This window comes from Canis lupus, chromosome 21 (genome assembly GCF_048164855.1).
Source record: "Canis lupus baileyi chromosome 21, mCanLup2.hap1, whole genome shotgun sequence".
Classification (NCBI taxonomy): Eukaryota; Metazoa; Chordata; class Mammalia; order Carnivora; family Canidae; genus Canis; species Canis lupus.
Genome location: NC_132858.1, coordinates 688,960 through 965,656, shown reverse-complemented (window position 1 = coordinate 965,656; position 276,697 = coordinate 688,960). Strand labels below are relative to the sequence as shown.

Genomic DNA, 276,697 nt, shown 5'->3' with positions numbered 1-276,697 from the left:
CACACATCCACGCACACCATCTTTTGAGGCTGAAGACTGAAGCCAGACATACCAGGCTTCCCTAAGCTAGGAATTGTGGGAGTTGGGAGTGGCTGTGGTGAGGGGAGGGGTCACCAGATAGAATATACCCCATCACCATTAAATATGACAAGAGATATGAAACCATAGGTAAACTCCAGAGCACTTTGTAAACTCTTCTTCACTGAAAAAATGGGAGCCATTATTACAAGGCAATGCTCTCTGTTGGAAAAGAGAGCCAGGGTAGAGAAGGCATGGATGAGGCCTCTGTAGCTCACCAGGCCTTTCTCCCCTGATGAGGAGTGGAAGTGCTGGTAGATCCTGACATGTCCCCATCCAGTTTCTTGCTAGAACAGCTCCTGGCCCATCCAGACAATCCTTCACTCGCTGTTTACTCACTTGGCATCTCCTCTGAATTCTAAACCAGGGGTATCGCAGCTGGCACCTGTTTCAGCACCGCGGACAGATCCCAGCCGGCCTCTGAGGCCCCTGCCAGGGCACTCTCCCTAGCTCACTCGTGCATTATCTGTTTTTATTACAGTCAAGGCTGAGGAGGCTTGCTCCTGCTAAGCCCCTATTTTCAGCTACTTGTAACTTTCCAAAACAATCCCCTGGGGCCTCCTCTTTCACCAGCCTTGTGCCCTCCCCAGGTCTCCTTGGCTTTCCATTGAACACTCAGGGAGACTGTCCAGGGGGCATGGTGGTAGGGTGGAGGCCCAGCATTCCTGGGAAATGAATGCCAGGCTCTATTTCTCCTCCTTTTCCTTCTACCAGCCCACTTTGTTTTCTTTTCTCCTAAGGTGGGTAGCTTGAAGGGAGTTACAGAGTAAAAAGAGGGCAGAAAATTCAGCATGACAGGAGGCCCGGAGCTTTGCGTGGCTATGTAGGTTCAGAGTTTTGCTCCTTGGTTTTCTGTTGCTTTTTCCCCAATTCTGCCTTTTTCTGGCTTTGTGTATGTATGTTGGGTCAGGAGGAGGAAGGAAGGTAGGATAGGTACCAAAATGTCCCCCCTTCCCATGCCCAAGAAGTCCTAGGGCTGGTAGGCTCTGCACTTGTAAATGCTCTCCCACCTTCCCCCCCATTTCCATCTGCTCAGCATGCACATAGAGGGGTGCTTCCTTTGGAAACCTGTGACTCCAGATTTCACTGCTTTCCACCTTGAACGTCATTATGCAGCCAGCAAAGGATAGGGGGAGGTGCTGGGGCATGCTGTGTCGTAAGTAGTGCAGAATCAAGTGGGAGGAGGTGGGATTAGGATAGGAAGGCACTGGCAGATATAGCCCCAACCACCCCCAACATCACTCTGGTTTATCTCTGGAATAGTGGTTGTGCCCTAGGCAGTGCCAGAGACAGGGCCCTGGGCAAGTCCTGGGCTACCCCACCCTTCTTTGTTTTTAGCTCAGGCTCACCGTTGTCTAGCCCCAGGGGCCCAACCCCCAGCCTGTTCTGGGGATGTTTAGGTGCACTGAGCCTCTCTCTAATGAGGGTGCTTTATTGAGGCTGAGGGCTGGGCCATTGGAGGAGGAAGGATCCCTGGGAAGGGTGTTTGTGAGCGGAGTCGCTAAAGCACTTGAAGTAACTCAGGTACTTGCCCAGGGCCCTGTCTCTGGTACCTTTTTTTTTTTTTTTTTTTTTTTTTTAACCTCTCTTCTGCTCTGTGCCCTTGGGCAAGTATTTAACCCTTCTGAGCCTGTTTCTTTGTAAAACATGCACGAGAATATTTACCTCTAGAGGGGTGCCGAAGACTATAAACATGATTCAATGCTGAGCATACTTGAGTGACTATGATGAAAGGTATTGGTAAGATCTAAAAAGAGGAAAGCAGTCTAGGTTGGGAGGGTGTGGGGGTGATGGGACAACTTTGGAAGGCCTAGATACAGAGAGTGTGCGTGTCATCAGCCGAGGGTGCAAGAGAAAGCAAAGTCTCAGGGAAAGCATCTGTGTACACAGATTTCCAGCATGTCAAGCAGCTTCTCTGTCTTGTATCCTGGGCTGTGGACCATGGGGGAGCCCAAGCGATGGGGAGACACAGTGTTACCCCTTGACTCTGCTTGGGGGAGATGCCTACCCCCAAGAAAAGGGCATTGGACAGAAGGTCAGTTAGTTGAGGTTTGGAGAATGAAGAGACTGCTGTGAGCACTTGTCATCAGGAAGGGCTTCCTGAAAGAGGCAGTCTTACCTGGAGAGCCTTGAACAACTTCATGCATTTGTTCAGCACTTACTTATCCAGCCTCTCCTAGGTACCAGACCTGGGACTACAGAGATGAATGATCTGGGGTCTTGGCGCTCCAGGTGTTTCCAGTGGGGGAAAGACAGAAAGTGCTACTTATTAACCCACAATGATGAATTGCCATAGTTACGGAGGAGGGAATGTGGGAGGGAATGAAGACCATCTTGTTTAGGGATATTAACAGTAGAAGATAAAAGGAAGGCATTCCAGGCAGAGGGAAGAGCTTGTGCCCAAGTGGAAAAGGGGTTAGCCTTCTTGCAGGAAGAAGAAAAGTTAGTTAGGCATACCTGGGTCATGCAATGGAGCCCATTGTGGAGGGCGGGGACATCCTTCAGCACAGAGGGAGGCAGCTGGAGTTGCTGTGAAGGGCAGGCTCCTGTCCTTAATTTGCCGTGCCTGTTTCTTCGTCTGTGAAATGGGGATGATAATGGTACCCGGTTGTGGAGATCTCATATAAACTTCCTGGCACAGAGTCTGGCCACAAAAAGTGAGTGCTCAGGTAATGTGAGCTATTATTTTATCTTGACAGAACCCCAGCAGGGGAAGTCAGGGGTTGTTATCACTTGAAGATGAACCACTGGGGTGAGTACAGGGTTCACTGTTACCCCAGGGTCACTGGCTGTAGACAGAGGTATGACTAGAATCCAGGCCATCTGCCTCCAGCTCCTCTTGCTGTCCCACGGCTTTGCCTCAGGACAGGCAAAATTTGAGTAGATGAATAATGGACATGGGAGAGAATTCCAGGCCAGAGGAAGTATATGAACATCTAGATCTCATGGATGGCAGAGGGGGCTGGGCATCTGCTCATGGCCATGGCCATGTGCGTGTGCGTCTTTGTGTGCTTGACTGTCAACACAGGTGTCCATGCATGGTATGAGTCTCCAAGGCTTGGCATGTGTGTGTATTTGTGTGTACATGGGTATCTGTGCATAGGTGTATGTTTATGCATGTGTGCGAATGAGCATGGGTGTCTGTGCGAGGGGTGAGTCTCTGGGGCACGTGCATGCACATGTGTGGGGTGTGGGCCACATGATTGTCTGTGCCAAGAGTAAGTCTCTGGTATATGCAGGTGTGTATATGAGCCATGGGTGTCCATGTCGGTGACCTGGGCGTGTGTGTACCTCTTCCCCTTCTGGCTCCTGTTCTTCCCCCGCACCCCCGGGCAGCTGCTGAGCATGCCCTCAGAAGTCCATTCCCTCTCTAGCAGCTCCCCAGGGCATCCCAGCAGCCAGCAGTCCTATTTGATTCTGTTCATCCATAAATTATGGCTTGCTGAGGAGATGAGAAGGAGTCGGGAATGGGGGCAGAGCCCTGGCAAGGATCAGGCTCAGGTCTGCAGTTCACACCTGAAGCCCAGCCTGGCTTCCAACTGTTGCCCCACCCCAACCCCCTTGCCTCAGCCCTGTAGATCCTCACCACTGGCATTCACTGGTGCTTTCAGTCTTGGTCAGCCCTCAGGGCAGGGCCTGAGGGTAAGACAGGACCCCTGGCCTCTGCTGTCTTGTGGGGAAGAGCTAGATGTATATCTAGTTTGGTATTTTATTCAACACTCATTGAGCGCCGGCTCTGCGCCCCAGCCCCAGATGTCTCTAATACGGGGCAGACGTGGTAATACTATGATAATAGCTAGCATTTGTTGCCTACTTATTTTGTGTCAGACACTGTGCTAAGGCATTATATTTGCTAATTCCTTTAAACCTCACAATTGTCCTATGAGACCTGTACTATTATTAGCCCCCATTTACAGAAGGGAACACAAAGGCAAGCAAAGATTAGGTCACATGCCTTGGAAGAATAAGAGCCAGAACTTGACCCAGAGAGTCTGGCTCCAGAGCCCTGGCACTTAATCATTGCCCCCTAAAGGAAGGGTGCAGGCACGGTGTGATGGAAGCTCAGAGGCAGAAGAAATTAATTCCCACTGGGGATCTTATGGAAAGCTTCCTGGAGGATGTGCTTTTCATCTGGGTCTAGAAAAGTCAGAAATTGTCAGGCAAAGATGGTGTGGGGGAAGATTGAAAGGGGCCCTGGTGTGTGTGTGTAAAAGAAAGGCTCAAACTCTCACAGCAGCCTCTCCCATCTCTTCCCTCCCATCTTGTCTTGGTGACAAGTAGGATGACACGCAAGTACCGAACATTTAACAATATTTACTGAGCACCTCCCATATGTCAGCCTATCACAGAATATCCGGAACGAGCAAAGCAGATACAGCTCTTGCCTTCATGGACTCTGGAGTCTGGTACACAGTAGGTGCTTAATAAATGGCAGCCTCTGTTATTATCATGATCCCTAGAAGCCTGGGGTCCTGCTCACTTATTCTTTCAGCAAGCTTTCGTCAAGTACCTGCTGTATGCCCAGCTCCTTCCTTGGTCCTGGGAAGACAGTGGTGAACAGAATGTTAGTCCTGCCCTCATGGAGCTGTTGTCCAGCCTCAGAGGTGGGCTGCCTCCTCGAACACACAGGCTTTACCCTGAGAGCCCCTTAGCTGGTGGCTTGGTCAGGAGCACAGGACCCCACTGGATCATCGTTAAACCCAAGCTCTGGTCAGCTGACATGCCCACCACAAGCTTGGGCAGAGGGGCAGCAGCGTGCCCAAGCTTGCGCCTCACTCCCAGGACAGCCCTGGGATTGGACCCAGGAGGGCTGGCTCTCCCCGCTCCTAGCTCACCCTGCTGCCCAGGGCTCCTGGCATCATTCATCTGCCCTTGTCTTTGTCTCACCCCCAAGGACCCAGGATGTCTCCTCTGCCCAAGGATAGGTCGTGGAACCCAGCCCTGTCAAAGGCTGACGAGGGCTACAATATTTTCTTTCCCCAAATGTTAATATGCTGATGCTAAGGAGACTTGAAACCATGTATGTCATTGGAGGAAGGGTTAGAAGGGCCAGGGCGGCTTTGCCTGGAGAAGACTGCAAGGGGACATGAGAGCTGTCTGCAAGGATTTGGAGGCCTGTCATGTGGCAGAGGGAGCCAGCTTGTTCCTAGCAGCTCCGGAGGGCAGGCTTGGGAGCGAGGGGGGACAGGAGGTGGGCAGGGCGAGATGTAGGGAGACAGATTAGGCTCAGGATGAGGCACAGCAACCCTCCCTAACAATGCCTGGTGGTGGAGGGCCTGCCTCCTGCCGAAGCAGCTCCTTGTCACGGACGGGGCTGCCCAGAGTGTTTGTGCGTTGCTGGGGCCAGACTCCATGATGGCAGAGGTGCCTTCCAGCCCCACACATAGCGATCCATGCTCTGGGAATGGGTTCACTCTGGCTGGCAGGCAAGAACACATGCTTGCACCCCTCGATGGCAACAACGCTTGCTGGCTGAGAACACCGTCACCTTTGGTCACCACATCAATGCAATTTGCAGTGACAAGCCTTTGTTTCACCCCAGCTTCAAGGGCTGTCAGTGGGCAGCTGGAGGCCTGGGCGGGGGAGGAGTCAGACTCCTTGCCTGGAAGGTGACAGCCACCTTCCCGTGCCAGAGGGGGATCCTGGATCCCCCCCATCTAGGGGGTTCAGCTTTCCTTGGCAACACAGCTTTTTCTTCAAATGGAACTTTCTACAAAAGCCCAAGATGTGAAACAGGGAAATACTGCTGCCTTTTTTTTTTTTTTTTTTTTTTTTTTTTGAAGAGTTGCCCACCTGGAGCATGGCCTCCTACCCCAGCACCACAGCTATCAGATCAGGAGCTTGCTAACCCCCCTCTGGTCCTGCCTCTCCCCCACTCAAAAACCTCCCATGGCTCCCATGTCCTACAAAACACAGCAAGCCCCTCAGCCTGATAGACAAGCCCCTTCCCATCGGGCCCCACTCCACTCCCAGCCTGTCCTCCACCACTTCACAGCCACTAACCTAGACCAGCTCCTCAAACAACGTGTCTGACCCTCCCCCCACCTCCCTTCTCACCTTTGCTCTTGCTGTTCCCTATGTCTGAAATATCTCACACTCACCTCACAACCATCCCCAAACTACACCAAATACCACCCCCTCCGGGAAGCCTTCCCAGATAGCCCTCTAGTCCAGCAATTATTTCCTCATTTGTGCTCCCATAGCCTTCTGCTTACTGCTGAAAGAAAACCAACACCACCAACCTTCATCATAATAGGTATTTACCCAGTGCTAACAGTAACCCCATGGGGTGGGTTGTCTTTACTGGAAGACAATGAGTGGTTAAGATACTTGTCCACGGCCACTCAGCTATTAGGCAGAAGCTGCACTCACACTTCAGTCTTTTCTTGAGTGTTCTGGAATCTGGAGCCCCAGGCTGGGTGGTCTGCCACTCACTGGTGCTGGGGCACCTGACATGCTAGGAAATAATTAGCTGAATTCTTGCGTCTTGCCTGTCCCTCGTGCCCCCTGGTGGATTCTTAACAGATAGTGGTTGAAGAAAGCTCAGACCAAAAATGGAATTTATTTTATTTAAAAGTGAGTTCAACAGAGGAAGGTGCAAGGTCACCTGCTTTCCCAGCCCACATCACACCCCCCTCCCAGACTCTTCCAGCAGGGCAGGGGCAGTTCCTGTGGAGACAACTGGAAAAAGCGCAGGTCCCCTTCCCAGGAGGTGCATTTGCCCCTCTCTTCGCTGCAGACTCGAGTCTTGGGGCCCTGATGGCATGACCTATGGTGTGATGGCCATCACTCTCCCCATTTATCTTGCCCCCCTCCCTTTCTCTCTGAAGCCTGGAGGTTAAAGACGGAGGCAGATGTGGCCTCTCCATCTTGCAGAGCTGTGTTCCTCTACCCTGGAGAGGGAAGAGCAGGACCAGGTCCTGGGGGTCTGCTCGCTGCCCAGGTCAGAGTGCCTAGGTGCTGTGTGCACCCTGGAGTTGACAGTGAACTAGGTGCAGGGCTTCCCCAGGGGCAAGGCTGTGGACTCGGGACAGGAGGAAGCTTAGTTGGCCTGGCAGGTGCACTGGTGGGGACGGGGCAAAGATGGCATTTGAAGTTGGGAAGGGAGAAGTGGGGCCCAAGCAGGATTCTCGGGGAAGCAAGTGGTGAATTGGCTGCCCGGAGCACTAGAATGAATGGTGGTAGGAGAGAGCCCCAAGGGTCCAGAGAGCTGGGCTAACTGCCGGCCCTTCCCCATGAGGCCCCACAGCCAAGCAAGAGAGACTGGGAGCCTAGAAGCTAAAATCACAGGAATCAGGACCAGACAGATATGTCGACTCTTAATTACCACCATCACTGTTACCGAAAAGCCCACGCAGGCTCCTCTGTAAATAAACAGTGTCTATTTGCCTTTAGGACGCATCCTGGTGCATACATATTTACAGTGCACGTGTGATCTATGCTGCTCTCTTTCGACTCCCCCACATGAGAATTTCTGAAATTTTGCCTGCCTTGCATTTGGTTTGAGCTCACGTTTGCAACCACCTGTGAGAAGGCAGGGAGGTTTAATCGCATTCACACAGAAGACTGAATGGTTATGTGACTTGTCCAAAGCCACAGTGAGCAAGTGGTGGGATTTGCACAAAAACCTGGGATTTTTGGACCAGGACAGGTCTGTCAACATGGCCACTTCTGAAGTATAAGACCCCTGAGCTCTTGGAACAGAAGCTGCCAGTGACCCTCGAGAGCATTTACGACACTGCAGACAGTGTAGGTGGGGCTGGCGCCCACACAGTGGATGCATCATAGGCAAGCTCCAGTGATAAGGGTTGGGGAGGACAGGGTGTACATGGGTGGGCTTCCAGCCCAAGGAAAGCTGAGCTGAAGGGGGATGAGGGCGGGTCAGAGGATTCCAGAAATTCACTTTTGGACTACATATGTTGCTGTTGAGTTTGGGCCAGATACTTCTGAGGGTCTGTTAGCGCCCATGGGGCAAATGTCCTTAGAGGGACTATAGGAACTAGTAATAAGCCCTTTGGGCAAATGGGGCTGGAGTTGTGGCTCAGAGTATTGAAGGGGATGGAATGGTGCTGGGCAGGAAGGCCGTGCAGAAGCAGTGGCTTTTTAAGGGGGATTAGAAGTGTCCACTGAGGCCTGGCTGGGCTGGGGGGCATACTTGGCCTCTCCCTTTGGGGTGTCAAGTTTGGGTGATGGTGCGGATCATCTGGATTCACACAAAGCCCGTGCAGGGAGAGCCTGGGAGGAACTTCAACCTGCACAGTTGCCCATTTTACAGCTGAGGAAAAGGAGTCATAGAGAAAGGAAGAAACTTCCCAAGGTCAGCCAGCAAGGCCCAGAGCTCCCAGTTTGGGGGCCAGATGGAAGGGTAGGGTAATTGCTCTTGGGGGGCTCTGGGCTGAGGGAGGGCACCGGCCCCGGCCAATGAGGGTCTGACCTGTGCATGTCCTCCCCAGGGGCGCCCACCCGCGATGTCCTGCTGGTCTCTGCCATCATCACCGTCAGCCTTAGCGTCACCGTCGTCCTCTGTGGCCTCTGCCACTGGTGTCAGCGCAAACTGGTGAGGCTCCTGAGGGCCCCGGAGGCGGGGCCTGGCCCTGCACCCCGCGCCCCAGAGTTCGGGCTCTTGAATCCTCTCAAGGATACACGCAGATGACCCACCTGCTCTCATAGTCAGGCACCTTTCCGTAGGAATTCACATGCGTGCGCGCACTGGGTTTGCCTGGGTGTGGGCCCAGAGGTCTGCGTGTACACCCAGAACCACACACCTAGGGACACAGCTGTGGACAGAGAGTCTCACAGGCACGAGCACGTTCGCAGCCTCAGGCTCACACGCCCCACCTCCCACTGAAAGAAGCCGCAGTGCCTCCGAGTCGTAGCCCCTGCCACCCCAGCCGCGGGGCTCACACCCACCCCAGCCGCCCCAGCTCCCCCCAGTGGGAGGCGCGCCCGCCCCGCCCCCAGCGCGGCACATCCATCCTGGTTCTTGGGGTTTGTACAAGCACAAATGGCTTCTTTTCATTTTTAACGAGGGCTGGGGAATTAACGAGCAGGATTAGGCCATCAATAAGTAATGAGACCGTCAGGAGGGTCATTCATCTCCTGAAGGCCGGGAGGGGGAGGGAAGCCAGGAGCGGTGGGTCTGCCCCGCCAGCCGCAGCCTGCTGCTCCCTGAGGAGGGACGGGCACAGGCTAGACCACACCCCGCCTCCCCCCACCCCGGTCCTGCTGCCCCAGCCCAGAAGTGCAGAGGGGGCTTTGGGGACTGCAGTGGGGCATCCCCAAAGGTGGACGGGCCTTTCCTGGAGCTAGGGTGAAGAAGCATCCCTGGCGGACACCTCCATCCCCTCGACTGACAGTGGTGGGAGTGGGGGCAGGTGCCACCGCTGAGACCCCCCCCATTCTCTCCCTGCCCTGATGCAGAGGGCCTTAAGGACGAGGGGGGAGGGCGGTGGCCGTGGGCACCCTGTAGTTGTAGGCTTCAAGCCCCAATCCTGTGGAAGAGAAGGGGCAGATAACTGTGGGAAGGACTTAGGAGGCCCAAAACCCCATTTGTCTCCTTCAGGAAAGGCAAACTCAGGGACTGGGAACATGGCTCTCCATTCTGGGACACTTAGCTTCAGGTAGATGCTTTCCCTGGGGAGGAGCCCTGGAGAAGGCAAGCTGTGCCCCGTGTGTCCCGTGTGCCCCACATGTGAGTGCAGGCATAACCCATGTGCAGGTGGTGTGCAGGTGCAGGGAGTCAGGCTGGCTGCCCCGCATTGTTTCTGGATCTCCCGCATCTGCGTCTGTCTCGGAATTTTAGGGGAGGTGGAGGAGGGGGTTTGGCCATGTGCCTGCGAATGTAAGTGTCCTGAGAGGCCATGGGAGGGCCGGAGCACATGCTCACCACAGCCCTGCTCGGTTGGTTGCAGGGCCTGTTAGGCCGTCTGTCTGTATGCATCTGAGGGCAGAGCAAGGTGGATGAGAAGGCGCTGCCAGTAACCTTGAGTGGGGGTCTCTGTGCTGAATGTGTCGACCCTGGGGGTATTGGTACAGTATGTGTGTGTCTGTTCACCCCTGCATGGTGGGATGTGCTTCATCTCATCAGATCTCCACCTGAGTGAGCTGACACTTGCTTCATCCCCACTGTCCTGGCCTCTCCTGGTAAGTGCTGCAGTGTGTGTGTGTGTGTGTGTGTGTGTGTGTGTGTGTGTTGTGGTGAGAGCCTCTCCCCCACTCAGTTCACCTGGGGACCAGTGTTCCAAAATGACGTTTGTAGCAGGTGGAGGGGGGCTGCCGCAGGCACAGGAAGCACCTTGGGCATCTTAGATGTGCAGCATCCCCACCCCCCTCAGCCGCCAGCAACTTCCCCAGGGGTCCAAGCCACAGTCTCTCTATCCCTTTTGACTTTCCCCCCTGAGTGGCCCAGCCCCCCAACCCTGCCACAACTCCCCTACCCCAACCACCATCTGAGGAGCCTGGGCTGTCCCTGTGCTTTAGGGGAGGGGCTCTCAGATGCCCCTTGCACCATTCCTGGACTCTCCTTGCCCGCCTGTCCCCTCAGCAGCAGTGATGTGATACCCCGACAGCCCAGATCCCATTGCCAAACATTAATAACTTCCTTAATCTCCAGCTGGCTTTTTCCAGATCAGCCTGGCCAACCCCCTGATTAGTAGGCTGGTGGTATTGGGTTCCCTCAGAGCCACCTAGTGTCTCCTGGACCCTGCCTGGGTTTCCTTTTGTTGCTCCCATGACTTCCCCTGGCCCCTCAAGTCGCACTGGTTCCTGTCCCCCACAGCACTGGGGGCAGCGCATTCAGCTGTGCCTGGCCTTGGGGAAGGGGCAGCTGACCCACCTTAGAAGAACGTGCTGACTAGGGCAAATTCTCCTGCCAAGACTAGGGAGAAAGAAGAGAGGGGGTGATGTGTAGGGGCTGCGGGGGGGGGGGGGGGGGAGGGGAGTGGCGGGCAGCAGGGTCCTCCCTGTCCCACACTGCCTGAGATGTTGGGGGAAGGGGAGCATGGGGTGTGGGCTCCTCCTTGTGTCCTGCCCAGAGAAGGGCCCTTGCCAGCATGGGGCAGCTCCAGGTCCTGATCTTCCTAGTCTGGACTGGGTATTGTTTGGGATTTGAACTTCTGGGTAATGATGGGAAAGAGCAGAGCTAGAGCTGAGAGAGGCCAGCTTCTGTGGACTCAGAGGACCCAACAGCTCTGTTTTTTTTCACTCTTAAAGTTTTGGCTCAGAGGCAACAGCCTGGGACTGAGGCATTAGGGGGGCACTCCCATGTGGCCCATTTTGAGAACTGCTGGGTACCCGCTTCTACACCAAGTACTAGAGACCAAACGGTCCCTGCCGTTCGGGGCTGCATTCCACCCCCCTGTGCCCCGGGGGTGGGTTGGGGGTATGGAAGTAAGTCAGGAGAGAAATAGTAATATCTGTGATGATGAGAGCCTGAAAAGATGAGGGACCTGGGGCTCATCTGGTGACAGCACTCCTTTTCAGAAAGGAGATCAGAGAGGATAGGGACTTGACCGGGGTGACATGGCATTGCTGACACCAGGACCCAGGCGCCCCTGAGACCTGGGGGTGCTGGAGGTGGAGTGAGGACCCTACCCCCTCTGCCTACACCATCCCAGGGAGCCCGCGACCTCTGCCCGTCTCCCTCAGTGGCTGCCTCCCATGCCCTGGAAGGGGCTGCAGTTGACAGGAATGTTGGGGAACATAGGGCCACGGTGTGGCTTTTATTTTGCTTTAGGGAGGGTGGGCTAATCTGTCGTGGCTGTGGTGTTGGTGACAGGATGGTGGGGAAACATGTGTGCATGTGTCAGTGTGTGTGTGAGTGTGTGTGCACGCTCATGCGCGCTGCCACCACCCCACTGCCTGCATCAGCCCTGGGCCTGGCTCAGGCCCATGGCCCATGGGTGTGCGTGAGGACGCTTGGTGGCAGCCAGGAATGTTAATGGTGCCAGGCTCTGCATGAGCTAAATTTAGAAACCCAAACTGAGAAGGTGAATGGTGCTCACCTTTCCAGCAGCAGGCCCAGGCCCCACCGCAGCCCCGGCCTTTTCTGTAGCCAGGGGACCTAGAGCACCTGCCCATCCTGCATGCCCTTTCCCCCTACTCATGCTGGTGTGAGGAACTCTGGGGGTGCTGGCCAGGCTGCCCCAGCTTCAGAGCCTGCAGGTAGCCTCTCTTCCTAAGGCTGCCATCCTGTCAAGGAGAGTGCTCAGCCCTGCCCTGCCTTAGTGCCCGAGGCAGGAGGACCCTAGGGAGCCCCCAAACAGTGCTGGACATGGTCCTGGACAGGACTGGGCATGGGGCCCTCTCTCTGCCCCTGCCATTGATGTCACTGGCCACTGCCAACCTTGCCCTACAGGATGCCACCCCCACCATCTGGGGGTGGTGACGTGGCCAGTGTGATGTGGCCAGGCGCCTGAGAGCCGTCTGTCGGTGGCAGAGGGAGATGTAGTTCTGGGAGCCAGGCCAGAGCTCCGGGAGACAGGCAGACAGGAGGGGCCCCCATCCCTGGGGGTCAGGGATGGGGTGCCAGTCAAGGGGTGGAGTAGGTCCTCGAGCCTTATGGGGCCAAGGAGCTACCAAGCAGGGAACAGGTCGCCGTGGAGTTGGTACCTTTATACATTGGCCCCAGACCTTGCTGCCAAGGCTGGGCCCCAGCCTCCTCCCCTACCTAGACCTGTTCTGGGGAGGTAGGGAGGGTGCGGTGCTCTCTCCCAGGAGTGACCCTTGTGCTATCTCCACAGGGCAAACGCTACAAGAACTCCTTGGAGACCGTGGGCACGCCAGACTCAGGGCGTGGGCGCAGTGAGAAGAAGGCCATCAAGTAGGTGCCAGGCTTCAAGTTTGGGGTGGGAGCACGCAGGCAGCCCAAGTGGGATGAGCTTCCCCCTCCTCCCACTGGCCACACACACATTTGGTCTCCCCTCACACCTTGGGGCCATTGTCTCTCCCTGCCCCCTCCCCCACACTTGTGGTACCTCAGGGTGGCTCCGGGGCTCCACCTTTTGTGCCCATGCCCACTCACCCCACCCCACCCCCGCCCCCCAGAGCCTCACAATGTTACAAGGACTCGAGCTCCACTTTCTGGCAGCTGTCACTTCCAGCACTGTCTCCCTCCTCCCCCAACCCTGCTCGCTTGTCCCTCCATCTACCCTCATATCTCACATCACCCCATCCCAGCTGTCCTGCGGATCCAGGCTCCTCCCCCAGCCCCTGGGCTGGGGTCTCCTCTCCCGGTGGGGCTCAGGCTCTTATTTCAGACCTCACCAATGGCCTGAGGGTGACTTGGAAGGGGAGTAGACCTCAGTTCTGGGCCACTTGGAAAGCTGACAATGGGGACTCTTCCCTCCTGTCACTCCTGGTCCCTGTGGCCTGTCTTGCTGCCTCTGACTCAGCCAGGCTCCCTACTTGTGCTCTGAGATCCCTCCTCAAGGAGACACGTTTGCCTACCACAGACCACCATGGCCAGCCCAGTTAGCAGAGGGTCGCCGGGACCACCAAGGGCAGCCCCTTCCCCCCTCACCTACCACCCCACCTGGCTGGAAGCTCTGGGAGTGAGGGTTCTCTCTGGAGGGCTCCTCTCTGCTGAACCCAGGCCTTCGCTGGGAGGCTGTCAGGCTGATATAGGGCTGGGTGCCCCTCCATCGTAGCCTGGCCAGGGCTGAGCCAGCCAGCAAGGGGCTTTGCCTGAAGGAGAGCCGCCCCAGCCTTCTGTGCCCCACCCTAACCCCCACTCCTTCCTGTGACTCAAGGCCCACACCATCCGTGCCCCACGCCTTCCCTTCTGCCCCCTTCCCACAGCCTAGTCCTGTTTCCCCTTCTTATCCATGCTCTCCCTTCTCCCTCTCCCCAGCTCATGAGGGCTCCTTCCCTGCTCCTCCTCTGTTTTTATCTCTTGCTCTGACCCTGCTTGGGGCCTTCACAGAAGCTTCCAGTGTGTGTCTGGAAGGGGGTGGCGGGCAAGTGTAGAGGTGGGCCTGCTGAGGTTGCGGGCAGGAGGAGGCTTGGGAGGAGGCCTCAGGGAGCCTTTGAAGCTGGGTTCAGCTGCACACTCTCCAGTCTTCAAAGCTGAGAACTGGCAGGTCTCTGGGGCTGCTGCAGAGCCCAGGCCTCAGGCTTTCTGAAGGCAGGGAAGGACCACGAGGGGCCAGCCCAGCACCTATCCCACCTCCAGACCAGGCCCCTCTAACCCAGTTTGCTGTTGGGCCAGGGAACCTGTCTCTGCCAGTGGCCATAACCTGGGATGTACGCGTTCTGGATAGTTGTGGAAAGGGCCCGTGAGAGGAGATGGGATGCCCGGCAAGGGGGAAGGCAGGCAGCAGAGTGGGCAGGCTGGGACAGCACCCACGGATGCTTTAAGACAGTGGCCATCTCCTCTTCTCTATAGCCCTGGGCTGCTGCCCGCTCCCACCCCGCTGAGCTGTCAGAACCCCCGCCTTACGGGAAGGAAGCCACCATTCCAGTCTCCATGCCCTGGGTTCCTAGGCCTTAACCTCTTAACCAGGGCCCAGGGCCAGTATGGTGGCAGGAGGCAGGGCTTACCCTGCACAATCTCTTCATAGACTTAGGACCTCCTCCGAAGGGATCTTTTTTCTAAAAAAAAAAAAAAAAAAAAAAGATTTTATTTATTCATGAGAGACACACAGAGAGAGAAAGAGAGAGAGGCAGAGACAGAGGCAGAGGGAGAAGCAGGCTCCACGCAGGGAGCCCGATGCAGGACTCGATCCCAGGACACCGGGATCATGCCCTGAGCCGAAGGCAGGCGCTCAACTGCTCATCCACCCAGGCATGCCTGAAGGGATCTTTTGTCAAGGATTCTGGGAAGTTGCATTCTTTAGCAGTATTTCCCAAACTGTGTTCCTCAAAGCACTCCATAAATGATTCATAGTTATGCCATGAATCACTGTGGTTTCATGGGTCTCATGACCAAATAAGTTTGGGGAAAACTGCACACTATCTCCCTCTTGGAGATACCAGTATTCAGTGACATAGTAAAGGCTCTGAGAAGTCCTACAGTAAAGGGACCTGTGTTTCCCAAGCTTTTAAAATTAAAGATCATCTTTTCCAGTACCGCAACAGTCAGCATCCCAGCCTGGCAGAAATGACCTTGATGGATCTTTCTCTCTAGGATCTAGGATCGGATGATCCTTGATTTTGGAGATCTGGAGAGGGCAGGGGGAGGGAGGCTTCCAACTATTCCATCCCTCTGTTACACTGGAGGATGTAAAAGGATGTCTCTGGCAGGAAAAGGGTCTTCTGTTGAGGCAGCATCCCCAGGGACAGGCCTCCCAGGGCTGAAGGCCTGTCCTGCCTCTCCCACCTCAGCCTCCACTGTGCCACTCACAAACTGGCCCAGGACTTTGGCTTTGAACCCTGTGTACGGAGTCCCTGTGAGACATTTCTGAGGTGCACTCTGGAAAGGCAGGCACTGTCCTCACCCCCTTGGGCCAGGACCACCACCTCCTCTGGGCCTGAAGTGGCTGCTCAGCTTCTCTGCCTTGTTCCCAAGTCTGAGGCTAAGAACCAAGGTCAAGGTCAAGGTCAAGGTATGGTAAGGGGGTGGGGAGAGAAGCAGGTTTCCCAAGAACATGTTTGCTCCATCTTCAGGAGATGTGCCTTCCTTCCCAGTGGCCTCCCCCCTCCACAGGGCCCTTGCCTTGACCTTGAGTAGTTGGCACAGCCTCAGTGCAAGCCCTGCCCCCAACTCCCCTACCCCCAGTTCCTTCCCCTAGATGCATTTCTGAGGGCTCAGGCATGGCTCCCTTCTGGAATGTTCCTGTGGCCTGTTCCTTCTGCCTTTCCTCTCCCTGTGCTCCCAGGCCTGCCCCTCAGGGCCCCAGGAGCCTGACAAGTTGATGGAGCCCCTTGCCTTTGGTTTCTGGGATTTCCAGGCTGTGCCTTCTGCAGCCAACCCCCAGTGTAAGTCCCCACATTCCCTGTGCTGCCAGCACATCTGCTGCATTCATATGACTTGTCTCAGGGCAGGAAGGGGTGAGAAGACTGGGTCAGAGGGTCCCTTCCAGACCCAGCAGCTCCACCTTGGAAAGGATCAAGGGCACAGGGAGAGGCTGCCCTGGCTGGCAGTTCAGGTACGTGTCGAGGACCTGAGGCTGAGTCTGCCTATCAGCGCCCACAGAGAAAGACAGGCTACCATCACACGGGCCCAAAACACTGGACCTGCTGGGCTCTGGGTGACCTGTCACATCCTCAGCAAGATCAGAGGCCTGGAGATGCTTCTCTTTTCTGGGGGACGACCCAACCACCACATCTGCGATGAGTGGAGAATGTCTTCAGCTCAGCTGAGATCCCACTGAGCTCATGCAAAGGCTGTGTCCTAGGAGGGGAGAGAGCAGAGGAGGCTGGAAGACCTCGGGCCAATGGAAGGAGGAGAAAGATGGGCAGGGAGCTGAGCCCCAGGAGCGGCTCAGTGGAGGTGCATGGAAGAGGGGAGAACCTTGGGTCTCGATTGTAGGAGAGCTGGCACCCCAGCAGATGCAGCCAATGTTCTGGTTTGGCAAGCAGGGAGACTGAGGCCAGGAGGGGGGATGTGCCCAGCAAGTTGACAGCAGGGTCTGATCTACCTTTCAGCTCTCTCCAGCCAGAAACCAGCACCCTCTCCTTCTCCCGCTCCCCGCACCATCCTACCCTAGGCCTGTAGCCCCTGCCCTCTCCTCGCCTCTCACCATCTTTCTCTCTCCCACCAGCTTCCCGGGTGTGAGGCTCCAGTGTGCCCACCTGCAACTCGCCTCCTTTCTGCGTCGCTTCTCCCGGCCCTCAAGTGTGTGAGCGTGTGCAGACACGCGTGTGTGAGCGGGCGTGCGTGTGTGCGTGTGTGCGTGGCACAGCTGCCTCCTCTCTTCCTCCTGCAGGAGCAGACCCTGGCCCTCTCCGCTCTCTGTGTGTGCTGCCCCGGGGGGGTGGGGGCCGTCTCTTCTGCCCCCCCCAGTCCCCTCTACCCCCGCAGGACTTGCGGTTCTTGTTTCTTCTTGTATCTCCCTGTTTTCTCCCCTCTCTCTGCCCCTCCAGCGATCTAGACAGAGACTTTTGGAATAACAATGAGAGCACAGTGCAGCAGAAATGGAGCTCCTATCCTCCCAAGGAGTTTATTCTAAACATTTCACCCTACGCCCCTTATGGCGACCCACGACTGTCCCTCAAGTGAGTGACTTTACCTGGTTTGATCATATGTACTGAGTATCCGAGTACCCGCGCACGCCCCCCTTCCCCCCCTGGCCCTCACTGACCCTCCGGCTCCCATCCCCCGTCCCCCACCTCCCCACCCGTGCACCCATGGGCAGGCTGGCCATGGAGACGAGCAACCCCTCCTGCCTCCCCTCACCTGCCCACCCGTCTCCACTGTCCCCTCCCCGCCAGGGCCAGCTGAGCAGGAGAGCCCCTCCGCAGCCACACCTGGCTCCCCCCTGGCCCCCCGCGGTCCCCCACCCCTTCTGTGCAGTCAGGATGGGGTTGCCCGTTGGTCCCCCCTCTCGGTGTGGCTCGCTTCCTCCTCCCTGCTGTGTGCTGCTGCCCTGGCTGCTCGGTGGTGGTGGTCGGTGGTGGTGGTCGGTGGTCGGTGGTCGTGGTCGTGGTGGCGGTGGCGGTGATGGCGGTGACGGTGGTGGTGGTGATGAACTCTGACTAACACGGCTTTCTCTTTCTCCCTGCCTTGGGGCCTCCTGGCCTGGACAGCCCGCTCTTCCTCCGTCGTTAACCCTTCGTTGTCCTGTGGGATAGAGTTGGAGGTGGCTGCCCTCCCCCCACCCCCGCTGCCCCTGCCCCAGGCGGTGGGGAGGGGCCGCCCCTCCGTTGTCGTGGTGCGTTGTTCTCTGACCCCAGCCCGCCCGGCCCCTCCTCTCCGCAGGCTCTGCTGTAACCCACTCGCAGCGCTGATGTCTCTCTCTCTCTCTCTGTCTGTCTCTTGTCCGTCTGTCTCTCTCCTCCTCTCTCTCTGTCTCTTTCTTTCTTTTATCTGTCATTGTTTCTCTCCCTCGCCCCTCCACCCCCACGTGTGGCCCACCCTCTCCCCCCACCGCCACCCCCGGCGCCCCTCTGGCCGGCTGCCTCCCGCGTGCCTCAGTGGCACCCTCCTGTCGGGCGCCCAGGTGGCCGCTGCGGCGGGGCTGGCGGTGGAGCGGGAAGGCCGGCCGGGGGAGAAGCCAGCGCCGGTGCCGCCACCCGGAGAGGACGCCTTGAGAAGCGGCGGTGGGGCTGCCCCCAGCGAGCCGGGCAGCAGTGGCAAGGCGGGGAGAGGCCGCTGGCGGACGGTACAGAGCCACCTGGCCGCAGGGAAGCTCAACTTGTCCAAGTGAGTCATGGCTCTGTGGCCACCAGAGCCCAAGCTCAGGCCGGACCGCCCGCAGGGGGCGGGGGGACAGCGGGGATCCCCCAGCATGCCCCGCTGCTGCCCCCCCAGAGGTGCCGTCCTTGGCCCCTGGCTCATTCCATCGCTTCATGAGATGCACATCATCCCTGCCATCGGGCACAACTAACAGCCATACGATGTCACATCTCAGCCTCCCGGCTGCTGTCCCCATCCTCCCCATCCGTCCCTTTCCTTGCCGGTGACCAAGTCATTTCATTTTCTGCAACCCCACCCCACCCCCCAGGCAGCTTCATTTCAGTCCTCAGGTCATCCCATTCTCTTTGATTGGCGGGACTCCCTATCCCAGCCGCCAGGTCATCCCTCTGTGGACTACCCATGGTTTTCAGCCATTGGACCATCCCGTCCCTGGGGAGTTGGCCTCTGTTTGATGCCACCCATCCGCCACTGAGCCTCCCTCTTACAGCCAGCAAATGGCCCCAGACCCAGAGGCTGAGCCACTCCATTTTGACCATCAGGTTGCCTCCATTGGCTTGTCCCACTCTTGCTTGTACCCTCCCCCGCCCCCGCCCCCCTCACCATCTGTCCTGTAAGCCCACCATGAGCATCTGGGCCACCCTCATTGGTCCATCCTCATCTCAGCCATCCCCACTGGCTGTCCCAGTCTTGGGCAGCGAGCTGTCCTGCTGGCAGCTGTTGGGTGGTGTGTTCTTGGCGGTTGGGTTGTTGAGCACCCTCCCCTCCCCAGCAGCTAGCTTCTCTCTTTTGGCAGGGGTGGTCTGGACATCGGATGGAAGAGCTGTTTCCTTTTTAGTAGCTCTCTGAGTTTTGCCAAACGAGATGGTCCATCTCTTGGGCCATGTACATAGGGCTGGCCCCTGTTCACAGCAGAAAATATGTTCTCTCCTCCCCTACCATGGGGCAGCCTCATTCTCATCTTGGCTTTTAGAAACTTCCATTTCCCCACAGCTGAGCCCTCCCAGGCTCTCTAAATCCTTTGAACTCCTACCGTTCTCACCCATTGGGACGCAGGCTCCACTTGCAACAATCAGAACAGCTTCATTCTCAGCTAAGGGAGCAACTTCTCACTTAGAAGGCCCGAGCCCTCCTTAGCTGGGGGCCACCTTGTTGCCTCCATTCAGTGCCTCCACCCCCCACTCTTGCCCCCAGTTCTCTTCAGAAGGCCTAGGATTCCTGCCTTTGGGACCACTGAGGGTCACTGTGTGGAGACCTTATCTGCTTGTTGGCCTGAGGGCACACAGGCCGATTTCTCCCCCGACAACAGCTTCAGAGACTCAGTAAGGTCAGGGAAGGAAGCCCCACACCCCCTTGGAGAGCCAGGCCCAGCACACTTCCCTCCCCAGGCTGCTCTGGCCACAGACTCCAGGCTGGCTGAAGCCTTCATGCCATCCGCTGGCTCCAGGCCTAGAGGCACCAATTTTAGTTTCCTGTGACTGAGAGGTTGTAAATTGGACTAATTTTGGATGTGATAGGAAACCAAAATGAGGTCAGCAAAGAGGAGGAGGAGGCCGTCCAAGTGTCGTCCTCCCCTGCCTTGGCCTGCCCCCAGGGAGCTGTGAGCCTACCTGGCCAGCCAGGCCTGTACCTCTCTCTGGTGGTAGCCCCGGCTCCAGGCCTGAGCTAGGCAAGGCTGCTGCCCCCTCCAGACCCCCCAGCTCCCAGCTAAAGCCATGTTTTGCCTCTGTCTCTCTCTCTCTCTCTCCCCTCTCTCTCATTCTCTCTTTACTATTCTCTGACTTTCACTCTTTTGCTCTCACTCTTTTTCTCTTTCTCTCTCTAGCCCACAGGGGCAGTCTAACTGATGTCCTTTGGTTCCCAGGGTAGGCTCGGGAGGAGCAAAGCTGAGGTCTGGTTGCAGTGGTGAAAGCAGCTCCAAGGGCCCTGGGGCCCCTCCCTCAGGCAGCCCCGGTGGGAGGTACATGGCCACCGTGTGGTCCTAGACTAGGAGTTGGCAAGCTTTCCCTGCAGAGGACCAGATAGGAAATATTTAGGTTTTGCAAGCCCCAGAGTCTCTTTGATGGCCACTCAAGCATGTCACAGCCATAGACAGGATATAAATGAATGACAGTGTGTTCCAATAAAGTTTTATTTACAAAGACAGGTGGTAGGCCAGATGTGGCCCACAGACCATAGTGTGCCAACCCCTGCCCTCAACCACTGGGTTGGGAGATGGAGGGAGGGGACAGAGGAGGAGGTTGGGATGTCTGAGGCTCTGGCCCTGCCTGTGGGATGTGCTGAAATCTCTGGCCAGGGAGCAAAGCAGGCAGGTTGCCTGGGAAGAGGGCGGGCCAGGGGTCTCTGAATCCTCCTACCTCCGTCTCCTGAGAAGTTTGCAGATACCACTGGCAGGGGAGCTCTAGCCCGACTTCATCAGGTCCTTATGGCAGCCCTGACAGTGTCCCTGGGCCTGACCTCCTTAGGTCTGGTCCACATGGCAGCCCTGACACAGGCAGCCCAGAGATGATTTTTCATCCAGATTTTATGAAGACACTCAGATGAAGAAACTGAGTCACCAAAACATGCCACAGCTTGGAAGCAGTAGAGCTGGGGCTTGAACCCCGGATCACTCTGACCTCCTACCGCCTCTAATCAGCCATGTCCGGTTTCCTGCCTGTCCCAGCCCCTTATCAGCATTTTTCAGGGATGCCAATGGGCCTGTTAGGCGGGTGCCCTCTTGCAAATGCATAGTCACCCTGTTTTCCATCAGAATTGGGGCGAAGGGGCCAGACACTTGGTTCCTGGGGCTCCCACCTCATCTGCTTCTTCCCCGGGTCCCTCCTTTGACTGAGAGTCATTCCCAAGATATCAGGAAGGGACACAGAAACTCAGAAACAAGGAACCCAGGCAGGAGGGCAGAGATGGGTGCCAAAGCCTGAGTCCTGAGGCAGCCCTGGCCACGAGGCAGAGGTCTGAGGGCAGAGGGTGTCCTCAGACCGTCGTCCCCAGCCTCTGTGACCCCAGCATAAGAATTGCTGGCTTTCCCTGACTTGCCACACGTTATTAGGCCAGTTCTGCGCTGGCCTGGATTTCTTTGTGTCTCCAAAGGCCGATTGTCCTTAGATCACAGAGGCAGACTTTCCTGGGATCCCCCAGCGAGACCGGGGGAGGGAGTGGCACCATCTCCCTCTCCCCGCTGCCATTCGGCACACCAGGCCCAGGGCCCCGGGGACGCCTTCACCACGCAGTCTCCACAGCTCCCTCAGCTGCTCAGACAGGAGGCGTTCGGGCGCCAGCCGAGCCAAGGCCAGAGGGTGGGCCGGGCAGGGCTGACCCGGGGGCCTCAGGCGGGTGCAGGGGACCGTGGTGGCAGCTACAGCAGCAGCAACGACATCGGGAATGGAGGCCCAGCGAGGTCCAGCAGAGCGCGCCCTGCACTGGGGCCTCCTAGTCCTGACCCTTGGCTTCTTTCTCCTCCACTGTGATCCCTTCACCTGCTTCTCCTTTCTCTCCTCTCCTTCACCTGCCCCAAGTTTCGAGGACTCCACCCTGTCCACGGCCACTACCCTTGAGTCTATCCCCAGCTCCGCGGGAGAACCGAAATGCCAGCGACCCCGCACTCTGATGCGGCAGCAGAGCCTGCAGCAGCCGCTGAGCCAGCACCAGCGGGGCCGGCAGCCCAGCCAGCCCACCACCAGCCAGAGCCTGGGCCAGCTGCAGGCCCACATGGCCTCGGCGCCGGGCCCCAACCCCCGGGCCTCCGGCCGAGTCCAGGCTCGGCAGGGCGCCTCAGCCGGCTCCAAGTACCGGGCGGCCGGTGGCCGCAGCCGCTCCAACCCAGGCAGCTGGGACCACGTGGTGGGGCAGATTCGAAACCGAGGCTTGGACATGAAATCCTTCCTGTAAGTCCCCCCCTTGAGCGGGCCAGCCCCCTCCTCCCAACCCAACCTCCCTCCTCTCATCTCCTTGGGAGCGGCTGGCCCTGCACAACTCCTGGCCTCCATCTCCGGGGCAGGATGCTGAGCAGACTTGGCCGACCCCTCCCCAGCCTCCTGTGGCTCGAGGCTCTTGCCTGAAGCCCCCCCCCCCCATGGAAGGATCTGAGCCACCCCTCTGAGGACCCCAGCTCCCCTTCTTCGGTGCCTCCTGGGGCCTGGAGAAGCCCCACACACCCCCACATCCCCCTGCTAAAAGTCAGTACAGTCACCGGACAATGCTGCTGAGGCCACCAGGTCTGCCTCCTTTTGCTGCTAGTCCCAGGCTGCTCCCCTCCTCCCAAACCTGGGCTCCTGGCCCTGCCTCTAACCCTCCAAATACCTCTTCCCTGTAACCCGACTCTGCTCACCTTCCCGGACTTCCTTCCTCCCTCTCACTTCCCCGGTTCCTGCCATCAGCTCTGTCCTCTGCCTCTGTGACCTTCTGTAGCCACCTGTCATCCAGCTCTCAGAATGACCCATCCCCTAAGGATAAACCTCAGATGTTCCCCTCAAAGCATTAGAAAACATTCTTTCTAAATCAGAGCCTTCTTTCAAGGGCACAGGTCTGAGAAGTAACCACATATCACTGAGGGTATCTAACTGTAGCCCTTCCTCATTCCCCGAGGTCACATGCTGTCCCGCCCCTGTCCCCCTCACACAGGTAGGGGCCCTGCCCAGAGCACCCTCTCTCTGGCATCACTCCAGGCATCTGCATTCACTCTCAGAGCCCAGGCAGACCTGGACCTCCCTCATACCACTTGCCGCCTCTGGCCTAATATAAGGAAGGGGAAGGCCAGTATCAAGGCCCACCTCACTGGCAAGATGTGTGGATTCTGAAAGCAAGCAGGTCCCTCCATGCATCCTACCTCTCCAGCTGAGACCCCTGCCGAGGCTTCCAGGGCAGATGGGAGGCCTGCCCCTGGCAGAGGCACCCCAACAGAAGAGGCCTAGCCATGCCGGCTTCCCACACCCATGCAAATGGCCTGTGGCCCTGGCCTGGCAGCACCTGCTGCCCCGACTCTACTTGGCACATCCAGGCAGCACATCTGCAGGGGCTCTCCCCCACCCAAAGACCCTTGGGAATCCAGCTGGTGTCTTCATGAAACAAGATGCCCAGCAGAGCCTCCTGGTGGTAGTTTGTTTTGGGACAGATACGGCGGCACAGGTGTGGATTAGGAGAGTCCAGGGAATTGGTTCTTTTGTGGCTTGAACAGAACAGGGAGCCAGAGGGCCCCCACACCCCTCTGCTCCTCCTGCCCTCAGGCTGCTCTTTGCACAGCTATCACCCTGCTTCCTGTTCTAGGAACCATCAGACTAGGGCAGGGGGCTGTCCCCAGGCACCCGGAAGAAGGGAGCCAGATGCAGGAAAGCCTCTGTTTACCAACTCTTCCCTGCCTGCTGCACCACTGGTCGACTGGGATTTGATGAGCGGCACTCATGTGCCAGCATCCTTTGTCTGCACTTCTGCACCCACCATGGCTTTATGGGCCTCTCATTTGCTGGCCATCACTAGAGATCACACAACCCCCCACCTCCTCCACTTGTCATTCCTCACGGCAGGGGTCGGCAAGTTATTTTTCTGTAAAGGGCCAGATTATAAATATTTTAGGCTTTATGGGGCACGTGGTCTCGATCACATTTTTTTAAAGCAACACTTTAAACATGCACAAGCCATTCTTAGCTTGCGGGCTGTAGAAAGACAGGCCACCAGCTGTACTTTGCCCACCTCTGACCCCCGCCTTACAGTTTAGCTGGTGTGCTTCTGAGGCCCTTCTCCTGTCCCAAATGCTGCTGGTCCAGGTAGGGAGCCAGGGTGGAAGGGCTTGCGAGGCCTCCTGGACCCCACCTCCTCTTGCTTGATGGGTATGACCCCCCCACACACACACACAATACCACAGACTCTCCTCTTGCCTCTCATTCTCACCCTTGCAGCTTGTATTGCAGGCAAGAATGACAAATTGGGAATTTATGCAGAGGAGCCTTTTTTTTTTTTTTCCGTTTTGTTTTTAAGGAGAGCAAAAGGAGTATCTGAAAAATGCATTAACCAGGGAAAAACATGTTGTTTTCGTTGGGTTCTCCTTCTACCAGCTCATCCTGCTCCCAAGCAGCCAAATGGAATTTTACCAACTCTGAAACAGTACCTCGGTGGGCAGAACAAAGAAAATGAGGATTTGTCCTGAGGGAAGGGGGACTTGTTTCCCAAAAGTTAGATGCCAGCAAGAGTGTCAGCATGGAGTAATGTGCCCAGGACCAAGATGCATGGCACAGAAGGCAGCCCAACCGCTTAGCTTCCTCCCCTGCCCCAGCCCCCACTGCCTTCTCCCATTTTTCCTGCTGCTCCCCGCCTGCCCCAGGCGCCACTTCTCACCTGTTTGAGTTCCCTTTCTGACAACCTCTCTAGGAAATAACCACGGCCACCTCTTCCTGTCTAAACCTTGCCTTCCTCGACAGTGGATCAACCCACGATCCACCTCTCTGGAACAGTCTGTTGAGCTTACACCATCCTTCCCTTGGCCCTTCCTGAGACATGCTTTCCTGCCTCCCCCAAACGAGATACCGCTCTTGCTGTATTCGAATGAGAGATCCAGCACCGGATGAGCTCCACAAAATACCCAGAAAATGCCCATGAATTCTGATGAATTTGAGGAGCAGCAGGTCACGTTTTTGTCCCTGGAAAATGCAGGGTGACCCCGCCATTGTTCTGGGGTTCTCTGAGAATGCCCCATATGGAAAACATCACATCATACCTTGACCTCTGGCCCCGGGCTGCTGCCAGTTCCTTGTCTGCCTGGACCGAGCCTCCCTCAAAGCAGGATGGCTCCAGCCTCTAACAGATCTCCCTCACTGCAGAAACAGGCTCCCTTGAGTCCTACCAGGATGCCTACAGACCTTGCCAGCTTCCTGCACTTTCTCTCTCTCCACCTTGGCTTTTTGGTGACTTCTGGACTGCTTCTCCAAGGAAAGGCCGCTGAACTGGACCCAAAAGCCTCAGTAGTTATTCCTGGGAACTCCAGAGAAGGCCCACAATGGCCATCACACCTGATATGCCAGAAGGGACTTCCGTTCTCTACGGGGCTGTGTGTTCAGGGACCCCTCCTGGTGTCGGGGCCATTTGGCTGTCCATGTCCCAGAGATGTCTTTATGAGGGCCTTCCATAAGCACAGGGTGCAATGCCCGTCGGATTTCCAAACTTTCTAAGAACCTCCCACCTGGGAGCCCAAACCTGCCTGCATATCCCAAAGCACGATGGCAATGGAGGCCCTCCCTCTTCTCCCAGGGGCCCAGATGGCCAGAGCAAGTAGCCTCTGGTCTTTGTTGAGCTGGAGAGGAGTTCACCTTGGAAGTCTGCATGCCCCAGAGCCTATGCTCCCCTCCCCCGGCCTGCCCCAAGTCTTCTTTGGCAGCATCCCGGGCACATGCCACTTCAGCGGGCCTCTGCCCAGCCCCTTCCCCGAATGCCTCCAGAGCATCTTGCTCTCTGGCCCCAAGGCAGGCTTTGGTCTCAGGCCATGGACACCTTCCCTCATTCCCTCTCTCCCTTCCTGCCTCCGCCCGACTCTGCTCTACTACAACTGTTGACAGTGCTAAAGTGTGGTTTCTCTCCTGCAGGGCCAGTTTCTTACGCTTTTTTCTTCTCTCTCTTTGTCTCTGTCTCTGTCTCTGTCTCTCTCTTTCCCCTCCCCGACCCCACTCGTGGGGCCTCCTCGTTTCCTCCCGGCTGGTGGGCTGCCCACCTCGGGCAGGGAAGGCAGGATGGTGGTGCTATCCTTGGTCTTAGGGCTTTCGGAACAGGATGACTTTGCCAATATCCCTGACCTGCAAAACCCAGGAACCCAGCAGAACCAGAACGCTCAGGGGGACAAGAGGTACGAGCACAGGCAAAGGCCTGCAGCGGCAGCGGCAGAGATGGAGGAGCAGAGAGGCTACTGGCCTTGACCAGCCCTGGCCCAGCTGCTGGATGAGGCGGTGGTGCCCTCAGCGATCCTGGAGCGGGAGGACAGCCCCCTCCCCGGCTGGTGCCCTCACACAGGCCACCCTGGGGTGTCCCATGGGTCCGAGGCCAGCGTGGCTGTCCTGGGACCATTCTGGATCAAGCCTGCTCCCCAGGCATGCTTGCCCTCGCCCGAGCAAGCCAGCCTTTCTGCCCCATCTCCCTGCTTGGCTCCCCCCCCGCCCCCCGCCCACTGCTGCCCCTCATCTTTCATCTCTGCCCCACCCCCAACCCTGAAATCCCAGTTTCTCTGGTGGTTGGTGGGCGGGGGGGATGCAGGGAAGGGGCACCAGCCTATTCTCCCTCATCCCTGCCACCCCAACCTCCCTCTTGCCTGGAGGTCCCACAGGGGGGTAATAGCGTACCCCACTGCTGGGGTACTGCGTGGGTGTGGCTGGGCTGCTTGGCTGATTGTGGAGGAGCCCTGGTGGAGAGGGTCTGGGGCATAGGACAGGCCTGGTGACCAGAAAGAACCAAAAGGAAGCTCTGAGCCTGAGGTACCAGGAGGAGGGGATAGGGTAAGGGGCTGAGAGCAGCCAGCAAGTGCCAGTTAGGCTCCCAGTACCAAACAGTATCCCTGTTTGGTACTGGGAGCCCTACGCAGGTCCTCTGGAATCTCTTGTATGGCCACAGCACAGGCCAAGTAGAGGGCTGGGCATTTAGCCAAGTCTTTGCCACCAGGAACTCAGGGAAGCATCTCCCGCCTGTCTCAGGGAGGGCAAGGAGCACTCGTGGGGAAGGAGACAGGGAAAGGTCGGAGGGCTGGGAGCTCAGGCAGCATCGCAAAGGTGGGGTGATCCTGCACCTGGTTTGGCTGCCTCCCATCACCTGGCCTTGGGCTGGGTCAGCCACACACCTGTAGTCACAGAGGGAGGGTTCCTCCAAAGGCCTACAAGAGAGCCTGTGGGCTGACAGCCAGGATGCTGGCCTTCTAGCTCTGGTTGTGCCAGAGCCACGCTCTGCAGACTTGGGCGAGTCTCTGCCCCTCTCTGAGCCTCTGCTTCCTTGTCTGTTGTACGAAGGACTGAAGGGGGTGACCCCTTCCAGCTTGGGCATGCTATGCTTCTAATGAGGGAAGAACCCCTCAGGCTGGGGGGCCTGTCAGATCCTGTGCACTGGGCAGGGATGCTGACATTCCCTGAGGCCCATAAGGCAGGAGGGGACTGTCCCAGGCTGCCACTAGGGGCCTGTGGATTACCGAAGGGTAGGCCAAGAGTTAGACAGCTGACTGCCTGTCCCGCCAGCGGCTTCTCTCATTTTCTTCCCATTCTAAGTTCACAGTTGCATGTCTATGATGGACACAGCCAGAAATCCCCAGAGGGCGGGAGGGAAGAGAGGGATGGGATCTTTCACTCAGTGGCACAGATGGTGTCAAACCCTGAGCCCATGTCCTGGGAAGCAGGAGGAACAGAGCCTGCCACCTCCAGCCCACCTGGCACCGCGGAGGTCCTGGACTGGGCCCGGGCAGACCACAGTGCCATGAGAGAGGGCCAGGGCCACGGGGGAGAGGCGGCAGGAGGGGGTGGAGGCCTCTGGGAGTCTGCTGAGAACCCGACTCCTTGCCGGGGAAAGGTGTGAAGTGTGCAGGAGCAGACACAGGCTGGAAACGAGATTTCACGTCACCCATGTGTTCATTAGCTGGCTCCATTTCCACCCACAGCCTATTTTTACCTCTGCCATGTAGGTCTCCCTCCGTACTCTAACACGCCCATCCCTTCTGACCATTACATCAGCTGTCCTGCCTTCCTGGGAAGGGTGGGTGTGGGTGGAGGTGGAGGCCTTGGGCCCTGCACCCGCCCCCCCCCCCGCCCCCTCCCCTCCCCTGGCTTTCCTTTCAGGGTGGACACCTGCCACTCCTACCTGGCCACGCCCACCCCTTCTGTCTCGTGGCCTCTGGGGTGTTTCCTGGGCAACTGGGCCCTGTGAGGGTGTCCAGAACTGAGCGCTTCCTTCCTGGCACCCTCCCTAGCCCCAAGCGGCTCTGACACCATCCACCGGGCATCTGGCACCTTAGGGCTCCACTCCTCTGAACTCCTAGCTCTTTGGACCTCGGAATGGTAGGCTTGGGTCAGCTGTCCCCTTCGCCTGAGCTTCTGCCTCCAGACCCAGAGTCTGCCCCTTTACCCCAAACCCCTCCTTCCCATTCAGCTGACCCCTTGGCTGGATGCCTGGGGTGTGGGTGGGCCTTGGCTATCCTGGGGAGGTCTGTCAGCAGCAGATCCCTGGATGACAGGAAGGCCCCAGAAGGAGGAGCAGCCATTCCAATTCCCAGATCAGTGAGGGGGTGCATCTAGAAGCATCACGGAGATGGGAAGGTTGGTCACTGCCTTGCTCCCAGGATCCTTGGTGGCCTGGAAGCCCCCCATCCCGGATCTCCCAGTGTCTGAGCCTCAGTGGGCCCCAAGACCCGAATGCATTTGCAGTGGGGAGGGAGGGAGGAAGGAAGGAGGCCAGAACCAACCGTGGCTCCCGTGCCCTGCTGCCTTCACCCACCGTGCGCTGCCTCCATCCCCATGTCATGCTCTCTGCCATCCCTTCCGTGGCTCCTCGGGATCCGAATGGTTTTCACCGTGCCCCACCCCCACTCAAGTGGGGCGCGGGGCAGGGCAGGGACCTGGCCCCCCATTACTCCCCTCACCCCCAAGCCACCATGTTTCCTCTGTCCTGGTGTGTGTTCCCTGCCTCCTCTCTGCCTCTCCTCTCGGCCACCTCGCTCGTCTCCTTGTCCGCCCTGCAGCCTTCTTCACTGGCCTCCGACTAACCTTTCTTGGCCTCTCTCCCCCTCTCCTTCTTCCCATCTGCTCCTCACAGGGATGTCCCTGGGCCAGCGACAGGCTCCTTCGCCTCCCCCTCTGCCTCTCTGTGCACTTGTCTCTCTGTCCCTCTCTGTCCTGTGACCTCCAGTAGCTTCAGTGGCGCTGACCATCTTCCCAGGCTGCTTTACAGCTGTGCTGATGCTGTGGTGTGGCCAAAATAACCAACTTTCTCATACCTTCAGCAGTCAATCTGGCGCTCTCCTCCTGTCCCGCTCTATTTTTAACCTGACTTTACCTCTCTAGCTATTTCAGTGTCCTCTTCCTCCCCGTGCCTGTCTGCGTAAGCACGTGTCCGCGTGTGTGTCCCCGTGTGCGTGCGTGTGTTGCCATGGCCTCGCCTCCGGGAGGGGACCCCCTGCTGGCCCCAGGCGGGGCGGAGTGTCTTGCGCTGTCAAGGCAGAGCCGAGTTATGGCAGGTGCGTGTGTGTCCAATTTTGAGGCCGTGTGTCCCTGAAGTGCTTGCTGCTCAGCCGGACTCAGTCTGTCCTGACTCACACGCACACGGCGGCATGACTGAGTCTCCCTGGATGTTTCCTCCCAGGATCTAAGTGTGCACATCGCTGTGTGTGTGTCATTTCACTGCTCTGGTCGACCTGCCTCGTTGCCATTTTCTCCCCAGTCCCTTGGGTGTCTGCCGGGCTTGTGTGCACTCGTGTGTGTGTGTGTGTGTGTGTGTGTGTGTGTGTCTGTGCGTCAGTGCACACGCATGCACGGGCATGCTGTGCACACCTTGCTGTTGGGTCTTGGTATCTCCCCTCCAGGGCCTGGCATATTCTGTGCATGTCTGTCTGCTTGTCGTGGTCAACCGTGTGCCAGCAGCAGCCTGTCCATACCAAGGGTGTTGTCCAGCCTGTGTGTGTCTCCGAGTCTGTGGCTCTGGTACTCTCAGAGCTGTTCTATGGTAGCTTGTCCTGAGCCCCGTGCTGCCAGTCTTCCCATATTTTCCTTGCTGCCTGCCCCACCTTTCCTTCTCATGAGATGTTCCAGCCTGGTCCCTGAGCAGGTTTTTAGTGCCCCCTTTCTGAGCCTCGGCTGGACAGAGCCTGGGCTCACCACCCAGCTGCTGGGCCACAGAGCCCAGCTTCCCAAGAGCAGTATGGAGTCGGGGTGCACGCAGGGCCTCGCATGGAATGGCAGATACAGGGCTTCTCAGTGGTGCCCCATCTCTCCCACACATAGTCCTCAGAGCAGGAGGCCGGTGGGGACTGGGGAGCAAGAGGGTGTAGGTTCACCCTACCCAACAGGTGGCTGTTTGAATTAGTTTTGGTTGAACAAAACTAAAAAATTCTATTCTTAGTCGCACTGGCCACTTCAAATGCTCAGTAGCCACATATGAACAGTGCAGATAATAGAACGCTGCTGTCATTGTAGAAAGTTCCACTGGCCAGTGTGTGGACAGTGGTCCTGACCTCACCTAGTCTGTCTCGTGGCTGAAGGCCATGTGTTCTCAGCCTGAACAAACACAGGTGGGGCCTCTGGGAGATAGCACTCTGGGTGTGTTTGCAGAGGGTCATGACGCAGGGGGTGACCTGGACATGCCACCTTGGGGGCCTCCCCTGCCAGGTTGGAGCAAGCAGGGATGGCAGGGGGCCTCTGGGAACGGGGCCATGCTCAGAGACCACCATTCAGGCAGTGACTGGATGGTGGGGGATTTTCTGGGGAACCGGAACAGTGGGAATACCCACCAGAACGGTGCTCACAGGGGCAGTCTAGCCGCATCATGCTCAGGTGAGGCAGATGGGCCCTGGGCACTGGTTTAGGGGAAAATCAGGCTTCCCTGTGGACGAGAGCATAGCTCCCGCTGGCCTGCAGGAAGGAGATGGTGGCTGCGTGGGTCTCAGACGAGGTGCCACCGCCACCCCGGCAAAGGTGCCCAACCCAGCCCACCCGCCGACCTGTGCTCATTCAGATTCCCCCCGCCTCCAGGTTACCTGCAGGAGGGAAAGCAGTGAACACAGCTCCAGTGCCAGGCCAGACACCCCATGATGAGTCTGACCGCCGGACCGAGCCACGCTCCTCCGTCTCGGATCTTGTCAACTCCCTCACCAGTGAGATGCTCATGGTGAGAAGGGCAGGATGCCGGGGCACCAGGCAGGAGCTGGGCTGGGAGGCCGGGGCCGGGGAGGGGCGTGTGTGAAAATTGGTGACAGCACGCGAGTTGCCTGCTCAGGAAAGGGAACCAGCGTGGTGACTGAGCAAGCAAGGCTTGGGTTCTTTTCTCAGCCTTTCCCCCAGAACAGGCTCTCTGTGCCTCAGTTTCCTCATTTGTTAAGTGAGAAGAAGAATGCCCAACTTCCTCCAGTTTCTCTCTGGGTCTTTGAGTTGGGGATCCAAGTAAACCGATTCGTAGAAGGTATTTTTATGAACGTGGGAGGAAAGGCTTGGGGCTGAGTGTGTCCCCTCTCTCGGAGTGGTTTCCCCCTGAGTGGAGATCAGAGGTGGAGCTCCCAGTGAGCGGGTCTCAGAGCTCCCTCCAGGGACCTCCCTCAACTCCCGTTGCTGGGGTCCAGCGGGGCCCAAAAATAACAGGAGAGTAGGAACCCCCAGGTCCTGATTCCTGGCGGGGGTGGGGAGAGTGGGGAACCACTGTGCTGAGCGTCTTCTGTGCACACCCCACTCCCCCACCCCCAGTCTCCCAGCCCTACAGTTCTGGGGTGTTTTCACCAAAGCAGAGGTTGAGGCTTCGCATTGCACCCTCTGGTGGCAGCCATGAGTCCCAGCCGTTTGCCTCACCTGTGCTGGCCAAAGAGCCCAAGGAGGGCCAGGGCCCCAAGGTGGAGACATTGTGATGGGGCAGCTGGGGGTTTGTAGGGTGTAGTCAAAGGTTTGCCAGCTCAGAAGTCCCAAGGAGGGTTAGGGCATGAGCTTGAGAACCTGGTGCCTGCTTACTGGACAAGTCATTTCCACTTCCTGACCCAAGTCCCCTCCCCAATCCCTCCTGTAGAGAGAGGGAAGCAAGTTTGTGGGCTCTCAAGCCCTTGCCAGTCCAGGTTCCCTTGCTCAGACCCTGGCACTGCAGCTGCCACGCTCCTTGGGGCCCCAGCGCCCTAGGCCCTCCCCTTCTGCCGTTTAGGGTTCCAGCCAGCCCCAACCATCACCCCCACTGCCCCTTTCTAGCCAGCACTTTTCAAATTGTAATAAGCACACAAATCACTGGGAGGTCGTTAAAATGTAGATTCCCATGGGGCGCCTGGCTGTTTCAGCTGGAAGAGCCTGCAGCTCCAGATCTTGGGATCATGAGTTCGAGCCCCACGCTGAGGGTAGAGATGACTTGGATACATAAAACTTTTTTAAAAATGCAGATTCCCAGTCAGCAGGACTGAGTGGGCCCTAGGATATGCATCTCTCTCGGATCCAGATTAGGGCATCAGATTCTCCCTGTTCCAGATCTGGTCTCCCTTGGGCCTCACCCACCAGGCCCACCATAGGCCCCCATGAACCTGGCCCTCCTCTGTCCTCTGGGAGGTGGGCCCTGCCATACTGTCCTCTGGATGGGCCATGCCACAGCCTATGCTGCCTCCCTGCCCATCCTTTTAATTGTTTACAGCTTCCTAGTGGTTGGGTTCCAGACAGGAACAGCCCACTCCCAGTCAGCTTGGCTGCTGCACTGCCCCCAGGGAGGAACTGACAGCCTCAGACAGAGGAAGGGAGCGTAGGCCCCAGGGCCCACTTGTGGGCTCAGGGCTCAGCAGATGCTCAGAGATGGGCAGGTGAGGTCTCATTGCCCAGCCCTAGACCAGAGCTGGGTCATTGTCATTCATAGTGATGAGGAAGACAGCAGCCCCCAGGCCATCAGAAGGTGGGGGTCAGGAGCCAGGCACCCCACCATAGCTGTCCAGAAGAAGGGACTAAGGGAACGGGATCAAGAGAGGAGGCCAAGTTTCACCCTTATCCGGTCACCCCAGCCCTGGCATGCTTTTGGATGCTTGCTTCTACTGGATCAGGGGCTCAGGTGACACCTCCCCTGGGGTCCCGGTACCATCTACCAGATGGTAGGGATGACCATCTGGTTGCCATGGAAACAGCTCCTCAAGCTGCCCCAGCTCCTTAATTAGGACTTGGGACTATGGTTTGGGAAAGCTGGGAACAGGTACAGAGCCAGGCCCAGCTTGGGCCTCCCACCCCGCAGACTACCCTGTTTGGGAACCGAGAGCCAAGTGACCAGACGGACCTCAGAGGGGCTGGGGTCACTGGGCTTCAGTCACCAGGGACTCCACCCAAACTATACAAGGAACAGGAGGGGCAAGTGCTTTGCTGCCACTGCCTACTCATGCATGTCCCAGGCTCCGGGTTCCGGAGCCAGCAGTGGCAGGGGCCAGACCACAGAGCAGGACGTGAGCCCACTTAATCGTCCCAGGAACCCCACAAGATGTATATTACGGTCCCATTCTGTAGGTGCAGAATCGGAGATGCACAGGGAGTGAGGCTGGTTCCAACAGCAGGCAGGAGCAGGGGTGGCGGTGGGGTGGGGGATACCGTACCTGGGGAGGGAAGCCACATTTTCTGTGGGTCAGGAGGGGAGCCTGCAGGGTTGCCTGGATCTGGCAACTGGGTAGGAGCTGGAGGGATCCTCTTCTACTGTGAGGAAGAGCAGGGGAGGCTGCTCAGCCCTCCTTCCAGCTCCAGGCAGGACCAGCATGTGGCTGATGAAGCCCCAGTTGCTGATTTCGGTGTCAGTGAGGGGAGCTGGAAGGGCCCCCGTGATGGCTGGGCGCTGACCTGGCTGTGAGTTTCAACTTATTGTACACTCGGGTGACATGAGGCAAGTGAGTCCCCTCTGTGCGCTCAAAACCCAGCTGGTACGGGCTGGTGCCTGCCTCACGCAGATGGCAGAGAGGTAGTAAATGAGTCAAAACACAGGGCACAGGTTGAGGCCAGACATGGTCATTGCTGTTCTTAGCATGATTTGAATCTTCTCACCTGGGGCAGGTGAGTTCTCCCTGTCTTGAGGTGGTGGGTTTGGGGGGGAGGAGTCTCCAAATTGCCCTGGGGCATGAGTCTTCTGCGGTAGAAAGTGGGCTTTCAGGTCAGAGAGGGTCCATAATGCTGTGCAATCTTGGCTGTGTGACTTAACCTCTCTGAGATGGTCTCCTCAGCTAGGGAGTGGTGATAACCGCCTCGCCCTGCTTGTTGTCAGGATTCAGTAAGAAGGTGATGTAAGAGTCTTCCGCCATGGTAGGTGCACACTATGTCTATTCTTATTATCTGTATTATTTAGTATTTCAGAGCCTGGGGCTGCTCCCTAGGACGAAGGAGGCACAGGGAAGGCTCCTGTAGGGAAAGAGGGGAGGGAAAATGGGCCAGCAGTTACCATGAGTTCCAACTCTGGTTCCCATCCAGTCACCTGGGGAGCTTTCAGAGAGAGAGATGCCTGGGCCACTTGGACCCATGGTTCTGGGACGGGACCTGGGCTGCTGGGACACTTCTGCAGGTATTCCCTTGAGCAGCCACAGCTGAGATGTGGCTGGGAGACCCTCCCCCAAATTAACTCCCTCTAGAGTTTCATCATTGGCTTGGGAAGGTGATGACCCTGCCTCCCTCCTCGCCTATGTCCTATTGTCCTGTCCCTTGCTGGGCTGGCCCAAGAGCCTGCCCCTGGGAGGTGGGGACTGAATGCGGGTAGATCCCTTCCTCCTCATGGCCCTCAGCCCCCGGTGCCTCCTAGGAGTGAGCTGAGATGCTCTGTAAACCACTGTGCTGGCCTAGCCCCTCCAGCCCCAACAAATCAGGCTCTCTGAGGACGGGGCCTGGACACCTGTACTTTTAGCACTCCTACGAGAATTTATGCCTCACACAAACTAGACGTTGCTCCTGAAAAGTCGCCTTTCTCATTTTGTAAATCACATCATCCTTGGAACCCCGGAGAGTCACTTTCCAAAGAAATATCTCGGTAAACTCTTTTGAGATGTGAACAACCTCCCTCATCTGTTCTGTAGCCCAGGTTCTGTGCTGGTGCATTTCACAGTGAGCCCTGGCCTGGCCTGGCTGTCAAGGGTGGAGAGCAGGAGGGGGAGCTCGGGGCCCAGGGGACACCAAGGCAGCTGTGTGGGTGGGGTTGGGGAGGAGAGTGGGGAGCCAAAACCTGAGCGTGCTGGAGCTTGGGTCAGGGGTCAGGGCCAGTGGGCCGATCCAGAGCTTCTAGGGGAGGCTGGGGAGTGGGGTGCACACTGCTCTCAGGTTCCTGGTAGGGGGACAGGGGCTGTTCTGGCTCTGCCCCTCCTGTGTGACCTGACCACCCTCGCCCAGATGTGAATATGACCGAGGTGGGCCACCACCAGTCCCACATTGTGAGCAGAGGGAGAGCAAGCCCCTAGCAGCAGGACTTGGCTCCAAGCACAGGGAGGCTTCCTCAGTGTGGTTGGGCTGTGGTGGGGGCCTGGGGGAAGCAGAATCCTCCCCAACCCTGCTGCCCTCTCCCCCTACCCCCAGCTCTCCCCAGGCTCTGAAGAGGATGAGGCCCACGAGGGCTGCAGCCGGGAGAACCTGGGCCGGATCCAGTTCAGCGTCGGCTACAATTTCCAAGAGTCCACCCTCACCGTGAAGATCATGAAGGCCCAGGAGCTGCCAGCCAAGGACTTCAGTGGCACCAGCGACCCCTTTGTCAAGATCTACCTTCTGCCAGACAAGAAGCACAAGCTGGAGACCAAGGTGAAGCGGAAGAACCTGAACCCCCACTGGAATGAGACTTTCCTCTTTGAAGGTGAGGCCGCTGCTGCCCCGCCCCCACCCGAAGTCCCCTCTTCCCCTGCACCAGGCCCTGCCCAGAGGCACATACACCAATGCGCTCCTGGAAGCCCACATGGACACACGCACAGGCCTGCTGGTACTCACCCACACAGGCACGTGTCTCAGCCCAGTTAACCTGATGCTTTTTTTTTTTTCAGGAATTCATCATCCCCGTTATTTTATTTATTTTTAAAGATTTTATTTATTTATTAATGAGAAACAAAGAGAGGTAGAGACACAGGCAGAGGGAGAAGCAGGCTCCATGCAGGGAGCCCGACGTGGGACTCGATCCCGGGTCTCCAGGATCAGGCCCTGGGCCGAAGGTGGCACTAAACCCCTGAGCCACCCAGGCTGCCCAACCTGATGCATTTTATGTGTAGCTGGGATCGGGTATGACAGCCAGAGGCTGAGGAGCACAGCTAGGCCACTATCTGGGGTTCCTGCCCAGACATGGAACTCATCCTGAGGAGGGCAGGCAGGAAGGGAGTCGTCCTCAGGACCCACAAGTGGAGAACCAGGAGCATAGTGTAGTGGCTGAGACATGGGCTATGGCCCAGGCTGTCTGTTTGAAACACAGCTCTGCCACTTATTTCCTGGCTGTGTGACCAGGGCAAGTTCCCGAACTTCTCTGTGCTGTGCTCTCTTCATCTATAAAACAAAGATAGAGGGACACCTGGGTGGCTCAGTGATTTAGTGTCTGCCTTCTGCTCAGGGCGTGATCCCGAGGTCCTGGGATTGAGTCCTGCATTGGGTTCCCCCTAGGAAGCCTGCTTCTCCCTCTGCCTGGGTCTCTGCCTCTCTCTCTCTCTGTGTCTCTCATGAATAAATAAATAAAATATATTTTTTTTAAAAGCAAAGATAGCAATAGCAAGGATGAAACAAATCAGGAAATTATGAAAGGACTTATAATACCTGGAAAACCCTTTACACTAGTTTGTTAAAGAAACTGTCTGTTCCCCTGCTCTGAGCCCTCCCCACCCTACCCTGCATACTGCTCTCCCCGCCCACATCCAGACACACAGGAATAACAGCTCTGAACATGTGTCTGGCTCCTAGAGGCCACTGAGACAAATGTCCTTCCTCTCTCCTGCACCCCTTCTGAAGGCCACCTTTATCTCTTATCTCTGAGGATCCAAGGTAACCAGGAAGCTGGGCTGTGTTCAGGGAGTGATTTCTGTTCCAGGCCTTTTTGGTGCCTGGACTCCACTTAGAGAAGCTGTTATCCTTTTGAGACACGGTCAGCCAATGAGAATAAACCCTACCACTCCAACTGCTAGGTGCCCCTCAGCCCTCTAGAATTTTCAGTGTGCGTCCCAGGGAATCTTCCCCACCTGGTGTCCCAACCACTTGGCACCCCACCCCTTCTGCAAGATGACAACCAGCTCACCTCAGCTGAATCATTGAGGGTGAGCTAGTGGGTGCTTGTGTGTTTGCAGACCCTTGTCTTCCCCAAGTCAGTGTGGGGGCCAGTTTAGAGATGAGACAAATCAGTGGAAGGCTCAGCTGTCTGGAGATGGATGAATGAGGCCAGCTGGTGGGGTGAGATTTACAGGCAGAACTTCGATTCCCTGGTCTCTTCTGCAGACATTTATCTAGCACCGACGACGGGCTGGGCACCATCCTGGGTACTGGGGGTGCAAAAGAGAACAAGAGCCATTTGTCCCTCAGGGTGTTCCTGATCTAATGGAGGACATAGGTGTGCAGATAATTGAGCCATACGCTGCATGGCCGATGCTGTGGGCACCTACTAGACGCTCCCCTTGATGGTGCTGGAAAACATTTCCCAGAATAGGGGCCATTCAGGATGGGTTCTGATGGATGAATAGGCATTTGCCAAATAAGAGACTCACTCCTCTGCTGTTGGAGAGAGCTGACTCAGGTGTGGGGACCTCTTGGAGCCTCTAACATTTCTAGAACCATTTCACCTGAATCGATGCTAAAGGTCACCTGGGCAGGTCCCCAGGGGAACCCAAGATGAGCCAGATGTAGCCCCCTTCGGTGCGAGGAGGAAACCCTGAAGGAATTCAGGGGCTAGGAAACATAGGACTTCCTCTTCCAGCACACCAGTTCCTATCAGAGACAGTTCTGCTTCTAACATCTGGCTGGAAGTGCTAGAACCCTCCAGAGCTCTTCCTCTCCCTCCATCTTCTCCACCAGCTGGGCTAAGGTGTCAGGTATCCTCTCTTCTTCTTGCTCACACCATGGTTCAGGATCTCACCACCTCAGGTCTCTAGGCTGACCTGCAGCCCCTGCATTGCCCAGGCTGGCCCCTCCTCTGACCAAGCCTCCCCAGGCCCGATGACTCTGGCTTCAGCCCTTCCTCAGCCTCCCTCCCCTGGCTGCTGCATGGCCTCCTCACCCCCACCCCCTCCCCCACACTCCTGCTGCTCCATCAGGCCATTTGGCTGCTATTTATTTATCCTTTCAAGTATTGATTCATTTAAACAAATATTTATCGAGTGCCTACTACGTGCCAGAAACAGTGTTGGACGCTAGGATCCTGTGGCTAAGGACAGAGATGCCTTCCTGGAAATCCTAGCCTGGTGGGAATCAGATTCAAGGAAACAGATGAGTCTGTATTACAGCCCACAGTGTGGGATGTGAAAAGAAAGTGCTGGAATCGAGAACAGGGGACCTGATGCCATTTGGGACATCAGGAAGGAAAGCTGAGACCTGTTTAGGCCAGGGCAGGTGGTGGAGGGACCTCCAGACAGGAGCTGGTGCTTGAAAGCTGGTAAGGAAGCCGGTGTGGCCGGAGCCCACCGTTGAGCCAAGAGTGCTCATGGGAGGGGCAGGAAAGTATGTCAAGCCAGGTTGTACAGAAGGACTCGGAGCCAAAGCAGGGCACATGGCTTTTACTCTAAGTGCCCTGGGAGCCACCGAAAGGCTTTAAGCGGGAGAGTGTCGTGATGGGATTTCTATTTTTAAGGGATTGCTCTGCTATGTTGACAATGGATGGTAGGAGAAAGTGCGCAGGCAGGGAGGGTGGTTTGGAAACTCTTGTGACTATCTAGGCAAAACGCTCCAGCAGCTTAGATGAGGGGGTGGTGGTGGAGAAGGGGGCAGCTTCAGGATTTGTTGAGGAACGATGAAGGACAGGCTAATGTACTAGAAGGGGAAGCGTGGAATCTCGGGACCTACGTCCACTTGCCTCCGCCTGAGTCCTCCTAGGGCTTGCTTTCTGGCAGTCGTGGCCATCTCAGACAGGGCCACTTGCCCAGGCTTGTCCCTGGATGAGTGGCAGTGGCAGGGCTGCCCAGGGAGAGAGGGGCCACTGCCCTGGCCAAGACAGACATGTGACAAACGAGTGCATAACCAGTCCCTGGTCTTCTCTTTATTAGCCAGGAGATTTCTGGCCAGTGATGTAAGCCACCTGAGGTGCCATCTCCTCACCTGTAAAATGTACAAGGTGCTGTCCACCTGGAGATTTGTTAAGAGGGACAAATGGGACAGTGACAGTTCTTGCTGACGCTTCAGGAAGGTCTGAATTCAGCAATCATGTGCTGTGCCTCGGTGAGGGGACGGCAGGCAGGCGCAGGGCCAGCCCTCTCGGTCTCAGGGACTTCCTGCCCTGGAGCGCGGACCTGCTTGGACCCCATGTGGCCCCTCTGTCCCCTCTTCATCCATGCTGTCTGTCTCCCAGGTTTCCCCTACGAGAAGGTGGTGCAGAGGGTCCTCTACCTCCAGGTCCTGGACTATGACCGGTTCAGCCGCAATGACCCCATTGGGGAGGTGTCCATCCCTCTCAACAAGGTGGACCTGACCCAGATGCAGACCTTCTGGAAGGATCTGAAGCCATGCAGCGATGGGAGTGTAAGGCCCTTCTTGCGGGCCCCTGGTGTGGGGGCTGGTGGGGTGGGGCTGGCAGATCTGGTCCTAGTCCACCTGTAGCCTCGGTCTCAGCACTGGGTGCTGGCACCGGGGGAGAATAGCCTGAGCTGTGAGAAGGACCTGGCACTCTGTTCAGGGAGCAGGGGCTCCATGGGAGGGTGCACAAGGCTGCTAGATGAGGGGACACCAGGTGTGATGGAAGTGACAGATGGGGGTGGGTGAGCTGCCAGGCCACAGCAGGGAGGGCCCTGGGGCAGTGGGGCCAGTCACAGAGTTCTCTAACTGACCTCCCTCCCCTAGTCCCCACACGGATCCCGTGGGGAGCCAAGGCAAGAGGGGGGAGCACCTCTCCCCATGGCCCAGGCTTACCCCCAACCTTGTCCCCCACAGGGGAGCCGAGGGGAGCTGCTCTTATCTCTCTGCTACAACCCCTCTGCCAACTCCATCATCGTGAACATCATCAAAGCTCGGAACCTCAAAGCCATGGACATCGGGGGCACATCAGGTGCTGAGGCCTCTCAACACAGAGGGTGGATGGACCGGGGAGACTGTGGGAACACAAGGATCATGCTGGATGTGGGAGCAGGGTCTGAGCTGTGGCACTCACCCCAGCCCTTTCACCCTACCTCTGGGCTCAGCTCCTCTACCCTAGAGTCCTAGGTGGCCCCCATGGGAGAACCCTTAGGGTCTGTATCATCTTGGACTCTGTCCTGACCAGAATCAAGGAGAAGGAGAGACCTGGGCTCCAGCGCCAGCCTGGACACTTCTCATCCATGACCTCGGGCCAGATCAGGCCTCTGTGGGGCTCTGTGTCCTTGTTTGTGTCCACAGTAGGGCACCTGGGTGATGGCCAAGCTTGCTTCCAGTTTGCACTGGTCCCTCAGATGCCTCTCCTTGCTGCTTGGGGCTTTCCTCACCCTCCAGGGAAAGCACACAGTCCCTCCTGCCCCAGCAGCCTCTCCTGGGGAGCCCCCTCACTGTCCCTCTGACCTGTCTCCTGCCCATCCCCCAGACCCCTACGTGAAGGTGTGGCTGATGTACAAGGACAAGCGGGTGGAGAAGAAGAAGACGGTGACAATGAAGAGGAACCTGAACCCCATCTTCAACGAGTCTTTTGCCTTCGATATACCCACAGAGAAGCTGAGGGAGACGACCATCATCATCACCGTCATGGACAAGGACAAGCTTAGCCGCAATGACGTTATTGGCAAGGTAGGGGCCTGGAGGGTGGGGCGACACACCTGTCCTCACAAGGAGCAGCAGGGGTAGCAGGTGAGCTCGGGGATGGGCAGTGGGAGAGGTAAGTGCCAGTCCCTTCCCCTCTCTGGGCCTCCATTTCATCCAAAAATGAGGGGACAGGACAAAACCTTCCCCAGGTGTCTGACTGTGGGTTGGTCAGCACAGGACAGATCACTGGAAGGGCATGGAAGGGAGGAAGTGGGAGAAAGAAGTGCCCTGGATCCCTGCAAAAGGAGTGTTCTGGACAGGACCCTCAGGCAGGATAAGGACCACAGAGCAGTGTTACCCAGGTCCCAGCTTCAGAGGGTGAGCTATGTGGAGCAGAGTCGAGAGCTGCAGTCAGGCTCCAAAGACCAGGCTTCAGTTCTCACCTCATGTGCTGCTAAATGGTGTGTGACTTTGGGCAAGTCATGTGTCTCCCTGACCTCCAGAGTCTCCACTTGTAAAATGGAGCCAGTAGTACTGACCCTATAGCCCTTCACAGAGTGGTGTAACAATTGCATTGCCTGAGATCCGTGGATGTTCTCCTTGTAGGAAGTGACCTCTCCTCATATACTCACAAAAAAAAAAAAAAAAAAAAAAAAAAAAGTCCATATCTGGCCTTGAGCTTTTCCAGGATGTGATTCTGTGACATAAACCCCTCTGTTTCTCTACTTTGAAATGTCTGTCCCCATGTTCTTTTATGGTTTAGTGTCGAGAGTTTGGGCTTGGGAATCAGTGCTTAGCACAGCGCTTAAAGCATGTATATGTGAGCTGCCATTATAATGAAAGTAATTTTTGAGGCATTCCTACTAAGGGCATGTTTGTCCATTGGGGCACAGAGCTTTGGCCAGGAGCAGTGCAGAACAGTGATCAGGATAGGTGGAAGGGCAGATGACGTGAAGGGGAAGGGTGGACACCAGGAGCATGTGAGGAAAAAATTCACATTACCTGGGGCATGGCCCTGTATGGGATAAACAAGAAAGAGTGACCTGGGCCCCCACAGGGGAAGAGGGCCAAGATGGAGACAACTCTCAGATGGAGATAGAGAACTTAGCTACTGGGGTCCAGGGAAGCAGCTGACCTCAAAGAGGATAGCAAGGGCCAGGGAATATGATGGCCAACCTATGGGCACAAGTAGCAGGAGTGGCACCCTTCCTCAGGGCAGCATCATCCATACCCCAGCAGGGTCATGTGTTCCAAGCAAGCCTGCAGCCTACTAAGCCCCCTCCTTGACCAGCTCAGGCCAAGGGCCAAGTAATCATATCTACTTTGAAGCTCTTTTTTTTTTAATATTCTATTTTTTTTATTCATGAGAGATACAGAGAGAAAGGCAGAGACACAGGCAGAGGGAGAAGCAGGCTCCATACAGGGAGCCCGATGCAGGATTCGATTCTAGTACCGCGGGATCACGACCTGAGCCAAAGGCAGACACTCAGCCACTGAGCCACCCAGGCGCCCCACGAAGCTCTTTTGAAGCCTGGCCTTTTGGTGTTGGGTGTTCTTGAGATACCAATTATAGCTCCTTCTGAAACTGTCCTACCTTCGGCTGACTGAGCCAAGGTGGAGAAGGATTGGTTCTCACTTTGGCCTGGGTAGCTTTGGGAGCCCAGTGCTTATAAGTCACGAGGCTGGGGTCAGCTAGCACACAGCTCCACGAGGCTGCGAAGCCCCTAAAACAAGCCAGAAGGCACAGACTTGTAGTATAGAGCCAGAAAGGCCTAGATGTAAATTCCTCGGTACCACTTATAACTTCCATGACTGTAGGTGAGTCTGTTCACTCTCTGCACCTTCATTTCTCCAGCTGTAAAATGGGGATAATACAACTGCCTCACAGGTAAGGATTCAGTGATCTGTGTATATAAAGCCCCGACTTCAGTAAGCCTTGACCTTTATGAGTATATAAAGCCCTCACCTCACTAAGTGGTGAGGAAGTGGGTGCAATTGAAAGTGAGAAGAGGTAGATGGTGGCCAACAGGGCAGGAAAGGGCATGGGATTAACTGCCTCCACACCCACCTCAGAACAGGTCAGGAATCTAAGGAGAAATGGCCAGGCATGCCCAGGCTCCCAGAGGGAAGCACAGCAAGGAAAATAGGTCAGGCTGGCGAGGAGAAAGGAGGAGGGAACCTCCGAGGGTAGGTTGTCACTGTTGGTGGAGGCTCCTTGGTCCCCGTGATCCTGATCTTAAGATGCAGGCAGAGGAGATGGCATGTCACCCCCTGGTGGGGGCGGGGGACAATGCCTCTGAGATCGACACTGATACCCTGCTCTTCCCTTTCTCCCTAGATCTACCTGTCATGGAAGAGCGGGCCCGGGGAGGTGAAGCACTGGAAGGACATGATTGCCCGTCCCCGGCAGCCGGTGGCCCAGTGGCACCAGCTCAAGGCCTAAGTGGGGCCAAGGGAGGCCCAGGGGGCTGAGGGCCTGGGTCCCCATCATGCCCCCACCACTTTATGCACAATGCCTGGCCTGGCCCCCCACCATAGGTGAAGGGAGGACCCTGAGGGCTTGGCCAGGGAGGGGTCCCAGGAGTCGGTTGGGCCCCATTTCAAGGAAGTACCAGCCTCATCCTCCACCAGTCCAGCTCTGGGGGAGGGGCTCTGGGAGCCATTTTCCTGCTTTGCCCCTTGCCTTCCTAACTTGCTGATACTAAAGAAGTGGGGGAGAGTGTGAAGGCCAAAGAGGCAGATGGGCAGATCCCTCCAGAGACCCGCCAGGTGGGCATAGTCCCCCGTTTTCTTTAAGGCAGCGCCTGGAGTGGAGAGAAGCTGCCCTCTCCCTAGTTCCCGATGTGGGCCCAGGAGAGGGGAGGCTGAGGCGTTTGGCCCCAGCATGGATGGGAGAGGCCCATCCCAGGGCAGTTTCAGGTGCTGGCTGGGCCCTGAATGCCAAGGATAGTATATAGCCCGCTCCAGGGTCCTGGAGCTGCAACGTGTGTACTTGGCGTCGTGTCCACCGTGTGTGTGTGTGTGTGCGCGTGCACGCGCGTGTGCATGTGTGTGCACATGTGTGTATGGGGGTGGGGGCACACTTTCCCTGTCCTCCTGGGGTCCGCAGTGCAGAGAGTGCAGGCTTTCGTAAAGTGGGGTGGGGCAGGAGGCTGAGAGAGGTCAACGCACAGGGCTGGGGGTAGGCAAGGAGAGGTGGGTGCGGGGTGGGAGGGGAAAGGTGGGGTGGGGGAAGGGGAGCAAACCCTGGAGCTGCCTCCTGCCACCTCCACCCCACGCCCTTCTCTGCTCCAAGTTCTCCAGGAGCGCCTTGTCCATTGATTTCATCTCTTGAACATCATTTCACACCTCTTCAGCACCTACTGGGCGTATCACAATCCACCAGGGCCCCCTCTCTTCCTCCTCAGGGGTCCCAAGCCCCCACTAGCTCTCTTCCCTTAACACACCCATCCATCCAGACGCCCTCAGCCTCCCCAGATCTCAGATCCCAGCCCAGCTGGCAGCGTTCTCCCTGCTTCCCAGGAGGCTGCTTCCCTGTCTGTGCAGACCTCTGCCACCCCTGTGCTCACACGCCGTCCCTTCCGTTTGAGGTGGGGGTCTGTAGCCCAGCTTTCCCGACCCCCCTCCCATCTCCTGGGAGCAGCGCCTTCTGCCCCTCAGTTCAGGCAAAGGAAGCAGGGGAAAGTCCAGATTGTGCAAAGTGGGAGGTTGCCCCGCACAAAGCCGCTGTGGCTTCTCTGCGTCAGCCGGGAAGGGGGGGAGGGACGAGAGCTGGCCTCCCCTTGGGGACAGCAGGTTGGGGTAATCCCTGCTCGGCCGCTCCGCCCCCCGCGGGGCGCGGGCGTTGACACCGCGCGGGGCCGACCCTCCCGGCACTGGCCGCCGGGTGGCGCCGGACACCACGTCCACGGCCGCGTCCCGGGTGGGCCCGGCCCCAGGGGCTCCCTGGCTAGGGCCCCCGCTTGGAGCATCGCCAAAGCCTGGGACTTGGGAGCCCTTTGCCCGCAGGAGCTGCGCGCACCAACACGGCTTACACTGGATCCCCCACGCCTGCGCGCGTCCCCTCCCCAGAGGGTCTGGAGGAGCATCCAGAGTGGGGGAGTCGCTGTGTAGATTGAAGAGTGCCCTGGTAAAGCAAGGAGTCAGCCACAGTCCTTGTAAGCCCCAATCTCTCTGCATTGTACCTTTGTTGAAGATGCACCAGCTGCGGGGCCACTGGGCGGGCTGGCGACCAGCCCCAGCGCGACGGGAGGGCAGCGCTCCACGTTGTGTGCAAGTGACCGGGGGGGCTGCGGGAGGCCTTGCAAGACGAGGGCTCTGTCACCTCCTCGCCCCCCCAGACCCTGTGTCCCTCCACCACGTGGTGCCAGCCCCGCCCGGTGTCCCCCTGCCCCAGGCAGAGCGCGAGGGGGGCGGGGATCGAACCAACCAACCAACCTGCGACGGGGGCAACCGCATCCCCCTTTTCCGAGCCCCGCCCCCCAGCTCTCGGCCAATCGTATGCGGAGAGCACCTTCGGGGGCGGGGCCTGCTCCCCTCGGACCACCCGGGCGCGCTGGTGAGCCCCGCCCGCCTGCGTCTTCCCAACGTCCAGATGCGATGCCGCGAGGCCAGGGAGAGGCAGCAGGGCCGGAGGGGCAGCGGGTGGCACGGGAGGGGCGGTAGGCGTGAGGGCGGGGGCGGGCTACAGCTGCAGGAGAACAGGGATGGGGAGCTTGAGGCTGGGGGGAGGGCACGGAAGCCCTGCCACCGGCCCAGGACCGTGGGCAGATCACCCACACTCGCAGGGCCTCAGTTTCCCCATCTGTAAAATGATGGTAATAATACTTCACCTACCTCACAGGGGAGGTTGTGAGGCCGCCGTCACCTGACCTGGGGGTTTGGCAGGAGGACTGTGAAGGTGCTACCCGGGAGCAAAGTATTATTACTGTAGCCGGAAAGCAAGGCCTGCCTGCCCCTCCCCCTGCAGTCTCCAGGGATAGCCGAGGCTGGCCTGGGCCCATCTATCTCTTCTTCACTGTGTCCCAGGCCCCTTCATGAGCGTCATCTGCTGTCTTTGTGGGCGCCCCAGACTTAGCTGTTATCCTGTTCAGGTATCCTTTCTTGTGACCGTCTCCCTACATAACTGCTGTACAAATTCCACCTGCCACAGGACCCCGCACCTGCCCACTGGCGCCAGACGCCAGGGAAGGGACAAGGAAAACAGCCACAAAAAAAGCCAAGGGGGCCTTCAGAGCCCCCAGCCTGGCTGGGGCCCCAGGGGTGGGGGTTGGTGGCCGCTGTTTGTATTGTGTTGGAGTCCTTGAGTGCAAGTGTTTTATTAAAAAAAAGAGAGAGAGAGAGAGAGAGAGAGACAGATAGGCAGAAACCCACTATGACGAGAAAAAAAAAATGCAGCAAAGAGAAATGAAGAAAAACAGGACAAAAAAAAAAAAAAAAGGAAAAAAAGAACCATACGAAATTTTTCCACCACATGCACCCTCTAAGCCAGCAAGATTTCCTCTTTGCAAAATCATATTTTTGTGGGAATGGGCCCTGCTTTTTGTGGCAGGGCCCGTTCTGATCAATAAAGGATCGTGAAAAAGTAGGGCCTCGGCTGTTTCCTCTGCGGGCCCCAGTCCTACCTCACCTCCCAGGGGAAGAGGCAGTGGCGTGAGGGGGATGGGGAGCCTGGGACTGAGTCTCCCCCTTGTCACCTTTGGGATTTGGGTTCACTGGTGATAAGGCTCTCCCTGAGCTTCCAGCCTATGCTCAGATCGAGAATCTGAACCCACCAACTGCCCAGAAATCAGGAGAGCAGCCATACATCCATCCTGATCAGGCCTGAAGTGAGGCTTGTCGGGAGTGGAGTCTCCTTGAGACCCTCTGGTTCACCCAGCCCAGCATTACCTCCTGGTTCCCAGGGGACCATCACAACCCTCCAAGGCAGGTCAGACAATCCAAAGCGGGATCCTCCACCTTCCCGACCTCCCTCTGATTGCTGGCTGGCCCATCGTGGTTTCAGAGCAGTGTCTCCTTCCTGGTCCTTGTGGGGACAAAGAAAGAGCTCCGGGTCTGTTGGCCGGATCTTTGGCTTCTCTCCACCCTTTTCTGATTTAATCCTGTAGGATTAGAAAAGTCTTTCCGACTCCAAAGAGGCCATGGTCAAATCCCAGTCTGAAGAAACTGGGCCCTGGTGTCTTCCTTCTCTAGCCACTGTGGTCCCGGGCAAGTAATGTCCTTCTCCTGGGACCAGTGTCCTTAGTTCTTGAAAGAGCAATAACCATTCCCTTGCCACCCTACACACAGCCTGGGGGGAAGCTGAGGCCTGGCAGCTCTCAGGGTACTTTAGAAGGAAGGTGCTAATTTGTCGCAGACACAAAAGGAACAACCGCACCTCTGTTACCATGTGTCCCCCCACTGCCCTTGCCCCCCGCCAGAGCAAAGGGGGCCATTGCACCCCTGCTTTCCAGCACCTGGGGTGGGCAACTGCTTCCCTGCCCTGCACCAGGTACCCCCACCTAAGGCTGCCTGCCCTGTCCCCTTCTGCCCCATGAATTTCTTACAACCCCGCTTCAGTGTTCGTTAAAAGGTGGGTGTTTTTTTGTTTTTTTTTTTTTTCTTTTGGGCTTCTGATCTCTGTCCCAGGGATTAGAGGGAGCCCTAAGGTCAGGTAAGTAGTTTGAAGAGCACCCCATGCCTGTTCAGGATCTCTCTGGAACGATGGCTCTGGAAAGCCAGGCCCGAAAGCAGGGACCCCCCCACACACACATCAAGCCTGGCAGATGTGGCAGCCCCTTGCCCAGGGGCTCCTCCTGGACTTTTTGCCTGGTTCTCCCTCTTCCACCTTGTTGGCTCTCTCTGCATCCATGCCTTCACCAAGAGATTTACCCATCTCTCCCTGTGCCTGGGACTGGTGGCCTCTGGTGTGCTCTGCCTCATGCAATTCCCTCCTGGATCCTACTGCTTTCCCAAAAGCCATCCTGGGCCACGTCCTGCTCTCCTCTCCCTCCCCAACAGACAATGATTGAACATGCTGTATGCCCCAGCCTGTGGCTCCCCTGACTATTCGTGTCCCTTGAAGATGCCCTGCTCCCAGTGTCTGTGTCCTGCGTGTATGTGCATGTGTGTGTGTGTGTTGTGTCTTGTTTAGATTGTAAGCCCCCCTGGGCAGGGACCCCTGTCTGAATACATGTTCTGTGTGGCACACCCAAGTGTACTAATAAACGTCCATCCTCAGAACAAGAGCGCCCAGGTGTCTTAAGGAAGCTTTGGGGCAGGTGGCTGAGCGAGCCAATATAGTGGCTTTGGAGGCAGGCAGGTGCTTCTGGGCAGGGCCCCCAGTTCCCAAGCCCCAGAGGGTGGGTCAGGAGCCGGGGGTGACTGTACCAAAGTTAAGAAAGGATGCACACATGCACACACACACCAATCTCTGCTGTTCTGCTGGCCAGGTCTGGCTCTGGAGAGGCTCTGGGAGAGGGCAAGAGCAGGTCCCACCCATTCCACATGGAGATCTGACCATCAGCTTAGGACAGAGGGGATCTCCCAGGGTGTGGATTCAGCACTGGGATAGGCGGCCTGAACCCCATGGATGAGCAAGCCCCTTCCCTCACTGGGCCTGTCCTTAGCCCTGCCGCTGCCTCTGCTCATTTGTCATCACAGTCCCTACTGCCTGCCCTCCTGCTCTGCTGCCGAACTTCCTGGCACAAACACAGTTCTTGCAGGGCTTCCTCAGCATCCTCCCCCAAAGCCCACCTGCCACTGACTGCCCCAGACAACCTGGGGCACTATGGACAGGGCCACTGTTAAAAATATCCCCCAAAAGTCTTTTCCCCTTCTTCCTGCTGCCCCAAGGCCAAGTGAGCAGTCACAGGCAGTTAGATGAGGGGTGAGCTGGGACTCCCAATACTGTGCTGTCTTCAGCACTGAGGGGATCTATGATGCCCAGCTATCCTTGGCAATGGCCCCCTTCCTACCCTGGTCTCTCCGTTTCCATATGGAGACCAAGACTACCCTCAATAGTGCTCTCAAGCCAGGAATCAACAGCCACTTTAACCAAACTGTCTAATTTCCCAAGAGGAACTGGTTCCTGGTGGTAGAGCAAGCAAATAGCAAAGCTAGGAATTGGGCTCTGACTCTCCCTGCAGAGAAACTCAGCCTTGGCAGCCCCCGCTTGGCTAGTGAGTGGCTGTGGATAAGGGTGTTTGACAATGCAGCAAGGCAGGGCCCTCTGTTCCTGGAAGTGGCCCAGGGGTACTCACGGGGCGTCTGCCCCACCTAGAGTTCTCAGGCAAGAGAAGCAGTGGGAGAGGCACAGGGAAATACACCAATGAGAGGAAGGAAATCTGGGCTATTGGGGCCAGCAGTTATTCTGGGGCGACTGTGGCTCTTCCCAAACCCCTATTTCCCCTACATCTAAGATATGCTTGAAAGGAAGGAAGACAAACACCAGGTTCCATGGCGTCCTGAGCTGTAGCATCAGATCTAAATAAACCCAACAGCTGTGTGTGCAGATGGGGAAACTGAGGCCGAGGGGACCATGACTTGCCCAGGGTCACTTGGTCAAAAGCAGAACTAGGACTGGAACGCACGCCTTCTGAGTTTGGACCCAGGGCTAGTTCCTCTGTGCCCTAGTAGGAGTCATAGAGCAAGAGGACAGTCTCTGGTCTGCTGCGTTCCCATCTTGAGTGATCTTAAAATCTTGAATTCCTTCCTCCCAGGTCCCAGATCCCAGAAGGCCCGTGGGCCCTGACAGAGCTTCAGCAAGGGGAGCAGAGGCACCTGAGGAACCCTGGGAGGGATAAGGTCTGCAGCCAAGCCCCTGACCCCCTCGTCCTCCTGGAGCAGGAGGCAGCCTCCAATCTTCCCCACACACCAGCTCCTTCTGTCTGTTCAAGGTCTTGTCTCTCGCTTGCAAGCCGACTGCTCCCAGATCCATCCCAAGCCTCCCTCTAGAGCTGCTGGGCTGGACCTGACCTTTGGGTCTTGTATGACATCAGCCCTGTCACCATGGTGATGGTGGCCTGGCACCATCTTCTCATGGGAGATGGGCCTCTAGGCTTGATGCTTTAGATTTTTTTCTTAAAATTTTTATTTTTTTTCCCCCTGAACCACCAGGGGAGAAAGTAATACCACGACAGAGTAAAAAAGAGATAAAGAGGGAGAGACTAAAAAAAGGGAAAACCAGGCGAGGGATACGAAAGGAGGGAAGAATAGAAATATGGCGAGAGGGTGGGGGTGGGGAGTGTACCAGTGAAAAGAAGACTGAAAGGTCAGCCCAGCTGGAGGGAGATTCAAATTATATTAAGAGCCGGGAACCTACAAATTAAGCTGGAAAGGACAGAAAAGGGGGTGAGAGGGGTGCCTGGCAGGCAGAGCAAGTGAGAACGAGACAGGAGACTAGGCTCGAGCGGCCAAAGCCATTTGTAACTGAGGACAGATACTAGTTCCCCAGTCAGGACACGACTGTTGGCCATGGGCAGCCTGACCCAGAGCGGGGGCATGTGGACAGAGGGCAGTGCCAAGGGAAGTGCAGGTTCCCCATAGCGATGGGACCCGGTGCTCCCAGGGCTTATAAATAAACAGGCATGTGGGAAACGCACATTCTTTCTCCAAGAAATATAATTTATGTTTACAGCCAGTTGTTTTTTTTCCTTCCTAAAGATAACACTACCATGTGGGGCCCCAGCCCCTGATGATGTCCCTGAGTGTCCCTGGCCCTGGCCCCCTCTTCCCGTTATTGCTTGGATGGGAAAGATTCGGCCCTGGGAATTGCAGAGCGACACCCTACTCCTCACCCCTGAGGCTGTCCCTGGTGACGGAGTGGAGGCACACAGGGCTTGTCCCATGCCCCCACGCGGTGCCAGCCACCCTGACTGTGTCCATTTAAGGGAATGGAGAGTGCAGGCAGTGGGGGAGGCTCTGGAGCAGATTCCCAGAGCAGAGAACCTCTCTCTTCCAAGCAGGAGGCCCTAGAGGCACAGTGGCTTCTTTTCAAACTTGATAGCTGGAAGGCTCAGGCTGTGGGAAAGGGAGAGCGCGTGCTCTTGTTCCAGCAAGATTCCAGGCATGAGCCGAGAGCACAGAACAGAACAAAGGCGGGGGGCGGTGGAGACCCTGCCTTCCAAGCGCCCCCTCCCCCAAGCACATTTTAGGATGCCTGGAGAGGGAGGTATGTGCAATGAGCCCGGTGGAGGAGCAAGGGCAGCTTCGGCGTTGCGGCCCCAATCCCAGTTTCCCACTTCCTTCCCGGGCACTGGGGCGTGGCCCAGGCCCTCTTCCATGGTCAAGTCTGTCTCCCACAGGCATGTGGTCCACCCCAGAGGTAGCGGCTCCTGTACCAGAAAGGACGGGTCTGGGAGATCCAAACTCCAGGAGGAAGAGGGTTGGTGTGGGGCCCCGGACATCCGGGCTCAGCCAGGGGTGAGGATTCTGCGGACAGTGCCCTGGTTCCAGAAGGAAGCCAGCATCTCGACTGTGCCGTCAGGGGCTCTAGCAGCCTGCAGGGCCCCAGGGCATGGACTAAGCCGGGACCTCTGGGTCTCTGGGGGGGGGGGGGGGGCAGGAATGCGTGAAGGTTCTCCCCGGGCCTGCCTGTCCGTCTGCTGCCCACGGGCCTTCCCGGAGCCCTGGTCCCACAACGGCCCGTCCACCGCCCGCAGCTCGGGGCTCAGGTGCCCGGTCCTGGGGCGGCTTCCAGGGCAGGCCGGCTGCCCGCGGGAGGCCCCAGAGCCCGGGAGCCACTGCTGCCCCCCAGCAGGTCCTCCTCGTCCTCGTCCTCCAAGGCCCGAGCCGCGCGCCGGGGCGGCGGCCGGGGCGTGGGCTCGTCGCGCTCGGCCATTCGCTCGACGGCGCCCTCGCCCACGAGGAAGACGGTGTCGGCGACGCGCGGGGGCCCGGTGACCGGGTTGTGGTCGTAGGAGAAGACGCGCAGCGCGCGCAGCGGGTGCAGGTCGGGGAAGCCGCCCAGGCGGTTGCGGTCCAGGTCGAGGATGTGCAGGCGGCCCATGCGCAGCAGCGCGGGCGGGAACTCCTCGAAGCGGTTGCCGTAGAGCCACAGGCCGCGCAGGCCCGTCATGCGCGGCAGCTCGGCGGGCAGCGCGCGCAGCCGGTTGTCGCCCATCTGCAGCGACTGCAGCGCCGCCAGGCGCAGGAGCGGCCGCGGGAAGCGCCGCAGGAAGTTGCCCTCGATCCAGAGGCAGCGCAGGCTCTGCAGCTGCGCGAAGTCCGCGGGCAGCGCCAGCAGCCGGTTGCCGCCCAGGTAGAGGCGCGTGAGGCGCGGCAGGCGACACAGGCCGTCGGGCAGGCGCTCCAGCTTGTTGGAGTCGAGCGCCAGGATGCGCAGCTCGCGCAGCTCCTCGATCTCCTCGGGCAGCTCGCGCAGCCCCGTGCCGCTCACGTAGAGCTTCTGCAGGCGGCTCAGCGCGCACACGGCGCCGGGCAGCCGCCGCAGCCGCCCCCCGCTCAGCTCCAGCTGCTGCTCGCCGCTGCGCAGCTGCTCCTCCGCGCCCGACGGCAGCGCGTCCGGCGTGGACTCGGCGACGCCCATGGTCACGGGCCCCGGCCGGGGCCGCCGCCCGGCATCGCCCCGCCCCGCCCCGCCCCGGCCGCCCCCGGGCCGCCCCGACGGGGCCGAGGCTGCGCGGGCTCCTGGGGCCCCCCGCCCCGGCCTGGGCCTGGGCCTGGGCCTGCGCCGGGAGGGGGGCCGGGCCGGGCCGCGCGGGGAGGAGGCGCCCGCTCGGGCTGCGCCGCCGCCGCCCCCCGCCTCCCCCGCTCCCTCCGCCGCAGGCGACTGACTCGGGCTCGCTGCGCCTCGCGGCTCCGCGGCCCGTCGCCCTGGCAACCCCCGACGCGCGTGCGGCCGCCAATGAGGCGGACGGGGGCAGAGCGGGGCGGGGCCTGGTGCCGCCCGCCCGGGGTCCCCGCGCCCCCGCCCGCCCCGGCCCGGCCCGGCCCGGCCCGCAGCAGGCGCGCGCGGGGGGACCGGGGTCCGCGCCCTGAGCATCCCGCACCGGCCCGACGCCCGACGCCCGACGCCGTCTACACCTCCGGCACCTCGGGCCGTTCGGAGACCGGGCGCCGCGAGTCAGAAGGAACCGAGGACCCAAGGGAAGAGGCTCTCGGCCACTCATCGCCGTTGTCCCCGCGGGGTCACCTCACGATGCTGGCTCGGAGCGGCGCTGCTTCCCGGGCCTCTCCGGGGTGGGTCACATCTGGGGACGCGGGGAGGGACGCGGGGCTGGCTCCGTCCTCAGGCCCCGCCCCCATGCCCCACAGGCTCCGGGTAGCGCCCACCTCGGGTCTCCTGCCTCGTCCCTCCTGGTCTGTGCGAGGCTGCGGCGGGCAGAGGACCGGGACGCGTGGGCCCCTTTGAGCGCCACCAAGGACGACCGCGGTCCTTCTGCAGCTCTGTCGCGCACGGTCTCTCCGACAGCTGTGCACCCCCCCCCCCCCACCATTCGTTGCTCTCCTGCCACTCCCGGACTGCCGGGTCCCCAGCGCTGCACCGAATCCTTGCACACCTCCGAGGTAGGCACCCTCATCACCCCGGTGTCAAAGGTGGAGAAGCTAAGGCTCTGAGGGTTTGACTCGCCCAAGGCCACTCGCTGGTGAGTGGCTGGGATTCGTGCTCCTAATCATGTACCACACCAATAAACAGAAACAGTGCATTTAACTCTCTCGCCAAAACTTCAGGGAGAGCATCATTAGTCCCATATGAAACATGGGAAAGTGGCCTGAGAGGGACTAGGGAACTTGTCTTAGGTCACACAGCGAGTACAGGTTAGAGCCAGGCAGCAGCATCTGCAGGCTCTGTGCCTCCTCCCCTCCACCCTGCCTCCCCTTGAACCTGGCGGGCGTGACCCTGTAACTGGCCCTGTCCAGGCAGCAAGGACCCAGACCTCTGACCCACATCCACTCTCATCCCCACCGCAGGGAGGGAGGGAGGCCAGCCCAGGGGCAGAGAGCAGCGGCCAATGCAAGGTGAGCATGAGAACCCCTTGTAAGCTGGAACGTCAGCTCCCCTGGGGGCAAATTTATCTCCTTCCTGGCAGGCACAGGGTCTGGCACCTAGTAGGTATTCTTTTTTTTTTTTTTTTTTTAAGATTTTATTTATTTATTCATGAGAGAGGCAGAGAGGCAGAGACACAGGCAGAGGGAGAAGCAGGCTCCATGCAGGGACCCCGATGTAGGACTCGATCCCGGGACTCCGGGATCATGCCCTGAGCCAAAGGCAGACACTCAAGCGCTGAGCCACCCAGGCGACCCCCTAGTAGGTATTCAATGAAAAACTTTAACATCTTGTAAATGGGAACAAACTTTATATACCGTGAAATGCTGAGATGGTAAGTGTACGGTTTGATGAGTTTTGACAAATGTAAACGCCCGTGTAATGTTTCCATCACTCAGAGATCCCGTGTGCGTCCCTCAGTCAGTCCCCGCCTCTCAGAGGCAACCGTGAGTCTGACCTTTATCCTCATGGATCAGTTTTGCCTGTGCTTGAATTGCATATAAATGAGATTATTCAGTGCCTTTTGTTTGATTGCTTGTTTCTGACTTCTTTTGCTCAGATGTGCAATATATATTTGTCGGATAAAGGAATGAGAAGGCATGGGGTAAACAAGTGATGGGAGACAGAGGCAGGTATCGTTGTGAGCTGGGAACCCAGCCACAGACCCCTGTCCTGGGAGGGGCACTGACAAAATGAAGGTGGGACTCTGAGGCAGGGGACTCAGGCAGAGAGTAAGTGGAGCCCAGACACCAGACCTGGGGTGGAAGAGGGTTCTGGGTTCCTTCTGGGCCTCATCTAAACCCCAGTCAACTCTCTCTTCTACTCATTTGGGAGAACTTTTTGGAAGAGACCAAAAGACTGAAGAAAACCCAGCCAGGCTGCTGGGGAAGAGGATGAGCACCCCCCACCACCACCACCCCCCAAACAGTTTCCCTAAGGGAACATTCGCTGTGGAGGAGGAAGCCCAACCAGCCCCACCCCCAGTCGCCACATGCTCATGCTTGGAGCTGGCACTCCAGCACCAGGCAGCCCTCTTGAGCTCGGTGGGCGTGGCAGGAGCTACAGGAGCCCCTGCAACTCCCCGCACAAGCCTAGCAGAGCTTCCTGGGTTTAAGGGCGCATGGGACCAGCCCTCTTTTTCCTCTGAGTCTTTTTCTTGCTCTGAGTAAATCATGTAACTTCACCTCCCACCAGGCCCTTCTCAGTGGGTAAAGGTAAAATGTGCTGGTGTTCCAGGCCCACGCAGGCTGGCAGCAGGGCAATCATGTTGATGAATCACGCTGGCACTGCAGGCGCCCAGTCCTTGTCAAGCGTCACTAATGAATTAGCTTCACCCCCAGCACCGGGCCTCTCAGCCTTTCCCTACTCCCCAGGAAGGCAGAAAACTGAGACCCGAGAAGAGGGAGCAAGTGGGGGGAAGAAAGGGCTCCAGCTGCTCCAGGGATGGGCTCAGACCCTGGCCATCCCCTTTGCCCCCACACACACCAGAAAAATGCCCGAAGTGCAAGTCTCTCCAGCCCCCCAGGAACGACTTCTCTATGCCTAATCACGAGCTGTGACTGCTCTGCCCACCTCCAAATCTGTGAGTTTTTTGAAATATAGAAAAAGTACAAAGCTCTCTGTGATAAACATCCCTGTGCCCAGTATCCAGCACTGACTATTGTTCAAATTTTGTCATACTTGCTATATATCTATTGTCCTTCAAATAAGAAGAAGAAAGCCACACATGCAGTAAGAAGTCTCCTTTGTGCCTTCCCATGTCCCCATGGGTACCTCTGCCCCATTACGCTGACCCTGCCAAGGCCCCCTCTGGTTCCCATTCCCCTCTTTGGGGCCAGGATCTCTTAGCAGGACTGGTCACTGCTGAGACTAGAGTAAGATCATGGAATTGTCAGTATCGTAGGTTCTTAGCAAGGATTTGAGCCTTTTAGATCCAACCCTGAAACACGAAAGCAGGGACGACGCTTAGCTCTGCTAAATGTCTGCAAGAAGTCAGGTACCCTCATCCCAAAACAATGCCTGGTGGCGGGAACTCACCACCGATGTGAACAATTCCCAGGGGTTTATGGTCTCCTGGGGTCTAGTCCACCTCCCTCATTTGGAGAAAGAGGAGATCGACCGTGTCTTCCATTCCACGGCTCACTCCCCTGACCTGTACCTCCTCCCAATGTGAGTTCTCCTCTCCACTCAGGCATCCATTCAATAAACACGCAGCCCCTACTTGTATGCCTAAGCACTGGGGATTACTGTGAATGTGAACATTATAGACAAAAAACCTTGACTTTGAAGAATGTCTATCCCTGTGAGTGGAGATAATCAACAAAATGCATTCACGGTCTGTCAGGTGCTAGGCAGGTGATGCAGGAAATGAAGCAAGGGAGAGAGAGGAGGAGGGTGGAGGACCCCATTTAAAACAGAGTGGCAAGGGAGACCTCGTTGACAGGGTGGCCTCAGAGAAAAGATGGGAAGGAGGAGGGGGGCAAGTCATGCAGGCAGATGTCTAGGGGAAATGTCCTCCAGGGCAGTGCTGACACCCTGGGACAGGAGTGCAGGGAGTGGGTGGTGTGTGTGTGTGTGTGTGTGTGTGTGTGTGTGTTCTCGCAGCAAGGAGCCTGGGGAGCAAGGGGGAATGTGGATGAGTCCAGAGACAGCTAGTGGCAAACAATCTGACATGTATTTTAACAGGATCTCTTGACTGTGTCTGCAAGAAAGGCGCGCGTGCGTGTGTGTGTGTGTGTGTGTTGGCGGGGAAGGAGTTTGTGCAACTTGTACCCCTCTCGTCTTGGTTCTCTTCCACAGAAAAATGCTGGTTATCACTTATTGATCACCTGTAGGTTTTCTCATCTGCCTTCCAACGCAGGGTTGCCAGGCAGGTATTAAATCTCCCTTCTTTGACTGAAGAGGAAATGAATTCAAAGAAGTAGCTTGATCAAGGTTACCCAGCTAGGAAGGGGCAAAACCAGGCCATCCTAAAGCAACATCTGGGCTTTTCCTACTATGTCTCATTATATCTCTCGGCTGGGGGAAATTGGGAGAAACCACCAAGGTTGTCCAAATGCTTGCTCCCATCCTGCAAACAGCAAAAAGGCTTCCAGGACTGCCCTACTTGGAGATCTTGATCCCAGGCTCCAGGGATCCATGTGTTTGACCAACTGGGAGCATACTAGAACCCACAGGACAAGCCGAGGAACCTCAAACAGGTTCAAGAAGACAGAGCAAAGAGGTCCCCAAGTCCAGGGGCACCCCAGGACTGTGATCTGGGCTCAGGGTTTTCTATCAGCAAATTCCAGGCAGTCTCCGACCCGTTGTTAGACCAGGGCCCGTCAATAGGTAGCCAAACTCATGAGGCTAGCTCAGCCCTTGCCAACCTGCTCCCCAGACTCCCTTGAAACTAGAGCCTAGACATGCCCTGAGGATCACATTCCCCTGGAACTTGAGCTCTGAGAGTGACCTGCCTGGTTTGTTGAAAGGTGAGACTTCTCCTTTGTCCCTTCCAAGGACACCAGAGGTAGAGCAAAAGAGGCCATGAGAGCGAAGGCCGCACCTCCCTGCCATGGACAGGAACCTGATCTTTCTAATGGGTTCTGGCCATGAAAGCTCCTTCTCCCAAGAAGCAGCCACAGTGGTCATGGCTAGCAGCTGCCCTTATGTTAATACGTTCCTAGATTTGTGGTCAAGGCTGGATCTGTTGTTCTGAAACGGACTATAGACCCGGGTCTCAATGGGGACCGCCAAAAACTTGCATGGCCCCCCCCTTCCCTGTGGCTTGGGCTGCTGAGGGTCTCGACTTCTGTTTCCCTCTTCTTCCCGAGCACTCAGCCCAACTACTTCTCCCAGGCCAATGAGGTGGGGCCTGGACCCTCACTGGGCTAGTGGAGGTGGGCAGGTGATATATGCCACATCCACACACAATCCTCTACTTTTTGATTTTCTGCAGTATTAAAGGTGGAAAAGCTGGATCCTCAAGTCACCACTTAGAGCTGAGTGACCTGACCCACATTAAAGTGTCAGGTGAATGAGAAATACAGTTTTTTAAAGAGATTTTATTTATTTTTATGAGTGAGGGACAGAGAGCACTAGGGGGCAGAGGGAGAAGCAGGCTTCCCGCTGAGCAGGGAGCCCAGTGCAGCTAGATCCCAGGACCCTGGGATCATTACCTGAGCTGAACTCAGACACTTAACCAACTGAGCCACCTAGGCACCCCAAAATATTAAAATTTTATTTTTTAAAAAAAATATTTTATTTATTTATTTATTCATGATTGACACAGAGAGAGGCAGAGACACAGGCAGAGGGAGAAGCAGGCTCCATGCAGGGAGCCCGACATGGGACTCAATCCCAGGTCTCCAGGATCACACTCTGGGCTGAAGGCGGCGCTAAACCGCTGAGCCACCCGGGCTGCCCAAAATATTAACATTTTAAATGAAGATAGGATCAGTATCAGTGCTGTGGTGAACAGTATCGGAGCCTTTGGCAAAAGGAACAATTAGTAGTAGTCAACCTGTCTTTATTAAAATGTTATTTTGTTCATTGTGAATTTTTTGCATTCACTCTTATTTTTTTTTTAAGTAATTGCATTAAACTATTATCTTGATTGCTGAGTTTTTCGGCACTTCTCTGAATTTTGTGCCTGGTAAAGGCCTCCCTCACCTCACCCTAGTTCTGGCCCTGGAACAGGGTCAGTCACCCACCCTTGAAGAGTTATCATGAAGCGTCAGTGAGTAATACAGGACCTGGGGATTGTCGTTCTGAGATATTAACTGATGCTCCACCGTGGACAACTTTCAACATATCCATTCCCATCCGTCAGACACTAAGTTGGCTTCCTATATTCCAGCTCTCCAGGGGAAATCAGAACAAAGAGTCAATTCCTTGGCTTTGAGTTGCAAAAGAGGCTTTGAAACCCAGAGTTCAGACTCTAGCCATGCCAGAGCTGGGTTGAGAGAGACACATTTTTTGAAGGTCCAAAAGCTTGGCTTTGAACTTGGCGAGAAGAGAGCTAATGCTATAAGCCCTAGAGTGGGGAAACGTGTCATCACAGGAGCTTGGATCCCACCCAAAAAGAGATAAAGTCTTAACTGGTAGGTGGGAAAGAAGAGGCAGAGCAACACCCCTACAGATGGATAGCCTGTCAAGGAGCCTGGGCACCACCTGCTCTGGACTGAGGCAGAAGGTGGCATGAAAAACATCCCAGGTACCCATAGGGGACACCAGGGCAGAAGGAATCTGTCCTTTCCTCGCGACATGTGGCCTAAGAATGCAAGAGGCCTCCCATAAACCCCGCTGCCTCTATGGAAAAGCCTCAATAGAGTAGAAATTAAGGTGAGCTAGCCTCTCCCCTGAATCCTTTATGCTCCCCTATATCACGAGGGAGAACATCCAGAAGTTTCTGCACCTCTGGGATGGACTTGGGGTGCTTGACAGCAGCTGATGGACCTGGAGGGGCTGCCTATGTGCTCCAGCTGGAGGGTTGTTTGCATTACCCTGGCAACCAGAGGTCAGAGGGTCATAGTTTCTTCCAGGAGAACACATTGTGGATTGACCACAACCTATGAAGATCACACATCTGGGGACGCCTGAGTGGCTCAGCAGTTGAGCATCTGCCTTCAGCTCAGGGCCTGATCCTGGAGACCCCGGGATCGAGTCCCGCATTGGGCTCCCTGCATGGAGCCTGCTTCTCCCTTTGCCTGTGTCTCTGCCTCTCTCTCTGTGTCTCTCATGAATAAATAAATAAGTTCTTTAAAAAAAAAAAAAAAGATCACACGTCTGAGGGGGTTTCCACATAGATGGATGCCTCTCCCCCAAGAGCAAGCTCCACACCATCCTAGGGAGAAGGACTTGCAAGGGAAGAGGGGCAGAACTCCTGATTTCGTGGGATTTGAGTCTTGAATGAATAACTTAAATTCAAACGGGATGAGGAAGTTGGTGGATGTCTTTGTTAAGTTCAGGTACAGAATGAGCAGCGTACGTTCCTGAGCTCCTGACTGTGTGTCCGTGAAATCCACAGTGGCTGTGCACACAGCTGAGCAGCTGCTGCCGTGCACCCTGCAAGCTGGGTGCACATGTAGGACCTGGGAGCCACCCATCAGACGCACCCACCCCTGATGTGGAATCGGCAACGAGAGACACAGAGCAGAACCGACTGAGCAGGATCCCTTCCAAGGCTGGGTGGGGGCAAGGGGCAGCAGGATTAGTGTCCAGTGGCCGGTGGTGGGGGAGACATGCCCAGGCTCATGGGACAGTTGTGGTCACCATCTTTGGCTGGATAGGCTCTCAGCTTTGCTCTCGGTTCTACCTGAAGATCTGTGAGCTCTGAAATCCTTTTAATAAATTCCTCTTCTGCTTACATCAGCTAAAGTCTGTTGCTTGCAAAGAGCTCTGACCGCTACCCCATGTGATCAGACTTCAGCCTGAGAACAGTAGGAGAGCCACATGATCACAGTGGAGGGTCCACTGTCCCATGCCACAGGGGTTTACTGTGACACTTAGGAGTGCCCACACCGCCAGGTGCCTTGTGGATGCTCGAATTCAGTTTGCCTATGTTCTTCAGAACTAGCCTCCACCCCTGGTGCCAGAGCCCTCCGGGAGAACATGGCTCTGCTGCAAGTCTCTTACCATAGAGACTGTACCTTGTCATTGAGGCCACAGTAAGGATGCTGGGGTCCAGAGCCCCTTAGTCTCTCCTAAATAGCACTCCTGGTATGCTGAAGCATCTCACCCAGGCTCTCTCTCTTAGGATAGGTGGGCTAGACTGATGCCTCTCCGACCTGTCCTTTAACCTGGGGACCTCAGAAGACACACACTCACACTCACAGACATCCCTTCTTCAGGAAAAGAAAACAAAGCACCCTGTTTTGCTAACTGCCAATGCGATGACTGGCTCTCCCAGGGAAGCTTCTGGACCCCCCACTGATGCCTGCTCAAGAGCCCCATTTCAGCCATGTGATGATGGGAAAGACCTTTGTTCAGAGCACAGACAGCTGAGTATGAGCACACCAAGCTGTGTGGCTTTGGAGGCTGCTTCATCTCTGGCCCAGATTAACTGGTGATAGATCACAAAGGTCTTTCCAGGAGTGAAGTTTGATGATCTCAAGAACTTCCCTGGCAGAGCCCTGTCTGTAGCAGCGTCTCTTGAGATGCACAGGGTATCTCGGTGCCTGGGAGGCCCAGCAGACTGTCCTCTGACCTTGAACTGAGGCCTGCAGTGGGAGGAATCTCCTGCATCTGACTCCTCCTCTACCCTTGCATATTTGGCTCTTCGGAAAATTTCCAGGAGAATGGGTGGCCTTCCAGATGGTCAGAGAGGAAAGTGGAGATCAGATTTTCATGTTCAGGCCTTCCATCTGTCTGGGTGTGGCAAACCCACCATCCTCCCCATGCAGGCTTCCTGCTACCCTCCATACATACACACTGGGGCCTCCAGGTCCACAGACAGATGCCTTTCCTCAGCTGGCCAGCTGTCAAGTCCATGAGCTGGTGGCACCACATGTCACCACCTGACCTGGGCCAGATGGTACCTGTCAACATCAGCTGCCACAACGCTGTGACAGGCAGCAGTCTCACATGCGTCTGTGTGCATCAGAAGTGGGGCCCAAGAGCGTGGCATTCAGATTTCTCCCCATCCTGCTGTCCCATCAGCCCCCGGGGCTCCACACCCCCACACCACTGCTGTCAGTGCAGCACCCACCTGTGTCCCCAAAACTTCCCCGGAGGGAGCCCCCTCCGTGTTCTTGCTGAAAAGAGGAAGACCCACGGAATATTCCCAGCACCCAGCAGGCTGTGGGGGCTTAATAAAGCTAATCATTGTCATTGTACACCTCAGAACGGTTTCCAAAGTATCTGTGGGGAGGAGGAGCAGCTTTTGGTAGCAGCTACGATCAGCACCCACTCACCTCCACGCCCCAAGCCTGGCTTCCAGGTGAAGGCAGAGGCAGGCTGCTTCCAGGAGAACCTGACAGAAGTTGGCTTCGGAGACATGACAGGGCAGCCTTGGCCTCTAGGCCATGGATTACCTTACCCAGGAGGGCACTGCTCCCGGGCAAGGGTCCTGAGGAGGCCTGTCTGGGGCGAAGCAGGAGACGAAGGCCAGGCCCTGTGACTATCTCAGGTCCCCACTCCTACCTGGGCCTCTGTTGCCTCTGCTCCAGCATCAAGGCAGCCACCAGTCTCCAGCTGAGCACTTTATACCCATCATCTTATTTCACCCAAGGCTTGGGTCCTGCTATCCACGGCAGCTCAGACTGGTCCGGGGGCCTCCACAGCTGGAGGCAGGGGGCAGCCTCGGGCGTGGAAAGCCAGGAGTGATCCCAGGCGGTCTGACTCCAGAGCTCAGGGAGAAGAAAGGACACTGGGTGGATGCTGGCTGGGGCCAGACCAAGGACGAGTCTCAGAAGGGCAAGGGGATGGGGCCCACAGTATCCATGTCCCCACTTACCTGGCAGCACAGGGTGGGAGTGACAGGCCAGAGGCCTTCACTTCCATGGGGTTTCAGTAACCTGAGTGGTCACAGGATGGGAAGTCTCCATCCCTCCTGTCGTGGGAACACAGAGGGGATTGCACAGACCCTGTCTTGGTCTCAGGGGTCTGTGGGGGTCAAGGTTGGGATGTGAGGCCCTTGGGACCCTACAAGAGAGTGTGGCTGGGGTCGGTCAGAGGCTGGGCATGATGTGAGAGCAAGAGGGCACATATAGAGGGAAGGGGTGGCCTGGAGGCTTGAAGCACAGGGTCCTGTGGGGTCACAGTTGTGACATCCAGGCAAGTGGGGGTGGGCACAGCAGGGCCTCAGCTGCCAGCCTGTGCATATGCAGGGAGCCTGCATGGCTGACTTCCTGTGGCCAAGGCTGGTGACACCTAGAAGCCCAAATTTGGGGCTTCCTTCCTTCCTTCTGTTGTTTCCTCCCTCCTTCCCTCCCTGTCTCCCTCCCTCTCTCCCTCCTTCCTTCCTTCTTTCTTTCCTTCTGCAATATTTACTCAACACCTGCAAATGTGCCAAGCACTGTCTGGGCTTTGGAGTCGCAGCTGTGAACAAGACAGACATGTGCCTTGTTGAGTCCCATAGCCGGGGAGGAGGACAGACCTCCTCCTGGTGGTAGTCAAGACCCCTGAAACCTAGCCAAGTCCCTTTCCCTGTGGGGTTGCCCACCTCACAGCCTTACTTGTCCCCGGCCCCCTGGCATCCTGCCAAGCCTTAAGCTGGCCCCTGTGCTGAGTCCTCACCTGCAGGTTGGCTTTCTTCAGCGCCCACAACTGACCATGCTGCCCATTTCAAGGTCTGGCTCACACCTGCCCTCTCCCGCAGGGCCTGCCCTAACTCAGTGGGGTGGTCAGAGGTCAGGAAGGCAGGTGTGACTCGGAGGCGACTCGCAACCCCACAAAGCAGGAGATCCAGAACTGCCTAAGACAGGCATTGGCCCCTCCCAGCTCCCCTTCCTGCTCCCACCTGCCCTGGGTCACCGGGTCCTCACACAGTCCCTTGGGTTGGGGCCCAGGATCCAAACAGGCAGGCGAGGTTGGGCTGCCTGGAAAGAGGCCACAGGGGACAAAGGCAGGGGCTAAAGGAAAGAGAGGGTGTTGCTCAGCCCCACCTCCCCCTCCGGTGGGGTCCCTCCAACTCAGGATACATCATGGGGCAGCCCAGCTCACATGGCCTGGAAACAGGGTGCAGGACAATGGGAGGGGGAGGGGACTGAGAAAGGCTGTATGAGGCTCCTGGGTGTCCGACACCCTATCCTCTACCGAGCCAGACAGAGGAGAGGGGAGCAGAAACATGAGCTATAACAAGACAGTGGTGGAAGGACGTGGAGACGTCCAGTGGGGGGTGTGCGTGTCTGTCTGTCCTGTCTCTGTATGTCTGCTTGGGTGTGTCTAAGCATGTTGCTGTGTCTGCAGGTCTGCCTCTGCGTGTGTGCATCTGTACAGACCAGCATTTGAGTGTTTATGCGAAGATCTGCGCATCTGTGTGTGTTTGCATCTGCCTATGTGTGTGTTGCATTGTATGTGCTCAAGCGGGGGCATTTATGTGTCCAAATGGATTAGTGTGCACACATCTCCAGGGGTCCCCTGCCCCAGCTCATCGTGGCCAGGCCACTGTTGGGACCTGGCCCAGTGGGCAGATCTCTGGATCTCTCACTGGGTAACTCACCCACAGTGCTGGAGGCCACGGAGCAGCAGGAGCCACCCACGGTCTGTGGGGCTGTCACTGGGTCCTGAGTCTGGCTGGGATTGCAACCGAGAGACTCTATGTCCCCTGCTTCCCCCTCCTCCAGGGCTGGAGCCAGCTGGAGCCACCCACATCCCACATGGAGCCCCAGCCAGGCCGAGCGAGGACAGCCCCCAGGCCTGCCGTTCAAGAAGGCTGGTACACCTGGGCCCCGGGGCCAGCGGCACTGCCCCACAAACACCCACTGGGGGGGCGGGAAGCAGCTAGACCACTGCTGCCCCCCTGCAGGCAGGCTGGCCTGGAAGGTGCTGAAGACATCTCAGCCTTGGGTGGCTGCTGCCTCTCTGCCCATAGGACCTCAAGCAACTCGTGGGATCTTTCTGGGTCCAGGTTCCCCTTTATAAAATGTGGAGCTGGCACCGGCAGGGCCACAGCATACAGTTGTGTAGTTGTACACTGTGTAAATGCACCCGGTAGAGGTGACGGAAGACATTGAGAGGCAGCCCAGGTTCTGCCTCGTAGGCTGAGGCCCTGGTGTCTGGCTGCAGCATCTGGAGGAAGGGATGCATCCTTCCCACAAGAAGTCTACTCTTTAGATACTCTGCTTGGGGGGAGGGCGATGCCTTGTTTTAATTCTCACAAAAGGGCTTCTCTAACACCAGCCCTTTCAGCCAGCCCCCAGCCCTCCCTGCGGCAGCGTCCAGGTGTCCATCCATCACAGACCCTTGTCAGTCTGTCTCTGGAGAGGGATCTCTGTGAGTGCCTGCCCCTCTGTGCTCTTTCTCCTTTAAACCATCAACATGGGACCCAGAAGGGCCCTGGAAGGACCACTCTGATCCCTCTGCCCCCATTTTATAGAACAGAACACTGATGGGATCCCTGGGTGGCTCAGCGGTTGAGCGTCTGCCTTTTGGCTCAGGGCGTGATCCTGGTCCCAGGATCAAGTCCCGCGTCAGGCTTCCTCCGGGGAGCCTGCTTCTCTCTCCCTGTGTCTCTGTCTCTCTCTCTGTATCTCTCATAAATAAATAAATAAATACACACTGAGTCCCCTCGAGCCCCCTTTGCCCCCCTCTACCTCCCTCTACCACTCCCCACTCTGTCCCCCCTGCTTCCTGCCAGGGCTTCCTGCCTTCCCCAGCACAGGCTGTAGGAGGCCCCTGACAGGAGAGGAATCTGCATCTTTGTCTACATGTCATGGTGAGTCCAGCTGGACCTCCCCGACTCCAAAAGTGGCCCCGGCCCCTCCACTCCTGCACTCTCGCCCTACTACCCCGTCCTTTTCCCAGGTCCCCTTGCCAGTGACTAGACACACTGGTCCACTTCATGGCTCTTTATTTCATTAGGAAAGTAGCCAGGGGAGTCCCAGCAGGGCAGGATGGGGATGGGACAGTAGTTGGCTCCTGTCTGTTGGGTTAGCAAACCTGTGGGGAACAGAGATGTGGCCGGAGGGTTTCCAGGGTGGTTCTCACTCCCCCACCCCAACAGGCCCTCATCTCCCAGCCCTGGCTCTGAGGCTGGGGACCTAGCAGGGCTTGCTTGCCCCAGGGCCCATGCAGGGAGCCCCTTACCCAGCCTCGGGTTCAGTTTGGTGTTGTGAAGCGGCTGCTATGAGGCTCAGCTCGGTAGAAGGGGTCTGCAGAGGTCAGGGGTCTGCAGGGAGGAGAGGGGTGCAGGTGAGGGGGACGTGGGGCAAGGTTGGATCTTCCCTCTGCCTGCCCCTCCCCTGGGGCAGCCCTCAGCGAGGTCAGCCAAGCCGCAAACAATCTTTGCCTGACAACTCTGGGCCATTGTCTTAGAAATGTCATTTTTGAGGACCTGAACTGAGCAGAAAGGAGTCAGAGTGGAGCAGAACCACAGTGTCCTCAGCCTTGTTTCCACCCGCCCTGCAGCCTGGCAGGGAGCAGGTGTGGAGCAGGCCTCTGGGACCGGAATGAGGCACAGGCGTGTAGGGGGCAGCCCTGCAGAGGAAGGGGGCACTGGGGAGCCCAGGGGAGGAGCAGGGAAAGCAGCAAACAAGCCAGAGAGAGGGAACGGGCCTCTCGGACAGCCAGGGAGAAGCCTATGCCACAAAGGACAGAGTAGGAGGGAGGGCCGGCTACCTGCCCACGTGGGGGTGCAGGCGCCGAAGGCTCTCCATGCGGTTGGGAGTGGGCTCCGTGCGGGTGACTGGCTGGTTGAGGGCATAGCCTCCAGGCTTCTGCGGCTGGATGCCACCTCGAGTCCAGCCTTCTCGGTCCAGACCCTTGGGGATATTCTCAAAGTACCTGCAGCAAAGCGGGGGGTGGGGGGGATGCCGGCTGTCAGCTGGCCTCTGCCCATCTCTGCAGTCTCTGCCCTTCTTGGGCAGGAAGCTTGGCTCCAGCAGAGCACAGGTGGCCTCAGATCCTCCTGCCTCCCTGATGGCCTCCCTGATCCTGCCTGTGCTGCGCCTTCTGCCAGGCACTCCCTGAGCCCCCCTCCCTTTGCGGACCCTCCCCGGGAAGCCCATCCTGGCTCTGCCTGCCACCCCCCCCCCCCGCCCTCCACCCCCCACCCCCCACCCTGAGCTACATGGGCCTGCCTGGTGCTGTGCCAGCCTGCACTCTGGAGCAGAAAGGACTGCTTGTGGGCCGCCTCCCTCCCTGGCCTGTGAACTTCTCAGGGGTGAGGAGGGGAGACCCTGTCTCATTCATTTCTCTCTAGGCATTCACTTTGCTTCTGTTTTGCTGCTATTCACTGAGCACTGGGCTGGGCTCCGAAAGGGCCAAGACGAGGAAGATGTGGGCCTCGCCCTTGTGCTTATGAAGGGGGCCTTGCAGAGAGAGAAACAAGGGCCGGAGCTGCACTGCCTGACACCTGGCAGGAGCTCCAGAAAGCCGAGGGGCTGGTGGGAGAAGGACCCCATAGACGTGGCTGGGGCTGAGGGTCTGCCAGAGCCACAGGAGGGGGCTTTGCCTAGGGAGCTGCAGGGACACAGTTGTCCCCTGACACCCCGCAGAGTCTCTGTGCCTCCCCCTCGCTCCTCATGGGAAGTAGAGCAGCCATGTGTGTCACGGCTCTGCGGCGTGGCTCGGGCGCCACTTCTCCCATCTGAACCTCAAGGTCCCCATCCCAAAGAGGGAGGCTAGCCCCAAGGATGGAGGCAACTTGGGAGACCAAGGAGTTGGGAGCCAGTGAGGAACAGGTGACACATGCTGACAGATGACAGAGTAATTAATTATACCTCCTTTAGCCCACTCCTATAACCACTCCCCATCCAGTCCTGGCCCAGGGAGCCCTCCCCATGGTTCTAGGGCCACTTCCTCCTGGAAGCCCTCCTGGAGGCTCGGCAAAGAGCTTACTTTCTGGGGACTGATGACTCCACCATGGGATCCCACCACGGACTGCACCAAATATCTTAGCAGATGCCATACTGTACTGTACCACCTTGACCCCCTTCAGCCCCCTTTCTCTTCCCCTGCCCACCAGCCTGGGCATCAGTGGCCTGCACTGCATCAGAGAGAAGCACACAGGAAGGCTGGCTGCCCTTGGGCTGCTGGAGCTTGCTTTCCTAGCAATGAAGTGCCTGGGATTTTTAGGACAGCCCGTGGGGACAGCCGTTAATTAATGAGGGTATCAGGACCCTAGCTCTCTCCCCTCAACTGGGATCCTTCTGAGTTGTGTGATTGCACTGTTTTCTAGAGTCTCCCTTGGGACATCTGGTTAATAACATGCTGGCTTTGGGCTGCCTTCCCTTCCCCCCTCAACTTTCCAGCTTCCCCACACTCCCCAGGAAGAGGCTGACACTCAAATCCTTGGCTCTGGGGCTGCTTCTGGGGGGACACACATTAATCCAGTGTTGCTCTATTTCACAGGCTCTGAGCTCATCACTTGTCTCCGAGTCTGTCTGTAAAATGCATGCCAGCTTCCCAGCCCTGGATTTGGTGGGGAAGGGGGTGCTCACCCTTGGTTGTAGGTGCTCAGGTACCGATTGTCCATGTCGGGGTCATAGGGGCTCCGGACGTAGCTGGGGTTGTTAAGGCTGTACCCCGTGGGCTCCTGCACGAGAGGTACGGAGGGGACTTGTCAGGTCCAGAGCAGGTGGGAGATTTGGCCCCAGGAGAGGGGGGTGCTGGGCACCCCAGCCTCACCTTGTTCCCCACGGTCTCCCGGCCCAGCAGGGCAATGTTTGTCTGTTGTACCCGCTGTGGGGGCTGGAACTGCCGGTGGCTCATGCTGCTAGGTTCTGGGCCTGAAGGCAACACCTGCAGGGAATGGAGCCACAAGAAGGGTGGTGAGTGGCCAGGATGAGGCAGCTGGGACAGAGGGAGGGCAGGCAGAGGCACGTGTGGCCCTAACTTGCCTCCAGCCCCTGGACCTCGTCCTTCCCTCTCCAGGCACACAGAATTCCCTGGTTCAAAGACACCCATCACTTGCCAGTAACTAGGCCTTCGCCCTTCCCCGGGGGGGGGGGGGGGTGCAAATCTCCTGATTCTTCCCATCCTTCAACGACCAAATGCCACTGCGTCCAAGGAAACTCCCTGCCCCCTCCCGTGGGAGTGCTGCTGTTCTGAGAGGCCCCCCAAAAGGCCACTCACCCTGAGGTTCAGCATCCTCTCATTCACTCGGCTGTAGCCCGTCTCCCGCTCGGATCCTCTGGCCAACACAGGCAGGAACTCGTCCCCCTAGGGCATCAGAGCAGCTGCTGGCACCAGAGCACGCTTCCTCCTCCCGCGGCCTTCCGGGTGCTGTCCTAACTGCCGCACAGAAGGACCCCAGGCTGTGGGGTCAGATAGCCTCCCCCCCGCCCCCCGGGCTCAGCTTACATGAGGGTGGGTCATGGGGAGAAAGTCGGACCTGGTGACACTCCTGCCAGGTAGGAGGACCTGGAAAGAGGACCGCAGAGACATGTCAGCCCAGCAGAGGCAGCCGCCCCGTGTCCTGAGCGTAAAGGAGGGCTCACTGCAAGTGGGCATAATTGGGGTAACAGAGGATAGGGAAGAGTCTGGGGAGAAACAGTGCTGAGAACCAGCAGGCCAGGGCTCTTGTCCAAACTCTGGATAACCTTGGCTCTGCCTCTTCTCCTCTTTGGACCTCAGTCTTCTCATCCATAAGCTGGGTGGGGATGGACCAAAGCAGTGGTTTTTACCCACACTTCATCTGTTTGAACACAGGGCTCTGGAGCTCATATTTTGCAAAAATACAGAAGTCACCCTGAGATGCTAGTGGCCCCAACCTGACTTACTGGGTCCCCAGGGAGGGTCTGGGAGGGCGGCTGGAAGACAATGGGGTTCTTGGGGGACTCTTCAGTGAAGCCAGTCTCTTCCTTGGCGCCAATTGATTTCTTCTGCAAGAGATCTGCAAAAGACATACCCCTGTGCTGCACCCCTGCCCTGACCCTGGCCACCGGCCCAACCACATGGCCCCCAAAGGCTCAGCATCCCTGCCAGTGGGGAAGGAGCTGGCCCCAAGGATCTGGACACCCGAACTATAGGATCGTGGGCAGCAGGAAGACTTCAGAGTCCAGGACAGAGAACAAGACAGGAAAAGAGAAGAGGAGAGGCAAAGGAAGGGCAGGGACTGGCAGGCTGGGAGGCAGCTGTGGTCAGGACCAACAGCCCTCCTAAGCCAGTGACTTGCTTTTTGGGGGGTCGGCACTAAGGCACAGGTCCCCAGGCTGCCTCTACATCCTTTTTCTTCCACTGGTGCCCTCTTTGTCATCTGCCAGCTCTGTCTGGAACCCCCAGTGCCTCTCCTCATGGTCAGGGGTAGGAGAGTATAGTGGGAGGGAGGCATGAGCTCAGACATGTGCCTACCTGGCTGGTTGGGAGGCTCCTTGAGATACTTGGAGTTATACTCAGAGGTCATGAATCGCGGGCCCTGGAACATAGAAGGCAGAGGGCTGGGGCCCACAGGGTAGACCAGGGCCCAGGGGGCAGCTCCTCAGTCATCGGTGCTCCGGGTAGACCTGTGCAATACAGTCTGCAAAGGGAGGGCCAGTACAGCACCCCAGCACTCACCCCTCTCTGACGGGGCAGCAGAGCACCATATATTCCACCAGGGGGACGCAGTGGGACATGACAATGAAGCCCATCACATCCCACACTGGACTCCTTGTAATGAACTTGGGACCTAGGGACCCAGACAAGGCAGGGGCCCAATGCAAGGAGAGAAGCTATGGGAATAAAGTGCTCACATCACACTTCACCACCCAAAGCTTGGGGAGCCTGGATGGGTGAGGGGAGAGAAGGGGCCTCTGGGCTTCAATCCTAAAACATGGGTAAGGAAGCCCGTCACGACCACTTGGATGCTTTCTTGGAAACATCAAGTCCCATTGGCTCTCCCCAGCTTTTCTAGGTATGTAGAGCCCACATTTGGTTGGCTTCTTGGGTGAGTCGGAGCAGTACCTATCTCTAGGAGGGGGAGGAGGTGGGTCGGCCCCTCTGCCCAGCTCACAGCCCTTACTGGGGGCTGCCTACTCACATGTCCAGCGTTCTCCCACTCCAGCGAGCCCTTGCCCTGCTGCTGGTGGAGCAGGGGCATGTCTTTGGGCTCCAGCCCTGTGATGGCCTGTGCCCCATAGTCCTGGGTATCAAAATGGACCTTCCTGACCTGGGAGGTGGAAATGGCCAATCACACTCCAGGTGAGGGGGTGGCAGTCACTTCTTGACTCTGCTTCTGCCCTTGACTCCTACAGAGTACCTGTAGCCTGGGGGGTCCTTTTACAGGAAAGTCAGGTCCTGTCTCTCCTCTGCTCAGAGCCCTGCAATCTTCTTACTGCACTTGGAGTGGAACCCCATGGCCTGACAGTGACCCACAAGGACCCTAGCTCCTCACTTGGCTCCAGCCACCCACTTCCTCACTGTTCTTTGTCACATCAGATACTGGCACCTCAGGGTCCTTGCACTTGCTGTCTGCACTTCCTGGAACCCTCTTTCTCTCACATGGCTACATTTAGAGAACACTAACCTCCCTTGGGTCTTTGACTAATGTCTCCACAGCCAGCTCTTTCCCCACCCTCCTGGCTTGTAGCCGCAACCATTTCAATGCAACTTCACCCCTTGCCTCTTCCCTGTTGAATTTTTCCCCAGGACTTAGCACCTTCTTATATAGATTTCAGAACATATTGCTTGAATGAATGAATGAATGAATGAATGAATGAGTGGAGTGACTTAGTATCCATTCTGCTGCCGATGCTGATGACAATGGTCATAATGATGATAGAAATGAAGATAGGGATGACGATGACAAAAGTGACTGTGACATTGATGGTGAGGATGTCATGTGGGCTTGGGGATGTGGATGGGATACTGGAGACCATGGGACGGGGTTGGGGTTGGGGTTGTGGTTGGGATGGGAGTCAGGGTGGTGGAGGTGATGGCAGCAACAGGGACAGGGATAAAAGTGGGAAGGTGACAGTGCAGACGAGGATGGGGACAGAGGTGATACGGGGAGTAGGCTCCCAGCCTGCATATGGCTCCTCTGTGCCCAGGAGTTCAGCCTTGACCAACTCTTGGCAGTGCAGCTCCACCCTGCTGGAGGGATCCTCACGCTCCTTCCCCCACCCCAGCTTCGGGTTCCCCCTCTCTTGGCCCTAGCCCAGCACTGACCTCTTTAGTAGGGGTCGTGGTGCTGGGCTTTTCCCGAGAGTAGCCAGAGTTGGTTTGGTGCATGCTCCAGGGCAGTGGGTATTTGCCATCAGGCACCTCCAAGGGGCGGTAACTCTGATTGGTCACCGACTGGAAATTGTGGCCGACCTGTTCCCTGAGGGTGAGGCAGGAACAGGACCCATTACCAGGGCCACCTGGAGGCTACAGTGCCCTCAAACCTCCCGCAGATGCCTCAGGAGTCTGCCTCCCTTGGGGCCCCAGGTGGGCACTGTGACCCGAGTGCCCCAGGGCCCCAGACCTGGGCCAGGCCAGGTTCTGGGTCTGCATGCAAGGAGCCTGCAGTCGGTCGGATGAGCTCCCATGAGAGCTAAGTTTCAGCAGGGGGCAGGGAGGGAGAAGGGTTTGCACAGACTGTACCCCATGGCTGGGTTGTCCAGGGCATCGAGATTGGCATGGTAGGAGACCACAGGCCGGTAACTGGATCTGTAGCCTGTGCCTTCGTGACTGCCCACGCGGGGCTTGAACTCCTCCCGACCTGCCAGAGAGGAAGCCAGGAGACAGGACAGGGCCGTGGGGCAGCGGACTGGAAGAACAGTCAGCAGGACTTCCCAGGCAGGGCTGGCAAACCTCCCAGGGGCCCAAGGTCCTCAGGATGGAGAAGGCATAGAGCCAGGGGCTGGAACACAAGCCTGGCCCTTGGACACTGTGGCAGCAAGAAGTGGAAATGACAGGGTAGACACAAGGTCAGTGTGGCAGAATCACGGATGGGGCAGCGGGACCAACCCAGCCTGCCAGCACAAGCATGGGCATGGGCCTCGGGAGGCTCAGGGGATGGATCACTTCAGTGCTGGGGTCCCTCTGACTGTGACAGGCCAGAGGGGCTGCTCCTCACTCAGCAGGAGGGCCTCCCTGCATCCTGCCGGTGTCCTGGGACGGCTCCTGCACAAAGGTGCCCTCACCATAGGCTGTACAGTAGCTGGTGGCATAGAATTTCAGGGGATCCGTGCAGCCCCCCGAACTCATCTTCACATAAGGGGAGACAACCCCCAAGGGGAGTTTCCCCATCATGATGCCGTGGGGCAGGGCCCGGGGGTCGCCTAGGAAGGAAGCACCAGGACTCCCATTAGTTCAGTGGCCCAAAGACCCTGAGCCTGTCTCAGGCCCAGGCTACAGAGGCCACGGAGGCGAAGCTCGAACCCCACCCAGCCAGTTCCTTCCCCTCGGCCTGTCCCTCTCCACCAAGATACCCACACCCCAGACTAAAGGAAGGACTGATCATTGTCAACACACAACTCCTCTAACTCATCCCACCTTCCCCTCCACCTTATTATCTCCCCAGTTTATGGCCGAGAAAGTAAGATTCCAAGTAATGAAGGATTAGCTCATAATTGGCACTGGAGCCAGGCTTCAGGTCCAGGGTATCTCTCCCAGCTCCTGATCTTAATCCCCTCAGGGCCTCCTCTGGGGGCTGAATGGACCAACACCCTCCCATCTGGCAATTCCTAGCCTCGCCAGCTCCCAACCTCAGGCTCCTTGTCTCTCCCTCAGCTCCCGGGCCTGCCCTCCTGGGTGGGGGGCCCCCCCGACCACAGCCGGCCCCACCCTCACCTGCCCTCTGCTGTGGCTCTGAGGTCTGGCGAGAGAGGCTGCAGGAGGCAGCTGCTCCAGAGCAGCCCAGGCCCTCTGGGAGGTGGCCAGGCCAGGAGAAACAGTGTGTCGCCTAGCAACTGGTGCCTAGCAACAGCGTCCCCAGCCTCTGAAGGCCTTCTAGGGCCAGGGCCCACTGAGAGGCTGACCCGGCGGGGCCGGGGCCGAGGGCAGCTGCCCAGGCAAGGTCCTGTGTTCCCGGCCCCTGCCCCAGTTGCCGGCTTCCCCGGACAGGGCTGGGCAGAGTTGCTGTGTGAGTGACAACAAATAAAAGATAATCTGGAACAATCACTCCCACTTATTAAGTATCCACTTCTCAGCAGACACTTTACATCCTTTACGGGCAGTCTTCTGAGTGGCTCCTCCGGGTGGCTATTAGTATCCTCTTCTCACATGGGGAACACGAGGCTTAGACTAGCAGTGTCTTGACTGGCCAGAGATCTCGAAAACATAAAGAGAGGAGCCAAGACTCAAAGGTGGGTGGGCCCCGATCCCACTGTAACAGCCTCTCGGTGAGTGATCCTGTTTCCTGTGTCCTGCTGGGGCCAGATTGGTGCTGAGGTCCTCCACACACATTGTTACCTCAGACAATCCCCCCAGCCACCCTGTGAGCAGGGCACTGTGATCACAAGGCCCACAAGCCCCAGCAGCTGCGAGTGGCTCAAGGCTAATGGGTCCGTTGATGAGGGGCCCAGCCTCTCCTGGCCCCCAATCCCTCCTCTCCACCTAGGACTGCAACAGCACCTGCCTTGTGGGGCTGAGTGGATTCAGCTCTTGGGTTTTTCAAGACTGCTGTTCTCAGCCCATTTTGCAGATGGGAAAGGTGAAGCCCAACGACACTGCCCAGGCCTCAGAGTCAGTGAAGGATTCAAATGGGAGTGATCCAGCTCATGGCCCCTGCTCCCCCTGTGCTGGCCCATTTGCTCCACAGGAGCTTTAAGGCATGTAAGATGTCTAACAGCTGGATCTCTGGGGGGCAGAGTGGGAGTGGGGAGCCCTGATATGTAGCATTGGCCACATTTCTGTGCTCCCATCATGGCTGCTTTCAAACTACCAAGGCAAGGTCACCAAGCAGGGAGCTGGTAAGTCATACTCAGCCTCTCTGGAGCCCCCACTATGTAGACTTTGCACCATATGGATCCAATAGTCAGAAGTGACCTCAAGACCATGGATGACAAATGTAGTACCATAACAAGGAGGTGATGACCTTGAAGTCTTTGTTACCTTTGTTTTTAATATAATTTAATAAATTGTAAGTTTATATAATTTGATTTTTTAAGGTTTTATTTATTTGATGGAGACAGAGAGAGTATAAGTAGGGGGAGAGGCAGGCAGAGGGAGAGGGAGAAGCACGCATCCCACTGAGCAGGAAGCCCAACACAGGGCTCGATCCCAGGACCCCGGGATCACGACCAGAGCTGGAGGCAGATGCTTCACCGACTGAGCCACCCAGACGTCCCTATAATTTGATTTTTACCAATGGCAGAATTTACCAACCAGTTCACAAATTTCCTGGAGGTATTGCCTTCAACTTTCACGAGCTGGTGTGTCGGCTCCAGAGCACCCCGACTCCTAGGGGAAAGCAAAATGTGGATGAAGAGGGTACCCAGGGAAGGGGGGACCCCGCCGCCCAGGAGATGCCCTTGCTGCACTCAGCGTGAAAAGCCTGGGCCTGCCAGGGACAGAGCTTGTGGCCACACCTGACCCCCACAGAGAGGCCCTGGGCTCAGAGGTGCATAGAAAAGTGGTTCCATGCAGGAGCTCAGACTCTGAAGCTCTATCACACAATAACTAAGATTCCATGTGTGTGACTTATGCCTCAGTTTCCCTGACTGGAAAATGACTCCTACCAACAGTGTGGTGGGACACATAAAGCCCTTGAAATACTCTGCTCACAGTGTCTAGCAGGTGGAGAGGATGGAGGGCTCGCCTCCTGGAGGGCCCCTCAAGGGCAAAGGTGGGTAGCGCCGGCATGCTGGGGACGGTGCTGGGCCCCAGGTGCCCGGAGCACTGTGTGGGAAGGCACTCAGCTGGGAGAGGTTGTCCGGGTTTTCCTTTCAGCAGCTGGAGGTGGTGACAAGTTTGAAATAGCCGGAGGCGCTAGGGCAGAAACTCCTGAGCTGCTGAGGACAGCCTGGGCTGAAGCCCACAGAGGATGGGGAGAAATTCTGGAAGGTGTCCATTCCCAGACTCAGCTCCCATTAGGTCTGGGCTCCCAGGGGCTCTTCATGGGGTTTGTTTTTTGGTTTTGTTTGTTTGTTTGTTTGTTTGGGGTTTTTTTTGCTGTGCGGCGACACCCAGCGGTAACCACGGGGAACTGCAGGAGATGCCGCAGGTGTAGCCTCCCGAGGCTGCGGGGCTCCTGGAGGGGACCAGGGAGGGGCAGAGCCCTTGCTGCCTCAGCCACAGAGCACCCTGCCCTGCCTCGCCTGCCTCCAGAACACAGGGGGCCCCACAAGGGCCGGAGCCTGCAAGGGGCAGGAGCCTGGGGGCTGCTCACCAGGTGCTGGTCCCAGCGGTAACTGAATTGCCGTGTGACTTTTGACCTCTTGTCTTGAGGCCTCAGTTTTTTTAATCTGTAAAATGAAGCAGCAGACTAAATGATCCTTCCGGATTTTAAGTGAGAAATCCAGGGCCCACTTCAGACCCTTTCCCCATAACTGTTTGCATTTATTTATTTATTTATTTATTTATTTATTTATTTATTAATTAATTAATTTATTTATGATAGTCACAGAGAGAGAGAGAGAGGCAGAGACACAGGCAGAGGGAGAAGCAGGCTCCATGCACCGGGAGCCCGACGTGGGATTCGATCCTGGGTCTCCAGGATCGCGCCCTGGGCCAAAGGCAGGCGCTAAACCGCTGCGCCACCCGGGGATCCCATGTTTGCATTTATTAAACATTTTCCATGCAGGCTTTTCTCCATGCAGGTTCAAGGAGGGAAGAGCTTCCTAACACAGCCAACCTTCTAACAGGGGAGCAGGGTGCCCTGGCGGGCCGTGAGCTCTCTACTGCAGTGGGCATTCAAGCAGAAGTTTGAAATCACTTGAATCTGGATGACAATAATAGCAAACTCTATTGGGCTGTATTTGGTACCAGGCACTGTTCTAAGTGCTTCACATGTATCAACACACTCAAACCTCACCACAGTGAGGTGTGTTCCCTCGGGGTGGGGATAGTGTCAGCATCTGCGTTTTACAGATGAGGAAACTGAGACACCAAGAGGCCGCGTATGTCGTCTGGGGTCACACGGCTAAGGGGGAAGGGGCTGTTATTTGAATCCAGGCAGGCTGGCACTGAGGGCCAGCTGGTGGCTGCTCTGATGCTGCCTCCTGGGTTGAACTGAAGGTCCTCCAAGCTATTTTCAAAATCTGAGCTCTGATGGCTCAGTTTTCTTTTTAGAAGTCTGTGCCTCCCTTCTCCTTGCCCGTACTTCACTCCTTGGTTGGTGCTGGGCACCTCGGGGTGAAAAGGCACAGAAGAAAGGTTTAAAATCATCCAAATGGCAGAGATGACTAAGAAGTGAGAAATGGGCCTCTGGGGTGCAGCTGAGCGGGAGGGTGGGGTGGTGGGGAGAGGGGACTTGGTTATCCTTTTTTAAAAATTGTAACATACACATAAAGGTCACTATTTCAACCATTTTAAAGTGCACCATTCTGTGGCATTGACTCTGTTCATGATATTGCATGACAATCACCAGTGTCCCTCTCCAGAATTTTTTCATCTCCCCAGAAACCATGCCCATGAGACACTCACTCCCCACTCCCTCATCCCCCCAGGCCCTGGCACCACTGTCTTACTCTCCTCTCTCTATGAATTTGCCTGCTCTCGGGGACGCCTATAAGAGGAATTATATAGTGTTTGTCCTTTTGTGTCTGGTTTATTTCAGTTAGCATCATGTCCTCAGGGTTCATCCCCATTGTAGTAGGTATCAAAAAAAAATTTTTTTTAAAGAAAGACTGAATAGTATTCCATTGTGTGGATTTACCACATGCTATTTATCCACTCATCCATGGACGGACCGTTGGTTGTTTCCATTTTGGGTTATTGTGAATAATGCCGCTATGCACACAGGCATACAAATATCTTTTTGAGGCCCTACTTTCATGTCTTCGGGGTAGATACCTAGACGTGGAACTGCTGGATCATATTAGATTTATACTTTAAAAACTTTTTTTAAAGATTTTATCTATGAGAGACACACAGAGAGACAGAGACACAGGCAGAGGGAGAAGCAGGCTCCCCACGGGGAGCCTGATGCCGGACTTGATCCCAGGACCTGGGGACCATGACCTGACGCTCAACCACTGAGCCACCCAGATGTCCCCAGATTTATACTTTGGGAGTCCCTGTGCTGGAGGCCCAGGCAGGCCCAAAGGGGATGTTGCCTGGCTTCAGGTGGGCACTGAGAAATGGCGGTGCTGGGGGCAGAGGGATTGGATCAGGTGTTGCCCCCAGGAAAAGCCTGGGTGGAGCCCTTTAGGTGAGAGGAAGGGGCAGGAGTCTCCTGTCTTGAATGAGACCAGGTCACATCCTTGCTCCTTCCTGAGCCTTTTGTAGAACATGGGTTTGAGGTCCAGCTCTGGCACAAATGGTGGTGACTTTCCCTAATTAACCACCCTTCTCTGGCCCTGGTTGCCTGTGAAAGAGGGGGCTGGGCCAGAACAGGAGGTTTGGCTTGTTTTAAGTTTGAGACGTGTTGTTTTGGCCTCAGGACTTTGGAACTGGTTCCTTCAAACAGACGGGAATGATGGTTGGCTCCACGCCTCCTCCTCCACCTCGTCACCTGCGCCACAGCGGTACCCCCAAGCTCGTCCTCCCTTGAGGTCCTGCCTCACTACGAGAAACTGAAGGAGCCCGAGTCTGAGGGCCTACGTCTACTCTCTCTGTCTCTGTCTTTCCTAAAAGGCAACAATTCCCTTCATGACCTGAGCACAGTCTCTCCACCTCCCGCCTCGCCAGCACTACTCCTTCTGGTTCATTCCCCCCGTTGGCAGACATCTCCTGGAAGAGCTCGGTCATGCTTATTTGATGGCTCTTCTGTTTCCGCCCGTTCTTGTTCTTCTACCTTCTCCTCTGGGTGAACTGGGTGATCTTGCACCAGGTTTAAAAATTCATGACTCCTGGGGAAGATGAAATGAAACAGAGCAGAAAATCAGAATCCAATCCCAGTGCTCCGATGGGACAAAAGTATTTTCAGCAGTGACCAGCAAAGAAGTCAGGGTAGGGGTCAAGAGGAGCAAGCATTCTGGATACACAGAGATCTGGGTTCAAATCTCCAGCCCTTTCTTTCTGAGGGCTGGGCTCTTGGACGCCCTTATCTTCTTGCAAGCTGTGTGATGAGGTCACAGTGGTGCGGGCACACAGCAGAATTCACACAGTGAGGCCAAGGATTCAGAAGAGACATGTAAGTGCTTAAACACAGCCGGCACAGAGAACGCACCCAGTAAGTGCTTGGGATTATTTTACATTTCCCAGACTCTCTTGAGGTTAGATAAACACAGTGTGGCCAGTTCTGGAGGACTGAGAACTGTTACTCCCAGTTGGAGGGAGTTAGAAGTGGTTATGCATGTTCCACTCTCGGTGGGTAGAGACCCCATGTTAGGACAGAGGAACAAAAGATGGGAGCAGCCTGGTCACTGAGTCACGGCAGGGAAGTTAGCTGCCCGGAGCATTGTGGTTTAAGCCACGCAGTCTGTGGTGCTCTGTTCCAGCAGCTCGGGCCCCCTAAGCCACCTCTGTCACTGTGACCTGCGGTCTTCCAGAAGGGGCTGCTCTGCCAGTGTGAGGCCAGGCACGAGGATGACACAGCTGTCACACCAACCTCCTCACTGGCCTGACACGCACATGCTGTGAGCAAGCTGTCCGGGGCCACCATGATCTGGGGCTAGTTGTTAACACAGCACAACTTAGCCCATTCTAACTTTGAGGCATTATCATCTTTAAACACTATTATTTCAGGGGCACCTGGGTGGCTTAGTGGTGGAGCATCTGCCTTTGCTCAGGTTGTGATCCTGGGGTCCTGGGATTGAGTCCCACATCAGGCTGCCTGTGGGAAGCCTGTTTCTTCCTCTGCCTCTCTGTGTCTCTCATGAATAAATAAAATATGAAAAATAAAATAAAATAAACACTATTATTTTAGAATGAAGTGTAAACATTTCATCATGACATCCAAAATCTGCCCTCCTTTCTTCCAGGCCTCATTGCTAACCCTCGCGATGTGTGGAGACCACACACTGACAAGGCAAAGCCTGGGTCATTCGGTCACCCCATGAGGAGCTGCCCCATTCACACTGGACTTGGCCCAAGTGAGAAATAAACTTTGCTCTGTTAAGCCACTGAGATTTGGAGGTCTATTCACGATCATAGTCTAATCTGCCAGGTGCCTCTCTGCTCCAGCCTCACCATGAGCCATCCTGGGACCTCCAAGCATGCCCTGCACCGTCAGCAACTTTCCCCCATACAGTTGCCTGTGCCTGGAATGTCCTTCCCTGCCCTGGGCACTTACTTCCTAAAGCACAGATCTGCCTAGATCACTTCTCTGTTAATATCTCTCAGGCAGTTCTTCAAGAACTATTCAGGAGATCATTCTAAGCTGAATGAGAGGGTGGTGTTGTCAGAGATGAAAGCTATGGCATTAAGTGGTGTTGGGAGTCACAACTAGACAGCAAGGCCAGTGTGAGAGGGATTCTGGGGTACTCTGGCAGCTGTGCCCCCCCCCCCCCCGGGCTCCCACAGTGGCCTCCAGTAGGTGCTTGGGAGGATGCAGGTGGCAGGCACCTGAGGAGCAGCATAGTGCTCCCAAAGGGTACATGCTCCGTGATGTTTTAGGACGGAGACAGACAGGTTTTTAACAATTTATAAACCAAAGTTACTGGGTAATTGGAACAGTACATATAGGCAGGAGGCCAAACTCTTTTCTTACAAGAAGGCCAAACTGCAAAGGGGTTGGGAGAGCACACGTGGAGTCGGGCTGCTGGGCTGGACGTGGGACCTCTGCAGCTCACCAGCTGAGTGACCTTGGGCAGGTGGCATGGCTTTTCTGCACCTCTGGTTCCCATTAAAAGCGGGATGACCAGAGAGCTTCTGCCTTTCTCTAGGAAAAGTAAGTGAGCTAAGTGAGAGGCGTGCCTTACACAATAAGCTATACATCTCGCTATTATTAGTCTCAGGATAAAGCTAAAAGAAGCAGGATCTTGGCTGTCCTCCTGACCAGGATACCGACCACGTGACCACGTGACCCTCTGGCCACATAGTTGACAGGCACCGTAGGTGATGGGGATGGCTGCTGTGGGTTTTCAAGCACTGAATTTATACACCCATCACCACAACAAATACTCCTGGGTGTTGACAACCAGTTTTTATGTGACAAGCTGATAAATAATTGTATTAGAAAAACAGTTAAAATCTTTTGCTCTCACCACCTACATACATATGGGCTGTTGGCATTCTTGAAGCTGGTTAATATCATGGTTTAAAAAGAGAATTGCTCTATGATGGAGAACTTTATTTTCATTTTAGATATAAATGATACTACAAAACCAAGTAATCTTTTATGACAGACTCGTCCTTGCCAGTCTCATTTTTCTCAGTGAGGAACTTATTTTTAAATATGATTTTTTGTAACTCAGTTAGACTACTTTTAGCTGCATTTAATTTTCATTTGAACATTTTATTTAAAATCTTTTTAAATTTAATAACGTGGCTTTGTTTTCACAGTTACAGATGTGATCTTTGACAAAGATGTCACAGCAAGCGAATAGGACAGGAAGTCTTTTTTAATAAATATGTTGGAATAACTGGGCATCTCTATAGAAAGAGAAAAGAGCCTCAAGCCTTACCTCACACCATATCTAAAACTTCATTCAAGATATAAAATACCTTCATGACTTAGGGAGAAGCAAAGCCTTCTGAAACAGGTCACAAAAAGCAATAACCATAAAAGGAAAAAGCTAGTAAATTCGATTTCATCAAAATCTAAAACTTTCAGGGAACCCCTGGTGGCACAGCTGTTTAGCGCCGCCTGCAGCCCAGGGTGTGATCCTGGAGACCCTGGATCGAGTCCCGTGTCAGGCTCCCTGCGTGGAGCCTGCTTCTCCCTCTGCCTCTCTCATTCTCTCTCTCTCTCTCTCTCTCTCTCTCTCTCTCTCTGTGTCTCTCATGAATAAATAAATAAAATCTTTAAAAAATTTTAATTTAAAAAAAAATTTTAAACTTTGGCCTTTCAAAAGACACTGAAGAAAATGAATATATAACTCCCAGACTAGGTAAAATATTTGCAAACATATATCAGTAAAGGACTGGTATGCAGAATGTATAAAGAATTCCTACAATTCAGTAATAAAATGACAACGACCAGATTTAAAAGTGGGCAAGGGGCTTGAATAGGCACCCCACAAAAGAAGACATATGAATGGCCAATAAGCACGTGAAAAAAATATTCAATCATCAGGGAACTGCAAATAAAGTCATAGGGAGGTGTCCATACCTATGCATGAGAATGGCTAAGTTTTGAAAGCATAACACCAAATGCTGGCAAGGTTATAGGGCAGCTGGATCTCTCATACATTGTCTGTGAGAGTATAAAATGATATATGTCTGTTTTGGAGAAAGTTCTGGCACTTGCTTTTCTTTTTTTTCTTTTCTTTTTTTCTTTTCTTTTTTTTTGGCACTTGCTTTTCAACTAGACATACACCTACCTATGACCTGTCAGTTCTACCTCTAGATATTTACTAAGAAATAAAAATATTCATTCACAAAAGGAATCATCTATAGACCAATACTGGAAGGAGCTCAGGTGCCCATCAATGGAATGGATAGACAATGTGGTAGAGTTGTTCAATGGGATGCATTTGACTCAACACTAATCAGGACCAAACATAGATGTAGGTTGTGCCAAAAACAGTATGCTGAGTGAAAGCAGACACATACAGAAGAGTATATACAGTATGATTCCATCTTTATTAAATTCTAGAACAGACAAAACTAATCTATGGTGAAAGAAAACATTATAAATATGGTTACCTGTGTGTTATGAGGACTGACCAGGGTAGAGCATGAGAGAACTTTCTAGGGTGATGGTAATTCCAGTATCCTGATAGAAGTCTGGTGTAGGCATCTGCCAGAATGCAGCACATATACACTTAAGATTCGAGTATTTCATTGGATGTAAATTTTACAGCAAAAGAAAACAACTTTTTTTAAAACAATTATTTATTCATGAGAGACAGAGAGAGAGGCAGAGACATAGGCAGAGGGAGAAGTGGCCTCCCTGCAGGGGGCCCGATTTGGGACTTGATCTTGGCCCCCGGGACCACGACCTGAGCCAAAGGCAGACGCTCAACCGCTGAGCCACCCAGGCGTCCCAAGAAAATAATTTTAAATAAATGTATACATCTAGCTAATGATATGTATTCTGAAAGATTTTGAGGAAGCCTTCTGATATCTATAATTTTCTTTGAAACGAATCAAAAAGTAGATGGATTCATGCGTGGAAAGGGATGGAAAGATGAGCAGATAGTCAATGAATCAAATATGTAAAAAGTTAATGGTAGAATCTCAATAGTGGACAGGACATACGGTTATTCACTGTAAGACTCTTTTCAACATTGCTGTATATATGATATTTTTATAAATAAAATGTTAGAAAAATTCCATAACATTTTATGTATTTAAAAAAATTTTTTAAGTAGGCTCCATGCCCAACATGGAGCTTGAACTCATGACCCTCAGAATAAGAGTCACATCCTCTACTGACTGAGCCAGCCAAGCACCCCCAATGCATTTGTTTTTATAGCTACCTTCTTAATTTGGGCAAGTGACACCACTGATAACGGTTTTTCCCATTTACAGTGATGATGTAAAGTTTCCTTTTAAAAATTAATTTGTTTATTTTCTTTTAAAGATTTTGTTTATTTATTTATAGAGACACAGAGAGAGAATGAGAGGCAGAGACACAGGCAGAGGGAGAAGCAGGCTCCATGCAGAGAGCTTGACGCGGGACTGATCCAGGGTCTCCAGGATCACGCCCCAGGCTGCAGGCGGCGCCAAACCGCTGCGCCACCAGGGCTGCCCAAATTAATTTGTTTAAATAAAGAAGGGACTCAACTTAGGGAAGACAGAAGTAAATATTAATATAGGTGGTGCACAGATATAGCAAAGTTCAGGAAGGCAAGGTACAGGGTATATCTGGGACAAGTAGGGTGTTGGGAAGTGCACGCCAGGATCTGGGGAAATCTATCTGGATTTCAGCCCTGTCTCGCTGCTTCCCAGCTGTGTGACCGCAGGCAAGCATCTCTGAGTTCCAATTTCCTCAGGTAGAAATGGGATAATGCAATCTCTTCTGAAAAGAGGCATGTTGTGAGCATGAATGAGACCTCCTGGGAAAGCATGGCTTGGCAGGCCACAGCGAGCCCATCTTCCGTCCTGGCTTATGAGAAGGACAGACAAGGTGGCTACTGGGAAAAGTATTGGGAAGAACGCCCGCCTTTAGCAAGGGTGGGTGGACCCAGGTGCCCCCAGCTTCAGGGCCCTCCATGGAGTTTCTATTTCCCAAAGCATGCCTGGGTTTGGGAGTTTGCTCCCTTCCAGAGGCCTTGGCAGGGAACCCAGAACTTTCCACTTTCCACAGTGAGAGAGACTGAGCTCACTCATTTTAAAACCCTTCTCCCCAGTCCAAGGGCATGCAGCCACCTGGAAAGCTGGGGATCATTCCTTCAAGCACACTGAACCACTGGAACTAGAGAGAGAAAAATATGTCAACACAGCAGGACACCCAAGAGGGCTCTGACTGCTGACCTACAGCTCTTCCTGTTGGAAAGTTTGCTTTGAACTCTGCAGTGTGATTACACATCAATTTTTTAATTCATTTCTTAAAATAATTAGAAACACCTTTTTTAAAATTTATTTTTTAGTTTTATTTATTTGACAGAGAGAGACAGAGAACACAAGCAGAGGGGGAGGCAGGCAGAGGGAGAGGGAAGAGCAGATTCCCTGCTGAGCAGGAAGCCATTGAGCCCAAAGCTCAATTCCAGGACCCTGGGATCATGACCCAAGCCGAAGGTCTTAACTGACTGAACCACCCAGGCGCCCCTTAGAAACACCTTCTACGTGCCAAGTGATGTGCCAGGCACTAGGGATATGAAGAGCACAAATCTAATCCTTGTTCTTATGGAACTTAAAATCTGATGAGGACGGGGGCTCCAGGATGGCTCAATTGGTTCAGCGTTGACTCTTGATTTTGGCTCAGATCATGATCTCAGGGTTGTGAGATTAAGTTCCCAGTCAGGCTCTGTGCTCAACGGGAAGCCTGCTTAAGATTTTCTCTCTCTCCTTCTGCCCTTCCCACAACTCATGCGCTCACGCTCTGTCTCTCTCTTTCTGTCTCTCAAATAAGCAAATCCTTAAAAAAAAAAAAAATCTAGTGAGGAGGCAGTCATTAATTAGAGAATCACCAGATGGATTTAAAATTGAGAAGTTAAGAAAGCTTCTCTGAGGAAGTGGCACCTGAGCTGAGATTCAAAAGAGGGCAAGAGGTAAAGAAGGACATGGAGGAAAGAGCATTCTGGACAGAGAGAGCTGCATGTGCAAAGGCCCTGTGGTGGGAAGGGTTGGGGTAGGACGAGGTTAAAGGAACATCTAGAAGAGATGCCTGAGAGAGAGCCTGGCCAAGATGCAGGACCCATGTAGGTCACGTTAAGGATTTTCCTTTTTTTTTTTTTAATTTTTATTTATTTATGATAGTCACAGAGAGAGAGAGAGAGAGAGAGGGGCAGAGACACAGGCAGAGGGAGAAGCAGGCTCCATGCACCGGGAGCCCGACGTGGGATTCGATCCCGGGTCTCCAGGATCGCGCCCTGGGCCAAAGGCAGGCGCCAAACCGCTGCGCCACCCAGGGATCCCGGATTTTCCTTTTTTTAAGAGCAGTGGGCAGCCATGGAAGTGTCTTAAGGAGGTGGAAGACATGGTCAGAAAAGTATACTGGAATACACTGATCTCAGGGTCCCAGGCAGAGAACAGATTTGAGGTGGCTACAGCCAAAAGGCTGTAGCAGTTGTCCAGTTGAAGGTTGTGAGCAATTTTGATCATGGTGATGATGCTAGGGAAGGAAAAAGTGGGTGGATTTAAGAGCTATTCTGGAAGTAAGTCTGCAGGCCTCGGCAATGTCATGGACAAAAGGGGGAGGTTTGGGACAAGTCCTAGCTTGAGCCGCTACACGATGCTGGCATCATTTGCTTAGAAACTACAGAGAAAAGCTGAGAAGGTTGGGTCCTGGAAGAGGGATGGGGAATAGCCTGATCCCATTGTGAAGGAACCAGTTTGAAGGACTTTTGAGATCCACTGGAGGAGCCAAGCTGGCAGTTATACATGTAGGCTGGAATTCAAAGGAAACAATGGATTTGAAACATAGATTCCAGAATTGCCCACATACAGTTGGTATTGGGCACCCCAGCGTGGGTGAGATCACTAGAGGAAGTATTGAGGGAAAAGAGGAGGGCTCCTAGGACAGCATTGTGGGGAGCTTCACATCTGATGATTGGAGAGGGGGCAATGGGCCTCTACAGCTGCAGGGGTGTGGCTAGAGAGGCCGAAGGAAACCTAAGGAAATGTGGCGTCATGAAAACGGGGGACAAGGAGGTTTCTTTTCTTGGGCACAGGTGGTAGCACAACTCTGTGTTATGTCAACTGCTACCTGCAGCTCCTAGGGGACCTGGTGAGAGATGTTCTCATTGAATAATGAAGCAGACAGGATGGAGACCGGTACCATCAACCTTCAGAGAAGCTGGGTTGTGAAGGGGAGGAAAGGGGAAGGACCTGGCAAAGAAGTCTGGATGCCATTGAGTGAGACACACGAACACATTAGGGTGGCTTGATGATAAGGAAGGAATAAGGTAGAGATGGGATCCGAAGTATAGGTAGAGGAACTGGCTGCACACGGGAGGAGGGACAGCTCCTGTGTTGGAATAGGAGAACAGTAGGTGCAGATGTGGGAAGATAAGGGAGTAGCTATCTGATGGCTCTAATTTTCCCTGAAGGAAGTCAATTTTCCCTGAGAATGGAGGGAAATGAGAAGTCACAGGTTTGAGGATGGGTAGGTTTAACCCAGTCATTGTGGAGAGTAAGATGGCAGATTGACCACAGGTACATAGCATGTGCAAAGGCCCTGTGGTGGGAGGGATTGTGGAGAGAATAGGTTGAAGGAGGATCTTGAAGGCTGGAGCATAGAAACAGAGAGAGACTGGCCAAGATGAAGTCTTATGTCCAAGAAGTGGCAGTGATATATAGTTGACCCTTGCACAGCACAGGTTTAACTATGAGGGTCTACTTATACCTGGTTTGGTCTTTTTTTCCCCATAAATACAGTATAGTACCGGGGTACCTGGGTGGCTCAGTGGTTAAGCATCTGACTTCGGCTCAGGTCATGATCCTGGGTCCGGGGATCGAGCTCCATATCGGGCTCCCTGCTCAGCCAGGAATCTGCTTCTCTCTCTGCCTCTGCTCCTCCCCCTGCTCGTGCTCTCTCTCTTGCTCACCCTCCCTCTCTCAAAATAGGTGAATAAAATCTTTTTTTAAAAATACATACAGTACTGTAAATGTATTTTTTCTTCCTTATGATACTCTTTTTTTATTTAAGTAAGCTCTATGCCCAATATGAGGCTCGAACTCACAACCCTGAGATTAAAAGTCACCTGCTCTAGACCCAGGCTCCCGTCCCCCTCATGATATTCTTAATAACATTTTCTTTTCTCTAGCTCACGTTATTGTAAGAATATAGTATATAATACATATGCCATACAAAATGTATGTTGACCGACTGTTTAGTATCAATAAGGATTCGGGTTAACAGTAGGCTCTTCGTAGTTAAGTTTTGGGGGAGTCAAAGGCTGGGTGTGTTCACCCTCACATTGTTCAAAGGCCGATTGCATTGTGTCTGGCACAACAAGATGTGCCAGTGACAAGATAGGCTGTAACGAGGAAATGAATAAAGCACAAAATCACCCCGACTTGCCACAGTAAAGGTTTAGGTCTCATTTATGCGCTTTGAAAGAGGTTGGGTGACCTTCCTCCTTGGGCACCCCCTCTGGAGCACATGTCTCAAGTGTCTGCAGCAGGCTGAGGACCGCTCATGGTGTTGCTAAGGGCCAGGCCTCAAAGTGGCTTTCATAGCCTCTGCCTGTGTCCTGCCGGCCAGTTCCAGTCACAGCAGGGGCCTTGTCGAAGGCAGGCTGGGCGCCTGGTTTCCTCCTGCCGCTCGGGGAGAGGCAGCAGCGGGGGGGATGCTGTGGTCTCTGCCGCAGCCCAACCTTGTTTGCCAAGCCGGCCAGTATTTCTCCTTACACATGGCACCATCTCACGCTCTCCTCAAGAGACACCACCCAAAGTCCTGTCCACAGTCCCTGCATCCTGGCTCGCGAGGCCCGGTGCCTCTGGTGACACTGGCACTCCAGCCTCTTCTCATCTAACGAGCTCTTCCTGGACCAGCGACCCATGGACTGGAAAGGCAGGTGTGTTACCCACCCCCTGGCTGCAGGGGGCCTCCCTCCTTCACTGGTCCCACTTCGCAGGAGACCCCTGGTCACTGTTGGCATTGGCCTGGTCTCTTCCCTCTGGGGGGCTCCTGCTCGGCCACCTCCGAAGTGGATGAGGCAGAGCCTGTGTTCCTTGGCAGCTGCATGGTCTCCCTCCTGCTCACGGATGGTTGGAGAGCCAGAGGTCCTTTTACAGCTGAAAACTGTCGAGGACTTTTATTTGTGAGGGGAGGGAGCCCCGGCTCGTGGTTCCATTGGCAACACAATGTTGGCTTCTAACCCATTTGTATTTAGTCACTTTTGTGTGCCCACAGCCACACTCGCCCAGTCTTTCCCTAGACAATTCCAGCCTAACTCGTCTTGCTGGTTCACCTCCGTAGCTCTCCTGCTCTCCTCAATGGCTACCTAGAGGCTATTTTTATTTTTATTTATTTTTTTTAATATTTTATTTATTTATTCATAGAGATGCAGAGAGAGAGAGAGAGGCAGAGACACAGGCAGAGGGAGAAGCAGGCTCCGTGCAGGGAGCCGGACATGGGACTCGATCCCGGGACTCCAGGATCACGCCCTGGGCTGCAGGCGGCGCTAAACCGCTGAGCCACGGGGGCTGCCCTAGAGGCTATTTTTAATAATAAATAGGAGGCATGTCCCAGTCTGGTCCTGTCCTGAGTCACTTTATCCAAGGGAAAACGTTTACTGGGTTTTCGTTGCCCCTAACTTTTTTATATCTTGTCTTTTTTCTCCTTGGGGTATAGAAGATTTCTCAACCCTGGATGTCTGGATTCTATTTTCCTTCTTTAGTACTTAACCACTAGGTAATTCTTTCCTGGGCTCACCTCTTCCTTGCGAATCCTCACCAAATGCAGACAAAAGTGGCCAGCAGAGGTGACTAGGTTTTAGCTTTCCAACCTCTTTCCCATGGGTTGCCAGCGTGGAAGGCACATGTGGTTCCTCTTGAGTTAGAGAAGGCAATAGCTTCACTGGACATTTTGCTAATGCAAAACATAGTGAAGACTCTTACAGTGCATCTGATTAATTTCTGAGTTATCACTTCCTTTTTGAACCAACTCAACTGCCTTTTTCTACTTGACTTGGAAACACATTATCTAGTGCAATTTCTCACCTTTATAAGACCCTAACAAGGGAGTGGGAGCTGAGAGAAAGAAACAGGGGAGTGAGGGTCCTGCTCACAAGAGGCCTGGCATTCAGGGCCTCTAGCTAGAAGGAGCCAGTACTGGCCTGTTAGCAAAAGCACTGGAGGCAGTAGTGTGCTGGAGGTTGGGCAACTCCTCTCAGTACCTGGAATGGGGTTCGAGTGGCCTTCTCAAACAGCCGCATCCAGCCCTCCAGCTTGGAGGGAAAGGATGGATAATGACAGAAGATCCAGAAAGCTTCAAACCTCATCTGGGCTGCTTGAGAGAAGGATAAAACCCTTGAAACAGGGCAGTCTGAGCCCTGCCCTCTGATTGCCCCCTGAAATCCAATGTGTCTCTCAACTCCAAACCATCATCTGGAGGTTGCACGTGTCCTATTTGGAGGGCCCTGGTGGTTAAGGCTGGAGCTGCTGGGGCCATGACATCATTTCTGCAGGAGTCAGGGCCCAGGGCTCCTGTAGGGAACCAAGGGAGGGTCTCTGTGAAGTCTGTGCAGCAGTCCTCCATGGACCAACGGAAGATCCAAGGCCAGAAGCCAGTAACAGAAGGGGGCTGGTGATGGCATTTGTTTTAAGGCGGTGTAGCATGTGGTGCCTCCCCAAGGCGTGTCTTCAAATGCTAGTTCCCATCTGTGACTTAGAGCAAATAGCTTAATCTCATCAAGCCTCACTTTTCTCATCTGTGGAAGGGGAATGCCAAGGGTACACATCTCATATTATCATCATGAGCGTTCGGCAAGAGTCCACGCGACACTCTTAGCAGGGCTGGGCCTACCACCAGCAAAGAGTACTGTTGCTAGGACTACCACTGAGTGCTTCTAAGGTGCCAGGCCCTGTTAATAAGCACCTTACGCGCATGACCTCATTGGGTCCTTACACCCACACGTGAGGGGAGGTTCCTTTTTTTTTCCCCTGTAAAAGAGCCTTTCCACAGAAGCGTGGACAACTTAAATTAACATGCTTGTCCACCTGGCTGATCAATGGGAGATCCAGGAGTCTGACTTAGGTATGATTGGCAAGCAGCTGCCCTTAACCGCGCTGCTCTATTTGCCCTCACCGTGTGTTCCGAGGCCTCGCCAAATGTGAACGTTTCACTCGATACTAACTAAATAACTTGACTCCACTGGCAGACAAAATGCACATCTTAATGCCATCATTTCTTTAAAACTACACGCTATGATGTGTAGTTACGTAAGACGTGTTCACAGTGCTGTTTCTAAAGAGAACGTTCTCCTCTTTGGCAAGAGTATCTAGATTCCAGCAAGACCTGGGAACCAGCAAAGGACTTTGACCCTTCTTCTGCGATTTATAGGTTACGAGGTGGTGGATTTCTTCTCTGCACATCTTCCCCCTTCAAGCCTCTTATCTTGGGTAGCTTCCACTTTTCTGTAATCCACCTTAAAATGTCAGACTGCTAACAGACATGTGTTTCTTAAAGCAGAAAGAGCACCCCTTTCAGGCCACCTGTTCCACCCTTTTAGCTGACTAGGGAAGATTCTGCACCCTTCCTAACTCCCAGAGGGCTTCACGTGTCACGAGGTGGCCTAACTGGAAGCTAATTGGCATCATTCACTTGACAGCTGCAGGATGGCAAGTCCGCCCCCTTAGACATGGCAGGCTGTGCTATCGGGGGCTGTCAGCTCAGAGGTCTCCCAGACCTGCTGGCCACTTAAGGCTGCCCCGCTTCCATATCAAGGATCCTTCCTCTTCATCGAGCCACAGCAGAGAGACAGATGGATTGAAGGATAAATGTGAGACTCTTAACTCTGCCAAGTGAATCTCTTTTCCTGGTGAAGTTTAAAAATATGAACCAGGTTTGTGAGTGTACCACCCTGGCTGGAGCTACAAGACAGACCAGATGACCTCCAGATAATGCCCAAAGCCAGTAAGAGGCACCTAGCAATGACCCCAACAGGTCCACTCAGGCACAGAGCTTGGGCCAAGGGGTTTGGCTTGTGCATTCTGAAGCCTTAAAATCATTGAGAGGGAAGAATGGGAAGAGAACAGACTTTACAGCCCAGAGTGATGTGTCACGAGGCGGCCTGAGCAGCAGGGCTTCCGAGACCACTCTTCAGAGGTCAGGGCAGGGCCAGATGCTCACCTGCCCAGCTCAGGCTTGGAATGAGGTCACTGAGCAGAGATGTGTCACACTGAGAGCAATGGGTCCAGCTCCTGTCCTCCACAGATCTTTGAGGGGGCTGCTGGCCCTTGCTATTTATTATTTTTTGAAAAATGTACTGTGGCCGGCCTAGTTTTAGTTAATGCCTAATAAAGGTAAAAACTGTTTACATAGTACCCCTGGGTGTGGACACTGAGTAGCTGAAGTTAGCAAGATCCTTCCCTTTCAGGGATGACACAAGCCAGCAGTCTGGGAGGAAAACAATTCATCTAGAAGCATGCCAGTCCCAGGTGACAGTGGTGACAGTTGAACATTATGTTAAATGAGACAAAATCAGGGTAAGGAGACTACAAACCCCCAGGGGGCAAGGAGGAGCCCAAATTGCATACTAGGCTGTCAGGGTGGGTTGCATAAGCATCCAGAACCGATGGTTAAGTAGCTGCCCAGTTTGTGCACTTCCTGCAGTGGTTTAGGTCTCTCTACACGAACCCTCCAGTTGGTTAATGCCCTCCCTCCAGCCCATCAGAGGAGGTCTGCGGCCAGTCTGAGGTAAGCCCTCCTGGGCCCTGCTTTCTCCCTCCCAACTGTCAGCACCCCCTTAGGTATGGTGCTTCTCACCCCCAGGGTGTTTTCTGTCTCCTCTGGCTGGTAAGATTCCTGCCCTTCCCTCCACCCCTTCCTTTAAAGGCTCCGCTTTCCCACCTAGACAGGAGATTGCCCCACATGAGCTCTGGTGACCTGTGACATGCCAGGCGACTGGTGTCAGGAGATGGCTTTTAAGTCTCAGGCTGAGGCCATGATGAAGCGCCAACACCTCCCATCTACTAAGAGCAGAGCGTGCTGGGGGCCGTGTAAGACACGAGCTTTTCCTCTTCCCATATGACACTCACAACCAGTTAAGATAAGGAGTCATTTCCATTTTATGGATGAGGAAATTGAGGCTCAGGCCAGTGCATTTAGCCAGCAAGTGAGCAGCAGAACCAGGATCTGAACTTGAAACCACTGCCTGCACTGCTTCCTGGCTTGAGAGCTGCCCTCGATCACCACGTTTGGGAAGCCTCTGGCAGCTAGGTGCCCTCTTTGACACACAGGTTCATGTCTCAGAAACATCATATCTTTGCCCTAACTGCAAAGCATGAATTTCTACTAAGTTTCTGCCAGTAAAGGAGACAGTTCTAGTGGAAAGTTCACGTGCTTTGAGGGAAAACTGAACTGTCACTTTCTGATTGAATAGCCACAGGACTTTGGACAAATTACTGATCCCACTTTCTCTTCTATAAAATTAGCATAACACCATGTTTCCATATGGGTGCTACGAGGCGTTCACAAGGTCACGTAAGCAAAGGCTGCTACTCTTCCTCTCTCCCTAGCAGGGGACACTGAGAGGCAGGAAGGACCAGAAAGAGGCTCTCCGGGAACCCCTGAGCTCTAGAACCCTGGAAGCAGGCCCTTCCTCTCTGCGTGCATCTCCTGTGATCATCAACCACACGTTTATGCTTCCTGGCCTGCCTTCTTGAGGTCCACACCGTCGGATGATCCTGACCCAGCCTTGGGTGATGACTGCTCTGACTCAGTTATGGTTTTGAGGGCAAAGTCCTGCTGGGGAGACCACTGCTAGCCACACATAAGTCTTCCTGTCCCAGAGCTCAGTACTCCCAAATGATTCATCTAAGATGTTACTGCTTGCGTGTTGTCAATTTGTCAGCTACGGTAACTGGGAAGACTGTGGAAATACAGAAAAGTTTGCTATTGTGCTACATGGGAATAAAACCTGTTGTCACCTTGTGAAGTTCTAGAGACAAATCACTATGGTTTATATGAAAACAGACAATAATTGTGTGAGGGCTGAGGAACCGTGACTTTTCCTTTGTAAAATATTCTTTAATATTTAATTATCTTCAGTTTACAGTGAATGTTTTGGAGAAAATCTGATGATGAGGATGTGGACTTCGTCAGCAGCATACCCACACATTCCTGCTGGCTGCCCTCGTTCTGCCTGCTGTGCCTCTAAAAGATTTGGCTCAGGGGGCTTGGGTCCACCTCCCTTGGCAGGAAGAACCATACAGGTTGGAAGGTGGTCGGGGAGATTTCACTTGAACAAAGCCCTGGGCTGCTCAGGGAAGCTCAACACACAGCACCAGCAGCTGTGGCTGCGTCCTTTCACCAGGCATATGCTACTGGCTAAAGCAATGAGCCAGCACAATCGCTTCCCCAACAGTGCCCTCCTGTGGCAGAGGCCTGCCTCCAGAGCGAGGAGCCAGGGAATAGGCCAGAGTGGTGGCAACCCCAGCAACCCCTTTTGAGGATTAAAACTGAGCAAAATAAGTGTTTGAATGAGTCACACTTAACATTGACACGTCCTACGAGATGGGTCCATCACTTGAGATAAGACAAATGGTCTGGGTGGACTGAGTTTCTAAGGAGAAGCAGGAGGTCAAGGCCAGTGTGTCTACCCTAGAGTCCAGGGACTGAGCCCCCATGGCAGGCAGTGGTACACAGCTCAAAGTGGCTTTTCTTTTTTTTTTTTTTTTTTTAAAGATTTTATTTGCAGGGAGCCCGACGTGGGACTCGATCCTGGGTCTCCAGGATCACGCCCTGGGCTGAAGGCGGCACTAAACCGCTGAGCCACCCAGGCTGCCCTCAATGTGGCTTTTCAAAGAGGTATTCCAGATCTGGGGCACGCAGTCTCTGCTCTTTGTTTTTGTTTTTAGCAAAGTCTCTCAGCAGTGCCATGACTTCGTTTTCAAATATTTCTGGGGCTGGTTTTGCTTCTGTAAGAGAAGAATGGGCAGAAAGAATTATGTCAGTCAGTACTCAGGCATAAGGACCCTGAAACTTGAAACTCTGGCCTCTGCAAAGAACCAGTAGATACACAGACTGTCTCCATTCTTCCTCTAAATATACATGGTAGCCTACAGCAGGAGCTGTACTGTAAATAGCTCTATTGGAACAGCTGCTCCCATCTGTTTACATATTGTCCATGGCTGCTTTTACCTAGGATGGTAGAGCTGAATAGTTCCAACAGAGACCATATGGCCACAGACTAAAATATTTACTGTCTGGTCTTTTATGAACAAGTCTGCCGACCCCTGACCTGTCCAAGCTTGGTGGCACCATTTTGCTTTGCCTTGATATCTCAGTGTTTTCTGGGTATTGTGTTTCTTCTTCCAGCTTATACATTTCCAGAGGCAGAAGTCCTTGGTTGTACATGACAAACTAGTGGCTCTACTAACTTCAGCAAAAAGGAATTTCTTAGAAGGCTATTAGAGGAACACAAGATGGATGTGAACCTGGAGAACCAGGTTTGGATGGAGGCCACAACAGCACGGAGCAAAGACATGAGAGTGTGTCTTAGGAGTGTGCGAGGAGGTCCCAGTATGGTTGTTTACCTCCCACCTCTCTCTCTCTACCCTAAGACACTTGAGTAAGATTCCAATTACAAGCAAAGCCTTCCCCGGGGAAAGCTTAGGTAATGTGTTTGAGAATGACTCTCCTATCAAGACTACAATGCCAGGAGAGAGAATTTCTCAAAACAAAGCTGAATTCCCCCTCACTCAGCACCGAGCCCAGCATCTAGTGGGCTTGTCATCTTTTTCTTTTTCTGTGATCACTGAAATGAAGTCCAGGAGATTTAGGCTTCCCCTAAGGATGGTACAAGTTGGAAAGAACACTGTGCTCATCCTCACAAGAAAAGCCAGAAAAACCATAAACAGCATGACTTTCTGAGAAGTCATCTGAGAACTGAGGTCATGGGGCAACCAAGTAGAATAAGATCTAAGGGAAGGCCCTCAAAGGAGAAATTGCACATGAGCATCTGCTTGCCTGAGACAGGGCCCAGGAAGAAGAGATGCTAGAGACCATCTGGCAGGGAAGAAGAGTTTGGCTACAATTTTTTACAAACTGCTACAAGCCAAGTGTGGGCTAGCCACAGACACTGGGGGAATGCACATCCTGTGGACTATTCTCAACAAACCTCCCGAGTATGCTCCTGCTCCTGGATCCTGATCCATGGTAGGTTCAGGTCAGGAGGTGTGAGAACACCTCCCTGAGCGGTGCAGGTCAGAAGCAGGGGAGCAGCCAAGACTGCAAGAAAAGCATAAAGCCCAGCCTGGCCCTTCTTCTCTACAGAACAAAAGCCATTAGAAACTGGGAGTAGGTCTGCAAATCCTGTCTCCTACTGAACACACGTGAGGAGACCTTTTTGGGATGGTGAAAAAAGAATAGAAAAACAAAACAAAACAAACAAACTTCTACTCCTGTGGGATAGGCAGGGCCACAGAGAAAGCCCATCCCTGAGAAGCAGGGCCACAGGGACTGAACCAGGATAACAGAAAATGTTCTCCCAGCCTTCCTTCCCCGCCCCAAGGGAGGGAAGCACTAAGTGGGAAGCAACAGTAATTTACTGCTGGGGAAAAGCAAGAGGAGCACAGAGATTCCCTTAGAGGCACAAAAATAGAAGGAAGGCTGAAAGCTGAGGGTAGAACAGGAACATTGAGAAATACCTTCCGGAAACTCAGCCCCTACTCAAAGCAGATGGTAGCAATAGAGGCTTGTGGTGCAGTGAAGGGAAGCAAAGCCCTAACAGAATCCAGGCAAGCTTAACTCCTAACTAGACTGACTCCATCCCCATACTAACAGCCTGCTGGAAGCATGCCCATTTCCAGGCATGAATACTATTTACTTCAGTCTTTACTGTCTTGCTCATAATGTCTAACACTCAATCAAAAATTATGAGATACACATGCACACAAAAGGAGACAAACACACACTGCAAAGGGACAAAGCAGTCAACAGAAAAAACCTCGGGGGTGACACCAATTTTAGAACTACTACCAAATTTAAAGAACTGATATGTTAAAAGCTGTAGCAGAACAAGTAAACAAAATGTAGGAACAGATGAGCAACTTCAGTAGAGTTGGGAACTATAAAAGTCAAACATAAATGTTAAAAAAAAAATACAGTAGCAAATAAGCAGATTGACCTCAACAGGCTAATCAAGAGACTCAACACTGCAGTCAAGGAAAGAACTGGCCACTGGAAGACAAATCAATCGGTCTTACCCAATAGAAATTCCCCAACCTGATACATATAAAGAAAAGACTTAAAGACACAAAACAGAATCGAAAAGCTGTAGAGTAATAAGAAACTGTGTAATAGGACCCAACATGCCCAGGGAACCCAAGCAGGAAAAATACCAAGGACAAACATCCAGACACATCGTATTCAACAGCTAGAAACCACAGATGAAATGCTATAAACATTCAGGAAAGATATGTTACATATACAGGAGTAAAGACATAGCAGACCTCTCGTCTGCTACACAAACCAGGAAACAGAACCTGGTAACTCGATGGGAATTGGAAGTTAATGGTACAATGAAGGTAACCAAGACAGCAAACCCGAAGCCAGTGCCAACTCCCAATCAGACTGACTCAATCCTGCACACTAAAAGCAAAAGAAGTATGTCCCTGTAAAGTGCTGAAAGAAAATACTGTGAGCCTGTAATTCTACACCCAGTGAAAATATCTTTCAAAAATTACAAAAACAGAGATAATTCATAATAGTGGATCTGCACTACAAGAAATATTTAAGGAAGTTCTTCAGGCAGAAGGAACAGGATACAGATAGAAAAATGGATCTATACAAAGAAAAGAAATACAAAGAAATGAAAATCTCTAGACAATTAAAATAAAGGTTAGTGTATTTGATACATTGTTATATATTTTTGTGTATATATATATATATATGACGCAATGTAAGTTATAATTTTTTAAAAGATTTTATTCATTTATTCATGAGAGACACACAGAGAGTGAGAAGCAGAGACACAGGCAGAGGGAGAAGCAGACTCCATGCAAAGAGACTGACAAAGGACTCAATCCCAGGACTCCAGGATTATGCCCTGGGCCAAAGGCAGGTGCCAAATGGCTGAGCCACCCAGGGATCCCCTAAAAGTTATAATTTATATATACAAATGTAAAGTATATTCTTTTCCTTATTTTAAGCGGCTCTAAAAATGACTGTCTAAAGTGAAACTAAAGAAATATAGTGTAGGCTTACAGCTTAAGTGAAAACTACGACAACAGATGGGAGGGAGGATTTGGGAGTATATTAATGTGAAGTTCTTACATCGTATGTGATACAGTTAATAGTACTTGAAGAGAGACTGATTAATTAAGGATGTATATGTAAAGCCAAGGGCAATCACTAAAAGATTATAATAGGAAGTAATAAATAATAAACCAACAATGGAGGTCATATGAAATTTCAATTACTCAATTAAGAGATGCCTAGGTGGCTCAGTCAGTTAGGCATCTATCTTTGGCTCAGGTCATGATCCCGGGGTCCTGGGATCGAGCCCTGCATTGGGCTCCCTGCTCTGTGGGGAGTCTACTGCTCCCTCTCTCTTTGCCCCTCTTCCTGCTCATGCATGTGCTCTCTCTCTCTCTCTCAAATAAATAAATAAAATCTGGGGATCCCTGGGTGGCTCAGCTGTTTGGTGCCTGCCTTTGGTCCAGGGCATGATCCTGGAGTCCTGGGATCGAGTCCCACATAGGGCTCCTTGCATGGAGCCTGCTTATCCCTCTGCCTGTGTCCCTGCCTTTCTCTCTCTCTCTCTCTCTTTCTCTCTGTGTCTCTCATTAATAAATGAATAAAATCTTTAAAATAAATAAATAAATAGATAGATAAATAAATAAATAAAATCTTTTTAAAAAATAAAATACTCAATTAAAAAACCATGGAGGGGTGCCTGGGTGGCTCAGTTGGTTAAGCATCTGCCTTCGGCTCAGGTCATGATCCCAGAGTCCTGGGATCGAGTCCTGCATCAGGCTCCCTGCTCTGTGGGAAGCCTGCTTCTGTCTCTGCTTCTCTTTCTCTCTCTCTTTCATGAATAAATCAATGAAATCTTAAAAAAATTTTTTTTTAAATCCAAAAAAAACCCAACTAGAACTAGAGAGGTAAAGAGAAAAAGAACAGATGGAAAAGACAAGAAAAAGATGATAGATCTTAATTCAACCACATTGTTCACTGAATATATGCAAATAGCCAAAACACACCAATGAAAACAGAGACTATAAGACTGAATAAAAGAGACTACATATGCTATCTATAAGAAGCTCGATCTAAATATAAAGACAGAGATAGGTTAAATGTAAAAGGATGGTGTGGGAGGCAAACTTCTAAGTTGGCCCTCAGTATTTCCCACTCCCCTGATATATAAGCCCTGCATAATCCTCAGGACTGTGAGCATGATTTTTACTACCATGGTTGGGTTACGTTACATGGCACAGCTGACCTCAGGAAAGGCAAATTATCCAAGTGGTTCTGACCAAATCACATGTGCTCTTTATTTAGTTTTTTAAAGGGGGAGGGGGAGAGGGAGAGAGAGAATCTTAAGGCAGGCTCCACACCCAGCACGGAGCTCAATCTCAGAACCATGAGATCTTGACCCTAGTCAAAACCAAGAGTCATATGCTTAACCAAATGACCTACTGAGGCCCCCACATGTGCTCTTTAAAAGTAGTTTTCTCCAGCTGGTGGCAGAAGGAAAGCCAGAGAGATTTGAAGTGTTGAGAGGTATTCCATGTGAGGGAGAATCTCCATTGCTGAGATGGAAGGAACCATGTAGCAAGGACCTGCAAGTGCCTTCCAGGAGGTGAAAGAGATCGACAGGTAGCAAGACAAGTGGAATCTCAGTCCTACAACTACAAAGAAATGAATTCTAAGAACCTGAATGAGCTTCCAGACAGGATTGCAGAATAGCTGACACCAATGTCAGACTAAGCTACAGGCCTATAGAACTTCTCACCTATAGAACTATGAGTATATGTATAAATATGTACAAACTATATTATCTAAAACCACTAAGTTTCTAGTAATTTAATATGTAGCATAGAAAAACTAACATAGGTGGAAAAAATACATACCATGCAAACACTAATCTAAAGAAAGCTGGTGTATCTAAATTACTATCAGATACTTTAGAACAAAGAATATTATCAGCAATAAAGAAAGACATTACATAAAAAATGGTAAAGGAGTACAATTCATCAAGAAGATACAACAATCCTAAATGTTTTCACAAAACAAAGCTTCAAAATATATGAAAGAAAAACAGAAAATTGAAAGGAGTAATAGACAAATCCGCAATTATAAATGGAGAGTTCAACACTCTTCTCTTACTAATTAACAGAATGACAGAGGAAACCTGTCAGAATATAGAGAACATGAAGAACAGCATCAAAGAAGTTGTCCTAGTTGACATTTATAGCACAGTTCATCCACAGGTTCAAAAGACACATTATGTTCAAGTAAGTGAACATGAGACATTTATCAGGTATCACAGCCATAGTTCAGGCAACAAAACAAATTTTAAGAGACTTAAAAGACCTAAAACTACACAACATAAGTTCTGTGGTCATACTGGAATCAGTAACAGAAAAATATCTGGAAATATTTTAAATGAAACTTCTACACAACTCATGGGTCAGAGGAAGTCAGAAGGGAAATTAGGAATTGAATGAAAATGAAAACATAACACATTCAAATTTGCAACATGAAGCCAATGCGGCACTTAAGGGGAAATTAATAGTATTGAATGCTTACATTGGAAAAAGAGGTTTCAATCAATGAGCTCAACTTCCATCTTACAAAACTAAAAAAATAAGAACAAATTAAGCCCAACACAAGCAGAAGAAAATAAAAAGCAGAAATCAATGAAATTAGAAAAAGAAAAACAGAAAAAACAATGAAATCAAAATTTTTATGGTTCTCTGAAAAAATAAATAAAATGGATCAAGATCAACCTTTAGCCAAACTGATCAAGAAAAAAAGAAAAAACTCCACAAATCACCAATATCAGAAATAAAGGAGGGACCTCACTACAGCTCTTCAGACATTCAGAGGAAAAGGGACTATGACCACAACTTTATATCCACAGACTTACTAACAGCTTAGGTGTTAATGTGGCCAAATTTATTAAAAACACACTAACTAACAAACCTGACCCAAAAAGAAACAGGTGATTTGAATTGTTCCATAGCTATAAAAAAAAAAAAAATTAGGTTTTACAGTTAAAAACTTCCACCAGAGAAAAACCTCAGATCCAGATGAATTTCCTAGGAAATTCTACTAAATATTTAAGGAAGAAATCACAGCAATTCTACATACTATTCCAGAAAATGAAAGAGGAAAGCACTTCACAACTCATTTTATGAAGCCAGCATTACCCTGATCAAAACCAGATGACATTATAAGAGAACTACACATCAGTACCCTCATGAAGACAGACACAAAGATCTCCAAACTATTAGCAAATCAAATCAAGCAATACATATCCAGGTCAGGTGGTATTTATTGTGGTGATGCAAGGTCGATCCAATATTTGAAAGTCTATTAATCAGAGTCGCCTGGGTGGCTCAGTGGTTGAGCGTCTGCCTTCAGCTCAGGGTGTGATCCCAAGGTCCTAGGATCCAGTCCTGCATTAGGCTCCCCAGAGGGAGCCTGCTTCTCCCTCTGAGTCTCTCATGAATAAATAAAATCTTAAAAAAAGAAAAAAGAATCAATCAAAAATTCATCATATCACTAAACTAAGGGGGAAAAAAATCATAGGACCAAACAATCATCTCTATAGAAACGCCTAGAAAGCACCTGACAAAATTCAACATTTATGAAAAAACATTCAACATACATATTAAAAAAAAAGAGGGAAGTTTTCTCAATCTGATAAAAGGCATTTACAACTAACCTACAGTTAACATTATATTAACGGTGAAATACTACTTTCCCCCAATGCTAGTAACAAGCCAAGGATGCCGCTCTAACTGCTGCTATTCAGCATTATACCAGAGATCCCAGACAATGCAATAAAACAAATTAAAGATATAAAGGGCATACAGATTGGAAAAGAAGAAAGAAAACCTTCTCTGTTCACAGATGACACAATTGTCTACATAGAAAAAATCCCAAAGAATCTACAAAATAGCAGTATACAAAAATCAATTTTCTATCTATATCCTACCAACAATGGGAAACTGAAAATTTTTCTTAAAGTATCATTTATAACAGTCCCAAAATATATGAAACACCTAGGTATAAATCCAGCAAAATATAACCCAATATGCCGAAAACTACAAAATATGGACTGTAGATTTTTAGGATGGCCCCCAATGATCTCCACCTCCAGATATCATGCCCTTTGTATGAGTCTCACCCCACCCCACTGCTTCAGGCTGGACCTTAATGGCTTGATTCTAACCACCAGAAGATGGCAAGGATAACAGAATGTCATTTCTGTGATTAGGTTATAAAACACTAAGACTTCCATCTTGCTAGCAGACTCCTCTCTTGCCTTCTTGGCTTGCACACTTTGAAGAAGCAAGCTTCCCAGCAGGAGAGGAACAGGGAACAGAAGGCAACCTGTAGGCAACAGCCAGCAAGGAACTTAGGCCTGCAGGTGGGGAACCTGTGAGGAATTTAATTTGTGCCAATGAGAACTTAAAACATATCCTCTCCTAGCTGAGCCTTCAGATGAAGCCCCAGATCGTAGGCTGACACCATGATTATAACTTTGTGACAGAGTAAAGGGTAGGACCCAACTAAGCCATGACTGGATTCCAGACCCACAGAAAAGTTGAAATAATAAAAGTAGGTTTGTTTTAAGCCAGTAAGTTTTGGGGTAATTTGTTATACAACAGTAGATAACATGCTGTTTAAAGAAGTCAAAGACCTAAAGGGTGCCTGGGTGGCTCAGTTGGTTAAGCATCTGCATTTGGCTCAGGTCATGATCCTAGAGTCCTGGGATCGAGCCCCATGTCAGGCTCCCTGCTCAGTGGGGACTCTGCTTGTCCCTTTTCCTCTGCCCCTCTTTCCAGCTCATGCTCTCTTTCTATCCCAAATAAATTTTTAAAGAATAGTTTTTTTAAAAGTCAAAAGACCGAAAAATGGAGATATATCATGTTCACAGATGAGACAATTCTGAATTGCTAAGTTTCCCAATTTGATCTGTTGATCTAACACAACTCCAATCAAAATCCAAGCAGGAATGTTTTGAGAAATTGAACCAGTGATTCTTTTTTTAAAGATTTTATTTATTTGACACAGTGAGTGAGCAAGACAGAGAACAGAGGGAGACGGAGAGGCAGACTTCCTGCTGAGCAGAGAACCCAACGTGGCACTTGATCCCAGTTCCCTGAGATCATGACCCGAGCCAAAAGCAGACACTTAACTGAGTCACCCAGGCGCCCCTGAACAAGTGATTCTCAAACTATAAAATTCCTAGAAGAAAACAAAGAAAATCTTTGACTTCAGATAAGGCAGATTTAAAAAAAAAATTTTTTTTAAGATTTTATTTATTTATTAATGAGACACTAAGAAGGCAGAGACATAGGCAGAGAGAGAAGCATGTTCCCTGCGGGAAGCCTGATGTGGGACTCGATCCCGGGACTCCAGGATCACTCCCTGAGTCAAAGGCAGATGTTCAACCGCTGAGCCATCCAGGCATCCCAAGGCAAATTTTTAGACATAGTATCAAAAGCACAATCAGCTATGTCACCAAATAAAACATTGTACTTCACCAAAATTAAAAACTGCTCTTTGGGGATGCCTGGATGGCTCAGTGGTTGGGCATCTGCCTTCAGCTCAGGGCAGCCAATGTATTTAATCATACAATAAAAATATGGCCAGTCTTTGAGCCTGGCCTCTTTCACTTAGCATAGGAGTCAACAAACTATGGCCTGCTGCCTGTTTTTGTAGGGCCTGTCCGCTAAGCATGACTTTTAAATGGCTGAGGAAAAAAGTCAAAAGGATATTTTATGACACGCGAAAATTATATGAAATCAAAGTTCAGTGTCAACAAAATTTTATTGCAATGCAGCCACACTTGTTTGTTTACCTACGGTCTGTGGCAGTTTGCATGCTTCAATAGCAAGAGTTGAAGACTCATGACAGAGACTGTATGCTCTGCAAAACCTAAGATATTTACTACCTGTCCTGTTACAAAAAAAATGTCCTAAGCATACACTTACCATATGACTCAGTGACGCTTTTCCTGGGTATTTATCCAAGAAAAACTAAAATCTGCATCCACAAAAAGCTATATGCAAACATTTGTAGTGGCTTTATTCATAATTGCCTCAAACTGGAAACACCCTCATGTCCCTCAGCTGGTCAATGGATAAACAAACTGTGGTACATCCACATGATGAAATTTTACTTAACAATAAAGGGCCAGAGAGTAAACAGTTTATACTTTGTGGGCTTTCCAATGTTTATATAAGCCTCTGGACTCTGTATTATGTCACTTTATACTCAGAACCTACAGAATGGTTTCTACTTTATGACTCAAATATAGACTGCAAACATAAAACCAGAAGACCCAGAGTGTACCAAAAATGAATGAGATATGCTCTAAGATCCATTCTCCCATTTTTCCTGATAACAGAACTCCCACTGTAGCTGGATGCATTGAATAGACTATATTTTCATCATGACTGGCAAAGCCATGTGACTGAACTGTGGACAATGGAAAATAAGTGGAAGTGTGGTGTATAATCTCCTGAGAAGGATCCATAAAGAATAAGGCATGTGCTTCTACACATTTACTCCTGGCTGAAACACAGACATGATGAATAGACCTGCAGCAACCACCTGTGACCATGAGGAAGACAGTACATGCTGAGGATGAAGTGAATCAAGAGGAATCTGGAGTTCATGGCTTCTGAATGGAATGCCTACCTCTGGACTTCTGTTATGAGAAAGAAAAAATACAATCCTGATTTGTTTGAGCTATTATTGTTTTGGATTTTTTGTTTGTTTTACTCATAGCCAAAGCTAATCCTAATTATATACAGTAAGAACCATTCTTCCCAAAGGCAGTGCTGAAGTGAGACTACCAAGAAACTCTTGCTATGTAGCCTTCTACAGTTGTCAGGTTCCATACCACTGCCAGCCTGTTTTTTCTATAACAACTGTCTTTCCACACCATCCCACTAAACTCCTTTTTTGCTTAAGTTAGACAGGTTTCCATTACTTGCAAACAAAGAACTTTAACTAATAAAACAACTTTGCACACTTTGAAAAATTTGGAGTGCTACTGGGGTTGAGGGTCTACTGGACTGAGTGTCCACTGCATGAATAGAAAGACAAAAATATTCCAGACTCAAATCGGTGCAAGTCATCCTATTTTTCACATCATGCTGCTTGCTGATCATGCCAGTACCTGTGGCCCAGTAGTAAATATCCCAGTCATTACTGGGCTCATTAATCAGGCGATCATAGAGGTTCAGCTGTTTCTCAGTCATGTGGTGCAGATACTCTTTAGCAAAGAGGCTAAAAATGAGAAAAAGAACAAAGTTGAAAAGGCTATCTCCAGGGAAAGAGAAGTGACACCAAATCTCATATTTCCCTACCTAAGGAGTATACAGTTTTCCAACATTCCCCTCTTTCTGCTCTCGTAGAGCAGCCGGGCTCTTTTGGTTTCTATGGATTCATCGGTTCGCTCCTGCCATGGAGGCAAAGGGATTTCAATCATGTCTTTTTGGGAGTCTGTTGGGCTATCACCTCTGTAGAAACGGTTGGATGGTGTGCTGAGCAAAGGAGACACTAGGTGGCGCCTTGACAGAGCAAGCATCTGAAATAAACCACAAACATCTTTATGAGGACTTACCCTCAGTCATCCACTCAATACTTACTAGGTGTTAAATGCATTCAATCTCATTTAGTTCTTAAGAAGTTATGTTGATACTGTCCCCACTTTATAACTTAGGAAGTGGAGGCTCTGAGAAGTTAAACAACTTAACCAAGGTCACCTAAACAGTAATTGCAGTTAAGACTAGAATCCAGCTCTAACTGCAAATATGTTCTTAACAAGTATCTTTCTGGAAATTCTTCAATAGAAATATTTTCTCTTTCCTTTGTATTCCCTTAAAATTCTTGTGGAATGGTATACATTTTAGTTGCTTGTCTGTGTTAAAATCTGAGCATACAGTGATGGCATGGTCCTCAATCTCCCAAAGGCTCCCAATCAGGAGAAGGGCAAAACCTATCAAGATGCAATTATAAGGTAGTGACATCAGCAAGATGATGGAACAGACACCACAGACACAGACTCCACAGACACAACTCACACAGACCCCAACTCAACAACACATGGACCGATTCCCTTTTATGAGAAACCCAGAAACCAAGTAAGAGGCTCCTGAAAAAAGAAGACATGAAATCCTTCCAACTTGGAGTTTACATGCACAAGCCTGGAGAAGACAAAAGTCTGAGAGGCTCCTGGAATCTCTAGCCAAGTTGACTGGTGACAAAGGTCTTTCCTTGTACAAAGCCAGTCCAAAAAGACTGGGAGAGCTGTTTTTTCAAAAGTGTAGACACCACATAAAATTCAAGGGACATGAAGAAACACGGCCTGATCAAAAGTACGAAATAAATGTGTAAAAGACAACCCTAAAGAAACAGGCATATAAATTACCTGACAAAGAACTCAAAACAGCTGTCTTCAAGGTGTTCAATTGGCTCAGGAAAACAATGCATGAAGAGAATGAGAATATCAACAGAAAAATACTTAAAAAGAACTAAACAAATTTTAGAACCAAAGAATATAAAAACCAAACAAACATAATTTACTATGAGGGTCAACTAGCAGACTTGATCAAGCAGAAGAATGAATCTGTGAACTCAAATATAAGTCATTTGAAATTTCCCAATCAGAGGAATTAAAAAAAGAACGAAAGAAAGTGAAATGCACATAAGGGACTTATGGGACATTATCAAGTAAACAAGTATAAATAATATGGGAACTCAGAAGAAGAAAAGAGAAAGGGGCAGAAAGCTTATTTAAAAAAATGGCCAGGGATCCCTGGGTGGCGCAGCGGTTTGGCGCCTGCCTTTGGCCCGGGGCGCGATCCTGGAGACCCGGGATCGAATCCCACGTCGGGCTCCCTGCATGGAGCCTGCTTCTCCCTCTGCCTGTGTCTCTGCCTCTCTGTCTCTCTCTGTGTGACTATCATGAATAAATAAATAAAATCTTTAAAAAAAATAAAAATAAAAAAATAAAAATAAAAAATGAAAAAAAAAAAATGGCCAGGGCAGTCCTGGTGGCTCAGTGGTTTAGCGCCGCCTTCAGCCTGGGGTGTGATCTTGGAGACCTAGGATCAAGTCCCACGTTCGGCTTCCTGCATGCAGCCTGTTTCTCCCTCTGCCTGTCTCTCTCCGTGCCTCTCATGAATAAATAAATAAATTAAAAAAAAAATCTTAAAAAAAACCCACAAAAGCCTATGAAAACATAAAGATCACTGGTAAAGATTAACAAATGACAAACACAGAATATTGTAACATTGTAACAGTGACATGTAAATCACTCTTAATTCTGATATACAAGTTTTTTTTTTTTTTTTTTTTTTAAGACTTTAGTTATGGGACTCAATCTCGGGTCTCCAGGACCACACTCTGGACTGAAGGCAGTGCTAAACCACTGAGCCACCTGGGCTGCCCTAATTCAGATATAGAAGTTAAAATAGAAAAAAAACATAAGTTAATACAATATAAAAAAATACGTAATTGTGGGAGTGCTTGGATGGTGTAGTTGGTTAAGCAAACAACTCTTGGTTTCTGCTTAGGTCATGATCTCAAGGCCCTGGGACGAAGCCCTGCCTTGGGCTCTGCACTCAATGCCAACTCTGCTTGGGATGCTCTCCTTCCGCCTCTGCTCCCTGTGCGCTTGCACTCTCTCAAATAAATTACGCTTTACACAAGGCACATGGTAACCAAAAAGAAGATATCCATAGGAATAGGAGATACACAATAGAAAATGAGAAAGGGATTAAAGTTTGTCTCTAAAAAAAAAAAAAAAAAAGAAAGAAAGAAAGAAAGAAAAGAAAAGAAAAACACAAAGGATAACAGCAAGGGAGGAGAAAAAGGACACAAAAGCCACAATGCGAATAGAAAACAATGAACAAAATGGCAATAAGTTCTGGATCAGTAATTATTTCACATGTAATGAACTAAACTCTCCAATCAAAACACTAGCGTTTTGATTAAAGAGTAAGATCCAACTATATGCTATTACAACAGACTCCTTTTAGATATAAGAATACATAGGCTGAAAAAAAAAATACATAGGCTGAAAGCAAAAGGATAAAAAAAAGATAGTCCATGCAAATGGTAACCAAAGAGCAAAGATGGCCCTACTTATGTCAGTCAAAAAAGGCTTTAAGTAAAAAACCGGGGATCCCTGGGTGGCGCAGCGGTTGGGCGCCTGCCTTTGGCCCAGGGCGCGATCCTGGAGACCCGGGATCGAATCCCACGTCGGGCTCCCGGTGCATGGAGCCTGCTTCTCCCTCTGCCTGTGTCTCTACCTCTCTCTCTCTCTCTCTGTGACTATCATGAATAAATAAAAATTAAAAAAAAAAAACCGTCACGAAATAAGAGACATTTATTATATAATGGTAACGGGGTCAACGTGCCAGGAATATTTAACAGTCATATGTTTCCAATCAACATTAGAGCACTCAAACATATGAAGCAAACACTGGCAGAACTGAAGCGAGAAATCAACAGCAACCCAATAAAAACATTTCAATATTCCACATTCAGTAACGGATAGAACTCCTGGACAGAAAAAAAAAAAAAAAAAAGGTCAATATAGTCAACCGAAGCCCTGAACGACAGCTCCAGACCAAATGGACCAAGATGGGGATGGACACATACAGAACATCCCAACCAGCAGCAGAATACACTATTTTCAGGCACACTTGGATAGGAACATTCTCCAAGATAGATCGCGTTGGGATGCAAACTAGGCCTTACCGAATTAAAAAAAAATTAAAAAAAGATCAAAAGGCCACAAAGGACCACAATGAGATGAAACTAGAGACCGACATCAGAAGGAGAACTGGAAAATCTACGAATATGTGAAAGTCACCGACACTCTGGCTCACGAATGACCAATGGTTCAAATGGGTCAAAGATCACAAGGGGAATTCGGAAAGATCTTGAGACGAGCGACAACGCGGCCTACAAATACATCATGAGAAGCAGCAAAAAAGCAGCACTGAGAGCAGTTCAGTGTCCACGAGGAGCCCTAAGACAACAACGCATGACCTCGAGTTGCACAATCGTTAACAGGTATTAGACCACACAACAGACTTCAGATCTGGCGCAGAGGCGGTGCAGCCAGCTCCACCGGGGAAACAGGTGACATCTGCACCGCGTCTCGCACACGGGACGGGCACGGCGGGCTCAGCAAGGAGTGAACGTGACCTGAATCTCCTACGTTGCAAGGCGCATCCCTCCTTGGCTCCGCCCTTGCCCTGGGATACCAGGCAGCTGCACGCTCCTCGCAGTCCCCACGACTGCGTTGTAAGCCGAGACTCAGCCCCCACTACGGCCTGCCCAGGGCCCTGAGACCTCCACTCGCCTCACCCGTGCCAGACCCGGGAACGTGGCGGCCTCCGCCATCCTTCCCGACCCGCACCGGAAACCTACAGCTCGGCCACTTCCGGGAACTTCCGAACGCCTGAACCGCGCACCTCGGCGCCGAGCGCCTGAGCCGGAAGATGCGTCCCTGCGTGTGGCGGAAGTGGCTGTGCGCGTGACGCCAGAGGCGGAGGGGGCGGGGCCTGGGGCCGAGAGCGGTTCGCGCGCTTCGGGCCTAGTCCGGACTCGCCGCCGCCGCCGCCATATTCCCGGTAACGGGGGCGCGCGGCCGGGGGCCGGCTGAGCCGGAAGAGGGCGCGGGGCCAGCGCTGAGACTGGGAGGGGGTCGGTTGAGTTTGGGGCAGTCGGAGGCGACGGGCGGTGGGAGGTGCGGGCTTTGAAGGAGGAGGCCGAGCGCGCCGGGCTGGATCTGTGGGGAGGGAGCGGGGCGGGCCTAGCTGGGGGCGAGGACTGGGCCCGGGTGGGGAGTGGAAGCGGCCGGAAACCAGACCCGCGGGGACTCGAGCCCGGGACGCCGTGGGGCCTCGGCAGGTGCGGCGGGCTGGGGCGCGGGCTTCCCCGCGGGCGTGCTTGGCAGCGCCGTCCCGGGGCCCCTCGCAGCGGAGGCCTGGGCTTCGCCGTCGCGCCCGGGCAGCTGCGGCGCACTCGGGTCAGGCCCGAGGGTGATGGGCAGCGAGCCCCGCGAGCCGCGGCGGCCTGGGAGTCCGAGGGGCGGCGCGAGGCCGGGGGCGGGGCGGGCGGGTGGGACCGAGCTTGGGCTGCCGGGATGCTGCGTCTCTGGAGACCGGAGGTTGGCAACCATCGCTCCCCTCCCCGCCCGGGACCCTCACGCCTCTAACTTGCCTCTTCCAGGGTACCGCAGTGGCATCTTCCTTGCCTTGTCCGTTCTCCGGGCTCGCGATCTTCCTTCCGGAGCCATGTCCGAAGGAGTGGACTTGATTGATATATATGCTGACGAGGAGTTCAATCAGGTGAGGGGGCGTTAGCATCGGGGCTTTCTGGGCTCCGCTGAATCACTTTGACCAAACTTGCAGGGGTTTCAAGCACTGACAGTCTTTGCTAGGCCTGAACATCCTCCTGTCGGGTCTAGATTTTTTACTCCACCACAGACTTTAAAGACGGCCGACCATTGCGTGTTATGCTGATTTTTAGCTGCCAAGGCTTAATTTTACAAGCTTTAAGAGCACATAAAAATTAGATATAATAGAATGGTGAATCAACCTGTGGAACTTGCTCCCCCAGGAGGCCGAACTTGGCTGTCAGTCTCCTCAAAGACTAGCCACACTTAAGAAAATCGCACTTAGGTTTGCTTAGGTTAGTATTCATGAGGACAGTGTTCATACCTTTTTCCTTTGCGGTTATTCTCCCACCCCCCCCCCCCGCCCCCTTTTAGAGAGGGAGAAGGAGGTGGAAGGGGAGAGGGAGAGAGAATCTTTTTTTTTTTTTTTTTAATTTTTATTTATTTATGATAGTCACAGAGAGAGAGAGAGAGAGGCAGAGACACAGGCAGAGGGAGAAGCAGGCTCCATGCACCGGGAGCCCGACGTGGGATTCGATCCCGGGTCTCCAGGATCGCGCCCTGGGCCAAAGGCAGGCGCTAAACCGCTGCGCCACCCAGGGATCCCCTGAATTTGGCTTTTTTTAAAAAAAATATTTTATTTATTCATGAGAGAACAGAGAAAGAGAGAGAGAGAGAGAGAGAGGCAGAGACACAGGCAGAGGGAGAAGCAGGCTCCATGCACCGGGAGCCCGATGTGGGATTCGATCCCGGGTCTCCAGGATCGCGCCCTGGGCCAAAGGCAGGTGCCAAACCGCGGCGCCACCCAGGGATCCCCGGGAGAGAGAATCTTAAGCGCTCCATGCCCGGTGCAGAGCTGATGTAGGGCTTGGTCTCACATACCTGAGATGATGATCTGTGCTGAAATCAAGAGTCAGAGACTTAATGGACTGAACCACGCAGGCGCCCTCCCCCCTTGCAGTTCTTTGAAAGGGCAGCTGGGGAAATGTAGTCCCCTCCTCCATAAGGCAGTACAAAAATACAGTGTAAAAGATACTTTAACATTGAACTGCAGCTCCATTCTGCCTGTTTGGGGTCTTCCTTCTGTAAGTAGTTTGCCTCTAGTCTTGAGAGGTGCATAGGCATTTTGGTGTAATAAATTTTATTTTATTGATGAATGTAACTGTTTAGAGGGTAGAGGTAAGGGTGTTGGACAAACCAGTTAAAAAGCATATGTAGACCCCTTGGTATACCCTGGATTTGTCGGTCGGTTTATATTACCTCAAGGAACATTATGCAGTGATATTCCTCAAAATGATAATCTAACATTGAAGTCAATCTCAAGAATGTTCCATACTCTGTATTTAAAAGTTAGTGATATCTTGCGGGAATTGTTTTCAGCACTATTTTACATGAGTAAACTGGTTCTTCCCATTAGCACCTTTCATTAGCATCTTACGTGGGTACACATAAGGACCTGGAAAAAGGATAAAAAGGACAGATTAAAGAAGGTGCCCTGGTTGGACCCTGACTTTTATACAAGGCAACAAAGGTTTTATACATGTCATTTTTTTTTCGCTTGGCACAAGTTATATTAATATTTTTAACATATTATGCCGTTTTCTAACATGGAGATTTTAGAACACCTAAGTAGAATAGTATAGTGACCTTCTACCCATTATACAGCTTCCTGAAGTAGAATATTTAATAGTCATTTTCCCATGTGTACTCAGGTAAACTGGAGTCCTCTACATGTGGCTGCCGATTGACCTAAATACATGAAAAAAAATTTTTAAACCCAAGCAAGTCAAATAATTATGGATGGAAAGAAAGGTTTAGTGTATTAGTTTAGTTACACACCATAATTTTCCTGAGTTGTCCATTATTACTTTGAATCAGATCTTTACTACTCTTTACAAGTTGTGGGTTGTTTTTGTTTTATTTTTAATGCAAGACAGGAAGAAAAGAAGAAGGTTCTCGTAGTTCTTATTATTAATAAAAACCCTTCCCCCTCCTTAATTTCCTTCTCTGTGGATTGATAACAATGCTGCTCATTGAGAAGTGCGCAGAACACGCAGGTCTAGCCGCATTTGGTCTAAGAAAATGGAATACCAAATTTCTTAAGCTGTATAGCTTGGAGGTTCTAGATGAGGCACAGGCCTTGTCCAGTGGTCACTGCTTTGTTAGGGTAGAAGTCACTGGACTCAACAATTAATTGTTGTCCTGTTGATTTAGAAAACTTTTTTTTTTTTTTTAATTTTTATTTATTTATGATAGGCACACAGTGAGAGAGAGAGAGGCAGAGACACAGGCAGAGGGAGAAGCAGGCTCCATGCACTGGGAGCCCGACGTGGGATTCGATCCCGGGTCTCCAGGATCGCGCCCTGGGCCAAAGGCAGGCACCAAACCGCTGCGCCACCCAGGGATCCCGAAAAGTTTTTATTTTTTTAATGGGTCTAAGGCCAAAGATTGTATGTGGTATCTAGTAGACATTTATACTAAACACAATATTTAATGCTTGGCAAGTTGAAAGAAGTACAAATTTTGAATGTTTTATGCCCATTTGTGGAAGGTCTAGGGAGACGGGTGGGTGGGTAGGGGTGTGTGTGTGTCACTGTCTCTGTGTTCCCCGCCAAATGAGTTAATTTTTGGTAGAGCTGCTTTTAGTGTAATTTGGGGGCTGCTAAAGAAATATTAAAGTTCTGTTTGGGAAGAATTGTTAAAAGCAAGGTTAGACCTGAAGGCAGCCAGTACAGATTGTATTTTAGAATGTTTTAGGAATATTAAGGGACCCCTGGGTGGCTCAGCGGTTGAGCATCTGCCTTCAGCTCAGGGCATAATCCTGGGATTCAGGATCGAGTCCCTCATCGGGCTCCTTGTGGGAAGCCTACTTCTCCCTCTGCCTGTGTCTCTGCCTCTCTCTGTGTGTGTCTCTCATGAATGAATAAATCTTTTTTTTTTTTTTTTTAAGGAATATTAAGAATTCATCCCAAGCTGATCCAGGCATGAGAACCTTATCACATGTACCCTACCCCCCAAGCAAAATGAATGCAGTTCCTGGATAGAACCTTAGGGTGCTGACTCTCTGATCTCTTACAACATGAGCTGTAAAAAATTCTTTTATAGAGCTGCTTTACTCCTGTCATATTGGGAGTCAAAATTCACAGTTGCTCTCTTGGGCTGGGGAAAGGTACTCTGGAAAAGTAAGCATGAGCTGCCGCTTTGCTGAGTATTTTGCCTCTGTTCCTTGTGCAAAGCAAGGCTCTTTGCATATTGCCCAATACTGTTCGCTGCTTCCATCAACAAGTACTTATTAAGCAATTTCTTTTTGCTAGGCACAGTGTCAGGGCTAGGGAGCGAACAGGGAAGAAATGGATCCCTGTGTTAAAAAGACTTTGCATTCCTGGTGGTTGAGAGCAGTGGACAGTGGCAGGGAAGGAGGGCATAAGCTGAGGACTAGAGATTGTCATTATAAAGCCAAAAGCTTTGAGCTTTAGTTACAATTAAAAGAAACTTTGGTATCGAGTAGGTGGCCTTGAAAAAATAAATCATAGCCTTTCTTCCCTCAGAAATTAGGAAAAGGGAATTGGAGGGTAGAAAGAAACAGTGAGCATACAGGTAGAGAAGTTCTTACTTAAATTCAAAATCATACAAGTTCTTTTTTCTCTAAAAGCTTAAGAGACAGTCATAGTTCTTCCTATAGTACTAAACAAAATTTTTCATGAGATCTTCATTCAGTTTTAAATACATACTTTTTTAATCTTCCTGGAATGAAACCTTCAGCATCAATGCACATAAAACATTGTATTTTTCACTTAATTCGTAGAATTAGATTTTGCTTTAACCTAATTCAACATTTGGTAATCAGAAAAACGTCAGGCCTGTTTTTCTGTCTTACCAGCTGAAGAAGTTAAAATGAATTGGTGTTGCTAGTAGATTTAAATCCAAACACAACTTGATACGTTGTTTCTTCAACAAACTCCTCAACAGGCCTGCTCTGTGAATCAGAACAGTTCCCACCAACTTTTTTGAACCCTGGTTTTATGGCCCAGAGAAACCATTTGAATCTTGTGACAATTTTGGATTCATTGAATCCTTTTGTGCTTCCTAAATTGGTAAGGTAATCCATATACAAGGGTTTTCAGGACTTGAGTCTATCTGCTCTCTAGGGGGTCCCTGAAAGAGTAGATTGCCTAGGCTTGCAGTATGGGAGATTTCCTGGTAATGTGTGGTTTCTGAGCTATATGAATCTGCATGTTAGTTCACTGCCCAATATTAGTGGTAATTTTTGTGTTAAAAATTTTTTTAAATTTGTTTAAAAGATTTTATTTATTTATTAATGAGAGACACAGAGAGAGAGAGGCAGAGACACAGGCAGAGGGAGAAGCAGGCTCCATGCAGGGAGCCCGATGTGGGACTCGATCCTGGGACCTCAGGATCAGGCCCTGGGCCGCAGGCGGCGCTAAACCGCTGAGCCACCCGGGCTGCCTTGTGTTAAAAATTTTAGACGTACATTTCTGAATCACAGATACTGCCTAGAAGGAATTCTAAGTTTGGTTCCACGGAGTACTGAAGTACTCACTGAAGTAATGAAGTACTCATTCCCCATAAGTTCTATTTCAGAATCCTTGATTTAAATTGAAAAAGCACCGTGATGCTTTTAAAGTAGTGCTCTCTAAGGATTAGAACATGGGAGGGGTTCATGTGGTTTCCATCTTCTTCCTACCTTGAACCATAAGAGCATATTACCATACCTACTATATAAATAAGTAAATGATTTTGTTTAGAATTGCAGTTCTTTGAAACATAAGGGCTATGAAGTAATTTTCACCATTATGTTTGTCAGGTTTTTAGCCCTTCATTTTACTCACTTTATTATCTACCCTGTGCTCTCCAGTGTTAGCTTCTCTTCCTGTTCTTTACATATATATTCTTTTTATAAAAGATGCTTATTTACTTATTTTGACTACCTAAAACAGTCTTCGTGTGCTTTTTTGTCTCATTGATTTCTTTTTTAAGATTTTATTTATTTAACTTTAAAGGGAGAGAGCACATGAGCAGGGAGAGGCAGAGAGAGGGAGAGAATCTCAAGCAGACTCCACGCTGAGCATAGAGCCTGACTTGGGGCTCAGTCCCACAACCCTGAGATCACAACCTAAGCAGAAACCAGGAGTCAAACTTTTAACCAACTGAGCCACCTGGGCACCCCCCTTTTCTTAAGTTCCCTCTAAAAAGGTTACTCTCTTTTGCAATTCTCTCCAATATTTTTACAAGGTGTAAACTCTCTGTGGGATTTTTTTAGAGTATTTGTAGTATTTGAAATTATTTTCATGCCTCAGGAAGTAGAATCCTTTTTTATTCAGTATTGGAACAGCCCAATAATGCTTTGTGTGCATGTTCTTCTATTGTACTTCAGATAAACTGAGAAACTAAAAGATTGTTTCCAGAAGTATGTGATGGTATGTAGATCTAGGAATGAATTTTGTAGTGAGTTCCCTCTCTAGTCTCACCTTAGAATCTGCAGTTCTTGAACAAAGAAAGCTATTAGAGCTTCCTGTCCTGAGTTGCATTAGAGGAAGTGCTCTGTTTCTTCAGGGAACTAGAAAAGTTACTTAACATAGGTTCTTCCTTTATTTTTTTAAAAGCAATGTCATGAATGAGCTGTAGTTTCCCTAAAACACTTTGAACTTCTTTCTGTCATTTTGGCAGCATCATCTTTAGCACTGTTAGGGTGTTCTAGAATGTTATCTGAAAAAATACTTTCTGATCCTTAACATAAAAAAGAGCTCTCTGAAATAACTGACATTGCAAATCTGAAACATTAAGGTCTCCTGGTGGTTTTCGTGGTTTTAAGATTCGAGGTATATAGTGTTAACTTGACTCCTATAACAAAATACCAAAAACTGAGTGGCTTATAAACAACAGCAGATTTCTCACGGTTCTGGAGATGATTAGAAGGCTGAAGTCAGATTGGCTTCTGGTGAGGGCCCTTTTCTAGGTTGCAGAATGCCAGTTTGTATCCTCATGGGATGCAGAGCAGAGCATGCAGTCACTCTCTTGGCTCTTATATGGGCACTAATCCTGTTCAGTAGGGTTCCATCCTTAAAGCCTGGTCTAATTGTAATTTCTTCCCAAAGACCCCACCTCCTGATACAGCACAGTGGAGAGTAGGGTTTCAACATCTGCATTTTGGGGGGGGACAAACATTTATTCCATAACAATAATAAATGTGGAAACATAACACATGATAAAAGTATATTTTGCATTGTGTTTCGGAGTACATGTTCATGTTGTAAATGCTTACTGTGACATAGGTTATGATGTGGGTGCCTGTCCTGTTTTCTGACCCTTAATATTTTGAGAGAACTTCACTGTTTTTGTGGTATCATTAAACATCTCTGGCATTGCTCCCAGAAATCTCTTATAAAAGTGTCACAATCATGTATTGGATTTACATTGTCACCTAAAAAATATTAAGGGAAAATCTCCCAGAGTTATTCCTTTCCTTTCCTTTCCTTTCTTTTAAAAATGTTTCTTTGGAACGCCTAGGTGGCTCAGCAGCATTTGCCTTTGGCTTAGGGCATGATCCTGGGGTTCCAGGATCGAGTCTCCTATCGGGCTCCTTGCATGGAGCCTGCTTCTCCCTCTGGCTATGTCTCTGCCTCTCTCTATGTCTCTCATGAATAAATAAATTAAAATCTTTATAAATAACAAAAATAAAAATGTTTCTTCGATGGATACTTCATAGAAAGATAGGATTGCATACTATGAGTTTTAGAGCTTCTCTGAATCATTAGTGTAAATATAAAAGTGTAAACCAGTAATTTCAGTTATTTCTTGCATTCTGGGTTCCCACTTGAATATGCCTTTCCCTTTTATTTTTAAATGAATATACTCTTTACTCTTTTTCTTATTAAATAGAGTAAGAAGATTTGTGTAACTCGTGATTTTGGAAATAGTACAAGTTGTGGAAAATAAGTTTTTCATTACTGTATCTTAGATGTGGTCTTTAGAAGCTAACCTCATTGACAATAGTAGCAGGTGCATCTTTATGTGTTCTTAGTTTGCTTTTGTAATCATCATGTACCTTTTGATTCTCACAGTTGGCTGAAGCTGGAAGCATTGCAGACTTCTAAGAGGGTCTTGAGAGAAAAAGCTACAGAAGCATAATTCAGTGAAGTGGTTTTACGTGAAAAAGTATTCTTACCAGGAAATTATTCTTACTAGCTTCCTAGGGTACGACAGGAAAGTTTTGTACATTTTACGAAATATTTGAGTGTGGATTCTAAGTAAACGGGAATGATATAGAATGAACCCATTGGGAGGTCTGCAAACCCACCTTTGCCAACCCTTCATCTCTTAGGACCCAGAGTTCAACAATACAGATCAGATTGACCTGTATGATGACGTGTTGACAGCCACTTCACAGCCCTCAGATGACAGAAGCAGCAGCACTGAGCCACCTCCTCCTGTACGCCAAGAGCCATCTCCCAAGCCCAATAACAAGAGCCCTGCGATCCTGTACACGTACAGCGGCCTCCGCAATAGGCGAGCTGCTGTATACGTGGGCAGCTTCTCCTGGGTGAGCATGGGGAACCAAAAAGCTTCCTGGGTAGGCTGGAGGGAGAGTGCTGGGAGGTGATGGCATTTTCAAAAACCACTGTTGCACTGTTTTGTGCTCTGATGGGGTTGGATTTCTTTTTCCTGGGATCAGGTTGGATTGATCTCTGAAAGAGAACTATCCTGAGGACGTACTGGTGCCGAAGAAAGCAATGATTAAGTGGGTAGTTGCTTTTTCTGCCATCTTGTTAATGCCCCTGACCCTGGGGCTTTATGTCTAGCAGGGTCATCTGTGGGATGAGATTTCAGAGTGAACAGCTTGAACTCTTGGTGGGGTCATTCATTGGTTCTTTGATAACGATTGGTGACAGGATCAAAGACCTTGATAGTTCTAGTACACTCAGGGTAGGTGGTGATTCTTATGCAAAAATTCTTGTGTGATAGACATGTTGTGGGGCTGGTAGAGGGAGGGTCCAAATTAGGAAATGCATACTGAGGGGGACGTTCCTGACATTGGTTAAACTGTAGCCTGTCAGGTCTGTAATTAAAAGCTGCTAGTAATCATTGTTTGAACTGATGACCAGCCAGCCCAAATGGCAGTCAAAGTTAAAATAGGTTTTAATTTTCTTAATCTCAAGAGATGGGGTTTGGGGAATGGTGGGAGGTTTTGGAATGCTGGATGGGTGAGGATAATAAAAGCCTGCAATAATTGAAATGTTGGTGGGCTCTTGGGTTTCTGTGGGAGGTCATGATTGTGACTAGAATCCTAGGTTTGGGGAAAGGGTTTGGGACATTCTAGGTGGGGAGGGGGTGTAGCTCTTGACATTTCTTCCTTTTCCATCTTGCCGGCCCCAGTGGACCACAGACCAGCAGCTGATCCAGGTTATTCGCTCTATAGGAGTCTATGATGTGGTGGAGTTGAAATTTGCTGAGAATCGAGCAAATGGCCAGTCCAAAGGGTGAGGTCTGGATTTGAGAAGCCCCTTTTAGTTTGTCATCATTAGGATAAAGATCTACACTGTATTTTGGCCCTGGATTTTAATCCCTCTGACCCCTGGCCCAGGTTATTGCCTTGGTTTTGACAGACTGCCTTAGAATGGGGACCTTGCTGCAATGTAACAATGTCCATCCGTTGAGGGGCAAAAAGAGCTGATTTCTGATCCAAATAAATAGGACAATTATAGACTGACGCCTTTTTATTGATGGTAGTTTTGTGTATGTTATTAGCAAGATATCTTTTATTTTACCAGCTTTCACTAAAAGTGGAAGAGTTTCTTTGTTCTTTTGATTGGCTAATAGATCTCACTCATTTTTAATTTTTCTTCTTCAAGGTATGCTGAGGTGGTGGTAGCCTCTGAAAACTCTGTCCACAAATTGTTGGAACTCTTGCCAGGAAAGGTTCTTAATGGAGAAAAAGTGGACGTGAGGCCGGCCACCCGGCAGAACCTGTCACAGTTTGAGGCACAGGCTCGGAAACGTGAGTGCGTCCGAGTCCCAAGAGGGGGTACGTGGAGACCATCTGTATGAAGGGGGGCAAATTTGTGGGTTTGTTTTCTGTGGTGTGGGCTCTGCCTACAATGTGGAGGAGTTTGGGGGAGGGTGGTGGTGGTTATGAGTGTTGGCAAGGTTAATTAGTAGACCCAAAAATGAGGCTGTGTATAAGAAAGAGCACTGTGCTGAGAGGTTCAGATTATAGTCTGGTTTTGCCACTGACTCATTGTGTGACCTTGGTCAAGTCACTGTATTATTTCTGCTCTGAAGTAGATACATGATGTTTAAAGTTCCTGTCAACTCTAAATTATATGGTTTTGTCTTAAATCAGTATAGTGAATGGGCTTAACTGTAACATGTGCTCTGTATAAATTAACAAGCAGCCACCTTAATATACAGGTAATGTTTATAAAGATGGCTATAATCTTGTCATAAACATATGTTGGAAGGGTGCTCTGTAAGGAATCAACCAAAAGGAGCGCTGGAAAAGAAGAGTGTAACAATGTTTCTCCGGCATTGTCCAGGGGAAGAGAGTGCCCTTTCAATTACCAGATATTTTAGTCTGCTTGGCAAGTGCTTCCCACTAATAAAGCTGCATTATACTATCTTAGCTTGATGATAGCATCCGTTGAGTTCACCTTACTCCCTTTGTTCTGATTCTGTACTCACCAAGCCACCTTCTGATACTAATTTGGTTTCCCAAATAGGCTCTCCTACTGGGAAGAGAATGCGCTGACCAGCCGACACAAGTATTCCAGTCTGCTTGGCAGTTATATTTCTCATTGTAAATTAATAAATTGGCATTCTGGTTTATGAATCAGTCTCTTGTGAGTTTGGTTAGCGTTGAATCTATTTCCTAGGGTACAATCACCCTGGGTGAACTATTAAAGTTGAGTTTCTGAACCCACAAAACCTGAGGACCAGACCTTGGATTATCCTGACCTCACAAAGTGCAGCCACCCTGCAATGCCCTGCGTGAAGCAGCCAGCTGCCTTTACTTTTCTTTTCTGACGGGGGTGGGGGTGGGGTTCATCACCTGTGTTCTGTCATTTCTTAGGTCCTGCTCTCAAAATAGTGTCTTGTATTGATTGGGTGGTCCACTGGGACCTTGTATTGATTGATTGAAGGTGAAGATATGGCCACTTCTCTATTTGCATAGGAACAACTGTTCTTTTAACTAGATTGAGAGCCTAGATGGATAGAGTGTGAACTCCCATTGCTCTGGGTTAAAAGGCACACGCTTTTCTTTGACAACTTGAATTTTCAAGTTCCTCTGTTTCAGAGTCTTTGTATAATTCAACCCTTTTCTAATTTTCCTAAGCTGCATAAAGGTACAGTTACATTAGGGATAACATTCCTACTTCTGCTTAGCTATGTGCTCCTCAGTGTTCCGTTTCTTTGCTGAAATGATGGTGGTGACTGAGTGCTGTTTTCTGCTCTGTCACGTTGACAGACATGGGTTCTATTAATTCACTAAGTACAGCTAGTAGACTTCCTCTGCTTAAAAATGGTTGCTACTCTGGGATTGTAGCCATAGGTATAAAACAATCTTTGAAAAAGTGGGAAGATGGCTAACTTTCAGAGGATCCCATTTACTGATACCTTTTTCTTTGCTTTGAGAGAACTCAGGGAAGAAGCAAGTTGCCATATGGATAAGATATGAAGCACAAGTATGCCATGATAGGCACCGGTGATAGGCTATGGTGGAGAAAGTAAGGTGTTTGCTGAGAGAATAGGTCCCTGCATGCTTGAACCTGGAGTTGAGTTTATCAGCAAGTGTTAGTTTAAGGAGCACTCTCCTTTCTGCCCACATTTGACTGCTAACAGCATCTCTCTGCTTCCAAGACTTCTAAGGTTATGTGATCGTGTTCTTCTGTTGGGTTCCACCTTAACCAGGCCTGGAGTAGACTATTAAATTGGAGAGAGTGAACAAGTTTAACTGAGTGACTTTACAGTGTACAGCCACATTCCCAGCTGCGTACAAGCATTTGTGAGCCCTTGTGCACACCACCATACCAAAGTGCTGTGGTGATTTTCCTGTGGGGTACAGTGTTTGGGCCATTGAAATATAGTGGGAGTTCCCCAGATACGAGGGTTGCTTTTTACTAAGCGTTTTACTAGGAGTCCCTGCTGTCAGCTGTGTACCATCTGCTCAGTCTGTGGACATGTCTTATCTTGGCTTACCTCCCGTTTTCTTTCTACTTCTCACTTGACCTCCAGTCTTCTGTGGTGTATGTCTCTTCCCCATCCCAGTAACGAGTTTTGTTATGTAGATGGAGGAAGTATCTCTCCCCTCCTCTTCCCTCACTTCTCCCAAATTCTCTGGCCAAAATGTCATTGCAGAGAGAACATTGCAGGTGTACAGTAGCATAGTACTGGTCTCAGGTCAACTAGTACTGGTCTAAGGAGAGAGGCCCTGAACTCTTAATCATGGAAGGGGATTCCACATCCACTTGACTCCAGCTGAACAGTAATGAACAAACTTCAACACTGTCATTTTCTCCTGGGTTAATCAGGATCCTGCATTTAGAAGTAGAAAACAAGTCTAAGGATAAATTGAGTGTGAACCACAGAGAGTTCTAGATAAAGAGCATTCTCTGACACGGAATTGGAGTGATACTGCTTTCTGGGTTTATGACTTAACTAACTTGCCTCAGCCCTTTTTTTCTGAGGCCAAAGAAAAGGGAATAGATGATTTTACCTTCTTTCTCAGCTGCCTGTCACCTTCCTCAGTATGGTATCCGAGGACTCTTGCTGAGGGATGAGCTGGTCCCATGGGTACATGTAAAGCCTCGGGTAGTAACGTTAGTTCTGTTTTGCTTCATAGGAATACCTCCACGGGCCCATTCACGGGATTCTAGTGATTCTGCTGATGGACGGGCCACACCCTCTGAGAACCTTGTACCTTCATCTGCCCGTGTGGATAAGCCCCCCAGTGTGCTGCCCTACTTCAATCGCCCTCCTTCAGCCCTCCCCTTGATGGGTCTGCCCCCACCCCCAATTCCGCCCCCACCTCCTCTCTCCTCAAGCTTTGGGGTCCCTCCTCCTCCTCCTGGCATCCACTACCAGCATCTCATGCCCCCTCCTCCTCGATTACCTCCTCATCTGGCTGTACCTCCCCCTGGGGCCATCCCACCTGCCCTTCACCTCAATCCAGCCTTCTTCCCCCCACCAAATGCTACAGTGGGGCCTCCACCAGATACTTACATGAAGGCCTCAGCACCCTATAACCACCATGGCAGGTAAGGACTATCTTGTTTCTTTCAGATCTGAGCCAGGTATAGTAGGGTAGACCATGTGTTACGTAGTTTATTCTCCCTGAGGAAGTAAATAAGCGTGAATTCTTGTGTTTTCCCTTGTAGAAACTGTTGTCATAGTGTTGAGTCCTGGGAAATAGTTAACCATCCGTTAGATAATGTTTTTTTTTATTTGGTGTTTCATTTGCATCTTAGTTTCTTGACCCTAATCATGTCTTTCGTAATCCTTTTTTAAGGAGCTTGATTAAATTGAGAGCCACAGGGCAGCCCCAGTGGCTCAGTGGTTTAGCGCCACCTTCCGCCCAGGGCATGATCCTGGAGACCTGGGATCGAGTCCCATGTTGGGCTCCCTGCGTGGAGCCTGCTTCTCCCTCTGCCTGTGTATCTGCCTTCCTCTCTATGTCTCTCAGGCATAAATAAATAAAATATTTTTATTAATTAATTAATTAATTGAGAGCCACACGTGTCTGTTAGGGATGCTGCAAATATCTAGTGCCATTGGGTCATGCCAAAATTACAAAAGAATATGATGTAAATTCTGTCCTTGAAGAGAATGTGAACACATATAATGTGAACAGGCTGAGAACCATTTAAGACATTATATAGGAGAACATGATTAAGTAACACTGTAGTGTAGATTATGGTAAAGATAAGAGGCTTGGGCAATCAGGAATGGTATTATTTCTGTGCAGCCGAGATTCGGGCCCTCCGCCCTCTACAGTGAGTGAAGCAGAATTTGAAGAGATCATGAAGCGAAATAGAGCAATTTCCAGCAGTGCCATTTCCAAAGCGGTATCTGGAGCCAGTGCAGGTAACTCACCCTTACCTCTGCTGTGTTCTCCTTACCTTTAGTTTTTCCATGTTTTGTCATTTCTTTTGGGAAGAAGTTCAGCAAGATAAAGTTGGAGTACTGTTAGATTCTCAAGAGTGGCACATTTTCAGTAGTATATAATCTGATACTGTGGTTTTGTGGCTTGGGGGAAGTTCTAATGATGTTAATTTATTAAGCCTGTATCCAGACCTGCCTCATGAAAACAAACCTAGTGCCTAGATTATAAATAGTAGTATCTCATTGTAGTATCTGTTGTAGAATGAAATTCCTGCCCTCATGGAGATCTCAATGGTTGATCAGTGGATCTAGTGTCTAGTCCTAGTGTAGACTGCAGGTTTCTTAGGACTAGATATGGTTTGATATGGAATTTCATTGTATTTGGGGGTTTAGACAGAACTGCTGACCTCTTTGTAGCCTCTCCTAGAAAGAGGCAAGTCTGTTGGGTGTCATCGTAAGACATAATATATGCCCTTAGAGCTAACTTTTGCCCCGTCAGTATTACGTGGGCAGAACCAGAAGCTGTAACTCTGAGAGCCCTAGTATGGAATCTTTGGTTCTTTTTTTTTTTTTTTTTTAAATCTTTGGTTCTTTATAGGGTTTTGGTCCGAGTCTCATGTTATGGTATCAGTCAGACTTCTTTCTTGTGAGTTTCCCACACTGATGTAAATGTAGATTGTCAGATCTCCTAGGAAATAACACTAAATATTGCCATCTGTTTTCTGTAATTTTTCATCTTTGGCTGCAAAATTTGAATCCACAGGGTAGGTTAAAGACAGGAAATACATATATTCTCTCTCTTTATTTTTTCCTCCAGAAAACTGACATCTGATTTTTTTTTTCTGAAAGATTTTTTAATTAGAAAGTAATCTGTGCTCATTTTAACAAGTTCAGTATACAGAGGAGTATAAAGGAAATAGTCATTGTTCTTCCTTACAAACTCCTGCACCTTAAGATGATCAATAACTGAATCTCTATCTCTGTCCTTTTTTGTTGTTCTCATTCCAGTCATTCAAACCACAAATACTTACTGAATGCTTACAAAATAAGCAAAAATTCCCTGCCCTGGTAGAGCTGACATCCTGGTGTTCCTGGATCTCTACAGAATCACAGTTCCTCCACAGTTTCCATTCTATTCTTATTGCCCTGCACAGAGGAAGCTGCCAGTCTTCTTCACTGGACTCCTGTCTGGTTCCATGCTTTCCTTGCATTATCTTCTGTCTGTATTGCACTTGACTTAGCATGGAAAAGCATTGTGCAAGTACCTACCCCATGACCACAAACCTTGAGCCAGGCACTGCGCACATTTGGGGAATGAAGGGGCTAGTTCTTCATGGCAGCGAAATTTAAAAACATGTGTATATAAATATACTCTACATACAGACATGTTAGGTATATGTTATGTATATGTGTACACACATCTGATTATAGATTTAAAATAATTCAGACTTAGAAATGTGCAGTGGAAAAAATTAAAATTAAAAAAAAAATGCAGTGGTAATTAATGAAAGTCCTCTATGCTAGGCCCACCACCAAGTCCACCTTCCACAATTTAGTGTCTGTCCTTCAGATTTTTTTTCTGTGCATATGACAACGTAAATATAATTTTTATTCTTTTTACAAAAACGGAATACTGTTTTGCAACTTTAAAAAAATTAAGGTTCTGGACATCTATCAGTGTATAATATCTAACATTTATTGAGCCCTTACTGTGTGCCTGGCACTGTGCTAATAAGCGCTTTACGTGGATTACTTTGTTTACGTACAGATTTATCACGTGCCTTTTAACAACTGTGTAGTATTTTATAAAACCGGCATCACATAATTTATATAGCCAGATGCCACTGAAGGAAATTTAATTTGTGTCTAATTTTTTGATAAAATGATGCTGAAAAATAACACTGTTAAGCGTACATGCTTGTGAACAGAAGTAGAACTGTTCTTAGACTTTCTGGGTCAAAAAGTATGCACATTGTTTATTGTAACGGATATTAGATTGTTCTCAGACTACCCTGCACCACTTTGTATATCCACTGGCAACATCTGAGAATCCCTGATTGCAGACTGTTGAAATATAGATGCCGTCCACTTTTATACCTGCCACTTCTGCCTCATTCATCTTACCGTGGTTCTGTGAGACAACTAGTTACTGTTTGTGCCCTCTTGAGTTCTCCTTTTGGTCCAGTTAATCTACTGCCTCTGCTCATTCTTGGCCTTTCCCATCCGTCCCCTGTCAGGGGATTACAGTGACGCGATTGAGACGCTGCTCACAGCCATTGCTGTTATCAAACAGTCCCGGGTCGCCAATGATGAGCGTTGCCGTGTCCTCATCTCCTCTCTTAAGGACTGTCTTCATGGCATTGAAGCCAAGTCCTACAGTGTGGGTGCCAGCGGAAGCTCGTCCAGGTGAGTTATTGGTTGCTTCAACAGTCTACCAGCCCCGAGCAGCACTCTTCCAGGGATTGGCAGGGAGAGGAAGAGAGCCCAGGGGATGTGGCAAGGCCCTAGCTGGAAGAACGGGCTTACCTCTGCTATCTTATTTAAGGGGAAGGAATTAGTCACATCTGCATTAACGAATGTTGTAATGTCTGCAATCCATTGTTCAGTGAGGCAGTGGGCTATTTAGGAATAAAGATAGACCGGCATAGTTAAGAACATGGGCTTTGAAGCCATATGTGCTTGGATTCGAGTCCCATTTCTGCTCCAAAGTACCTGTATGGCTTTGAGTGTGGCAGTCACCAGCTTTCTAAGCCTCATTTTTCTCATTTTAAAAAAGGGACAATAATAGTACTTCTCTTACAGCCCTGTTGTAGAGATGAGATGAGATAAGCATGTAAAGCTCCTAGCACTGTGCCTGATACATTAGTAAGATCTCAACACGTTTGATTGTTCCTTTTTCCCAAAAAAAGATTAGTCCTCAAAGAGCTGACATCCTCAGACATTGGGCCCATAATAGAAAAGGGGTTCAGACAAATACTGGAAGACACCAGAACACAACACTCTTGGAAGGCACGTAGTAGGTCCTCTGAGTGAGGCTGAAGGATCTTTCTAATAGGAAAAGACATCGGTCCCGAGAGAGGTCACCTAGCCGGTCCCGGGAGAGCAGCAGGAGGCATCGGGACCTGCTTCATAACGAAGATCGGCATGATGATTATTTCCAAGAAAGGAACCGGGAGCACGAGAGACACCGGGATAGAGAGCGGGACCGGCACCACTGAGACAGGTGAGACTGGGCCCTGTTCCTGGCTATGGGTGGCCTGCCACGAAGGACAAAATACTGGTGATCGTGAAGATTTTGCTCTCTTTTTAAAGCAGTTAAAGGGAAAGGGAGGACTTTTGACTTAGGTAACAGAAAATTGAGGAGGGCAGATTGCTTGCTCTTCCTGCTCCTTTGGAGAAGTCTTATCCTGAAATGGACCTGAAATTGAGCTGGTTCTGTTTGTGTCTTGTCTGCCTTAACCCGGTATCTGAGAGACAGCATGACATCTGGGATGAGAGCACAGTGTCTGCAGGCCACATTACTTTGTTCTTAAGTTTTCTCCTGTGTAAATGAAGACCGTAAACGCAGCTGTCTTCGTTGAATTGCTGAATTCAGTGAGACATTCTGTCTAGAGCATTTAGCACTCATGGTACTCGTCACATATCGAGTTTTCAGTATTGATAGCCAATTATATTTTCACCCCGCCAAACTTTCAAGTACAAAATTAGGAAATTGACCAAGACAAAAAAGTAAGACCTTTGCCTACTTGTTAGTTTTCAAGGTGCAACATTAACAATTTTAAGAATTAGTATCTAGGGATCCCTGGGTGGCTTGGCGGTTTGGCACCTGCCTTTGGCTCAGGGCGTGATCTTGGAGTCCTGGGATCGAGTCCCACATCGGGCTCCCTGCATGGAGCCTGCTTCTCCTTCTGCCTGTGTCTCTGCCTCTCTCTCTCTGTGTCTCTCATGAATAAATAAATAAAATCTTAAAAAAAAAAAAAAGAATTAGTATCTATTAGGATTTTGAAACTCAGGATACTTTAGGAGAAAGCTGATCTGAAAAAATCATATTTAATAATGTAGAGGTTGTAAAGAGGATACTTCAATGGAAAGATCTGTTTTGGGAATGAAAAACTTATTGACAGTGATTGATTTTTTTATTTTATTTTATTTTTTTAGCAAAACAAAAGTAGAGTTGTGAGGGGAACTATATTAACTCAGGTTATTGAGAAGTTGAGTTAGGCTTGGCTGGATCCAGGGACTCCCGCTTTGTCCTCAGAACTTTGTATGATTGTTTCTAGTATATAAGTAACCAAAGAGTGTTTTTATTCTGTTTCTGTGGAGGCCTTTAAAAGTAGTCTAGATTCTGGCTAGGATGATCTGTTTATGGTTCCTGGAGGCCACTGCAAGACCCAGATCTCTTTGGGGTCTCTTCTCAACTTTATGGTTTCATTCACATCAAGTGTGTTACGAAAATGTCCTTGTTTTTTGGATGTTTTTTTGGCCAATTTGGTTGGTCCGAAGTAATGGTAATTGAACAGGAGGGTGAGGATTAGGAAAGGCTCTCTGTGGTTCTTTGGGGGTGGCTAGATGGGTAACTGGATGCAGATGGAAAAGAGACCCTCTTGCTACCTAGGAATGCCCATAGTTCACTAGCAATAGCTGGACTGTAAACAGAAAGTGCCATGTTTGGCCCACTGATAACCTACTAACAAGAAAGGAGTTCAGTTATGTTTGGCTGCTGCCCTCGACTTTATTGTTTGCATTATCTGCATTGATAAAAGTGGTTCTAGCTGGAAATTACTTTTTGTTGTCTTCTGTAGGAGGTAAGTGGGAAAATGAAAGGTTAACTAACATTTTTTTACCTGCTTCCCTTCTGTTTCTAAAACACTCAATTCCACAACATTTTAAAGTGCATGGTATCACTGAAATCTGAGATAATCTATATAAAACTAACAGGCTGTGGGTGCTAGATACTTCTAGATTTTGTGACAAACTGAGTTTAGGGAGGTACCCATATTTCTCCAGGGGAAGTGGACTCTGGCCTAATTCGGCCTTGGAGTGGAAAGGAGGGTGGGTGTTAGGGTAGACCTTTGTTCCTGTCCCATCCCTGCTGTGGTAGTAGCAGCATCTCCCTGCTCTTGTTTGAGCTAACACAGTTGCTAGTGTTGCTGTGGGGTTGAGTGTCACCTCTCCCCTAATTCTGCTGCTCACAGCATGGGTCCTTCATACTGGAAAAGACTAGAGAATAGTGACCAGGGAGGTACTTGTCCATGCAGACCATGAATTATAATCTCTAGGGCCACATTTGGGTTAGCAGTTAGAGCATGTAACTGCATGTCACCATTCCTGGTGGCTCTCCTTCTAACAGTCTTTTGAAAGAGAAATTGCGAGATCCACTGATGGACTAGCATTTTGGGTACTAAACATCTGAACCTGAGACTGTCATTTTGCATCATTTTTACCTGTAAAATGAGAGTTTCTCATAAAGTGTTCCTCCATATGAGAGTGATGCAGTTTGAATAACTCTGAAGAACCTGTAACCCTCTAGTTCTCAGAAAACAGTCATTTGGCTGGTGTGAGCCTATGACAACAGGAGGAAAAAGGTTTTCCAGGTTCCCATTTTTTTATCCCTTAGGTATATTGGTTATTCCATCCAGATAGCTAGTCCAAAAGAACTGAATCAGAAACCCAAAAAATGTCAGTTGCTCACATTCTCATCTTAAGGACTTTGCATTCTATCTTCAGTCACCAAGTCGTGATGTAGGAGGTTCCGTGTTGGGGAGATGGTATGTGGGTCCATTTAGCTGGAGAACTGTTGGAAGTTCTGTGTATGACACATTTTAGTTAAAAATACTAGTGTTTATATTGTACGGATGAGTGTTCCTGAGAGCCAAAGGATTTGTTCCATCTAGAGGCAGCAATACAACAGCAAGCTTTTCTATCCATCCTTTCTGCCTGCCTCCAAACATTACCACCAAAGGTAACCACAACCTGTAAGAATTGAGTGCAACAGTTGATTTCTCCTGATGTATTAGTTATCCTTTGTTGTTTTGTTTTGAACAGTTTCCATTACATCTCCTTTGGAGTATATGTGTGTATGCTTTGGAATTTGAGGATATTCTTAGGTAATGTGTGGCTTTGGCTTCAACTTATTGTAGTTCTCAGCTATTGGCTCATATTTGGGGATATTCTTGTATTTAAAATATAATCATTCTCACCTCATTCCTTTCCTCCCAGTCCAGTGAAAACTAAACATTCTGTTCAATTTTGATGCAGTACAAAGATACAGAAACCCAAATGGTTTGAAGGGGAGAGGCACTGCGGGCTTCAGAGTTTTCTCAGGAAATGAGACAAGTAGCTGCGAGCATAGGTGTTTAGAGAAGCTGGAAGGCAGAAACTTCTAGAACAGATTCTGAGGCTCCCAAGCTGAAATAGTAGAATGTAGAAGGAGCAGGCTGCTTGTGGATGTTTTTTCCTTAGGTGGTTCCTCCAGGTTACAGAAGTGCATACATAGGGCAGCGTGGGTGGCTTAGCGGTTTAGCATCGCCTTCAGCCCAGGGCATGATCCTGGAGACCTGGGATCGAGTCCCATGTCAGACTCCCTGCATGGAGCCTGCTTCTCCCTCTGCCTGTGTCTCTGCCTCTCTCTCTCTCTCTTTCTCTCTCTCTCTCTCATGAATAAATAAAGTCTTTTTTTTTTTTTTTTTTTTTTTTAAAGAAGTGCATACATAAAGAGTGAGCATTTGCGTGGAGGCTATATTATGGGTTTGGCCATTAGTAGAAGTCCTAAGCCTGATTTAATCTCTCTTTTTCCTGTTCGCTGTTCATTCTCCTTTATGCGGTCAGCTTGATCAGGCTGCTCCCCGCTGACTGATAACTGCAACCCTGGAACAAGGGCTGGGCATACTAGGGGCCTTAGGTTTGGCAGAGATGTGGTGAGGGGCTGAACAGTGCCTTACTGTTCAGTGGAAGTTCTTAATTGTGACTACGAATTCTTTCACTTCCACGCTCTGCTCTCTGTTCTGGCCTGGCCAGATAACTCTTGCTTGATATGAGGCTGCTACTTGGCCCCTTACTCAAAGCTGTCGTCTGGGGAAAGATTTAAAATCCCTTGAGTTTTAGTATAGCTTAGTACATCCTTGGTTCTGTGTGTGTGTGCACGCGCACACGGATGCATAAGGATGTGTTAAACAGGGCTTCTTGAGGGTTTAGGAGTTCCTGTGTTAAGTACATGCTCCCTGCTAGGGCCTCTTGGGTGTTTGTGGGTTAATGGATTTGGTTATGTGCACATTTGTTTTCTTACCATTGTACCTCCCATTTCCAGATTTTTACCCCTCCCCTTAAGGTAAGCTCAGAGTTGCTCAGAACAGATTTTCTGAAATGGTATTTCAACTCCCTATATTCCCTTATTGCAACTCTTTTTGGATTGTCGTAGTTTCATATTTCTCCAGCCAAAGTCTCCTTTTTAGTCAAACTGCTTTGAGACTTCATTTCATTGTCTGTTTCTCCCTAACCGTAAAGTGAGATGTTACTGCTTTTTCTCTCTACTCACTGTAGTTCCTGCAACCATCCCTCACTATGGACAGTACCCAGACACTTCCAGACAATCCTGCTTTCTTTCCTTCACTTTCCCAGGCTTGCATTCTGTCTGTGTATATACCCCCACTTCATACATTGTAACTTTAGACAATGCCAGTATAATTCCTGTAAACACATCAATCAGAAGATAATCTCTAACATGTGTTTTCTTTTTCTTCTGATGTTCTCATTGCAGGAGTCTGGTTGGAAGCAAATGTTTTTTTAATGGACTTGCATCTCCTCACCTTGATCAGGACTAAAGGACGGAGGCCACTCCACCCCTCTCCCTTCCTCCAAACCCCTAACTCCCTTCAGACACCCAGGGAATACCCTCTGCCCTACAGATTGGAAGATTGCCTGGCAGCCCTCCCAATCCCACACCTCCTGTTTGTCAGGGGAAGGAACCTAAAGACTTCCATGTGGTTGGAAGGGGTGGCAGACAGGAAGAAAACATGTCTAGGCCCCTGGTCTCCATAGAGAATGATGCTTTGTCCAAGGAAACGTAGGAGTTTCTGATTCTCCAGGAGGAATTCAGTGGTGAGGTTGATGGGAAGACTTTCTTCCCACAGAAAACGGTTTCTCCGTGCAGGATCTAGGAGAAGTGACTGGGTGTGCCAAAATAAGCCCAGGGTCCTGCCCTCAGCATTAGGTTTGATGGGGCCAAGAGGGTCTAATCCCCTTGCTAACATACCACTTCTTTGTTTAACTCCTTTACCTTCTCAGCCCTTTGAGGAGGGATCCTGAGAACGGAAATTCCCATATGAAAAGCTTCTCCTGTTCTTGCTTTTCCCTCTTCCATACTGACAGTTTGTTTCCCTGACCTCCCAGAGGACTGAGTCTTTCCACCTCCCTGCTGCCCAGCCGCCTCATTGGACTTGCCCCTGGTAAGCAGAGAAGGCCATGAGGTTGCTTGCTGCTGGGAGCCTGGCAGAGCCAGTTACCACCCACTGCTGCTTCGTGCTTGGTTGCCTCTTGCAGTAACCAGCTGTACTAGGTGTTCCCTTTCCTGGGGCTTTTCTGTTTCACACATGGAGCCCCTCCCCCAAGAAGGCTGCTTCCTTGTTTTAGAGGAAGATGCTGCCCTTGGGAGATGGGGACATCGGACCTCAGCACTGAAGAAGCCCTGTGAAGTACCGGGAGGGGTAGGAGAGGAGGCAAGCTAGGGCAGGCTAGGCCTACTTCCATATAGGCTTTTCTTCAGATTCAATGTGAGCATGCGCTTGCATCCCCCAGGTACATACTTTTACTTACTGTGGGATAACCTGGCACTAATAGGCAGGTAGTCATAAATTTGGGGTCTTTCCACCTTTGGACTATTGACGTATTAATAGTTTCCTTCACTCTATGTGGAGGTACTTCCTGCCTCTGATGAGGAGCAAGGAGGAAGTGGAGCCTGACTTGAACGAGCTCAGCTCAGAGTCCTACGGACCACCACTCGGGGGTCATTTTCTACACAGGCCAATGGAATTGCTCTTCACAGAACATCCAAGTTGTGTGTTTGCTGCTGATGGAAGCAGCAGTAACAGGGTCCTGCGGTACCCACAGGGCGATGGCTGCTGCTTCTGCATGCATTTACAGGGCATGTGACATCTAACAGGAGATGAGACGGCGTGTGAGACATAGGGCCACTGGAGACCCTTCTGGCTCAGAGGGGAGAGACTGAGTTGGACCCAACCCTTCTTCTGTGCCCTGCACGTTTCTGACCTAGCCCATGGTCAGTCAGTGAGGGGGCCCCCAGGGTTGGACAGGCACATTCCCTTGGGACAGAGGCTACAGTTTGTAGCTATTTCCCCCTGTCCCCCCAACCCCATCCCCACCTCTACTTCAGAACATGGCCCCCCGCCCAACTGGCCAAGCGTTAAGTAATGTGCTTATCCTCGGGAGCAGCTCCGGGTGTCTTTTTAAAATGTAGAGAAAACCAAGTACGGTGACAGTTTAAGGAAAAAAAAATATATAGAATACCAGAAAAGCCGTTTACCCGGAGAATTTTTTTCTCCCCATTCTTGTTTTGTTTTTACTCAATGACAAAAATTTTAGTTTTATTTCCTGATAGCAAAAGGAAAGAAAAACCCAGCCCTCAAAAAGGCCAAGGCCCCGTCCCCCTGTTGTCGGTGATTTGTTTGTCTTTCTGATAGGTTGAAAATTGTGTAATAAACTTGATGACGCTGTCAATCTTTTATACTGCATTGTATTTTTTTCCTTTTGTAACAAAATATTTTTAAATAATAAATGGGGTGTGAGCTGTTTTTTGGATTCCGCATTGAATAGATTTGTTGAGGTTTCTGGGACACGGGCTGGGACTGATGTAGAGGCTATGGGATGGTGCTGAAGCCCCGAGTTCTGAGCTGGAATCGCAGGTCACAGGTCGGGTATGGTTGCCTGCGGTACACTAGGGGGCCTCTGGTGCAGATCTTTGCAAGTGCCCCCTTGTGGGTTAGCTTGCTTCCTTAGCCATCTAAACTAAGGGAGGAAAAATTCCAAGTCCTTTATGCTTCAAGATTCCTAAGATTCATTCCCTGAGTTAAGTGTCCTCCCCTTAGAGTTTAATAGTTCTGATGTTCTCAAGTTCTGGGTGGGAGGACTCTGCTTGGAGTCAGGAGGTTATGCTTGCCCCCGCCTGCTTACACCACCTATGGACACCACCAGTGGACTGTGGGCTGAGACCCACCCATAGCTGTTCTGCCTTCCACACGGCATTGTTTTAAGAATCTGAGCAAACAAATGTGAGCAGGTTTTAGAAATTGGACTATGGTCTAAACATCGGGAAAGTTTAGCAGAGTGTTGTGGGAGAGTTTGGAATTCCAGAAAGCTTCTTGTAACTAAAGAGCTTACATAGAAGATGAACCAGAGACCAGGTGATACATAATGTGTGCTGGGACCAACAAAGGCAAGATCAGCATAAAAGCAAGAAACCTTCAGAGGGAGAGAAAGCCCCCAAAGCTCTATGACCATGTGCAGCATGTAGGAAATAAAGAGTGGGCTCTCAAGGCAAGTTTGATGGTTCCAACCATCTTGGTTACATGTTGTGATTGCTTTTTGAAAAGCCCATTCTTGGGCTGCATCCACATCTACATGAAGTCTAGAAATCTACTTTTTATGTTCTAGATGAATTTCATGTAAATTAAATTGTGAGGACTGGTAGTTTAGAGATGTAAACACATTCTTCATTGAAGAGTTACCATGGTGTAACAAAAGGAATGATCTTTGTGTTACTCTTAGTTCAAACCCCAACTCTTTTTAAGCCGAATGCCCTCAGATACAGGTTGACTTAACATTTGAGTTGATCTTCTGCCTTGTAGGATAAGTCTACTCTGCCAGGCACTGGGTAAGTATTCGTCTCCTAGACACTGCTGCCATGGTACAGAGCCAGAAACCTGAATCTGTGTGTCCTAAGTGTCTCCTGTACTGGGCCAGACCTCAGCCTCTAGAGAAGTTCTAGCCAGGAGTGTGAATATCTGAGCAGGTCTAGAATATCTCTACCAGTCTGTGTGACCAAGGCCTGCTCCTTTACTCAGGTCCTCTCTACTGTTCCAGAATGTTGATCCTATCTAGATGGACTGTAAGGTGGCTTCCCTTGGCATTTAGTGAAGATAGCATCTGACCACATTGACCCTGAAAGACTATGCTCATTCCCATCCTCTGCTGCCTCAGTTTCTGTTGTAGGACGTTCTACCCTGGCTTGACTCTATCTTCACATGGTGGCTCCAGCAAGCACCAGGAAGAATGAACACCCCATGAAACCATCTGCAAGCAGCACAAGGCACTAAGCTCCTGGAGAACCATGAAATCAACAAGAGGACTTCTGCTCTAAACCTGTTTCCAACCACTCATTCTCATCCTCAAGTGGTACCTGCTGAGGAGTGGAATTTACTTGATCTAGACTGAGACTCCAAGGACAAGATTTCTAGATTCAACTGTTGGTAATCAGTATGATTACCTGGCTGTTACTTTCTCTAAGCCTGCAAAGTGGGGGATTAGATCCCTTTCTAAGGTCCCTTTTAATTTTAGGTCACTTCTAAACTTCCAACTGAGCCTTTCAGTCATTTATGTGTGTTGCCAGCAGAGTGACCTTAACTACTGAACCTCTAAAAGAAATGGGGAGGCCATGGAGAACAAGTTCCTGTCTAGCTTGATGCTAGCAACGTCTTTAAAATAAGCTAGAGAGGGCAGCCCCAGTGGCCCAGCAGTTTGGTGCCGCCTTCAGCCCGGGGTGTGATCCTGGGGACCCGGGATCGAGTCCCATGTCAGGCTCCCTGCATGGAGCCTGCTTCTCCCTCTGTCCCCCCTCCCCTCTCTCTCAAATAAATTAATAAAATCTTAAAAAAAAAAAAAAAAAAAGCTAGAGAAAGCAGCAGTGTGAGCTGCAGAAAGTCAGGGTTTGTGACTGAAGTATCAGGGAAGTACCTACTGGATTTTTGGTTACTGTTTTGTAGTGGATTACTGCTGTCTACTACAGTTCTTGGATAGACCCCAAAGGCAGCCAGGAGTCAAGAACACAGAATTTGTGGAAACCAAAATTATCAGCGCTTTGGCCAGTAGAGACCTTCATAGGCTGAGAATGAGCTCCATCACGGGAAATAAGCAGAATTAAAAGCCAGCATGGAAATGCTTAAAGACCAATTAACTTTTGACTTTGAGCAAGAGCAGATAGTCTAGGATTCCCCTGACAGCAGAGGGGCCATATGGCTCAAGGTTTTCTAAAGTGGAGTCTGTCATGGCTCCTGGTAGCTTTTTGGGGGGAAAGAAAAAAGCCACTACCAACCAAGATGAGAAATAGTTTTAAAGACCGTTACTTGGGGGGCAGCCCTGGTGGCTTGGTGGTTTAGTGCTGCCTTCAGCCCAGGGCGTGATCCTGGAGACCTGGGATCGAGTCCCACATCAGGCTCTCTGCATGGAGCCTGCTTCTCCCTCTGCCTGTCTCTCTCTCTAATAAATAAATAAAATCTTAAAAAAAAAAAAAAAAAAAAAAAGATGGTTACTTGGGGAAGGGAATGAATGAATTATATGCTCATGTGGGGCAACATTTCCCCAGTTTTAAAAAAAAAGTTCCTTTTACATTAACTTGAAATTTTAAAATAAATGACAAAAAAAATACTGCCAAGTTTTGAATATGCTTTTTCTAATTATTCATGCCTCACTCTGGAAAGCTGACAATCATCTGTAAGAGGAATGAGAGAAAAGCTGGCTTTGAGGCAGAGGTGAAGAATATAAGCAGTCTTTTACCGGATGACAGGCCTGAAGAAGATACATAAGTTAACAATGCCTTTAAGGATTAATTTAGGCTAGAGCTGAGAGGAGAAAATCACTGCCTTCGTGTCTGCATAGGATTGCTAAGCACAGCCTGAAAACAAACCACTGGCTGGGAAAGTCCCTACCTTCCCTTGGAGTGGATGAAATTCTAGGAATAGGTGCCAGAAGGAAAAGGCTTCAACTCCCATGATGGAAAATATACATTTATTATAAAATAATGTTTGTTTCATGATGAGAGTAGAAAAATAACACTATGAGCCGCTAAAAGAAGGTCTGGAGCTCAGTCTCAGGACTGAAATGAAAGGCTTTTGCATCACCCTGGGAGCAAAGCATCCGGAGGCTCTCTGCCCATGTGACAGGTATGGCACAGCACGCATGGGGAGGATGTGGCTCTGGTTCTGCTGGAAGCCCAAGGAGCCTCCCTGGTCCACACAAGATGCTCTGGCCACGAGGATCAAAGAAAACTTGAGGTCAGCAGAGAACTGGTTCTGAGAAGGGCCAGGACAGGACAACCTTGCCCCTCCCTACACTGCAGTGTAGAACAGTCTCTTAGGTTGATGGTCCTGGTTTAGAAGATGATGCCCAGTGGCCTTATGCTGTTTGCTGCCCAAATGTCTGTGTTGAGGAAAAGCTGCAACCTGTCCCAGGACAACTTGACCCACCAATTCTCATTGATGTGGCTAAAGACCAGAAGAATCTGTGGTCTCAGCCCATAAGGGCTGCTGGCTGAAATTTTTGTATTTCATATCCTGTCCATACTGATGGCAGAAAGAAAAAAAAAAAAAGAAAATGTTAAAAGACCAGTGAACAAGAGCAGCTGGCCTGAACTGTTCTGTATTTCAAGCCTCTTGGCCCCAAAGAACAAAGAGAATGTCTTCCCTAAGTAACCGTCTACCCTGAGTAGAAAAAGCAGTCCCATAGGCATCCCCTTTCCCCTTGAAAGTCCTTCAGACCCCTCAAGCTTCAGAAGAACAATGAATCCCTCCCTAGGATGAGCTGGGAACCCAACCCTCAGGTGACAGGAAATGAACCCTCAGCAGCAGTACCTGGAGAAAGCAGTCAGGGTGAGCACCTCAAGCAGCAGCTCTGAACCACAGAAGAAGAGCAAGATGCTGTTCATGATGGCTTCCAGGCGGAGCACGTAGGTCTGCAGCAGCAGGTAATAGGAGGCCATCATGGCAGATGGGAAGGTCAAGGCCACGCTAAACCCAAGTGGCATCTTTCGCTGGCAGAGGTTCCCCTTTGTACCTGTCAGATACAGCCCATGGAGTCACCTCCAAGTGGCCTGCTTTCCCTGGGCTCAGAGAAAAGGTTGAGGGAATGGGATGGGATGGACTGGCAAGGCAGAGAAAAATCATCCTGAATGGGGATGGGCAGATTTATAAAGAGGGTCCTAGCGTGCTAAAAATGAAGGGCTTTGGAGGTGCCACAGGATGGAGTCATTCACTCCAAAGGTCCTGCTTCAAGTCTGGCTCCCACTCAAGAGACAACAGCTTCTTTACTCAGGGAAAAAAAAATTTTTTTTTTTTTTTTTTTTTTTAATTCATGAGAGAGACAGAGAGGCAGAGGGAGAAGCAAGCTCCTCGCAGGGAGCCCAGTGTGGGACTCGATCCCCAGAACCTGGGATCACACACTGAGCTGAAGGCAGACGCTCAACCGCTGAGCCACCCAGCCGTCCCTATATATATATTTTTAATTACAATATATAATCATTGAGCATCTTTCAACTAGGGCAGCCCCGGTGGCTCAGTGGTTTAGTACCACCTTCAGCCCGGGGCCTGATCCTAGAGACCCGGGATCGAGTCCCACGTTGGGCTCCCTGCTTGGAGCCTGCTTCTCCCTCTGCCTGTGTCTCTGCCTCTCTCTGTGTGTCTCTCATGAATAAATAAATTAAATCTTTAAAAAAAAAAGAATCAACTAACATAAATACAGAAAATAATTTTAGGAAATATAGAAACTAAAAGACCCCATGGCTCCCCACTGGAGATAACCATTATTATAGAATGATGCATACTGTTCCAGGTTTTTTTATGTCTGTATACTTACATATTACTTTTTATTATTACAAAAGTAGAATTAAAAAATAAAAATAGAATCACACTGTACATACTATTTCCAACTTGTTTTTTTCCCATTTAATGTATCTTTTCACATATAACTACCTTATTCTTTTTTTAATGGCCATGAACAATTTCACGGAAGCAATTCCATATTTTAACTAATCCCCTATTGCTAGATGTTTAAGTTGTTTCCGATTTTTTTTTTTTTTTTAAGATTTTATTTATCTGAAAGAGCGTGAACAAGCATGAGGTGGGGAGGGGCAGAGGCAGAGGGAGATGCAGACTCCACGCTCAACAGGGAGCCCAATGAGGCTCAATTTCAGGACCCTGAGATCATGACCTAGCCAAAGGCAAATGCTTTACCGTTTGAGCCACCCAGGCACCCTCTAATTTTTTTTTAAGATTTTTTTTTTTTTTAAGTAATCTCTACACCAACTTGGGGCTTGGACTTACAACCCAGAGATCAAGAGTTGCACACTCCATGACTGAGCCAGCCAGGCACCCCTCTAATGTTTTGATGTTACAAAATACGTGGCCATAAACCTTCTCCTATAGATACCTTTGCATATCTGTGGAAGTGTTTGTCTCTTTACCAACCAGTTTTAGATGTGTAATTGTTATGTCTCAGAAAAAAATACAAATTTTAGGGGTGCCTGGGTGACTTAGTCACTTGAGGGTACGACTCTTGATTTCAGCTCAGGTCATGATCTCAGGGTCATGGGATTGAGCCCTGCATCAGACTCTGTCCTCGGTGAGGAGTCGGCTTGAAATTCTTTCCATCTCCCTCTGCCCCTCCACCCCACTCATGCCCTCTCTCTCAAATAAATAAATATTTTTAAAAATAATACAAATTTTACATGACAAAACTTTAGCAAAAACAATTAATCTAACTTATATTCCCAAAGAGTGTGGAATAGAAAGACCTGGTCCTCATACCCATTACAATAATGGGTATTCGGAAATCTTTCTAATCTGATGGATGAAATTATTACCTTGTTTCAATTTGCTTTTTATTAATGAGTTTGGACATTTTATCATGATTAATGATTCTCTGTGATTATTCTTATGTGAACTCCCTATTAGTGTCCCTTACCAATTTTTAAAATTAGGTCATCTTTAGTTACTCCTGTGAGCCTTCTATCTTTGTTACATATGTTGCAAATACTCTTTCTTCTCAGCCTGTGTTTTAACATTGTTTCCTGGGATGAGATATTTTCTAACTAATAAGGAATCTACTCTGGATCTGGGAGGATAAAAAACTTGTCCTAAAGAAATCCTGTTCAGAGAGAAGAGGGGACCTTAGTGCTTTCTTGTGTGACATATACTGCCCTGAACATGGAGTTATAGTCAAATCTATTCTCCTAAGCAAGCTAGTAATAGGAACCAGGCAGGCTCTCATAGCACTTGGGAAGTTAGGAAGAACCTATCTAAAATCTCAGGTGGCTCAGTTGGTTAAACATCCGCCTTCGCCTCAGGTCATGATCCCAGGGCCCTGGAATTGAATCCCAAGTCAGGCTCTTTGCTCTGCAGGGAGTCTGCTTCTCCCTCTGCCCTTCCCCCTGCTCATTCTCTCTCTCTCTCTCTAATAAATAAAATCTTAAAAAAACAAAACAAAACAAACTCATGCTACTGCCCACTTCTGTCTCTACAGAGCAACAAACTAGTAAAGCCTGACCCAGAAAATGAAGCAGCTTGAAACTTCAGAGAGGGAGTAATGGGACATTCCATCAGATCCAATCTCTTATTGTGAAACTAGGTTATGTACCTCTTGTTAAGTTACAGATAGCAGTCTGTCTGAGAAGGAATGGAAATATTCTCTGGACAACACTCACCAAAAAACAGTCGAATTACTTCAATTCCGAGGTAAAGGAGAAGCATCACCACATCCAGTACTAGATTGGCTGTTGGATATGGTAGGAGGAGAGCTGCCGACACAAAAGCCAGAGTTTGCAAACATAAGAGCACCCACAAGAACTCCCCCACACTTGGGAATAAAGAGGGCATGAGTCTTATCAGCTTTCCAAGAACCAGTCAGTGAGATGTGGACAGGATCTGTTAGCCTGCTGCAGGGTATGTCAACTCAGTGTGTGTTAATGATGGAAACACTTCTCTAAAAAGGAGCAACGAAAGGATGAAAAATAAGGCTCCTGATGGGAGTTGGCTCTGGGCTGAAGTGGGGAAGGGATGTTGGGACGAGGTTAGTCACGCCCCAGGCCTTACCTTTATAAAGAAATATGAAGAGTTCCAGGAGAAAATAGGTAGCATAGTACCACCCGTTCAGAAAGAACAGGATTTCCAGCGGGGTGGAGGACAGCCGTTTACCTGAAAAGATGAGCACAAGTGAGGAGGGTGTGCGAGACGGCCTGTCACCCTCTGCCCTCCGGATGGTTTTGTGCCTCACTTGAAGGAAACGAGGTCGCAGCTGGAGGGAAAGGCCTCTTGGGGGCACTTCTTGTTGCTGACAACGAGGGTGTGTGCGTGTGCAGGGGCCTCCAGGATCCGCTTCTGTCCCCGGGATCACGCCGAAGCCGGCTCTTGGCTTCGGGGTGAAAGTCTAAGATCTCATCCCGTCGCTGCGCCCCATTTGGGAAATTAGGGCGCGGAGGCCAGCACCGGCCTGTTCAACGACACGCAGCGGATTCGAAGCCGAGCCGGCCCGGAACAGGCCCAGCCCAGGATGTGGGGGTTGCTGAGACCCGCACCTCGAGGCCTCGGGCACCGGGTGGGTGAGGCTGCGGAACCCCAGTCTACGCGAGCGACGAGCGGCGTCCCTGGCACCCGAAAACGAAGCGTTTAGGAGAGCTCTAGCGGGGGACAGAGGGACAGTGGGGGCCACAGGACCAGAGACACACACCTCCAGAATCTCACCTCGCGACGCCATCTTCTGTCCCCATGGAAACTGCGTCCGCGGCCGCAGCCGTTCCCGGAGCAGCGAGGCCCGGCCGGAAGCGGGGATGGAGCGGCCCCTGCTTCCGGCCGCTCTGCCCGCCCGCGGACTCTATGGTCTTCGGGGTCCGGGGCGGCCTCCGGGCCCGCGGCGCCTGCGCGGGGAGGAGACGCGGCGTCCGCGCTCTCGGCTGCGGTCGGGCCCGTCGCGGCGCGCGAAGCTGAGGCCCGGGGCAGGGGCAGGGGCAGGTCTCGAGGGCCCCCGACGCGGGTGGCGGCACCTGGGGGAAGCGGCGGCGGTCGGGCCGCGCCCTCGGTTCTCTCCTCAGGACAACCCCACAGTGAGCGACGGGCGCGCGGCCGGGCTCGGCCTCCAGCGTGTGTGGGCGGGGGGCGGGGGGCGGGGCTGGGAGCGGCAGGAGCGCGGGGCCGCCCGCGGGGACGCGGGGCCGCGCGAGGAGGAGGGTGTTGGGCGGTCGCAGGCCCACCCCGTACCGCCGCTCACGTACCTTCCCCGCCCACGGCCTGGGGCCTCAGATGGTCCGTCTCTAGAAGGAAGACGCGCCAGCTGCCCTCCCTGCGGCTTCAGGCTCTTCCGGGGGAGCACGGCTACGCCCGCGCATGGACACCGCGCGGACAGCTCGGGTCACGCCGCTGCCTAGGCTCGACCGTCGCCAACAGAAACAACGCGGCTTGTAGCCCTGAAAACCACCGTCTGGCCCCGCTCGCCCTTTTCGTAAAGGATGGCTGGGAGCACACCTGCCGCGACCCAAAGTAGATGGTGAGACCGAATGGCCCCTAGCGCAGCGAGCGGCAGGGATGGCCGCACAGCAGCCGGTTCTCCTGCACCCAAGTCCTGTGAGCGGCCTGAAGGCGGCGCCAAACCGCCGAGCCACCCGGGCATCCCTACAGTGCAGTCGTGTATAAGAGAAGAGGTCGATATCCAAAATATGTAAAGAACTGGGATCCCTGGGTGGCGCAGCGGTTGGGCGCCTGCCTCTGGCCCAGGGCGCGATCCTGGAGACCCGGGATCGAATCCCACGTCGGGCTCCCGGTGCATGGAGCCTGCTTCTCCCTCTGCCTGGGTCTCTGCCTCTCTCTCTCTCTCTGTGACTATCATAAATAAATAAAAATTAAAAAAAATATATATATATATAAACTTATGCAGCTCAATAACAAACCAAAACAATCCAATTAATGGGCAGAAGACATGAATAGACATTTTCCCAAAGAAGACATACAGATAGCCAACAAATGAAAAGATGCTTAACATCACTCATGACGTAAATGCACATCAAAATCACAGTGAGATATCACCACACATTTGTCAGAATGGCTATTATCAAAAGAATGAGAGTAACAAATATTGGCGAGGATGCAGAGGAACAGGAACCCTTGTGCACTGTTGGTGGGAATGTGTCTTAATGCAGTCACTCTGGAAAACATGAAGGTTCCTCAAAAAATTAAAAACAGAAATGCCACATGACCCAGTAACTCCACTACTGGGTATTCATCCCAAGAAAACAAAACCCTAATTTGAAAAGATAGATGCATCGCTGTGTTCACTGCCACATTATTCATAATAGTAGCTAAGATATGGGGACAGACTAAGCGTCCATCAATGGACATCTCCCGATGAGTGGAGAAAGAAGATATGCTGTATATATTCGATGGCGTATTACTTGGCCATAATAAAAATGAGATCTTGCCATTTGCAACGACATGGATAGACCTTGATGGTTTCACGCCAAATGGAAATAGGACAGAGAAAGACAATTACCATATGATTCCACTTACATGTGGAATCTAAAACAAAACTCAACTCCTAGAGAATAATTTGATGACTGCCCGAGGGGAGGGTGGAAGGGTGTGTGGAGGACAAAATGGGTAAAGGCATCAAGAGGCACAAACTTTCAGTTATAAAACAAATAAGTCATGGGGATGTAATGTACCTCATGATGACCTATAGTCAATAATACTGTATTGCAAATTTGAAAGTTGCTAAGAAATCTTAAAAGTTCTCAAAAGAAAAAGCTTTCACCATCAATATGTTAAATAAGGACTTTTTTTTTTTTTTTTTGCAGATACTCTCAGTTTAAGAGAGTCCCTTCTCTTCCTAGTTTGCTGAAATGTTAATGATACATTCTATTGAATACTTTCTCTGCAGCCCTTGAGATGATCCTATGATTCTCCACTTTATTCTGCAAATGGGATGAATTACATGGATTTTCAAGGGTATAATTAAGCTTGCATTCCTGGGAAGAAACACATTTGCTTATGATATTATGTAGAAAAGAGTTGACATAGCAGGCCTGAGACTACTGTCCTTAGGAAGTCCTACTTGCAAGATTGGTCTTTGGCTGGTGTCTGGAACTTTGGTTTCAGAAGTGTTTCCACCTTTCCAAAGTGGCTCACTGTGCCTAAACTGTACAAACTATGTGGTTTATGCTGAACACCTGCTTCCTTCTGGGAGTCAAATTTTGGTAAGTACGTGCTAAATAGAGGTTGCTTATGTAGCTATCCTCCAATAAAATCCTTGGACACCCAAGTCTCTTACCTGGTAGACAACATTTCATACATGTTATCACAACTTACTGCTAGAGACATTAGGCAAATCTTATGTAATTCCACTGGGAGAGGATTCTTGGAAGCTTGCTCTTCTAGACTTCACATTTTCTTTTTACGGACTTTAGCTTTGTATCATTTCATTATAATAAATCATAGCCAAAGTATGCCGAGTCCTGTGAGTTCTCCTAGCAAATCAGTGAGTCTGGAGGTGGTCTTGGGGATGTTTAGTAGCTATAGTACACTTTTTATATATCATTGAATTTCATTTGCTAATATTTTGTTCAGGTGTTTACATACATTATGAGAGAGATTGGTTTGTAATTTTACTTTCCTGTAAGGACCTTGTCAAGTTAGGCGTTAAGGTTAAGTTGGGCACCTGAAATGAGGTGAGAAATATTTCTTTTTGTTACATGAAGGAAATTGTGTAAAATACTTTATTTCTTTAGAAGAAGGATTCACTGATGAAGCCACCTAAACCTGGATTTTTTTTGTAGGAGATTTTATCATGACCAAATTTCTTTAATGTATACTTGATTTCAGATTCAGATTTTCTATTTTCTGAGTAATGTTTGGAAAAATTTGTGTTTTTAAAACATCTTCCCATTTTTATACATTTTCAAGTGTGTTGATGCGAAGTTTCTCATAACAGCCTCATGTTTTTTAATGCCTACAGGATATATAGTGATAGCCCCTTTTTCTTCCTGACTTTTTTTTCTTGATTATTTTTTTAAGATTTTGTTTGTTCTTTAAAAAAAAAAAAGAACAGGGTGTGATCCTGGAGACCTGGGATCAGTCCCATGTCGGGCTCCCTGCATGGAGCCTGCTTCTCTCTCTGCTTGTGTCTCTGCCTCTTTCTCTGTGTGTCTCTCATGAATAAATAAATAAAATCTTAAAAAAAAAAAAGATTTTGTTTATCAGAGAGAGAGAGAAAAGAGCAGAGGGAGAGGGACAAGCAGACTCCCAGCTGAGTATGGAGCCCAGCGCAGGGCTCAATCTCACAACCCCAAGATCAGGATCTGAGCCGAAATCAAGGATTGGACACTTAACCAAGCAAGCCACCCAGACGCCCCTTTATCGATTATTTTTGATAGGTGTTTATCAATTTTAGTAATCTTTCTTAAAGAAACAACTTCTGGTTTTTCTTCACTCTATATTTGTTTTCTCTTAATAGATTTCTGCTCGTCCTCAGTTCCTTTGTCCTAGTTTCTTCAGGTTTTACTTGGTGTTCTTTTTGAGATGGAAACCTAAAGCTTACCTTTTCAGTCTTTCTTCTCTAATATTTGTATTTTAAGGTTATAAATTCCCCTCTACATGCTAATATGGCTGCATCTTGTAATCCAATGTCCTGCTAAATCAAACTAACATATAATTGTACTGACTTTTTGTTGATCCTTTAGGATTTTTTATGTTCATGGTGATCATTTTCTTTTCTTTTTTTTTTAAGCTTTTATTTATTTATTCATGAGAAAGAGAGAGGCAGAGACATAGGCAGAGGGAGAAGCAGGTTCCCTGTGGGAAGCCCAATGTGGGACTCAATCCCAGGACCCTGGGACCACGCCTTGAGCCGCTCAAGCACTGAGCCACTCAGGCATCTTTCATGGTGATCATTTTCAATTAAGGAGAGTTTTACTTCTTTTTTCTCAATATGTATGCCTTTTGGAGTGTCTGCCTGGCTCAGATGGTAGAGCATGTGACTCTTGATCTCTGGGTCATGAGTTCAAGCCCCACATTGGGCCTAGAGCTTACTTTCAAAAAAACATAAGCCTTTTTTCTTTTTCCTTCTCCTACTGCTCTGGGCCAGCTAATACAATATTGAATAGAAGTAGTGTGAGTGGATATCTGTGCCTTTTCCCCAATTCTAGAAAACATTCAGTCTTCCACCATTGAGTATGGTATTTCAGAGATGCCTTCTACCAGGTAAGGAAATTTCTCTTCTTAGTTTACGGAGAATTTTCATCGTGAATGGGTGTGAATTTCATCACAGCTACATCTATTTAATGATCAAATGCCTTTCCTCCTTTATTCTATTGATTTGGTGAATTTCACGTATTGATTTTTAAATGTGAGACCAACTTTACATTCCGTGATAAATTCCACTTGGTCATGTTATGTTGTTATTCTTTTTACATTGCTGGATTCAATTTGCTAGAATTTGAAAACTGTTTGCATCTATGTTCTTGAGGGATACTAATCTATAGTTTTGTTTCCATGTGAAATATTTGTCAATCTTGATATCAGGGTGTCATAAAATGATCGGAATTGGGAAATGCTTCTCTTTTTCTATTTTCTGAAAGAGTTTATATAGGATTATTATTTCTTCCCCAAATGTTTGATAGAATTCATCAATTAAGTCATCTGTACCTGAAGTTTTCTTTAATGGGAAGGCTTTTCATTATGAATTCAATTTCTCTTTTTTTCTTGAGCCAGTTTTGGTGATTTGTGTCTTTTGATGAATTTGTTCATTTCATAACACTTATCAAATTTATTGGCATAAAATTGACTATCAATAACCTTCTGATCCTTTTAATATGCATAAGATCTATAGGAACATTCCCTCTTTCATTTTTTAAAAATATTTTATTTATTTATTCATGAAAGACAGAGAGAGAGGCAGAGACATAGACAGAGAGAGAAGCAGGCTCCATGCAGGAATCTTGATGTGGGACTTGATTCCGGACCCTGGGATCATGCCCTGAGCCAAAGGCAGACGCTCAACCACTGAGCCACCCAGGCGTCCCAGGTTTTATTCTTCTTTCTACTTTGCTCTTTTTTTTCTAGTTGTAGATAAAGTGATAGACCATTGATTTTATTTACTTTTTAATTTTTAAAAGATTTTATTTATTTGAGAGTGAGCAGGTGAGCGGGGAGAAGGACAGAGGGAGGAGAGGGAGGAGAGAAAATCTCAAGCAGATACTGAACTGAGCACGGACCCCGATGAGGGGTTCAGTCCTACCACCCTGAGATCATGAGCTGAGCGGAAATCAAGAGTAGGATACTTAACGAACTGAGGCACCCAGGTGCCCCAAGACACTGATTTTAAATCTTTTTTTTCCAGGGCTCAGTCAGTTGAGCATCTTGACTTCGGCTCAGGTCATGATCTCAGGGTCCTGTCAGGTTCCCTACTCAAGGGCGAGTCTGCTTCTTCCTCTGCCCCCTTCCCCTACTTATACTCACTCTAAATAAAATCTTTAAAAAATTTCTTTTTCTGGGGATCCCTGGGTGGCTCAGCGGTTTAGTGCCTGCCTTTGGCCCGGGCTGCGATCCTGGAGTCCTGGGATCAAGTCCCACGTCGGGCTCCCGGCATGGAGCCTGCTTCTCCCTCCTCCTGTGTCTCTGCTTCACAGAGATAGTCACAGAGAGAGAGAGAGAGGCAGAGACATAGGCAGAGGGAGAAGCAGGCTCCATGCACCGGGAGCCTGACGTGGGATTCGATCCCGGGTCTCCAGGATCGCGCCCTGGGCCAAAGGCAGGCGCTAAACCACTGCGCCACCCAGGGATCCCAATAAATAAATCTTTAAAAAAAATTTTGTTTTCTAATAAAAGCTGCATTGTAGGCATTTTAATGTTTTCATTATTATTCAAAGTACTTTCTAATTTCCCTTGTGAATTCTTCTTTGATCCATGAATTCTTTACAAGTGTATTATTTAACTGCTAAATATTTAGTGTTTTCCCAGTGTGGCAACTATCAATATACTGCCCCTCAGCTCCAGATTCACCTTTCAGCACCTATTCTGTATTCTGGGGTAGCAGACTAGACTCTTAAGAATTTCTCCCTTGCAGTGAGCATGATGATAAGATGATACTAGAAGGATACTGCAGGAAGAAAGGGGCTTTCCTGGTTCCAGTATGCATCTGCTCTTGCTGCGCAGTCTGTCAGAGACGTGTATGTGGGGGGGACATCCAGTGGTGCTCTGCCCTAGCTGTGTGCCAAGAGTGGAGGGTCCTGCAGCAATCCTCTAGCTCCAGCCCAGGTTTGGCGACGAACTTGCCAAAGCCTCACCACCTGCAAAGCATCCAGCTCCCTCTGTACTCCTGCCCACCAGCTCAGCTTGCTGCATCCCAGAGGGTGTTTCCCAGAGGTTTCCTGATATGGACACCAGAGGCTCCAGATCTTACCCCTGCAGTAGTGCCCCAACTCTTCTGCATACCCACCCACTAACCTTGGCCCACCCACGCTCTGGAGTGTCATTTCCCAGGGCCCTCCCAAAAGAAACACCATGTACATTCACCACGTACTCTACAAAATTGAATCTGATCAAGATACTCATTTCACAGCAAAGGAAGTGTGGCAATGGGCTTATGCCCATGGACTTAACAGAACTTCCCACACATATTTCATCACCTGGAACCAGGGGGCTTCACTAAAAAGTGGAAGAGCTTCCTGAAGACTCAGTTATAGCACCAGGTGGGAGACAATCCATGAAAGAATGATGGCTGATTTACAGAATAAAGTACATCTTTGAATCAGAGACCATTATATGGTGCTTCATCCCCCTGGCCAGCATACAATTGATCCAGGTACCAAGAGGTGGGAGTAGGAATGACTCATCTTATTACACTGTATCAATCCACAGAGTTTTTGCCTCTTATCCTGAAAAATCTGAGCCTGCTGATTTGGAAATCTTACTTCTCAAGTGAGGAATGTTCCACAAAGGGATGTAACAATGGCACCATTGAATTACAAGATAGGATTGCCACTTGGCCATATGGGGCTCCTTATGCCCCACACATAAACCACTGGGTGAAGAAAAGGGAGGGGGTCCAATCTACTGGCTGGAGTAATTGATGCTGATTCTCAAGGGAAATTTCTACTGCTGCTATACAATGGAGGCTAGGAAGACTTTGTCTGGAACCCAGAGGATTCTCTGGGGCACCTCTGAGTGCATCCATGCTACCCAAAAAGCAGGGCAATTAAGGACCAAGATCTTTTAGAATGAGACTTTGGGTCCCTCTACCAGGTAAAGAGCCCAGAGCAGCAGAAGCTCAGCTGAAGACAAGGGAAATATGGAATAGGTAGTTGAAGAAGAAAGCCATGGATCCCAACTATGACCTTGGACTAGCTACAAAAATGACCAACTAGAAAAATGAAGACTACAATAGCTTTGCATGTTTTTCTTTTATTTTTGTGTTTATTTGTACACACTGTTTTCTCCTTTTTACTTCCCTTTTAATGTACAAATTGTAGGAGGTCAACTTTATAATTTAATCTTTAGGTAATAGAATATTTAGTGGAACTAGGACTAAAATTGTGGAGTAATTACTACAGTCAGTTCTGGATACAGTGACTATTGGGACAGTGTCTTCTCATTTGTGAGAAAGGTGAGAACATCACTTTTAAGGATAGATCTATCTTATTGGTAGGAATGTAACTGATAGGGAAGTTCAAATATGTATCGAAGAGCACATATGGAATCTGAGTAGTCAAAAAGATGGATTTTGTTACCTATTTTTTGCCTCGGCTCCAGGTTCACCCTTTAGTACCTATTCTTTGATAATGGACTGGACTCAGCATTCCTTCCTTACAGTGAGCATGATGTTAGCTTTGTCAGTAGAGGGCAGTGGAGGGACACTCAAGGAAGGAAAGGATTTGTCTTCTTGGCTCCAGTGAGCTCTGGTTTGTTTTTCCGTGCTCCAGTGCCATGGTCTCTCAGCAGTGCAGGTGCATAGGGTCATCAGGGGCCATCAGGGGCCATCAGGTGGTGCTCTGTTCCAGCTACACACCAGGAGCAGACACTCCCTCAGCAACCTGGCAGACCTGGTCCAGTCCCAATCCCAATGACTACTTTGCTGTGGCCCTCCTGAAAAGGATACTGCATGCTCCAGGCCTTGCACCTGGAGCAACCCCCTAACTCTCTGCATCTGTACCCTCAGTCTTTTTTACCTTTGCCCTGGACCATCATTTTTCCCAGACCCCTCTAGGCATGGACACCACATACCCACAGCAGTGCCCCAACTCGCTCTCTACATCTGTTCACCAACTTTGGCTCTTCTCCCTGGAGGGTTAATTCCCATGGCCCTCCATGCCCTGTGTGGAGGTCATGCACTCCAGGCCTCATCACACAGGACACTCCTCTAACTCTTTTGGTCACCTTCCCAACAGCCTTGGCTCACCTGTGGCCTGAAGGTTGTTTCCTGCAATCTTTCCAATGTGGATACTGTATGCTCTGGGCCTGGTGCCTGCAGATGGTATCCTTACACTCCCTGCACCTGCTCACCAGCCTCAGCTTACCTGTGTTTAGAGGGTTGTGTCTTGCCTGACAACTGTGAAGCAGCTCCGGCCTAGCTAAACCAGTGAACTTGTCTACCATCCAGTGGGCTGAAGTGAGGTCTGAACCCCCGCCTTGGGGTTGGGGGACCTTGCCAAGTTTGTCCTTTCTTGAGTACTCTCCCTCAGTCCTCAGGTCCCCTTTTAGAATTCTCTTTACATCTTTGTAGTTATTCTTTTTGCCATAATTTATTAATTCTTTATAGTAATACCCTTTTTATGTTTAAATGATTGTATAGCTTGTCTCCTGATTGGACCTAGATTGAACCACCTAGCTATTTTATTGTTACTGATTTCTAGCTCAGCCCCATTATTGTCAAAGAGCATACTCTTTTAAATTGAGAATTGCTTTATGGCCCAGTATATTTACCATATACTGATCAATATTCTGTATACTAGGGAAAAAAACTGCATTCTAAATGCATATGTATTATAAAGAAATTAACAGGAAAAAAAGACAAAAAGAAAGTCTTTAACTGGCTACTATTTCTGAGGTGCTCTATTCCTTTCTGAGAATCTGAATTCCCATCTGTCGTTTCCTTCAAGCCAAATAACTCCTTTAGCATTTCTTGTAGTGCAGGATTGTTGACAGCTAATTCTCTTTTATCTGAAAATACCTATTTCAACTTCATTCTTGGAAGTATATTTTTGGTGAATGCAGAATTCTGACTTGACCTTTTTTTTCATTTTAGTATCTTAGAGATGTTGTTATATTCTCTCCTGGCTTCCAAATTCTACTGAGAAGCAAACCATCGTTATTCCTCTATATGAGGTATGTTGTCTGCTCTTGATGTTTTCAAGATTTGCTTTTCATCTTTAGCTTTCAATGATTTGACCAGGATATCCTAGTGATGGCCTTTCTGTGTTTCTCTAGGTTTGTGAAGTATCTTAAATCTATAAATCTCTCTTTCATCAAATTAGGGAGATTTTTGACTATTGTTTTCCTAAATGCTTTTTCTGCTCTGTTCCTCATTCCAACAGGATCTCAGCCATTATTAGAAGTCCCTGGATATAGGGCACCTGGGTGGCTCAGTGTTGGATCATCTGCCTTTGGCTCAGGTCATGATCCCAAGGTCCTGGGATCGAGTCCCTTATCAGGCTCCCTGCAGGGATAGAGGCAGAGACACAACACAGGCAGAAGGAGAAGCAGGCTCCATGTAGGGAGCCTGACGTGGGACTCGATCCTGGGTCTCCAGGATCACACCCCGGGCTAAGGCGGTGCTAAACTGCTGAGCCACCGGGGCTGCCCTGTTAGTTTTAAAGATTTTATTTAGGGGCACCTGGGTGGCACAGTTGGTTAAGTGTCTGCCTTTGGCTCAGGTCATGATCTCAGGATCCTGGAATCAGCCCTGTGTCAGGCTCCCTGCTCAGTGCTTCTCCTTCTCCCTCTGCCTGCTGCTCTATTTGGGCTCTCTCAAATAAATAAAATCTTTAAAAGGAAAAAAAAAAAAGGATTTTATTTACTTGAGAAAGAGAGCACAACCCTCAATCATAAACTCTTTGTCTGCTTTCTTCAGTATTTGGGTCACTCTTCTCTATTCTTTTACTCTGGTTTTAAATAATATGGGCCTGGGATCCCTGGGTGGCTCAGAGGTTTGGCGCCTGCCTTTGGCCCAGGGAGTGATCCTGGAGACCCAGGATCAAGTCCCATGTCAGGCTCCCTGCTTGGAGTCTGCTTCTCCCTCTGCCTGTGTCTCTGCCTCTGTCTGTCTCTCGTGAATGAATAAATAAAATCTTTAAAAAAATAAAATAAAAAAATAAAAATAATATGGGCCTATCTCTTGACTGCCAGTAATTATTAGATCCAGAAATTATGTATAAAAATATAGTGTCAACTCACTTGGGAACTAAATGGTTTGAGGCTACGGCAATTTTGATAAGTGTCAGCTTACCTGTTTCATCTTGTTCCTAGTAAGGAGTCCTGAGCTTTTTATCTGTTCACAGTTCCCTCCCACTGGCGGGTCCTGAATTCTAATTATCAGTACCATATATCTGCCAAAAATTCTATTCTGCTTTTCAGAGCTTTGCTCTGAAAAAGATAGCCTCTGGCCCCAAGACTTGGTAAATATCTTGAGAAGATGATTGTTTGTGTTTTAAGCTCCTCCAGCCCTCAGTTTTGTTTCTCCAGTGTTATCAGATAACCTGGCTCAGCAGACTTTTTCCTGGCTATAACCCTCTATCTGGGCAATGCATGGATTTTTAGCTTCTTGCTCAAACCCAGAATCAGCAAATACCCCCAGAGAAAAATCTGCTGCAAATTGTCAGCTCACTTCTCTATGACTCTCCCTACTTTAGAATTTCAGGTCCCCCAGTCCTCTTTCCTTCAGTAATTCCGAGGCCCTTTAAAAAGATAATTTTTATATTTTATGTTTTTTTTTAGTTACTGAGGCACTACTCAGCCAGAAGCAACCTTATCCTACTAATAAAGTCTCCAAGCATTTGTAAAATACTTTTCTTTCCTCTGAACTCTGAAAGCTGACTGTCCCCAAGGAGTTAATTTAACATTCCATCTTAAAAACAAGTAGGAGAGGAGCAAACTGTTTTACGGCATATTCCCCATAATCACAGCTGCATATAAAATATATATACATATTGTCAAATATTTGAAATGACTGGGATGGGATTATGGCAAACTGTATGTTTGTTTGCTTTTGGTAGAAATATTTCTGAAATGTTACACTGTTTATAAGAAGTATACAAGTAAATGTAGATCATCAGGGAGGGGATGGAGAAGGAACTCAATGGCTGAAATACAGCAGTGGGAGCAGTGGGAAGATTAACCGCATAAATCTTTTTTTTTAAGATTTTATTTATTTATTTGACAGAGAAAGAGAGCGCAAGCAGGGAGAGCAGTGGGCAGAGAGGGAGACGGAGAAGCAGGCTCCTTGCTGAGCAGGGAGCCTGACATGGGGCTCCATTCAAGACCCTGGGATCATGACCTGAGCCAAAGGCAGGTGCTTAACTTTTATTTTATTTTTATTTATTTATTTTTAAAGATTTTATTTATTCATTCATGAGAGACACACACAAAGAGAAAGAGAGGCAGAGACACAGGCAGAGGGAGAAGCAGGCTCCATGCAGGGAGCCCGACATGGGACTCGATCCCGGGTCTCCAGGATTGGGCCCTGGTCTAAAGGCAGTGCTAAACTGCTGAGCCACCTGGGCTGCCCTTGTTAGGTTTTTTTAGATCACTTGTTCCAATTACAGGATATGGGGTCTTACATGGTTTATTTAAACACTGTACCTTTTCTTTTCTAATAACTATTAAAATCTTGACAGTGCAGCTGATTACCTATAGTCTCTCTTTCCCTAGAACTTTATTCTAGCCTTTTAAACCAGGACTCAAAAAAAAATAAATAAATAAATAAACCAGGACTCAGCATACTATGGCCTGGGGCAAATCTAGCCTGTTTTTCCCTTGAGCTAAAAATAGCTTTACATTTTTACATGGTTAAAAAAAGTCTACAAAAAATATTTTGTGACACATGAATATGATATGAAATTCAAATCTGTGTTCTCAGTATTACTGGAACACAGCTGCATCCGTTCACTGACAAATCATCTATGGCTCCTTTCATACTACAATGCCCAAGTGGAGTACAGGCACATGTCAAAGATAATACAGGTTTGATTCCAGACCACCACAACAAAGAAATACTGCCATAACGTGAGTCAAATGAATTTTTTGGTTTCCTAGGGCACATAAAACTTAGGTTTACTCTGTACCGTACTCTACAAAGTGTTCACTACCTTTATGTCTAAAATACCCTACATATTTATCTTAATTAAAAAATAATTGCTGGGGTACCTGGGTGGCTCAGTAGGTTGGGCATCTGACTCTGGTTTGGGTTCAGGTCATGATATCAGGGTTGTGGGGGCCATTCCTGCACTGCCTTGGGCTCCATGCTCATCGGAGTCCGCCTGAGAGTCTCTCTCCACCTCCCCACAAATAAATAAATCCTTTAAAAAAATGAAAAAAAAATTGTTAAAAATCATCTGAGCCTTCAGTGAGCCATAATCTTTTTGCTGGAGGAGGGTCTTGCCTCAGCAGTCCTGCCGCTGCTTCACCATGCACTTGTGTGTTATGGAGATGGCTGCTTTCCTTAAACCTCATGAACCAGGGATCCCTGGGTGGCGCAGCGGTTTGGCGCCTGCCTTTGGCCCAGGGCGCGATCCTGGAGTCCAGGGATCGAATCCCACATCGGGCTCCCGGGGCATGGAGCCTGCTTCTCCCTCTGCCTGTGTCTCTGCCTCTCTCTCTCTCTCTCTGTAACTATCGTAAATAAATAAAAATTAAAAAAAAAAAAAAAAAAAAAAACCTCATGAACCAACCTCTGCTAATTTCAGAATTTTCTTGGGCAGCTCTCTCACCACTCAGCCTTCATAGAATTGAAGAGTTTTGGCATTGCCATGGGTTAGGCTTTGGTTTATAAGGAGTGTTGAGGCTGGTCTGATCTTCTATCCAAACCACTCGAACTTTTTCTGTATCAGCAACAAGACTGCTTTGCTTTATTTGTGGGAACACCAGAGCAGCACTTCTAATTTCCTTCAAGAACTTTCCTTCACGTTCACAACTTGGCTGTTTGGCACAAGAGGTCTAGCTTTCAGCCCATCTTGACTTTTGACAGGTCGTCTTCACTAAGCTTAGTCATTCTAGCTTTTAAGTGAGAGACGTGCAACTCTTCTTTTACTTGAATATTCAGAGACCATAGTAGGGTTATTCGCTTGCCTAAGTTCAACACTGTTGTGTCTCAGGGAATAGGGAAGCCAGAGGGGAGCAAGAGAGATGGGGGACAGCCAGTCGGTGGAGCAGTCACAGCATGCTGAACATCTATGGCCTAACTTTTCTCCCTAACGTGTGTGTGGTTCATTGTGCCTCCATTAATTACAATACCAACATCAAAGATCACTGATCACAGAGGACATAACAAATATAACCACAAAGAAAAAGTTTGCAATGTTGCAAGAATTACTAAAATGTGACAGACACGAAGCGAACAAATACTGCTAGAAAAAATGGTGCCAATAGACTTGCTCAACACAGGGTTGCCACAAACCTTCTATTTGTAAGAAACACAGTATCTGTGAAGTGCACTAAAGCAAGGTATGCTTATGGTTGCAACAAAGACCACATAGCCCTCAAAATCTATCTAGTGCTTCATGAAAAAAGTTTGCCAACCCCTGCTAAAATACGTCTGAATGATGTATCACAGAGGAACTTTCTGATGTGGTTAGGCTGCAATTCATGACCCTCCCTGTATCTGTGCCTTTTACCAGGACATTTTGTAGTACTTTCCCACCTGGGCTCTGGGCACAGTCATATGACTTGCTTTGACCAATGGGAGTCTAAGAGACACAACACAGAGGCTTGAAGTAAGTATTGCACAATGGGGGTTATTCTTCTGCTCCTTTGCCACTGTCATGTGAATGAACCCAGGCTAGTCCCTGGAGGATGACTCATGAGAACCAGAACACCCCAGTCATTCTAGCTGAGGCCAGCCTAGGTTTGCCAAAAGCCCCAAATCCCAAGATCATCAAAGCTGCCTGGCTGACACACAAATGAGCAAGCCTAGCAGAAATCATCTAAACCAGTCCGATCAGCTGAACCCCAAGGCTCAAGAGCCACATAACTGAAAAACTTGATCCTTTGATGTTAATACCAAGCTGTCTTTGGCCAAGGCTGTGAAATTCTGTAACATTGATTCAAGAACATTTGAAAGCCAGTGCACAGAGATGTCCTAATCTCCTGAACATTCTAGTGTCCGGCTCAACTCTGGCTCCAAGAACAGAGTTCTACACAGCTTTTTCCCTGCATCAAGAAAATCTTTGTTCCAGTACTTATCAAGTTTACCCTGGGAACAATCAGCTTCTGAGTGACAGTCAAGTGGAGCATCTGTGAACTCCCAGTTATTCAGGTTTTAGTGTTTTTGTATGAACAACTTTGTGACTGGTTCAGTCAATATTTTTTCTTGTGAATTAGCATACATATTGGGGAAGATATTTGAATGTTATTTGCTTAAAAGCAGTAGATACAAAAATAAATACTAGTATTAGCTTTTCTAAAAAAAAAAAAAAAAAAAAAAAAAAAAGAGCCACATAACTATTGTCACATGCCACTGAAGTTCATGGTGGTCTGTTACATATTATTCTGGCAATAGAAAACTGATACCATGAACACATGAATTTTAAAAGTTTCTTTTGCCAAAACAGGTTAGGGATTTTTATTCTTCTGAGTGCAGTTTAGGGCTCTGATGGTGGGGAGAGTCTGAATAAAGCACAAAAGTCCAGGGGTATCTGAGTGGCTTAGTCAGTTAAGTAAGTGTCTGACTTTTGGTTTTGGCTCGGGTCATGATCTCAGAGTCTTTTTTTTAATCTTTTTTTTTTTTTTTAATTTTTATTTATTTATGATAGTCACAGAGAGAGAGAGAGGCAGAGACACAGGCAGAGGGAGAAGCAGGCTCCATGCACCGGGAGCCTGATGTGGGATTCGATCCCGGGTCTCCAGGATCGCGCCCCGGGCCAAAGGCAGGCGCCAAACCGCTGCGCCACCCAGGGATCCCATGATCTCAGAGTCTTGAGGCTGAGCCCCATGTCAGGCTCTATGCTCGGTGTGGAGTTTGCTTGTCTCTCTCTCCCTCTGTTCCTCCTCCCCTGCTTGTGTGTGCATGTACACACACTCAAGCACTCTCTTGCTCTCTTTTGCTCTCATTTGTAAAATTAAATAAATAAATAAATCTTAAAAAAAAAAGGCACAGAAATCTGGAATTCCAACGCTTGGAGCGGGGCATCAGAATGCATTCTGAATTTCTACAGAAATAGCTTGTACTCATAATGGCATTCAGTAATACCTGTGTTTGTTCTGTGACTGAAGCTGCCCACTGGGTCAAGCAAATGCTAAGGCCAGGACTTGATGTACCTCTTATCTGCAACAGTAGACAGACAGACTCCACCATTTATGGAAAAATAATTCAATTTATTTCCTATTTATAAAGTGTTAAAAAAGTGCCTTGGGTATAGAATCTAAATGTCTACAGTGTGATGAGTTAGGAGCTCAAAAATATCACTCTTTGCATCCATTAATTATGTTTGCTGCAAAGAAACCAGGTGCCAGGAGCCCCTCCTGTACCAGGCTAAGTGATAGCTTCCTAAGGATCAAGCCTCACAGCCTTCTATGAGGAAGAGAAGTAGAGAGCAGGAAAGGAAAAGGGGCAGAACTGAGGTAGGAGGCCAGGGAGGGTTATGTACTAAAGCCTGTATTGGGAAACACTTTAATTTGCAAGAGGGAAGATCTTCCTTCTTGACTATTAAACACAAATGGTCTGAGCCTGTCCTATGAAAGTCACATTGCTTCCTGTGCATAGGGTAAACCCCACCCCACAGAGCCATAAATGTGGCCTCTGTCAGGAAGGAAAGGCACCCATCAGTGTGACCAGAAGCAGTCACCTTTGGACTTGTGTGAACTCCTTGCGCAGCCATAAAGAGTCCTGGTAGAAGCGAGGATCGCCCAGTCTCACAGCGGTTCGTTTGTAGAAGTAACAGTATAGCACTGCTGCTGTGAACAATAAATAGGAAAGAAACTTCAGGGATGCTCCTGAATATTCATTACAGGCTAAGGACACAACCTAATAGGGCAAAGGAGCTCTGCCTCATGATTTCCCAGTGACTACTAGCAAGGGCAGTGGGCCATCATCTTTCCTGTTCTTGTCATGGCTGTTCCACTCATCCCATTCTGGCAATGATGGACTGGGAAAGCAAGGACCAAGGCCCTTAGCTGCCTGAGCCACAGGTGAGACCAAAGTGAGGCCTGAGGTTGCTCTGGTCCTTACCTAGTCTCTGGAATACAAATAGCGTTTGAAGTCCATCTGTCCAGACAAAGCGGTTGGAGTTTTTCCAGCGTAAGTTCTGAAGGAGACATGAGTAGAAAGGGAAAGTTTAGTGACCAGATGAGCTGCAGAAATGCTGCTTGGTTTTAAATCAGGCTAATATCAGGACACCTGGGTGGCTCAGCAGTTGAGCATCTGCCTTTGGCTCAGGGCATGATCCCAGGTCTGGAATTGAGTCCCATATCGGGCTCCCTGCAGGGAGCCTGCTTCTCCCTCTGCCTAGGTCTCTCTGCCTCTCTGTGTTTCTCATGAATAAATAAATAAGAATCTTTAAAAAAAAAAATCAGGCTAATCTCACCCTCCTTCTTCCTTCCCACAACTCCCAGGAGTATTTCTCAAAGGAGCTTCAAACTCCCTTTTCTGTGCAAAGGAAATATCCTTTTAAGTCTGAAGGAGGAAGTTTGAACTTAGCTACTTATTCCCTTTCATTCCATGGCCTTTTCCAAGGAGAAGTGCTACACATTATCTCAGGACTGCAGTGGTGGTCACTGTCTGGCCTTGAAGATCTCAGGCTCAGTTCCTGTCAGATTAAGGCTTAGTGCACTCAGGATTTAATCAGATTAACAGCTTTATAGTACAAAGTACAAAGCCAGGACCTATTTTGGTCCCAGGACCCAGAGCAGAGACAATCCTTTTCAGGAAGCACCTAGAGAGACTCTGGCACTGCTGTTTCTTTCCTGTGAGCCCTACTTCTCTCTGTGGAATAACAAGGGCAACTTAAGAAGGTTTAGTCTAAAAAGGTGGCTTTATTTTTTTTAAAGATTTTATTTATTTATTCATGAGAGACACAAACACAGAGAGAGAGAGAGAGAGAGAGGCAGAAACAGAGGCAGAGGAAAAGCAGGCTCCATGCAGGGAGCCTGACATGGGACTCGATCCCAGGTCTCCAGGATCACACCCTGGGCTGAAGGTGGCGCTAAACCGTTGAGCCACCGGGGCTGCCCCAGAAGGTGGCTTTAGTAGAGAAGTGACTAGGGAAGCCTCCTGGGCTTTTCTTGTGTTTGATCAAGATGAGTACTTGGGAAACATAGGCGACGTTTCCAAAGAGATGGAACAGTTCATGAAGCAGGAGAAATCTGGAACCATGAAAACTGGGATCTACTGTGAGGCCATGTTGGCACCTTGGAGAGGAGTCCTTCTGGTATAAGTGATGAGAACAGAGTAGAGGGCATGAGGTACTAAAGGGCAAGTGGCACTCTTGGCACAGCCATTTCCCACGGGACACTGATATCTAACAATATCTTGTCCCAACACCTACCTGCCCAAACAGCTAATGATGAAACAGAGTCCCCTTCCTGTTTTACCTCTGGCAGGACTGTTTGGGGCAAAGGTGAACGGAATATTCCAGAAGCGTCCCCTAACTCTTGGATAAGGCAGTCTTTTAACATGAAAGGTTGGGCAGAAGTGCTTTATGCAACTCACATATGCCCAAGCCCAGGTGGCACCACATTCATTCACCACAAACACACCTGTTTCCTGTCAAGGATTCTGTGAGATATAAAAGAATGATGCTGGGATCCCTGGGTGGCGCAGCGGTTTGGCGCCTGCCTTTGGCCCAGGGCGCGATCCTGGAGACCCGGGATCGAATCCCACATCGGGCTCCCGGTGCATGGGGCCTGCTTCTCCCTCTGCCTGTGTCTCTGCCTCTCTCTCTCTCTCTCTATCATAAATAAAAAATAAATAAAATAAAATAAAATAAAAAAATAAAAGAATGATGCTGAATTCCTAGGGAAAAGATACTCCTTGCTCCTTAAGCTCTGCTCTTACCATGACCCAGACATGAAGGGAGATGCTGAGGGCAAAGTACACAGCTGTGAGGATGATGGTCCCTTTGAACTTGTGGAATAGGAGGTTGACCAAGCCAGCCTGGAAGACGAAGGTGTTGAAGAACATGAGGAAAATGATGATGATGTTGAAGAGGATTGCGATATCCTGGATGCTGTGGACATCAAACAAAGCACAGCCAAATGGAGGTCTGTGTGATGATCCAAGAGCTGGCTCTGAGTCCTAAGGGACACCATGAAGTCTGGTCTCCCCTGTGCTCTAGCCTTCTGAAACCCGCCCCCCCCCCTACACACACACAGGTGTTATGGGCCTTTGGGGCCCAAATGACATGAGGTTTAACTACCTGCAGGCCCCATCAGTGAGGTGCAGCCCACAGACAAGGCTTCCCTGCTCTGACGCTCTTAACCTTCTAGACACTTGGGAGGAGAAGCTGCTTTCTTCCCTATGTCTAAAAAAAGCCAGTACCACCTGTCACACATTTCCATCTAGTGAGATGGCAATGCCTTTCCCCTAATCTTGGCATGGCCGGTGTCTTAGTGCCATTCAAGTCTCAGTTCTGATGTCCCCTCTTCAGAAAGCCTCCTTTAACTCTACTGCCTTAGGTAGCCCTCCCCTCTCCACCCCATCTGCTTTCCATCCACTGTATGACATTTGTTACTATTCAAAATTATCTTTAAAAAAAAAAAAAAAATGTAGGGCAGCCCGGGTGGCTCAGTGGTTTGGCACCACCTTTGCCCCAGAGCCTGATCCTGGAGACCCAGGATCGAGTCCCATGTCGGGCTCCATGCATGAAGCCTGTTTCTCCTGTGTCTCTGCCTCTCTCTCTCTCTCTCTCTCTCTGTCTCTCATGAATAAATAAATAAAATTTTTTAAAAATAAAATAAAAATAAAAAATAAAAAAATGTATTCGTTGTCTCTTTCCACTTGAGTGGAAACTCCATGAGAGCAGGAAATTGTCAGCTTTACTGCTGCACCTGGAATACTGTCTGGTAGGCCAATGAACACTTGTTGAATGAAGGAAGACAGTGTCAAACACCAGTCTTCTTTCTTTCTTTCTTTTTTAAGGATTTTATTTATTTATTCATGACAGATACAGAGAGAGAGAGAGAGAGAGAGAGAGAGAGAATGAGGCAGAGACACAGGCAGAGGGAGAGGCAGGCTCCATGCAGGGAGCCTGACATGGGACTCGATTCCAGGTCTCCAGGATCATGCCCTGGGCTGAAGGCAGGCGCTAAACTGCTGAGCCACCGGGGCTGCCCAAACACCAGTTTTCTATTGATAACTAGCCTCATGGAGTCTGTAAGCCACTGGGGAAGAAAAATGCCAACAGCTTCTATCCCATATATATAACTGATACAACTGCCCTTTTAACCTGTGGTTCTGTAATCCTCTTTCATGACAATGTAAGACAATATTTCTACTCACAGATAGAGAAAATGACCCTCTGACTGCTCCCTGGATCCCAGACCCTTGTTAGAGGTATATAAATACAGGACCCTTGACATGTCTATGGAGTACCCAAGATATGCAACATTTTATTTTCCCTGAGGTTTCTCTATTAATAACTTTAAAATGCTAAATCACAATTGTCAGCTGTCCAGTCCCACCCACTGAACTCACATGAAGAGCACCAGCTGGATGACAGGAGCCATCCGGAGTAGCTCCGAGAAGGAATTGACAAAGAGGTCATAGGACAGCAGCAGGAACTGCAGTGAGAGCACCAGGCTATAGTTACTGGTCTGGAGCATCTTCCTTCTGCTTTATTGGGCCCCCAGGGGCACATTCCACAATTTCCCAAAAGAAAGCTCCTGGCTTTCTCCCCAGCACTGAGGGAGAAGCACTAGTTCCTCAAATCAGAGCTGTTTACCTTGAAGACAAGGGCCTGTTGGGGAGGAGGGAAGGGGGAGAAATTCATTAATACAGTAAATATTTATTGCGGCTCTAATCCATGCCAGGTGTAGGTGCTTGGGATCCGTCAATGACCAAAACCACTACCATGTCCAAAAAACCCAACTAGTCACTCCTTCTGGGGAGCGTTATCCTCCAAACTTTCTCCATGCCTGGAAACTTCTAAATGCAGAGCTCTTTCTTTTTTTCTTTAAGTTTTGTTTATTCTTTTTTTACATAATCTCTACACCCAACGTCGGGCTCAAACTCATGACCCAGAGACCAAGAGTCACATGCTCCTCCAACTGAGCCAGCTGGGCGCCCCAGTGCAGAAATCTTTCTAACCACTTTTGAGTTCAAAGGAATCTAGGAGTACTACAAAGAGTGTCTGTCTGGTTGTGCAATCAATACTAATTCTAATACGAACTGCAGCAGCAAGCCTTTATATTATCACTTACAATATGCCAGGGACTATTTTAAGTAATCGCTACAGCCAACGTGGGGCTCAAACTCTTGACCCTGATCCCGGTTATCGAATCACATGCTCCACCAACTGAGCCAGCCAGGCACCCCTGCCTGGGGCTATTCTAAGCACTAAAGTTCTGTAAATCTCACAATAACCGAGTGAAGCAGAAGAGTCACTATTATCACTCTACCCCTTATGCAGTTAGGACAACTGAGGCTCAGAGAGGTAAAATAACTTGTCCCAGCTCACAGAGCTGGGATTGGGATTCAGGCAGCCTGGGTCCAGAGTCTGTGCTCCTAACTACTCCCCAAAGCTGCCTCTCACATAACAGGTGGGCTGACAGGTAACCAGGTGGGAAGGATGTGGGAGCCAGAGAGGCAGGGAGGGGTGCAGGACGTGAGCAAGAAACCGCGCTCTCCTGCAAGGCTCTGTTTAAGGTGGCCACAACAGAGTGGCACCATATGAAGGGGGCCTGGCCCTTACTCCCGCATATTCCAAGGCCCAGGAATTGTTCTGGGGGGTGTCCTGTGACCCTTCCACCTCGGTCCAGTCTCTAAGCAGATCTCAAGATGCTCTCAAGTGTCAGAGCACAAGGTCGAACGAACTAACATCTGTAAAACGTTTCACGACCGTCATTATTCGTGAGGTTGCTTATCCTACCCCCGTCTCGAGCTCCAGCCATCAGTGCGATAAACTTATCACGTATTATTCTATCGTGATACACGTGGCGCCCAGGACAACTTCGGCAAAGGGGAGAACGAAGGATTCCCTCCGTCGTACCGAGGCGAGGACGCGCCTACAGGGCCAGAGTTCAAGTCAGCCCCGCGGGTCGCAGGTGGGCAGAGCGGGCCTCCCGCGACCCGCGACCCCAAAGCCCACGGCGCCCCGCCCCCGCTCAGGGCAGCGGTGGCCCGGCCGGCTCGGTCTGTCCCAGCTCCCTCCCCCGCGCGCCCCTTGTCCCCGGGGCAGTGTTCCTCTCCGTCCTTCCCCACCCACTTCATAATGGGGCCACCTTGGCAGAACACCCACCCTACACCGTAACGACCGAGACCCCGACTCGCGCCGTCTCACCCGCTCCGCCCGCGCGCTCTCCTCCCGCTCCGAGGCGCGACGCCGGTTGTCATGGGGACGCCGTCCCGGCTTCCGGAAGCCGCTGGTAGGTCCCGGAAGTACATGGCGGCCGCGGGCTCCGCGTGCGCCGCGCACCCGCCGGGCCCCGGCGCTCCCTCCGCTCTGCGGTCCGCGCGGCCGCCGCGTTTGGGCAGGCCCTCTCGTGCCGTCGCAGCGCCGCCGCATCCAGCCGTCCGCCGAGCGCGAGGTGGGGGTGACGGCCCGGGCCGAGCGGCGGCGGCGCTCCCTGCCTGGGGAAGAAACGCCCGCGGAGGACGCGGGGCTGGCAGCCGGCGGCCTGGGACTCCATTTCCCAGGGGGCCGCGGGCGCGACCGGAAGTGCCGTGCGCCTATAAGAGGGGACGGTGGCGCGGGGCCCTCTCACTGCGGCTGCGGTGCCGGCCGGGCGCGTGGGGCGGCGAGGGAGGCGGGCCTCGGAGACCCCTGCGACCCCCCGAGGTGAGGAGGAGCTCGAGCGGGGCCGCCTGCCACCTTGCTTTGCGCCGTCGCTCGCTACCCCCCTTGTAGGGAAGGGGACGCCGCTGTCCGCGCCCTTCCTCCCGCAGGTGTGTCTGTACAGGCAGGAAGCGCTTCGGGGGTCGCTGTCCGCAAGCGGAGCCCGTCGCCCTAATTGTCAGCCGAAGGCCAGCCGGGACCGGTAAGGCCCTTGGCCCCTGCGGAGGACGCTGGGGCGGGGGATCCGGGCTCCCGGAGCCGTTCCCGGGGCACCAGGGCCAGAGCCGGGCAGTGCGCAGCCGGGAGGGCCGGTCTGTGATCAGTGGCGCTGAGGGGCGCCTTGCTTATCCAGCTCCTGGTTGGAATTCGGGGAACCCGACTTTGCAGAAGCTGCATTTGGACCCGAGGAGCCCTCGGAGCTGAGGGAAGCGAACCTGGGTTCCTGTGCCAGCCGTGCCGCTCACCGTGGCCAAAGCCACTTTCCTACTTCGGGTCCCAGTGATTCTGATCTGTCAGAGAAGAGCTTAGGGCTTGAGCCCGAAGTCTGACTCTCAGGATTCCCAAGTCCTCCCCCACCGTTCATCTGGGAAGTGGGGGCAACGAATGGACTTTCTGTTCCTTCATCCGCTTGTAGTTCTAAATTTTAAAAGTGAATATTGTTAAGGATTCGGAATAGAGTCCTTTTTCCTAAGATTAAGGGCTGAACGGAAACTTATTTCCTGCGCAGGGGCCTGATCTGTTTTTTTTTTTTTTTTTAATGTTTATTTATTTATGATAGTCACACACACACACACACAGGCAGAGGGAGAGGCAGGCTCCATGCACCGGGAGCCCGACGTGGGATTCGACCCCGGGTCACCAGGATTGCGCCCTGGGCCAAAGGCAGGCGCCAAACTGCTGCGCCACCCAGGGATCCCAAATTCTAAGTTTTTATTTCAGCTCTGACTGTTATTTTTTTTATTTTTTATTTTTTTTATTATTTATGATAGAGAGAGAGAGAGAGAGAGAGGCAGAGACACAGGCAGAGGGAGAGGCAGGCTCCATGCACCGGGAGCCCGACGTGGGATTCGATCCCGGGTCTCCAGGATCGCGCCCTGGGCCAAAGGCAGGCACCAAACCGCTGCACCACCCAGGGATCCCTGGGCCTGATCTGTTTTACTGCAACCAGGCAGAACCCCTTTTTTGTCAAGGGACCAAGGAGAGTATTAGGTTGGAGAGTACATCTCTTAGATTGTGGTCGGCGAAGTCTGATGCACCGCCTGCATGGTTTTTACATTTTTAACTGATTAAGAGAAAGAAGAAGGATAATATTTTGTGATATATAAAAAATGATATGAACCTGAAATTTCAGTGCCCATAAATAAGCATTTTGGGGAACATGGTTGTGTTCTTTTGTGAAAGTATTGTCTATGATTGCTTCTGCACTACATCAGAAGAGTTGCTGATACAATCATGAAAGAGGCTACGGCCTGCAAAGCCTAGAGTATTTACCATTCCGGCCCTTGATAGAAGAGGAGCTGATCTGCCTTAGAATGGGGCTTTACAAAGTGAGGGCAGAATCAGAGACCAAACTATGGTGAGCCCATCCTGAAACCATAGCACAGCCTACTGTCATGGAATAAATGAGAGAATATTTTCAGAGTTTGGGCTGCAGTTTTCACTGCATTCTTTTTTCTCTTCTTTCGTACTCTCTGGCAGAGGAAGGGCTCATCTGTGTACTGTGAACAGTACAACATCACAGCCCTCTGTCAGAAAAGTGTCCCCATGGTGAACTCTTAAGTCTGTCCCAGAGCAGTAATCCAGAATCTGTTGTAGAAGGGTGGATACAGCCCTTTTGGATTGTATTTACTTTTGTTTTCTCTTCTCCGAAGGAAAAGGAAGTCATGAAAGATAATTGTCTGATGGATCCAACCTGCTGACCAGGTGCTTCATGCTGACTTCACTGGGGGATGACTGAACATCTGGGGACTTGAAACTTTCTCTGCTCTTACAGAGACTAAGGGGACACCTCTGAAGCTGGGTGGCAAATCTCTGAGCTCTGTACTTGAGCCACAAAACGTCTATGAAGATGGTGGTGTTATGGTGTTATTTACCCTCAGCCTTATGGAACTTTTGTTTTTCCCCCAGCCCCTCGAGTCTTCTCTTCTCAGTGATTACTGCCAACTTGGGTCACATTGAGCATTCAGTGTCTGTTTCTGTTTCTAGTTAGGTGGACACCTGCCATGGAGTGAGTTGGCATGGCATAGTATCAGGGCTACCAAGAGGCCTGGCCTGGCATGGAGGCCACAAGCTTCAGGCTGTAGCTTATAGGTAGGATGGACTGCTGTGACAATAGTAGAATACTTTGCCCTTACAATGTCCTCATGGACATTTTCTCACTTGCTCTTCTGACAGTCTATGGTCAAGGGAAAAAACAGGAGCCTTAAAGCCAAACAGACAAGGGTTTGAAACTTCCTGCCCATTTCCTGGGTCCCAATGCTGGCATTTAATCTTCCTGAGCCTTAGTTTCCTCATCTATAAAATGGGGATGATAACTTCTCACAGGAGCAAATGAGATCATGGGTTCTGGTGGGGTGTCTGCTCATGGCTGCTCTTCAGTGTATTCTCATTACCGTGCTTTTCTTTCAGATGAGAAGAATGAGTCCTACCAATGCTAAGTGATTTGCTCAAGGTGCCCCACTTCATAAGAATTGGAGCCTCGGCCATCACTCTGTCAGTCTGCCACTAAGTCTACAGGGTGAGGAATCAAGTGTCTTATCTCCTTGGGAGTTCTTAGCTGTTTAAGGGACCTGCCTTTTTTTTTCTATTAGCTGGTTCAGATTGAGAGGTATCAACTGCAGGATGTCCTAGTGTCTCCTCCTTGGTGTGAGTCCGTGGGACAGGCTGACTGCCTTGAGAGCTGGGCCCATACTGCCTACATGTTAGCTGAGAGCAGAGATGGTCCTGTGGCTTTGTGTATTTGCCTGCTAGCCCTCATGCCCAGTTGCCTGGTTTGTAAGAGCAGCTGCTCAGGGCTCTAGATGTGTGTCTGAAACCAGAGCTGGTTTCTGACTTTATCAAGGACATAGAAAAATCTCAAAATAAACTCATGCTTTCTAGACCATGAGTTCTCGCTTCCTCTTTTCTCCTCTGAACTTTCCCCAGAGGAAGAGAAAGCAGAAGTCTCAGGCCTAGGACATCTGAGGCTTGTCCAATTCAAGGTGTAGAGTGTGGGGACTCTAGAGTGAAGGCCTGGTCTTACTTCCTCAATAGGAGGGTTAGCCCCATAGAGTTCACCAGCTGCTGAAGAACTTTCCTATAGAAGTGGGAGATCATAGGACTTCCTGTCAGCTGGCCTAATACCAGGGTGTTTACTCCTTGTAGATTATAATTTTTCCACCTTCTGTTAGAACCGAGGGCCTAGGCATTTGTGTGATCTAGCCTGGCTTTGGATTCCTGTCCCTTCTTTTCAGTGGGATAGGATGGGGTGGATTCTTTACCTTTTGGCCCTGTGAAGAGAGGCTAATCCCAGGGCTTTGGGCCAAGAGCCTTGATGTCCAGCCCCTTTCCAGAGCTGCCAGGTACTGGGGTGGGGCCATCCTTACTGTCCATAACCAGAGATCAGGACTTCCAAGTCTCATGGGGCAGTGCCCAGGCTGGTAGCAGGAGAGCTAAAGTGAAAAGTGTCCACACTTCCAGCAAAAGCAAGCTCAGTGTTACTTCCTTTAGCTATTATGTGGGATGCACTCAAGCCAGCAGAGCCAGCAGGCACATGTGACTTACGCTTCTTCCAGGAGCGCCTAATCAGAATGGCTGTGGGATGGTTCTACTTGTCCTTTTACTCACTGTGGTTCCTGGGCTTGATGTGCATCATCCTCACCATCTATTGGGTGCAGTTGTGGCATGGTGGCTTTGCCTGGGATGGCACCCTTCTCATGTTCAACTATCATCCAGTATTCATGGTTGTTGGCTCAGTGGTACTCTACAGTGCTGGTGAGTACGAGGTCATGGGAGACATACTGTGGCCCAGCCCTGGCTGTGGTAGAGCTTTTGTCACTGTTGAGTTATTGGGGCTATGAGAGTAGGACAGATTGGGCTGTTTCTGAGCCCAGGTATCATTTGGAGGAAAAAGTGGTGAGAATGGGGGCATCCGAGAAGGGTAGCTTTACAGATACTCTAAGGTAGGGGTTGACAGTATCTTTCTATAAAGGATCAGAGAGTAAAGGTTTTGCAAGCCATATGACCTGCATTGCAACTGGTTATCTATCTGCCATAGGTAACCGGAAAACATGAATGTGGCTGTGTTCCAATAAAGCTTTACTTAAAAAACAGCTGGATTTGGCCCGTGAGCTGTAGTCTGCCAACTTCTGCTTTAGGGAGAGGAAGACTGAAGCCTCTCGTCCCCCAGTCAGGATTACATGAGGGAACTGCTTGCTCTGCCAGACTCATCTGTGCCCCATGCATTCAGAGCTGGGCCTTGGGGCCCTGGTGAACCTCATCTCCCCACCTGTAAAATGGGAACAATGACACCATGGATCATAGCAGCTTATCCTGTGTACTTCAGATACATCATCCTGTTTTGTTCTTCCAAGAAGCCTGTGAGATGGGCTGTGCTGTTATCCCCACGTTACAGATGAGGACACTGAGATTGATTGATTTATTTTTTTTTAAGATTTTATTTATTTATTCATAGAGACACAGAGAGAGAGAGGAAGAGGCACAGGCAGAGGGAGAAGCAGGCTCCATGCAGGGAGCCTGACATGGGACTCAATCTAGGGTCCCCAGGATCAAACCCCGGGCTGCAGGTGACGCTAAACCGCTGCACCACTGGGGCTGCCCGACACTGAGATTTAGAAACAAGATGTCAAATAGCCAAGAGGCAGAGCCAGGATGTGGACATAGGCCATCTAACTTTGCTAAAAGCCTGCATTTGTGACCACTAACAGTTGTGAGTATTCACTTAGAAAAAAATAACGAATGTGACATTGCTTTTTTACCTGCAGAGCTGCACACAAGTGCATATATGATGTAACGACAGACTGGCAGATTGATAAGCCTACTCCTCCCTTTTTACTACTATGTTTTCTTCCCGCGTCATGGCCAACTGCTATCCCAGCAATGACGCAGGGATAGGAGATGCTGAGGAGGGGGTGCTGCATCCCAGCATCTCCTTCTCCCCTGGTTGGGAAGCTGTGTGGGGCCATGTCAGGTTAGTTCCCCCAGTGTGGAGGGGAGCACGAGGGGAAGAGTCTGGGCCCTGGGACATTCTCTCCCGCAGCGTCACTGCTGTACCGCCTGCCGCAGTCGTGGGTGGGGCCGAAGCTGCCATGGAAGATCGGCCACGCCATGCTGCACCTGCTGGCCTTCATCCTGACCGTGCTGGGGCTGGTGGCCGTCTTTCAGCTCCACCGCCGCTCCAGGATCACCAATCTCTACTCCTTGCACAGCTGGCTGGGCATTGTCACCGTCTTCCTTTTTGCCTGCCAGGTGCGTTCTCCCCTTTGGGTTCCTGTTACTGGCTGGTGGCCGTGGGCTCTGGTTGGGGCTTTCCTTGCACCCATGCCACACACTCCCTCTGCTCACTGCCTGGACACAGCCCCACAGGCCACATCCCCCCATAGCAGTGGCAGCTTAAATAGCCATAGGACACTGCTGCTCCCCACACTCATCCGTTCCTGCTCTTACCCATCACACGACTCCTCTGTCATTCCGGAGCATGCTGAGCTAACTTCATCACAGCATGTGCCACACTGACTCCAGGTGGTCTTTTCCACCTTTCCCATTCCCACCTTTCTTTGAACTGGAAGCAATTCTGGAAGTGGTTTTTGCATTTTGACATCAACCCCGTATGAGCAAGGAGTCTTAGGGGCCAGGACTGGAAGGAAGCAGAGACACACAGGGATGGCTGGGATTTTAGGAGACTGGGCTCATAGCTAAGCATTTCATGGGATGTGCTGGTTTGGCTGAGCAGCCAACCACAGCATGAAAGCTGGAGTGGCACCTAGGGGGAGGTTTGAGCCAGTAACAAAGGGTGAGGGACCACCGCAGGGCAGGAGGCCCTAGGGCAGGGGGCTGTGGGATGGCCTGGGGCACCACTGGGCACAGCACAGTGTGGTCAGGCACCTCCTCCCTGTGTCCACAGTGGTTCTTGGGCTTTGTTGTCTTCCTGCTGCCCTGGATGTCCGTGTGGCTGCGCAGCCTCCTTAAACCCATCCACGTCTTCTTTGGAGTCGTCATCCTGTCTCTGTCCATCGCATCTGTCATTTCTGGCATTAACGAGAAGCTTTTCTTCAGTTTGTGAGTGGGGTGGGGGGCAGCTCTAACATGGACGGGAAAGCATAGGGTCTTCAAAAGATGCACCCTGTGATCGTAGGACCTTGCCAAGGGAGGGGAGACTTTGGGGTTGAGCTTGTTCCTGATCTGGAGGGTCATGAAGTCTTTAGGTTGAGATTGGTAAATTGGTCAGCAAATATTTATTTACCTTCAGATTGACTTGGTGCCTACTATGTCTCAGAAACTATTCTAGGTACCTTAAATTGAATCCTTTAATCATTTATAACGTAGATACTGTCGTTGTTGCCATTTGCGAATAAGGGAACTGAGGCGCAGAGAGGTTAAGTAACTTACCCAAGGGCACACAGCAAGGAAGTGGCAGAGCTGGGGTTTCAGTTAAGATTGCAGCCTTCATGCCTAGCCACTACCGTCTCCCCATTCTTTTAAGGCAGGGGTGTGGGTAGTGAAAGCAAATAAGATATGAAGTCAGACTTGGGTTTAGGTCTTGGCTGTGCCATTTACTAGTTGTCTGACTCTGGGCAAGCTCATCATGCCTCTTAGAGCTTTAGTTCTGTCAGAGGTAAAAAGCAGTCTGCACGTGTTTTTTGTGGTGGTGGTAGGGACTTAGTACGTTAGTGCTTCAGGTCACAGATGGTCCTTGGAAGCTTTTCTCACCATCTGCTAATGGTGTTGGGTCTCCTGTTGGGCCAAAACAGGTGAAAAATCTTTCAGGGGCCCACATTATTTTGTCATTTTCAGGAACAATGCCACTCAACCATACAGCAATCTGCCCAGTGAGGCTATCTTTGCCAACAGCCTTGGGATGCTGGTGGTGGTCTTTGGGCTACTGGTGCTCTATATCCTCCTGGTTTCATCTTGGAAACGCCCAGAACCAGGGATCCTGACTGAGGGACAGGTATGGCGTCCTGGTTTCCCCCTTCCAGTTTGGGATGGGGCCGAGTCTAGAGGAGACTCTCCTAGGAAAGCCTTGGGCCTTGCTAGGAAGACCACTCAGTAACATGGTGGGAAACCCAGTATCTTGAAGGTGGGGTTGGGTTGGCTGATGGGGAGCACAGATGTCAAAGCACATCCCAGCCATTGTGACAAACATAGCTGTTTGGGCTCAGCAGCTCCTGGGGCCTGCCTCTTGGGAGAGGACAGGTGGACAGGATAAGTGACTTGGTCACTGGTAACTCAGGTCACTCACTCAGGAAATGGTAGAGTTGGGATCTATAGGCCGGATGTTTATGCCAGTCCCCTCCTCACATTTCTGTGGTTTCATGAGGGGAAAGTATGGCCTCCTCTCCCCCAAGAAAGTGCCTGAGCATGAAGAAAGGGTGTTGTAATTTCTACTTTTCCGGTCTTGGAGCTAGTCTTGAGGGGTAGGAGCTTATCTAGCGGGTGCTTGCTGAAGGGTGCAGTGCTTGGAGTAGGTTTTGCCTGTTCTTGGCCAACCTTCAGGCAAAGGTTGTGGTGAGATGGGGTGTGTGTCAGGCCGAGGGACATTGGGGCTTCCCTGAAAGATGAAGTGGCTCGCCTGGCGACCGCTCTACAGGTTGGGGGTTTTTCTGAAGAACTCAGGCCTGCACATTAGGGTGTGATGCCATTAACCCCTGTGTCTCTGCCTGTCTTTCCAGCCCCTGTTGCGTGATGGGGAGTGAAGCAGGAAGGGGCACCCAGGAGCAGGTGGAGGTGCTTCCCCTCAGAAGCTCTGCCCTGCCCGGGGCTCCTGTCTGGTTTCAGCGACAGACCTGCCTTGGGCTCTGGGCCCCAATCTCTTCTGGCCTCCATGTGGTGGTGGTGGGGGGGGTGTCTGCTCATTCCACCAATTTGCTGTCCACCCTCCTTGCTTGGTGGCTCCTTCCTGGCGTCACTTTCTTCGTTCTTCATTCACTGTGGCCTCCTGCCTGCACCACAGCTGCTCATGCTGCCCCTGCTTTCTGTGTGGTCAGGCTGATTTCCCCTTTAGACCCCAAGGATGTGACAGAAAATCTTGACAGCTCAAAGGAGCCAGGAGTCAAGGGCAATCTGTATGTGAAGAGTGAGGTATCTATCTACACCAATCTGTATGGTAATGGTGTCCAGCAGCTTTCCCATAAAGGCATGTGTTTCATTTGGGCCGCCCCCCCGTGGGGTGGGCATCATCAGCCATCATCTCCATCCAGCCCACCAAGATGTGAGGCTGGGCACAAACATCTCGAGGTGATGGAAGTATGGGGGGAGAATGGCAGCAGGGCAGCTTCTGCAGAGAAGCTGAGCAGCTGACTGCTCTTTGCTGTTCTGTTTCATGTTGCCATGTTCCCTGTCTGCCTACATGGTGACCGTGTGGCTCTGCTTCTACTGCTACAGCTCTGGCCTAGATCCGGGCCTCCCCTATGACTTACATGCCCGTCACGGTCAGGCGGCCTGATGAACCCTGGTAGCCTCTTTTTCCAACAACATCCTGTCCAGCAGGGATGATCCTCAAGGGTGCTTCAGACTTCCTTTGCTGCCCCTCACCAGATCAGGGCCTCTCTGCCTGTCCCCGGGCAGGCTCAGCTTCGCTCTTTTGGCAAAGCGCCAACCCAGCTGATTTTCACTCTCCAGCTCACCATAAAAAAGCCAAAGTTGTGGTACATTGTGCCCAGCGGACCCCAGGGGCCACAGCCACTTTCCAAGGTGCTTCCTGCTGAGTATCAGACTGCCTTATTTCCCCTTCTGGTGACTTGCTTGGCCAAACCCAGTCTCCTGTTATGCCAGAGGGTGAACAGCTGCTTGCCTCTTGAGGAGAAGCTGGGGTTAGGGTGAGGACGGGAGAAATCTTGTTCCTCTCTTAAGTGATGGCACTGTGGCTTTTCCTGCCCTCTCCAAATGAGCCCTGCCAGGTCCCAGGCTCCATACTGCTGTGCTTAGTGACAAGCGGCACAATACCTGGGGGCTGGGATGCATTTACCCTTGGCAGGTGGAGAGGAGGCTGGCTGTCCACTCCAACCCCACACGGCCCGGTGTCAGCAGGACTGACTGAACTTCCAAGTGATGGACCCTTTGAAGCCATTGAGATAACTGCCAGACACCTCAGTCATGTGACCAGCGCCCCCTCTTTCCACATGGGTAGGCCTGTAACCTGAAGCTTGATTTCCATTTATCATGTTTTTAAGAATCAAAGCCTCCTCTATTGTAATGACATTGTGGTTAAATGAGCTCTGGGAAACTTGTAAAAGCCTCTGGGGAGGAACAAACCAAAAGGCCCCAAAGATCCCATGACTATCCTCCTGGAATGGTATGACTTGTGGTGTGTGTGGATGCCGATGCCCTTAGTAATGAAAAGGTTCTGGGTACTTGTATAGCTCACAAGGAAGGAAATGTTTCCTGTTTTATAATCTGGAACTCAGAAAGGATAAGTGACTTGGTCACTGGTAACTGAGGCCACTCAGTCAGGAAATGGTAGAGTTGGGATCTATAGGCCAGATGTTTATGCCAGTCCCCTTCTTGCTGCCGGGTATGTGCATCTGTGCACCCCAATCACCATATGTAGTGATTGGAAACCCATGGTGCACATCCACGGGGGGACAGGGGGTCCTGAACAGAAGCCCAAGGATTGAGGGAGCCTGTAGCCAAGTTTGGGCAAAGCCCAAAACCCATGGAAAGCCCCCTTCCCACTGTGACCAGCTAGAGACACCTCCTGGCAGTGGAGCAGATGACCCAGAAGGAGTTGGGTGCAGACACTGGTGATGATAGTAACTCTCAGCAAGTAAGCACCTGGACCATACTGAGTCCATTGGTTCATTTCAGTGCTTGTGCACATCCCTGAGATGGATACTGTTCTGATTCTACGAGTTCCAAAAGGCTAAATAGTAGGCCTGAGTTCATGTAGCTGGTCTGAAGCAAAATCAGGACTCAATCATGCCCACGCCAGGCGTGTGCTGTACTGTCTCCACCATGCACCAGACACGGCAGCCCCCTCCCACTTGCCCACGTGCCATCAGTGACTGCTCTAGAGAGACCGGAGGTTTGGCTTGGGTGCAGTTTCTCTTCAACCACTGAGCTTCAGAATGTGGTGATACCTTCCGGCGTCGCACTTGCCCATTTGATTCCTGAAGAATACGTGAATTCTGTCAGTTTAGTGCTGAGAAAAGCACACCTTTCAGGTGTGGTGTGTGTACTGGAAACCAGGACTAGGGATCCCAGTAGAGCCAGCCCAGCTGCGCAGACCCTGCCCTTGGGTGGGGGTGGTAGTGGATGGGTCATGATCATTCCAACCAGGGGCTGGGGCCTTAGCACCTGGGGCAGTAGTGGACCTACTGGTTCACACCCTTGGAAAAAGGTCCCGCAGCAGCAGGAGCTCTTCTTTCTTTCTTTTTTTTTTCTTTCTTTCTTTTCTTTTCTTTTCTTTTCTTCTTTCTTTTATTTCTCTCTTCCTTTCTTTTTTTTTTTTAAGTATTTATTCATGAGAGACACAGAGAGAGGCAGAGACACAGGCAGAGGGAGAAAGAGGCTCCCTGCAGGGAGCCCAATGCAGGGTTTGATTCCAGGACCCCAGGATCACGCCCTGGGGCCAAAGGCAGGCGCTAAACTGCTGAACCATCCAGGGATCCCCAGAAGCTCTTGTTTCAATCTGGTTTTTTTATTCGCTTGCTTTTCCACACTCACTCATGGTCAGGCCTTTCTCAGGGAGCCTTAAAACCACATTAGCATGGCCAATTAAAGGCCATGTTGCCACCCTAGGAAAATGCGTATCACTGAGGCCCCAAGGTGGCTGGGGGCAGAGCGGCATGACCCCAGAAGTGAGAAAAGGCAGGGCTAAAGCAGTAAGTGACCCACTCAGCCTGCATTCCTGTAGGAATTCTGGAGGCTGGCAGAGGGTTTTCTGCTGAACTCAGGACAGGCTACAGGGACAAGGGGTGAGGGAGGGTAACAGTGGGAAAACAGGAGGAAGTGACTGGCCACCTGTGCACAGCAGTGAGAGAGGCCTTGCGGCCCAGGAGGCACTCCAGGAGGCCCTCACACACCCTGGCTCTGCAGGACCTCCAGGATGGTGCGGAGGATGGCTGCGGCTGCCACTGCCCCAGGGTCTGGCTGATCCAGCTTTGCAGAGCTGATGTAACTAGCTCTTCCGGCTCCAGCTTCCATGTTCTTGGTGGCCTGGGCTGCAGCTTCTGCACTCTGGGTGGAAGTATGGGAGCAGGTTCAAGGACCTTTTACCCTCCTGTCCCAGCCCTATTAGCACCCTAAGTACTATCATCAGGGTAGAGAGGTCACCTGTCGCCTACCTCTAGCAAGGCAAGAGACTACCATCTACTGAGGGCTTGCAATGTCTTAGATTCTGTCTTGGGGCTCCACATATCTCAAGCCTCAGAGCTACCCGGAGACAGGTACTCCTCCATGTTTGGAGGAGGAAACGGGTACAGGAAGGATATTAACTTGCTCAAAGTCCTACAGATATGGGAGCCTGGCGGCTCTAAGTCTGTCTTCCTGGGTCGCTGGGTCCAGCCTCACTCACCTGGACTGCTTTGGTCAAAACTTGGAAAAGATTGGCCCCTGGGTTCTTCCAGGCTTGGAGCTCCTGCCCTGCTGCCCACAGGGAATCCAGCTGGATAAGGTGAGGGAGAGGGGACTGAGGATAGGCCCTGCCACTGACGGTGGCCTCCAGGGCTTCTATACTCAAGAGAGGGAAAGGGAAAGGCTGGGCTGAATACATACCATAGTCCTGTCCCCTGGAGCAGCCTTCCCATACCTGGCAGGGAGGGAGGATGAGTAAGACTCCCTGCAGGGACTCACTTTGGGGGTAGGGACAGGGCCTGGCTGGGAGCAGGTGACACCATTCACTGCTCCCAGCCCACCCTTGGTCTAAGGCATGGGGTTCTGGCTCACTTCTGCAGGGCCTCCAGGCCAGCATCCATGGCAGCAGACCAGGCTGGCAGGTCTGTCTTGGCCTTGAGTGGCTGGGCCGCTGCAGTCAGGAACAGGCCGTAAAGCTGGGGAGGACCAGAACACTGAGCACGTGGGGCTGGCCTGGGCCTCAGGCAGCCTGGCAGCCCACTGTGTCAGCCCTTTGGTCCCAGTGCCTCTTCGTACTCACCGCCCCAGATGAGCCTCCCATCTTCTCCAGGAGCAGGAGGGACAATCTGGAGAGTAGTTGGGCAGGGCTGGCAGGGGGTGGACCCTCCTTCAGCCACCCCTGGATTGCTGCAGGCAGAGAAAAATGAATTCAGAGACCCCTCCCTTCCATCTGCTTGTGCCCTGACCTCACTGGCAGAGACTGAGGGAATCAACCCAGGAGCTTCTCAAAGCTCCCTTTCCGCATCCTATGTGCGGTCTGGGCAGGGTTGGGAAATGGAGAATGACAGGGACCTTGGCAGTCACCTAGGAGGTGAGGCCTCCCCCATACACCCTCATCCTGAGATGTTCCGTGCCTCGTTTCCCTGCTTCATTTCTCCTCCTCAGTCCTTTGTACCGCCATCCTCTATCTTAGTTACTGATATTTCCTGTAGCCTGTTTGCCTCCCCCCACCTGACCATAAGCCACAAGCCTCGGGGGCAGGGAGTTTTATCTGCTGTGCCAGGCCTGGGGTAGGCCTAATTCTTGATAGAACTATGCTGGATAATTAAGAGCTTTTCATTAGTCTCAGTAAGCTGAGAAAAATAAGGACAATTATATTGAGTTTCCCTTGAACCTAAAGTTATTCACTATAAAACTACATTTTGGGATGCTCAGTCAGTAGAACATGCGACTCTTGATCTTGGGGCATATACATACACATATACCTACATAAATACGTAATTTTTAAAAGATAACATTTGGGGCCCCTGGGCGGTACAGCTAGTGGTGCAAACCAACTCTTGGCTTCAGCTCAAGTCATGATCTCAGGGTCGTGGGATGGGGAGCCCAGTGTTGGGCTCCACACTGGGCACAGAGTCTGCTTGAGTTTCTCTCTCCCCACAAAATAAATCTTAAAAAGATTACATTTTATTTTTATTTATTTATTTATTTATTTTTTTTATAAAGAAAATATTTATTTTTTATTTTTATTTATTTATGATAGTCACAGAGAGAGAGAGAGAGAGGCAGAGACACAGGCAGAGGGAGAAGCAGGCTCCATGCACTGGGAGCCCGACGTGGGATTCGATCCAGGGTCTCCAGGATCGCGCCCTGGGCCAAAGGCAGGCGCCAAACCGCTGAGCCACCCAGGGATCCCACCAAGATTACATTTTATTTTGCAATGACCACCCTGCTACATTTGTAGCATTAGGAGAGTCTTTTCTAATTAAAAAAAAAAAAAAAAAAAAAAAGGTGAAAGGGATGCCAGATTCTATGAATTATCTCTTGGCAAAATAAATGTTGGCCATTCCATGTGGACACTCCCCATGCTTTTGAAATTGTTCTGGTTCATGAAATGCTAAAATCTCAGAACCCATATTCTACACCAACCCCTGTCTCCACCCCAGAGGGACCCTAGCACCAACCTCTGGCAGCACGGCTGTGGGTGGTACCACAGTCCCCGTCACCAGCAGCGCGGTCCAGGGCATTCAGATGCTCCTCCAGGCCCAGGAGCGTGGTGCACACCCGCTCCATCACAAGCACCACCCGCTTCAAGGGCAAACCTGCAGATGGAGGACAGTGTGACAGAGGCCCACTTGGCCCTTTCACAGCCCACCTTGACCAGTGTGGGATGTGTGGGTACAAGAGCCCCTGCATATCCTGCACCCTTGAGGCATGGGCCAAAGCCCCAGGGCCACCCTCCACAACAGCAAGGTACCTTCTGCAGCAGTGGAATCAGGGGCCTCCAGAGGCTCAACAGGGGCTGCTCGGGTCCGCTTCCGCCCAGTCACAGAGACTTTGGCCACATTAGGCCAGGCCGATGCTGTGGTTTCAGCATCTAGGGACAGCAGGATGACTCAGAGACACAGGTCAGCCAGTCAGGGATCAAGTGGGGCCTGGACTCCCCACCTGGTGTCTGGCTCCCTCCATATCAATAAGCAAGTACCAAGTGCCTACTATTTATAAGGGAAGCATCGTGGAGGGTCCCTAGGGAGGATCCTAATACCAACTCAAGTGAGAGCTGAAGGCTGGAGAAACCACAAAGAGTGTCTCTATAGAGGTCACGGTCAGCCCTGATGAGGTCTCTCCAAGTCCCCTATGGCTCCTTCTGGCTAAAAGGAGGCCTGGCTTGGATGACCCCAACTTCCAGGTCTCACCAATCAGTTTCAGGAGAGGCTCATCCACCAGCAGAAGGGTGAGAGAAATGCCAGGCATCTCCAGGGCTGACATGAAGGTGCCCACCAGGGCACGGGCGATCTTCACCCCGCGGCCCTCTGCAATACCAGAGCATGGGAGTCCATGAGGGAAGGAGGGGAGGATGGGCGATCATCCTCAGAGCATCAGAGAAGGAAACAGTAAGAGGAAAACAAGGACTTTGGAAGCTAGGACCCAAAGTTAGTAGTGAGATGGCCAGATTCCCTCAGGTCATCCCTCAAGGATGCCCCGAACAACCACATTCCCTGGAGGTGCCCCTCTATAGGGCACACAGATGATCACAAGTCTCCTTTATTGAGTTCTAACTGGGTGCCAGGCCCTGCTGCTAAGTGGGATATGTCTGTGTAATCTCACATAATCCTCACAGCAACCCTAAAAGGCAGGAACTACTGTTGTCCCCTCTTCACAGATGAGGAGAGAGGCTCAAGGCACCCAGCAATCAGCTGGCACCATGATGGTCTGGCTTTGGCTAATCTGCCCACACAGTCCTTGCTCTGGGCCATCACAAGACCCCATCGTGGCTACTTCTGTCCAGCTTCACAGGGCTGCAGGGAAAGGCGTGCCAGGGGTTGGGGAGGTCCCCTTCCAGGGTGTGGGGCTCACCCAGAGTGCGGACAGCAGCATCAGCTATGATGCCCACTTCCAGGAACGACAAGCCACCGAGGTTGTTGACCATCAGCACCACTGAGGAACCTGTGTGCAGACACGACACCCATGTGAGACTCGCTAGGTGCCCTGCCCAGAGTAGGAGGAAAGGCTGGGAGACAGCGGGACAACCCCTCACCGGACTGCACAGGCACATGGGACACGTTGGAGGAGGCTGTCATGTGGTCCAGCATGAGCGTCACAATCTCGTTGGCACTTGCCATCTGGCAGAGCGAGAGCCAGGAGTGAGTGGTGCTGGAAGGCCTTGGTCTTAGACCAGCCCAGGCCAGGGAGTCCACTTACCTTTATGCGGCACACACCAGCTTCCCCGTGGATCCCTGTGGATAGACTCAGTCACCACTGGCCCATAAGAGGGATTCAATCATCCTGTTTTTCTCAAGGATTTACAAAGTGCTCGGCACTAGGCTAGGCGCCGTGGATGTGAGGAGTGTGGGGAGCAATGGGCAGAATAACGAAAAAGATACAGTCTCCACTCCCTGGGAGCTTGTGGCTGGGTGGTGGACACAGCCAGAGCCTTAACTACTGACCTTTTAACTAGTTAAGTAGCTTTAACTAGAAGCAATCACAGTGAGGCCCCACGGCCTCTGCTCCTCACTCTGGAAGCACAATGGGGAGGAAGAGGGGAGATGGGTGGCCTCTGAACCACTTTTGAGAGGAGGCCTGCATTTTGGCTGGGGCATGAGGGCCCAGAAACGGTGTGAGCAAAGGCAAGGAGGCAGGTGGGGCACAGAGCCCCTGTGGCCAGAGCCCTGGGTATGAACAGCAAAGCAGGTAAAGAGACCACGCAGGCCGCGCCAGAAGGGCCTCCAGTGCCCACTTAAAAATACAATGAGGCACCTGGCTGGCTTGGTCAGAAAAGCATATGACTCTTGATCTCAGGGTTGTGAGTTTGAGTCCCACATCGGGTATACAGATTACTTAAATAAACTGGAAAAAAAAAAAAAAAAGCTTAAAAAAATACTAAGAGCGCTATGGCACCAGGTCCAGGTGAACAAAGAAGACCGCTGCCAGGGTAGAAGATACAGGGAAAATCAGAGCACAGGCAGGGCCAGGCCAAGGGGGGCCCCAAACTTACCCAGGCCTAGCTCTACTTCATCCTGTGAGAGCTCAAAGGTGGGTCTGGAGCCAGGGACACTGCAGGAGGACAAGCTCACTCCCAGGGTCCCTGTGGGAAGTGAGGCATGGAAAGGGTGACTGCTCTGCTCTTGGTGTCAGGCGTCAGGCTGGGCAGCAGCATTCCTTGGGGGCCCTGCCCACCACAGCCCTCTTCACTGAGCCAGGCTGCCACACTCTTCACCTCACTGGTGAGGGAGAAACACAGCTTGGGGACCCAAGGCTACGGGACCCCAGGAATGGCCCCAGGGAGACTTTCCCTCAGCCCCCAGGGAATCACCCAGGAAGTCCTTCTATGCACCTGCAGGGAACCTGTGCCTGGTCTGTCCCAAGGTCAGCCTTGACCTTCCACCTTCCCCTTCCAAATCCCTGGGCTGGCACTCACCCATGGCCTTGGCAACCACGTTCACCCGATTTGTGATTTCCTCCAGCCCCACACCTGCCTCAGCCAGGGCACCAGCCACCTGTCCCCACACAGATCAGAGGAAGGAGTCAGTGTGCTGTTTGTGGAGAGAAGGGGCCGGGGCTGTTTCCAGCTGGGCAGAAGGCATACTGTTCTGTCCCATCAGCCCGGCCCACCCTATTTGGGGCAGAACAATGCACCCTCTGTATTCACAGGGCACCTGCCTGGAATTTTCTAGAACCCCAATCTGTTGGAACCAGAAGGGACTTTGCAAATGTAGAAAGGGGCCCAAAGAAGGGAGGTGACTGGTCCAGTGTCACACTATTGGCTATTTGGCAGCCAGTTTCCTGATGACCAGCCTAGAGTTTTCTCCATGGCACATGCATGGCAGCAGCTTCTCCCAACCTGCACACCCACCCACTTTTTGCCAAGCGTTTAGTGTGTGCTACAAAAAAAAAAAAAAAAAGGTGACTGAGTGACAGTCCCAATCTTGGAGAAACTCTGAATCTAGGGTGAGGTTGGGGAAACAGACACAAACCCAACACTAACTGGGAGGGGGTACATCACAACAGGATGGGAGCACTGAGAAGGGAAGCCTCCCCACATGACAGACGTCAGAGCTGGCCCTTCATGGAACTGTGGAAGTTAGCCAGGCCAAAGCGGGGTTGGACAGGGAAAGGATTTTCATAGTCTTAGGCTAGGTATCAGCAAAGTCCCAGAGCTGCTGTGAATTGGTATTACTGGGGCCTATGAGGGCTGACAAGAAAGGAATTTAGAAATCAGGGAGGGGCATCCCTGGGTGGCTCAGCGGTTTGGCGCCTGCCTTCGGCCCAGGGCCCAATCCTGGAGTCCCGGGGTCGAGTCCCGCGTCGGGCTCCCTGCATGGAGCCTGCTTCTCCCTCTGCCTGTGTCTCTGCCTCTCTCTCTCTCTCTAACTCTCATAAATAAATAAAAATAAAATCTTTGAAAAAAAAATCAGGGAGGAGGGACAAATGTGGTGGGCGCTGGCAGCCTTGGTGGCTCAGCGGTTTAGCACCGCCTTCAGCCCAGGGTGTGATCCTGGAGACCTGGGATGGAGTCCCACATCGGGCTCCCTGCATGGAGCCTGCTTCTCCCTCTGCGTCTCTGTTTCTCTCTGTGTCTCTCATGAATGAATAAATAAAATTTTTTATTTTTAATAAATAAAATTAAAAAATAAAAGAGTGTGGTGGGCGCCTGACCAAGAAGCCTACGTTGACTCTTGGAACCCTAGAGGGCTTTCAGCAGGCGGACAACCCTGGTCAGATGCACATTTTCAAAAGACACCTTTGGGGCAATGTGAGGAACACACACGTTGGAGGAGCCTGGCAGGAAGCAGGTGGGGAGCCCAGGGAGGAGCAGCTGCAGCCAGCTGGGCATGAGCACACGGGCACCGAACCAAGGCTGGGACAGGAAGGGCAGGGCTCCGAGAGGCATGTGCATTCTAGGGGCAATTCGGAAGTCAGATCACTAGGACAGGGCAACTGGCTCGGTGTGGGGGAAGTAGAGGGAAGGGTCTGGGAAGAATGCTTTGGTTCTGGGCTTAGGTAGTTCAGGGGATGGTGGGCCTTCCTGGATCAGGGAGCACGGGGGAAGGAGTGGTCCTGGGGGGGATGGGGTAGCTGGAAAGGTCCAGGTGCTGCCTGGAATGAGAAGGTTGGGGATGAGGGCGCTGGCCAGCCAGCGTCCCAGGTGGGAAATCTCACCTTGTGTATGAGCACTGTGCCGCAGAGTCCCCGCCTGCCTGCCTTCTTCAGGACGGTGAAAGCACTATCATCTCCAATGACCACCATCTCCACGGGGATGCCCTCAGCCTGGGCCTGCTCCCGGGCCAGGCCGAAGTTGAGCCGATCCCCAGTGTAGTTCTTCACAATGAGGAGGGTCCCCACTGCAGGAGCAGCCAGCAGGGCCCCATCAGTGCCTGCCCTCCCCACAGCAGCCCTCCCACACACTAGGCTTACCTGTGCCTGCCTGGGCCACTGCCCTGATGGCTGCCAGGATGCTGCCCACTGCTGGGGAGGTGAACACAGCCCCTGCGATGACCCCTGTCAGCATCCCCTTCCCTATGAAACCTAGAAATGGAGGAGATGCTGGCTGGGGACCTGTGCCTGCCATCTTCAGGGCTTCCCACGCTCCTGGGCTTCATGGTTTGGTGAGTCCCACTGTGTGCTTGGTGCTGAAAGAGCATCTGGGTCGCCCTCCATAGACCTTTCCTGAAGAGCAGGCTCCTTGGAGAGGCCTCCCCTGATCTCCCAACTGAGGCAGTCATCACCCCATCCCTAGCAACTCCCTGTTCCTTTTCCCTGTTCTCTTGTCTTTGCTACTTCACTACACATGCTTCGGGGTGCTTTCTTTCACTTACATGTTTACCTGGTTACAGTCTCCCCAAAGGAGAACAGAAGCTCTGTGAGGGCAGACCCCTATCTTTCTGGTTTGCTGTTAGACCCCTAGGGCCCCAAACAGTACCAGGTAACAACAGGTAAGGTTGCTTAGTGGATGGATGGATTTGTCAAGGGAGATAGGAAAGGTTACAGGGGACAAAGCCTGGTGTCCCCCGCCCCGCCCCCACCCCCGGAAGTTCTTGAGAAGGCTCACACGCCCGGCACTGAACAGGAAGCAATCCACGACTGTCTGTGTTGCAAGTGAAAATGTGGGGTGGGAATTCAGAAGAGGGATACCACCCTAGGTTGGAAATGTCAAGAAGGCTTCATGAGGGAGGGAAAGGGTCAGTGGGGGCCTGGAAAGCCAGGATTCACAGAACTGGCAGGGCCATAGAGATGATTTGGCCCAACCTTGTGTTTTTAAAGACATACAGACTGAAGCCCAGAGAAAGACCATGACTGGCCCCAGATCACAGCCTGAGGGATTGAGACAGTAGGAACCAGGACCACGGTGCCTGAGTGGCTCAGTGGTTGAGCATCTACATTTGGCTCAGGTCGTGATCCCAGGGACCTGGGATCAAGTCTGCATCGGGCTCACCACAAGGAGCCTGCTTCTCCCTCTGCCTGGGTCTCTGCCTCTCTCTGTGTGTCTCTTATGAATAAATAAATAAAATCTTAAAAAATAAACAAACAAAAAGGAATCAGGACCTGACCAGGGCTCTGTCCTAGCAGCACTGAGGATCTTCTGGGAGGCCCCATCCACTCTGCCTAGCATCTGGCCCCCACCTCTGGCCCAGACTACTCACCAGCATGGGCAGGCTCATGGCCAGAGCCCCCACCTGACAGCAGTGCCACCCGGCCCTTGAGGCTGTCCAGGTCAGAACGGAGGGCCACACGGTGGCCCTGTAGAAGTTGCAGGTTGGGGTTGCAGGCCACCAGACCAGCAAGGGCATCATCAGCACAGCCTTCCACTGTGTTCACCAGCTTCTTGGAGTTCTACAAGAGAAGAGTCAGGAGGAAGTTCCAGGTATAGCGACAGGGACACTCCCATGCTGCCCAGCCACAATGCTATGGTTAAGACTCCTGAGCTAGGGCAGCCCGAGTGGCTCAGTGGTTTAGCGCCGCCTGCAGCCCGGTACCATGTCCGGGCTCCCTGCATGGAGGCTGCTTCTCCCTTTGCCTGTGTCTCTGCCTCTCTCTCTCTCTCTCATAAATAAAAAATCTTTAAAAAAAAAAAAAAAAAAAAAGACTCCTCAGCCATAAAGACTCCAGGGACACAGCAGTAATTTGAATTGGGCACGACTCTATTAGCTGGATGTTTCTGTGAGTTCTCTATATTTGGGACTACTTATTGACAGCAAAACGTATGGCATGTTTTGGACCGTGGCTTAAATTTACCTGGAAAAAAAGCCTCAATATAAAAAAAGAAAGGAACCAGAGTCTTGAGTCTAGAAAAAATTAATAAAATTAGGGCCCAACAGCCTTCTCCTGTCAGAGGGGAAGCTCCACGCTGAGGCACCTGTGCCAGAAGGTACAAAAGAGACCCCACACTCATTTGCTATTCCAACTAGGGCCTCTGGTACTGGACAAACAACACCTCCTGAGCCTCTCCGGGTTCCTAGTGCCAGGCACTGGGAGTGAAGACATAACAGAATGCTGGTCTTGCCCTTGATGGAAACACAAATATCATTTCCACATGCTATGGGAAGTGCTACACAAGAGGAATGCACTTGTACCACCTCCTCAGTAGATCCTGGGAGTCTCTGCAAAGGATAAGTAGGAGTTAGGAAAGCAAAGAATGTGAGAGCCATGGTGTGGGGTGGTAGGGAAAAAGGAGAGGCTATTCTAAGCAGAGGGAGAGTACACACCATGGTGGTGAAATCCTACGGTAGCCGGGCCAGGAAGCCAGTTAGAATGACTTGAGCAACCAATGACCACGAGGAAGAGGTGGGCAGGTCCTCAGAAGCAGAAGGTGGGACCTGGCCATGGGGAACCTCTGGTGGGAGGGTCTCGAGCAACTGGCCTGAAGGTAGAGCTGAGCTGACACAGTCGCCAGCAGTAGGCAGCCTTGGGGCCAGAATGGCACAGGGTTTGGGTTTTGCGGTCACGAGCTCTTGGGTTCAAATCCCCTGTCTGACTCTCACCAGCTGTGAGAACTCAGGGAAGCCACCTTGTTGTTCTGACCTTTGTTTTCTTTAGTGAATCGGTGACTTAATAAACTAGAGTATATACCTGTTATGGAAAAATAACTGAATAAACGACGGTTATTCCCTTTCTCACGCAGGCTCTGAAGAGCTGGTGTGAGCTGAACGAGGTTTGTAGAGCAGGCTGCAGCTTCTGCCTCTGACCCAAAGAGAGACAGCAGCCCAAAGAGGCCCAGAGGGCAGGTTCCCAGCGCCGCCTGGTGGCCCTGGGCAGCACAGCTGAGCCTGTCGAGGGGCATTTCCTTGCAGGCACTTGGTTCCTTTGAGCAAATTCTGGCCTTTCCTGGGCTAAGGAGAGCAGCCCAGGTCAGCAGGAAGCAAGCAGAAAAAAAACCTGGTTATTCCTGGCTCTGTTTCCAGGTATTGACTAAAAGCCAGGTGCGGGGTCTAAGTGCTTTTTGAGCATATTTCATTCAATAAATATTCCCAATAACCTATGGAGGAAAGATTGGCATGGAGAGGAAACCAAGGCATAGTTTAATGACTTTGCCAAAGGTCACACAGACAGCAAATGTCCAGGTCGGCCTGGCTCCAAAGAGAGTTCCATTTTAGCCTTATCATGCTGCTTTCCCCAGAGGCTGAAGGGAGGCTGAGACTGGCAGAGGTCTCGGCCTAGTAAGGGCATAGGCTTGTAGCTCTGAGAGCCCTCCGGGGACTGGAATATGCAAAGAAATTGTGAGCTGGTCTTAACTTCAAGCCCAGCCTCCAGTGCCATCACCCTCCAAGAATGTGTCCCCCACCCCCACCCCCACCATCCCTGACAGTCCTGCCTGGGATTTGCAACCACTTCTGAAACAGCCAGAGGAGGGCTCGGAGACCAGGACCAACCCTGGTTCTCAGTAGCCTGACAGGATGGAAAAGGAAAAGTTGATCAGGCACTGAGTGAGGACCCCAGGATTCTAGTCTGATCAATAGCTCACAGCCACTTGGAGATTGGGCCTTAATCTGCCTCACATTGCGGATGGGGATAGGGGTGGGGGTGGGGAAAAGGCTCAGAGAAGACGAGTCTCTTGTACGAAGGTCTCTGGTTGGTGACAGGCTGAAATTTGAACCCAAGGCTGTCCAAGGCCTGCTTTGGTTTGCATCTAGTTCTGGAGTGGGCCTGGAACAATGCCCAGGGGCATGCTGAGCCTCCCACACTGTAGATCCTACCTCTGGGACTAGCCCACACTTGTCCCCGGCTCAGGAACAGGCATCAGATCCTTCATGGCTCCTTCTGCTGTTGATATAATGTCTATTGCAGAGTAAGTAACTATTAACATTGTAATCTAAGGTTCTAATCTAAACGCATTACCTAGACCAGGACCAGATGGCCCCTGCAGGGACTCAGGAGCTGCAGCCCTGGGCAATGGAGGGAAGTAGGGATCCAGCCCTAAGAGGGAGGGTGACCTTCTCTCTTAACCTCTCTGAATCACAGGCGGCAGCAGCATCTCTTGGTCAGGGTGTAGGGAACTTCAGCATGCCTAGAGCTGGCGCCTCCACTGCTCCAAGACCACAGTGTCCTTCTTCTGCCCTGGCCCTCATGGGCACTCACCATGGTGGGGAAGGCTCTAAAGCACGCTGAATCCACACCTTCGCAATGAACTGCCAGAGGATTCGAAATCCTGTGGATGCTCCCCGGGTCTACTCACAGTGAAGGTGGCAGCAGCACCTGAAGAGGATGACAGTATGAGCTGCTGGAGGCACTGGCAGCCTACTGGCAGTCACGCTTCCAGGGCCCTAGTAATGAGGGAGCTGCCCCAGACTTTGATCCAAGTCCAAACTCTAGTACGTGCACTGGGGATGGGGAAGAGCGTGGGGCTGAGCAAGGTTCACACCTGCGCTTGGCTGCCAGAAGACAGACGGATTCACGTCGGGCATAGGGCTGCCTTTGTGCCCGGGAGCAGCACAAGAGCCGTTACCCACAGAGTAACTTCATCTCTTACGTGGGTATTGTGTGCAGTGAAATTAGTTTACGAAGACCTTCACACACTTGGTCTTGGCACCACACCAGGAAGGACGCAACTGAAGCTGTGACTCTATTTTACTTCTGGGGACCAGGCTCAGAGAGCTCTGGTGACTTGTCCAAGATCGTACTGGTAAGGAGGAGGACCCAAAACCAAGCCTAGTCTTTCTACAGAGCCTGTGTTCTTTCTACCAGTAATTCAGGGCCTCCAAAGTCCAGCAGAGTCCTTGGTGTGGGAAACCACACAAATAAACTACGAAGACATCTTAGCTCCCTCCAGTTTCAGCCTGTGCAAAGGTATCTTGGGGTCATCCAGGAACTTAGGCTGTGTCTGCAACAGAAAGAGCTGGCACTAGATTCCCCACCTAGCTCTGCCTCGGACTGACCGGGCCATCTTGGGTAAACCAAGTCCCCTAAACCTCAGCTTCCTCATCTGTAAAAGGGAGGTCGCTTTCTTTTCTAGGCCTCGTGGCTTCCCCTACCCTTTGCAAAGCCTGTCTGATGTGGAGCGGCCCGGAGATTGCGGGGCTGGAACGTTAACCAGGAAAATTCTAGTTTTGTGTTTGAGGCCAGAATTTGGTACAGCAGCAGGGACGCTAACATTGCTGGGCAAAGGGCCCAGTGGGCTCTTCTAGGTCAGAAAAATAGAACAGTTTTAAAGGGAGAGGTGAGGGATCCCTGGGTGGCGCAGCGGTTGGGCGCCTGGGTGTGATCCTGGGGACCCGGGATCGAATCCCACGTCGGGCTCCCGGTGCATGGAGCCTGCTTCTCCCTCTGCCTGTGTCTCTGCCTCTCTCTCTCTCTCTGTGACTATCTTAAATAAATAAAAATCAAAAAATAAAATAAATAGATAAACGTGGATTGGGATTTCCAAAAAAAAAATAAACAAAAATAAAGGGAGAGGCGAGCCTCCTCGTGTCCCTCGAGGTGAGGCCGGGTCACCCATCAGTCCAGGCCCAGGTGACGGTACCGGCCCAGTTTGCAGGAGCAGGGGGCGCCCAGGGGGCGGAGGTCCGGACCTGGGCTCCGGCCAGGGAGGCGCACCAGGTGCCGTCGCCTCCGTCCCTCCCTAGGCCTCCGCAGCACTTCCGGTTCCAAAGGCGAGAAGAGCCTCGAAGCTCCCGGAGCGGCGGGAGGCGGAGAGGACGGCATCTACGGACGAGCGAGGGCGGCGGACTGGGGCCGAGGGTGGCGGGTGGGCTCCGAGGGCGGACAGGAAGCCGCGCGCCCCCCGCCCCGCGCCCGCGCCCGCGCCCGCCCCGGACACCTCCGTAGCCGCCGCAGCTTCTCCGCGACCCCGACGGCGCGCTCTCATCCGGGCACTGCGGGCTCCGGCGGCAAGAGACGGGGCGGGGGCTTCTGGGGGCGGGGCCTCGAGGGGGCGGGGCCTCCTTCGATTGGCCGCCTCGGGCTCCGCGAGTCCTCCAAGAGGCCAGGGAGGCCGTCCCGTGATGCCCCGCGACGCGGCCGCTCTGGCCCGCAACGTGTGTCCGGGGCGGAGGCGGAGGCGGAGGCGGAGGCGGAGGCAGTGGAGTTGGCCGCGCGCGGGTGGGGGCCGCCGTCTCTTCGCCGGTGTCCATTTCTCCGTCGCTGCGCTCGACCGCCGCCCCAGACCTCGACATGTCGTACAACTACGTGGTGACGGCCCAGAAGCCCACCGCCGTGAACGGCTGCGTGACCGGTGAGGCCGCCGGGGCGGGGGACCTCGCGAGGGAGGGAGCCGGGGGGGACCGCGGCCCCCGGGACCGGAAGGCGCTGGCGGCCGAGCGAGCCCCCCCCGCCCCCCGGCCCGCGACTTTGAGGAAGCTGCTTCGGCACGGCCTCTGGGGAGCAGAGCTGCGGGCGAGGGTCCCCCTTGGTTCTGGGAGGTCACTTGGCCTCCGGGCACGGGGACGGGCCCACGAGGACGGGGAGCGGAGCGTGAGTTGATCGCGCGCCGCTGCTTGGGCCCCGAGGTTGGCCTCGCGCGGTCAGGGGAAGGGGCCGGGGTGATGGCGACTCGGAGGGTCAGAATTTTCGTGCCGGAGAGCCTGGGAGGTGCAGGAGGCGGAGGGACGTGAGGAATGTGCGCCTTCCCCCGAAGCAGAGTCCTCCTCCTCGCCTGGGGCTGCTGTTTACCCGAGGGAGCTGCTGGAAAAAGAGGGTTTGGATGGCCCAGCCCAGTGCTGGGTTTGCCTGTTGACTCTTTAAAGGATCACAGAGGACACAAAATATCCAGAACCCGGAATAACCATCCCGATCCACGTCCTTAGCAGAATGCCAGGACGTCACATTTGTGTGTTCATGTAGACTCTGATCGTGATTCCAAAACGAAACTCTTGTTTTTGGAGAGTGGGAAGCCCTGAAGGAGTGTGGACGGGGGGTATTCGTTGCCGGTGGGGACGGCGAAGAGGTGTGGACAAAACTGCGTTTTCATATAAAGCGCAGAATTTGCATTCGTTCCGCTGTTAGAGATTTTGTGAGGATTTAAGTAAGGACTGGGTGGAGATGAACACTTCGCAGCGTGTCTCTCTCTCTTTCTTTTTCTTCCCAGCGTCTCTTAACGAGGTAAGTCTGCCGCTGCAGTAGGAGAAGTAAAATTTGAGGGCACAGAAGGAAAATCTGAAAGGCTTTCACAGTCTTTGTCAGCTGCAGGACATGCTGCCCTCAGGCCCAATCCAGTTTTCTTAGCCTGATTAGGGAAGTAGCTCTCGTCGGCATACGAAGCGAACTCTTCCGAGGTGCTGGGTTTGGCAAGAAGGAAGTGAATGGAGGGAGCTAGAGAAATATATGAAGTAAATGAGATTTCTGGAGGTTTTTAAGTGGAAGTGATAGGATTATTTAGATGCTGTTCTGGCTTCCAAAGTTAAGAGGATCTGTTCCTTTCAGGACACTTTACTTCAGCCGAGGACTTGAACCTGTTGATCGCCAAAAACACGAGGTTGGAGATCTATGTGGTCACTGCTGAGGGGCTTCGGCCCGTCAAGGAGGTGGGCATGTATGGGAAGATTGCAGTCATGGAGCTCTTCAGGCCCAAGGTAAGTGCTCTGGGTTGGGCCCAGCAATGAAGAACTGTTTTAGATGGTTTTATGTTGTTTTACAGTTTTGCTTGGGATGAGTGGAATGAGGTTTAGGAGAGAAAAGCTTCTCTTTTGATTGGTGGGTTTCAATTTGTATACTTGAACAAGCTTCCTAGAAGTAGAAGAGAGTCACTAAGAAAAAATTGATGGGGCAGCCCTGGTGGCTCAGCGGTTTAGCGCCGCCTTCGGCCCAGGGCGTGATCCTGGAGACCAGGGATCCAGTCCCAAGTCAGGCTCCCTGCATGGAGCCTGCTTCTCCCTCTGCCTGTGTCTCTGACTCTTTCTCTGGGTTCTCTCATGAGTAAATAAATAAAATCTTTTTTTTAAAAAAAGAAGGGGAAATCAAAGCAGTTTGAAATGTGGGTCACCATACTGATTTGGCGAGTAGGCTCTAGATTAAGGCAGCCCTAGCTTTATTCCTTATTAATTGTATTTATTTATTTAATTTTTTTAAAAAATATTTTATTTATTTATTTATGAGCGACAGGGAGAGAGACAGAGACATAGGCAGAGGGAGAAGCAGGCTCCATACAAGGATCCTGATGTGGGACTCAGCCCCGGGACTCCGGGATCATGCCCTGAGCCAAAGGCAGCTGCTCAACTGCTGAGCCACCCAGGTGCTCCTCCTTATTAATTTTAACTTTAGGTGTCACCTAAGCTTTCAGAGCCTTATTTGCTTGTCTGCAAAATGAGGATAACAGTAGAAAATCTCTGGGTTATTGTGAAGATGAAATATTTTAATAACACAGGAGCTATTACATAGCAAGCATTTGTGTGGTTATCACAGTATTATCTTTATTGTTGTAATACAAATGTTTTCACCCGTATTGCTTCATTATATTCTAACTGAATCTGACAAGTAAGCAGTGGATTCAAAATTTTAATTTTAACCCTTTGGACAAAATATTTACTCTTTTGGGGCTCTGTTAATAACTAAGTAAGGCTTTGTAGGTCCATTTTAGCTTCCCTTGTTTTTCATGTTTTATTTTTTCTCTCTTCAAATAGTTGGAGAAGATTAGAGGAGGCATTATATTCATCTTTCAGAATGAGATTAGCTTGAGATGGAAATAGACAAGACATTATTGTAGGTAGGGCAGAGATGCACAGTCATTAAAGTGCAGACTAGATGTTTACCAGGTTCAGTTCTGGCCTTTTGCACACACCCTAAGGGTGTGTGTTACCTACTCACTATGGACTTTTCTCTTAGGGAGAAAAGAAAGTTCTTAAAAAATTTAGCATGTTTAAAGAAAGATGTTTAGAGGCTGGGTAGGTATCCTTGTTTGAAAAAGAACTTCTTTTGATGATATTACATTGGTTTCCAGGGGGAGAGCAAGGACCTACTCTTTATCCTGACAGCTAAATACAATGCCTGCATCCTGGAATATAAGCAGAGTGGCGAGAGCATTGATATCATAACGCGAGCCCATGGCAATGTCCAGGTGAGGTGGCTGCTTCAAACTGATGAGAGTTTTTGGGGGGTAGAGCCGTCATGTTTCAAAAAAAGAAACTTGAACTGCTAGGGGCAGCTCTCTCTGTGATCAGAGAAACAGAGATAACACTAAGGGTTTGAGCTTTTACAAAGAAAGGAAGAATCCAGGGGACAGGGTACTAATTCATTGAGACTCAGTGTTTTTGTAAAAAGATGTGCATTAACATGTGGGCTCCGTGGCATGTCAAGTGGATGCCACTAGTTTTATTCCCACCCTGAAAATCATCTTAGGGAAGAGATGCTTCGTATCTTCTATTACTCTGAATGTTGAGGTTCTTCCCTAACCCCAGTTTTACTTCTCAGGACCGTATTGGCCGCCCCTCAGAGACTGGCATTATTGGCATCATTGACCCTGAGTGCCGGATGATTGGCCTGCGACTCTATGATGGCCTTTTCAAGGTTATTCCGCTAGACCGGGACAATAAAGAGCTCAAGGCCTTTAACATCCGCCTCGAGGAGCTGCATGTCATCGATGTCAAGTTCCTATATGGTTGCCAAGCACCTACCATCTGCTTTGTCTACCAGGTACAGAGCCGGAGGAGAGAGAGGGAGCAGCTATGTGATTTTGCATAGTGGGCGTTGATTTTCGCTAATTGGACTGTCTGGATTTTGGTAGTAGGGTAGTTTAATGTATTCCTCTGGAAATGTTTTAAGTGGTATAGTTAATATGGGTCCGATTTCGGTTGTGTCTCTAGTGCAGTAGTACTTAATGAGGCAGGAAGCTCTCTGGCGCTGATAGCAGGTTTTAATCCCGAGATTACATTCTTGTGGACCTTGGAGATTTTATAGGGTGACCCAGTTTATACTTTGAGTCTCTTAACGGCATGCTAGGGGATTATTAAAACATACTGTAGAGAAATGATCTAGAAATTGGCCTTATAAGCAAAATAAAAACATTTCAGTCATGCCTTACTTATGTCTTCTAAGGAGAGGTTTGCGTTTTGTCCAGCATTCCCTTTCTGGTGACTTGTTGGCTGTTGACTTCTATTTTAGTCTGTGCCTAAAACTTTAGCAGAGCTGATCCTGGGCAGCTGTTCTCTGAGCCAGATTTGTTAAGTGGGGGCGGGGTGGCAGAGCATCAGACTAACTTACTTGTATCTTGGTAAAATCTTACCCTTTTAAACAAAGAGCCATGCAGCGTGAGGTCATTTCACTTACATATGGTTGAATAAATGGTGGAAGGAAACCTAGTCCGAATCCAAGTGCTGTGTGTGGGTACGTTTGATAGTTGTGTTAAGTATTGAAAACACTGATGTATTTTTGTGTGTTTTTTAGTGTCACCATAAGTGTTAAGAGTTCAGAGGCTGGTTGAAATGAAGTTCATTTGAATGAGGTTGAAATTACTGCAGGGGATTTTTTTTTTTTTAAAGATTTTATTTATTTATTCATGAGAGACACAGAAAGAGAGAGGCAGAAACACAGGCAGAGGGAGAAGCACGCTCCATGCAGGGTGCCCGATGTGGGACTCGATCCCGGGACTCCAGGATCATGCCTTGGGCCAAAGGCAGGCGCTAAACCGCTGAGCCACCCAGGGATCCCCAGCTCTGACTGTTAAAACACAGTAAGCAAGATCAAACAAAATCCCCTGCAGTGGGATCGAATCCCACGGCGGGCTCCTGGTGCATGGAGCCTGCTTCTCCCTCTGCCTATGTCTCTGCCTCTCTCTCTCTCTCTGTGTGACTATCATAAATAATAAAAAAAATAAAAAATAAAAAAAATAACAGTCAGAGCTGAAATAAAAACTTAGAATTTTGGCAGCCCCAGTGGCGCAGTGGTTTAGTGCTACCTGCAGCCCAAGGCATGATCCTGGAGACCTGGGATCAAGTCCCACATTGGGCTTCTGCCTGGAGCCTGCTTCTCCCTCCTCCTGTGTCTCTGCCTCTTTCTCTCTCTATGTCTATCATAAATAAATAAATAAATAAATAAATAAATAAATAAATAAATAAATCTTTTTTTTTTTAAGATTTTATTTATTTATTCATGAGAATACACAGAGAGGGGAGAGAGAGAGAGAGAGAGAGAGAGAGAGAGAGAGGCAGAGACACAGGCAGAGGGAGAAGCGGGCTCATGCAGGAAGCCCGACGTGGGACTCGATCCCGGGTCTCCAGGATCACGCCCCGGGCTAAAGGCAGCGCTAAACCGCTGAGCCACCGGGGCTGCCCAATAAATAAATCTTCAAAACAAACAAACAACAACTTAGAATTTCCCTTCTTCAGTTTTGTAAATACCAGGTTATTAAAATACCGATGTTGGCTCTTCAAGGCTGACCCTGTGTTCTTAGCCTCAGAGCTGCCAGTTGTGACCGATCTTCATTCCTGTGTGGGTGTGGGTCTCTCTCTCTCTCTCTCTCCCTCTCAGGGGCCCAAATCAAACCCCCAGCTTGAACTTTTCCTGAAGTTCAGTCTTACCCTTGGTCATTGATGGGAAGATCTTTCCTCAACTAAAAATGAGTATCTCCTGTTTTGTGAAAAAAGTCAAATATTGGTAAATATTTGAGGATTTACTGTGTGAAAGGCAGTCATTCTAAGTGTGTCAGGAGCTATAAACAGTGATTAAGATGTGGCCCCTGCCCTGAAACACATTGTTGAATTCTTTCCATAACTTCTTAGGCTTTCATCTGGCCTTTGTGAAGGCCATCTCTCTCTGTTCTTTCAGTCTCTCAGAGGTGACTTTGACAGCCTTAGCACTGATTTGAGTCATGATTCAGAAGGAGAGGGGGGAAGAGAAGATGGTGTTGACAAAGTTAGGACTGGATGTTTTAGTTAACTGTAGACGAGCAATATGTTCTGTTCCCTACTGTCATCCTGTCAGAATGCTTTTAAGAATCGTATCAAACAAACTTTTTAAAGTCTACACCCAACATGGGTCTCAAACTCACGACCCCGAGATCAAGAGTTGCTAGCTCTACCGACTGAGCCAGCTAGGCACCCCTCAAACAAATTTTTTAATCTCTTAAATGCAGTTAGCTTCTCAGTGGATTTTTTTTTTTAAAGCTACTTCATATGTTCTTTGAGGCCAAGGAATATAGACCATACACACATCTTGTATGTACTCACATATATAAGTGCGTATATTGTATTTCTTATGGTGATTAGTATGGTATGCCAGATTGATTTTTCTAATTTTTAAGTCTGTCTTGGTTGGTTGAATTGTTAGAAACAATAGGTCTGAGTCTCCATCTACCCAGTCATAGCCTTAGTTGGTGGCTGTCAACTTACGGATGGGTCGGGATGGTTAAGGCCACCGTGATGGGATGGTCAGATGCTGGCTGGTAGTGGTCTGTCCTTTTCAGGACTCCTTTCCAGTTTAGGTTTCCCCTGTCCTAAGGACTCACCCTCCACCTTTCCTCTCCTAGGACCCTCAGGGGCGGCATGTGAAAACTTACGAGGTGTCTCTCCGAGAGAAGGAGTTCAATAAGGGCCCTTGGAAACAGGAAAATGTAGAAGCTGAAGCTTCCATGGTGATTGCAGGTTGGTTGGGGTTTTGGAAATGTGCCCCCACACAAGGTCTGGGCCTGTTCCTTACCCTTGTTCCTGCCTCACCTTCACTGCTTCGTTTCAGTGCTCAAGTGCTATTATTATTATGCACATGCATTACTCAGCAGTCCTGAGGTCTCCTTTTTCTAAATGTACTTTCGTTTGCTTTTCCCATTTTTGTCTTTGGGATTGTCTGTTTTTTACTTCCAAAAAGTACAGTTTTCCTTTATCTGGGGTGGAGGGATTAGCTACAAAACCCTGAGTTTGATTTGCAGAGTGGCTTGCAGAAATTGTTCTCATTATGTTTTTGTTGGGCATAACATTTAAAAACTGCAGCGGCCTTATAAAACTTATCTAATCTTGACTGTTTCACAGTTGAGGAAGCCTGGCCTGTGGGGCTTGCCCATGCCTGTGCCTCATTGACAAAGCCTTGGCCCGACTCCAGGCCTCTTTGCTTCTTATCCTGTATCCCTGTCACAACATTATGTTATGTGGCTCACCTAGGGGAGAAGTTTTAAAACTCTCAAGTGAAAATTGCTTTTTCTACATGGTGGCCCTCATAATGGGGGAAATTAAGCTAAGGAACAAGGAGAAAAATAAAAGCTTCGAGTTGGAAAGGATCAAAGTTTCGGAGAGAAAAGGGGAGGAATGCAGGTGGAAGAGCACAGAGAAGACTCTTCATCCCTAGGAACTCAGAAGCACTAACAGAGTGACAATTAAAATACTACTAAGGTTAGATAATGCCAGCCTAAAATTTCTCAGCCAGCAATCTCAGTTAAAGCTATCATGTTCCCTGGACTTTGCTGTATTTTTAAAAAATTATAATTGTCTGAAGGTTTGCCTCAGAGATGGCTGGCTGGATTAGTGCCCTTGTTGCTGTAGGGCTTGGCGGGTCCAAAGTGCTGAGCATTCTAATGCTGCCCTTCCTCCTGCAGTCCCAGAGCCCTTCGGAGGGGCCATCATCATTGGACAGGAATCAATCACCTATCACAATGGTGACAAATACCTGGCAATTGCTCCTCCTATCATCAAGGTGAGCAGTGGTCTTTTACTTTTCCCTCCTCTGTTTTTCACCCTTGTTCTTACCCTGCTTCTCTCTTTCTCCTCATTTGTCAAAGGGACGCTTAAAGATGTCTGTCATAGTGTTTGCTGTGTGAAAGATACTGTGGTGGTCATTGGGAATACAAAGAGATTGGCCTGGTTTTGCTTACTGATAGCTTGCTAGCTAACTATGAGAAAGAAGTAGTAATGAAAGTAGGTTTACCCTTTCCGTTGACTGGGGCAACTTTTTAAGAAGGAGGGGAGAATTTTGCAAATTTTGTTCAATGTTTTCAGAGCTCAAGTCATGTGCAGATAATGTAGCGATAAGTTATATAGACATAAAAAATTAGTTATAAAAGTCTTAAACTTTAACGTTTCAAGTTTTAAGAATTAATAAAAAGATTAAGTTAAAGCCTAAGTAACAAAATCTATGGTAACATTAACAGTGGGAGGTAAAAAAAAAAAAAGAAAAAAAACAGTGGGAGGTAATCAGTAGTAGTGAGGATAAATAACAAAATCTGAATTAGTATCCATAGTCCAATAAATACTTCAAGCTGCTTCCTACTTTCTATATATTTTCATTTTCCAGTGAAATGATGTAAATAAACATTTAAGGTATATTGAGTTCCTCAGAAAGTTGTCTTCAGAATAAATTGACTTCACACAGGTAGTCTTAGCTAAGTGGATTCCTTGCTCGTGAAATGGATAGGTTTGGTAAAGGGAGTGGTTCACGAGGATTTGCTCTTTGGTTGTGGTAGATTTAATGTCTAATGACCATGTCTGGGGATCCCTGGGTGGCTCAGCGGTTTAGCGCCTGCCTTTGGCCTAGGGCGTGATCCTGGAGTCCCGGGATCAAGTCCCACATCAGGCTTCCTGCATGGAGCCTGCTTCTCCCTCTGCCTATGTCTCTGCCTCTTTCTCCCTCTATGTCTATCATGAATAAATAAATAAAATCTTTAAAAAAAAAAAATAATAATAATAATGACCATGTCTTCCCTCTTGGCAGCAAAGCACAATTGTGTGTCACAATCGTGTGGACCCCAATGGTTCCCGCTATCTGCTGGGAGACATGGAGGGAAGGCTCTTCATGCTGCTTTTGGAGAAGGAGGAACAGATGGATGGCACTGTCACCCTCAAAGATCTCCGTGTGGAGCTCCTCGGAGAGGTAGGAATTGTCCCTGCTCTGCTACATTCTCCTAGGGGCCCAGTGACCCCAGATGTGAGTCTGGGAATGCGACTCAATGTGAGCAGTGTGAGACTGGGAATTGTACTCCTTAGCACCTAGCAAACAAATGGTCAGTCCTGCTATGGAAGTTGGATTTTGAATAAGTTAGATGTTAAAGAATTTCACAGACAGCTGAGCACTATCTCAAGTATAAAAAGGAAGAGAAAAAAAAAAATAAAAAGGAAGAGAAATAAAAAGGATACCGTTCAGAATTAAAGATTAATCTAATGCTGATATTCAATTCCAGGAAGAAGTTCCCCCCAAAGTTTATGAATGATGCAGTGAATTGTAGAGGTATCTAATTATTTTGAGGAGACTGGAACCATTGGGATTAAAATGATGACTTGGAGCAGGTACCTACAAGATAAAGTATAGATCTTCCTGACAGTAAGGATGTGGTAAATGGAGTCACAAACTTCAGAGATTTAGGAACATTTGTTTAGTATGAACTGAGGTTTTGAAATGGAGAATCGTTTTGGGACTCATGGCTGCAGTTCATTTTCTTAGCAGATGTTCACGAGGTGGTAGGACATTTTGCTTTTGCGTCATGGGGTATCGGTTCTAATGTCTCTCATTCCATTGGCTCTCTTCTAGACTTCTATTGCTGAATGCTTGACATACCTCGATAATGGTGTTGTGTTTGTTGGGTCTCGCCTTGGGGACTCCCAGCTTGTGAAGGTGAGAAGACACTTTCTTTTTTCTGGCTGCTTCTTTGCCACCCCCACTGCTTCTTCCTTAAGTTTCTCCTATGTTTGGAGCCTCTCAGAATTTCTTCGGTTCATCCACATCTGTACTATGCAGCTTTCTTCTTGGCTGATTTCACATCCTCCCCTGACTAGCTCTTTGCCTTAAAAGTTCATTCAATAGATGTGCCAGGCAAGGTGCTGGGCATAGTGGATACAGTGATAAATGGGACCCAACTCCTAGCTTCAAGTAGACCATAGTCTAATGTTTCAGATCACGTCTAGAAGACAAAAACTTTGGACCTTTCCTGCCAAAAAACGCATGGGAACGCTTTAATTTCCAACCTGCTGCTTTGAAATCTATCCATGGGGGATACCTGGGTGGCTCAGGGGTTGAGTGTCTGTCTTTGGCTCAGGTCGTGATCCTGGGGTCCTGGGATCGAGTCCCACATCGGGTTCCCCACAGGGAGCCTGCTTCTCCCTCTTCCTATGTCTCTGCCTCTCTCTGTGTCTCTCATGAATAAATAAATTTTAAAATCTTAAAAAAAATAATAATAATCCATGGGACTCACAGATGAGAAATCCCTGAATAATGAGTGGATCTCCTATAGGCCAACCATGTTCCTTAGTCAGCATTCCCCTTCTTGAAGCATCCAGTGGAGCACAAGAAGGGCAGATCTAAAAGGATTGAGAGTTTCTTTTGGATGATAACCTCTTTAGGGTGGCTCTCTTAGGAGCATTCCAGCACTAACTGTTTTTTTCTTCTTAGCTCAATGTTGACAGCAATGAACAAGGCTCCTATGTAGTGGCCATGGAAACCTTTACCAATTTAGGACCCATTGTGGATATGTGTGTGGTGGACCTGGAGAGGCAGGGACAGGGACAGGTAAGAAGATCATTCCCAGAAATGGATAGTTGATACACCCACTCAAACCATGTCCTCTAAGATTTGCCTGTCTGGAGTAGGGCATGCCCACTGAAGATAACTTTTAAGAGCATAACTCATTAATCCCAGTGATGCAAGGATAACTGCCTTTTATTGAGTGCATCTTTTGGCCTGTGATACTGATATACATCATCTGTGATCACATGAATACCCTAATTAGATAGGAATTCTTGACCATTTAAGAAGTGAGAGGGCTTGGGGGCAGGAAAAAATCAAGTAACTTGTCCAAGGTCACATAACCTCCAAGTGGCAGGTGTGTCCGATTCCAGATCCTGTGATCTTTCTAGTAGACTAGGTTTCAAGGATGGAAGCCTGCTTGTTAGGAGCAGTGGTAGTTGCTCTTTGCTTCTTGGACTAGATGTCCTATCTGCTTGGTAAATTTGAGAGACTTGGAAATCAGCCTCTGTTGAGTCGGCTTCCTCAAACTTAGCTCTGCTGAAAGGGTCCTTGGGTTTAGGTATAGCTCGTTTATCTTCTAGGCATCAGTATGATGGCCCCAGGCTCTGAAGGTAGTTTTTTAGAAACCTTTTCTCTGCTTGCAGCTGGTTACTTGCTCTGGGGCTTTCAAGGAAGGTTCCTTGCGGATCATCCGGAATGGAATCGGAATCCATGAGCATGCCAGCATTGACTTACCAGGCATCAAAGGTAACCTTTTGGTAGACATAGGATGCAAATCTTATTTAAGTGACCTTGGCTTTTGGCCTCATTAGGTGTTGTAAAGGCACATGAGTGAGAGCTTAGAGGAAAGCAGGTCAGATGAAGAATTTTTTAAAAAGTCTCAATGAGAAATAAATGGTAGAAGCTTAAACATATTTAAAAGTGCAAATGGATGCCTGGGTGGCTCAGAGGTTGAGCATCTGTCTTTGGCTCAGGTCATGATCGCAGGGTCCCAAGATCCAGTCCCACATCAGGCTCCCTGCAGGGGAGGGATGCTTCTCCTTCTGCTTGTGTCTGTGCCTCTCTCTGTGTCTTTCATGAATAAATAAATAAAATCTCTAAAAAAGTTAAAAAGGTGCCAAGCAAGTAAAGTTGAAAAAATATGTTGTTGACCAAAATTGCATAAGGAGTAGAGACATGGAAAGGAAACATTTGTAAGTTAAGTCTAATATTTTTATAAGGGAACTGATAGAATCCCTGAAAAAAGAGGAGACTGAGAATATCATAGAATATCATACAAAGGTGTAAATATAAAGGTAGTAACTTCTTTTTTTAAATTTTTTTTAGGTAGTAACTTCTGGAACAAAAATACAAACCTAAATTCCAGGAGAGCTATACTAATCAAAAAGATCAAAGAAAGACTATATAGTGAAAGGTTTTGTTTTTTTTTTTTAAGATTTTATTCATGAAAGATACAGAGAAAGAGACAAAGACATAGGCAGAGGGAGAAGCAGGCTCCATGCAGGAAGCCTGATGCGACCTTGACCCCAGGACTCCAGGATCACACCCTGAGCCAAAGGCAGACGCTCAACCGCTGAGCTACCCAGGCGTCCCAGTGAAAGATTTTTATGTATAAATAGTAGACATGACTCAAGGTAATATGACAGAACTGTTATCAAACATCTGCATGAATGTATGATCTATCTGGCAAGTATCAGTAAATATAAATGGGCTAAACTCACCTATTACAAGAAAATGATCAGATTGAATCATAAAGCAAAATCATAGGTACAAATAGAAGGCACATCAGAAAAAAAGTTATTAGGGAATCCCTGGGTGGCTCAGTGGTTTCGAGCCTGCCTTTGGCCCGGGACATGATCCTGGAGACCCGGGATCAAGACCCATGTCCGGCTCCCTGCATGGAGCCTGCTTCTCCCTCTGCCTGTGTCTCTGCCTCTCTTTCTCCTCTGTGTCTTTCATGAATAAATAAAATCTTAAAAAAAAAAAGGAAAAAGTTATTAGACTATCAGGTAATAAGAGGATAGGAACAGGTAAATAAAGAAATAGAGAGTTATGAATTAGGAAGAGATCATAAAAGTACAAAAGCTAGGAGAATCGACTGAAAACTAGACAGTTTATTAAGGCAGCAAGGTATAAAATTAATGTACTGAAATCAATAGCATTCATATGAAAACACAGTCTGCTAGAGGGTACAATCAAGGGGTCCCTGGGTGGCTCAGTCAGTGAAGCGTCTGCCTTTGGCTCAGGTCATGATCATGGGATTCAGCCCCGTGTCTGACTCCCTGCTCAGTGAGGAGCCTGCTTCTCCTTCTCCCTGTGCCATTCTCTGGTGTTTGTGCTTTCTCTCTCACTCTCTCAGATAAATCTTTAAAAAAAAGAAAAAAATAGAAGGTATAGTTGGAGGGGAAGGAGCCAATTTACAATAGTAATGAAAAGGTAAAATACCAAGGAATAAATTGAACAAGAAATGTGCAAAACCTGTACAGGAAAAACTTTAAAATACTCCTTAAGAATTCAAAGGATAGACTTGATCAAATGAAAACTATATCAGGGTCCTATAAATTAAATTATAAAGTGATCTCTATTTGACCTATTTTTGTATTAAATGTATCTCAATAAAAATATCAAGAGGTTTTTTTCTTGACCTAGATAAGCCGAAGTCCAAATGGAAAAAGGAAGAAGCAAGAAAAGCCAGGAAGACTTAAAAAGGAGCAGCGAGACAGGACTAGCCCTACCAGATACTAAAACATACCATTTAAACCTTAGTAAATTAAAGTATAGTTTTGGTGCACTAATAGGCAGAGTTTGCTTGAGCAGACTCTAAAATCCAGAAATTAAAAAAACAAGTCCTGAAATAGACCTGTGGGAATTTAGTGTATGCTGATGGTAGTATCTCAGTTCAGTGAGATAAAGATGATTTTTTATTTATTTATTTTTATATTTTTAAAGATTTTATTTATTCATGAGAGACACACAGAAAGAGAGAGGCAGAGACACAGGCAGAGGGAAAAGCAGGCTCCATGCAGGGAGCCCGATGTGGGACTCGATCCCGGGTCTCCAGGATCACACCCTGGGCTGAAGGCAGCGCTAAACCGCTGAGCTACCTGGGCTGCCCTAAAGATGATTTAAAAAAAAAATAAATTGTTTAATAAATGGTGTTCCGAGTTATCAACTGGGAAAGATAAGTTTGGATACATACTGTACTTTATATACCTTGCTAGAATCCAAATGGATTAGACTTAATATAAAAAAGAAGTTACATGGAGATCCTTGGATGGCTCAGCGGTTTAGTGCCTGCCTTCGGCCCAGGGCATGGTCCTGGAGTCCCGGGATCAAGTCCTGCATCAGGCTCCCTGCATGGAGCCTGCTGCAATATCTGCCTGTCTCTGCCTCTCTCTCTCTGTGTCTCTCATGAATAAATAAATAAAATCTTTAAAATAAAAAAAAAAGAAGTTATATGAAAGTAAAAAAGTTGTCAAATTCCTTTATAATTTTATTTATTTAAAAAAATATTTTATTTATTTGACAGAGAGAAAGAGCATGCACGTGCTTAAGCAGGGGGAGCTGTAGCTCCCTGCTGAGCAAGAAGCCTGATGTGAGGCTCGATCCCAGGACCCCTGGATCATGACCTGAGCTGAAGGCAGATACTTAACTGACTGAGCCACCTAGATGCCCCCCCTTTATAATTTTAGAATGGGGAAGGCCTTTTAAACTATGACTCAAAAAGCACAGAAGCAAAGGAAAAGATTAATTAATTCAACAACATAAGACTTCTGCACGGCAAAAACAAAATGCTCAAAGCTAAGTCATAAGAAATGGCAATCCAGATAAAAATGTTTGTAGTCCATCTTATAGACAAAGGCCTCGTTTCCCTAATGTTGAAACATTTCTATAAAGAAGATCACCAAAAATTTGTTTTTAATTTTTAAAGATTTTATTTATTCATGAGAGATACAGAGAGAGAGGCAGAGACACAGGCAGAGGGAGAAGCAGGCTCCATGCAGGGAGCCCGATGTGGGACTTGATCCCTAGACTCCGAGATCACTCCCTGAGACAAAGGCAGCTGCTCAACCACTGAGCCCCCCCAGGCATCCCATGATCACCAAAATTCTTGCCCCCAAATTGGCAAAGACAGGTAACAGGCCTCACTTGTACTAAGGGAGATGCAAATAAAAATTGAATAGTGGGGATGCCTGGGTGCCTCAGTGGTTGAGTGTCTGCCTTTGGCTCAGGGCTTGATCCTGGGGTCTCTCTTATGTCTCTGATGAATAAATAAAATCTTAAAAAAAAAAACAAAAAACGAAAATACCCCCAAAACCAAAATTGAATAGTGGGGGACATCTGGGTGGCTCAGTGGTTAAGTGTATGCCTCCTGTTCAGGTTGTGACCCCAGCATCCTGGGATCAAGTCCTGGATCGGGCTCCCTGCAGGGAGCCTGCTTTTCCCTCTGCTTATGTGTCTGCCTCTCTGTGTGTCTCTCATGAATAAATAAAATCTTTAAAAGTAAAAAACAAATGGTGATACCATTCTTTATATACTAGGTGACCAGAATCCAATCCAAAAGCTTGACAACACTGTGTGGGTGAGGCTGGGAGGAGATAAGCAGACATTGGTAAACTCTGCCAAAACTGCACCTGCATTTAAGTTAGTGATTTATGGACATTTCTAATTCTAAGCATCAATCCCATAGACCTTCATATAGACAGAGTGATGTAAATACAAGATCATTTGTTGTGGCGTTATATGCAAAATACTGAAAAAGTGCCCATCAGTGGAGACTTAAAACTGGTACATCTGTACAATTAAATGCTGTGTCACTGTCAAAAACAAGGTACTGTTGTGATAAGGGCTTTAGTATAAAATGGAAAAGCGTAGTGCAGAACAGTATATGATAGGTTTTATTTATATGTGTGTGTCCTTGTGTAACCTTTTATAAATTTTATTTTTAAATACTATATGGGGCTTGGACCCACACACATGCACACTCCACCAACTCAGCCAGCCAGCCGCCCCTATATTTGTACTTGTAAAACAATGATTACCAAATTCTTTAAATTAAAAAAAATTTTTTTTGAAGAATGAACAAGAGACTATTTTTTTCCTTTTTTTTTTTTTTTAGATTTGATTGATTGATTGATTGATTGATTGAGAGAGATAGAGAATGGCTGGGACACAGGCAGAGGGAGAAGCAGGCTCCATGCAGGGAACCTGACGTGGGACTTGATCCCAGATCTCCAGAATCATACCCCAGGCTGCAGGCGGCGCTAAACCGCTGCGCCACCAGGGCTGCCCTGAACAAGAGACTATTGATGACTTATTTGGGGGATGGGTTTCCTGGAGTGAAACTTCTATGTACACATTTTAAAGATAAATTTTGTTTTTTAGTCCTAGAAATGTTATCATCCTATCTGGAATCAAAGGAAAAACTTTAAAATATTAAGCTCAAAACAGTTTTAAAAATAGTTTCTTTGGAATCTTAAAGCCAGGAAAGAAGAGAGTGGCTCTTTTAGCTTCAGTGTGGACTCCACAAAGTTCCTGCTCCTTCTTGAGGCCAGGCTGCCTTTCTTTAGATGTGGCAACCCGAGTGTTGGGCTCTGCTCTGCATCTTTATCCTTGATCTTTGTTCCAGGTCTGTGGCCACTGCGGTCTGACCCAAACCGGGAGACTGATGACACTTTGGTGCTCTCTTTTGTGGGCCAGACAAGGTAAGGGTGAGTCTGGCGCCTACTCCAGATGCTCCTGTCAAGGTTGCAAGGTGGGAGAGCAGGTCTGGCTGACCCAGTCTTCCCTCCTCCTGCAGAGTCCTCATGTTAAACGGAGAGGAAGTGGAAGAAACCGAACTGATGGGTTTTGTGGATGATCAGCAGACTTTCTTCTGTGGCAACGTGGCTCATCAACAACTCATCCAGGTAGTAACTGAGAATGGGGCAAGCCCCATGGACTTGAATTTGATCTAGAGTGCAGTATAGAGCACTGCAGGATTTTATGAGTTCCTTTTTTTTTTTTTTTTTTTTAAGATTTATTTATTTATTTATTTTAAGATTTTATTTATTTATTCTCGGTGAGAGACCGAGAGAGGAAGAGACACAGGCAGAGGGAGAAGCAGGCTTCCTGTGGGGAGCCCGATGTGGGACTTGATCCCAGGCCCTGAGATCACGCCCTGAGCCAAAGGCAGATGCTCAACCGCTGAGCCACCCAGGTGCCTCACAACAGTCCATTCTTATGCCTCTGAAAGTAACAAATCCTAGAGAAAAAAAAGTTAAAATTACCCAATAACCCACCACTCAGAGAAGACAACAGCTCTTAACTTTGGAGTTATTCCTTTTATCTTTTTTTTTTTTGTACAAATATACATATGTTGTATTTATTCACATTCTCTTACAGACTGGGATCATAATATTTTTTATGGTTTTGGTTTATCATTTTAGCACTAACCATGCTCTATTTTCTGAGACACTTTTCTTACCTTGTAATAATATATACCTCTTTAGGCCTAGTGCTCCCATCCATATTTGACTATTGACAGCATTTTCACATAAATTATTAGAACCAGAGCTCTTACTTTGTTTTGAATTTGCTTTAAATCTGTATATGCAGTATGGGGTCACATATCCTTTTGACACTTGTTAGCCATGATTTCTGAGCACCATGCCCACCTCCGGTTGATTTTAGTTTGGAATGACCCCTGGCATTCTTCACTTCTGCATACCCTCCTCAACTCTTGACTTTTCTTAACTGTGGCCAAAGTCCATGTTTGCCAGTGTCAGGTATGGCACTTTCTTTCCGTCTTTTTATCCACTTCGGTCTTCCTTTTAGCAGTGGTAGATTTGATAAAAGCCAGAGGGAAGGTTATTTTGGTTTGTGGACCAAGTGTGGGAGGTGCCCAGATACTGATTCATTGCTTTGCGAGTTTTTCTAACTAAAGCCTAAAGACTGGTTCCAGTTCATGTATCTATTATTAATAGGAGGTCAGCTTTGATAGGTTAAGATGAATTGATACATATGTTACAGTGTCATCAATCAGCTTTTTGTTTTATGTCAGTGATGAAATAGATTTTTTAAAGTGTATTTCAAGATATTTTCATAGCCTTTTCTAAAGAATTTTATTTTTCAAGGTTTTATTTTTAAATAATCACCTCACCCAATATGGGGCTTGATATCATGACCTTGAGCTCAATAGTTACACACTCATGCCACTGACTAAGCCAGCCAGACACCTGCAAGGTTTAAATAATTTTAATGGTTCATGCACAGTAAAGAACTTGGCTGTTTTAGAGGACTAAATTTTGGGTTGAGAAAAACTGCTAGACTGGTAGTCATGGGGTCTTCCTCCATTGCTACCTCTCCCAAGACTTAATCAGAATAAAACAAGTTGCTTTTTTTCTGGTTGCAGGTAGGTAAGTTGGAAGCAGCCTTCAGCTTGTCTGATTTGGGGCTTCAACTAAAAATGGCATCTATCAGAACTAATCGTTGCAGGAGTTTAGGGAAAAAATACATATGGCAGAGAGGACTTCTGTAGTTTATTTTTAGGGCTCCACTAGGGCACTGTTTACCACCTTCCCACTAGTGTATGGATCCCAGCAGATGCTTGGAGACCTTGCTCTTCTTTTTCTAGATCACTTCAGCATCTGTGAGATTGGTCTCTCAGGAACCCAAAGCTCTGGTCAGTGAGTGGAAGGAGCCTCAGGGCAAGAACATCAGTGTGGCCTCCTGCAACAGCAGCCAGGTGGTAGTAGCTGTGGGAAGGGCCCTCTACTACTTGCAGATCCATCCTCAGGAGCTCCGACAGATCAGGTGTGTGTTTATCTGTCTGCTGTTTTTTTCCTCTCCTATTCTCTGGGGCTTCTTTCATCCTTAGGGTCCTTCCTCTGCCATATTCATCTTTGTTCAGCCACACAGAGATGGAACATGAAGTGGCCTGCTTGGACATCACGCCGCTGGGAGACAGCAATGGGCTGTCCCCTCTTTGTGCCATTGGCCTGTGGACTGACATCTCTGCACGTATCTTGAAGCTACCGTCTTTTGAGCTGCTGCACAAAGAGATGCTGGGTGGAGGTAGGTGTTTTGTAAGGATCTTTTGAAGGTTGGAATGAGAAAATGGAGCAAGTCTTAATGTGCCCCTTTCCCACAGAGATCATTCCTCGCTCCATCCTGATGACCACTTTTGAGAGTAGCCACTATCTCCTTTGTGCCTTGGGAGATGGGGCACTTTTCTACTTCGGGCTCAACATTGAGACAGGTAAGAATAACACTTTGAATGGAGGGCTTTTGGAGAAGTAAGGAGTGTAGAGTTGCCGTAGCCTTTGAGTACTGCTTTGAACCTTCACAACCCAGCTGTTTGTCTTGTTTCCTTTCCTTCCTTCTTTCTCCTGATGCCATTCTTTCTATAGGCCTGTTGAGCGACCGTAAGAAGGTGACTCTGGGCACACAGCCCACGGTATTGAGGACTTTCCGTTCTCTTTCTACCACCAACGTCTTTGCTTGCTCTGACCGCCCCACTGTCATCTACAGCAGCAACCACAAGTTGGTCTTTTCCAATGTCAACCTCAAGGAGGTCAACTACATGTGTCCCCTCAACTCTGATGGGTATCCTGACAGGTGAGCCTCTTTTCCTTTCTTTAACAGGAGCCATTGATTGAGGACATCATGGTGTTTTCCTCAAACCCTCCTCTAGCCTTTTCCCAAAGTCAAATCAGTGTAAGTAGCTGAGATGGGAAACGTAAAGCAGAGGTTCTCACATCTGGGCTACCCATTAGAAATCCCTGGGACACTTTTTAAAAGGTATATATTTTTTTGAATCCTTTTCAGATTCTGATTCAGTAGATCTGGGGTTTGGACCATAGAATCTGTATTTTCAAGAAAACCTCCCAGGTTATTCAAAGGGTTGTCAAGTTTCAGAATTCCTGATTTAGAGATCATTCCCCTAAAGCAAGACTTGGTCAAAGTATGGTCCCTCACCTGCAGCCACCGCACTAGTTGGGAACTCATTAGAAATGTAAACTCAGGGAGATGCCTGGGTGGCTCTGTGGTTGAGCCTCTCCTTTGTCTCACAGCTTGATCCCACAGGGAGCCTTCTTCTCCCTCTGTCTTTGTCTGTGTGTCTCTCATGAATAAATAAATAAGGTCCTTAAAAAAAAAAAGATAAGAAATGTTAAACTCAGACCTTGGAGGGGTAGGGGCTGGCTGTCTGCTTTAATAAGCCCTCCTGCTGATTCTAATGCAAATGGTAATTTGAGAATCTCTGTTCTAGATTCAAATGCTACACAAGAGCATTAAATGGAGAGCAGTTAAAAACCTCAGCTGGACCTGTTAATAAATAAGATGGGGGTGGCAGTGGGAATATGTCATGTCTCCCCAGGTGATTTTTAGCATGAGTCCAGGTGGAGAACCATTGCCCGCAGGAAGCTAGTGTAATTATGTCTTGTTTTTCTTCCCCTTGTGGAGTTACCTTGTAGTATCCTTTCTTTTCTTGGGTCTACTCAGTCTAAACCTAGACCCTTCTTTCCAGCCTGGCACTGGCCAACAACAGCACTCTCACCATTGGCACCATCGACGAGATCCAGAAACTGCACATCCGCACAGTTCCCCTCTATGAGTCTCCAAGGTGAGGGCCAGGGTCGGGGGGCCAGGGCAGGAGGGCCGCAGAACACAGTGATCTGGTTTTTGTTGTGGGGTGCTTCCCCTCTCAGACCTGTTCTCAGAGGCACTGTCTGCACTTGTTCTCCAGGAAGATCTGCTATCAGGAAGTGTCCCAGTGCTTTGGGGTCCTCTCCAGCCGGATCGAAGTCCAAGACACAAGTGGCGGCACAACGGCCCTGAGGCCCAGTGCTAGCACCCAGGTGAGGGCACGGACAGAGAAAGATAGCATTAGAGCAGGGCTGACAAACTTTTCTGGAAAGGATCATGTAATATGTATAGCATTGTCAACCATAGGGAGCAACTACTCCAGTGTGCCATGAAAGAAACAGCCACAGACAGCAGGTAGGTAGTTGGGTTCCAGTGTGAACACAGGTAGTGAGCTGGATTTGGCCCCCTCGGAGCGTTGGGGAAAGAACTGGGGATAAGTGTGGTGGTCAGTGATTCTGCTACTCTGTAGCCTTCCTTGCAGGATGAATAATTCTCTTTCATCATCAATTTGGATACTTTGTGGGATGTGCATAATTGGGGACAGCATAGCATAATAGGTAAGAAGTGAGATTTGGAGTCTGACAGAACTGGCTTCAAGGTTTATCGCTGCCTGTGTGACCTTGGGTAAATCTAAACTTTAAAATTCTCATTTGTGAAATACAGAGGATAGTAGGACAATTTACAGCCCCATGTAATAGACTCATTGGAGGTATTAGCTGATTGTCTTACATTACATATTCTATGCTTTTCTTGCTCCTAAACATCTGTGGTGAGACTTCTTTCCTTAATCCAGGTTATATGATTCTTACACCTTTCTATTTCATGTGCACCCTGCTCTTTCCGTTGAGAGATACGGAGTCTCTCCCCTTATTAGGTTACCTTAGTTCCTCATTAGCTTGGTTTGATTGAGTTGGCATCACTGTTTTAATGGTAATTAGTAACCATTAGATTGTTCTGTTTTGGACTGCTGTGTCAATTTTATACGGAATTTGGCTCCATATCCTCATCCCTGAACCTTCTCCTCCAGAGCTCTCTGTTCTTCAGGTTCCACTTGAGCTGCCAACCTTCAGTTTTCCTCATTCAGACTCGGCTTCTGTTCCCTGATCCTGGCTGACCCCATCACCTGGATGCTTCCAGTGCCTGGTCTGCTTTTGAAAGGGACTGTGTGTTCTCTGTTCTCAGGCCCTGTCCAGCAGCGTCAGCTCCAGCAAGCTATTCTCCAGCAGCACAGCACCGCATGAGACCTCCTTTGGAGAAGAGGTGGAAGTGCACAATCTCCTCATCATTGACCAGCATACCTTTGAAGGTACAGATGAGCTTTTTCTGTCATTTTGTGCCTATGTCCTCCCTGAACCAGTCTATTCTGGGCTCTGATCGATTCCACAGTTTGATAGACCTTGTGGTAGACCATTCTAGGAGGAGAAGAAAGGAGGGGTGGGGCCTCTGGATTGGCCAGGAATCCAGGGTGCTGGGCCGCCTCCTGTCAGCACAGGCTGGTGAGGGATGGACAGGCCGAGGAGATAGGAAGAACAGGAGCTGGACACTGTGCGTGGACCCAAGCTGGGGCCCCCCTGGAATACAGGGTCACATGTGTGGGGATCAGTAGCAGCTAGTCATGTTCTCTGGCTCTCCTTCCAGTGCTTCATGCCCACCAGTTTCTGCAGAATGAGTATGCTCTAAGCCTGGTCTCCTGCAAGCTGGGCAAAGACCCCAACACGTACTTCATTGTGGGCACAGCCATGGTGTATCCCGAAGAGGCAGAGCCCAAGCAAGGTCGAATTGTGGTCTTTCAGTATTCTGACGGTGAGTGGGCACAGTCCCCAGCTATTGAGAGATTTAAAATTCTGGGAAAGTAACCATTTTGGTTTCAGAGTTTGCTTAGTTAAGCAGCAGAAGAGCTTGGGTTAGTTGCTACGACCTGAGCACTTTTGTTCCTTCCACTCAGGCTGCTGATGGTTGGAATAAATTTTGGGGGAGGGGAGTGAGCAGACACACAAGTAAAATTTGGCTTGTGCTTCTTCTTTTTCTACTCTTTGAAAGGCAGATGAGGGGAGATGTAAACTATAAGTAAGAAAGTCTAGTCGCCAAGATAAGAGGAGTCCTAGATTTGCTTTCCCCTTGGTTGCTCAGTATTAGCGCTTCGTGTTCATTTATCCATCTCTTCTCATCTCCCCCACATAAGATGGTTCTAAAGACTCGCTATCAAGCCAAAAACCTCAGCTCAGATGGCCAAGATGAGAGTTGGTCTCCATCTTGGACTTTGGATCAACAGTTTTGGGGGGGCAGGCAGATCTTAGGCACAGTCTGCAGTCCCTGCACATCATGTTGGGGCTCACAGTTGTGGTGGTGGCTAACCCCAGTGGACACTGACTCCATTTCCTGAATTCTGATGTGTGGTTTGGGAGCAGGAATTCGAGCCAGGGGGAATCAGGATTCTTTGGATGAGTTAAGAAAGGAGTCTCAGAGTCTGTCTTTCTCCCTTTAGGAAAGCTACAGACTGTGGCCGAGAAGGAAGTGAAAGGAGCTGTGTACTCTATGGTGGAATTTAATGGGAAGCTGTTAGCCAGCATCAACAGCACGGTGAGGCCCACACCACTTGGTATCACACCCTAGGTTGCACACCATCGTCTACAGAGCATGTCCCCTTTATGTTCCCTGAGGCTGGGTATGCGACAGATTTTAAGAATGACAGAGTATTGGGAATGGGAGGTGGAACTAGGAGTCCAGGGAGGAACTCAGGTTGGCTCAGGTGTTAGTCTCCGTTATGGGAAGCCCCCTTGCATATCAGATCCTAAGTGCTGTGGATATTGAGGAAAGGGTGAGAACCACTCCGAAATGTGTGGTGACAGGGGACTATTTCATCCTTATGGAACAAGGTGAGCCAAACTGCGTTATCCTATGTATATCCCCAGAATACTGATCCTGTGGAATAGTCTGCTTCTCTTCTGCCGTGATTCCTCCTCCCTTGCAAAAAAGTTTTAAACAGTTTTGTAGTCAAGTACATTTGGGAAATATTGTGTCCTGTGTCCCCTCTTGGAGTCCCCCAGTGCATCATGGGTTGTTCAAGGTGCTGAGAAGTATGCGAGTGAGAAAGCATCAATTAAGTCAAGACTTTCGGTAGCTGTTTTTATTCACAACCTATTTGTTGAACACTTGTGGGCTGGGCATATTTCGGTGTTGAGATAGAGCAGTGGACAAAATGGACAAAGAGCTGCCCTTTGGGGCTTATGAGCAGATAGTACATATATGTTTTAAAGATGAAAAATAAAAATGGGACAGGGACTGGAGGAGTGTCAAAAGGAGCATGGGGTGGGAGGAGGAGATGGTTGTTTGATCACAGGGTCGAGGCTTCTGCTGATACAGTGACCTCCAGGCAGGTTCCTGAGGGAAGTGAGGGATAAGCCATGCCTGTGTCTGGGAGAAGCCAAGTGCAAGGAGTCGGAGGTGGGAGTGAGCCAGAGGATGCAGAGAGGTCAATCAGGAGCAGCCAGGGGATTGAATGCACAGGCTGTTTAAGGACTTTTCAGTTTTACTCTGAGAATGTTGGAAATTTCTGGAGGATTTGAGCAAATATTTGGATGTGATTGGACATTGGTCTTGGAAAGATCACTTTACACCTTGGAAAAGGCTGGAGGGGCCCAAGGACAGGAGTGATGACATCTGTGAGGCTGTAGTGGTAATGGAGACAACAGCCTCTTGTTGCGGGGAGGAGGTTGCTGATTGCTGATGGAAGAGGTGAACACGGAGAGGCTATGATGCTGCATGGAAGATGACCTGTGTGTTGGGGGGAATAAAGGGCCAAGACTTTTGGCATGAGCAACAGGAAGGGTGGGTGGCATGGCCATTTATTGACAGGGTGAGACTGAATAGAGTGGGTTTGGATGGTGAAGAGAAATGTTTCTTTACTCAACACTATGACACCATATGTGTAGGGTTTTTATCCCCACACCAACCAGTTTTCTGACTCAAGACAGCAACTGTGCTGTCGTGATTCAGTTCTGACCCTGGCTACCCGGAGCTGCTGTCAGATGTCACAGCTTATGTGCTCAGTCCCACGAGACTGTCCTCATTTCAGACATTATCCCCAGCACTGGGGCTCCAGGGTACCCAAAGTTCTGTCCAACATGGCTACAAAGTTGGGTTCCCACAGCCTCCTCTCAAGTTTGATACTTGATGAAACAGCTCATGGAACTCAAGGAAATGTTTACTTATATTTACTGGCTTATCATAAAGGATACACAGAGCCAGATGAACATAAGAGCATGGTCCACAGGGGTCCTGAGTACAGGAGCTTCTTTCCTTGTGGAGTTGATGTATGCCATCCTCCCAACTCGAGAGCTCTCTGAACCTGTACTTGATGGATTTTTATGGAGGTTCCATCACCAAGGCATGATCGATCGATTGATCGATCTGTGAGAGAGAGAGAGAGAGCATGCACAGAGGAAGAGGGAGAAGCAAACTCTCCACTGAGCAGAGCCTGAGGCAGGACTCGATCCTCAGACCCCTGATACCATGGCCTAAGGCAAAGGCAGATGCCCAACCCATTGAGCCACCCAGGTGCCCCAGCATGATCAACCACTAACTGAAGCTCTAGCCTCTCCCTTCCCCAGAGGATTGGGGAGGAGGGCATACAGGTCTAGGCTTCTCGTCACGGTGACTAGCCCATGTCCTGAACTATCCAGGAACCACCAAGATCCACCTCATCAGAATAAAGGACTCCTAGCACCCAGGAAATTCTGGAGGATTTAGGAGCTCAGTGTAAAATACTGTTCACACCTAGGAAGTTACAAGGGTTTTAGGAGCTCTGAGTCAAGAAGTGGGGCAGAGACCAAATTTGTGTGTGTGTGTGTGTGTGTGAGAGAGAGAGAGAGAGGGAGGGAGAGAGACTCGATCCCAGGATCACCACCTGAGCCAAAGTCAGATGCTCCACCACTGAGCCACCCAGACATCCTCAAATATATTTTTCTTACTATGTGTCAGTAGGGAAATCAGAGGCCTGATTTTGGACATGTGTCAGTAGTTTCAGTAGTCAGGGTTAGTGAAGATGTCAGGATGGTTGCTGGGTGAGAGGTCTGGAATCCAGGCAAGGGCTGGGCTGAGGATGGCCGGGTACTGGTTATGACATGGCATTTAAAGCCACCAGTCTGGATGGGGTGCCATAAGCTCACCCACGCACTGAGAGGGAAAGATGGGAAGGCTGAGTCCTGGTGGAGTGATGAGGAAGATGACAGAATGGTGACGAGTGAAAAGGACCAAGAGAGAAAACTGGAAGCTACGGAAAGAAAGCATTATCAGGTAGGAGGGAATTGGTAGATGGCAAATGCTGCCAGAAGGTAATCTAAGGATTGGAGTTGGCCGCTGGTTTTAGCAACAGGGAAGGTGATACTGCCCTGGACCAGCGCTCCTTTGCTTGAGCGGTAGAATGGGAGGCTGATAGAAGAGGGTTTGACCAGGACTGCGAGGAGAGGGCTGCTAGCATTAGAAAACTAGAAAATGCTCTTGGCAAGTTTTGCAGTGAAGAAGAGTCTTGGTGATTGCAGGGCAGCGGGGGGGTGAGGGGGAAGGGGGCGGGCGTTGTTAGTTTTTTGAGTGTGGAAATACGACTATGTTTCTGTGCTGATGAAAATGGTCTATAAGAGAGGAGGGGCTGGAGCCGTGTTTTTGACTAGACCTATGAGAGGGGGGACCCTCTACGCCGTGTGGGCCGCAGATGGTGAAAGCACCGGAGGTCCTCTATTGGTTGTGTCCGTCCTCTGGGAGGAAGCTGAGAGGAAGGGTAGAAGTGGAGGTAGTAGAGGTTTGAGGAGGTATGGCTTCTTGTTTCAGGACCTGGAGTGTAACAGACCAGGAGAGTATCCAGTTACTGGGAAGTCTGAGGAACTCCCTGTCATGAGTGGTCTCGAAGTTCAAGTGAGACCAGTCATCGGGCTCCCATTGTTTTTCCTTAGCTGTTGTTGAAGACTAGACTTATGCCAGAGTTGGGTTATGTTTGGTGAGCAGGATCAAGGGAGAGTGGGCAATGGGGTCGAGAATCTTCAAAGTTTATGCTGAGGGACTCGGGGCATCTGAGAAACAGTGAAACTGAGGACACAAGATTCTGGAGTTGTTTTTAGTGACAGGCTCTGAGGGGTGACCACTAGTTGGACAAGATAATGTGGGGAGAAGGGGGTCAAGAATGGAAAGAGGTCAGTATTGGGTCTTCTCTGAATGTAGAAGTCACCAAGAATTACAAGAGGTTGTTTGGAGAGAATGTTGGGTGGGGGTGTGCATGGCTGCTCCAGACTTGGTGGTGCTGGCAGAGTCTGGTAGAGTGAGCTTCGGGACTGGTATTTTAGGGAGGAGGCAGGATGGAAGTGAGAAAGGGCTGGCAGGAATTGCAGGGAGGACGTCTGTCCCCCAGTCCCAGCCGTAGTGGGAGGCTGAGGGAGATGGCTTGGAGTCCTTGTGAAAAAGCCACCCTTGAGTTAGAGAAAGGGGATGGCCAGAGGAGAGGCTGCCCGGTGACTGTGCGCCAGGGGGGTCAGAGCTCGTGGGCAGGAGTTGGAGGGGTCGGGTACGAGGTAGGATAGCAGGTGTTTAGGCCATTGCTGTCTAAAGGAAATACCATAGGAGCCACAGGTGTGATTTTGGACTTTGTTATTGCCATGTGAATGAAAGTAAAAAGCAGATGAAGTTAAATGAGGAATGTATTTTATGGAATATATAAATACATTCTTTAGGAATGTATTTTATGTAGCCCGATATATCTAAACTATTATTTCAATATGTGATTTATATAAAAATTATTAGAAGATATTTTGTGAATGTATTTCATACAAAGACCTTAAAATCTGATTTATATTTTACACTCAAAAGTATGCTCAATCTGGGCTAGGCCCATTTCAAGTGTGTTTTTTGTTTTCTTGGGTTTTTTTTAAGATTTATTATTTTAGAGAGAGAGAGAGAGAGCATGTGTGCACACACATGAGCAGGAGGGGGCAGAGGGAGAGAGAATCCCAAGCAGACTCTGCCGAGCACAGAGCCCAACATGGGGATCATCAGTCCCACGATCCTGAGATCACGACCTGAACCAAAACCGAGAATTAGATGCTCAATTGACTGCCAGCCAGGCACCCCCTTTTATTTATTTATTTTATATGTATGTGTATATATATATATATATATATATACACACCCTCCATCTGCAGCACCATATATCAAAGGGCACCATGGGATGTGATATGTGATTCATTTATTTGAGAGAGAGTGTGTGCTGGGGGAAGGGGAGGAGGAGGGGGAGAGAGGAGACAGAGCGAATCTCTAGCTGACTTCCTGCTGAGTGCAGAGCCTGATGCAGGGCTCCATCCCACTACCTGAGATCATGACCTGAGTGGAAATCAAGAGTCAGATGCTTAAGTGACTGATCCACCCAGGCACCCCACATTTCTGGTGTTTTGTAGCCACATGTGGTTAATGGCTCCCATATTAGACAGCAGTCATGTAGAGCCTGTTGGGTTAAGAATGGGCATCTTGGGTTTTGATGATGTCTTACCTTAGCCTTGACTGTCTTCACAGCAGGTTGGGAGACTGGGAGTGTGGAGTGGAAGGGTAGGGGGTGTAGCCAGTAGCACATGGAACATTTGGCCCCATTTTCCTTCCTCTGTTAGTCTGGGCTTAACAAATATGGGGTGCTCTAGGCACCCCTGACCCTGCCAGTGGGGGTGTGGTGGTCAATGTAATTGTCATGCATAAATCTTGGAGGTCAGGTTCTTTACACAACCCCGAGAAATCATGGCTTAATATATTCTGCCCATGAGTTCTTGTGTGTGCAGAAGCCAGGGATGGGACCACCGGGATCCTGAAGGGTCTGCCAGTGGAGGCTTCTCCAGGGAGTTGAGTCTCTCTTTTTCTGACTGGGTTGTGCCAAATATCCGTTCACCTGTATGCTAATTGTAAAGCATCTGCGTTTGTTTGGAAGTATGGTCGTAACTGAAGAAACATTGCAGTGGAGAAGACAGAAGGAGGACAAAAGCCCTTGGGCAGCCACAGACTAACGCTTGAAGAGTCCTTTAGTTATTTGACAGTGTATCTGTTGGACTTTCCATTCCATTTTCTCTTCTTGTTGCGTTCACATCAGAATGTTCTGGAAATGTATGTTTTCAGAAGGGTTCAGAAAAAACGGTTTGTTGGGAGGCCATCTTGTTCCTTTGTGATCAGGAAACTGGAGATGGATCTTCTTTTTCCAGAAATATTTCTGGTCAGTTATCACCCTTCAGTCATGAGAAGACCATCTTTTGTTGTTGTGTCCTTAGCATCACTGTTTATTACTTAGCATTTTTCTTTACACTGACTCATATTTTTATGTAAAGGAAAACTTTGTATTATTGTTTTGATGTGCTCGCTCTATTTTCGTATTTCGTAAATATATAATACTGAAATAAAAAATGTTTATGCAAATACCACAGCAAACCATATCACATCCCATGGTGCCCCTTGATAAATGGTGCTGCAGATGGAGGGTGGAGGAGGGGGACAGTGGTCAGTCCGAGAGTTTGGGCCCCTCAGGTTGAGAGAAACAAGATGTCCTTCCCAGGTTCGGCTTTATGAGTGGACAACAGAAAAGGAGCTTCGCACTGAGTGCAATCATTACAACAATATCATGGCCCTCTACCTGAAGACCAAGGGCGACTTCATCCTGGTGGGTGACCTGATGCGATCGGTGCTGCTGCTTGCCTACAAGCCCATGGAGGGGAACTTTGAAGAGGTATTTGGGGGACGGGAGCAGACCTCTCATTTAGGATCTGGCCCCTGCAAGTGTTTCTCTGGTGATGGGGGTAATCAAGTCCAGTGGGGGCAGAAGGTTTTCCCTGGGGTGTACATTCTGCATTGATTAGGTATTTTCAGAGACCTCCTTCCCCTCAACTTGAATTTGAGTAGGCTCCATTTCTGGTCAGTTACAACCAAATGGGATGTTTTGGCCAGAGATTGGGGGTAGAATCCCTTTAGAGTGGCAGTTGTAAAACACAGAGCTGCATCGTCTGCAGGGCAGGCTCTCAGCCTTGGCCAAAAGACGGTCCCAGAACTGGCTTCCGTGTAACTGCTGAATATATTTTCTTGTTATACCTTATCTATTTTAAGATTGCTCGAGACTTCAATCCCAACTGGATGAGTGCTGTTGAAATCTTGGATGATGACAATTTCCTGGGGGCTGAAAATGCCTTTAACTTGTTTGTGTGTCAGAAGGATAGGTGAGTGGTGGCTTTGGGAATAGTGTGGAGGAGGTGGCACCCCTGGGTCTGGTGATGCGTCCTCTTTCAGTTGATTGGGTGCTCTTTCAGGCATCGGTGCTCCTCTTCACGAGGTAGAATTCTTTCACAAGGGAATCAAAGCCACAACAGGCAGCCTCTCAGACCGGCTCTGCCACTGTGAACTCACCAGAGAGGCTGAGCACACAGTGTCCACCGGTGGGGACAGGAGGTGCAGGGAATGAGTTTCTCCCACTGCCTTTCAGTGCTGCCACCACTGATGAGGAGCGGCAACACCTCCAGGAGGTCGGTCTCTTCCATCTGGGTGAATTTGTCAACGTCTTTTGCCATGGCTCTCTGGTCATGCAGAATCTGGGCGAGACTTCCACTCCTACACAGGGCTCGGTGCTCTTTGGCACAGTCAATGGCATGATTGGTAAGGCTAGCCCCTGCAGGGTGCACTCCCACACGGGCCCCTTTCCTAGGGGGCCACCATTCTGAGGGGTGAGGAAGAGCAGTTGGACACCACCTAGGAGTTCACTAGCAGAGGCTGCCACAAGGTCGTCCTTCCTCGTGCTGCTTTCCTGGGCTGCCCTTGGTAGAAGATGCTTGCTGTGGGCTCTGCGTGTTCTGTAGCTCCCGGCTCCCTTTGCTTCTTCAGGGCTGGTGACCTCGCTGTCAGAGAGCTGGTACAACCTCCTGTTGGATATGCAGAATCGACTCAATAAAGTCATCAAGAGTGTGGGCAAGATTGAGCACTCTTTATATCCTTCCCAGAGGCATGTCCCAGCACAGGTAGACTGACGCATTATCCTCAGCTGCTTCTGGAAACTGCTATCCACTTAGGAAATGTATTTGGTTCTGTTTTTTTATTTTTATTTTTATTTTCTTTTCTTTTTTAAAGATTTTATTTATTTATTCATGATAGTCACAGAGAGAGAGAGAGAGAGAGGCAGAGACACAGGCAGAGGGAGAAGCAGGCTCCATGCACCAGGAGCCCGACGTGGGATTCGATCCCGGGTCTCCAGGATCGCGCCCTGGGCCAAAGGCAGGCGCCAAACCGCTGCGCCACCCAGAGATCCTGTCTGTTTTTTTAATACAGTTTTCTCATGGAAAAATTCAAAGACTAGTAGAGAAAATAGTATAGTGAATCCCCATGTACTACCTACCATCCAGTTTACCTGGTTCATCTTGGAAATACATATTTGTGTTCTTGAAATATATCTGCTTTTGGTCTTTCTGGCCTTACATGTCAAATAGGCAGTTTAGATGACTTCTTTAGGAGCATACTTCGGGAGATGTTGGGGACAGCAGTATCTGAGAATCCTCATGAGAGAGGGAGAAGACTGAAGTGGAAGAAGGGGAAGACTGAAGAAGCTGGAAACTTCCAGAAGCCCAGGGATCAGCCCCCTCGGGACACTCAGGATCCAAGTATTGCTGGACATTTTTTCGTTCCAGGAGATGGAAAAGGTCCTCCCCAAGCAGGAGGTGGGAGGGCTCCTGCTCTAGCCTGGGAGGGAGGCGATGGACTGATGGCATGCCTCTTGTCTCACTAAGCCTCAGTTTATTCATCTGTGAAGATCCAGGCTAGACTTAGGAGCATGGTTCTTCCCGGTGTGCATGTCTGATTACCTGGAGCGCTTGTAGAAAATGGTCCACATATGTCCAGGCTTTGTGCTAAGGAGGGTCTCATCTGTAGCTTTAAAAACATTAACAGTTGAGAAACCTTAGTTTGGATAATAATTTTACCTAATGTCTTTTAGTTCCAAAACTGTCCAAAAAGCAATGTGATTTTTGAAAATGTTTCCTGTTCTCATCTGATGACTGCTGTAGATTGTGGTCTTTGCAGAGGTGGGGGTGACCGAGAGTAAGGCTATTTGCAGATCTCACACATTCCTTAACTCCCCCGTCCACCTGGAGATCCTTTCATACTGAGCGAAAAACAGAACCAGCCACGGGCTTCATTGATGGAGACTTGATTGAGAGTTTCCTGGACATCAGCCGGCCCAAGATGCAGGAGGTTGTGGCAAACCTTCAGGTGAGTTGTGTGGTACTTGGCCCTGCACCTGTGACGCGACACCTGTGACACAAGTCCATGGCAAGGCCGGGTGTGCTGTAGGGTCTCAGAACACTGGGGGCCTCCTGCCTTGATCCTTAAATGCTGGTGGCCCTTTCTAAGTTGTTTCCTTCCCCTGTGGGAAGGTGGAGTCTGAGGGCAAAGGAATGTAGCCAAGGGTCATGGCACTGTACTAGGAACTTTACGCATGTGACCTCTGTGCTGGAGCAGCAAGGGCATGTTCAGGCATGTGCGGGATCTCTGGCAACTCACAGATGGGAGGCTCTTGGATCAGGTCAGGATCCTGCAGGGAAGAGAAATTTCCACAATGTGGAGTTTTGGGATTTTGCTAACTGGAGATGGTGCCTCTGGGGAACATCCTGGGAGGGGGAGAAATGTATGCCAGATGGTAGCCTCTGAGCCAGCTTTGCTGTCAGTAAGTAGGTCTTGCTGACTTGAACCTTTCAGAAGAGGGGTATGGGTTTCTGAAGAGACCTTCCTTCTTGCCGTGGCATTGGAGCCAGGTGCCTCTTCCTGACTGTCCCCTTTCCCTGGGGAGGGAAGAGTAGCCTTGTGGCCCTCACAGCGCTCCCCTTTCCTCCTTGCAGTATGATGATGGCAGCGGGATGAAGCGAGAGGCCACTGCGGACGACCTGATCAAAGTTGTGGAGGAGCTGACACGGATCCATTAGCCCAGGGCTGGGATCCCCTTTCCAGGCCCTTCCCGAAGGCTTTGCTCTCTGCCCTGCTCCCCTCCCCCACCATTGTCTTCTTGGCCATGGGAAACCTTTCCCTGAGCCAGCTGTCCCAGAAGCCACAGTACCTGTGTGGAAATGGGGATTTCTTTGAACTAAAACCAGTTCACTGGAGACCTGGGAATGGGGTGAAGGTGGAATATTTTCTCCCTGGATTTTTACCAGTCTCAGAGGATTCCAACCATCACTTTGGACCACCAAGTCTTGATTGGTGTTGCCAGTTGTCCTCCTTCCAGGGAGGGATTTTGCAGCTCTTGGGCTGAAAGGAAGCTGTGTGTGTGTGTGTGTGTGTGTGTGTGTGTGTGTGTGTGTGTGGTGTGTGTATCACACTCATATGTTGTCCTCTGCTATCTTTTTATTTAGATTGGGGGTGCAGGGAGGCTGTGGGTAAGGGGGAAGAGGGGGCGGGACGGGTTCATTGTCTCTGAAGTGAGAGCTTCCTTTTGCTTTCTGTCTTGCCTGAGAGCTTTGGGTCTGGAGGCCTGACCACCAGGCCATGAGCTGCCCGAGTCTGAAACCTGAAGATGGTCGGTGATACCCAAGCCGCCACAGCCTTTTTGTCTCTGGGGAACTGCCTTCTTCAGGGAGAAGGAGGTGGGGACGGTGAATTGGTTGTTAGTTTCTGAGTTTTACCAAATAAAGTAGAATCTAAGAAGAAAGATCCATTTGCTTCCACTTTCCTTCTTGCTGCCCAACTCCCCAGCATCCCAGTCACACGACGCCTAATTCAGGGCACCATTGTCTCCCTCCTTTAGGGCAGTGGCTGCAAGGCACTTTGCTGCCACAACAGCTCCTCTTGAGTAGTGAAGTGACCTCTGTGTCTCCTTTGCCACGTAATCATTTTTGGTGGGATCCCAGGGGTAATTTTTAAAATTCAGTGGTCTTTGGGTGCTGTTGACTCTGTAGCCACCATATGATTCCCAGTTGCCTCTGTTAGTGACCTGGCGAGCCTGGGAGTTGCTTGGGCTGCCTTTCCTTATGTCATTTTAGGTGTGTATACAGTGTCTGGCCAACTAGCTCCCAGGCGCTGCTCCTTGGCTGGGGCAAGTAGCTCTTCATGCATCTCTCAGCTTCCTGTTGCCACATGCCCTTTGGAGTCTGATTTTATTTCCTCTGGTTTAATCAAGTAAACCTTTGGCGCCTTTGGTTTGAAAATACAGGAGTAGGACACATTTGGGGTTCACCCTTCTGTACAGCAAACAGAGCCTGACTTCTTTCAAGCTCAGTGGGTCAGAGTGCCTGCACCCACATTTCCACCAGTGATCCAGTGGGAATAAAGGCTGCTCTGTCCCAGCAGCGGAGAGTAGGGTTGATCCTAGGCATATTGGCAGGCTCCTTTAAAATCAGCCTTTGATACAGTGTCAGGAAAATTGTGGTTTCAAGTTCAAACTGTGGTTTTGAGAGAGAGAGATTCTAGCTTAAAGGAGAAAGGGCAAGGAAGCACCTCTGCTTTGGGGGTCTTCTGGAATAAGCTTCCTTCCTTAGAAGCGTTCCTTGTATTTATTTTATTTTTTATTCCTTGTGTTTCATTACTGTTCTTTCCCCCTTTTCTGGAATTTCTGAGGGTGGGAGCTAAGGGTCTTAAGGGGAAAAAATCCTCAGCATCTCTCAAAAACCACAGTTTGAACTTGAAACTCAATACTGTGATTTGAATTCTTCAAGTCATGGTTTGAATTGAAAAGGCTCGCCCCCATGCCAGAGACCAACTTTAATGAGGCAGCAAAGCAACGAACAGTCTCCACATTGTGATTATTTTAAAATGTTAATCCTAGTTGGAGGATTGACTATAAGGTGCTAAGATCGGAAAGAGCATGTGGTAGGATGATTATTCTGGTGCTTTTTTGTGGTCCGACCTGCAGCATGGAGACCTCAGTGAGTAGAAGGTTATTACTATCCGTGGCTTCAGCCTGGGCTTTGGGAGCCATAGAGTCCTTCCTTGCAGTTTGTTTGTTTCCTATAATCTTGAGTATATTCAGTCAGGATTGAATTCCAGCAATCCTCTGGAAACTGACATTCTGCCACATTCCCACATCCTCTCTTAAAAACCGTTAATCACCTCTCCGGGGGTGAAAGGTTGCCCTTGGAGCTTTGCTACAGCCAGCTGGAATGGCTCCTTTCCATGTAGGCGCTGATGAGCTACTCACTCCAGGCCTCTGCACGAGTGGACCTTTGGGAGAATAATAGAAACACTGACTCATCACATGACCATTTGGAAGGGTCACAAGCCAGAGGCCTCCTTTCTACAGCCAACAACAACTTGGATCCTCCGCCCTCAGCGGAGGGTCCCTTTTGTTATGGAGAAGCCACAGGCCACAGAAGCGGCTAAGAAACGCGGAGGAACTATATATAACCAGGGCATATGCCTAAACTAGTTCTTGAAGATGAATAATATTAAGTTAGATGCTGTCAGAGTTCAAACTCTGAGAAGCCTCAAGGTCTAACAAACCAAAAGCCAAGAAAAAGAAAGCAAACAGCAAGCAAAAGGAGCAAACTGATGGTAAGAGGAGCAAGGTGAGTGCCATCAGGTCAAAATGAACCAGGGAAAGGAAAGAAATGCCAGAGACTATTTAGAAAGTTGTTTTTTTGTTTGTTTGTTTGTTTGTTTTTGAAATTGACCAGTAGAAATTTACTAAGTCTTAAATACCCTGAGCTCCTCTTGAGGGGAAAATGAGGATTTTCTTCAAGCACAGAGCTGCATCTCCACTATCCAGGTGCTCACCGGCCAGTGTGGAGCAAACCCTGCCATAGTTCTGGGGTGAGCCAGAGACGGGACTGGAGGCCACGGCAGAGAGTTGTGGGGTTCAGGGAGGAGGTAGCTGGGGTGTGTTGGAGTGTGTGAAAAGATGGTGCAAGGTGTGACAGGTGTGTAAAAGGGATTTTTAGTCCTGTGTAATTGTGTCGAGCATTTGTGGGTAGCTTCCAGGACTGGGAAGGAGCACCTGTTTGACACTGAGTGGTGGCCTAGGTAGGCATGATAAAGGGCACTGGCGTGGTAGATTTCGTGGGCTCAAGTGAAGGAAGGCCTTTATGTTTAGCCCTATTCTTGAATAATTCGGGGTTAGATTCCAGACTATGTGGATACTGAAACACTTTTTAAGTAACAGCGAGGAATGTGGTATGAATGGTGCAGAGAGAAAGTGCACCTTTGGATGTCTGAGGCAAAAAGGAAAGTTGCTGTAGGATCCTGAGGGTCCTTAGGACTCAGGATGGACATTTTTTTTTTTTTTGGATTTTTATTTATTCATGAGAGACACAGAGAGGGAGAGGCAGAGACACAGGCAGAGAGAAGCAGGCTCCATGCAGGGAGCCTGATGTGGGACTTGATTCCGGGACTCCAGGATCACGTGAACCCTGGGCCGAAGGCAGGTGCTAAACCGCTGAGCCATCCAGAGATCCCTTGGGATGAACATTAATATGAAAGTTGCATTCATCTTACAATACAGAATATTTTGGTGACCTAGTTGCTGAGAATTTGTTGCTTAGATTTGAAGATGGATCAAGACTAACAAGGTGAGGGCAGCCCGTTTGGCTCAGTGGTTTAGCGCCGCCTTTAGCCCAGGGCGTGATCCTGAAGACCCGGGATAGAGTCCTGCATTGGGCTCCCTGCGTGGAGCCTGCTTTTCCCTCTGCCTGTGTCTCTGCCTCTCTCTCTCTCTCTCTCTCTCCCTCCCTGTGTTTCTCATGAGTGAATAAATAAAAATCTTAAAAAAAACACTAAGAAGGTGAGATAATGGGCCTAAATCTGAACATCTGGGAAAACTGAAGCGCACGGGTTCAGGTAGGGAGATTGGTTTAGCAGCTTGAGTTCAGGAAACAAGAGCAACAACGTGAAAGCCTGACAGCCAGAAACACCACTAATGGAAACCGCTATGAACCACCAGCATCATGCGGTTGCCGGAAAAGCCAAGTCCTATTGGGCTGTGTTAATAAACATTTGGTATCTGCAAGGAATGGGAGGAGACGAAGGCCCAGGCCATTGTTGGTGCACCGCGGTCATTTGTGGTCACCAGTGTTGGGGATCTCAGTGACAGCTTAAGGTAGCCGGTGGGAGGGCAGCTGCAAGGCAGAACCAAAGGAACTGGAATTGTTTAGCCGGGAGAGAAAGCGCCTCCTAGCAAATGTAGTCACGCAAAACTGGCTTGGGCTCCCCTTCGGCAGGTGAGCTCCTCGTCCCTGGAAGTGTGTGAGCGGAAGCTTGGGTGGCGGGATCTGGGGGGCCGGGGGGCCTCCTGCCCGGGGCAGAGGGGTCTGGGCGTCCTCGCTGCCTCCTCGCCGCTGGAAGGTCCGCTTTCCCTCCGCTCCCCGCTCCCCGCCCGCCGGTCTCTGGCTGCGGCCCGGCCCGGGGCAGCCGCGGAAGGGGGCGAAGGGGCGCCTCCGGGCCCGGGCGTCGCCGGCGTCCCCTGGCCGGGGGCAGGTGGACCGGGGCGCGGCGCTGCCTCCGCCTTCCCGGGCAGCCGTGCCCCGCGCCCGGCCTCGGCGCCCGCCCCCGCCCCCGCCCCCGCCCCCGCCCCCGCCCGCTCGGGGAGCCCCGCGTCTCGGCCCGGCCCTGGCCTCGGTCCGGCGCCCGCAGCCCTCCCAGGCCGCCGAGCGGAGCGGGGCCGGGGTGTGGGCCCGGGTGAGGCCCCGCCCCCAGGGGTCCCTGATCTTTGCCCCCGCCCCGGGCTCCGCGCTCGTCCAGAGGCCGCGGCCGGCGAGCGGCGCTGCTCCTGGTCTCGCTCCGCGGCGCCGGGCCCCCGCCCTGCCCCTCCCCGGGCGCCCGAGCGCAGCCCAGCGGGGCCGCCGCCCGCCATGTGGGCCGCCCTGGTCCTCCGCGCCGCCTGCCTCGCGCTGCTCCTGCCGGGGGCCCCGGGCCGCAGCCACGGAGGGAGGCCGCCGCCCGGGCGGCTCGCGGCCGAGAGGTGAGTCGGGGCCGGCCCGTCCCTCCGCGGGGCGCTGCGGGGCCGAGGGCGCTGCGGGGCCGCGCGGGCGGGGGCGGGGGGGGCGCGGCGTCGGGGCGTCGGGGCGTCGGGGCGTCGGGCCCGGCTGTGGACCTTGCGCCGCGGGTCTCGGCGGGTCACGCCCGGGCTCCGGCCTGCGCGGGGGGCGGGGGCGGGGGCGGGGGCGGGGGCGGGGCGGCCCGTGCTCCCTCCCGATTGGCGCCGCGCCCCGGGAGCCTCCCCGCCGCGGCCCGGCGCGTGTCTGCGGGACCCTCGGGGCGGCCGCCGCCTGGGGGCGCGCAGGGGCAGCTCCGCCGCCGGGGACGCGCCTGGGGCCGCTGCAGCCGGGCCGCCCCTCCGCCCCTCCGCCCGCCGCCCCGATGGCACCGCGGCCCCGAGCCCGAGCCCGAGCCCCGAGCCCGAGCCCCGAGGTGGCCGCAGGACGCCGGGACCCCAGCCGCCGCCGAGCCGCCGCAGCAGGGCCAGTGGGCGACGGCGCCTGCCGGGAGCATCCCCCCCCCCCCCGGGCGGCCCCTCCGCTGCCTCCCTCCCTCCCTCCCTCCGCGACGACGTCAGAGAAGGAAAAGTCCCCTGGAGGCGCCGGCACCGCGCCGCGCCCGGGGTCCCCTCCCAGAGCACCGGCCACGCCCCACAGCGTCCCCCGAGCGCCGCGGGCGCCTCCGCCCTCCAGGCCGGGCCCCGCTGTGCACCTGCCGCCAGGTGGGCGCTGCGCGGGCCGCCGGGCGGGGGGGGGGGGACAGCCCGGGCGGGGCCAGCCGCCCTCGGGAGGGCCTTCCTCGCCCCGTGCCAGGATGCCCCGCTGAAACCCGGCCGGACCCCCCTCCCTGCCCAGCCCGCGGGACCAGCGCCAGGCACCGCCGGCCCCTCCAGCACGTGCACCTGCTCCCTCTGCCTCCAGCACCCGCCCCCTCCCTCCGCCCCCAGGGCTTGCCCTGTCCTCCCGCCCATCTCGGCCCAGACTCCGTCCTGCCAGGAAACCTCCCCTGGCCCTCCTCAGGACCCCAAAGCCTGGCCCACTGGGGCACCAGTCACACTGTCTTGTTATCACCTGGTCCTTCATCTGCCCAGCGTCCCTTCAGGCTAGGGAGGCTTGTTCACGGCCCTTCTGCCTGCCGCGCCTCACCCGGCTCCCCTTTCCTGGCACCCTCACCCCCACCCCAGAGATGTCACCTGGGGATGCTATCTCTGGGGCTGCCTTCCTCTTCTGTCTCTTCTCCGGGCTCCCTTTCTCAGCCCTTCCCTCCACGGCCGTCTAGTGAGCCCCTACTATGTGCCAGGCACTCCTCTTGACACTGAAGTGGACCAAAGAGATGAAGCCCTGGTCCTCAGAGGATGAGAGGGGGGACAGACAATGAATGAATCAGCAAATTGATAAGCACTTGAATGTCCCAGGAAGTACTTCTTCTTATGGAGAAGACTAAACCTTACCCTTCTAAGGGTGGGTAAGATAGATCTCTCCGAGAAGGTGCATGGGCAGAGAGACCCAGGTAAAGGAGCAAGTGGCCTGGGTTCGTTCCTTCCTTCCTTCCTTCCTTCCTTCCTTCCTTCCTTCCTTCCTTCCTTCCTTTTTAAGTTTTATTTACTTATTCATGAGAGACACAGAGAGAGAAAGAGGCACAGACACAAGCAGAGGGAGAAGCAGGCTCCCTGTGGGGAGCCAGACGTGGGACTCGATCCTAGGACCTGGGATCATGCCCTGAGCCAAAGGCAGACGCTCAACCACTGAGCTGGGTGCCCTGAGCTGGGTACATTTCTGAGGAAGGACCTTCCTGATAGAAGGAGCTGCTGCTCTGTGTTCATGTGGTGTCTGTCGGAAGCTGGTGTCTCTTCTCTCCTACCTTTGTCTTTGTCTTGCCTCCAGGAGAGACCATCTGGGTCATTTTGGCGGCAGGGGGAGAGGGGGGTACTCCCCATTGCTCCTCTGGCAGGTCTCAAGAACTGTTGACTGACTTACTGACTAGCTGGGAGGTTTTCACTGCACGGCAGACCGATCCCTCAGCCAGCACAGAAATCTGGAAAGTGCTCTCTCCTCTCTTGTAGACGCCGGCTGGGCCCCCACGTCTGCCTCTCGGGCTTCGGGAGTGGCTGCTGCCCTGGCTGGGCACCCTCCATGGGCAGTGGGCACTGTACCCTTCGTAAGTGCCTGTCCCTGTGCCCCAGACATCCTCCACAGCAGGGTGCTCGCTCCCTGGGCTGGCCTATGTAGGGCAGATTGGGGTCCCCGGCCCCCCACTCCCTCACCTGCGTTTCTCCTCTCAGCCCTCTGCTCCTTTGGCTGTGGGAGTGGCATCTGCATTGCTCCCAATGTCTGTTCCTGCCAGGATGGAGAGCAAGGAGCCACCTGCCCAGGTAACTGGGGGTGGGCCGTGGCTGGTGGGAAATACTCTTTTGACACTGAGACTATGTTCCAGGCTCAGGGCTTTTGTTTCAGAATATCATCTTCCAACAACCCACTTGGTAGGCCTTCTCATCTCCATTTTACAGATGAGGAAACTGAGGCACACAAGTTAGTGGCTCACCTAGGGTTACATGGCTAGCAAGTGGCACAGCTGGATTTAAGTTCCAGTCTTTCCCTCCAGAGCCACCTTACCAACAGAATTTAGGAGGAGCCCCGTGAGGTGGGGGCAGCTGGCACTGCGGTGAGGGTATGCGCTCATGGATGTGATCCATTGTAGAAGTCCATGGACCCTGTGGCGAGTATGGCTGTGACCTTACCTGTAACCATGGCGGCTGTCAGGAGGTGGCCCGAGTGTGCCCTGTGGGCTTCTCCATGACAGAGACAGCTGTTGGCATCAGGTGTACAGGTGAGAGACCTGGGCGTGGTGTGGGTTTGCAAGGCGAGTGGGCATCCTGTCTCATCTTCCATCCCTCCCGCCAGTACAGCCTCCAGAGAGATGCCAGGCCAGGCTGAGCGAGGCCGAGCTCTGGTTGGAGCGTGGGCAGGGAGGCAGGCCAGAAACAGGTCCCTTCTGCTATGAGCCAGGAATGGAGCAAGGGGCTGGGGTGACAAGTGGTGGCTTGGTTCCTGCTGTTGTCCATCCCTGCTCCTGAACAGGCCAGGGGAGACAAGTCAGGATAACCCCCTAATGGGGCCGTAACCAGTGAAGTGCGGGGAGCCAGACCCACAGAGGGGCAGGGAACCAGGACTTGGAGACTGGGCTCACCACGGAATGTTCCCTTGGGACCCTGGTATTTGAAAGACCAGGAAAGCCAACCTCAATAATTATTTTGTAACGGTGCTATTTGTGATTTTAAAAGCGTTCTCACAGGCAGATCTGTTGCCTTCTCAGAGGCAGCCACTGGGACCAGTTTCTTGCGTATCTTTCCAGAGAGCTGAAAGAAAGCCTTTCTTTTTCTTTCCTTTTTCTTTTCTTTTCTTTTCTTTTCTTTTCTTTTCTTTCTTTTCTTTTCTTTTCTTCTTTCTTTTTTCTTTTTTTTGAGTTTTGACTTTGTATAAATAATGTTTCTTCCCCAAATATGAAAGTAAAAAATAACTTACTTTGGAACATTTGGAAAGTATACAAGAAGGGTAGAAGGTAAAAACAGACATATCCCCAAAGCCCCTACTCAGAGATATTTTACTAAAATGAAGTCGTTTCTTTTGCTTTTTTCCCTGGATGTATGTGTGTTTGTGAGTGTGTGTGTGTGTGTGTGTGTGTGTGTGTGGCGTGTAGATCTGTGTGTTTCATAAATTGGAATTATACCTTACGTAAAGTTTTTGTCCATCCTTTTTCTCACTTTATATTGTGGGTGGGGAACAGTCCTCACAACGTAATTTTTAGCGGCCGTGTGTGTGGTTGCTGTAACTTGCTGTCCATTGTGTAGGTTCTCCGCGATGCTTCACTACGACAAGTAACGCTGCAGTAAAGAGGCTTTTCGTGGGCCTCTCCCATCATTCCCAGAAGGAGAACCGCTGGGTCAAGGGTCTCACTGAGGAGTCTTAGTGCTCGGGGCCCATTGCCACATCCTCTTCGGGAAGGCTGAAGCAGTCATCCTCCCATGAATGTGTTTGCTAGGGAGCACTTCCTGCACACACTTCTTGTTGCAGAGGCAAATTGGACCTGGAAGAGCCAGAGAATGATGTCAAAGTTAGCACCAGGCAGGGGCGGGGGTGGGGGGCACTGGCCACCATCACAAGGGATCCCAGTGAGATGGGGTTTAGTCAGGGTGGGCTTTCTAGAGGCCATTCATGTGGTCCCCAGAGGCTGGCTGTGAGGAGAGCAAGTGGGGAGGATGGAGGTGTCCGGCAGGCACGGGGCCGGGGGTGGGAGACTCAGATGCAGACTGCAGTGGGTGGCATAGATTATGTAGGTCCTTAAGACCTGCTGTGGCTCCTAGAGAGGGGATGCCATGAAGCCAGGGGTGGGGAGTTCTGTCCCTGGCACTCCTCACCCCACAGGCCTGAACTTCCCCAAAGGACTACTTGGATCTGGTCCCCCTGCCCTGGGCAGAAGCCTTGGGGCCTCCTTGGCACTCTACAGCTGAACCTCAACCCACTGCTTCAGCCTCTCACTGCCCAGGCCGGCAGGAGGAAGCTCCTCAGGCTCTCTCTGCTGGTGGCCCTCCTTCTGCTGCCTCGTGGTCCTCTGCCCATCTGTTCTCCAGCTTCTGGGGCCAGGCATTTCCCGGTGGGGCATGTATCACCTGGTGGGGCTCCAGCATCTGGGCGCGTGCCATGGCTTTTAATGTTAGCAGACTGTAGCCAGCTGGAGGGTCTGTGCCATGCCTTGGTCACATTTGTGTCCTCCGCGGCACCCCTCCAGATCTGCCACATACAAGTGGTGCTCAATAAACATTTAATGGGATTGGATCAGCCCTCCTGCTCACTCTCCTCTGCCCTTCTAGGGTTGCCCTGTGGTGGGGCCATTGGAAATGGTTCTGTCTTAGCTATTCTCTGTCCTCCAGTCTCTGTGGGTCACAAAGGAGCCCAGCCCTCAACCTCTGCTATCTGGTCGTTCACTCATAGCCAGTGACTTTCCCGGTGGTGCCTGGTCTTCCTCGGGGTGTGTGTGTGTGTGTTGTGGGGCGGCGTGGTTTCCACCCTGCTGAAGGTAGGCTTCTCCTGAAACAGTGTCCTTGTGGGGTCAGTTTTTTTCCCCCTGAACCCAACCACATGCAGACTGGTCTGTGCAAGGATGTTTTCTCTCTTCCCAGACATTGATGAATGCTTAAGCTCCTCTTGCGAGGGCCAGTGCGTGAACACAGAAGGCGGGTTTGTGTGTGAGTGTGGGCCAGGCATGCAGCTGGCTGCCGACCGCCACAGCTGCCAAGGTGAGTGGCCCAGAGACAGGTAATGCCACCACGGCCAGGCTCTGAGTCGAAGGCGTGGCCCCACCCAGCCCAACAGGTGCACTCCATGCATTACTGCATTTCATGGTCCTCTGTGGGCAATACTGTTATCATCCGTACTTTACTGACTGGGAAACTGGGGCTCACCCAAGGCCATCCCAGGAGGAGGCACTGGAGTCATCTCGAATCCTGGCATGTCCAGCCCCTGCTCTGAACTGGTGCTGCAGGGTGGAGGGATACAGCCAGAGATGCTGAGGGGAGAGCCAAAGACAGGATGGAGGAGGCCACTGAGGTGAGGGAGGTTCCATGGAAGAGATATGCCTGCTGCAGTCCATCACCTGCTGCCTTCATTAGCTCCACCTGCCCCCGTGGCTGAGCTGCCTGGGTCTGGTGGGGAGGGCAGAATTAGGTTGGGGTGAGGGGTAAATGCTGGGGGAGCCTGGGGAAGAGAAGGAGTCTGCTCCTGAGTGAGGAGGATGAGGGAGATCTTTTAATATAATTACCTATCCCTTAAAGATGACTTTTACTTACAGAGGAAACATTCTCTCTTAAGGCAGATAAGGAAAAAGATTCCCTATGAAACTGGTATTATTTTCTATTGTTTGAAATAGTCATAAATTGTAAAATACATTTTAAAAGTTGCTACCTCCAAGACCCTTTCTGCCACTCCTGCGCTCCAACCCTGCTCTCCAAGCCTGGTATCTTAGTTTGCTTGGGCTGCTGTCACAGAATCCCACAGAATGGGCCAGTTACACAACAGAATTTATTCTAATGGTTCTGGAGTCCCAAAAGTCCGAGGTCAAGGTGCCAGGCCATTCTCTTTCAGGCCCCCCCTTCCTGGCTTGTGGACAGTCGCCTCCTTGCTGTGTTTTCCAGGGGAGAGAGAGCAAGCTCTGATGGCTGTTCTTATAAGGGCGCTACTCCCATTATGCGGGATCCCCCTTCATGACGTCATCTAAACCGAATCACTAATAAATAAATAAACAAACAAACCCAATCACTGCCCAAAGGCTCCCCGCCTCCATCACATTAGGGGTTAGGACTTGAACATATTCACCCAGCACCTGGTTATTACTGCTCTGATGCATGCCCTCCTTGCCTGTCCCCACGATGCGTCCATACACACGTACGTACTCACAGAGACAGGATGAGTAGCTGACAGTTGCATCGCGCCGACCACTTTACGTGCATGTTCTCATTTCATTCTCAGGCTGATCTTGTGAGACTGCTACTGTTTATTTCCACTTTCCTGATTAAAGAAATTAAGTAACTTGCCCAAGAGCATGTTAGAGTTGGGGGTTTGAATCCAGTTGATCCTCTGCTTGCTATCTTCTTCTCAGCAATGGAGCTGATATGGGGATCTCTCCGTATCAGGGCAAACAGACCTGCCCTTGTTCTTTTTAAAATGCCGCCTGGTGCTCTGCAGCACAAATATCCCATAGTGTACTGAGTCTTCTCTTGTTGATGGACATAGAGATTATTTCCAGTTTTTCACGATTTCAAACAGTGGCATGGGGAAGCTTTGACAGAGGAGGTGCTATGCAAGCTGAGTTTTGAGGTATAAGAGTCTTCCCCCCAGACAAGACGGACAGGCATTCTGGGCAGACAAAAGAACATGGGCAAAGAGGGAGGCCCACAAGGACATGGTGCATTTGCAAGATGGCTGGACAAAGGTGAGGGAGAGGGAAGGATGTGGGAAAGGCTGCCCAGGGCTTGTGAGCTGTGGGGTGGCATTGGCGTCTGCGAGAGCAGAGAGTGGCCTGGGTGTTTGGTCGGAATATCCCGGATGCAGTGTAGTGGATGGCTTGGGAGGAGCGCAAGGAGAGGCTCCAGGCCCTTTTTCTTCTCCAGATCAGGGAGGCAAAGGAAGCCCAGGCTGGGGTAGGACAGTGAGGATGGAGAGAAGAGGGCTGGTCCAGGGAGGATTTCGTTAATATGCCGAATGTGGGTGGTGAGAAACAGAGGGCCTAGGAGGGTCCCCCACAGCCCCGAGTGGGAGGGATGGCAACAGAAGAAGAGGGGAGCACACAGCTCTGACGCTCCATGGGGAAATGAGCTGCAGTCTTGCCCTGGTCCCTTGCAGACACTGACGAATGCCTTGGGACCCCCTGTCAGCAGAGATGCAAAAACAGCGTAGGCAGCTACAGGTGTTCCTGTAGACCTGGCTTCCATCTCCATGGCAACCAGCATTCCTGTGTAGGTAAGGTGGGGGGACCCTGTTGTCTTCATACTGAGGCTGCCCATCAGAAAGATGGGCAGGGCGAGCCCAGGGACAGGGAAAGGCCAGCGGTCCGGACCTCCTGGCCGCCTGGAGCCTGTAAGCACTTGAGCCTTTGCTCAGAGCCTGCCTTTCCCTGGGGTTGGCGTGGCTCCTCGTGTGAGACCCTGTCTTGGACTTTTCCTGGCCACATGCCACTTTCATCCTGTTATGTTTCTCTTCTACCCCTCTCCCAGATACACCCCAAGGATTCCTCTCTGCTCACCCATTTTCTTGGCTGCCTTTGCTCCCCTTGGTAAATAAAGCATGTTATGTCTTGGTTCCTCTGGTTTAGAAGGAGACCCCTGTTTTCTTAGCCCATTAGCAGAAATTTCCAGAAAGGGATTGGCATGTTTGGCTTAAGCTTGGCTCATGAGTTGAAGGTGGGGGTCCCATGGGCCTGAAAACAGACCTTGTTCTGGCGGAGTTTGGTATTTGTTCCACAGTCTACGTTGACTAGTGCAGTGATTCTTGAGACTCTTTTTCAGAGGGGGCCACACTATCCCCTACTTACACGTGGGAAGGTGGAAGGTTTGGAGGTGAGATTCCCAGCAGGGCTCATCCCCACCAGCCAGCAGGTAACCAGCCCTTAGTAGTGCTGGGAGATGCGTCCCTGGTGCATCTGTTAAATGCCGACTGGGTGTATGAACCTTCCAAGGGAACCAGCCGTAGATTTCAGCCCCTCTTAGACATCTGAGTCACGTCCCATACCCTGAGGCAGGGATGGACCCTATGAGAACATGGCGAGGAGACTGCCCCAGGCTTCTGGGCTCGGGGATGGAGGTCGGCAGCCCCAACAAGGCAGCTGTTGGCAGCGAAGCTCTCCTACAGATGTAAACGAGTGTCGGAGGCCCCTGGAAAGGCGAGTCTGTCACCACTCCTGCCATAACACCGTGGGCAGCTTCTTGTGTACCTGCCGACCTGGCTTCAGGCTCCGAGCTGACCGCGTGTCCTGTGAAGGTGAGCAACCAGCCTGCCGTCCTGGCCCCTGCCCCCACCCCCGCCCACCCTGTGCCCACTCCCGCCTTCTTCCTTTTCCATCGGTTCTTTTTCAGGTCATCTTGTTATTTCCAACTCATCACGTCCTCACTTCCGCTTCCACTTTTTTTATCCATTCGTCATCCTTTGTCATTTTACTGTTTCCCTAACCCTTTTGTTTTCTTTCAAATGGTAAAAAGGAAAAACAAACGATAGAGGAGCATGTGACTGGCAGGAGTCCTAGGAACCTGGGCTCCCAGGGACACTGGACAGTGCGGTGTCAGCTCACTGCCATACCTCAGTGGTGTGCCTATTAACATGCATGTAAGGTCATCTAGATACTGAACGTGTTCTTTCTAGTTCATGGCAAGCTTTCCCCAGGCTGTTCCTTCATCCCAGGCCGTAGCATCCCCTCCTGGGAAGCCACCTCTGGGTGGGGAGCAGGGGACCTACTCCCAACTGTCACTGGGCTGGCTCTTGTGTGTTGTTCCATCCACCTTGTGTGATCATCACTGTGGCCCTCCCTGCGGTCTTGGGTCGAACAGGTGGTATTAGACCCGTTTTGCTGCTGAAGAAACTGGCCCAGAGACGTTCAGTGACTGGTGGTGGAGGAGCTTTGTTCAGACACCCCCCCGCCCCCACCCCTGTCTTGCCTCCTGCCTCCACTGCCTCCCTCAAGAGACACCTGTGCTTCTGTTTCAGCTTTTTCGAAAGCCGCTCTGGCCCCATCGGCCATCCTGCAGCCCCTGCAGCACCCACCCAAGATGCTTCTGCTGCTCCCAGAGGCAGGCCGGCCTGCCCTCTTCCCTGGACACAGTCCCCCTTCTGGGGCTCCGGGGCCCCGAACTGGGGTCAGGACCACCAGCCTGCCTTCTCCCACCCCTGTACCATTCACGTCCTTGTCCTCTGCCCCAACTCAGCTGCTGGCCACCCTAGTGCCTATCCCTATACCTAGTGCCTCCCTCCCGGGGACCCTCGGGCCTCCCTCACAACTACAGGAGGTGACCCCGTCCTTGCCCAGGGGCCTAGCAGCCACACAGATGGCACCAAGGTCCTCTGCCTGCTGGCACCTGGGAGCCATGTATGAATCGGGGAGCCACTGGACAGAGCCTGGGTGTTTCCAGTGCTGGTGCCAGGTAGGTGGGAGAGACCCTGGGGGTGCCCTGGTCTGGCATCCAGGGCCTTGTGATGGCTGGAACTCCTGCTTCTGCTTGCAGAATGGGGAGGTGACCTGTGAAAAGGTGACGTGTGAAGCTGCTTGCTCCCACCCGATTCCCTCTGAAGATGGGGGGTGCTGTCCGTCGTGTGCAGGTGGGAGCTGGTCTGGGGAAGGCTGTGAGTTCCCCACAGGGTCCTACTTCTTCCCTTCCCTAGTCCTTCTGTGGCTGAAAGACTGTCCTCCAGTTGTGGGGTACATTAGAATCACCTGAAGGGTAATTCCTGGGCCTCACCCCCAGAGCTTCTGATTTATCAGGTATGGGCAGGGCCTGGGAATTTGTATTTCTAACAAGATCCCAGGTGATGCTGATGTCTTGGTCCAGGAACCACACTTTGAGAACCACTGGTCTATGCTGTGATATCCCTCAGGGGAACTTTTCATCATCTGTGGGTTCTCTTTGAGCTTCATTCATTCATTCATTCGTTGAGTTTCTCCAGATCAACCCAGTGGTCCCCGTCCCCTCCCCCATCTCCCCTCCTACAGCCAGAGGAGTCGTTCTTTGTAAATTCTGTCCCCCTTTCCAATTTACTCCCATAATCTGCTTACAATAAAGACCCTGCATCTTAACGAGTCCTTGGATAGAGCCTCTCAAAACTTGCTCTTCACAGGAATCCCTGGGATCTTATTAAGACACAGCTTCCCATTCAGTAGATCTGGGAAGGGGCCTAAACTTCTGTGTTCTCTGAAGCTCCTGGTGATAAGATGCTGAGGCTGCTGCAGGTGGGGCAGCAGCAAAGACATCTCCCAAAGGGTTAGAATGAGAATAGACTTAATGATAATCATGACCTTTTACCATGTTCCCACTATGTCCTGAGCCCTGAATGTGAATGCCTGGGCACCTTACATCTGAGGCTGTGGATCTTCCCAAGGTCCCTGAAGGGCACATGGTGGTGTTTCCATTTCACAATAAAAACAACTGAGTCCATAGAGGTTAAGTGACATACCCAAGGTCACTCAGGTAACGGAATGGACAGACCGGGGCTTGGAACCCAGGCATGCCTGACTGGCCTTCCTGCCTTATGGGAATAAAATGCCATGTTCTCAATAGAGTTCTGGGTTTACAGACATGAATGGGACCCTCTCCTAGGCCATCTTCTGTGGGTATCTCCTGCTTACTTCTCCAGGGGTCCTAGGACCACACAGTCCTGGGTTTCTAGATCTGCCACTCCTGGGCATCCAGGCCGGTGAGAGAAGATTCTAGGTACATTATGCCTGGAAGAGTAATGAGACCTCAGGCTTCCTCTACTTTGAAGATGTCTAAGGCCTCCACTCCTGTTTGTCTTTCAAAGGCTGTTTTCATAGTGGCGTCATTCGAGCCGAAGGGGACGTGTTTTCCCCTCCCAACGAGAACTGCACTGTCTGTGTCTGCCTGGTGAGCATCACAAGAGCCTCAAGGCCTTGCGGGTATTTTCCTAACCATCTGGGGGTTTTAGAGGAAGAGGGAAACATCCGATGTTAAAGGTGAGCTTGTCAAATGGAGGGAGAGTTCCCAGGTTGTGCATTTTGGTCGGAACCTGTCACATTTAAAGGCGTGGGGGTCTGAGGAGCCAGGAGCCAGCAGGCAAACAGGATCCATCCATCGAGGAAGGGGAGGGGATGAAACTCCCTCGGAAACTTCCCACCAGGGAGGCTGTTTTCCTCTCCAGGCAAAATACTTGCCAGCACAAAGGTATCCACATTTGGGAGGGAGGAGGCTTGTTACCAGACTCAGCTTATTAAGAGGATTATTTTGCTGTAGGCAAATTCGTTTCTCTAAGAATAGTTATTAAGCACCTACTGTGTTCCGGACACTGCCAGGTGCTGTCACACAGATTCGACTAGGAGTGCTTGGCGAGTTCCAGGCTCAGGGCTCGGGGCTTTTCTTCTGTTGCCTCACCCGAGGCTCCTGGCAGCTCCTCTGGGTCAGCTTTCCTGGCCCCTTCTACAGATGAAAAGACCAAGGCATGAGCTGGGATGTGAGCCGGGGTCTGTCTGCGTCCATGGCCTGGGCTCTGTCCACCACTCCTCACTGCCGTCCTCTGACCATCACTGGCCTGGTGGTGACAGCAGAGGCCGCAGGACAGGGGGTAGGGCACATAGACAGCAAGCGCCGCCCTGTACCGAGGTCCCCTTGGGTGCCACACATGGGGGCCCATGTGCAGTGGCTGAGCACTTTCATGGATCCTGTTGTAGCCCGTATCTTCAGCAATCCCCGATGGAAGGGTCGTTTCCAGCTCATCACACAGATAGGGAGACCGAGGCTCAGTGAGCGACGAACATTGGCCAGAATCTCAGGACTCATTAGTGAAGGAGCAAACACTATAGCTCAGCTCTGGCTGGCTTGGGGGCTGGTGGGAGGGGGAGAGGAGTTTGCCTTAACTTTAAATTTTAAAGTTTACCTTTTTTTTTTTTTTTAAGATTTTATTTATTTATTTATTTGAGAGAGAGAGAGTGAGTGAGAGAGCACAAGCATGGGGAGTGGCAGGCAGAGGCAGAGGGAGAAGCAGGCTCCCTGTGGAGCAGAGAGCCCAATGCAGGGCTCCATCCCAGGACCCTGGGATCAGGACCTGATCTGAAGGCAGATGCTTAACCTGCTGAGCCACCCAGGTGCACTTAAAATCTGGTCTTAAATTTAATTCTTTGAATAGCCAGTAGAGTCACCTGGTTCAAAACTCAGATGCACAGGGAAGTGGTGGAGCAACCTCTGTTCGCCTCTCCCTGGCATCCTTCCAGAGCTTCTGTTATGCTTTAGGAGGATGTAACACTAGGGCCTGGGGCCCTGCACACTGTCCTTGTGTCACCATGGTGGCATTCAGCAGTCTGGGATGGCTTCCTTTTTTTTTATTTTTATTTTTTATTTTGTTTTTATTTATGATAGTCGCAGAGAGAGAGAGAGGCAGAGACACAGGCGGAGGGAGAAGCAGGCTCCAAGCACCGGGAGCCCGACGTAGGATTCGATCCCGGGTCTCCAGGATCGCGCCCTGGGCCAAAGGCAGGCGCCAAACCGCTGCTTCACCCAGGGATCCCTGGGATGGCTTCCATTAGGAGGCGTTGGTGTTGCACAGGAGACCTGAGGGATGGTGTGAAGTAGGGAATGAGCTGATGGGGTGTAGGACCTAGTTCTCCTCCTCCCCACCTCTGCCCCCACCCACCACCATGTCTCCCTCCTCAGGCGGGAAATGTGTCCTGCATCTCCCCAGAGTGTCCTCCCGGCCCCTGTCAGACCTCCCTGAAGTCAGATTGCTGCACTTGTGTTCCAGGTCAGTGACTCTTCGGGCTTTGGGTGGGAGGATTTTGCTTTTTGGTGTGATTTTGGGAGCAGGGTGAGTGGAGCAGAGGAAGGAGATTGATTTTTGCTTCGGAAACTCAGATCAAGCGAAGCATTTCAAAGTGCCAGTTTAAGTGAGCACCTACTATGTGCACAGTTGTTTGGAAGCTCGATTGGGCTCCCAGCCCAGCCAGTGCCCTGCCCCCCCTTCCACACAGCCAGGAAGGGCTATGAGTCCACTCCTGGCATGGCTCTGTCTTGAGACTGGGAGGGCATCTCCCTTTCCCCACTAACGAGTTTGTCCTTTGTTTAAAATGTGGTTCTCTTTTCCTGGGATGACCTCATCATCATCATGAATGTTCCCTGATGGCTCTGTGCTGTTGCCTGCCAGCCCTTGGTCTCACTGCATTTGTGTGGCTCAGCCTTGAGGGAGCACTATTCACAGCCCCATTTTATGGATGACAAAACCAAGGCTCACTGAGGTCAGGGATGACTGCCCAGTTAATACCAGAACAGAACTTGAAATCAAGCCTACTAATTACAAAACTGGTGTTCTTTAAACAAAAAATGCTTTTCTTAACCTTTAAATATTATTTTTAGCTAAGACTTTTTTTAATAGTAACATACTGCCTATGAAGTAGGAACTGTTATCATCTCTTATCAACCCCGATCTACAGATGGAAAGACTGAGGCTTAGAGAAATTGAGTATGTTGCCCCAAATCTGTCCCTAGTGAGTTGTGAGCTGGTATTTGAACCCAGGGGCGTCTGACTAAGCCAGCTTTCGGGCTGTTTTATTGGAGTGAGGTTGGAGAGGAGATCTTCAGATGAGAGGCTTTCACTGATTCCTCCCAGCCTCCAGGGGTGGCGTAGGTCCCAGTCCTTGCCTTAGGTGTCTGGGGCAGTCTTTTTTCATTTCTGCTTTTCTCTTACTCTTTAGTTATTTGGGGAGTCCCCTCCCTTTTTTTGGTTAAGGACATTATTTTACATGTGATTCATTCTCCATCAGTTTTTAAGCAACAGCTTAGTTTTCATCAAGGGTTTGGAGGGGAGTGGTTGGCTCCTTGAGCGGGGCAAGCTGTGGAGCATGGTGGGAGCATTTTAGCTTCCCGAGGGTCCCGCTGCCCACTGTTCCCCTTTCTTTGTAGCTGCCCCAGCCCAAAGCCCTTGAGCTGCCTCTCCCTTTCTCCTCTGCAGTGAGATGCTATTTCCACGGCCGGTGGTATGCAGACGGAGCTGTGTTCAGTGGGGGTGGTGACGAGTGTACCACCTGTGTCTGCCAGGTAAGTGGCTGCAGGAGGGGGGCCAGGCACAGGACTTCCCTAGCGCGCCTTGACCAGGAGAATAGGAGCTGCCACGTGGCAGAAGGGACACTGAGGCAGCAAAGGCATTAACGGGACCTGCCTTCACCAAGGCCGGCCCACAGTCTCCTTGAAGGTCACCCTGCTGCAGAGCTTTTTATAGAGCATCTACTGTGTGCCTGGAGCAATGCTGAGCGCTGAGGACACAGCTGGACACAGGACAGCCCCAGTTCCCTCTGTCATGGCCTGTTGTAAGGGCCTAAAGATGTCCCTCTGGCTGGGGTGCAGAATGTGGGCGTCAGGCAAGAGAAGAGGCTGTAAACAGGGATGGTGCTTGGGTTGGGATCTGAGAAGCAGGGCTCAGTGCAGGATTCTCACGTAAGTGATTTTCTGAATGCTCTCAGGAGAAGCTGGCCAGGGAAGCAGGATAGGCAGGGAAGGGAGCCCTGGAGTGAGGTGCACGGCAGAGACGGGTGTGCCCAGAGGCCAGGGAGCTGCGCATCGTCAGTTAAATGCATTCTCTCTGCTCCCCGGGGAGTGCAGTGCCCGGGAGGGAACCGTCCAGGTACCTGGAGGGCTCGGTCCCTGTTAACCAGAGGTAGGACTTGGGGGAAGGGATCTTGGGGAGGAGGGGGCCCTATAGTCTCTGCCTCAGACTAAGTCATGAAGGGCTTTGCCGGCCAGGCTGAGGGCTCTGGACTTGGCAGAGCTGCTGATGGACTTTAGGTTTGGAGCCATGCGATCACATTGGTACATGAGAACGTTCTCTGGCTGCAGAGTGAGGGCAGAGTGAGAGAGAGCAGGAGGCTATTGCAGAAGTGAGGGGAAGAGGTGTAGGAGTTGCAGCCCGGGTGGGCAGGGGCCCCCAGCTCAACAGACAGGACATCTCAGAACGTGCTCCCGGCCTCCTCCTGCCCCTTCCTCCATCCCCTCCCTTGAGATTCTTTGTCACTTTTAGAAGGGGGACAGCAGCCAGCCAGCCTCTTCTTTAGCTTTCAGATGGCCCAGGCCCGGGGAGCTGCCCTCACTGGCCTGTGCCCTCGGTTCTCTTCCAGAATGGGGAGGTGGAATGTTCCTTCACACCATGTCCAGAACTGGACTGCCCCCGCGAGGAGTGGTGGCTGGGCCCTGGACAGTGCTGTTTTACCTGCCGGGAGTCCACACCCATGACAGGTGAGGGCCCCCAGCATCCGTGCGTGTGTGTCTGTGAGTGTGTGTGTGCCGGTGTACAAATGTATATGTTTATGGTTTTGCAGGTAAGCGTATGTCTGTGTGAGCCTGCTGTGTGTACCAGGCACGTGTGGAAGCAGCTGTTCTTGGTGTGGGGGGAGGTGTGCTGTAGGTCTGGCAGGTGTTCCAGGCCTCCTTGGCACTTGTGCCCACCTGCCCTTTCTCCCTCACTGTCCCCTGGCCAGGCTGCTCTCTCGATGACAACGGGGTTGAGTTTCCGATTGGACAGATCTGGTCTCCTGGTGACCCCTGTGAGTTATGCATCTGCCAGGTGAATGGCAACCTGCATGCCTTCGGCTGCTCCCCCAGGCTGTCCCTGCCTCACCCCTGACCAGGCCCTCCTGGCCAGGCATCCCTGCTGCTCCTGAAGCTGGGCTGCCTTAGCCCGCCCTTTGTCTCCCTCCTATGCTGGCAGGTTCCATCTGTACAGAATGGGGTGTGACCCACTGCTTGTGAGGAGTCAGGGGTCCCAAGAGCAGGATTTCCCCAGGCATGGGTAACTGAAGGAGCAGGACAGCCCGAGGCTCTGGGGTTCAGGGCTTCCCTGCAATACTGCAGGGTTTCCTTCACGAGCCTGAATCTGTGGCCTCAGCTCATCTGAAGTGGATAAGGATATGGTGCACAGGTGTGAGAGTCAGGTGGACCCAGATGCAAACACAGCCACTTACCGAGAAACGCTATTGTTGCAGCTCATCATTTAGGTACACGTTGGCATTCTTCTCTGCTTTAGAAGAGCATTTAGTCCCTTGGATCTTAGAGCTTTATTTCTCAAAACGAGGTCCATGCCTGGAGCCTGCTGGACACGCAGAGTCTGGACTCAGGATCTGCATTTTAATCCCGGGTGACTCGTGTGCACATTGGTGTTCGAGAGGCACAGCCTTCAAGTGTCTCCCAGATGCAGCATTTGTTAAAAAGCCGTAGACCCTTGCAAAACTTGAAAACATTTCATCAGAGTTACAGGTGGGAGGAGGGCACATCCTCCGCCTTTCCCCTCGATGACTGATCCAGAGAACTCGTAGTATGAGAAAGCAACACAAAACCTTCATCGACGTTCAGATTCTTTGAGAACAAAAAAAAAAAAAAAAAAAAAGAAACCATATGTGGTGCCTTTGTCTTCTGAAATAGACATTTCTGGTGGAATAGCTTTCTATAAAAATAAGATTTTATTGTACTCCATAGGTTTGGGGTGAGCGAGGGTTCCAGGGAATGGCTGAGAGAAGAATTTGGATGGGGTGGTGGTGAGCTCTGGCTGCTGCTGGAGAGGGACAGGAAGTCACAGAGACCAAAACCCCGCTCTGACCTTCCTACTCCTTAGATAGGGGAGTTCTCATGAAAGGCTCCCACCCCTTTCCCCAACCTCCCAGCTACATCATGGAGCCCTTTGGGCAAGCCTCAGCCAGTTTACAGCATTGCCCTTTCTTGGGGATGGTGCTAGAAGGGTGGAATGGGGCAGGGAGGCACAGGGCCTGATGTTACAGGTGGGGTCTTGGTGAAGTTCTTTCTTCCTTCAGGCAGATGGCTCAGTGAGCTGTAAGAGGACAGACTGCGTGGACTCTTGCCCTCACCCAATTCGGATCCCTGGACAGTGTTGCCCGGACTGTTCTGCAGGTGATTTTCTGCATAGCACCCCTGCTCCCCTCGGTGGGGATCCTCCCCCCCTCCCGCCCCCGCGCATCTGGGATCACCCTGCACCAGGCTCCTCCATGCAGAGGATGGGCCACACAGGCTTCATCCCCACTGCCGCACAGGGCAAGCCCGTTTTACAGATGAGGGCTTCAGAGACGTAAAGCAGTTTGCCCAAGGCAGGCCCTGTGTGGGTGCTGGAAGCAGATACAGAGATATGCTGAGCTTATAGCCTGGGCGGGGTGACAAAGGAACCGTACCTGTGAAACAATTGGTGGGCAGCGAGAGAACATAGCAATGACGCTTCATTTTTTTATATTAATGTCCTCTTTTTTCATGATTTCAGAAGTAGCATTTTATTGAAGAACATGCAGACAGCAAAAATAAAAACAATTCAAAAAGGGCCCCTTATCACTTTTAGCCTCTTGGTTTGTTTTCCGAATCTCTTTTCATGAAATAAGTAGCTCTATCTCTATGTCACACATCTGTAACATGTATCCCTATCTAACGAATAACATACGAATGTTCTGAAGTATGTCCCTGTTGTGCTCTCACCTGCTTTCATACTTACTAGGCTGTGATGAATGTCATCAAGGTGGCAGCACTCAGATCAGGCCTTGGCGGGCTTGGGGAAGCCAAAAGGAGAGGTGTGGGGGAATGTCCTGGAAGGTGGGGACTGGCTGAGTAGGGGTAGGGTGGGGGAGCAGAGAGGACGGCTGTGGTGCCTGGGCACTGTGTCTCCTAGTCCCTCTGGCTTGATCCTGCCCGGTGAGGGGCAGAGAAGGAAATGCTCTCTTCCCTGGAAGTGGAGACACTCTGATCCTTCAGCTAAATCCAGGGAGAAAAAAAAAAAAAGGCAGCACCCAATCCAGACCTGTGTTTTGTCCTTTCCCTAAACCCCCGGGATGACTGCCTGGGGAAGCAATTGGCCTGCCCTCTGCAATGCAGAAAACTCTCAGACCTTCACCCTTGGCAGGAGCCTGGTCACCAGCCACCTGCCTGGCTGGCGCTCACCCCCGTGCTCTCTCTGGCAGGCTGTACCTACACGGGCAGAATCTTCTACAACAACCAGACGTTCCCGTCAGTGCAGGACCCGTGTCTAAGCTGCATTTGTCTGGTACGGACCACCCAGACCTACCCCCTGTCTGTGGAAACCACCCAGGGATTGACGCCAGCCCCTGGATCCAGAGCCCTCCAAGAGGAAGGTCACTCTGGTCACGGCGAAAGTTGGTTCCCTCCAGCCCTCCTCAGGGTGAATCTTTATCCAGGGCCAGAGAAATATTTTTAGACCTGCCTGGTGAAAGTCCTCTGCTTCTGGGGGCATCTTGGGGGCTCCTTGTAACTTAACGTGTGAGTGCTCCCTGAGGGTGTGGATGAGGGACTCAAGCCCAGGGTCTGTGCTGGAATCTTTAGTGTACTCACGTCGCAGAGCTCTTGCTGTGTGCCGCATGGCTCTCCGCCCTGTCTTTGCAAGAGCTCAGTTAATCTTCAGGAGAATCCTATGAGGTATGTGCCACTGTCATCTCCATCTGCTAAGGTCGGAAAACTGAGTCACAGAGAGCTAAAGTCATTCCTTCAAGATCAGGATCAAGACTGGTCAGCTGAAGTGCCAAGAATTAAATCCTGTGTTCCTGGAAGTGCACTTTTGCCCCTAAGCCAGGCTGCCTCTCAGCCTGAAAAAGCATGTGAGATTGTTAATATCACCCAGGATTTGGAAAATGGGGTTGGGGGGGGAGTCCCTATTGCTTATCATGCTGGCGACATTTGATGCCAGTGGAGCTTCTTGGCTGGCGGTGCGTGCAGCGTGGAGAGGACAAGATCTATAGGATCAGAGAGATTCAGAGTGAACATCTTGGCCTCTGAGTGGCCTCGTTCATTCACCTGCTTCAGGGAGCTTCAGGCTCCTTCTTTCTCCTTGGTTTACGGTGCTCACCTTTCCTGGGTTATTCATGGATTTGTTCGGCTCGGGCCTGTTCACAGATGCACTGCATGGGTGTGGCCAGGCCCTTGGCTTTGTGGGGTTTGCGTTCTGTCAGGAGATAGCCTCTAACTGAGTGAGCATCTCCCCCACCCATGGGGGCTCTGATGGCCACTCGGTGGTTCTGTGATGGCCCTTCCCAAGCGCCCCATCAGCTGCCCAGAACAAAGGGCTTTGTATGTTTTCTGTGTCGTGCAGCTGGGCTCAGTGGCCTGCTCCCCCGTGGACTGCCCCATCACCTGCACCTACCCCTTCCACCCCGACGGAGAGTGCTGCCCGGTGTGCAGAGGTGAGTGGGACCCGCTGCCCCACATCTGAGGCTCCTGGGCACGCCATGGCTCTCATGGCCCCGTCTCCTCTGCCCTGCAGATTGCAACTATGAGGGAAGGAAGGTAGTGAATGGCCAGTTGTTCACCTTGGACGATGAGCCCTGTACCCAGTGCACGTGCCAGGTAAGCCGGGCCTGGCAAGTCAGAAGCTGCCCCGCCAGGCACTGCTTCTTGCCTTCTGTCCCTTTGCAAAACTCTGAGTCCCCTTAGCCAGTGTAAGCCCACCTTCCGCCTGCCTGCCCAACGTTAAATACCTGCCAGAACACCTTCAGGTTTGTGGTTTCCTTAAAGTGGCCCTGCTGTTTCAGCCTCTGTCCCTGGACCTTTCTGTGGGTGGAAGAGATGCGTGGGGGCGCTGCTTCAGGAGGGGAGATGGTCTGGGCTGCCTCATGTGTGTCCTTGTGCTTCCGCAGCTGGGAGAGGTGAGCTGTGAGAAGGTCCCCTGCCAGCTGGCCTGCTTGGACCCCTCTGAGCCCCCTGGGGACTGCTGCTCCTCCTGCCCAGGTAAGCAGGCCTCTGGGTCCTGGAGCCTCTCCACGGGCTTCTTGCACTTTGCTCTTCTTCCCAGAAACCTAGAACTTATAAGGGGCTGGAACTGTGATACCCAAGCTCAGGAAGGGAAGGGGTTTTGCTCAAGATTACACAGCCAGCCTGTATTGAGGACAAGCCCGTGCCCGGCCTTGCTCATCCTCATCCAGTGTTCCCGATGCCACACTGTGACAAGTGTGTTTATTTGCTGTTCCTTTTCCTTCTTTTTTTTTTTTTTTAATTTTTATTTATTTATGATAGTCACAGAGAGAGAGAGAGAGGCAGAGACACAGGCAGAGGGAGAAGCAGGCTCCATGCACTGGGAGCCCGATGTGGGATTCGATCCCGGGTCTCCAGGATCACGCCCTGGGCCAAAGGCAGGCGCCAAACCGCTGCGCCACCCAGGGATCCCTCCTTTTCCTTCTTTACTTCTTTTCCTAATCTCTTCTGCTTTCTTCCTCTTCTATTTTTTAATTACAATTTAGGAAATGAATCAACTTTGCAGAAAAGTGATAGCTAATGTGTGAATACTCTTTAGGTGCCAGGCTCTTTTTCACAGCAACTCCAGTCCTATTATCATCTCAGTCTTCCCAATGAGGAAGCAGAGGCACAGAGAAATGAAGTGACCTGCTCAAGGTCACACCACGGATGGGCAGTAGAGCCAGATTTAAGCCCGGAGTTGATGCTTTTATTTATTAAATATTCTATTTATTTATTCATGACACACACACACAGACACACACACAGAGGAGAGGGAGAGAGAGAGAGAGGTAGAGGCAGAGGCAGAGGGAGAAGCAGGCTCCCTGTGGGGACCCCAATGAGAGACTCCATCCCAGGAACCCGGGGTCACAACCTGAACTGAAGGCAGATGCTCAACCACTGAGGCACCCAGGTGCCCCAAGTTGATGCTTTCAGCTCCTACATTGTCTTTTTTTTTTTTTTCCTACATTGTCTTCACCATCATCTTCGTCTTGTCTTTCTCCATCATGAGTGGCCACGCACGTTAATCTTTTGGCAGAGGTATAAATAGGATGTGGACAACCTGCTGTAGCATGTGGTTTTGAGGTACTGACAGAGGCCCACGGCCACCTGTTGTCAAAAGCTCCCATTTAGTCTGGTTTGCTCACCCGTTAACTTTTAAGCTGACATTTAGGTAGTTTCTTGCTTCTTCTTTTTCCATCCATAATGGACCTACTGTGAGAAATCTTGGGTCAGACAACTTATTTTTCAATATTTATGGGTTGCATTGGGGCCCTGTGGTTAGCAGGTGGAGTACTGGGTCGTGGGGTGTTGGGAGCTGTGTGGGACCTCCTTAAGCATGACAGTGCATCACCAGATGGGGCTCCTTGGAAACAGGAAACTCCCCCTGATGTAGCTGGCTCCTCATACTCCTGCCAATTCTGTGCTTTGTGTCTTGAGTTTAATTTTTCTGATTTAACATGTCCATAATTTACCTTCATTGTGGCTATTTTGTACTTTTTTTAAAAAGATTTTATTTGTTTATTCATGAGAGACACACAGAGAGAGAGGCAGAGACACAGGCAGAGGGAGAAGCAGGCTCCATGCAGGGAGCCCGATGTGGGACTCGATCCCGGGTCTCCAGGATCACACCCTGGGCTGAAGGCGGCGCTAAACCCCTGAGCCACCCGGGCTGCCCTCCTTTTGATAATTAATAAAAGTAACAGTTTTCTTGAGGTATAATTCACATACCATGCAACTCACAGGCTTGGAGTGTACAATCCAGTGCCTTCAGTATATCCAGAATTGGGCGACCATTCTTGGGATGATTTTAGAAATATAAAATCATTCTAGGTTTCCTGGGCTTGACAACCTCTGTCTCCTCCTGACCATACCTTTCTCCAGTACTCTTCCTTCTGTGCTTATTCCCTCTCCGTGTTCTCTTTGCTTAGGTTCTTCCTTTGCTTGTTCTCCTCCCATGCATCAAGCCCTTAATGATGTGCAAGCTCCAGGCTGAGACTTAAAAAAGAAATTTTTTTTTCAATGGACTTTATTTCCGAGAGCAGTTTTGGATTCCCGGCAAAAGTGAGCAGAAGGTCCAGCCTTCCCCTGTGATCAACGTCCTGCACCAGATAGGATGTTTGTTACAATCAGCGAGCCTCCCACACTGACACCTGGTTATCACCCAAAGTCCCCTGTTAACATCGAGGTTTAGGCTGAGATTCCCATGCACCATTCATTCAATGCTTGGAGTGGCCCTGCAGGTCCTTATGATGCCCATTTTACAGAAGAGGACGCAGGAGCCCAGCAGAGTTCCATGCCTTGTGCCAGGTCACGTGGCCAATGCCCATGGTCTCAAAGAGTGACTTTGGCGGACTGCCTTCCTCTGCTCATGGTTCCTTTCTGGTGTTCCCTGGAGGCAGGGGCCAGCTGGTCCTGGCCAGGGCAGAGAGACCTCTGTCCCCAGTGCAGCTCATCCCAGAGCCGCCTTGGCCATCTGACAGAGCCACTGTGCATCTTGTTTCCTCTGCCTCTCTCTAGATTCCCTGGAAAGAAAGGCAGTGGAGGTGGGCAAAGCAGCTCGGAGCCCCCGTGGAGACGCAGAGGCCCCGATCAACTGTAGCTCGTGCCCGGGCACCCCAGCAGCGTTGGCTCAGAAGCCAGTGTTTCGTGTCCTCCAACTTCTCAGGACGAACCTGTCTGACACACAGACTTCACCCATGAGCCCCTCAGGAGCCCACACCTCACCCTCATCCCCTTTGGGACCCAGGGGCACATTCCCAGGGGAGCCTGGGGCCTCCCAGCCCTCACTAGGGCCTTTGATCCCTCCACGAGCCTCCAGTCTACCTCCAGTCTCTCCTGGGGCTCCTGGGCCTCCTCCTGTTACTCCAGAGCCCTCATCCTCCTTCTCTGGGGCCCAGACACTGTCCAGAAGGCCTTCTTCACCTGCTGTTGTCCTGACTGAAGCTTCAGTCCATTCCATGAGGGCCCCCAGCCCCTCAGAGACCCCTGCCATTCTCCTCAGGCCTCGCAGACTCTCTCCTGCCACTGCCAGACTCTCTGCAGCCCTTGTAGCCTCGGCCACCTCCAGCCCTCAGTGGCCTGCTGCGGGGACCTCACGGGAGGAGGAGTCCACCAGCTAAGCAGGCCTCCAGATCAGGACTCTGCGTGGGACACGCCGGACAGAGAAAACTGCCAGCGGTCCTGGGGCTGGTAGGGAGGCTCTGGGGCGGATGAGGCTGGTTGACACCAGGGGGCTCGCTTCTGCATGGCCCCATGCAGCCTTGTCCCCAAGAAGCATTTGGAATGTGCTGTGAGAACAGGCAATCGGCCCTCTCCACGGTCAGGATCCTCCCTGGACACTGCGGCCAGCCTTTTGAAGAAGGTCTGGGCCACTGAGGATCCTGCTCAAGAGGAGGGGAGTCTGAGAGGACCCAGGATTCCCCTGGGCTTGTGCCACCAGCCATCACGTGTCCCTCCCTGAGGTTCCCTGATTAAAGGCTGTCTCGGTCTCCCCCAGGCTACCTGCTCATTCACTCCAGACCTTCGGAGAGGTGGGGCAACTTCACGCCGAGCCCCCGGTGGTAAACCAGCACCGCAGCTCAACCCCCCATTCCCAGCTTGGGAGAAAAACTCGCGCCCGAACTGGAGTGGGGTGGGCTCTTGTGGAAGCACCTGCTGCCTTTGATGCTGGGGGGCTCTCCAGGGAAATAGGAAAAGATGGACAGGGGAGGCTTTGCAGGTTGGGTTCCTTGGGTGGGGGGTTGTATGGGGCAGGAGCCACAGTTCCTGAGGGCCCCTGTGGGCGGAAGGCAGGGAGTGCAGCAGAGGGAGGGTCGCGAGCCTCCGCCAAGCCCCTTGGCAGCTCCGAGGGCCCCTCAGAGCAGTCCTGAGTAGTCCTGAGTTGGCTCCGGCCACACCCCACCCCTGCCCCGTGCTGACCGGTGACTCTAGGGTGACTCTAACTGCGCCACCTCGGGAAAGGGGTGTGACCTTGGCAGGGCAGCTGCCCTCAGCCCGGGTTCCCGAGGGGCCCAAGGCCGAGACCTATTGGCCCACAGCCTACCCGGCAGCTGGGAAAATAAGTGGTCCGTCCCAAAGAAAAAGATCGTCAGTCCAAAGGGTGGGGGGATCTGAGCGGTGGAGCCCACTTCACACAACAGACGGAAAGAGGATGGTGCTATTGTTAACGGGGGCGGGATGGAGACCGAGGACAGGGAGCTCTGCTGTCACTGGGTCACCAGTTGCGACCCCTGAGAACCGTGTATCCGGCAACCTCCCGGGGCACAGCCCCGCCGCCATCGGCCCCGCTTGCCCCCTTCCCCACTAGCCCTTCTCTGCCCTGCCACTGTGCACACATGCCAGGGCGAAGCATCCGCCCAGACACCAGTGAGCCTGGGACGTCCGAATCCCAGCGTGGTGGCAGGAACAGTGAATTTCTAGTTAGGAGCGTGGAAACCCAAGACAGGACTTAGAGATCTTCTTGTCCAGTAAGACCTAAGGTGTGTGGTGCAGAGTGAGATCTGGGATGCCCTTCAGCCGTGACCAGCCCGGGGACCTTAGTTCTGTCCGGCTCCCTCACCTGTGTAGTGGGGATCCTGACCCTCCCGCCAGAGAGCCGTGACAATGGCATGCACTAGTGCCTTCATATGTCTCAGTGGTTTATGCTTGCAATCCAGGGCAGCCTCCCACCTCACCATGCCCTCTGGGATCTAATTTCAGGATGGAAGTGTAAAATATTGGCTGCCTCCATGTTGTCACCTCTTGAACAACCCAGCTGTCAATGCGGTAGTGGCTGAGAGTCGGTGCCAATTTTCTCCTTGCTATTCAGTAAAGTGCACTTTGAGTTTTAATACCAGTTTCCCTCTCTCTTGAGCTTGAGAAAATCATGTTTATTTTGAATGATAAAAAAAAAAAAAAGAAAACCAAAGGACAGGACAACAGCTGTAAACGTTTTCCCCAAGGTGGTCCAAGTATAAAAAACACTTATCTAGACTTCCTCTCCCTTGCAGTGGGGACCACAGAGGCCCAGAAGAAGTGTCCTAAGGTTGCGTGGATGGTGAAGTCTGAACTGGGAGGAGAGCCCTGTTTCTCTGACTTCCAGCTTGGGCTTTGTCTCTTCACATCACTCCTGGTTGGATTCTTCTGGTGGGGTTTCAGAGACGGTTTATGGTAGGGCAGTGTGATTACCCTATTTTGGTTTGGGCTCCCCCAAGAGCAGACCAGAGATAAATATCTGGGGGAGAGTCATTGACCTGGAAAGTGATCCCAGGGAGCACGGTGAGGGAGGGGGCGGTGAGACAGAGACAGGAAGAAAATCAATCACCGGGTGTTAAAGTGTGGGTCACGTCTATGGGCAGTTGGTACCCAGTCCTTCTGCAGACCCTCTGGGAGACCATGTAGCGCACGCCTCAGAAGTGTCCTCCCAAGGGCCTGAGGATGCCACACTCTGGTCCCTCTCTTGCTCCCAGCCTGTTGGCTCTCCAGTATGCCCAGTTGGCTGGGGCTGAGGATGGGGCTTGTCTCCTTTCCACTGGTTTCCAGCCACATGCGGGCACTCAGGGAAGAGGTGAGGGAGCTGTCTGCAGAGGGCCTCCAGGCTGGCCAAGACCCTCACTACCTCACACTGCGATCAGTGTAGTCCCTTCCCAGGTCACCTGGGCGGGGGCGGGGTGGGGGTCAGAGCTGTCCTCCTTCAGGCAGGGTTGATGTGACATGTTGGGAAGCCCCAGTGGGATCCAACTTGGGAAGAACATGTCCAGCCTGAAAGAAGCCTCAGGATGTTAGGGCCCCTGTCCAGGGCTCACTGGCTCCAGCAGGCTGGAGGACTGCCTTCAAGACCCTAGGATGGGTGAGGGCTGCTTTTAACGAATGGGAGGAGCTGGTCTGAATTCTCCCAGCTGGTCTGAATTCTCAGACTTCAACACTCAGGTGTTTGGTTTTGGGTGAGCACACCCTTCAATGTCCCTTACTTGGGATTCCACACTTAGGGAATCTTCTGAGAAGCAGTAGAGGATGTGGAAGACAGGATCCTGGAAGCCTGGTCTGTGATCCAGTTTCACTGGGCGTAGGGAGTTCTCAAATGGCCAAATGACCAGACCCCATTCAAGAGACCTGATTTTGGAGATTTTTAGATCAACAGGTTCAAGGACAAACTATAGTAGGTTTCAAATTAGGATAACTCAGAGGTTTAAGAGTACCTTCCCTTTATATATATGTGTGTGTGTGTGTGTGTGTGTGTGTGTGTGTACATGTATATATATATTTAGAGAGGGGTGGGGGGAAGTGGGGGAGAGAGAGACAGAACCTTAAGCAGGCTCAACACTCAGTGTAGAGCCTGACGCAGGGCTCAATCTCATGACCCTGAGATCATGACCTGAGCCAAAACTAAGAGTCAGAGGCTTAATAGACCAAGCCACCTAGATGTCCTCCCTTAACTTATTTCTAATGTGTAATACGCTTACATCATGTAAAATTGTGTTCAGTGAGACCTCTCCCCATCCCATGTCTACCCTGCTCCCCCTCTTGTTCCTTTTACAGTTTCTGATTCTGGGTGTCCTTTTTCAGTTCCCATATCTAAGTGCGAGCAAATCTTTTTTTTTTTTTTAAGATTTTATTTATTTATTCATAGAGACAGAGAGAGAGAGAGAAAGAGAGAGGCAGAGACACAGGCAGAGGGAGAAGCAGGCATCATACAGAGAGCCCGACGTGGGACTCGATCCAGGGTCTCCAGGATCACGCCCTGGGCTGCAAGAGGCACTAAACCACTCCACCACCGGGGCTGCCCCAAATCTTCTTTTCTTTCTTTGCAATGCAAAGATAGCATTGTATGAGCCTGGTTGTCACCTGTTTGCGTGTGTATTCATTTCATCTAACAATCTCTTCTCAAGAGCTTTCCCAGTACCTGGTGAGCCCACTTATTTTTAATCCTAGTCTGCTTAACCATCCCCCCATGGGTGGACATTTGGGTCGTTTCAAATCTTGCTCTTACAGAGAAGATGCTACAAAAATAACCTCGTACTTATATCATTCAGCACGTGTGCAAGTGTATGGCTTTAAGATAAATTCCCAGAGGTGAAGTCATTGGGCCGGAAGGCATATGCATTTCTAACATTGATAAATATTGCCAAATGGCGCTCCTTAGGAGCTGTACCAGTTTCTGCTCTCACCAGCACTGCGTGAGACCCTCCGTGCCTGAGGAGGGTGGAGCAGAGATTGCTGAGATGAAAATACACTCCTGGACAAGTGTGAAGGGGAAGGATGGACCAAGCTGTGCTTAGACCCCTGAGGCCTGCGGGGGATGGAGAAAGATGAATAGAGGAGGAGCCCCAGACTGTAGAGTGGGAATGTGAATCTATCCCATCTATCTCGAGGGGCAGAGTGGAAAGAGTCAGATCAGACCTGTCAGCTCTGGGTTTCCCAGCCCAAATGGTCTGTTTAAAGGGGAGTCTTTTCAGATTCTGTCTGGATCCAGGAATCCCAGAGCGAGGAAAGGGAAAAGGGGCAGGGAGGGAAGGGCTGAGCTGCAGCTGGTGGGGGGCGGGGGCTGGTGCAGGAGCAGAGGTCTGGGAAAACAGGGCCTGCCTCCCCAGAGCCTAGCATGCTGCCTGGCTCATGGGAAGCGCTAGAGAAATGCCAGAAACACAAACACAGCAGAGCAGCAAAGACAGTGTGAAATTCCTCCTCAGAAACCTGAGAAGTCCACCTCTTTGTCTCAGGACCAGGTAGGACTGGGACAGAATGTGGGTGGAGATGGAAGCAGACCCATCTGCTGTGTCAAGCATGTCCTCAGTGAAACTAGAGCCACTTCCTTATTCCCTTTCAAAAAGTCGTCTTGAATTCATCACTGGGTGTGCAAATATTCATTGAGCACCTGCGATGTGCCAGGCCCTGCCCTTGATGCGGGGCTTTAGCAGTGCCTGCCTTGATGGATCTAAAACAGGCGGTCCCATAGATACATGATTGCAGGGTGCGTCGAGTGCCCTGACAGATAGGGGGGCCAGGCTCCATGGGAGGGTGGTGAGGGAACACTTTGCAGGTCAGTGCTGTGTGAGCTGAGACCTGCAGGATGCCTTTTACTTGAAGGTCAAGAAAAGTCAGCAGGAACCCAGGCAAAGGGAACAGTGCGTACAGAGGTCCAGAGATGGGGAAGAAGTCTGGGTGTTTGTGGAGGTGACAGAGGCTTGGAGGAGGGGTCAGGGTGAGGGGGGTCAAGGTGAGGCAGGGGAGGTGCTCAGGGAACAGAGCGCCCAGGGCCTGAAAGATGGATTGTCTTATTCCAAGTGCAATTGCAAGGTATTGATTGAAGGTTTTTGTTGTTGTTCTTGTTTTTAAAGATATTATTTTTATTTATTTATTTATTTTTCATGAGACACAGAAAGAGAGGCAGAGACACAGGCAGAGGGAGAAGCAGGCTCCTCACAGGGAGCCTGATGTGGAACTTTATCCTGGGACCACGCCCCCAGCCAAAGGCAGCCGCTCAGCCACTGAGCCATCCAGGCGTCCCTTGATTGAAGGTTTTAAGGAAGGGAGCGATGTGATCAGGTTTATGTTTCAGGTTTAGGTTTATGTTCGGTTCTGGAAAATGGGCTAGGAAGAGTACCGGTGACATTGGGGAGACCCAGGGCATCCTAGAGTCCAACATCTAGTATTTGTATGAGTGACAGATGACAAATTGGAAGAGGATGTGACAAGACAGTTTCCAAAGCCATCCTGTTCTGGGCACCCCAAAGTCACTGCCTTCCCGCAGGGAGGCCCGGCCCAGCCCTCAGCCTGGAATCCAGCTCTCTGGCATCAGGCTGAGCTGGGTCAAGGTGAAACAGATGACTTCGTGGGAGCACTGCTCAGAGCCCTTGGGAAACAGACCTCGTGCACCTCTAAGAAGGGCCCGGAATGCCACACGTTCCATGCTTTTCCTGTAACTTCGTATTTCATTGGATGTTTTGCTACCAGACCCACCGGGAGAAACGCTGCTCTAAGTATTTCCTGCTTGCTGGGCTAGGGCATATTTGCTAACGGGCATGCCCACTTCCTTTTCATGATCTCTGCCCCAGGAACTGGAACACCATTCTCTTCAAATTACCGACAGGGAAACGGATCCGTTCGGAGTCCTACACCCAGAACACTGAGGGACCTTCAAGTGTTAATCTGGATCAACCAGCTAATCACAGATGGCAGCCTGGTAGATCTGGGAGTGTCAGCTTTGGAGGCCCCTCTGGCCCCTGCCTGGTCTGCTTAGGGAATACTCCATCAGTGCAATGCTGCCTCCCCTTGCCCTCGTTCCTCCTCTCCCTATCCCTTACTGCCTTTGGGAGAAATAAGAAGCTGACTCCCTTGCCAAGGACCCAGAGGCCCTGTTCTTCCAGGAGGCAACAGGCCTGGCATTTCTGGTGCCCGTCTTTATATATGGTGTTCCCGGCCAGACCGCTGAGGGCTGTTCATCTCCCTGGCTCTCTAACGGGCCGGGTACCACTGTCACTGTTTGGTGTTGTCCAAGCGGACATGGTCATCGTGTCCCCCTGCCCTGGCATTCTGCTCCTGGTGGTACGGGAAGAAGAAGCAACTCCACAGAACATTTTTCAGGAGGTGAGGTTTTTATTCTACGTTATTGGTAATGACAGGGAATTGGGTCGAGACTCCTCCTCCACAATCCCATAGGAAGAACAATCGGGAGAATTATGTACATCTAGAGTGGGCAGCTAAGGCTAGCTCCTCCTGGGACGTGGCAGGAGAGATGCAGGCTCAGGCCACGGGAGCCAGGCCAACCTGGTTGTTTGCCCTGTCAAACACGGCAAAGTACTGGCGGATGAAGACATCACCCAGGATCCACAGCTCTCCGGAGGCGGTGGGGAGGTTCATGCCCTGGAAGCCGCTGACACAGCCCTGTTGGCTCTGGAGAAAAGGAGGATAAAGCTGGAGATGGGGCACAGGCTCAGCAGTGACAAGGTGCTGAGTACAGAGCAGCAGGGCCGGCGGCCACCACAAGGCACGTGCACGGAAGAACTCCCCGGCTTGTGTCCAGGGGCGGGCGGCGGGGGGTCTGCCTGTATCAGCTGTTTTCCCTCCTATTGGTTTCCAGGCACTACTAGACATTTTTCAGTGTTTCTGGTGATGTCCAAACCTCGACATTAGCGTAAGAGCTAAGAGGTTTAGGGAGAAGTCAGCTACTGTGAAGAATTTTGGAAGCCCTGATGACACAGCCTTTTCCCATTCTGACCCCATCCAGTGGCAAAACACATCACTGTTCGTCCTTTTCAGTTACTACGGCCTACGGGCCCCCACCCTGGCTGCACGTTAGAACCGCCTGGGGAGTTTTGGAACCACCCCCTCCACCACTACCCCTGCTAATTAATCAGCATCCCTGGGGGCAGCCTGGTACTACATACTTCTTGCTGAACGACATTGACCCACTGGGTCAGTGAAGCATTGTCCTGTGGCTCATACTCTACCAAGTAAAGATTTGTTACTTGTAGAGACAGTGGGAGCATCATAAACCCTGACCCTATGGAATGTATGGTTTCCATTTGCTCAACACTTTGTAGCTTTGATGCGGTGGGTCCTTCTCTGTTACCCTAACCGCATTCTGAGGGTGGAGAACACTGACCTCTCTCATTTCTAGACCAGGAAACTGAGGGCCGGGAGAGGTTGCAGCTTGCTTGGAATCAATGAGCTAGTTATCGAGACCCAGGGCTTGGACTCAGGTGTCCAACCAGAAATTCTCTTTTCCTGCCACCTGCCTTTGCCTCCCTTTTCCCCTTGGGGGGCCCTGCGTCCACATTTTCATTCGTACTTTCATTTTAAATGCATTCTTTCTCTCTGGAGGCTGTCCAGAACAGAAGTCAGCTTCAGCCTGTGGAAGTACACTTTCTCTTGTGCGGAGTCTGGGGGTAGAAGGGTGCGGTGGTATGTGGCCACAGTCTCTGCAGGCACATGTGGGTGCCTGGACCGGAGCCTCCTTACCTGTAGGATGTAGGCACTGGGAGGCAGAGGGTACTGGATGCCGTTGATGGTGAAGACGATGTCAGGCAGGCTGTTGATGGCTGAGCAGCTGATCACCATCTAGAAAGAGTGATGGTTAGGAGGACTTCTGTTTCTTCTACGTGGCAGACCTACCACTTGGGTCTAGAACGGGAAAGTCACGGCTGGACTCACCTGGCCGTATGAGTTCTGGCTGGCTCCAATGTAGCTCTGGATGTTGGCAATGGCATTGGTTGGTCCAGCCAGCAGAGAGGTGCCTGTGTCAACAATGGCCTGGCAGCCATCACTGCAAGCGATGGCCTGTCCGTTCATGGTAACACTAAGGATGAGATGCAAGTAAGGATCCCCTGAGTCCCCAGGGTATATCTCCCCAAGGAGGAACCAGGTGTCCCCAGAGGGTCCCTCCTTCCGTCCATTGGCCAATACATGAAATTCCAGCAGCTCTTATTCATGCATGCATTCTGTTAGTCAACAAATATTGACTGAGTGCCTGCTCTGAGCTAGGCATGGGAGATGCAAAACCAGACAGCTGCATGGTTCTGGGCTGCAGAGAACACACAGTCTGGCTGGAAAGATAGGTTATGATTGAGTAGGAACAGGAGCAGCAGGACACATGGCAGGGCAACAGAAGCATAATCCAGGGGGAGGGTGGTGGTGCTGAGCGGCTAGGGATGGCTTCTCAGGGAAGCAGAGCCCCAGAGGCTGCTGAGATGGTGCAGAGCTGCAAGAGGACGTCATGGGCAGAGAGTGATGGAGATGCGGAGCACAGCAGGAGGTGAAAGAGGTGATGAAGTTTTAGCATGGCTGGGGCAGACACATGGTGACCAGCGTGTGCCAGGTTGTCCAGGACCATCCTGGTTTTAGTACTACAAGCCCTAAGAAACTGGCATCCAGTTTCCTGGCATCCCAGGAAACTGCTCATTCCTGGGCAAACCTGGGCAGTTGGTCCCCCCAGGAGGCCAGCTGGGTGATGAGTGGTTGGGGAAGGAGTCTGCGTGGGGGAGGGGCAGGCCCCAAAGGGGAAAGTGGAAAGGATGCCCTGAAACAATTCAGCCCCTTCACCCTAGGGTGGGAGGGGCATGTATCAGTTCAAGGTCCCTTAAGTGCTGGGATGTGTGGATATGTATGCTGGTAGGTTGTCTGGCTTCTTTGACCAGAAGGGAAGTGGCTGTCTCACTGTTGCAGAGCATCTGGGGGTCCCAGGCAGCTCTGCTCCTCCAGTGAGTTACTTTCCTTGCGGTCTCTCTGGCGTGGTCAACTTGTATGTTCTTCCCTTGGGGTACAGTTCTCTGTGTTGGCTGTTCTGGGGGGTGATTCTAGAAAGCTCAGTTACCTACGAGTCTATATGGAAAAGAGACCTGCCCATGTCAGGATGTTAGTCATCCATGGTGCTCTGACCTGTCCACGGTGATCTGCCAATAACCCTCGACAGAAACGGGCACCCAGTTCAGGTTTCCACTGTAGTAAGAAGAATCGATGCCACCAAACATCACCACGCTGCCACTCTGGTCATCGCTATGGAAAGTGGGGATAAGAGATAGAAATTCATTCATTCATTCATCAACCTGAACATCTCTTAGGTGCATCCTGAGAGCCACCCTCGATTGGGTTCTTGCTAGTGCCAGGAGCTGTGCCGAGGGTATGACAGACAGAGTCATTATTTTTATTTCCACTTTACAGTGAGGTTCAAAGACACGAGGCAACTTGCCCCAGGTCACACAGCCAGGGAGTGCCCAGGTCCTTCTGGTTCCAACATGTGTGGTTTCTATAGCATATTCACTCTCATTGCTGTGGGGACCTCAAGAGAAGTGAATGCATGGCAGTGTCCGCTTGTCTGCTCTCAGCCAGGAGCAGTTTCCAATTTGCTAACGTCTAGGATGTTTTTGATCATCATGGTTCGGCCGGGTACAGGGGTGCTCCCGGTAGCTAGTAGACAGAGGCCAGGGAAGCTGCTAGATATCCCGCGATGTAAGGACAGCCTCCGCGAGTGCACAGAATTCTGGGGTCTGTAACGTCCAGAGTGCCGCTAGAGAAAATCCTGATCGGTTGGAGAGATGAAAGAAATGCCTAAGTATCCGTAAAGGCAGGTTATGTGTAGGAGCAGATTGGAATATTAAGTGGGCAAGAGGAAGAACAAATGAATGGCTTCTCCTACTGTGAATTGCAGGAGTTCTTGCTACGGGGACATTCACTTTCTATATCTCTGCAGTTTGGGGTGAGATAGGGAAGCAAAGGTGAGCGATGCTAAGAAATAAACCATGGAAGAACTGGCCACGGATAAAACAATCCCCACTCACCTAACCCCACCCTACCTCCCTGCAAGCGTCTGACCTTACAATGTAACCCGATGAGGTCGAGATTACAGCGGAACAGTTAGCAACTCAAGAACAAGGTCGAGCTGACAAATTGCTTCAAGAGAGAACGATTTGTCAGAGGAAAATTGAGTGTCTCAAGAAAATTGATGACACCCTCTTATATTCTTGCATAAACCTTTACTCAACCAAACCGACCCTTGGCTTATTCTTTATTCATCCTTAGAATTAACTCAAAGTCACTGGCAGAACTAGGTTTTTTTTATTTTTATTTTTTTTTTATTTTTATTTTTTTCAGAACTAGGTTTTGTTCACGAACAGAAGAAATTTGCTTTCATCATTTAAAAGTTCCCTTGTTCAGGATATAAGTCCTATTTTCATTTTTTTTTTTTTTTTTGCTATGGAATTTTGGCCTCCATTTTAAGTGGATTCACTAAATCCACTTCTGGGGGCCAGCAACGAGAGGACTGGTGCTGGGGAGCAAACGGCTAATGACATTCAATTGTGTAAGTCAAGGTGACAAGACTCACACTGGTCAAACAAGATGAATGGAGACCGTTCGTCAGGGAGGGATTTGCCACCGTCTCTAAGATTTACCTCTTGAGACTTAGACATTGACCTTTCAAATCCCTTGCTTGCCGAAATCCTATCCGCCTGCTCAGCCCCGGACAGCCCGTGCTATGGTCATGACTTCCCTGCCCAACTTACCTACTTAAGTAGACCGAGAAAAGGTCTTGGGAAACCAGACCTTCGTTCCACATGTTGTCAAAGACGGGTGTAGCTCCAGAAGCTGAAATCTGAGGGTAGGCCAGACCCAGGATGCCGTCGAAGGGAGCATAGTACAGGAAAGAGCCGGGCTCAGTCTCGCTCAGGCCAAAGATCTGATTGGTGTCTGCGATGCCTCCAACCTGAATTGGGGGAAACCAAGATTTTCACCATCAGCACGTGTTGATTGAGCACAGCGGGGTGCCAGCCCCGGGCTCAGAGCATCCCTGTTTCATTTCAAGTAGGACCCAGCTTCCAGGGTGGCAGTCTGGAAGGGGGAAGGACTGGCCCTGGGAATGCTTGTTATTCTGCGGGAAGTAGCCATTGCGATGGATCTCCAGATGGCCATGGTCTGCGGCGCAAAGTGAGGGTTTGCTGCAGATGGTCACCGTGTCTGCGTGTATGTTTCTAATGACTGGAAGCAGAGCCGACTCCAGACTAGTCAGAGAGCCCCTGACCCGTGCTGCACCCTGTGGGGGCAGGGGCTGGCCCTTTGGAGTTCTCTTGACTCGGGGCAGGGGGAGGGGGGAGGAGGTGCTGAAAGAGAACTGAGACTTTTTGTCTTCTGCTCCTTTCCCCTACCTAACATGTGACTTGGGGGTACTGAGGGTGGCTTCTGGCTTCCGCTGCCCCACCCCCTTACCCACTACTGCCCCACCTAAAAATGTCTGTGATGTCCTTTCCACTTCCCCTCCTGCGATCCCTCTCAGGTTACTTGGTGGTCACTGAGACCCGTGTTGCTTGAGTAAGCTAGCTCGGCAGGGGGTGCGCTGTGGCCACCAGGGTCCTGGGCAGACGGCTTCAGGGCTGGGTGGGATCGGGAGGGCAGGCTGGCAGGTGCTCACCTGGACGGTGTCGTATCCCAGGATGCCTGTCATGCTGCCGGTGCCGTAGGCGATGGAGACTGGCCGGTTGGTGCCCTGGTAGGTGGAGGACTCCTGAGGGTTGAAGCGGTTGTGGTTGGCTGCCAGGACGAGAAGTAACAAAGGCAAACTTGAAAAGCTGAGTGAGACTCATGGGCTGAGCAGGTCTTCTTCGGGTGGGAGGGTGGGGGCTTTGGAGGAGAAATGTAACCTTCCCCCAGACTTTACAGCCTAAGTGTTCCCAGGTACCACTTCTGGCTCGTTGGGCCAGTCGCCCCGAGGACCCCCAGGCAGTGCGGGTGAGTGAGCAGAGCAGGCTCCCAGCCGCCCATGGTGCTGAGCACTGTCGCACTTCTCTCTGCCGGGGACTGACTCCCGACGGCGGGGACCGTGTGTAGGTTACCCCTTATCCCTGGCACCTAAGCCCAGTGCCTGGTATGTAGTAGGTGCTCAGCAAACGCCTGTCGGGTGAATCCCTGAGTGACTCCCGCAGGCTTGAGGATGGACCTATCGGAAGCCCCCGGGTGCTCTGGGCTCCCGGGTGGGGTGGTGGCGGGGAGCCCGGGCAGGCCAGGGCCAAACACTCACAGCAGGCAGGACTGGAGCAGTAGACCGAGGGCACCCACAGGTTGGAAGAGCCGGTGTCAAAGATGACGGTGAACTCCTGAGGAGGAGTGCCGATGCCGATGGTGCCGAAGTACTCCATCTGTCAGGGCGGGGGGCACAGTCCGGTCGGGGCCTCCCCGGGGCCGCTGCCGGCGCTGCTGCTCGGCCCACCCTCTCGCCTTGCCCTTCCCTGTTCTAGCCTTTCTCTCCCTGCCCAACGCATCCATCCTCTAAGACCCAGCCTGGCCTCCCCTCCTCCCGGGAGTCTCCCCAATTGCTCCCCTGTTACCCTCTGTTCTCGTTGAAGCACCACAAACACCCAATAATAACCTGCTGTCCTCTCTTCAGCTCTTGTCTTGTGTATCTTAGTCTCGTCAGCCTAGAGAATGCCCGTTCTCAGAAAGGGCTAGAACCCCACGTACCCATCAGGGTAGAGGCTGAAATGCCTTTTCATTGAATCGCTGGTGGGGAGATAAACGAGTCACCTACTGATGGGAACCCCTCGAGCTGTCTGCTCCTAAACCTACGTATGTGTAGCAGGTTCAAGAAAGGACACAGTCAGGATTGTTGGTCTCAGGGGTGGCATTATCTCCCCTGCCAGCTCTGTTCCAGCCCCACTGGGCTTTCTATTCTTTGATGGTAACAAGCTCATTCCCCTCCCAGGGCCTCGGCACTTGGTATTCCTTGTGCTAGGCGAAGTTTATTCTAGATCTTTCCTTGGCTGGCTCCTACTTGTCACTCATTCAGAGCCCCAGTCAAATGTCACCTCTGCCAAGAGGCCCTCCCTGATTACTTTATCTAAATTTGCCCCTCCCTCATTTTTCTTCTTCCTTTTACTCTAATTAATTTTTCTTTGTGACCCTTGTCATTACCAGAAATTATCTTACATACTTCTTTGTCTCTTCTCTGTCTTGCCCTCTAGAATATAAGCTCTATGAACTTTACTTATTCACTATCATCTCCTTAGCTCCTTGCACAGAGCCTCTGGCACATAGTAGGTGGTTTATAAATATTTGTTAAGTGACCAGGTGGGCTGACTTTACCAAGCTCTGACCAAGGGTCAGGCCCTGGGCTGAGCACTCCAGAAAACATTATTGCCTTATTTACTTGCAGCGACCCCCTGATGGTAGATATGAGTGGCTCTGTTTTACAAAGATGCTGAGGCTCACTCAAAATTCAAATGACTTGCCCAAGGTCATGCGGGCAGGAAGCATTTGAGCCTGGCTTTGCACCGGGTCTGGCAGATTGTGTAGGCTAAACTCTCAACAACAGGCAACCTGGTTTCACACCCTGGGCCTAATGCCATTCACACTAGGGACACGCAATATCTACTGAAGGACAGGTGTGGCCATTGACTCTCAAATGAAAGAGTCAGGGTGATCTTTCTGAAGCTCCAGTCTGGGCGTGTCAACCCTCCTGGTTAAGACAATTCGGCAGCAAGCCATCATGAGACTCGTCTTTGGCTCCTCTCACCCGCCCCTCAGGTCTCGCTTGTGCCTCTCTCTCCTTCTCTGCTCTCCATGAACTCCAGCCTCCTTTCCTCTAATGCCCTCTGTTCCCCGCTGTCACGGGGTCTGGCATAAGCTGTCAGCCCTCTGGGACTCTCTCCTGTCCCCTAGAAAGCCCTGCTCTACCTTTGCTGTTTGCTCTAACCACTTCCCCATAGTTTGAGTGAGACCTTTACTGTACAGCCCTCGGCCTGCTTTACTTGGCATGGTTTGTGAGGCTCCCTGATTACTGTCTGTCTCTCCTTATAGAACGAGTGTGAGCAGCATGAGGGCAGGGGCTGTGCCTGGTTTTGCTCTGCACTGGGCCCAGCACAGTGCCCGACACATAAGGAGGTGCTCTGGACGCATAGACACTGGATGAATGAACCAAAGAACAGATGAAAGCTACGGCTCTGATTGCAAGTCTTCCTGCGACCCCCATGCCTCTGAGGTCCTGGGATCAGCCACCTAGGTTACTGCCTGGGAGCCCTAGCCCATCCTCCAAGACCCCTGGGAGCCCCTCTCTCCTCCAAGGCTGCGTCCTTGGAGCTGCCCCACTGCCATCCCTGGGGACTCACATCCATGTAGTTCTTTAGGGACTGAGTGGCCAACACAGTAGGCTCTTGGGGGAAGTACTTGCTGGCTGGGTTGGGGCTCTGGTTCTTCAGGAAGTCATTTAGGAGGCCATGCTCGATCAGGTTCTGCCTCAAGGACTTCTTTCTGACCAGGGGAACCCTGTGGCAAAGCAGTTGCAAACAGGTCGTTTGGAGGAGGAAGAGTAATTAGGCAAGGAATCTGCTCACGGGGTGCTCTGGAAGCCTCGGAAGGAAAAGGAAGCTGGCCCAAGAGAGGAAGGAGGAGGGAAGCCAAGAGGAGAGATGCTTCCCTTTTGGGCACACTAATGCAAAGAGGGGAAGTGGTTGCCCAGAGTCACCAGCCCCGTGCTGGAGCGTGAAGCCAGCCTGGGAAGGACTTTAGACTTGTGTCAGCAGCGCTGCCTCCCCCAAAGGGCAGAGAGACGAGAAGGGAGGCTGGAGGTGGTGAAACAGAAAGGATTTGGATGAGGGAAGAAGGAAGACAAACGCAAGGGAAAAGAAAGGAAGGTGACAGGCAGCAGAAGGAAGAGCCTAGGGAAGCTCTTCCGGGTGCTGCGAGTCCCCCAGACTCACGTGACGATAGCGCACTCAGAGAGTGCCACCAAGCTGATCAGCAGCAGCCACTTCATGGTTCTTCTCAGGTCCCAATCTCCAGAGAAGGGTAGATGGGTGGAAAGTGTACAGAAGCAGGCAGGAGTTGCTCCTTATATACAGTCCATGTTCTTAGGGATCAGCCTTATCAGCCTTCAAATGTCACCCAGAATTGTAACCCCAAACAGAAAATTTCCCGATAAGATTGTCCCCGCCCCTCAGCTCTGATCTGAGAAGTTTCCAATTGAGTAGATTTCCACTGTAACCATACCCCACGGTTGGGATGGACCTGCAGAGAGCAAGCTATGGAGCGGTGGCTTATTACTTAAATAATGGAATTCATTAAAACTTGACAAGCTGAATGTTTTGACAGAATTGGTCTAAAGTGCACTTAACATTGAGCAGATGGCAAGGGGGGCTCATTGTACCCTGCTCTGCCCCTGTGGGATGGACGGTGGGATTCTCGGAGGACAGTTCCCCACTCAGTGATGAACCATGTTTCTGGAGCTGCTACCCCAAAGCATGGGCCTAGGTCAGTGATTCAGACCTCAGGACACATTTCCACATAGAAATGTCCTCGTGTGGAAATATAGGGTGTCAAATTAGCCTACGGCCCTATTATGTTCTTGTTTCTCACGGCAATTGGGCTGACTCTTGGGAAAGTGGTGGAGAGGAACAAGTGGGAGAATACTGCCTTCCTTTGCTGGAGGGAACAAACCTGCACCAGGCTGGAATCTGCACCTTCCACATTCTTACCCCTTCTCTCCCTAGGGCTCCTCTCTCACCCTCCCAGGTGGCTGGAAGCCTCCATCTTGAAGATCCCACTAGAGTCTGTGTCTCCCAGGTGCTCCATGCTTAAAATGTGATCGAATCAGCTACAGTGGAGCAAAGCCATGTGTGCAAATTCATACTAGCACGTGAATGACTTCAAAGAGGGTCCTCTTTAAGAAAAAAAAAAAAAAAAAAAAGAGGATCCTCTTATTAGAAGAGGATACTTACCAACTCACAGGATTCTCTACCTTGTGGGATTTATTCAGTTGACAAAATAGAAAATTTTGATTCAGAAATTGTAGGGGAGGGAGGTCAGCAGCAAGCCCTATCTGTGGGTCTTGTTTTGAAATCAGATTCCCTGGGCCACCCCTGTTTTTTCCAAATCAGGAGACATAGATTTCATGAAAGCCCCAAATATCCCCCAGTGCCTCTGGGTGAGTGTGGAGCCATGGGCAGTGTGGATCAAGGTTGGGACCAGGGGTGGTTAGTCCAAAGCACACTTGCATTTCAGACTTCCCTCTTAAGACATCTCTGGGCCCCAAATGTGGATCCTTGCACCATAATCTCCACATTCAGGTATTTTGATATCTGCTTCCTGTCTTCTCTCTTTCTTCTCCCTCCAGACTTTCTCACCCTGACTTGTGAACTGATCTCAGCACTTATGTGGTCAAGCCTATGGTCCGACAGATGCTTGCCTAAGTTCTGGAAGCATTAGATGAAACCCCTGGCTCAAAGCTGCCACTGGCCAGGAGGGAGTATGGGTTGGGGGCTACTCATCAGGACTTCAAGAGGGTCTTGCACTGGGTGGTGGGTACATGGGTGCTCATTACTCTTTATACTTGATGTAATATGTGTATCTGAAACCATTCATAATTTTTTAAAAAAATTTATTCAGAGAGAGAGGCAGAGGCACAGGCAGAGGGAGAAGCAGGCTCCATGCAGGGAGCCTGACGTGGGACTGGATCCCGGGTCTCCAGGATCACGCCCTGGGCTGCAGGTGGCGCTAAACCGCTGCGCCACTGGGGCTGCCCTCATAATAAATTTTTAAAAAAGAAAGGAGGACCAAGCCTTTTGCACCCACTTCTCAATTTAGACATGAAGGGAAATGCGGGTGGGCGATAGCAGGGACCATCAGGATTGAGATGCAATGAATGAATGAAGATCATGCATGTTTTATTCATCTTTCATTTCCCTCAGTAGATTATATGGTGCATGGAGTGTTCATCACCACGCTTTGATGAATCCCAGGCAAAGCTGGGCTTAGTTAAGAGCAGGTTGTAGGGGGCACCTGGGTGGCTCAGTGGTTGAGCATCTAGATGCCTTCAGCTCACGTTGTGATGCTGGGTCCTGGGATCAAGTCCCACGTCGGGCTCCCTGCATGGAGCCTGCTTCTCCCTCTGCCTGTGTCTCTGCCTCTCTCTCTGTGTCTCTCATAAATAAATAAATAAATAAATAAATAAATAAATAAATAAATAATAAATCTTAAAAAAAAAAGAGCAGGTTGGGAATGTGGCTCCAAGTGGGGTCATGATTCCCTACTTAGCCATTCTGCTAACTGACCTGGGGCAGCATGTTCCATGTGTTTCTCTCCATTGGCAGAAGACACCAAGGAGCTTGGATTTATTGATCTCTTACTCTTAGCTCACTCTGCTAAGTAATATTATTATCCACATTTGATGGATGAGGAGACTGAGGCACAGAGAATTTGTGACACTTGCCTGAGGGAGCTTGAATCCTGGCCCTTCTCTGTTGCTCCTTGTGCCTTCTCCCTCAGTCCCTGGACTAGAGCTTACCGCAGGCTATGGGTGAATCTTATGAAGAGTTCTGGATCCAGGGTCTAGGTAAGGACCTTAGTACTGCCTCCGAATGTCTGTGAGACCTGGGACTAATGGGGATAATAGTCCTCCCACTTTCATGGGATCGTTGTGAGGATAAAACATGGCGTGCTAACAAGCCACACACTTTTTTTTTTTTTTAAGATTATTTATTTTAGAGAGAGAGAGCACATGCACACATGAGCAGGGGTGGGGGGGCAGAGGGAGAGAGAGAGAATCTCAAGCAGACTCCATGATGAGTGCAAAGCCCGACTTGGGGCTCAATCCCACCACCATGAGATCATGACCTGAGCCAATACCAAGCATCAGACGCCTAAACGACTGCACCACCCCGGTGCCCCTAAGCAGCCACACACTTACAATGGCTAAAATGAAAGCAACTGTCAGTCAACTGCGGGTGCTGGTGGGGATGCTGGGCCACCATTGCAGGTGGACATGCAAGAGGCATAGCCCCTTTGGAAAATGACTTAGCAGCTTCTTGTAAAGTAAACATGTACTTACCATTTGACCCAGCAATCTTCCTCCCGGGTATTCACTAAAATACTGGGTTTCTATTCACTGAAAAGAAATGAAAACCGTATGTCCCCACAAGGACCTGTACACAGATGTTTGTAACAGCTTTTTTTCATAATTGTCAAAAACTGGAAACAACTTGGAAGTCCTTCAGCTGTTCCCTGGATATGCAAATGGTGGTGCAGCCACTTGACAGAAGAGCCCTCAGCAACAGAGAAACAAAGGAGCTGCTGGTTGAATCTCTTAAGCATCGTGCTGAATAAAGGAGGTCAGACTCAAAGAGGCTACCTGTGTAAGATTCTACCTATATGACATTCTGGAAAAGGCAAAATAATGGGAACAGAAAACAGGTGAGAGTCCAGAGGAAGAGGTTGGCTTTGGGGAGATGGAAATACTCTCTAGATTGTACACTTGAAAAGGAATGCTTAAAAAAAATAAAGAAAAGAAAAGAAAGAAAAGGAATGCTTTACTCTATGACAACAGACGTGACGCACCTGACTTTTATAGCAGGTGATGCGTTCAGCCAGTAACAGCCACACAAGCTGGGGGGGCGGCTGGTGGTGAAGGGAAATTGGGTACTAGGTTCTGCTTGTGGGGGTGCCCTGGTGAGGACCCATTTGATTCCTTTGAAATAAGGTGTTGTAATACCATTAAAGGAAACACAAAAGAAAAGAACAATGCATTCTCCATCCCTGCTTCCATTTCGGTCCTTCAGAACCACGAGTAATACCGGTCACAGCCTGCTTTTCTCTTCCACATCGAATGGTGGCAGTGATGAAGCTGGTCCACTGTGGTGAAGCCCTGGGGAGCCGAGTGAGGACCGAAACTCCTCAGAGTGACTGGCTGGCTGGCTCTTTCACGCCATCCTGGGGGTGAGAGTGGGGTGGCCATGGTCCATCTAGGAGGGGTAGGTAGTGTCCAGGCTTCCCTGGCATCCATCTGGGGGGCATAGCTTGTCTGTGAGACCCACATGGGAATTTTGGATAGAGGAGAAATATGTTCAGGAAGCAGAAGGAAGGCTCCTCAGGCAGGAACCCAAGAGAGCCATTCACGCATTCGTTTAGTACATTTTTACTATGAACCTGTTACATGCTGGGCAGGCATGTTCAGGAGGCTGGGGGTACATCCATGAGCAAAATGAAAATACACCGAGCCTTCAAGGGTTTGTAGTCAAGTCAAGAGAGGGCAGATAGCGGTGGGGAGCTCTTTCCTTCCCACCTGGATAGGTCTTTGGATCGCACTAAAGAGAAGCTCTTAGATGGGTGAAGATAGTCGAGTCTTCCCATATTAGAGATTTTAACACCTTGAGAGAGGCTGAACTGCTCGGTGGCACCAATCCCCAGTTATGTCTCAGTCTATGATGAGCCCCAATTATCCTTGCCCCTCCTGCTCCCCTCCCTTGAATGCATGCAGGAGAACCTGTGACTTGTTCTAGCCAATAGGAGTGGGAAAGCACATGGGATGCCACTTTTGTGATTATATTATATGGGATCATCATCACTTCTGTCTTGCCAGTAGAGTCTTTTTTTCTCTCTTTTTTCTTTTATTTAAATTCAGTTTGCCAACATATAGTGTAACACCCAGTGAGACTCTTTGTATAGATGTTTTTCCTCGCTCACTCTGATGGAACAAGCTGCCCCCATGGAGAGGCCCAAACAGCAAAGAATAGGGGGTGGCCTCTAGTCAACAGCCAGCAAGGAACTGAGGCCCCTAGTCTGACAACTCACAAGGAGCTGGATCCTGCCAACAACCGTGTGAGCTGGGAAGTGGACCCTTATCCAGCCGAATGCCAGATGAGACCACGTCCCTGGCTGACACCCTGACTGCAGCTTCATGAGACACTGAAACAGAGGACCAGTTGAATGAACCTGGATGCCTGACCCGCAGCAACCGTGAGCTAATAAATGTGAGTGTTTCAACCTGTAAATTTGTGTTAATTTGTCACCAACAGTAGAAACTAATACAATAGAGGGCACCTGGGTGGCTCAGTGGTTGAGCATCTGCCTTTGGCTCAGGTTGTGATCCCGGGGTCCTGGGATCAAGTCCCGCATCGGGCTCCCCATTCATGAGAGATGTGTCTCTCATATCATATCTCTCATGAATAAATAAAAATCTTAAAAAAAAAAAGAAACAAATATAATATAAACCCCCTTGAAAACTCCATTAAGAGTGACATAACCACCTCTGCTTTTCTCCATTTGGGGCCATTCCAGAGCCCTCCTGGCAGTTTCCTGCCCAGGCAACGTGAGCCATCGGGCAAGAAGGGAGCTGACATATGAAACTCCGTCCATGCAGCAAGGCTTGGGCTTCTGAGGCTCTCCAAGCTTTTCTCAGTGCTTTGAGATACAGGGGCTTTTAAGAATTATTATCATCCCTGAATTATCCCTACTGACACAGTTCAGAAGGTTTAAGTGGTCAGCATGGGTTCCTATAACTAAACAGTGACACTATTTAGGGACTAGAACCTGTGTCACAGAAGTCTGTGGTCTGGGGAGACCGTTGCCCTGGGCCAGGCTCTGCGCCCACCCTACCCCCCACCTAGTTCCCGCCCATTGGTTAGAACGTGAGGTGGATGTTCCATCATGGCCACAGTCTCCTCCCGGGGCACTCAGGGAGGCCCCTCCACCCAGTCCCCATAGGAATTCCTGGGAGGGACAGTAGATCCCCGATTCTAGGACCACGTGTCTTCCATGAGCAGGTCTGATCAGCAGCCAGAGCCGCTCCTCGGCTGCCAAGGGGGATGCCAGGTAATCTCATTGTGCCAGACTGGCCTGGCAGAAAGATTAGACAACACTGTGTACACTGCCATTAGCCCTGCCCTGAACTTGGCTTCAAGGGGCACTCAGAACGGCATCACTAAGGCAGGGCACCCCCCGCCAAGGGCACAGGTGTTCAGAAACGTTCCGTGAACATATCAAATCAAGCAATGGAATGAGATCTAAAGAACTCAGTCTTGGCAAGACTGAAATGGAGCATTTAAGCAAGATAAGTGTTATCGAGCTGGTGTGATAGGCTTTGGGCTGGCTGGTCCCCTAGGGGCTTTCAATCAAGGCCTTGCCCCAGGCACACAATCTTCCAACGCTGACCACACACTTCCACTCCCCAGCCTCAGCCCTGCGGAATTGCTCTAGGGATGGGCACATGTTTTACAATTAAATTTATAATGACATTTTTGGGGCCCGAGTCTACAAATAATGCATGTCCCTAGTAAGATTACTTATAGGCAAATAAAAGTTTTAAAGGGATTCGACCGCACCCAGAATGATCCCCCCATTAATGTCGTAAATGAATAAATTTATTTTTTTCCGAAAATGGGGCCAGACAATAAAATACTCTTGTAGGCTGCTTTTGAAAGAAAAATGAGGGGCAGCCCGGGTGGCTCAGCGGTTTAGCGCCACCTCCAGCCCAGGGCCTGATTCCGGAGACCCCGGATGGACGGGCTCCTGCATGGAGCCTGCTTCTCCCTCTGCCTGTGTCTCTGCTTCTCTCCTCTCTCTGTGTCTCTCATGAATAAATAAATAAAATCTTAAAAAAAAAAAGAAAAATGAAATGTTCATGTGTTTCCCAGGTGATTTCATGTCAGTTTACACCATCATTTTATTTTATTTTAGATTTTATTTATTGGAGAGAGAGAGAGAAAGAGAGAGAGAGAGAGCACACAAGCAGAGGGAGGAGCAGAGGGAGGAGAAGCAGGTTTCTCCACGGACCTGGGGGCCCGATGCAGGGTTCCATCCCAGGACCCCAGGATCATGATCTGAGTTGAAGGCAGACACTTAACTGACTGAACCACCCAGGGGCCCCTCCCTACATCATCATTTTAAAAGCATTTCTTGAACTATAAGGTGTGTACCATAGGGAATGGCTTCATGCAATTTCACAAACCGAAAAAGTCCATGTAACCACTACCCAGATCAAGGAATAGAACATTGCAAGGGCCCACAGAGCTCCCTGAGGCCCCCCTTCTAGATCCACCCCCCAAAACCAAGCATAATCACCACTCTAATTTCAAACAATAAAGATTAATTTGGCCTGTTTCTGTACTTCAGGGAAACCGCACCACCTAACATCTACTCTCTGGGTCTAGCTTCTTGGCTCCAAATTATGTTCATGAGATTTACCCCAGGATAGTGGGCAGCTGCAAATCAGTGATTTTCACTGCCGTGTATTGTTTTGTTGTGTAAATATACATTTTCTGGACCTCTTCTCTGGTCTATGGGCCTTCGGTAGCTTCCAGAGTGGGGGTTCTTAGGAACATGGTGCTATTAACATTCCAATACATGCCTTTTGGTGAATATATGTAGCATTTCTATTGGCTGTAGACCAGGAGTGGACTTGCTGGGTCATAGGGCAGGTTCAGCTCTAGTACAAACTGCTAAGCAGTTTTCCAAGTGGTTGTACCATTTTGTGCTCCCACCAGCAGATAGTGGGAGTTCCAGTTGCTCCAAGTTCTGGTCAACACTTGGCATGTCCATCATTTAATTTTAGCTACTCTAGTGGGTGTAAGAAGGTACCTTCTTGTGGTTTTAATCTGCATTTCCTGAATAGTAATGCTAAGCACGTGCTTACTGGGCCATTGGTGCCTGCTCAAGTCTTTTGCTCATTTAAAAGACCATTAGGTTGCTTGTCTTTTATTATAACTTGTAGGAGTTTTACATCAGTAATTTAATTGTTTAAGGACAAAATATCTTTATAAAATGTGGGGTGCCTGGGCGGCTCAGTCGGTGAAGCATCTGCCTTTGGTTCAGGTCATGATCCTGGGGTCCTGGGATGGAGTGCCATGTTAGGCTCCCTGCTCAGTGGAGAGTCTGCTTCTCTCTCTCCCTCTGCCTCTCTTCTGCTCATGCTGTCTTTCTCTATCTCTCTCTCAAATAAATAAATAAATAAAATCTTAAAAAACAAAAAAATAAAATCTTACATGCATATGATGCCATTATAGGAAAAGGGGAACAAGCTGAATTGCCTTGGCAGCAGAGGGGATGAAGACTCGCCAACTCCACAAGACATTCCTATGGAACCCCTGGAAATTGAACTTACAGTTTGAAAAACCCCTGAAACAGAGGCTCTTCTCACTCTTACCTCTTAGGTGTCTTACCTCATTTGCAGATTTGGAGTTTGCAGGAGCAGAGGAAATCTCCCCTAGAAAATCTCTCCCCCATGGCTGTCCCAACCCAAGTTAGCAAAAGTAATCGCCTGCAAGTGTCGAGTACTTACCTGTGTCATGCCAGGTACCTATACACCTGCATGAGATCTTCCCATGAGATAGATCCTGAGCTATACGGCACCATTTCATTTACCTCAGCTGGTAAACTGAGGCTCAGAGAGGTTCAGCAGCTTGCCTAGGGTTCAGAGCAGTGGAAGGCAACCTTGACTCTTCTGCTAAGAGGGTCTAATGCCAACTGTGCCTGCCCTGCTGGACCTGAGATTTTTGGGATAGTAGAGGTGAAAATTCTCTTGAATGGAAACATGTGCAAGGCTTCTGGGAGCTGGTGTGTTCTATTTCTTGGCCTGCATGGGCTTACTTGAATGTTTCATAACAATATGCTAAATCGTGTATTTATGCTTTAAGCCTATTTACATGTTGGTTATGCTTCACAATTGAAAAAAATGAAAAAGCAGGTAGTCCCCTCACTCTGGCTCTGGATCCTCCTTATTCACTAAGGAAAGTGAATTTCTAATTGGTTTGGTTTGGTTTCCAGACCTCTGAGGACTGGCAAATGGCACACAGGAGACAGGACACTGGTCCAGGCACAGTCCATCTCCCTGGGGCAGGTGAAACCAAGCTCCTCCCACCCAGACCAGCCCCTGGGACAAGGAGGCAGGTCAGTGGCATGACGGTAATGCACAGACGCCTGGGAGCAGGATACTGACTAGCGGGTATAAAGGCAAGTGTGTGCTGGGAATTCAGTCTCATTTCCACGACCCTGTGAGTCAGGTACCCCTCCTCTTTATGAGTCACTGGTAGGATGCAGAGAGGTTCAGTGGTTCAAGGTTACACAGGTTACGCAGCTGGCAGGGGGCAGAGCTGGGGTTCAAATCCAGGCTGTCTGGAATGTGAGCCCACACTTGTAAGCATTTACTGCCACTTTCCCAGGAATACACACGCCCAATTTCAGAGCTCCCAAGGCTTGTCCCTGGGCCCAACCCGGGGGGAAAAGGTCTGCTGGTGGATAAGGCAATATACAGGTAGTGAGCTCTGCCCCATGAGAGGTATGCAAGCTGAAGCTGGGATGCCCCCGTGCAGATGGTGCAGAATTGATGTTTCCATATAGATGACGTGAATGAACACATGAAAGGATGAGTGAGTGAGCTGGCCCAGGGCAGCAGGAGCCCAGTGACCTTTAGGGGCTAGGACCATGGGGACCCTATAGCCCCAACTCTGTGTCCCCTGAGCAGCGAGGGCACTGGGCGCTGTGGTCAGGCTCTCAGGCACAGTCAGGAAGCAGAAAGGAGGTAGTGCTTCCTTGGGGGTAGGGATGTGCTCATGCAGAACCTGAGAAGGCTGAAGCATGATGTGGAGCCTCCAACCCAGCTTTGGGGAGAATGCAAGAGAGGAGCGTGGGGGAGGCGGGAGGCAGGCATCTGGAACTGGGCAACACGAGGGTTAACTGGAAGCAGACAAAGTGATGTTTGGAACCTGGCAGTGGGCTGGCGGAGGATGGAGTTCTTAACCGGGGTATGGAAAATTCTCGGGAGCTGGAGTGTAACCAAGGAGTTTGCCTGGAGTCCCGCAGCAGAGACAAAGGGATTCTCAGAAAGCCCCTCTGCCCCTCACAGCCCCCGCCCCCCGCTCCCCCTCAGGGTGCCTCCCTGGAGCTGGATCTGCCCAGGGTGGGGGGTGCAGTGGAAACTCACTGGAGCTGGCGGCCTGGGGTGAACTCCTGCTGGGGCCAGAGGGCTGGGTCACTGATAATGAGTCCCGCCCCATGGGCACCAGCTCTTTCATCCTCCGAATGCCACATTACCTACTCCTGGTGAGCACGCCTCTGGACCTGACCCTCTGTGTCTGTTCTGATCCAATCTGATCTGACGGAGGCCCTGTTCTTTCTGGCAGTGACCTGGGTCCTGGCTTCTGACCTGTGACTTTATCATGTTTGGTTACAGTGGAGGGAGCTGGGGAAGTGGCCGGAGGGTATTTAAAACCCTTGACCTGGGCCTCAGGCTCCAGATGAAAAAAACATTCTTGACGCAGCAGGAGCCTCCGACCAGAGGATCTGCGGCAACAGCGTGGGTGGCCTCCTGCCTTGGCCTAGGGGTGGGCTGTGAGGCCGCGGATGCTTGCGGAAGCCTTTGCCATCTTTCTAGACCCTCTTACTGCTTTGCGTCACCCACTTTGGCCTGGTTCCTGAGCACCCAGATTCCCCATGAGTCCTTTGCCTGGTCCATCTCCTCATTCATTCATTCATTCATTCATTCCATGTGCTGGTCAATAGGCCCACTAGAGACAAATTAGCCATTAATTTTGCCTCCATTGGGTTCACATCTGAGTGGGAGGAATAAGACCCAGACTTAAATCACTATAATAACGGGCAGAAAATCATCACAAAGGTCAGCTAGAGCAGGACACCAAAAAGAGCCAAGGCGCTATGGGTCATTTAGAAAAAGGAGCTCACTTCTAGGGAACATCTGGGAGGTCATCATGGGGGAGGAGGCATTTGAGCTGTCTTTATGAGATAGCTTAAGAGTGTGTTTCCCCCTCCTAAGGGGAATCAACTTTTTATAGATATTTGAAACTGGCACAGAGTAGATGTCAGGTGAATTAAGCCTCCTGACGGACCCTCTGGAATGAACTTCTGATCACTGGTGGTAGAGAAGTCTCCAGAGCCTCGCTGGAGGCTTGAAAATCACACTGCTGGTGCTCCCTGCACCCGTCACCCTTCTCAGCCGGAGGTGTGCCTGTGAGGGTGGGCAGCAGAGTCCCACATGTTCCCTCCACCCCGGGGCTGGCTCAGGTAAGGCACCCTCCCTTCCCCTGTTGTCCTGGGGCTGCCTTACCCCCGGCACTAAACATGAAACCATCTCTAAAGTTTGAAACTTTTTATTTTGGAAGTATTTCAAATTTCCAGAAAAATTGCCAGTCTAGTGCAATAAGCTCCTGCATATACTTCATGCACATTCAACCTATTGTTATTTTGCCATTTGTCTCTGTCACACACACACACACACACACACACACACGGAGTATTACTTTGGTTGAATAATTTGAGTCAGTTGCAGACATCATGACCCTTTACTCTAAACCTTTAGTGTGTATCTCCGAAGAACAAAGACACTCTCTTACGCAACCCCAGTACAATGATTATATTTAGGAAATTCAACTTTGACACAATCCTATTATCTGACACATAGCACCTATTCAAGTTCACCAGCTGTCCTAAGATTGTTCCTTTAGGTGATTTTTTTTTTTTTTTTTCCTGATGCAAGATTCAATTCAGGCTCATGCCTTATTTTGTGCCTGGTCTCTTCACCCCCCTTTAGTCTGGAACAGCTCCTTAGCTTGCCTTTTGTTGTTCTTGACATGGGCAGTTGTAAAGTTTGGGCTGGTTTTGCGGAATGTTCCTGGATTTGAGTTTGAGGTATTTCTATTTTTAGATTCAGGTTATGTGTTTTTTCACAGGAATGTCACGGGAGGCACTGGGTGTTGATCAGTCCTACTCTGGGTGCTGACTTTGGTCACTTTAAGGTGCCATCTACTGCTCAGATCCTCCACTGTGGTTCTCAAGCTGGGATTCCTAGGTGTTCTGTGGGGAGGTGCTTTGAAATGGTGCAGATAAGCTGTTCCCCGCCTCCCCCCAAAAAAAACCTTCACCCGAGTTGAAGCATCCCTTGAGGATTTGTGCCTGAATCAGTCATTAAAGTGATGGTCACAGTGGTAATTTTCATTTACATTTTTCAATTGGCAGTCTGTGGTGAGGAACAGCTATCCTTTCACCCTCTGTATTTATTTATTTGTTTGTATTTATTGATCAATATGGATTCATAGATTCTTGTTTTATTCAATGAGTTAAAATCCAGTATTATTATTCTTACTTCTCATGCCTAGACTGGCCTGGGTTTGGCCCCTGGAAGCCCCTTTCAGCTGACTCCTGTATTCTTTTGACACATCCCAGCATTTTTTGTGTTTATCTGTGTAATGGGCTGAGTTGACATCCCCCCTCCCCAGTATTTCCATATGTTGAAGTCCTAACCCTCAGAATCACCGAATGTGACTGTAGCTGGAGATGAGGTCCTCCAAGAAATGGTTGAGATGAAATGAAGTCATATGGGTGGCACTCACCCAATCTGACCAGTGTCCTTACCGGAAGAGGAGATTGGGGCGCCTAGGTGGCTCAGTCAGCTTAGAGTTCAACTCTTGGTTTTGGCTCAGATCATGATCTCAGGGCCATGAGACTGAGCCCTGCATTGGTCTTTGTGCTCAACGGGGGGTCACTTGGGATCCTCTCTCTCTTCCTCTCCCTCTGCCCCTCGTCCTGCTCAAGCCCTCTCTCTCAAATAAATAAATACATAAAAATTTTTTAAAAAGGAGATTGAGATAAGACACACAAAGAGGAAGGACGAGAAGACACCAGAAGAAGGCGGCCACCTCCAAGTCAAGCAGAGAGGCCTCAGAAGAAACAACCCTCCTAACACCTTGATCTCAGATTTCCAGCCTCCAGAACTGTGAGAAAATGAGTTTCAATTGTGTAAGGCCTTGCACTACCCCCCACACCACACTCCTAGTCTATGGTGTTTGTTATGGCAGCCTGAGTAAACTGATAGTAGTTGTTAGCATCCACATTTCTTGATTTGGCAGTTATGCTCAGTGTGAACTGATGATGTGGTTTTCTCAACATTGGTTTCTTTTTGTTTTTTTTTTTTAAGATTTTATTTATTTATTCATGAGAAACACAGAGAGGAGAGACAGAGAGAGAGAGAGAGAGAGGCAGAGACACAGGCAGAGGGAGAAGCAGGCTCCATGCAGGGAGCCCGACCCGAAACTCGATCCTGGATCTCCAGGATCCCGCCCTGGGCTGAGCGACCCGGGCTGCCCTCTTTTTGCTTTTTCTTTTTAAGATTTTATATATTTATTCACGAGAGATACAGAGAGAGGCAGAGACACGGGCAGAGGGAGAAGCAGGCTCCCTGCGGGGAGTCCGATGCAGGACTAGATCCCAGGACCCCGGGATCGTGACCTGAACCTAAGGCAGATGATCAACCACTGAGCCACCCAGGCGTCCTCTTAACATTGGTTTCACATGACATTCATCCCCAGGATATTTATGGAGCCTCCACCATGTCCCGGGCCCTAACTTAGGCACTTGGGGACCTATCGAGAGACAAGACAGACCCAAATCAGGTCTAAAGGTGGGAGAGCTGACGTGACAGTGGTTTCATGTCACTAAATGGCCATTCTTGCAGAGCAGCTGGGACCAAGGGGCAGGTCCACCCGCGACCTGAAAGAGGACGCAGAGCGGGTGTGCAACACGCATCTTGGCCACTAGGCGACAGCACGTCACAGTCCGTTCCCGGAGGGCTTTTCTATGGGGATGGATTTGCTGGGTGCCAGCGCATCATCCCCTGTTAGAAGACTTTCTCTTTCATAGAATAATGCTTAGCTCCTACCGCCCCTTTCCTTTACGGACAAATCATCTCTAAAAAGATGGTACCAATTTGCACTCCCGTAAGAAGTGTTCAGGAGCTCTTTCCTTTTCCTCTACATTCTCTCTCACCAGAGGCTGGATACATCCCTTCGGTGTGCAACTGGCAAAGAATAAAAGTGGAGGGCTGGGGGGTGCTGGAGGGCTTTTTGCTTTGAAGATCAGATTTTATGCTCATGTTGGTAGCACAGGCTACACACGCAGGAACCTTAAGGAAAGTTTAGTTCATTAAAAGGCACCAGTTCCAGCCTTGATCTTGGGCTTGTTTAGGGGAGCAAAGCCCAACCTTTTATGGCTGATGGAGTGGCCGTAAGCCACAGTGACACCACACATGTCTCCTGCCATGGATGCAGCAGTGTGCGCCAGTGGGAGCACTTACTAATTCATCCACTCGCTTATTCAACGTGTAT

General features: G+C 50.6%; 12 protein-coding genes and 2 long non-coding RNA genes across 60 annotated transcripts in view; 6 read left to right on the top strand and 8 right to left on the bottom strand.

The window, feature by feature from the left end:
* SYT7 (synaptotagmin 7) overlaps positions 1–46,447 on the top strand; it is a 61,364-nt gene extending 14,917 nt beyond the window's left edge. Inside the window, exons 2-13 of one of the 6 annotated variants that reach the window (XM_072789370.1) lie at positions 8,532–8,635; positions 12,819–12,898; positions 17,101–17,232; positions 18,152–18,379; positions 21,886–22,254; positions 26,073–26,195; positions 31,063–31,198; positions 35,566–35,836; positions 39,506–39,675; positions 40,084–40,198; positions 40,706–40,905; positions 43,199–46,447. In XM_072789370.1, coding sequence (XP_072645471.1) covers positions 8,532–8,635; positions 12,819–12,898; positions 17,101–17,232; positions 18,152–18,379; positions 21,886–22,254; positions 26,073–26,195; positions 31,063–31,198; positions 35,566–35,836; positions 39,506–39,675; positions 40,084–40,198; positions 40,706–40,905; positions 43,199–43,303 — 2,033 coding nt within the window. In that variant the 3' untranslated portion in view covers positions 43,304–46,447. The remainder of the gene's footprint in view (positions 1–8,531; positions 8,636–12,818; positions 12,899–17,100; positions 17,233–18,151; positions 18,380–21,885; positions 22,255–26,072; positions 26,196–31,062; positions 31,199–35,565; positions 35,837–39,505; positions 39,676–40,083; positions 40,199–40,705; positions 40,906–43,198) is intronic. The other 5 variants (XM_072789372.1, XM_072789371.1, XM_072789373.1 and 2 more) reach the window with 5 other exon arrangements.
* On the bottom strand, positions 45,789–52,424 carry LRRC10B (leucine rich repeat containing 10B). Its single transcript, XM_072789376.1, has one exon. It carries the CDS (start codon positions 52,385–52,387, stop codon positions 51,509–51,511), a length of 879 nt encoding a protein of 292 aa, XP_072645477.1. The 5' UTR covers positions 52,388–52,424; the 3' UTR covers positions 45,789–51,508.
* A 12,898-nt stretch (positions 52,425–65,322) lies between these two features.
* Positions 65,323–73,502, bottom strand: SAXO4 (stabilizer of axonemal microtubules 4). Of its 3 annotated transcripts, XM_072789413.1 has the most exons (14): positions 73,184–73,500; positions 72,535–72,672; positions 71,993–72,110; positions 71,576–71,729; positions 70,449–70,577; positions 69,782–69,845; positions 69,211–69,323; positions 68,792–68,851; positions 68,564–68,650; positions 68,117–68,230; positions 67,930–68,024; positions 66,107–66,271; positions 65,576–65,657; positions 65,323–65,428 (listed from the first exon to the last, which is right to left on the bottom strand). In XM_072789413.1, the coding sequence occupies exons 2-13, from the start codon at positions 72,641–72,643 to the stop codon at positions 65,588–65,590; spliced, it is 1,278 nt and encodes a 425-aa protein (XP_072645514.1). In that variant the 5' UTR covers positions 72,644–72,672; positions 73,184–73,500; the 3' UTR covers positions 65,323–65,428; positions 65,576–65,587. The 3 variants fall into 3 exon arrangements, with proteins under 3 accessions (XP_072645514.1, XP_072645515.1, XP_072645516.1); XM_072789414.1 differs by lacking the exon at positions 68,792–68,851 and having other exon boundaries at positions 73,184–73,502; XM_072789415.1 differs by lacking the exon at positions 72,535–72,672.
* A 19,380-nt stretch (positions 73,503–92,882) lies between these two features.
* On the bottom strand, positions 92,883–108,606 carry SDHAF2 (succinate dehydrogenase complex assembly factor 2). 2 transcript variants are annotated; one of them, XM_072789366.1, is made up of 4 exons: positions 108,447–108,606; positions 104,432–104,652; positions 104,242–104,351; positions 92,883–93,793 (listed from the first exon to the last, which is right to left on the bottom strand). In XM_072789366.1, exons 1-4 carry the CDS (start codon positions 108,480–108,482, stop codon positions 93,663–93,665), a joined length of 498 nt encoding a protein of 165 aa, XP_072645467.1. In that variant the 5' UTR covers positions 108,483–108,606; the 3' UTR covers positions 92,883–93,662. The 2 variants fall into 2 exon arrangements, with proteins under 2 accessions (XP_072645467.1, XP_072645468.1); XM_072789367.1 differs by lacking the exon at positions 108,447–108,606 and adding an exon at positions 108,285–108,414.
* On the top strand, positions 108,557–136,654 carry CPSF7 (cleavage and polyadenylation specific factor 7). 10 transcript variants are annotated; one of them, XR_012013521.1, is made up of 11 exons: positions 108,581–108,712; positions 109,314–109,432; positions 116,822–117,040; positions 117,874–117,977; positions 118,350–118,522; positions 121,337–121,751; positions 122,459–122,577; positions 124,833–125,001; positions 125,651–125,818; positions 130,352–131,039; positions 131,508–132,327. XR_012013521.1 is itself a non-coding variant. In XM_072789365.1 (11 exons), exons 2-10 carry the CDS (start codon positions 109,379–109,381, stop codon positions 125,811–125,813), a joined length of 1,188 nt encoding a protein of 395 aa, XP_072645466.1. In that variant the 5' UTR covers positions 108,581–108,712; positions 109,314–109,378; the 3' UTR covers positions 125,814–125,818; positions 130,352–132,327. The 10 variants fall into 10 exon arrangements, 9 of the variants coding, with proteins under 9 accessions (XP_072645465.1, XP_072645466.1, XP_072645463.1 ...); XM_072789365.1 differs by having other exon boundaries at positions 118,350–118,495; positions 121,337–121,492; positions 121,694–121,751; positions 130,352–132,327; XM_072789362.1 differs by having other exon boundaries at positions 121,337–121,492; positions 121,694–121,751; positions 130,352–132,327.
* TMEM216 (transmembrane protein 216) lies at positions 110,804–140,515 on the bottom strand. Of its 9 annotated transcripts, XR_012013524.1 has the most exons (8): positions 140,334–140,514; positions 139,686–139,787; positions 139,298–139,390; positions 136,452–136,653; positions 121,717–121,827; positions 121,211–121,378; positions 120,694–121,029; positions 110,804–110,935 (listed from the first exon to the last, which is right to left on the bottom strand). XR_012013524.1 is itself a non-coding variant. In XM_072789369.1 (5 exons), exons 1-5 carry the CDS (start codon positions 140,344–140,346, stop codon positions 132,603–132,605), a joined length of 423 nt encoding a protein of 140 aa, XP_072645470.1. In that variant the 5' UTR covers positions 140,347–140,506; the 3' UTR covers positions 129,539–132,602. The 9 variants fall into 9 exon arrangements, 2 of the variants coding, with proteins under 2 accessions (XP_072645470.1, XP_072645469.1); XR_012013526.1 differs by lacking the exon at positions 120,694–121,029 and having other exon boundaries at positions 121,211–121,300; positions 140,334–140,515; XR_012013527.1 differs by lacking the exon at positions 121,211–121,378 and having other exon boundaries at positions 140,334–140,515.
* Positions 140,479–152,121, top strand: LOC140612237 (uncharacterized). The gene is made up of 3 exons (XR_012013532.1): positions 140,479–140,692; positions 140,889–142,834; positions 149,878–152,121. It is a non-coding gene; the product is annotated as an uncharacterized lncRNA (long non-coding RNA).
* Positions 150,893–154,811, bottom strand: LOC140612238 (uncharacterized). Its single transcript, XR_012013533.1, has 2 exons — positions 153,505–154,811; positions 150,893–153,294 (listed from the first exon to the last, which is right to left on the bottom strand). It is a non-coding gene; the product is annotated as an uncharacterized lncRNA (long non-coding RNA).
* Positions 154,812–156,137: 1,326 nt separating this feature from the next.
* Positions 156,138–162,411, bottom strand: TMEM138 (transmembrane protein 138). 4 transcript variants are annotated; one of them, XM_072789339.1, is made up of 5 exons: positions 162,278–162,411; positions 160,474–160,735; positions 158,836–159,007; positions 157,012–157,087; positions 156,138–156,737 (listed from the first exon to the last, which is right to left on the bottom strand). In XM_072789339.1, the coding sequence occupies exons 2-5, from the start codon at positions 160,599–160,601 to the stop codon at positions 156,625–156,627; spliced, it is 489 nt and encodes a 162-aa protein (XP_072645440.1). In that variant the 5' UTR covers positions 160,602–160,735; positions 162,278–162,411; the 3' UTR covers positions 156,138–156,624. The 4 variants fall into 4 exon arrangements, with proteins under 4 accessions (XP_072645440.1, XP_072645443.1, XP_072645442.1 ...); XM_072789342.1 differs by lacking the exon at positions 162,278–162,411 and adding an exon at positions 162,236–162,258; XM_072789341.1 differs by lacking the exon at positions 162,278–162,411 and adding an exon at positions 161,987–162,123.
* A 124-nt stretch (positions 162,412–162,535) lies between these two features.
* CYB561A3 (cytochrome b561 family member A3) lies at positions 162,536–172,281 on the top strand. 7 transcript variants are annotated; one of them, XM_072789333.1, is made up of 9 exons: positions 162,536–162,974; positions 164,644–164,695; positions 164,978–165,082; positions 165,401–165,509; positions 166,546–166,744; positions 168,030–168,238; positions 168,894–169,048; positions 169,784–169,940; positions 170,662–172,281. In XM_072789333.1, the coding sequence occupies exons 5-9, from the start codon at positions 166,561–166,563 to the stop codon at positions 170,683–170,685; spliced, it is 729 nt and encodes a 242-aa protein (XP_072645434.1). In that variant the 5' UTR covers positions 162,536–162,974; positions 164,644–164,695; positions 164,978–165,082; positions 165,401–165,509; positions 166,546–166,560; the 3' UTR covers positions 170,686–172,281. The 7 variants fall into 7 exon arrangements, with proteins under 7 accessions (XP_072645434.1, XP_072645438.1, XP_072645435.1 ...); XM_072789337.1 differs by lacking the exon at positions 164,644–164,695 and having other exon boundaries at positions 162,536–162,775; XM_072789334.1 differs by lacking the exon at positions 164,978–165,082 and having other exon boundaries at positions 162,536–162,775.
* A 1,325-nt stretch (positions 172,282–173,606) lies between these two features.
* Positions 173,607–187,341, bottom strand: TKFC (triokinase and FMN cyclase). 10 transcript variants are annotated; one of them, XM_072789329.1, is made up of 19 exons: positions 187,254–187,341; positions 185,576–185,692; positions 184,070–184,324; positions 182,644–182,833; positions 181,418–181,528; positions 181,163–181,344; positions 179,421–179,499; positions 178,998–179,087; positions 178,205–178,239; positions 178,041–178,125; positions 177,860–177,949; positions 177,199–177,315; positions 176,760–176,879; positions 176,467–176,604; positions 175,083–175,189; positions 174,875–174,978; positions 174,704–174,737; positions 174,504–174,593; positions 173,607–174,166 (listed from the first exon to the last, which is right to left on the bottom strand). In XM_072789329.1, exons 5-19 carry the CDS (start codon positions 181,509–181,511, stop codon positions 174,005–174,007), a joined length of 1,527 nt encoding a protein of 508 aa, XP_072645430.1. In that variant the 5' UTR covers positions 181,512–181,528; positions 182,644–182,833; positions 184,070–184,324; positions 185,576–185,692; positions 187,254–187,341; the 3' UTR covers positions 173,607–174,004. The 10 variants fall into 10 exon arrangements, with proteins under 10 accessions (XP_072645430.1, XP_072645431.1, XP_072645428.1 ...); XM_072789330.1 differs by lacking the exon at positions 187,254–187,341 and adding an exon at positions 185,859–186,985; XM_072789327.1 differs by lacking the exon at positions 184,070–184,324 and having other exon boundaries at positions 185,336–185,692.
* Positions 187,342–187,460: 119 nt separating this feature from the next.
* Positions 187,461–220,124, top strand: DDB1 (damage specific DNA binding protein 1). Its single transcript, XM_072789315.1, has 27 exons — positions 187,461–187,667; positions 188,855–189,003; positions 190,368–190,484; positions 190,838–191,059; positions 193,890–194,004; positions 194,946–195,043; positions 196,058–196,216; positions 196,871–196,954; positions 197,729–197,845; positions 198,448–198,550; positions 203,433–203,508; positions 203,604–203,712; positions 205,419–205,597; positions 205,695–205,858; positions 205,935–206,042; positions 206,194–206,401; positions 207,312–207,407; positions 207,531–207,642; positions 208,613–208,736; positions 209,069–209,233; positions 209,916–210,010; positions 216,003–216,173; positions 216,548–216,657; positions 216,921–217,090; positions 217,316–217,418; positions 218,569–218,692; positions 219,319–220,124. The coding sequence occupies exons 1-27, from the start codon at positions 187,607–187,609 to the stop codon at positions 219,400–219,402; spliced, it is 3,423 nt and encodes a 1,140-aa protein (XP_072645416.1). The 5' UTR covers positions 187,461–187,606; the 3' UTR covers positions 219,403–220,124.
* Positions 220,125–221,713: 1,589 nt separating this feature from the next.
* On the top strand, positions 221,714–247,851 carry VWCE (von Willebrand factor C and EGF domains). 4 transcript variants are annotated; one of them, XM_072789319.1, is made up of 20 exons: positions 221,714–221,976; positions 226,443–226,537; positions 226,662–226,751; positions 227,078–227,206; positions 229,557–229,673; positions 231,775–231,891; positions 232,780–232,908; positions 233,629–234,062; positions 234,144–234,237; positions 235,435–235,517; positions 237,297–237,384; positions 238,588–238,673; positions 239,747–239,864; positions 240,107–240,172; positions 241,437–241,529; positions 242,579–242,661; positions 243,721–243,811; positions 243,892–243,974; positions 244,265–244,355; positions 246,879–247,851. In XM_072789319.1, exons 1-20 carry the CDS (start codon positions 221,960–221,962, stop codon positions 247,478–247,480), a joined length of 2,706 nt encoding a protein of 901 aa, XP_072645420.1. In that variant the 5' UTR covers positions 221,714–221,959; the 3' UTR covers positions 247,481–247,851. The 4 variants fall into 4 exon arrangements, with proteins under 4 accessions (XP_072645420.1, XP_072645419.1, XP_072645417.1 ...); XM_072789318.1 differs by having other exon boundaries at positions 240,107–240,192; positions 241,433–241,529; XM_072789316.1 differs by lacking the exon at positions 221,714–221,976 and adding an exon at positions 224,254–224,363 and having other exon boundaries at positions 240,107–240,192; positions 241,433–241,529.
* A 6,060-nt stretch (positions 247,852–253,911) lies between these two features.
* Positions 253,912–262,666, bottom strand: LOC140612219 (pepsin A). The gene is made up of 9 exons (XM_072789314.1): positions 262,517–262,666; positions 261,926–262,082; positions 259,843–259,960; positions 259,237–259,355; positions 258,335–258,534; positions 256,713–256,829; positions 255,489–255,633; positions 255,297–255,395; positions 253,912–254,228 (listed from the first exon to the last, which is right to left on the bottom strand). Exons 1-9 carry the CDS (start codon positions 262,570–262,572, stop codon positions 254,079–254,081), a joined length of 1,161 nt encoding a protein of 386 aa, XP_072645415.1. The 5' UTR covers positions 262,573–262,666; the 3' UTR covers positions 253,912–254,078.
* Between the last annotated feature and the right edge of the window lie 14,031 nt (positions 262,667–276,697).

Coding starts and splice junctions, on each gene's coding strand:
- LRRC10B (XM_072789376.1), bottom strand. CDS start 52,387: ATGGGCGTCGCCGAGTCCACGCCGGACGCGCTGCCGTCGGGCGCGGAG.
- SAXO4 (XM_072789413.1), bottom strand. CDS start 72,643: ATGATGGGGAAACTCCCCTTGGGGGTTGTCTCCCCTTATGTGAAGATG. Junction 71,730..71,992: donor CTGGACAACCCAGCCATGGG/GTACAGTCTGTG, acceptor CCTCACCCTCAG/GGAACAGGTCGGCCACAATT. Junction 68,852..69,210: donor AGACCCTCCCTGGGGACCCA/GTAAGTCAGGTT, acceptor TCCTCTTTCCAG/GTCCTCCTACCTGGCAGGAG.
- SDHAF2 (XM_072789366.1), bottom strand. CDS start 108,482: ATGGCGGAGGCCGCCACGTTCCCGGGTCTGGCACGG. Junction 104,653..108,446: donor CGTTCCCGGGTCTGGCACGG/GTGAGGCGAGTG, acceptor GGTTTATTTCAG/ATGCTTGCTCTGTCAAGGCG. Junction 104,352..104,431: donor GAAAACTGTATACTCCTTAG/GTAGGGAAATAT, acceptor TCTCATTTTTAG/CCTCTTTGCTAAAGAGTATC.
- CPSF7 (XM_072789359.1), top strand. CDS start 109,379: ATGTCCGAAGGAGTGGACTTGATTGATATATATGCTGACGAGGAGTTC. Junction 109,433..116,821: donor CTGACGAGGAGTTCAATCAG/GTGAGGGGGCGT, acceptor TTCATCTCTTAG/GACCCAGAGTTCAACAATAC. Junction 121,752..122,458: donor CCCTATAACCACCATGGCAG/GTAAGGACTATC, acceptor ATTTCTGTGCAG/CCGAGATTCGGGCCCTCCGC.
- TMEM216 (XM_072789368.1), bottom strand. Junction 139,391..139,685: donor CTTCATATTTCTTTATAAAG/GTAAGGCCTGGG, acceptor TTGTGTCGGCAG/CTCTCCTCCTACCATATCCA. Junction 136,654..139,297: donor AGTAATTCGACTGTTTTTTG/GTGAGTGTTGTC, acceptor TGTATCTGACAG/GTACAAAGGGGAACCTCTGC.
- TMEM138 (XM_072789339.1), bottom strand. CDS start 160,601: ATGCTCCAGACCAGTAACTATAGCCTGGTGCTCTCACTGCAGTTCCTG. Junction 157,088..158,835: donor CCCTTCATGTCTGGGTCATG/GTAAGAGCAGAG, acceptor TGTCTCCTTCAG/AACTTACGCTGGAAAAACTC. Junction 156,738..157,011: donor ATTTGTATTCCAGAGACTAG/GTAAGGACCAGA, acceptor TATTGTTCACAG/CAGCAGTGCTATACTGTTAC.
- CYB561A3 (XM_072789338.1), top strand. CDS start 166,561: ATGGCTGTGGGATGGTTCTACTTGTCCTTTTACTCACTGTGGTTCCTG. Junction 168,239..168,893: donor TCTTCCTTTTTGCCTGCCAG/GTGCGTTCTCCC, acceptor CTGTGTCCACAG/TGGTTCTTGGGCTTTGTTGT. Junction 169,049..169,783: donor GAGAAGCTTTTCTTCAGTTT/GTGAGTGGGGTG, acceptor TGTCATTTTCAG/GAACAATGCCACTCAACCAT.
- TKFC (XM_072789321.1), bottom strand. Junction 179,500..181,162: donor GCACAGTGCTCATACACAAG/GTGAGATTTCCC, acceptor GTGTGGGGACAG/GTGGCTGGTGCCCTGGCTGA. Junction 176,605..176,759: donor TGATTCCACTGCTGCAGAAG/GTACCTTGCTGT, acceptor CTCCATCTGCAG/GTTTGCCCTTGAAGCGGGTG.
- DDB1 (XM_072789315.1), top strand. CDS start 187,607: ATGTCGTACAACTACGTGGTGACGGCCCAGAAGCCCACCGCCGTGAAC. Junction 196,217..196,870: donor GTGTGGAGCTCCTCGGAGAG/GTAGGAATTGTC, acceptor GCTCTCTTCTAG/ACTTCTATTGCTGAATGCTT. Junction 218,693..219,318: donor AGGTTGTGGCAAACCTTCAG/GTGAGTTGTGTG, acceptor TCCTCCTTGCAG/TATGATGATGGCAGCGGGAT.
- VWCE (XM_072789316.1), top strand. CDS start 224,254: ATGTGGGCCGCCCTGGTCCTCCGCGCCGCCTGCCTCGCGCTGCTCCTG. Junction 231,892..232,779: donor CAACCAGCATTCCTGTGTAG/GTAAGGTGGGGG, acceptor GCTCTCCTACAG/ATGTAAACGAGTGTCGGAGG. Junction 240,193..241,432: donor GTGAGTTATGCATCTGCCAG/GTGAATGGCAAC, acceptor TTCTTCCTTCAG/GCAGATGGCTCAGTGAGCTG.
- LOC140612219 (XM_072789314.1), bottom strand. CDS start 262,572: ATGAAGTGGCTGCTGCTGATCAGCTTGGTGGCACTCTCTGAGTGCGCT. Junction 255,396..255,488: donor GCCAGAACTCATACGGCCAG/GTGAGTCCAGCC, acceptor CACTCTTTCTAG/ATGGTGATCAGCTGCTCAGC. Junction 254,229..255,296: donor CCAGTGCCTACATCCTACAG/GTAAGGAGGCTC, acceptor CCTTTTCTCCAG/AGCCAACAGGGCTGTGTCAG.